At 40.4% G+C, this 265,551-nt stretch overlaps 6 protein-coding genes and 3 long non-coding RNA genes across 13 annotated transcripts; 4 read left to right on the forward strand and 5 right to left on the reverse strand.

Moving 5' to 3' along the window:
- The first annotated feature begins 5,967 nt into the window (after positions 1–5,967).
- Positions 5,968–177,365, forward strand: GNAS (GNAS complex locus). 3 transcript variants are annotated; one of them, XM_064521578.1, is made up of 12 exons: positions 5,968–6,342; positions 76,375–76,447; positions 114,099–114,153; positions 114,235–114,354; positions 135,609–135,706; positions 165,190–165,244; positions 168,142–168,215; positions 168,936–168,994; positions 170,946–171,066; positions 171,589–171,719; positions 172,559–172,626; positions 173,532–177,365. In XM_064521578.1, exons 1-12 carry the CDS (start codon positions 6,111–6,113, stop codon positions 173,676–173,678), a joined length of 1,233 nt encoding a protein of 410 aa, XP_064377648.1. In that variant the 5' UTR covers positions 5,968–6,110; the 3' UTR covers positions 173,679–177,365. The 3 variants fall into 3 exon arrangements, with proteins under 3 accessions (XP_064377648.1, XP_064377650.1, XP_064377649.1); XM_064521579.1 differs by lacking the exon at positions 5,968–6,342 and adding an exon at positions 71,578–72,764; XM_064521580.1 differs by lacking the exon at positions 76,375–76,447 and having other exon boundaries at positions 6,212–6,342.
- LOC135330131 (uncharacterized) lies at positions 161,003–169,248 on the reverse strand. Its single transcript, XR_010391942.1, has 2 exons — positions 169,066–169,248; positions 161,003–161,461 (listed from the first exon to the last, which is right to left on the reverse strand). It is a non-coding gene; the product is annotated as an uncharacterized LOC135330131 (long non-coding RNA).
- Positions 177,366–184,261: 6,896 nt separating the features above from the next.
- On the reverse strand, positions 184,262–186,626 carry LOC135330130 (uncharacterized). The gene is made up of 3 exons (XR_010391941.1): positions 186,249–186,626; positions 185,584–185,670; positions 184,262–184,846 (listed from the first exon to the last, which is right to left on the reverse strand). It is a non-coding gene; the product is annotated as an uncharacterized LOC135330130 (long non-coding RNA).
- Positions 185,821–196,944, forward strand: NELFCD (negative elongation factor complex member C/D). 2 transcript variants are annotated; one of them, XM_064521576.1, is made up of 15 exons: positions 185,821–185,976; positions 187,199–187,314; positions 187,462–187,571; positions 188,755–188,864; positions 189,175–189,282; positions 190,461–190,613; positions 191,324–191,454; positions 191,908–192,073; positions 192,702–192,836; positions 193,389–193,528; positions 194,182–194,296; positions 194,642–194,737; positions 194,965–195,105; positions 195,479–195,608; positions 196,010–196,944. In XM_064521576.1, exons 1-15 carry the CDS (start codon positions 185,836–185,838, stop codon positions 196,042–196,044), a joined length of 1,827 nt encoding a protein of 608 aa, XP_064377646.1. In that variant the 5' UTR covers positions 185,821–185,835; the 3' UTR covers positions 196,045–196,944. The 2 variants fall into 2 exon arrangements, with proteins under 2 accessions (XP_064377646.1, XP_064377647.1); XM_064521577.1 differs by lacking the exon at positions 185,821–185,976 and adding an exon at positions 186,637–186,793.
- A 1,582-nt stretch (positions 196,945–198,526) lies between these two features.
- On the reverse strand, positions 198,527–204,098 carry CTSZ (cathepsin Z). The gene is made up of 6 exons (XM_026105316.2): positions 203,816–204,098; positions 203,277–203,440; positions 201,204–201,383; positions 200,459–200,609; positions 200,046–200,208; positions 198,527–199,516 (listed from the first exon to the last, which is right to left on the reverse strand). Exons 1-6 carry the CDS (start codon positions 203,962–203,964, stop codon positions 199,403–199,405), a joined length of 921 nt encoding a protein of 306 aa, XP_025961101.1. The 5' UTR covers positions 203,965–204,098; the 3' UTR covers positions 198,527–199,402.
- A 1,469-nt stretch (positions 204,099–205,567) lies between these two features.
- On the forward strand, positions 205,568–214,996 carry TUBB1 (tubulin beta 1 class VI). 2 transcript variants are annotated; one of them, XM_026105339.2, is made up of 4 exons: positions 205,568–205,829; positions 211,909–212,017; positions 212,590–212,700; positions 212,818–214,996. In XM_026105339.2, exons 3-4 carry the CDS (start codon positions 212,640–212,642, stop codon positions 213,888–213,890), a joined length of 1,134 nt encoding a protein of 377 aa, XP_025961124.1. In that variant the 5' UTR covers positions 205,568–205,829; positions 211,909–212,017; positions 212,590–212,639; the 3' UTR covers positions 213,891–214,996. The 2 variants fall into 2 exon arrangements, with proteins under 2 accessions (XP_025961124.1, XP_025961123.1); XM_026105338.2 differs by lacking the exon at positions 205,568–205,829 and adding an exon at positions 209,807–210,010.
- A 14,155-nt stretch (positions 214,997–229,151) lies between these two features.
- On the reverse strand, positions 229,152–235,555 carry PRELID3B (PRELI domain containing 3B). The gene is made up of 6 exons (XM_064521581.1): positions 235,363–235,555; positions 234,347–234,515; positions 233,878–233,967; positions 233,172–233,242; positions 232,251–232,353; positions 229,152–231,573 (listed from the first exon to the last, which is right to left on the reverse strand). Exons 1-6 carry the CDS (start codon positions 235,392–235,394, stop codon positions 231,454–231,456), a joined length of 585 nt encoding a protein of 194 aa, XP_064377651.1. The 5' UTR covers positions 235,395–235,555; the 3' UTR covers positions 229,152–231,453.
- A 126-nt stretch (positions 235,556–235,681) lies between these two features.
- On the forward strand, positions 235,682–242,108 carry LOC112986164 (uncharacterized). Its single transcript, XR_003259948.2, has 3 exons — positions 235,682–236,366; positions 240,850–240,913; positions 241,715–242,108. It is a non-coding gene; the product is annotated as an uncharacterized LOC112986164 (long non-coding RNA).
- A 9,741-nt stretch (positions 242,109–251,849) lies between these two features.
- LOC135330132 (androgen-induced gene 1 protein-like) lies at positions 251,850–256,627 on the reverse strand. Its single transcript, XM_064521583.1, has 4 exons — positions 256,346–256,627; positions 255,221–255,364; positions 253,556–253,657; positions 251,850–252,480 (listed from the first exon to the last, which is right to left on the reverse strand). The coding sequence occupies exons 1-4, from the start codon at positions 256,535–256,537 to the stop codon at positions 252,361–252,363; spliced, it is 558 nt and encodes a 185-aa protein (XP_064377653.1). The 5' UTR covers positions 256,538–256,627; the 3' UTR covers positions 251,850–252,360.
- Between the last annotated feature and the right edge of the window lie 8,924 nt (positions 256,628–265,551).

Below are 265,551 nucleotides of genomic sequence, written 5' to 3' on the forward strand. Positions count from 1 at the left end.
GCCCAACGCTGGACAGCTATTATGTAGTACGCTGCTGCTAGATATATGCATAAACCCCAGTACAACCAGGGGAATTAGACAGGTCATCTGGTTAAGTGAATTCTGAATGAAAAGGGGTTTAAAAGCATGCTCTTCCCCCCCCCCCCCCCAGCTGAAGCCCTAAGTATTTCTCAAGGTGATGGCTTAAGGCCCCCAAGAGCTACTGTAGGGAACCTCACAGACGATCTTCAATTGGTGAAAAATGGTAAATACTTTGTTATTCTTGAAGTAAAATTGAGACGTGATGCTAAGAATGAACTAAGAGTCTGTAGAGATAGTCAAGGGGAAACAGCCAATTTCACTGCGTGCAACAGAGGGAAAGTCTGGACTTTGGCGTGTGGATGGTGATATTGGCTGGTTCTGTGCCCAGGGATCCCGACTTGTCAGTGGTCAGCCCAGAGCACAGACTGCCATTTCTACCAAAAAGTGCTTCAGTGAGAGCCTTCAGAAGTCTGGCAAGAGGAATACACCCAGGAACAAATAATCACACTTTAATTTATACCCACATTGTCAGTTTGAACTCATAATGCAGTACTCACAGTGACCAACAAGTCCTTTTTCTTGCCACAACCAGTCAGTTATCCCTCACTGCATTGCTAGGACCAGAGAGAACATAAATGTTAGACAGGATGATGAAGGATCTCATGGGAATTTCTTTGGGATAGCTAACATCTGCACAAAGTCAATCAGGATATTAATGACTTGGATGGCTATCGCTTCAGCCGCGCTCTACACACAGTGAGGTGCACAGCTTAGCTTCTGGAGTCCAGGACTTGGCCCTGCAGGTTCAGGAAACCTAAGATGGACTGGAAGGGTGTCAGAACGGACATTTAGACCAGGATGCTGTCCCCCCACAGTCAATCTATATATTCCAGTCTCCCCACATAAAGGCTTTGCTCTCTTTATACGTGGAATGGTTTTGAATCTCTTCCTAGATGAAGGGTGGTTTTGCTCAGCCTACGTCCTCGTGAGCCCAGGGTGGGAAGCTAAAAATCTGCTGTGCAGTAACAGTAATATAGCATTTGTTGACAGTGTCTTGGGAACATACTCCTATGACTAGAAGCACTTTTGTCATTTTGTATCTGAAATACAGTTCAAATGTAGCTAATCATAACGGTCATCTCTTATCTGAAAATCATGATGTTTATTTTACACATGAACTGGCTATGAGTTAAGAGATGTGACAAGGCCACTGAAAGTGGCTTTGTGGTTGTAGGTATTAACAACTCTTGGCTCTCAAATCTGAAAGAAGAAAAAAGTTAACAGTTTAAATGCATACATAAACAGGGATTTAGCAACCCAAGATTGAAATTAGGCACTCAATTACCTTTTCTAATCTAGAGATTAATACAGGAAATAGAGGAATGACAGCAACTACATATTGACCTGAAGCAAAGGGCTAAAAGTAGAGACTGGATGGAACCTGCTTCTGCTAAAATTAATGGAAAACACTCAGTTTGTAGTGGATGTTGAATCATGTAGACTCTGGGCCAACTTTACAAATGCAGAGGCCTGCTTTTATGCCCTAAAAGCCTTATTTTGCACTTGGGTGGCAAGATTTATTTTTCAGGGATACTCAGCACCCCTTGTTGCTCTAGGCTTGCTAGGAATTGCAGTTACAGGGCCTCTTTGAAAAGCTAACTCCTTTACTGAAGGTCCCTTTAACTGAGTGCCAGGCTACAGCCACCTACATTGGAAAAGTTGAGTGCAACTCAGTGCACTGGAGAGAGGACTGCCTGTGGGAGGGGGAGCACCAGAAAACTCATGAATGACTCTGACACATTAATGTTTTGCAACACGAAATGAACATTGCATGTATAGATCACTTACAGTAATAGGGTTGGGAGTTTTCCTAGGATGTCTTGAGTTCAATCAATTATTTTCTCTCCCAAGGCACAAATAAATGCAAATTTTGCTCATTTACATTTCTCTTGCTGACATATTTCCTGGTGGTGATCCAAGTTCTTTTACTTGTGTGTCCATGTCTCTTCTTCTAATGCTGCAGTCTCGGTTATTGCCTCTCTTTCTCTTTTCCTTGAAACTTTAGCATTCCCAGATGGCCTGCTCTGCTTTTTAACCGCTACACTTTCCCCCCCCCCCCGTTGCAGATGGTAGAGGCAACAGAATAAAGATCTAGAGAGATCTGGAGATCTTGATCTCCCTTGCTCTTTGGGAGAGCAATTCTCTATTCCCTTCCTACCCTGCTGGGGAGTCGGGAAGAGGCAGGGTCTCGAGTCACCCCCACTCTGCTAGCCTGCCAGAGGGATGGGGGTAGAGATGTGTGTGAAAGCAGCAGACTGTACAGCCACAATATTTCCGTGGACTCCCTGCCTCAGACAGCCTTCTGATACACCTGATGTGGAGGACGTCTTCTGGGCTGGTACAGCCATGCGTTGTCCCAACAGGTGACTGAGTTTTACAAGAGGCAAGTCTCCTCAGGCATTTGGCTTTTCTTAAATTTTGCACTCTCTTCATTTTTTCCTACAAAAATTACTAGGGAAGTTTTCATAGCAAGAATTTAACAATCAAGAAACTTTTATCTCAGCTCTCACTTTACTATGCATGGACACTTGCTTCTTGTAAATGTGGTACATTATGTTTTTTTGCCTAGGGAGTTTGAAAGAAGCTGAACACATTACATGAGGCTCCTGGGGCCATGCAGTTTGTCATGCATAGACGAAGCAGTGTAAATACGGAGTGTGTGGTTGTGGGCATGACCTGTGCCTGTTGGAAACACACTCCTTATTTTGTGAAACCCACTTAATCTGTGCTCTTTAAACCTGAAACTGGCACATGGTATAAATTCTCCAAGTATGTGGATGAATACTATACATAAATGGTAAAAGATGGTTTGATCTTGGAGGTAACCACCTCTGCTATCTTTCAAATTGTATGTGATTTCAAAAAGTTGTTAACCTGTGTCTGCCTATGTGTCATGCACTCTTTACCCAGCTGAAATATATGACTTTATCCTTGTTGTCTGAAATCCATCAGAAATTTTGCCACTAACTTTAACCGGAATAAGCCGGGAAGCTGATGAACAGTGCCTCACACTGTTAACAAGGGGAAGTAGAGGAGCTATGGAGTTATACAGTAACTGTAGCCAGGGCTGTAACCAGGAATATACCAGAACGTGTAATTTCTGATTTCCTAAAACAGGTAATTCATAAGTCTTACGTGTTATGGTAGGGAATTAGAGGTGCAATAGGATGAGGGAAAGCCTGACTTTCACTTTCAAGTTCTACTTCATTTTCAGATTTCTACTTTAGATCGTATCTGGGAGAGAAAAGGACCTTACAACAAAGGTAAGTTTGATGTGCTGTGTAGAAAAATCTGGAGCATTGATATATCCTTTAAGATTAAGTCACCTGAACTGGAAAGGTTTTCAAAGTCATGAAAACAAGTGACATGAATCCTAAACTCATCTTACTATGAACTGCACAAACAGGAAAAATGTTTATCTTCTTGCAGAGCCAGGGGAACAAATTCATGGGCTGAATGCTGCTTTCTGACTTCTCATTTTACATTTTGGTTTTGTTTGGAATTTTTTTTTCTTCACAAGCACTCAAATGTTCCCATTCCTTTTGCAGACGGCGCACAGATCCCCACAACATAACAAGCTTCTCAGAATTGTCCCATCTCTAAGGATAACCTTACCCTTGTTCTAGTGCCTCCCCAAAAACACAGGAAGAAAAAGAAAATTGTTGTTAATAATCCTGTAGCCTGACCTTTCCATTTGCTTGGTGTCTTACATTCTCAGGGGTATGTTCATCAGCTGGACGAACTCTCAGTCATGGAGGAAAAGGCATTTCGGCAACGGAGACAGAAAGTGAGTCATGTGAGCATCTAAAGCACGTTGTGAGATTGGTTCATTTGTGCTGTACACAACTGTCTCTGAAGCTTAGGATTGTGCAACTTGTGATCTGTGCAAAGTGAACTAATCTGCTGTGCAATGATTTAATTTGTATACCTACTAATTATTGTAACAGCCAGGCAGTAGGCTACTGGTTAGGTGCCTTGAGTGTTGCACAGGCAACACAACAAACTGGAAGAAGCCGAGGTTCTCAGGTGATGCCCTTCTCCAGGAACAAACTCGCTGACTTTCCACTGGATAACTTGTGGGAGCGAAGAGGTAACAATCTGGTCCTGTTACCGGGCCCCACTGAAAGTGAGTCAAATAGAAATAAATTTGTCATTGAAAAAACTGACGTCCTTCTTACAAGGAACATAAACACACAGTGTCTTCTTATGGAATAGGTGCAAAACACTCTGGGTATGTTCCCACTGTGAAGCATTTGCTTTTGTCTGTGTTTGAGCCCAAACTCACAGATCATTTTAATACATTTTCTGAACTTTTTCCTGGCATCCCCACTTGCCTTCGTTGATTGTGCCTGGAAACAATCCGGGAGGAGGATGCCAGAGAGCCAGTTCCCAGAGAAGCCCGAGTTCCCCCCCGCTGCGCAGGGTGGTGGTGAGCCTCGCAGGCAAGCCAGCAGCCAGCCGCCGAGGACTTGTTTGCTGTTGCCTTCCAGCAGAGGCAGGACCCAGGCGTGTGGGTACTCCTCCTCTGCTTCAGTGCAAAGCCAAACAGGTTAGTTTAGGCCCTCCTGAAACGTCTAATTCTTGAGTCCCAACAGTAGCAAAGATGGGGAGAAAAAAAAGAAGTATGTGAGCTGGTTAACTCATCTGATTACAAGTGACCTCTGTGGACAGTTCTGCAGCTCCTGCAGGGTAGCCCTTACTCCTTCAAAGCCGTCCTGCTGATTTCAGCAACAGAAACAGTATGACTATGACCCAGACTTGTGCTGTAGGATAGGACCTGCTCAACCTTCTGGGTGGTGTTTATAAGGAGGGAGGAAAGGGTCACTGCAGCTCTCTTAACAGCTCCAGCCTTTGGCTAGCACAGATTCCCAGGAAGATTTTGAAAGAGAAATTTATGGCAATACGCAAGTTGTGAGAGAGCACTGAAGGGAGAAACTGAGATTTTAATAATAACCATACAGGCTATTCGCAGAAGACATGCTAAAGCACAGATAGATGGTTGGAAAGCTCTAACTCCAGAATGCAGGATGTGTGACCAGGCCCTAGAGACTATTAGTCATATTGTAAGTGAATGCTCAGAGCTGTCTGGAGATGAGTATAAAATACAGTATGACAAAATTGGCAGTACTGTGCACAGAGTGTGCTGCCAGAGGAGGGAAGAATATTACCATAGGCAGTATTATCACCCCCGGCCAGGTAAAACGATAGCACCTGAGGAGGTAAATTTGAAGTTTATTGTAAGAAACCAGATGTGGAGGTCACAAAACAGCAGAGCAAGCGAGCAAGCTTTGTCATTAACGTCCTGCCGGACGCCAGTGCGGACAGACAACCCAAGAAACCCCGTGCAAGTAAGGGCACTCGCGGCGGGGAGCGAGCAAGGTGGGGGCACCAAGAGGGGCCCGTCTCAGCGCGCCGTCCGGGCTCCCAGCGGGTTGAGACGACACGGCGGAGCGTGGCGAGGCGTGTTGGGTCCGGCCTGAGTCCCGTGCAGACGGGGTCCCTCCACACGCCGGTGGCGGTGGGGATGTCCCCAAGACACTGGCCGGTCCAGGCCTGGTCCCCGGTGGGACGAGCCCTGGCGGGTGGCAGCCGGGACGCGGGAGCGGTGGCTGGCCGCAGCGCTGGGAGCGGAGGAATGAGACTTCCCGGCCTTTTGCCAGGGGCCTCGGGCGGGCCGGGCGGTGGCTGCGCCGCCGGGTCGGGCCGGGCCGGGCCGGGTCGCTCCGCTCGCGGCGGCTCCGCCGCGGGAAGCGCCTCCGCTTTCCAAAGAATACGGTAAACATGTCCGCGTCACGTGTGGCCGTCTCGCCGCCGCCGGCCGGCGCGGTGCGGAGGGGGGGGGCGGGGGGGGCGGCGAGCGGGGCGGGGACAACGTGCTCCGCAGCCCCGGCGAAGCGGGGCCGCTTTAAGAGGGCGCCGCCGCCTCGCCCTGCCCTGCCCGGCGTGGCCCGGCCCTGCCCGGCAGCATGCCCGCGGCGCCCTAGGGAGGACGGGCCGGCCGGCCGGCAGCTCCCGCGCCCCTCCGCGCCATGGGGCTGTGCTACAGCCTGCGCTCCCGCCTGGCCGCCGCGCGCCCCGCCGTGCCCTACGGCGGCCGCGGCGAGGCGGACCCGGAGCACGGCGACCCGCAGGTGCGGCACCGGCTGCGGCAGGACCTGCTGGCCAAGGAGCGGGCGGACAAGAAGCGCAGCAAGAGCATCGACAAGACGCTGAAGGCGGAGAAGCGCGAGTACAAGCAGACGCACCGGCTGCTCCTGCTCGGTGAGTGAGCGAGCGGGCGGCGGCGGCGAGGCGGGCGGCCCCGCGCCCGGCAGCTGTCAGCGGGGCGGGCGGCGGCGCGCGGCGCCTCAGCGCCTCGACGCCTCCCGCGCTGAGGCGAGGCGGCCGTTGGGAGCCGTTGGGGAGCCGTTGGGAGCGGCGGCGCGCGGGGCCCTGCGCCGCGCCCCCGTGTCTCTGCGGCCGCGGGGCCCGGGCTGCGCGGGGGCCGTGGGGGGCCCGGCCCGGTGGGGCGGCGCGGCGGCAGAGCGAAGGCTGCGGCTTCGGAGCCGCGGATCGGAGCAGGTTTGCGCGTAGCCCCAGGCGGTGACTCCGGGTGTTCGCCGATGCCGTTGGGTAGGAGCTTTCGGCGGACCGGTGCCTGCCTGGCCCTGCACAGGTGCCTTCCCCGAACTGGTTAGCGACATGAAACCACCCACCGAGTCTATGGGAGAAGGAGGCTTGGTCAAGGTGGTGTGAGCTCTCTTTACATAGCCTAAGTTCTTGTACATCACTGCTTTTCTTGCTATCATCTTTGCCCCTCAAAGACTTGAAGTTTTAGCTTCAGATAGTCTTGTTGCATTCATCGTGGCCTTGCACTGCCACGCGTGAGCACCTGCGTGCTGTATCGCAGCTTGTCTCGTGCCCCGGGCTGCAGAGGGAGCCCAACCACAGCATGGCCCTGCAGTGGGTCACTGGGCTCCCTCGTGGGGCTGGAGGAGGTGGGAAGCCCTGCGGAAAGGCAGCTTCTGTTCATCCACTTAGGTGTTAGGGGATATGGCACACCTGAGTGTGTTGGGTGACCCCAGCACATGTGGTCGTAGGAAGTCATAGACTGGCCTTCAGGTAAGTCGTGGGGTTTGGAAACACTTCCACTCCCTCCCCCAGCACGCTTACATTGTCAGATGGAGCACAGACTGCCGTGCACGTGTGGGCTGGTGCGCTCCAAGTCTCATGGAATGATGCAGGATATTTTCAGGCGTTTACGAGTGATGCAGGAGCCTCTTAACAGCTGAAACATCCATTGCACCACACATGATAAATGGCAAGATTTGGACCTAGTCTTTTTGATAAATGTTTCTGTAGCCTGTAACTGAGGAGCTGAAGTTTTAAGGTGCTTTAGGGAGGGAAAAGAAAAAGTCAGACATAGCTATCTAAGTCTTTAAGGGCTAAGGTAAAAGTCTTCATTCTAGAAGTACATTCTCTGTTGATGTGGAGGTAGCTCTGCTGGTATAAGCATGTTCATAAAGGTGTGCTTTGTCCTTGTTACGAAGGCGGGGTGAAGTTTGTATTGCTGTAATTATATTGATAAGAAATCGTACCTCTAACCAGCATGGCTTTCCTTTCAAGCACAGGCTAAGTTTTAGATATCTTATGTTTTAGCTTTTTAATGTATTTTGTATCCATTCTGTAGTAAATAAGTACCTAAATAATGAGCTGTGAGAAATGATTTTTTTTTTCTTTGTAGATTAAACAACAAAAAAAGATGATAGGGCTAACTGATGCTAATCTGCAAGCTCTTATGACATAAAGGCTATCTGGTAGCTTTCCATATTTGCAGTATGAAACATCTCATTTGCCTGTTCTTCAATATTGTTTTTAACAAATGTTGTACCACAGAACTGTTTTTTGCATAAAAGACATTTAACATTGAGTGGATTAAACAACATGTCTTAGCAGTTAAAAACTGTCTATGGTGAAGCCAACAGAGAGCATTCTTTGTCAAAGTACTGATTTATAAATCTGATGGATATGAGTCAGTGTTATGCTGGCAGTGGTTTATTATATTTCAGCCTGGACTTGAATAGCAGGAAGTCACTTCTTGGCCCTTCTGTAAATCTTGAGATGCCTAAGAGACCCATTTCACTACTCCTTACACAGACGGACAGTTTCCCAGTTAGCTTCCTTCCCTTGCTGCTTCTTTCCTGTATCCCACTTTTCCTGTTTTATGAAGTTTCTATCTCTAAACTGGAACAAGAAACTTTAGGTGTATTTGATTGTACTTTATACATTTGCAGGTATTACTACTGTAGCTGAGCATGTGCAGAGATGTAGCCTAGATACTTACGGATGGCAAGCAAATTGTTCAGGACAGTAAAATTGTCTCACAAGAAAATGAAGGGCCCAGAAGCATCTATCTTAGATTTAAAGCACCAACTGAGTCTTCTTTCAAAGAATGAAGTCAGGATGGAAAAAAGACTAAAGCAGTGCAGAGGTAGCAATTTTGCCTTTGCCTGAAGCTATGGGCCCAATGGCAAAAGCTTCGAAAGGTGTGCTCATGGTTTCTTCACGTGTGCTCCCAACTTATTTTTAGGCTGATCTGCCTCTGCAGGCACATATCAATGACTTGGAGCAGCAAAGGATGCCAAGTGCCAGCTCTTTCAGGGTCTTGGGATTTTAATGAAAACTACCCTGGCACTTTGGTTCTGGTCTGTGCCCATGTTGCAGTGTCTGTGGTAGGCTCTGCCCGTAGACCCTTCAGCCTCTGTAATGATAGGGTAAATTCTCTGCAAATCTAGCACAGACAGCGAAGATTGACACAGTGTGCCTCTTCATAGCAATGTGCATGGAAAAGAGGAAGAAACTCAAAAGCTAAATTAACTTTAAAACATGCCTGCATTAGCCCACTGCAAAGGGGGTTGAGAAGCTGCACAGCAAATCTGGAGCTTTTACTCCTCCCTCATGCTTGGTTGCACAGAATATAGTGAATGCCCAAAGTAGAGAGAGTGTGTGTGCATGCACGCACCTGTATGTGGTTTGGGTTTGTATGTGCATAACATACCTTACGGCTGTAAGTGGCAGTCTATTACTCTGAAGACTATAGTGCTGTTCAGCATGCCTGGTGTTTTAAGTTAGAAGGAAAGGTTGCTTGCTTTTTTAGAGTTCTGTTTTGTGCAGTCTGCATGTGTAGTTACGCAGTGGGTGTCTCTATGCCCTGTTACTTGATTTAGGGCTTAACCCCCTGCTGCCCTTCTTCATCATTACAGGTGTATAAGGTAAATTCCTGACTTTTGAAATTTGTTCTTTATTTCAAACAGGCAAAGAGTTTACATTTACTCTACTTTGAAGCCTTAATCTGACTTTACTTGCCACAGAATAATTTTTTTCTTTCCTTTTGTGAATGGATGTAATTATGTTGGATTTAGTTTAATATACTGCATATGAAACTACCAAGTCACAACTTCAAGATTACAGTCACTGTTATGTTAGTATCATAGGGTCACTACTACTGTTCAGGGTTACTACTGTGTATTGCAGGGTGTTTTTTTTAACTATTATTTCTTTAGTTCTGTCTCTTGAGAGCAGTCCTGGTGCTAATATTGAAAGTGTGTGCTTAGGGTGGAAAGGTTTTTAAACTTTGCCAGAGAAAAATTCCGTTTTGCATATGCTTTCTCATTGGTAAACATAATATGGGGTCTCTTGCTATGTTTTTTAGACTTTAAAGTATAATTCAACTTAAATTGTTTTTTCTTATAATAAATGTCATATGGGGAAGAAAGAATTTCAATCCTATTTAAGGAGTTTCAGGGCTTTTCATCAAAACTCAATTTAATACAATCCCACCAAAAACTTCCATTTTGCAAGTTAATAGAATGCTTTTTTGTTTGAAAATATTAAAAACTGTTGTTGAGCTCTTCTGATGTATGTGTTGCTTTACCATGGCTTACTTTCTATAACCTGGCTTACTGTAAGAAAATGAACTTGGTCTAGGTCTTCTGCAGGTGCCTTTACCAATCTCTGTATACTTAAAGCTGTTCAAGTCCACTCCCTGAGGCTGAACCCATGTAAAAGGTACTTGTAGCTTATTCTCATATAGAAAATGGAACTTGGGTATCTTTATACCAGTATAGATATATACACTTGTCATGTTGGGTATTTACAGTAAATTATAAAAATATATAAAAATTATATAAATATATAAAAAATAAATTAATCGCCATTTTGAATGTTAACCAGAATCATTTTTTAAGTTTTTTAAAAAAAGCTTCTAATGGAAATATTTATATTTGCAAAAACATCCTATAAAAAACTAGGCAATATCAGCATGAAGACTGTGTAACCACAGTCACCATTTCTGTGTGTGCCTGATGGTAAGCCCCTAGATACCGTATAATTAAAGACCGTCTTGTGTGGTTTACATTGTATTTTTTTCCACAGGGCTTCTACTTCATTCAGTGCACAAGCTGGATGTTGTCTAGTGAATGAGTGGCTATTCAATATTCTTATCCTCCTCATACAATGTGTCACCCCATGCCCTATTTACGACACACCATCCATACCCTGTACTGAATAAAGAACTGTTAAACTCCTCATGGGCTTTTCTGTAGTACTGACCGCTGTAGTGGCTGAATGTTCCTAAATGTCAGTGGATGTATCTGAACAGCACTGCTGTGCAATGAGGTGGTATCGTTCTCCTTCTTTTGTAGATGCTGCAGAGGGAAACACTACCGCAGAAAGACTAAGGCTGGAATTGTCCAAAGTGACCACTACTCTTAAATGCCTGATTTTTGCCTAATGCTGATTTTTTTTTTTTTTTTTTTTCTGTAGTACTCAGCCTTTTTATAGCACTTCATGTGCTTAGAGCATGGTCTGCAGCAATATTTCTGAACACTCAGCACTTGTGCAAGTTGAGCTTTAGATGCCCGAAGTGCAATGCAGGAAGTAAGAAGCGCAGATTGGTGCTAACTATGGAAATTCAGTTTTGTCTAGTCTGCCAGAGTAGCTCTGCAACAGAATGAAGGTGATCTGGTTCTCTACAGCAGCATTCAAGCATAAACCACAAGATCACCCTTTCTATTGTTGCGATTCCCTATCGTGTTTGCTGCATGTTTACAGTAAAGCAGTTATCCTGAGACTACCCAGCTTCTTTCATGGGCTGGGGGGAGGTGAGGAAGCTGTGAGGAAGACACCCAGTTAAAAATAAGCATGTGCTTAAGAGATTGAAGAAGGTCCATCTCATAGTAGCTCTGTCCCTGTGGACAATAGCTTCATTCACTTAACAGCTCTGATTTGTTTCTTGTTCCCCATGTATTGTGAGCTAAAGGAGGCATGAGCACTAGAAAGAAGCATATGATTTGTACTGGAAGATTGCGTAAAAGACACAGATTTGTGCAAAAGAATGGATTAAAGCTGTAGAGAGAACCTTTATTCTGGCCTTCTGTAATTCCTGAGAACAGGATTTCTCACAACTTAACATCTTGTACCAAGTTTGTGTTTAATTTCCTTTTTAAGAAAAGCAGAAATGGGGTGTGGGGAGGGAGATCCTGTATTCTATCCTGTGGTGTGCTTGTGATGCTAATATCTTGTAACCGGCCTGTATCTTGTAGCGGGCTGCTGTGCTGAACAACCTGGCCTCCTGCATACTGAGCTAGTGGCTCACAGAGCAGCAGTACACAGTTGTTACCCAGACGGACTGTCATTAGTGGTGAAGGAGTTGCAATTTTTTCCAATAGGTTTCCCAGTAATTGCTAGATACTGCAAGAACACTGGCACATGGGAATCTGTGGTCTCCATCTGCCCAGTACTTTCCATTGCAGACATGATAATCCCACTCTAGACACCAAGAGGTGGTATGCTAATTATGGGTCTTTCTTTACCCTGAAGAGCCTCTGCAAGACAAGTCTACTCGGTTCCCACCGCTGTATACAGAGTGAGCTCTATGACATGAAGTGTTGCCTGTTCAATTGGTAAACAGATATCTTCTGGATCTGGAGCATGTTTCACCCTGAACAAAAATACCTGGAAAGCTTTGCAGGCTGCCAGCCTTTAACAAGGGTTTGTCCAATATATGCAAGTAACGCTAGCTCCAGGACTCTTGATGCAACTGCATATTGGTGAATGTTCACTGAACCCGAGACCATTATCGTGTCTTGAGCACTGGCACCTCAGTGCTTTAGATCACTTAGTAAAATAGTTTCTATGAGCTTTTAACATGGGGGCAGGAAAAGATGGCAGTAGATAGAAAGGAGTGTTAACATTCCTTCTCTTTTTCATGAGAAGTCCTGACATTGACTTCTTTCTTGTACCAGCGCCACATACCTGAAAAGTCATTAGTGTCAGGGAGACACATGGCTTGGAAAGCTTCAGCCAGCATATTTAAAGTCTGGCAAAGCTAGAGTTGCTTTAAACAGGGTCTGGCAGTGGAAAGTGTCAGGAAACCTTCTGCAGCACTGCTGTAAAAGTGTTGTGATGAAGGGCTGCTGATGGATCACACATTGTATTGATACTAGGATGATACTTTCTGTATAGAGGTCCAGATTGCAAAATAATTACTTTAGCAATTAATGTTAATGCTGCAGGGAAGCTCTGTGTATGTGTAAGCCCACATTTTTAGTGGGGAAGGAGCTAAGGAGTCCAGGGGATTCCTTGATCCCTAGCAGCAATCACAGCTGTGCCAACAGTCACACAACAACATAGGCAGCATCTTTCCCCTTCCTCAGTAATGTGCGTCAGTGGTAGTCTCGTATTTTTACTCTTAAAATGCCTGATGGGATAAAGCTCATCACCCTAGAGGGGCCACATTCATGAGCTGTGTTGCCATGGACCCCATTTAGGACATTAATCAGAGATAACTTTGGGGGGGGATGCTCTGTAACACTCATGTTTAGCTAGGACTCTCCTCTAACCATGCTCTCTCATTTTGGCTATGTTTTGTTAGCTGTGTCTGTCCCATGCCTTTTATTCTAAAGGAAGATAGCTGATTCTTATGCATCCTTCTGTTGCACCTAGCAGCATCAAAGTTTTCCCGGAACAGAGTAGTTTGCTATATCTGAGTGAAACCACTACTCTTTTTTTTTTTTTTTTTTTTTTCTTCCTCCCCTCCTGAAAGAAGTTAAGGCTCACCCAGCAGACAAGTTAACCGGAACCAGAAGTGTGTTACAGGCAGTGGAGTCCTGTAAAGTTTTCCTTTTGGGACGGGGAAGAGGGGAAAGGGGAAGAGGATTCTTGCGTGTGAATGGGCAGCCTGACTTGAAAGGAAGGTTGACTCAGTAAAGAAAGGGAGATGCAAACTTGTGGAAATCTCTGTTTATAGCCTCCAGTTGCAATGAAGTTATCTGCAGATCACAGTATTGGTTAAATGGTGACGCTTAGGCCTTGGCAATGCTGTCCTATTTTTGACTATTGACTGGTATGATGAGCTCTAAATTTAGTTGGTTTTAGGTGCAATAGGCCTGGCATGAACTTGTAATCCATGTGCTTGGTTGGCACCATCTATTTTCAGAGCAGACAAATTTTCTTAATTGCACCTGTGCAACTGGTACCTCTTCTCTGCAGTAGAACATCCTAAATTGAACCTTTTTCTGTGCCAGGGTTTCTCTAGACCTGGCAGTGTCATGGTTAGGAATATGGACTATCTGATGAAAAGCACCATCAGGGAAAAAGTCAGAGAGGAGCACTGAACCTGAACTGTTGCCTCCTAAAAGAAAGAAAAATCTAGTACTCTGGAAATAAAACAAAGGAACAGGAAAAGAATAAAGAGGAGACCAAGCGCCTTAGTATTATTTATAGTTCAAACTTTACTGCTGTAATAAAGTACAAGCAGGCTCCTTTTCTGATTCATGAGGCACTTGTGAAGTCTTTGGAGCTGCCTACAAAAATGTCTTTCTAACTCTCCCCAGTTTCTCAGAATTTATATTTAATATACATATTAGAGCTGTGCTTGTGTTTTTGTATGCTGCCCAAAAGAGCTATCTCAGGCAGTTCAGGCTGGACTGGCAGGTGCCTGAAGGTGTGAAATACCTGGAGGAGAGGAACAGTTTTCTTTCCTTGTGATGGACTCATCTGAAGTCAGAGTTAAGAGAGTAGCCTTCAGTAGTGACGATTCTGGTTTTATGCCTGACCTCTGCCCAGTTTCTTCTATTAGAAGAAACTAGTAATTCCCTATTAGACCCTTGTTCTTGATACAGCTTCATTGGGAAGGTGAGATTAGAAAGACCCAAAAGGGAAGCGTAAAGTTACATACCACCTTGAATCCCAATAGATACTACAACCACATGATCATGCACATTAGTATTCCTGCAAAATTTTCCACCCTTGTTCTCAGCTTGCTCCAGAGTGGGATCTCACCAACACCACAAGTTTCTCAGGTGACCTCATTGCTTGGAACTGTTCTTCAGTGGGTCATGTGAGATAGGGTAAAATGGGCAAAATCATCTTTATTGGGCAGAGATTTCTGCCCACTTGTTGGTGTGACTGAGACCTGCTTGCTCCTAGCAACTGTTAGAAAAAGATGTAAAGAAGTTAAGATTTGATTTGTGTGAGCTACGTACCTTTCCCTTTGGCTGTTCTGAAAGTGCAGCATTAGTGCAGGTTTGATCTCAATGAGAGCAGGGCTTTCTGCAGCATTCTGCTGTCTGACTGGTGTTGGCCAAATACAAAACTAGGAGGCTTGTGTGTGTTAGCCTATTAGTCTGCCAGTAACACTTTGGAGGGTGGGAATGGTTGGTGTCGTGGCTAAAGATGTTCTCTGAAAGATACTTTTCAGAACTCTAATGCATTTTCTGAACGTGTTTGATCTGGGAGTCCGGCTGCCAAGACCTATAGAGGCCAACTAGTGTAGTGTTTGTTTATTGTAAGTCTTCTCCTTGAGCACTGAAGCTGCAAACTAATGCCACTCATAGAGCAGAAGCTGGCAGTATTTACTCTTGAGTTTGGACACTGACTTTTTCATGGCATGTTGATTTCAGTTTAACCAGGATTTGGCCTGTGAATTACAACATTGCCTGTAATTCTGCCTACAGCACAGTTTGATTTGGCTTTTTTCTAGGCTCTATCATAGTAGTTTACTGGCACATTTCTGTAATGATACTGCATTCCCTGATGACTCCATGCAATACCAGTGGTCAGAAAGCACATTTAGGAGCACAATTCAACTCCTTCCCCCCCCCCCCCTCCCCCCCTTTTGCAAATAAGATTGCTGAGGGGCTGGTTTTTACTGGTGCTAGGCTTCAGTAACTGCTGATGAAACTGATGGGAGTCTGCCTAGGCAGACTCTTGAAATTTGCATTCAGCTACTTTTCTTACTTAAAACATTTTGATCTCTGTCTGTCTTCTATATAGGTCACACCCACACACCCCCACCCACCCACCAATCTCTGTAAGTTCCTACTTTCTAATAGTAGTTTCTTCTGCTTTAAAATATTACGCATCTGTCTTTTTAGAGTACCCTCTGAAAGTATATGTGACTGATGTGTTTTTCACTTTTAACATTTGCACTTGAAGTGTTACTACTAAAATCATTTATATGAACTGTTGCTTTATTTGTGTTCTCCTTCTATGGCATTTCCTGCCACCTTAAGAGACTTCTTAAGAAATCATTGGATATTTTTTTTCCCTTTGAAAGAGAAGGGATTAAGTCCTTTGAGTGGACTTCATAAATAATCATTTGTTTTAATATATTGTTCTGCAAGGTCAGACCTTATATCAGGAGAGTTAGGAACTGGCACATCCATCCTGACTGCAACATTTGAAACTAAAGGGTGGACTTCATGGTATTTGCGTGAGCTAAAATTATCAGTGTCTCTGTTACAAAGAGCAAGTTGTTCTATGCATAACTGAGCCCCACATATGGAAATATGGGGCACCTTTGCACAGACTTTGGCTTTCCAGTGCTGTCTGCTCTTGGACAGTTTCATATGGACAATACTTTAGCTTCTAGCCTTGTGCTTGTACGCAGTCTTCTAGCCAGTGATCTAGCTTGATCAGAACCCGTAGTGTCAGAAAGAAAGAGTTGATAGTCATCTCAACAGAAATATGAATGGTTTCTTTGTGTCCCTTTTAGGCATCCTATTGATACCCACACATCTCCGTAAGGTGCGCTAACATTCATTGAAGAAAAACCATGAAGTGCAAAGTTGCTTCTATTTATGTATAGTTCTTCCCTGTCTTTCAATTTGGGATTCTACTTATTCAGAAATATGCATGATTTAATTGAATTTTCTTCTAATTGCTCTAACTTAGAAAAGGCTAGAATAAGAGGCTTGTCAGTTCCCTGAAATGAGGATAATTCCAGGTTCTTGTTAGCAGAAAATCCAGTTATAGCAGGCATATAAATCCATAATTTTTCAGATATTTAGGCCCAAAGGATGTGTCTCAAGAAGAGAATTTGAACTCGATGACTTATTCTCATTGTTCCCCTGGTCAGTGAAATGTGAGAAGTGAGCCAGTGCATGCTTTATAAATAGCACAAATTAAGGTTTTTACTTCCTCTAATTTGTTCCCCTTACAAAGAAAATCCACAGTATCTGTATCTGAGCAGCATTTTATAAGACTTGCGTGTCACTACAGAAAATGCTGATGAATATTCCCTGCATTGAGGAACAGTGGGGTGAGTGGGGGAGCAGAGGGTGTTAAACAGATGTCAGAAAACTGCTACCACTTATTTTGCCAAGTGCAGGAAGTGGATGCTGAAGAGGAGGGACAGGTTCCTAATAAGGGAAAATCCACAGCCGTATTCTGTTTAGCTGCTTCTCCTATCTCTGCAGTGTGTTGGGAGAGGGGAAAATACTGAACTTCCTGGGAGAATCCAATTAATTTCTTTATTCCAGATTGGAGGAAGAGTTTGGAAGGTGTTTCTCCCACTGACAGACTATTCCTTCCCCTCTCCTCTGTCCCATGCACAATTAAACATATTTGCGAGGAAAGATTGGCATGTAAGAAATGTGGAAAACACAACAAATAGCAACCAAACGATTAAACCTGGTGCCTCCATTTGCCTGGTATGTCTGCCCCCCAAGGCTGAGCTTGGCACTAGGCTGTCGGTGTATTCAGCACTATTTTCAGGAACCAAGTCTACACGCTTCCACCCAAGTGCGGCTTCATACAAGTTTGTTTGTATAGCAGTGCTGTCTCAACTTAATGACTTTGACCGCAAGGAAGTATATCGGGTTCAGTGGAAAAACAAATGATTAGAGAGCCCAACCCCTCACCCATCCCATGCGTGAATGAGCTGCTCAGGGATGGTATTTATCACAATTCTAGTGGGAAAGAACTGTGGGAACTGTAAAAATACTCACTGCGACTTCCCCAGTGAACTGAAGGTGATTTATTTGTAAAGTGGAACTCTGCCAGTGTGACTGGAAAAATATTTTTGTGTGAATTTTCATGGAAGATGCTTTCATTTTAAAGCACAATTTCAGATGTGACTAGAGCCCTGACTGTAGAGCTTTATGGGCTCTCATTATATTCATTCCCTCTTGCCATGAGCTGTCCTGCATGGAAACCCTACTACCTCTACATCTACTATACATCAGGAGCAGTTCTCAGATCTACCTACCACAGTAAAAGCAGTTTTCCTCAGCGTGAAGTTGTGGAAACGCTAATCTAAAATATGTTGCCTTTAAAATCAAAGGCTTGTGTTTTGGGAGCATTCATTTGATCTTGCAAATCACTGATATCTCGACCAACTGCTGTTATTGACCACTGAAAAATAGGTTGCATTAGCAGAGGAGCTTGAAAGGCCTGTGCTCTTGTGTTGCTCCCTTTGGTCATTCAGCACTGGTTATGGGGTAGTCAGGGCAGCCAGGAAGATGAGCCTGGACTATAAACTGTCCCTGTCATGTTGCAGAAAGTGGCATCCGTGCCAGCCTCCATCCAGCTGCAAGCTCTTACAGGGAGAAAAAAGTATTGACTAACACATGGTGTGTTTCCAAATCCTGGAGGGGACATAGCTGTTATGTTAATATTTGAACTGAGGAAGACCCAAGAGCAGGTAACTCCTATGCTGCTGCTTACCAGGTCTGCCGCAGGAGCACAATGTTTGCCTGGGTTGTCACTCTTGCTGTAGCTGCGTTGTAACTGGGCTTAGGCTGTGTGTTCTGGCAGCGTGCAGAGCAGCCAGAGACTCAGTCACAGAGAGGTGGTCCCTGAGCTCTGTCTACATACCACCTAGCAGATGGCACGGATCCTTGCAGGGTGCCTGTACTGTTATCTAGGGTCAGAGTAATTTTTTTCTTTTTGAAATTTTCTGCATGCAAACAGCTAGAGAGGAAAATACGTATTTTTCCAGGTGTTTTAAATTTCCTTAATATACTGGGACAATTCTGATCATGGTCTTGCTACTGATGAAAACTTTTGATATGCCAAAGTGCAGAAACAAAAGGCTGTAGGAAAAATTCTATATACAGCAGAAAGGAGGAAAAAAAAAATTAAAAGCACTTGAATACAGATATCAGAAAGACATTACCATACGAGAGGACGTGTGCGCTTCTTCTGAAATCCTACTAAGTTCTTGGCCACGGTGGTGATGCATGGCAGTGAGTTCTGCAGGTAACCGCATGTAAATAGACGTGTGAAAATCTTGCCTTATCAGTGTCATGCCATTGCTGTTCCTCTTAATGGAACATTTCCTTGTTCTTATGTTGTAAAGAAATGGAAAGTGAAAACTTGGATCCCTGTCTCATATTGTGTGTACCTCTTATCTTCCTATATTTGCTTCATCTGTGAAATAAAGCAATCCTTTTTTAAAGGAAGTCTGTGCATATCACTTGATCAGTTTCCTCTTAGCACGTTCTATACCAATTTTGAGACATTTTGGCTGTAGCTAAAGTGATTAAAAATGTGATACATACATAATGTTGTGTATATGATGAAGTATATAAATACACTGTATCTACATGTATTATGCATATGTTATAATATTCAAGTTGCAAATGATCCTTTCTGTTTTTCTCATTGGCTACTACTGACCATTTAGCAAAAGTTTTGACTGAACTGCAAGAACAGAATTTAAAGATCTTTTTTCTTCTGAATTAGTTTAAGAAATGACAGCATTAATGATGTATGTGCATTTGAAGAATCATTTGGCTATACTGTGTTCTGCTCAATGTAGCACAATAATTTTAGTCTTTCAGGGGTGTTTTGCTAAAGCTCAGATGGGAAGTAAGTGCTTTGCTCTCCAGAGGTGGTGGCTGACTTGCTGTAGCTCCTTTGGGGTCAGTCCTACATCGTAAGTCTAGGCTCTAACTCTGCTGTTTCTTAGAAAGTTGTAAAGCTTTTCGTAGGCACATGTTTCCGGTGAGCCTTGCTTGGCTTTCTCATCAGTGCAAATTAAAATTGCTTCAGAACCACTTCTTTACTGTAAGTATCCTCTCTTTTTGTCAAGCCAAAAATAGCAGAGTATCCCAGGGATTAGGCTGTCTTCCAGGATCCTCCCTGTTGACATCCTCTGTTTAGGATGAGCTGAAAGGGTGCTGCTCAGAGGACTGCTCCCTCCTTTACTGGTGCTTCAAGTGATGAAAGAGGTTGTGAGACACTGCAGCAACTAGACTCGCACCTGTTAGCTGAGGAAGTGAGGAGCATCTATAGCTTTAATTTCAGTGGAAAGGCTTAAATTGCATTGCATTAAATCTGCCTGCTTGGTATCCATTCAGAAAGTATAGTTTTCTTCTGAGGAAAGCATGGTGAGCAGAAAGATAACCAGGAGGTTATTGTTATGTTGAGCTTTTAATATTACTTTGCACTGTGGGAGAAAAGTCTCAGGCATCAAAGCAAGACAAACGCTTTGTCAGTCTCTTCTGCCTCTCATTTTGCTTAGGTGAATTTGACAGGAACACTAACAACTGTGCATTCCCATTGCTTACTGCTGCTGAGTTTATAAACTCTGCTGCCTTCTTGGTGGAGATCACAAACCGTTCCATGTGGCCTGTAGCACAAAGAGCCTGTATTGGAAGCCAGCAGCTGTCTTACATGTTTGTCCCTGATCATGACTGCTCTGTGGCAGCGCCCTTAGAGCTGCTCTGTCCCCCTGGGGTGACCAGGGCAGCAGAGCCTTGCTGTGCCTGTTCACCAGCGCCGGCTGGGGAAAAGCCTGCTGTGGAAGTGAGAAAGAACGCTTTAAAGGCTCTGTCCTCTTTCTCAGTGAAACTCTCTTCATGAATCACACTGCAACCTCTTCCTCTTCCCCTCCCCATCCCCACCAAACAAAACTTTTAGTTCGTGGGCTGTATTTGTTTGTTTTTGCATTTTTCTTGGTTGCTTATGTTACAGATATCGGTTCTCAGGATCCTGAGTTAGCCGGGAGATTCCTTGGAGTGCTGAGGGATTTGTGGGACTTGGACTTTACAAGAGAAGGAAACAAAGCCACGGAGGAAGAAGGGGAATGCAATTGTGATCTGAAAATCTGCATTCAGATTTTGTTTGTTTATTTTTATAAATACCAGTTTAAACTCTCTGTATGGAAGAAAAATAGTGCATGAAATACTCTCTTAATGCTTTTCCCTGCCTTCTCTCCACACAGGAAATTCACGATTTGATAGACCTGATTTTTCCCTGGTGACTGAAAAACATAAAGCAAATATCTTTTAGACTTTAAATGCTGAAAGGTCTTTTCTCTTCCAAATCTGATTCCTTAACACTACTCATGCTCTTCTCATTTCTCTCATTTCTTTCAGCTTCTGTAAAGTTTGGGTCACTTACCTGTTGCACTTCATGTTTTTAGGTAGTGAGTGCTGCAGGATTTGATTTGCAGATATTTCGGAAGAATATTTATTTGTTTTTAAAAACAAATGTTCACGAGGAAACTCATTCTAGTCTGTTTCCCCAAAACAAAATCTGCAATAATGTGCGCTGCTATTGGAAAGTCAGAAGCAATTTGCAAAGGCCTGTTTCATTAGTAAATAGATGGAATCAGTGAAACTTCTTTCTTGGACTTTGACTCAAACTAAGAGTTTCAGTCTTGCAAACAGAAAAGCAGTCCCAATGATTTCAATGGGATTATTCATGTGAGTAAGGGCACAGTCAGCCATCCCCTTTCTGAGCTCACTGGAACAGTGTGAGTGAGGGCTCTCATCTGTGCATTGCCATCCCTCAGACAGGGGTGACGGCACTAAATCCCCCAGCCAAGGCATAGCAATAGATTATGAAATCATTCTTAATCCACTTCAGTACAGAATCAGCCAATTTAGCCTAAGTATCACTGATCTGGCCCAAATTGTAGTTTTACTGTATGGGGGAGTTTAATAAAATGTTGTTTCAAACTTCTTCTGCCATTTGATAATTCTGGTTTGGAAGGTTTGAGAATCTTGCTTCTAGTAGAGGTTTAAGCAAAAACTAAATATTGCAAAGAGATATTTCTGATTCAGGCTTATTTTGGGAGGGGGATGAGGAAAGGCCTGATAAGTTATGCACTTTACCGCATGTAGTTAAAAATATTATTTGGAATATAAACTTCCTTGTCTGAAGACCAGCTTTATGCACTAAGTCAAACAGCACAAAAAGCAGTTCTCCTCCTGGCCTCCATAAGTATACCTTAATGCTGCTGAATCCTGGAAATTATGCAGGGCATGCTTTTTAAATGTTGATTTTGACTTCTTGCCTGGGACCAAGTGTAAAGTCTTTCCAAGGAAATACTTAGAAGACTTGCATTGGAACCCGAAAGCTGCTGCCAAACCTTAGTTTTAGAAAGGGAGTAGGGGGCAATCTGGACTGTTAAAAACTTCCAGTTGTTTGTAATTAAATCTACTTCTTCTGAGCATAATAAACATATACTTAGAAAAAGATCATTTTACATAATACTTACGTGGTTTACTGCTGCTCTTCAGCTGCTAAAAATTAAGCAAAAGGGCTGCTATTTTAGTCTGGAAAGGTTACTGGAAGCTGGGAAGCCAGGAATGATGCAACTGTGCCACCAATGTGACATGCATCCACTTTATCCAGCAGTGATACGCAAATCAAGTTGGCAAATCCTCTTTTCATCTTGAATTGTCTTTTTGACCTGACTAGCTGAAATTTGTTTTGAACTGAAAGGGATGGGAATGGAGAGCAGATAAAATATCCCAAACACCCATCCCCCCCTAGCCAGCAGTAGAACAACTCTGTACCTTTGGTGGATGCTATGGGATTGCAGGAACATCCCAGCTGGATTGCTTGCTTCTCTGAGGACTGATGGGAGACAGGACCACTAAATCCCCACAGCTCCCCTCACCTTCAGTTTGGTCTGCTACAGTTTATTCAAGACGTTTAAGTCCACTGCTTGCTTTCATCTGGAGGTCTAGAAGCATGGGATGAAAATACCAGCAGCTCTTGCTGACAGCTGTTTCTCATCCTCATTGCCATTCATGAGTTGCTCCTTGGGTTGAAATAACTGGCAGAACTGGCAGAAAACTCAGCACAGATAACACCTTGCTAGGTGCTATGTTAGTGATCAAAAAGGACAAAGTTTGAGTGAGATGCTGTACCCCCTTGTGCAGAGGTGGAATGCCATCAGGTTGAGGTAATGTGACAGATTTGCAATGTGTCTGCTTACGTCCTAGAGAAATGAGTCAATTCAGACTCCAGAGCTGTTGGTCTCTTGTCTTCTGCCAGCACCAAAGTTGCATCCAATTTTGTTGTTATTGTTACTTAATGCCAAAGATCAACTTCCTTTTGTATGTTTGCATTTGTTACGGCCACAAAAGTGTCACTGCATCTTCCAGTGTGGGGCCATTCATTTTGCCAAACTTGCAACAAAAGTTTTCAACTGCCAAAAAAATCCCTGATTTTCACAGTTAATTAAGTTGTCTGTAGAATGAGATCTTCTCCTATTTTTCTTTGTATGTATACCATTTGTCACCTGCACAAACACACAGCCCTCACCAGGAGCTCAAATGAGAGGGCAGAAGGCAACCCCCTCCCATGATGGACAAAAATTTTCAGACCTTTGCCCAGACTGTGTGAATGATCTACCTTAGACCTTTTGCAATTGGCAGTACTAGCTGGGGAGGAGACCGAAGGTGACTTCTATGTGCCTGAGAACCATCTGTCGGGGCCGGGGGGGGAATAGCATTTTGTTTTAACTGTTGCCACTCTGCCAGTACTGCTCCGATTCCCATTCTAGTGGCAAAGGGCAAGAATCCTGCTTTGCTGCAGAATGCACTGGAGACCAAGCATGAGCTTATCGAAGGGGTAGATTTTGCATTTACTCTTGGTGAGCGAGGGAATCTTTTCTAGGATGGTTTGAAGAAATTGTCAGTCATTACCAAGTAAGTTGCAGGAGCAATGACTTTCAGAGCTATTAAACAATAGCTGTAAGGTGTGGAAAGAGCTGAGAGGAATTACCTAATGAGTGACATAAGCTCTATGGAGCAGATTTGTTAGCATTTGAGATGAAAATCCCTGTTGCTTGCTGAGATTATCCCCCAACATATGGTAGGGAATGTAACAGAGATGTGGGATTAGCTGCTAATGATTTAGACACCTCTTGAAAACGTATTTGTAGTAGCCCTGGATTACTGTGTTCCATTTAATTCAGCTGCAATCTAGATTACCACACTGAGTCTGTAGTGAAGTATTATTGTGGTATCTTCATTTTTCATTGATCTTGCCCAGCACAGACCACCTCTTTCTTAGGATTACTGTTGGAGTAATTTCATATGAAATAGGAATTGAGAATTCAGGAAACTGGAATAAGCATGGTGACTGCAGACACCTTTAGCTAAGAGACAGGGAGGCAACCTGGGGAATTGCAGTTGTCTCTGCAGGCAATCCAGTCTGTATCCATTTGGGCCACAATACTACTCTGCCACCATTGCTTGATAGTGGGCAGTATGTAACGGTAGCTTCTTTATGGAAGATGATTTATTGATAAATTTCTTGAAGATCCTCTGGCTTGGGAGACAAACAATACATAGTGAAGCAGTTGTCCTCTGCATCAGGACCTTGAAGTTCAGATATATTTCAGTCTGTCTGACATTACAAGGAAAAATGTCTCTTTCCTAGGCTGATTCCCATTGTGCTCTTTTTCTCTTGTCCTTGCAGGCTCTCCTTTGTTTGAGGATTTTGTTCAATGCTGCTTCCAACTGTGTTAATGCTTTCTAGTTTAGGTTCTTAAGACAGGACATGTCATCTTTAGGAATGGAAGTAAACATAGTAAATAACTCAATGTGCAAACAGTTCCATGTGTGGGATAAATGAAATGTTTTAAGGATGACCAGTAAAATGGCAGTATATGGATTGTTGATACCATCCCTCTCATTGTGTGGATTTCCTGCCTGGCTCCATGTGGAGCAACAAACCTAGCCTGGATGTACCTTATCCCGAAGGTTTGCCTCAACTGTTCTGTTAATTTTTTGAATTAACAATCTTAAGGTCTAAATTTTCTTCCTTTACACTGCCTGCTCTGTAGGCAGAGCCACCAGGCCTTATTCTCTCTGCACAGATCAGTATTTCTCCATTAGTTGTATCAGCCCACTGTGAGCACACTTCAGTACATGGACTACATTATTTGCAATCAAATGTTATCAGCCACAATTTAGTACCAAGTCAGCCCTGAAACTTGCCCAAAATCCACCTTTGGCCGTTGTTTCACAGCACACTAGTATCATATGTCTTTAACGTTAACATGTCACTTTTTGAGCAGATTTTTGTGTGATATCAAAATGTCAGTCAATTAAATCACACTTGAATGTGTTTTTATATCTGTTTTTTTTCTATATCTGTGTTTTTTTCAGTGGAGTTGCTTGCTCTGTGGTCCTTATTTCCAATTTGACAATTTATTGCCACTTCAGTAGGCCAGACTTTGGGGCCTTCAAGGTGTGAAGGGCAAATACCCCTGTGGCCTTGTGGGTGCCATGTTCCTCAGACAGGAGTGTGTCCCATGGCAGTTCTTTCTGTGTGACATAACCAGCCAAGCAGCTTCTGTGGTTATCTCTGTATCTTCCAAAATACAGTGTTGAAGCTATGGAATGGTTGCTAATTTAGGAGCAGAAAAAAAATTACAATAAAAATGCTCACTGTGTTGCAAGGAAGATTATCTTGCGTTGCAGTAGGTGGTAGGTGTAACATAAATGACCGGGGTCAGAAGAATCTCAATCATGAGGAAAGACTGAGGAGTATCAGACCTATTTAGGACTTCTCTCTTGTGATCTTTCTCTGTAGTGCACAACGATGAGGAAATAACTTCGGCTCTGCAGCTAATGATACTGCAACTGAGGAGAAATTTGCTTGTGGGTTTAAGTATGAAAGGCCTGGCTTTTGGAGGCAGATATGCAGTATGCTTTTAGGGATGCATGTTTACTTTTTAGCTGGTGCCTAGCATGTGCAACAACATTGTCACATGTGGCTTTGGCTATGAAGGAATGTAGGAGATAGGAGCAGTGTATATATAAATGGAATACTTTATCCTTATACCTCCATTAATACCAAACTATAATTAAGACTTCTACATGCACAAGGTCAGAAAATTCAACGTAGTGGTTCCAACAGGAACAGTTACTTGACCAGATTGTGGGTTTTGTCTTGTTGTGTCATAGCTTTACGGCTCCTTTGAATGGAATAACACTGAAGTGCTGGTGTCCGCCAGAGGGCAGGAAGTAATTCAGCACAAGTGTGCTGCAGAAATTGCAGATGGTGCCTAGAAACGTTCTCTGAAATAGAAAACGCTCAGGCATCTTCTGGTGGCTGTTAGTGTATTTTTGGTTTATTTTAATCCAGTAATCTCTGTCAGTTTACTATGCCTTTGTTAAAGGATATTTAGTTGGTCTTTATTAAAAACCTTTAAGCATCATCCACTTGAACTTCCCCTCCTGTGAGTTTTGAACACTGAATTCCATTTCTCCAATCACAAGCTACAGGCTGGACGAATGAAGTGAACAGAGTATTGTGCTGAAGAAAAGAGGAGAGAAGGATACTACACGTCCAAAGGCTAACTAAGCTACTCTCCTTTCTTCCCACCACTGACACCTTTCACTTTCCCTAGGCTCTCCTCTCTGGCACTGGCTGCTGGGACGATCGCTAGCCTGCTCTTCCACATGGACAGTACTCAGCATGTCACTCAAAACAAGGATTTTGAGCTGTGGTCTACAGTTTGTCCCAGTTCCTGGTAGTCCCCGCAACAGTGATCTCCCCTGAACCACTGCAGATCTTGGGTGTTGTCAGTGATCGGTTGGTCCCCCTGTTGTCTACTCCATCTTGTCCCCGGTTGTTTGTCTGCCGCTCTGTTCCATAGCGCACCTTCCACAGCTGCCGTACATCAGCTTTTTTTGGAAGAATATGATGATGTACAGTTCAGAACCCTTCCTGCCAGTGGGAAGCTTCCTAACAAGTCATCTCCCTTTTATTTTAACAAATGCCCTCTCAGAACCTCTTTTGCTACAATTCTCTTACTCCAGACTTGCAGCTTAGTTTACAGCTTTGTTCAGTCTGCTCCCATCCATCCTGGCTTTCATCAGTAGAAAACTGGGACCTAGTTAACTTTTTGTCAGTGTTGGGTTTTTCTGTTGTTCCTTCTGTCATTGTCTTATCTGAGAACTAGCTCAGCCAAAGGGAATAAGGGCTTAATTTTCTTTCTGGTGTCTTAATTTAGACTTCAGATCCTCTATCTCCACTTTCCTATTTCTTTATCATTGAGATTTCTAAACTCAGTGGTACCTGTCTTGCTACCACTGAAGTTTTCTTGGTAACTCTGTCTTCTACTACACATGTCCAAGACTTTGCAGCACTGTCAAGTCCTGGACAGGCAAATGCCTAAGGCAGAAACCCTCCCCTTTGTTATGTGTTTCCAATCTGGTAGTTTTGGTATGCTCTTGCTCACCCTGACTTCGAACCATTGTCTTCAAATACCCGACTCATCCTTTCCATTAGGGCACTGAAGTTACTAATTTAGGGATGTTGTTTCCACTAGATTCTTAGGGATCTACTCATCTGCTTAATTACTCAAGCTGCTCTAATAATGCTCCCTGTGTGCTTATATTTGTTTATATGCAAAATAATGCTTCCTAAGGTCTCTTAATCTACTTACCTCATTATTGGAAAACAGCTTCCCTTACATTAAACTTTCCTTTGGACTTAGTCTTTTACAGTAAAAGCAAGACCTTAACCTAAACCTTTATTAAGTTAGATTCTTTTAAGCTGGTGTCATTTTTGTTGCAAAGCTTCACCAGTTCCAGTACAATAACACTTTTCTTGTGGTGCACTGCAGACACTGTTCCAGATGGGGTCATTTTTTTTCTAAATTAGCAATTGTCTTAATTGATATTTTGTGGTTTCCAAACTATGTGTTATTGCTTGAACTAAAATGTAATCCCACTGAGAGATTTCAAGCCCAAGCTTCCTTGGGCTTCCAGAAGCTTTTTATTTTCACAGACAAAACAAGTTTGGCTGCATACTGCATTTACAATTTGAAGATACATCTTTAGAAACCAGTTGAAAAGATTAATATTCTCTGCTATATTTTTCTCATGAAATAGAATTTTCATGCAGACTTTTACATTAATATAAGGCTTAAACTATGGCAAACGTCATGAAACAACTGAAACATTTCCTTGGATCAAGACCAGAAAGCCCAGTTCTCTGCCACTCTATTCACTACAGTATGTAATCCCTCTCATCAGGCTTCACCTCAGATCTGTTAGTTTTTTGTCATTTTAAAATAAACATGGAGAAAGAATAAAGCTTTAATTTGGACAACATGCCTCCAAGTCCAACAGAGTCATGTATTCACTTGAAATTTCCTTGGAGAAGTGAAGAGTACTCTTACATTAAACCAACTGCTGCAGACTTGCAAGTGTCACTGGACTCCTTCATGGTTGGAGGTGTAAGATGATGCAAGGGCCATTTACTTGAGTTCTCCTTTGTCACAGACAAACGTGGAAGAGAGGAAATAAAGGAGAATCCACCAGGGCAAACCACAGGCCTTAGCGTCACAGGTGCTGTCTTGCAAATTTAAAGCCCTTAGGACAAAAAGACAAGCCTCAAATCAGAGTTCCTTGGAATGGCTGGAGAAGTGAGCAAGGCAACTGATTTAGACCCCATGCAAAAGCGCAAAAGTTGATAGATGAAATGAGGGAGGCCTAAATGGAAAAGCTGAGAATAAGAAAGTCTGTGCTCTTACAAACAAACAAACCCCTTGACCGACAAAGACAAGGTTTCTCTATAATCCTAAACGCTAAATTCGTTAATATTTGCAGTGGATCTACCTTTGTAATTGTCTTTCGTTAGAGAATTAGGATTTTATCCATGTGGTTCTGGACAATGTTGGAGGACACCCATTGAACTTTGCTCAGAATGGAAAGCATTAAATAACCTGACAGGTGTATGTGTGTGGTTTTGAATTCATGCTCAGGACTGAGGAAGGTTGCCTCTTGAAGAGCCTGGAGTGCGTAGGAGCCAAGCACTTAGAATAAGGGTACTGTTCTCAGTGCAGGTGGTTTTGCCCGAGTGAGTGACAAGAATGGTAATATCAGACTGGTGTAGTGAAAGAACATGCATGAGGAGTGAGAATTGGTCTTGTGCAAACGTTTGTCAGTAAAATACCTAGCTGTAGCTTCTTTGCTCTTTATTCCAAGCTTCTGATCATTGTTAGCTTTATTATTTACAACAGTTCTACATGTGTGATTCTTTTGTTTTATAGAATTGCTGTGTGGTAAACCGTGATGGTGAAATTTTATCTTGAATATAAGAAAGCCATTGTTTAGTCTTCAGACTGTCAGTTTCTAAATAGCTGAATTAATTTAATCCAGAAGAATTGTAAGATTTTTGAATGGTTACTCATATAACATGACTGACATGTTCAACAGCCAACTATTAAACTTGAACCTGCATTCTTTGTAAGTGTTTTGTGGTTGTGGGATGTCTACTGCTTTTTAGATCTGGAGTTTGTAGTTCGGTCCCATGTTCTTCTCATTGCTTTCTGCCCGTCCTGGCACATCTGCTCTAAGCTGTCAGTTCATTCAGGCATTCCTTCTAATAGGCAGGACTTTTTTTAATGCCAGAAACAGAAGGACCGTTCCAATTTTTACAGTTTCAAGTGAAAGGCCCTGAACCAACTTTGAGCCTTGCCCTGCAGCACCACAATGTCAGTGTTTTCTAGGCTGGGCAGCTAGCGCTCAATTCATGATTCACACACTACGTTTCAATGAATAGCCTCGTCCAGGATAGTATGCACCAGCTAGAAAATGATTACAGCAAAAGTCCTGGACAAGGCACTGGGCAAGAACTGATTCTGAGCAAGAATAGCTCTTTGTGTTTGTGTGCTTGGAGTTGAACACGTTTTGTGTTGGAGTACAGAAATGAGTAATGTCTTATCCTTCATGCTGGAGGCCTGCAAGATGCTATAGGAGCAACTGTGTTTCATGAGAGAAAGTGGGCTTCTGCTACAGCTGAAGTGCTAAAGCTGTGACTTTGAGATGGCAAAGATCCCTGTCAACTGCCAATGGGAGCAAACTTAAGAGTATGTGAAGAAACTTATGTCTGTGGGGGCAGTTCATTTCAGTTGAGCTTTCCTGTGAAGATGCTGCAAAAACAGCACATGTATTGGTCGTTAAGATTTTGTCTATTGCATTGTTAGATGAGATTTTTAGTTTTTAACTTTACCCTCCATCTGCATCCCACCATGCATAAAGAAAATCCTGCCTTTGTCACTTCAGAAGCAGTGGTTTTCCAATGCTCTTCCCAAAATATCCTCCAGAAAGAGATTATTCCCAGCTGACCCAGATGTTTTAGGAAGATCCATAAAGTGTCTCAGCACAGTGACTTCTGGGAGAGGCTCTCACACACGGGAGCACGTCACAGCAGTGAGGATAGTGCTTTGGGAAAAGGGCTTTTCCTGGGTATGCTTTTGTCAAGTTGCACCAGCTCAAGTATCAGCCAAACTCCTTGAGTTTTAGTGAGGGAGGGCCAAATACTGGCCCTGTTTTCCAGCTGGGCCTTTCCCCTTCTCAGGTGGAAGTGGTATTCTTGCACCTCTAAAACCTCCAATACATTTTTGTTCTTCTGCCCTTCCATTAAGGATCTGGTTTTTGACGCTTCAGGTTGTGGCTCTAATGATAGCAGCCCAAGATACAGAGCTTCTCACTTTTGATAGTTCCTGGCTTTGTCTCTGCTTTCTAGACATCATCTGATTTAGTTACAAAGTAGAGTTTCTAATTGATCCTGTAAGTTATAAGTAGGAATAATTCTCAAAACAAAAGATAATTCTTAAGCAAATTCTTGTATTTCCCCGGTTGTCCCCTGTGCATATCTGTGGACCAGGCAGATGGACAATAGTGCCTCAACATGCAATGCAAGATGTCTGTTAGATACTTCTTTTAATAGTTTGTCCGCAAAAAGGAGCAGATGCAGATGGTGAAACACAAGGATTCTATTTGCTGGATGTACTGTTTAAAAAGTCCATTCTGAACATATTTTAAGATAACTTTTCAATGGAAAATAACTGACTGAACTTACCATGGTAGTGTTCCAGTGAACTAGATGTGGTATAAAGTTCCCATTTGCATTTCTTTTTATAGCTTACAGGGTCTAATCTTAAAGGGTTTTTAATAGGTGCCAAATGTTCTCAATATCTGTCAAGGTCAATTATAGATGAGATTTTTTTCTTTTGTATGGAGCAGGAAACATGAAACATCTTATTGGAGTTGTTCCTAGAAGGCTTGAATTTAGCATTTTAGCAAGACATATGTAAACCTCATACATCTGCTAAGTCTGAAGCTCAGCAAATTACTATGCTGGCCATTTACAGAAAATTCTAGCTATGCTGGTTCTGCAGGCAAAGATACAAGATTGAAGGATTTCCACCCCTGCCAAACGGAGATCTCTTCGTACATAGCTGTTGCCAGAGAGGAGCTCTGCTGTTACAATCTGCCTGCAGTCTCAGGAACACAGTGTGGTAGCGAGTCGCATTGAGCTAAGGTAGAGCAACCCAAAACTGGGGTGTGAAAAGCATTCCTTTTGTCTCCAGATAGAAGCAGTGAGATCAGTATCATGTCATAGCTAGAAGTGTTAAAATTGGACTTTCAATTTTTATTACTACCTATTCTTAAAACTTAACTTTCACTCTTAACCAATTACACAAAATACAGAAGCAAAGATTATCTTTGCAGATGAAGTACTTTTCTCAGTTTGTACTTGATATTCTTTTTCTGTATCTTTTCTTGACAAAAGAGGATTTTAAGGCTGCTTTCTTTGATCGCCTTCCCTTTCTTATCTTTGTTTCTGCTTTTTTGTAATTCCAGATTTCTGGCGTAAAAGCCCTAGTCCTAACATGAATGTATTTTTATAGGACTAATTATAATAATGGTCTCTAAGTTTTGGCAAACCTGTGTGTATACTTTAGTACATGTCAAATGTACCTGCTTTACAATGTTTCTGCTTTCTTATAAGTAAGGCCAGACATGCAAATTTTCTAAAATACCAGCAATGGCTTTTAAAAATATTTCAATCTTAAGGAAACACAACTGTTGAAGAAATGAAGGGGAAATACAGTGATGCTAGAATTTTTAAAAAAAATTGTGAAAACATTCTTGAGAAATCAGTCTTCATTAAGTTTCCCTTTGCTCTTTCTCTGTAAAATAGTATGTATTATAAATTCAAATGTGAATTCGTGGGTTTTCTTTCTCCCTTCCCTCTCAAACTATATTGTTTTGAGAAAACCATCTAATACTTAAAAGTGCTACAGTGAAAATTCTGAGCATATTGGCCAAAACTGAGAAATTGAACAAAATGAGTCCTGTGATAAAAGAAGGAACTTCATCAAATGTAACGTTGTATTGGCAGATCTTCTGAACAGAACATTTTGTCAGGCTGACAAGTTGTAACTTCTTTCAATCAGAAGACTGTCTTCCTTCCAGCCTGTGAAACTTTATTTCAGGTTGGAACAGAAAAAGAAATTGGGGGACTTGTTTCATGACTTCAGAAAAAGCTGACTCGTTACCGTAACCCGTGGAGATATTTCATGTCCATGAGCCAGCATTAGAGGTAGAAACACACCTGGATTATAACCTGAAGAAAACATTCACTGATATGGGTGGATGTTGGATCTGGCTCTATCACCCAGCGAGAAGGGAGGTGGGGAGGGATGTGGTGGGGAAGGTAACAGGTGGAAGATGTGGGAGGAGTGTGGGTTTCTCTGAGGGCCAAGGAGTCTTTGCAGGGAAGATGCTATGAAGGACCATGGGAAAAGGAGCAAAAGGCTGTATATCACTCTGCTTCAGTGAAGTGCAACCTGTAAAGACAGGATGCCCAAGGACTATAGCAACTAGTGTATCTCCCTTAAGAGAAAGGGGTGGTTACATCTTCACCCCAAACTACTTTTCAGTTCCTTGAACAGATATGCTCTCTCTCACTTCCTGCATTTCTCCCAGAACAAATAAATTATACTGGAAAAAAAATAATTCAGAGTTAAACTGTTTTCTCATCCTCTCCCCATTTTATCACATTGTGTGAGTATTTTAAAGGATAACTAGGTACTAACCTTGAATGTTAGTGTTAGGACAAACTTCTGTTCGTTGTTTACCAAAATAGTAGGGCCACTGTGTAACAGCGAGAGTATAAGTGTCAACACAGGTCACTGATATTTTAACAGGAGACTCTAATTCATAATAAAGCTAACTGGAGGTTTTAAGGGTAGCTAAATTTATTACAGCAGCGCCCTCAAGTGCTACTACAATTTAAAGGTCTCACAGTGTCTCTCCTACAAGGCACTGGGGATTTATTTGCTGGTGCTTGATTCTTCCACACATCTAGCGCAGTAAGAGCATACAAGTTATTTTGGTGCAATGCTTGAGTGTTCACAGGAATCTCTGAAATTATTTAAATTAGTAACAGCATGAAGGGAAGTGTGCTGGGTTTGGGGTTTCTTTTTAAATTGCTCTGTGGTAAGGAAGCTTTTATCAGGACCAATTTCATTGGAAGTAATGGTAATAAGAGCCCCAGATATAAGAGCTTTCTTCAGACAGATCGGTGATGGACCAGATCCTGCAGGATGCTGGTTCATAGCTTGGGATGCTCAGTGCCAGCACAACCAAGGGCATAATTTTTATAAACTGCTCTTCAGCATCCATTGCCTTATCTAGGCTGTGAGCATAACAGAACAGAATCATCTTTGGTGTAACTGATTACCTTAAAGAAGGATCTGACTGGATTTTTGCATGGTGTAGACTCTCACTTTGCACGGGCATATAGCCATGTGTGCTAGGGTGTGGCCTTTTAACCGGCACAGCTATACCCCGTGGTATAAATTGTGTGGATAAAATATGGCAGTATAAAGCACCACGGCATGTAACTGTATTCTGTTAAGGTGTTACGCTATCCTACCCATACCGGCATTATTATGGTTGTGCAAGGAGCCTGGAACCATGCTCCTGGGCCGTGGTTTTGCTGGTAGAATTCCATTTTTCCTTGTCATCCAAAGTTACATGGCTATCATAGGGAGCCCTGGTTACAAGCTCCCTCTTGAACTTTTGAGCAACAAAGCCACTGTCATTTCCAAAATTGCAGCATCTATTTTAGCTGTCTGACAATGCTGGCTGTGTGATTTCCTTCAATCTCTAGAATCCCTTTTTGTTAAACTCCCCACCTCTTGTCTCCAAGCACCTATGATCAAAGCAGGTCAAGTCATTTTTGTTCAAAAGCAAAGGCAAAATTGCTGAGTGATACCAGTGTGTCTGTAGAAGTGAATTTAGCCCGAGAGTGCGATTCTACAGAGGTAATGCGATTGTAGCACCTAATAATTACCTGGATCCACACAGTGAATGTTTGAGACATTGCTGAGAGCAGAAGACATCACTTTTGTAACACTCTTATTGTAAAAATAATGCCCTTTCCTCCTAATTTTTAGGTAGTTTTGTAAAGATACTTCAAAGCCTGCATTTTATATTCCTTGCATGTACTATTCAAATGTGTATTTTGTTGTGTCCTTTTGTGTGAGTTTCTCCAGATCTAAAGGGAATAGCAATTGCGATAGTGATAGCAATCTGTGGAATGAAGAATTGCAACATTTGGGCCATACCCACTCTTAATATTTGAGTTTTGAATGAGTATTTCTAGAATAAAACAGGAAGAAAATAAGAGGTCAGAGGGAAAAGAATTTAGAAATCATTCAACTGTTTGACTTATGAGAAAAATCAAATAGTGACCACATCTTTAAAATAAACAAATCTAAAAGGTCAGTGACTGTGCGGAGATCCAATAGCCTGGGACCACTCAGAGCTTTTTTTTGACCATTTAAACAAGCAAGTTTTAGAGCCTTTGGCCCAAGTTCTGCTCTCCACTGTGTGCAGTTTCCCATAACTGCATTGCTAGGTGACCTCAGGCTGGTTTTGATTTGCACAGAGAGAGATGACTGCTTTCCTTTCACTGGAAGTGTTACCACACTGCAGCACTGCTGTGAACGGTTGGGTCACTAAATACAGTTCCTATTTTGGCTGCTTAGGTGCTCCCTGATCCAGGCTATAGGAAAGTGCTCCTAATTGTTAGAGGTTGCTTTTTACTTTTTCCCCTCCTCTCCCTCCACCCGTGTCCTGGGACAGTGTGTGAATTTTTGTATGGATTTGACTGTCTCCTTCGATGGCAAAATTCATGCACCACTTGTGAGCAGAAGGGCTACTTCTTTTTGTTTGTTTGTTTTGCCTTCTGCATGACATCATTTATAATTGAAACATGCATCTCAAGGAAAGAATATCTGCGTTCCCTGGGTATGTTGTGAGACACCCAGCAGTTCTTTCTTTCCTTAAGGTTTTGGCCCAGAACCCCAGGGTAATGTTTGAAATAGTGCATATTACATGTCCGTAGGCAGGCATATAAGATTGTAAGGTTTGAGTTCATGTTGTTTTTAATTGTCTTTTTTTCCCCGGCATAACTTATTTTTCAGCATAGAGTACTTTTATGTACATGTACAACTTTCTTTTTCTTTCTATTTTTATCTTATTCCACTTTAATCCATTTAAGAAGCAACGTAACTCCATTCCAGAATGAATTATCCCAGAATAAATATGGCCTCGTACAAAGAAGGCCTTTTGCTGCTATCGCACCCTGTTTGCTTCATGGGGACCAGCCTGTTTATCTTCATACCCTGCACAACTCCGGGACTGTTCGGGCTGGATGTCACCCTGCTATTTGAATTCTGGCACGCAGTTAAATGCACCACTGGGGTAGCAGCTTCGTATAGCTTGAGACTTTAGTCCTGCCCTGTAATCCTACACTAGCACAGCCAGAGATGCTAGATTTCTGCTCGTTTTGAAGATTAAATGCCCAGCCCCATCTTAACAGGAGACACTAGAGTCTGACTTTGGGCAATAACAATAGCAAATTTAAGGGGCACTCCCAGAACATGGCTTAACGTCACGCACCAGTAAGGAGCTTTGGCAGGACTATAAAGGTGCTGCAGGGCAGAAACTGTCTCCAAGAACAGCTTTCAGTGTGGATACTTGTTATTAGGAGCTGCAGTGTATTAACAAGAGAGAGATATGCTTCCTTTTCTCCTCCCCTTCCCTTCTGCTGGGCTGGGATTGGATATTTGCAAGAGCTGAGGTGATCTCTATGTTAATGTACCGAACCCCAGGCCAGGTACTCTGGATGACAGAGATGGCCATGACACCTGTGTCAGGGAGCCAGTGCAGTTCTGGTGTGGAGGACAGAGACCAGCAAACACCACACTTTGTTTTACAGTGACTGCTTGCATTGTTTCTTTATTCTCCTTGCACCTGCTCTGCCATGGGCCTCCAAAAAAAAAGTGGCATTTTCTTTTATTGAATACCTGGCAGACCTCCAAGAGAAACAGGACCAAGGAGTTTTCTACTAGCAGACTCAGGGGGGCTAAAACTGCCAAGGACTGGGTGGGGGGAGTGTTCAGGTTGAGAATGGAAAAGAGGGAGAATGAGGAGGAGCAGAAGTGAACAAGCAGAGAAAAAGACTGTGATGGGATATATGAGCATACATGGCTGGCAAGCAGTTCATCTGAGTGTTAGGAAACAGATGAAAATGGAAGACAACTTGCTCGGGGCTCAGTCTGAGGAGAGCTGGGAAGCAAAAGGATGGAGACGCTGGCTCCGTCTGTGTTGTACATCTGCAAAGAGTAATTATTTACAACTCAGCTGGGAGGAGAAAAAAAAGGGTTCCTTGAGATATAACTCTCCTAATACTAATATAAATTTTCATAACATTAATGTGCAGGCATTTATTCATTTCTTTAGTGAAGTTGCACTTTTTTTGTCTCAGTTTTCTTCTGCTTTTGAAACTTGGGGTATAACAGTTCCTTGACCAATTTAGGCCTTTTGCAGAGATTTCCATTCCCTGCCTGGTTGGAAAGGTCTCCAATTCTCCCAGGCCTTAGGACAAACTCTCTCTTGCTCTGACTGATATTTTGCAAAGCACAGCAAGCACTATGGGACAGGTTGTTCAGTAGCAGCTTTGAGATGCTTGCATTTTCCTCTGTCTTCTGAGTGCATGTTTGACTGTCATTCTGCAGCTACTCAATGTAGAGCTTAGTTCCCTTTTTTTGCCCAAAAATACAATCACAGTTTCATAAGACAGAGAGGACAATCTGAATTTCCTGCAATCACAGGAACAAGCACAATGCTGATAGCAATGTGGCAAGGAAGTTTTCACTTTCTTGCTTAAAGCAACTTCTCCAAGAAATGTATTTCCAGCACTATCACAGCATTTTCTTCATATTAATAACTTTCACGATCATGGTTTTTGGCACTTTCACTTCTAGCCTTTCTCACTTCACCCAAAAAGTATGGGAAATGGGTGGAAATCTGTATATTATAAGAAAAAATCCGTAATGCATGCAACGGACATGGTGAACATAGCTCCAAGCAAAGCCTGACTGGGATTGCTGCACATCTATTTTGGCAATATGAGGAATTCTGGAGAAGCACTAGTACACATAGGAAGTGTTTTGTTCATGTATAAACAAAGCAATGGGAGTGTAGTGGTGGTATAATCATGGAGGGAAAATACAGCCTGAAAACCCTTGTGCAGACAAGATGTAAGATGCTGTGATTTACCAACTGAGAAGCTCAAATCAAGAAGAATAGCAGAAAAGCAAATGAAACAGGGCTATGAAGAGGTATAAATTTAGGTAGTGATGTTGCCAACTGTTACAATCAATTTTTCTTCAGGTCCCACCATGATTATTACTTTTTCTCAAAGCTACAATTCATGCAATACTAGCACTGAGAACTGCTATTATTCCAAACAAACCAGATTTTCTGGCTCTTAAGACTGCTGAGAAACATGTTTAAAGTGTACCCAAAAGACTCATAACCAGAAGGTAAATTTTCCTTAAAGTCTTATAATTTGGGGGAGGGTTTGACCCCTTGTTTTTAAGCAGCTAGGACTAGCATATTTGAGATAAACTACTCTAAAATACTGTTGTGTTTTCTAGTGTTGTAGTACACTATAATTTTTTGTTACCACTGCTCAGTGATGCATAACTCATGTCGTATTGCCTTTGAACTAGAATTCACTGAGTCTGTAAAATGAGAATAAAGTGAGGAAACCTGTGTTTCAGAGAATGGGAAGTCTAAGCTCTACAAAGCATTGATACCAGATTGGAAGTTTAATTACTGTAACGCCCATTTGCTCCAGCTGGGAAGGGGTGGCTCCTGCTTGGGAGGGAGTTGTGCCTAGCCTATGTGACCTCTCATTTTAGTCCTGGAGCTGCTCACGCTACACATGCGGTTAGCGATTCCCTCGCAGGTACTAATGGAAACTTTTAACATGAGATACACAAGTCATTAGCAACAGTGAAGGGATAAATCGCACACCTTTGAAATTCCCTGTGTAAATAATTATTCAGAACATATTTAGTAAAATTGGATTTATTTCTTTGCCAATCCTGGTGCTGCTTCTAGAGTGATCTCTAGAGTCAATTCTAGCATCGCTTCTAGAGCCAGCTCTGGGCCCCCCTCTGTCCCTGAACCCAGGAATTGCTTCAGGATAGTGTCTCGAGTCAGTGCAGGAGACATTTCTGGAGTAACTTCTAGAGCTATCTCTAAAATCAATTCTACAGTTGCTTCTAGCAATCCCCTCTGAAAGCTATCCTGAGGTCGTTTCTTAGAATAACATCCATGGTTGCTCCCAGGGCCGATTCTAGAGTCGCTCCCAGGGCCGCCTCTGGAGTACGTCTCTCTGACCGTTTCTAGAGCCGGCGCTGGAGCTGCCTGCAGACCCTGCTGGGCGCGGTGTGCCCCGGCGTGCTGCTGCTCTGCGCTAAAGCTGCAGTCCGGTCCTGGACCACCTCTTGACGCCTACTGCTTTCAGTGGTGCCTCTGCTTTGCAGTCATCTCGGCCGGCCTCCCCTGGAAGCAGCAGCCGTTTGACTGTGTGTTTTGTGGAAATAGAGTTGTCTGAGCCCTTTAAGTGCGAGATGAGCTCAGGTAGAAGGAACGCAAAGAGCTCCTTTCATCAGCCAGGGCCCCGCCAGCGGCTTCGGGGCATGTCCGGCCAGTTATAAATGGATCATGTGTTGCTATTTTTAGCCAAGAGAGGATTGTAAATATAAAAGGGTATAAAGTGCAAAACTTAGCAACAGTGGCGTTTGTTTGCTTTTTCTTTTTTTTCCTTCTTGCTTTTTTTTCCTCCCCGTTGGCAGGAGCGTGTTTGGAGAGGAATGAAGTTAAAGCAGGAGATTTGCTGGGCGATCGTGCTTGGACTTTGCACCGCGTACAACTTTTTTTGATATATACATACAAAGGAGGGGAAGGCGGGAGGGGAATACAAGCTTTTCTGATATTGCTCGAGGAAATCCAAAACCACCGTACAAAATGAAATGCAAACACTGGAGGGAGAAGCGGGGCGGGGGGGAGCGCGAGGGCTGTGTGGGCAAGGAAGACAGTGCGAGTAGGGGCCCCGGCGGGGGAGCGCGAGGAGGCCGGGGGGAGCGCGGGCGGCCGGGGGCGCGCCGAGGGGCGCGGGAGAGCAGGCGCCTGGCTCGGCCGCGCGAAGGGTAACTCGATGGCAGCGATGGTGGGTGCTGGGTGAAGAGTCGTGCGGGGAGGAGTGGAGCGCTGCCTGCCTGAGGACAGAGTTCAACAAATGGAAAACACTGACATTCATAAAAATAGTAACAGCTGGTGTAAAAATAGCCTCTGGTGAAATAAATGTGCAGTAACTTCTGAAACCCTCTTGGGAACATTTCCCTTCTGATCCAGTCCTGCCCTGCTCCCTACTCCTTGTCCTGCAAGAAATCCCAAAGCGAATCCCTCTGCCGAATGAAAGCGTTAAAGAAGCACCCTGTGCACTGCAGAGGCTGAGCTTTGGTTACTTTTTGACATTTTTATGGATTTTTTTTGTTTGTGCTGAAACTTTGTGCCAGAGACGGGGACAAATTCCTCTTTTGCTGAGCCTCTCGCGTAGTCCTGGGAAAGACTAGTTAGAAGATTTTTGGGAGTTGTTTCTTTCTTCTTTTTTTCTTTTGCTTTTCACTTTTTTGGTGTTTTTTGTTTTGCTTTGTTTGTCGGTGGTGTTCTCGGTTTGGTTTTTAAGACCCTCTGTCGCTTCTGGGAGTCCAGCCGTCAGTGTTGTCGTCCTGTTCCGGCCCCTCGGCTCTGGCAGCCGCAGCCGAGCAGACAGATGGATTATAAATCTTGCGCAGCTTTGCGGAGCTGCGGCTCGAGGCAGCCGCCTGCCCGGGGCCCCCAGCCCCAAGCGGGGGCTGTGCTGCTTCGCGCAGAGGCAAAGGTGCAGGCTTTTCTCCAGGGGACTGTGCGATGGCAAAGGGAGAAACCAGTGAACTGTGTGATAGAAAAGGGCAGAGAGACCTTGAGTAGCTTTTTCTTTGGAGCAAAGGGTTGACTGGTCCCTTTCCTCAATGGGGCTGAAGATGTTAAAGGCTCAGGGCACGGAAGTGGTCCCCGAAGTGGCTCAGGGAGGAGCAGAGGTAGTTTGGGAAAAGCCGGGCAGGGGTGCTAGGGAGATGCTTGGCTCTGCACAGGGGAGGAGGATTTGCAGAAATCTTTGTAGAAATCTTTTGCAGCTCTGGCTATAAACTTGGCTTGTTTTGACTGGACTAGATAACTGAGGCAGAAACAATTATTGTGACAGACAGGCAGACCTGTTTCCTGAAGCTGCTCCAGCCGACAGGATAAGGGGGGGAAAAGGGTTGTTTAGCTTAGAGGTAATTATAATTTTATTCAGAATTTTTTAACTAAGCAGCTGAAACTTTCCACCTGGCTCCTTGTCCTCCAGGCTGAAGGCACTGGGTGTTTCAGGGGTGCATTTTGTAGCCTCTCCTCTCCCAGTCATCTTTAACGGCATCTGACAGAGGAAACGTCCTCCCAGGGTGCCCAGGCAGGACCCGGCACGGAGCCCCCCGGGCTGCCTCCAGCCTCCCTGCCTGCTGCCGCGTTCCTGCGGCACCTCGGACCTCCGCAGAGCTGCTGCCCATGCAGCTCGCTTGTGTGTGCTCTGCTGGGCTAATAAACGTGGAAAACATACATGAGAAATGAGATTGCTCCAGTTGCTGTACTGAAATATTACCAATGCATCTGGAAATCATTGGTTTGAAGATGCAGGTTGATGCCTCCCCTCTTTTTTAGGTGGGGTGTTATCCTCAAAGGTGTTTGTTCATGCTTCTCCCGGGGCTGGAGGTGACCATGGGGGAGGGTATTTTATCTGGCAAAGTGAGAAAGGGGGTGAATGTCCTTAATTGTATTTAGTAAGCTAAGCCCTGAGCATTTAATTAGTTTTTTTGTAAGGATTGGACATTCCACAGCTTGTTTCTCTAGCTTATATTAAATTAGTTTTGATGTTTAAATATACTTCATATGAAGCCTGTCTAAATCCTTTAACCAGTATATTTTTGAAAGCACAAATATGTTTTCATCTGAGAGGGTAGTTAGAAAAAAATACTTTTTGTATTTGAGCAAAACTGTTATGTTTTTAAATTAGGTTGTTCAAATTCTTTTAATTTGATCATTTCATATTTGATTCAGCACACACAAACTATGTAGAAACTCCTATTATGAATCCAAACTGAGCATTCATTTTCTTATCAAAATATTATTATAGAAAAATATTAGTCATTCTTCTTGGCAGAGTAAGCAAAGAAACATGTGGATGTGTTAATTTATTCCAGACCCAGCAAAGAGGGATAGTTTATATAAGTAAAATAAATAATTCTTGCCTATTTAATAATTGGATCACTTTAACAATAGTTGACTAATAGTCAGATGTCTGACACACATCTTGCCCATTTCTGTTCTTTAGGGAATTTAGCATTTAAAGAGTGTTTTTTCCAGGAATTGTCATTTTTTAAATTGTTACCTTTTTACATATTTAATTTTTGTGCCCTCCCTTATTTAGCAAGCCAGAACTGGGAGAAAACAGGTCAAATGTATCTGAAATTAGGCCCTTGGGAGCCTGCAAAGAAATTAAACTGAGATTGTGAATCATATGAAGGAGTTTCTGATGGGCATAAGCAAGACACAGTTATTTAAAATGTATATTGTTTTACTCTCTACTGTATAGATAAAAAAGGTTTTGATTCTCAGAAATGGTGAAATCATTGGCTAGTCATTTGTCAGTCTTGATAGTATTAATTGGCTGTCAGTTTATATATATGTAATTCCAAATTGCATTGATGGTACAGGATTGAATTTTAAGCATGTTAAATTAGAATAAAAATCGATACATTTGTCTCACTGTTGTAGTATAAATGTGTCTACCTGTGTTATACAAAATTTCTCTTTTCACATATAGCTCTGCTAACTTGTTTGTTGTTAAATTGTTAGCATTGTCTTTTGAGTTATTCTGCTTCTGCTCACTACTGCTTTAACATATTGTTTTCCAACTTTGAGAACACAGGTGACATGTCGCTTCATGTTGGTAATTGATAACAGCTAGCTAAGATGAACTCTTAGGATAATGCTGGTTTTTCATTTGTCTGAGCTTTGAAGAAATTAACCCTGTGATTGTGTTGTTTCTAAGTAATAAAATTTAAAACCCCTTTTGCCAGTGCCAGGATGGTGAGCATTTTGTACTCGAGTTCAAACATACACAGTAAATCCTTAAACATTCGAGGGTATTTTTGCTACTTCTAAAATAATAAAAATACAATAAAGATATATTTGTATGTGTATAAAATAAATATATTAAAATATATAAGTATCAGGATTTAGAGAATCAGCATTAATTTACCATATTATTTGAAAGGGATCATTTATATTATTAAAATGTCAGATGAGCTGTCACTGTTTTATATAGAGAATATACTGAGAGAGTTTTGAGTACATGTAAATTATTTCTTGTTGACATAAAGATAAAATATCTCTGGACTATCCCAGATCAAGTCTTGAATTTGTTCTTTCTTCAAAATGATTTTTACAGAAGTAGAATATTTGGATGCATGTTAGTCATTCAATACTGTTCTCTAGAAACTTAACAGAGAAATTACATGTTGTTAGCAAAAAAAAAAAAAAAAAAAAAAATCAGGAAGTAAATGCAAAGCCAGAGATCTCTAAAATGTAGATAAATAATATTTTTCCTGGTAAATTTTTCCTATTGCATGCTATTAAAGTAAGGATATAAAAGCAGGGGGTGGGGAGGGGAGGTTGAATCAACCTTTTTGTAACTTACTTTTACTTAGAATTATACTTCTCTTTTTTTTTCTGCATCATATTTAATGTAATGGGTTCAGGATGGGACATATAAAATATGTTTGTTTAAATTATTGGATAGTGTATTTCCTTCTTATATAGTACGGTTACATAATTATAGTCTTAAAAGTGAAATAAATTTTTAAATCTTAAGAACAAGTTGGATATAATTAATGTTTCTCATCATTTTGATGTAGGAATTTTTCCTATTTAAAGTTCTTTAATTTATATTGGTCAAAATTTTCATGCAAATCATATTACACAATTATCAAATTAGTCCTATATTTTGTCAGTGTTGTGTCGGGGCTGAAATGCATGGAGATGTATGAAACTTGTTTGCATATATTTGAAGATTGTTCTGTACATATATACTAGCTCAGTAGCACTAACCATAGCACTAAACATGCAATTGCAATACTATATTTAAAGAAAAAGTGGGGAAATTGATAGCAGCAACCACAAATAGAAATTTAGGAGCCTTTAATGATGTGAAAAAGTGCTATCTAATCAGTTGTCTTTGAACTCTAAAAATTAAACTAGACTTCCTAACCCTTGGTGAAAATAGTTTTTTAGCATTTTTCTAAATGCTAAAAAATGAACACATGAAAACTAATATTCTGAGAAGTTGTAATGTAGTATTTCTAAATAAAAGAAAGAATGTAATTAGTGAGAAGCTGATTATGACATTTGTCATTGATCAGCAGTATTTTTTTCCCCAGTGAAAGTTTAAGTAATTAAAACAAGGAAAATGGTGGGGGTCTTTGGGGAAAGAACCCAAACCCAGCTAATTCTTGACATGATTCAAATAATAAAAGCCACCAAACACTGCCTCAAGTTAGAAGCCTCAGAGCTGGTTGGAACTATCTTTGCCAGAAGCTCACTGGAGACCTGATCCTTTCTCAGCTCTGCACTGTGCTTGCCTGTGTGCAGCAGCAGAAGCAGACATTTAAGTCAGTGCATTGTCATTAGGAAGTCACACTGGAAAAAAGAAATTTGACTAGCTTAGCAATAATCTTAGCATTACTAAACCTGCTGAGCTCTAGTCCCTTTCTGTTCATTTGAATGTGTTTTTTAACCATATCTTCTTGAGTGAGAGATGTAGGGAAAAGGAAGCTTGGAAAAAACTCAGAGTATTGACTTGCTGTTTGCATATTTGGGAAGTATTTCCTCTGAAATATTCTTAAGGCTTGAGAAAATTTGAAAGGAAAAAGAAACTTATTACAATAAAACCAGTGATGTAGTTAACATTTCCTGGAGTTATGCAAGGCTTTCAGATGTAAGAGTTACCTAAACAGTTTGTTTCTGTCTTAATAACAAAACTGAGAGCGATTACTAACCTCTATTTTAATTTGTTGGGCTGATTCTGTTCTTACTTGATTGCCCCTGTCGATATGCTAGTTTTAATTGTTGTATTCTTTACTCTTCACCTCTATCAGCACAAAAAGCCTGAGTTTATTTCTTCAGTCTCGAGGAAACCTTTTCTCACGTTCACGAGGTGCTGTAGCTCTCAGCCCTGACACAAAGATCATTTAGTTGGTGGAGACATGCCTGTGGGTTTCCAAAGGGCAGGCCCCAAAACCCCAGCTATCGTGTTGTACAATGTTCGCTTCAGAGTTTTGAAACCTGCAGAATACAAAATGTGTGTCTGGAAGCTTGAAAGTCATATGTGATTGCTGTGCTTGATTTTAACAGCTGTGAAAAATAAAATATGTATTCATGACTATACAGTGATTAATAGTGCTTATCCAGAAAAACTATTTTCCTCTGCAAATCCCTTGCAGTCAGAAATACAGAGCCAGGTATCTAGTGCATACCACCGGTATCTTAAAACACACCTTTCAAAGATCTCTCCCTTAGGCAGCATATAGCTGCCAAAACAGACTCCTGCAGTGTCAGAGGGCATCATCCCCTGCAAAGAGATGAAGTTTCTCCCCGCGTTACTGACAGAGCGCTGTTTGGCATAACCAGAACTGCAGCTGGATGGTCCCAGTCCTACTCATCCTGCTTTTTTTTAAGCAATTTGTAAATATGCACTTCTGCTGATACAGCTACAAGTAGTTTTAATTTTGTAAGCAGACAGGCTTTTTGGTTTAGTCAGAATTACTAAATGCAATGTGTTTTACCAAATCTATGAAAGAAGCTGTTCCCTGATACGAAGCTTCGTGAAATCACAGTGCAGATCCCCCAGCTGCCTTCGAAATGCCTGGCTTCCTCATCCTCATTAAATGGTATTGATTTCTCCAAGCTTTCTGTGCATTTAAAATAATGGAATATTCTCCAAAACACTGACGTCAGCTAGTGCCAGTGGTTCGGAGAGAGCAGCTAAGCACACGGTTGTGAGCAAAGCGCAAGCGGTCTGGTTGGCTGCAGGACGCTGCTGGTGGGAGAACAGGGCTCCTTGCTCTCGCACAGGCTGCTCAGCCCATCGGCTGGAAAAGCAGGCACGGTTTGTTATCCTTCCTTGAGGGGCACTCCAGCCATGAGAGCTACGTTCATATTATTACTCACTTTCATGCAGCCCAAGGGACAAGTCTGTTAGTGCTCATCTTATAAACAACTACTTTTAGGGTTTCATACATCATATGTGAACATATGTGTGAGTTAAAACTTGGCCAACGCTCTCAAGCCACCTCGACCGGAACTTGCAAGCCTGACTGATTAGAGATAGCCTAGCATCCAAAGTCTGTGCTTTCATATCGACAGGCTCTGCTTTCACAAATGTAAAACACAAGCCCAGTGAAAGATGCAGATGCTCAGACTTAAGTGTCAGCCATTCTTTATTTAGGTACAAATTAGGAAAGTAGAAATGCAACTTTAGACAGACAGATTTGAAAAATTTGCTAGCTCTGTTGTAATGGGTTCAGTCATGCTGTCACGTGAATCCAACACAGAAATAAAGTAGCTACAGGCTTCTTGCAAAGCTATGTAACCACAAACAATTAAGTGGGGAGCACCCATATTTTCTACTGAACACATAAGAAGAGCCAGGAAGAATTTGTAAGGCTCTGATTGCTATTCTGCGATAGTGCTTTGCCTGAGGAGCTGTATGACGGCGGTACGACAGCAGGTCAGCTTTCCCATATATGGGAAAACCCATCTTTAATTTTTAAAGCTATGTGTTGCTGAATATGGGAATTTTATAAGCAAAGCTGGATGTTTTTTATGTTTGTTTGCATGCCAGTATCTGGAGCACTGTGGTTCTGGTCACCCTATGCAGTATGCTTGCAGCCCTTACAGAGGGTTTCCTAGGTATTTTGCTGGGAGCTTTGCCTGAGTAAGGAGTGTGAGGTTTGGCCCTGTGTCCCACTAGTGCCAGCCCCTGAGATTCAGGGGTACATACATGTCTCTTAAAAACAAATAAATAATAATAAAAAACCCTCTTGTTTGTTAACTCTGCAGTGTTGTTCTGCCAGTGGTCTTGGGGTTTTCCCACCTATTTAGCATTTTCTGACAAAAAGTGTGGATTGGGTAACAGCATGGCGTAAGGGTGTGATGCTGAGATTTTCTAGAAAAGCAGATAATCAGAGGGTTCCATACATAATGTATCTTACATGGGAAAAAAACACTTCTCAATATTGTACCTGGTCAAGGATTAGCGTAAGTGGTCCAAAGCAAGTATTTGTTTCCAATGTAAAACTGCAGACTCATGCCTAACCCTTTGGTAGTTTGGTTAAACAGCCAGCAGAGGATAAGCATTGCAATGGTAAATGTGCTGGTTCAGAGGCGTTATTTATTAATACATATTACTTTGGTATTATTTGGATTTACACTGAGCTCACCCCCATACTAATCTGAACACTTTACCCTTATCCAGGCTTTCCAGGCTGGCCATGCAGTGAGTAGACAGCCAGCCCATCATTTCTGTAATTCTTGTAATCTAATTACTGCCTGCCGGAGCAGCTAGTAACTTCTGCTAAAAAGCCATGATGTACTGCCTTGATGCAGATGTCTAATCTGGAGTAAAAATCAGCTAAAAATGTACTCAGGTCTTCTCAGGGTATCAGGAGGCTGAGATGCCTTTGGGGCTGTGACCATGCTTGAATTTCTGTCTTGGTTAGTGTTCACCTGTGTGCACCTTGGAGTGAGTTACACTTAGCTGCAGCAATTAAAAGACCGTGGAAAATGGGGAGGAAGCAGCCATGGCTTCCCCTAGGACAAGGTGGCTGCTTTGTCCTGTGGGCAGATAGTTATGTGGAAAAGTCTCCCTGCCTGGCAGCCCAGAACGGACAGACCTCCCCCTCCCGGTGCTGCTTAGAGTGCTGGATGCTCTAAATTCACTCGTATGTGTGTGTGTGGGGGGGGTTCTGTTAGTTTTAAAGGAAAAAATAGAACATTAATTATTACTTGTAAAGGGCTAGATTCTCACTACAGCACAGCCCAAGTAAAATTAAATCATACAGTAGTTACTTTGCCTAAAATATTTAATCCATTTGGTTTGCTGTCATTGCCCTGCTGACCACTATTTCTGAGCCAACAAATGTTCAAAATTGCCTGGTGGTGCTGTTAGTGGCTACCCTGATGTTTATCCATTGATTTGGGGTGGCAATGAAAACTTTCCTTTGATGCAAGCGTGACTAGTCCAGCAACAGAACTTGCCTTTGATGCAAGCGTGACTAGTCCAGCAACAGACGTGCCAGCATGAGCACGATGTGAGTCTAGAATTCTTTATGAACATGTTTAAAACTAGCCATTTTGTAGCCCTTCCAAAAAAAGAAAACAGAAAAGAAACCCAGTCAGACAATTCCTTGCTCCTCTCTGTGCATGGTCCAGGTCACTACTCATTATTTCCATCATGTGCACTGTTTTAGGCGCAGCACCTGTGAGAATGTGCTATTTTCTCAGGAATTGGAGAGGAAAACATTACAGGTACTTGCTGGCTGGAAAAGAAAGATGCAGCAAGCAGCAGCTAGTTGCAAAATAGCCGCTTTAAAGCAGAAGCTGCTTGGCTCTGCCAAATTTAAAGGGCCAGCCCCAGAATGGAATGCTTATAAAAATAAGATGGTAACCATGCAGCCGAGGAGAAGCAGTAGAGACCAGGAAGTTTCAGTGTTACATACAACACGATACTCTGCTTGGAAAAATATTGCCACAATTATAGAGATATGGGCATGGATCCATAGTTAAAAGCATAACCAAGTACCTATCATTAGGCTGATTTTAATCTCTTGTTTCCAATTTTGTCTGTGGAACAAACTCCTCTTAGCTTGAAAATTCCTATGTGAAGTGTTGAGCCAAAGGAGATGTGTCTCGTCTGGGGAAAAGTTTGAAGTAATTGGTTAATGCTGTTTCTGAATTACAGAGGGGGAGAAATGTGTCTTACACTGTTTCAAAACATAACAGTATATGGATTTATTTTAAAATTTACATGATGATGGATTTATTTTAGTTTAACCATGTTGATATTTATATGATGGTTTGGATTTTCAGCTAAATGAAAGCGCTTCTTTGATGTAAGCTGATGGTGAAATAAAAACAAGACAGTGACCTATGAAAGCATGAGTGCTGCAAGTCCTCAGCCCTCCTGAGTAACAGTGGGATATCTGGGTTTTGTGTACTTAAGAAATCTTGCCGTCTACTTTTAAGATTTTTGTCTGTTTTAGGTTTTTTTTTCTAATAGCAGAACCTGATTTCTGTCATCTTGGCTTAAGATTGGCTATTCCTTAAGTTCTGATTATATCCAGAGGGACAAGTTTTTGTTGGGATGGAGGCAGCTATATATGTAAGAACTAGCGTAAACTCTCTGACTTCATTCTGCCTCAGCAGTCGCAGAGATGCTTCAGTAAGCCGGCGTGGGGCACTGGGGAAGAGACAAACCTCTCTGAGAAGGACTGCCAGGCTGTCACTTTTCCTGTTCTTTGTGCTGTTGTTGACTAAGTGCTCCTCCTGGTTTAAAAATTATTTAAGAATGGACTATGAAATACCTAGTCAAAATGCTAGAGAGAAGGTACAATTTGTATGTAGATGTATGGCATTTCTCATTCATTTTCCTTCATTTTGTGCATCTTGAAATTGCCACCCCCTTAGTCTGCTCTTTAAGAAAGCACCTGCACCTGAAGTGAAGTCATCCTACAGACCAGCGCTTTGGTTATTAGTGTTACACCAGGCTCTGTCGGTCCTCCAGCTCTGTGTGGGCTACTCCATTTCTGTTATGCTTGAGGTACAGCAAATCACATCAGGCCTAGAAAGCGCAGAGCAGTGGACCCTGCCTTTGCTGTGCAGCTGTGGCAGTCAGGCTGCGCTACCTGGTTTGCAGTCCCCGACGGTTTATACGCATCCTGGTTTGTATCCCAGTCCCACTTCCTGCTCTGGTTCTGTTGCAAAAGTTTCCATTTCTGCCTTTCTCGTTGTGGTGCCAGTAGGAGCCCCTACAACATCTTCGTGTGTAGTGTAAGCCTCGTTTGAAGCAGGTAGGCAGAGATCCAGATTATTCCCTTTTGGAATATGTGGCCTGAATTCGTGAAATGTAGTGAAAACTGAGGGGCAGAGATGCCCCACCATCATTAAAAAGCTATTTGCAAAACAGGAGCTATCTGGGAAATTGAGGTTTTATTTGGCATACCCATTGCACTGGCTGATGAACTGGATCACTGTCGTTTGTCTGCCTGGCTTTCCGCTTTTCTTAAAGGAACTCTGATTTCTCTTGTCATGGACAAAGCTTCTCTTCAAAGACAATTTGAAGGTAAAATAAAAAGCAAATATCAGTATTTCTTCCAAAAGAAAGATGGCCTGTAGAGTGCAATAAGTTTGAGCAGCCACAAGAAGACAGCTAGCAAGGAGCTCTTAGGGAGCTGAACAAGCTCGTAGGTTGGAGGCTCAAGTTTCCACAGGAGGGAGGAACATGAGGTATGAGCTGTCTGTCTGTGTCAAATAAGGACGTTTAAACTGACACGAAAAGATCATTCGAGGTCTTGGTGAGGGGGGAGTGGTGCCAACTTGGTGTCACAGAAGTACAGACTAAGGTTGTGCCTTAGATATTTGTGCTGTCCTCCTGGCTTACTAAGTCCAGAGAGAGCAAGTCTGATAGATTACTTTTTGGAGAGGGTCCAGCGTCCAGCACCTTCTGCCACTGAGTGTGGACTTGGGGCAGTGCATCGGTGGTCAAGGTGCTGTCAGTGAGACCAGCTCTGTAAACGTGCCCACCGTTGTCCCTACGCTCACCTGACCAGCCCTTTCCCCTTGGGAAGCTTCTGGAGACTCACTGGAGAATGCCGGGTGGTACTGATGTCTACCTCGGCCGGTAAACCTTCAAAGTGTCGTACACTCACCTTAGTCCAATATGAGCTGCTTTTTCACACGCTTAGAAAAAGTAAATATTCTAAAGGAATTCCCTAAGAGCTAGTGTGTTTTAAATATCTTTAATAGATAATGCTTTGAAAGTGTTTCATTTAATCAGAAAGACCTTGGCTGACATGATTCACCTCACTGAGTAGCGAGCACATATGTATTCGTCACCTTTATGAGGACTAGCAGGGTACTCTGTGGGCACTCAATGGTGATGCTTCTGTCAAGGATTTTGGTGTTTACTTTACAAGCAAAGCAAAACTTTTTAGAACTAGCAAAAATTAGGTCTAACAAAAATAGTTTAAGCAAACAAAGATGTCTCTCTTTTGAGCGAAGGTGGCATGTGCTCATGTAAGGACATGTCCCTATGGAATCTGCCACACCACAGTCTATAAATAAAAAAAAAATCCACAGTGAAAAATAAAAATCAAGAGCTTTGTTGCTTTTCCTTTTCAAGTGCCCATGCAGGCTCCCTTTTTTTTTTCCTGCTCTCCTCTTAGACTGTGGATTTCCCTATACAGACTTTAAGCGTATCATAAAATATAAACAGCGAGGAAATCTCCCTGAGCTGCGGTTTCTTTCTGGAGCTGAGCTGGGTGGAAGTTATGTCCCCGTTTGCTCCTCTGAGCTCGATCACTGGAGTGGGGGCCCAGTCGCAAGGCAGCAGTGAGCCGTCGTGCTTGTCACCCACCATACTCTACTCATACCTTGTCTTTTTTAACCTTAGTTAAAGTGATTGCGCCAGTCTTTGTGAATGGGTGGTTTAGGAATTTCCAGTCATTTTAAAAGAACCGGTTATTGGTGATGCTAGTTGATTGCACAGAAGAAAATAAGTTTTGTTGGTCGGATATGGCTGGTTGGTAAATGCCAGCTGCTGTTTCACGGTGTTCCCCAATACCCTTTTCCTTACCACGTGGCTTAAAATATAGCATCGGATTTCTCTTCTACATGTGTAGCCAGAGAATTTCAGTTTTTAACTAAAATTAGATTTTCTGTCTAAGCAAGTTCATTTACAGAAGTGAACCTTACAGCAAACTCCAGAGAGCTGCTGTTTTGTCTGGGGCATCTGCTAGTATCTGCCATCTGCACTCCCTGCATTGCTGTGCTAAAGAATCATGGCTTCAGTGTAAGTTGTTGGGGTTAAAAACAAAAACACCCATTTGAGTACTTTATGGAGCCTACCAGGGTGAATCAGCTGGGCTGTAAATAGTGTGAGGACTGAGAGCACGTATAAATCTTCACTGTATGAGCCAGAACGTGCCATGCCAACGTTCCTGAGCACCTCCTCCCCGTGCCCCCCGTCACCTTCGCCTCGGTGAATCCATGCCTGGGTTGAACCGACTGGATATCTCAAACTTTTTTATAGAGGTAGTTGAAGGCAGGTGACCTTTGTTATTTGGCAGCTTTATTGTCCTCTGCTGCACCTCAGGTGATCACCTGCTTTTCCAGGAAATACATGAAAACAGTTTGTAACGTGCAGGACAGAGTTCATCTTTAAGAGGCATCCCACAATGTTTTATTTCTTGGGAAAGCATTTCTTCCTTGTTAGGAAGCTTGTAGCTCTATTGAAATTTTTTCTCTTCCATAAAAATAGAAGGAAGATGCATTTACAGCTGTCGCATAACTGCGTAGCCTGTTTTGTATTGCCTGAAGACAGATTGTTTCCTGTGACTTTGAGAGTTTAAATGAAGCTGCAGCAAAGGAATATAGCTTGAAATACCGGGCAGAGGATGATGTTCACCCCCTTTTAAGTCTGTGATAACCAAAAAGCATACATTACTTCCCAAGAAGCATTTCAGAAGGAGCTTAAACCACTGTTTAAAAACCACTGTGGAAAAGAGTGGTATTTTAATAGATTGTGATCATTTGTTCAGGCACAATTTAATTCATTTCTGCATCTGCTGTATTTTTGACTTATGCCTTTGAAAAACACCAGTCTTGATTTAAAGACTTTAAGATGTAATATAAATGCTTTGAAATGCAGACAGCAGTATTGTTATTAAAAAAAAAAAAAAAAAAAAGCAGAAAAATGTGGTATCTGTGATATTATCAGTAGGCTAGATGTTACACCACCTGAAACTTCCTGGGAGGTTTTCTTACGATCCTGTTTGCCCAGACCATGCGTGGATCAACTTTTGCAGGTCTTTCAAGAAAGCAGGACTGCAGAAAATGATTTAGAGATTGTAAAGTAGTAAAATTCCAAAGGGGAGACACTGGAATTGGAGAAAAGGGACTCTGATATTTAGTTTCTTTTTCTTGGCGTTATTTAGAATCCCAAATGACAAGGTTTCTAGTTTTCTAGCAGAAAGGAGGCCTCATGCTGTTCAGGATCTGCTGTAAAGTTCTGGTACGTTCTTGATCATTTTCTATCCCAAACAATTTTTCTAGTTCAGTATTATTTTTAATGCACACCTACAGCTCATAGATCCTATTTGAACAGACAGTGTTTTGGGAAATCTCCCATTTATCTAACAAAAAAAGCCAGGATGAAATATCAGCTTCCATTTAGATCTTCCTGAATTTGCTCTCATTAAATCAGTAGCATTATTTTTTGAAATTAATTTTTTTTTTGCTTTTAAGGAGAACAGAAAGGAGAAGTTATAATATCATTTAAAGCAAATACTGAGGCATAAAAAATAGCATTAATTACAAATAAATGATCTGAGTGGGTTTTGTTGCAATACTATATTATTATAAAACTTATTTTTACTCACAGGAATGTAACTGGTTTATGACGTACTGTGGATGCTAGAAATATATGTGAGCAGGCCATTGTAGCTTTTAGTTTGTGCACATCAGTCTCATGTCTCATCCTAGTTGTTGGGAGAGAGATCGAGAGACTGGAGACAGAGGGAGAATTAAATCAAAAAACTTTTTGACAAATCAGCTTCCAGAAAATAAAAATATGCTACCTCCCTATTTGACTAGACCCGGCTACCTGAAAAGAGTTTCATGCACGTGATGAGTCGCAGTAGCACCTTCATTTCTGTCACAGAGGTCTAAATAAATGAATTGGCCATCTGCAATTAATTCGCATTGTACAAATAGTTTGAAGACTGAGTAGTCTGTCTTCCGAACAGAACAATCTATTTTTAGCTTTTCAAGCAAGCCTGTTTTGTGTTCTTTGTAGAGTCAGCGACATTCTTTCAATTTTTCAGCTTAATTAACACAAAAGAAATTGTAATCTGAGAAGGCAGCAGAAACAAGAACCCCCTGAAAAACCATGAATTTGCAAGAAAGCAGAAGATAGCAGCTTCTCAAAAGATAGTCAACTGGCAAGGAGAAAAAAATCTGCGGAGTTTGTGGGATTTTGGCTGGATATTGTAAAGCCTAATTTTATACATGGTGTTTGTTGATTTGCAGCGAACACTTATAGGTCTTGTAGCTAATTGTGGATTCTTTATTCTGAACACGATGAGGTCCACAGAAAGAACATTTTCACAGCTTTCTGAAGGAGATTATAACTGCAGCAGAAGAGTGCCTGTGGATAAAGCACATTTCTGTAGAATTAGGTACACGTCTAGCCTGGGTGTGAACTTTGGTGTCTGCTCCCCGGATGGTTGAGGGAACGCTGAATCCCTTCTGGGTGGACTCTGTGTGCTTGCAGTTGTGGATAAATCTTTATTTCAAGCTCATGTATAATCATATGTATATAATTTTCACTAGAATCATGTCTTGACAAATGCAAAAATATACATGCGTCTCAAAATGTATTCAACACTACATTAGTTAAAAGATTTGAAATGGTCCATTGAGGATCAAGTGGAGGAAAGCAAAGCTTACTGTTCTGAGGGAGTCTAGTTAAAGTGTTAGTTCTAGATGCAAAAAAGAAGTGAAAAGCTGAATAAATAACGGAATACAAACTACAATCAGTGAATGTTAAGTAATAGTTCTTTGAAATAACAAAATTTCTGTGCCTGCTGGCAGGTGCTTTTCTGTTTAAGTATGTTAAATATGCAGCATTAGCATTTGCTGTGCATGAATATTATGTAGGTATAGCATGTAAGCTTCCCAGTTAAACATCTTCCCAAGCACCTATTTGTAGGTGCTTGCTTGAAATACACAAGCAGAAGGAGAAACAGTCATAAACACTCAGGCTCCCTTCTTTGAATCTAGGCAAAGAGCTCGAAAGCCTGAAGTACAGCTCTAAAAAGCATGTCAGTGACTTAGGCAGCCACATTCAACTGATTCTACTGCAGCAGAGTGTGTGGAAACAAATATTCTTGCAACAACTTGTGTGCCTGTAGCCTTATGTTCCTGACTCACACCATTTTTAAAAATAAAATGTAGATTCCAAGTCACATAACACGAGGTATTTCGAGGTGTTTAGTTCATAGCTAAGTTCCGTATAGGATTTTTCTGCAATTACTATGGTAGCTGTGACAAATAGAGCACCATATAGAGCACCTGGAAGCCCTTTAGAAGTCTACCTGCATCTTTAGATACAAAGGTACCTTTTAAAATCTGGTCTTTACGTGCTTTTTGAAAGCTATTCCCTAGCTGGTTTCACCAACCCAGCCATTCTGAGTAGCGGTAAACTTATAATCAACTTATCTGGTCCCTTTCCAGTATTTGTGTACGAAAAAGTCCTGTTACATATTACAGAAAAAATGTTCACCAAAGAGGTTTAACGAGCTGAATTAGTTCTCAAAACTCTAAGTACCTTCAAATGTATCAAGTTAAAGTAGAATCTCTGACTGATTTCTGAAGAAATACGATTCTTCGATTTGTTTCAGAAGTGTTCTCTTTTGGAATGCCATTGACTTGCCGAACTAACCAGTTTTGCAATACAAAAGCCTCACATCTTAAAATAAGTGCTAGAGGAGGCTACTCCTTTTTTCTTTGCAGTAGAAACAGGCTGTATACTCCATCTGTAAAAGAAAATTTTGACTTGCTTGGACAGTTAACAGAGAGAAGGAGAAAGAACATCAGTGTTCTCATTAAGGAATAATAAGAAAGTTATAAAGTTGTTGCAAAGCCTACATAAAGGAAAAATATGTGATTAAGAAGGTATGTAGCTGGCATATGAAATGAACTGGCAAAGGATGTTGAAAATAAAAAGGTATGGTTTTAAGCTGTGGTGGGAAGGTTAATTTGCTCGTCTAGAAACTTTGGAAACCTTAGTCAGGTAATGCATAATGGTTTCTTTAAAAACAGTCTCATTTTAATTTCAAAGTCTTCACAGTGCTAGATTTGATAGGCACTTGTCATTCTAACTATATTCTGTTCTAACTATAGTTAATATGAAAGCTGCTGATCAACACTGAAAGTTGGTCTTTGATACTAAAAACTACAAAAATCAGTTTGCATGCTTTTGCATGAGTTTGCACTGCAAATTTGACCCACCACACACAATCCTAAAGGAGATGGAGGAATGGAGGATGATATTAGTATCATCCTTTTTGTATCTAAAAGCAGACAGAAGAAAGCAGCAAGCACAACTTATCAATGAACTGGGATTTAATTATTGTTTGAGTTTTACTTGCAGAAGTTTTCCATTCTGGGCAGTGTGGAGGTGTGTCTAAGGGCTAAATATACTCATAATACTACTGTGAGTAAGTGCTCATTGATTTGATCTTTTATAAAGATTTCTGAGTATTCTTTAGACATTTTCAGTGCATTAAAAAACAGCAAGATAGATTTCTGTGATCGTCACCATACTCTTAAAGTTCAATTTTTTGAGCTTTGTTCAAGGAAAAGTAAAGGTAATTCTTAAAGTATCGTTAAATATAGTAGCAAAACAGGAAATATATCCCAAGGTATGTTTGTTTTCAGCCCCATAAGAAAGTCTATTTATGGAATCTTCTATAAGGAAATAAATTCTGAAATACCTATTTAGTGTAACAGTTGTAAAATAGGTAAGGTAGTCGATCATACCATTGGCCTTTATACTCAGCCAGGTTACTTGCCAACATAAACAATGACTTAAAGGCTTGTTTTTTATTAGAATTTATTTTAATGTGCATTTCAGACAGAACCCAATGTGAACCTTTCAGTTTATCTTTAGTACCCTTATTAAGTATTTACAGGAATAATGTTATTTCTGAAAGTAATTGACCTAAATTGTTGCTTCTGAGGATAGCATGAAGGTGTCTTCCACTTCATCCATTTTGTTCTCACATGTGTGTCTTTTAAAAGCAATAATATATTTCCTTTTTTTAAAAAAAGGGCATTTCTCAAAATGGCCTTGCTACCCGGTGTATTTTCTGTTGAGTCATAATTGTGCACTAGTCAAGTCTGTAGACCATTATTAAATAACAGTAAATACTCTTTGCTGCTGAATCATCTGAGGGAAGAAAAGGTTTAGCAGCCAGACTGTGGGCACACAACACTCCAGCAGGTAGGACGAAGTACATCATTCCCTTAAGGGTTCAAATGAATTGTTTAGGTAATTAGCTGTCTACAACTCTTCTCCATAGTCTTATTCCTGAAAATTTCCTTTTCAACAAAAGCAAAGAACCCCAACCCGTAACCTGTGTCCTCAGCTGGAAACCCAGCTGGCAAGCAGCCTTCTTACACAGGGAGTTCTGCAACAGGCTTCTTCCCAGAGATAGCAAGTTCAACAGAAGTGTCAGGAGCCGTACAACAGGCAAATCACCACTTATCTTCAGCATTGGCTTGCCCGCTGTCTGTGAGGAATGGCTAGAAATCACAACTGGATGATGTTGCTCAGCTGTCACATCCATTTGTGTTCTTTATTCCCTCCCAGCATATACCCCTTTGGTATACCCTTCAGGACTCTCGTGCGAGTCCATTACCTCTTTGCTTTACACACAGGCCACACAAGAGGTCCTTTAGGAATGCTGAGAAGAGGTGCCTACCATTTTTTTTTCCTCCCCTAGTTCTGAGGGCAGAATACATGATTGCTTCAAGTTCAAGATGGTGGCATTTGTCTGTTGTTATGTGTCCTTTTCTCAGTGCTGGTTTGCAGCTCTTAGCATTCAGCTTGCATGGTTTCCAGCTGCTCTCTTCCCTGTCCCTGGAAAGCTGCTAAACTTTTACAGTGATGCTGGCTGATGACTTACACAAAGCATCATCTTTTGTGTTTTTCACAATGCCAGTGATCTTTACAGATATCACCTTGTTGTGGCATCACATGGAAATATGAAGGCAGTCTTTGTGCCATATGCACAATGGATCAGATACCTTCGGCCTGCATTCAACAGAATGCATGCATTTTGCATAGGTGGCTGCCTCATCTGGAAAGCTGGACAAACAGACTGATGGTGTTTGTGCACATGGTTGCTCTGCATATCCACAATGACCTTGTGGTCAGATCAGATCTGAAAAAAACACAAGTGTATGGTAGTTCTTTAAGGTGAAACTCCTCACTGTGCTGACAGCATACTGCTTGCTAGTCACCAACAGTGCGAGCCCATCACAACATAGATGAAGTATCACAAAAGGCCGGCAGTCCAGTCGCTGTGGGACTTCACAGTCTGATCTAGAGGCAGTGCTGACCCCAAGGCTCATTCCCTCTTCCAGGCTTCAGAGTCCTTCCTTCATAGGAGCTTCTAATTGCAATTGGAAGTTGTCTTCACCACCTAGATCTATTTTTGCAAAAAGCAATGGAAAACTTCCATGTTGTCCCTGAAAAGGAATTACAGAAGGGTCACCAAGTCTTTCGCTGTTCTCTTCCTTTCCCTGCTTTACAGATGCTCACTGCCAATGTAAAATACGAAGGTGCTTTTCCCATGACAAATAGGAGGGAGGGGCTGTGTCAAACAGAAGTCACGGGTCTAAACATAGCGCAGATCTGCCAGTCAGAACGTGGAACTCGATCCTGTTCTCTTTCTGAGGATTTGTCTGGTCTAATAATCAAAATTTAAAGGACATGACCTTTTGGGGGGGAAGGGAATGAACCTATATATTTGCTGCTTACACTGATTTTGATGGGAGTGGTTGCTATTTGACAATGCCAAAATATTTTATTCTAGCTACCATAGTTACTTCATTTGGCTGCCTCGTTTCACGTTGGACAGCCCCAGGAGATGAAGACAATATGTCTATAATATATGGAGTTCTGGATAAGTGTTACGCTAGTTGAAGGTCTATGTATTTAGGATCTTAATTTTGTCTACTTTTCTAAGCATGCATTTTCAGAAACATAACAGAGTAACTTTTCACATTATAGTAAATAATGGACGGTTCTGCCAAGAAGAAATTGCAAAGTTTCTTCACAATATTGCTGTGTTGCTGCAAGGCAAATCAGACAGTAGAGGGAGCGCAAGTTAACTAACAGTCGCTATTCCCAGCACCATGGAATAGCAATATTAATTGTCTGTAAAATAGCTAGCAGAAATGGAAGAAATAAATAAAAAGGACATAGCCATGTTGATTAGTAGTCCACTGGAAATGGATGAGAGGGCTGAAGGAAACAGGTTAAATGCCTGAGTATTAGGGAATGAAGGGCTAAATATGGCATCTTAATATGGCACATGGCAAGGCGCCAGATCTGTTTGTTCATAGATCTTAACCTGCTTCCAGTATTTGAGTTTGAGTAGGATTAAAAACCAGAAAGGGATTTTTTTCTAGGTCTGGTTTGGACGGAGATGGAATCTCTGAAGAGCAATTTTGGAGCTATGGAATCCAAACCTAAATTCTAGTCTTGTGTGACCTTAGGATCTGAGCCACAACCCAACATCATTTCTTTAATTCATCTTACCTAACATTTGTTAACTGTGCTCTATAAAATAACTTGCACACAGCTACAAAATACAGGTAGGTGATCGTGGCTCTCTGAAAATAAAACACAGCACTTAGACAACTGATACTCGTGTCAAGAATAGTGCATGAATTTAGCCTGTTGCTTATCTTGGGTTTAAAAAATGTAGCATCTCTAAGGTATAATTTTCTTGTGCTGTGTGTTATACATATTTCCGTTATGCACTACCAGAACTTGGACTAGTTGCTAAAATATAAGGTTTCTTAGGAATCAGCTACATTAATGACTTTGTTATAACTGAGGATATAACTGAGAATGACATTTATATAACAGACTTTCCAGTATAAAAGCCAGACTCTGTTGGCTATAAACATTCAGAAAGCTTTACCATGAAAAATTACAACAATCAAGGGTTAGATGTTACATTTAGAGAAAATGTAGGGCAAGACACATGAAACTACTACTTTTTTATATATTTTTTTCCAGGCGGAATAACTTGAGCTAAAGTTAGCTTTTTACTACTTAAGAAGATTATATGGTTCATAGAAAAATAATTCAAACTGCTTAATTTTTAAAGCTTTTTTAATAAGAAAACTTCAAAGAGGTTCACTTTAGAGGAGTGTTTGAGTAACATAGGTAAGGTAGTTAAATGTTCCCTCACTGAAATGTAGTCTGAAAAACAGACTTTCATGGCACCTATACAAGTATTTCTGCAGATCCTTATCTGTAAGAACAGCAACATATTTCTTTTTTTAATTAAAGATCATTATAATTGCTAATGTATGATTGTTTGGGGGCATATGTGAATCCAGTTGTGGTTTTGAGAACACAGTTTTTGAGAACACCTTAACCTTCACTGAAACCTTTGTCCTGTGCTGTAACCTCTGTGCTGGATTAAATGTAGGCCTGTGTTCAAAATGCCCTACATCCTTGCCAAGGAGAGGAGAACCTCCAGGAGGGCAGGTGAGAAGGCTGGGAGTCATTGACCATAACTGAGCAAGGGAATTTCTTAAGACAATGAAGCTGGTTAGCAGTTTGGGACAGGAACAGAGCAGAGAACCTTAGAAGCCAAAGCAAAGAGGCAGAAGTGAGGTTCAAATTATTTAGGGAAGAGATGCTCCCTCACAAAGATACAGGACTTTCTGGAGAGAGCAGGGGCAGACTCATGACTCCTAGTAATGGTAACATCAGGTCAGGAGATGAATTTAAGCCTATTTGCTGTTTTCCATCTATTTGTTACTTGCTTATATGCTTTTGTTTGTTTTTTGTTTGATTTTCTGTTGTTGTTGTTGTCTTGGGGGTTTTTCTAAGACGAAGGTCTTTATGATTAAGAGGTTCCTTTGCTAAGCCTGTATTGCTTTCTTTCATAGTCCTTTAGGGATGCTAGCGGAAAACCAGAGTTTCTCACAGCCAGTATACCCTAGGGTAATGTACATCAGGAACTGTCTCCAGAAGATTGTGCCGTAACTGTTGATGTGTCCAGATATGTGGCTTACACCATGTAGTGCTCTTCAGCTCAGGTCTTCAAAGCTAGTCACTCATGGTTCATTCACAATGTATCTCTGTCCAGACGTGAGATCTTGATGCAATGAAAAGATTTCTTACGTAGGTATTAAGAGCCCATAACAATTGCATAATTGTTACTAGGGCAGGAGGTCTCAAGTCATGGTAGATTATTGCTGTCACATCTTACCCCATCTTCCTCTCTGTATACAAATAGTTTGCTGTATTTGGATCCAACCAGTGAATGTGTATGCTTCTGCCACCTCTTACCTGAGTTACTAGTCACTTACTTCTAGTCATAGGTTTCTCATTTATTTTTCTATACAGAGACCTCATGTATTACACTTTTTGGGCAATGAGATCTTGTAGTCCATTTTCTTAAATACTGAAAGCACTGCTTCAGCGCTTCACATTCTTCGTTTCATAATATAATAATGCCTCCGTTTCAGCTTTCTATGGCAATGGGAATTCCTTTATTAATCCCAGGCAAGCAAGGCTTAGACAAGGAATTTCTTAGCCTTTGTCACTACCCTTAACTAGTACCAAGCATTTACAGATCTCTGAAAAATAACATTCTTACATGTCTTTCACTGCACAGGCTGATCTTTAGTTCCTGTGTCTTAGATTAAGTCAGTAGCCCTGGGTTCATCAGCTCTTCCTGCTTTCTCTCCTCTTAATTTATGCTGAGTGTGCTGGCACCAGGCTCTTTCAGGGTCCAGAGACTTTTCTTTCTAGCCCCATTTTTTTCCCCCTACAAGCCAGCTTTTAGGATGGAGAAGAATTGATTCTTGTTTCTGGGCTGGAAGTTGGGAGATGGTAAGAGTGAGTAGGTCATGGCTGTTCAGTTTCTGCTTTGTGGCCATAGTCCTTCAGTTGGATACTAAGTCCCTCCAGCAAAATGAATGCTTTAATCCCCCATGGAAGATATAATGTAAAGCTTACAGTCAAGATGATTTTCACAAAATAAAATGGTGTTATTTCAATGGAGATACATTCTCAGTGTGTCACAACTGCCTTTGTCCCTTTTGCCTGTCAGAACTGTGAATTTATAAACTCACTCACCAGTTTCCTCACTCGAGGAAAGCAAAAACAGGAAGCTTAAACTCCATTTTTCTTTCAAATGAATATTAATGGAAAACGTTATGAGATACTTGCTCAGCTCTATAATAATACACATGTCAATTCATGAGACGGTCCAGACAGACCAGAGGATTAGCAGTGGAGAATTTAACACTGAATTCTGAAAGGCAACACAGGAACTTCAGGCCCCAAAATAGCCTCTGAAAGTTTGGCTTTATTTCACCCTATCGGCCAGGATTCTCCTTACAGCACCATGGTATTCATAATAAAGAAATTGCATCCACGCCTTCCTCTATGCCTCGTAACACACAGCACTGTGCGTGCTCTGCACATGGGTAGTTTCGATAAAGAGACATTATCGAGACTGAAATCATTTTAAACAAAACAAATAATGTGGCTGCCTAGCACTTCCCCTGGAAGTAGTTTCTTGGACAAAATCTTCCTTAACTCCTGTGCATGGAGTCAGTATATCCCTTAGTAACACTAATTCGTAGAAAGAAATGTTCAGAATAAATACGGATGTCTATTTTACGTGTGGGGTGTGACATTCAGCCATGCTGGGGGGACGCAGCTTTGTTGCAAATAGGCTGCAGGGGAGAGGGCAGGAGGGAGAGAAGCGCTGTGCCCCCTGCGCGCCTGCTCCCCGTCACTGCCCAGCTCTGGTACGAGGGCTGACGGCTAGCGGTCGGGCACCAGTCTTGTTTCTGGGCTGGCAGAGGAGCCGCAGAGTGGCTTTGCCAGAGTGCTGCAACTCGCAGGCGGTAGTGGTGGTGACAGCAGGGTAAATGCCATCGGATTCCCTGCCCTCACCGCGTCCCTGACACTACTCCGGGCTCCCTGGCCTTTATGGGAGCGGGGTGAATTTCCATCAAAGCCTTCTAACCCAACTGTGATCCCAGGCAGCAAGCGGAGGGGTGATGTCCACACGCAGCACTGCAGTGTTCGTTCACGCAGGGCTTGCAGGAAGCTCAGTGACTCGGGGCTGACACCTAGCAAGCGCGTAGCACCCTCCAGCACCCTCCCCGCTCATACAGACCTGCCGGGGTGGAATGTGCTCCTTGCCGCTGAGGACCGGGGGCTCAGCTGCAAAACTTGCTCTCTGTTTACATAGTGTAGACTAAGCTGTAAAAAGCCGATTGCTTCAGAAGCGAATAGGTCACTCCTAGTCAGACAAGCGAGCGTGCACAGAGCAATGGAAAAACAAATTCGTTATTGTAATACCAAAGATCTTAAAGCAAACCTGGAGGTGACCTGCAAAAGAACACACCACTGGGTTTCTGCCCTATTTGGTACTTTATAGTGTACAGAGAAAGGTTGAAAAGTATGCAGGCATTTTTTTTTTAATTTTAAAATAAAAAGTATCTTTGTCTGGTACTTTGAATGTAGCAAGCCTGCTGATTTGAGCTTTCCCTGATTTTGCTGGAAGGCATGTGGGAGAAGGACTCAGAAGAATACTAGCAGCTTTCTCACTGTTTTCACTTAAGAAAAACTGTTAAATTTTAAACAGAACTCATTTTTTCATTTAATGTTCTTGAGACTGTCTGAGTTAAATAAGTGTTAATAGAAAGAAGACAGTCTATTAAAATCACTTCCCTTTAAAATAATTATTTTATTATGAAATGTGTTACAGAAGAGCTTAAAAGGCCACAAATGAGATCGGGGCCCCTTGGTTCTCGATACTGTGCAGACACATAGGAGTAAACAACTTACAACCTATATGAGAAAGGCAGATAAAACATAGTTGGAAAAAGAGGCACAAAAAGGGGAAATGACTTGTCCAAGGTCACGCACAGATCAGTGGCTGTGCTGGATCGAATGATCTGTGTTAGATCAGGTCTCCTGAATCCTATTCCATGTTCAGTGCCAGAGCTCACCTCTTTCCCGTTGGCATTTCTGTTGACTTCTGTGAGCACATGAACAGATTTAAGGTAGACACCATGTTTCAACAGAGGGAAAGGGATGCTGAAGGCATCCCCGTGGGCCGAGTCCCTGAGAGGGGAGAATCCTTCACCTCGGCTGTTTTGAATGTGACGGAGACGAAATCCTTGTGTTGGGCCCCAGGCTCTGACGCTGCCCGGGGCTGGGGACGGGCACAGGCTGGCTCCCGCCTCGTGCCCGTAGCCCTGGCAAGGGGTGCGTTTGCTGGCTATGTTGTCTGAGGTCGAGCAACAAGGGAAACCCTTCATTCCGCACCTAAAGGCTTTGAGACAGTCAACTGATTTATGCACATTTCTAAAATTCAAGACAAAAAAAAGCACCCAAAAGACTTATTTGGAACACTGGAAAAGGGTCTAAATTCTGCAACTGCCCTAGGGTGCATGGGGCACTCTAATTTAACATCAAGGCACTTGAGAAGTAATGATGCTGTTAGCTTGCCAGACAGCCAGAGTCTTCCAGGAAAAATAGGGTACAAAAGACCCCTATTCTATAATTGTGTCTGTATGTAATTTTAGGTTCTGCGCTTAGCATTTTTCTGTGTAAAGAGGAAGATGGGAGAAAATATCCTTTTTGAAAGAGAACACACTCAGGCTTTCAGCAGTGCAGAGAAGGAAGAGCAAAATCACATTTCTGTTTCCCTTGCAGATCATCTTTAATAATGGCTCCTGGTATTGGGAGTATTGTGGTTTGCTAACACCAAAACGTAGTTATTTTGAGTGTGAAAGCCTGAATATAGTTCTATTTTGAAAAATGTAAAAGAAGGAGAGGAATGTTTACAGCACATTAAAACCTGTGTGACAACTTAACAAGAACTATTTTAAAAATCCTCTTATTCCCCTTCCTGTTACGCTCCATAAAACGAGAACGCCGTGTCAGTGAGGAGCAACGCCGGCGCGGAGGGCTGCGGGAGCGGGCGCCGCGGGAGCGGGCTGGGACCCAGCGCCGGCCTGCCTGGCCGTCTGCCCCACGGCTCCCCCCGCCCAGGCCGGGCCGCGCTTGGCACCGGCTGCTCGCCGCTGCCGGGAGGGCGGCAGTCCCCCCGCTCGCCTCGCCTCGCCGCCCCGGCAGCGGGGAACGGACTGGGAATTTCGCGCTTCTTCACGGGAGCTAACCGGAGCCTGGCGTTCAGAAAACACCCCCTTTGCTTGTGCCTCTGTGGGCTCGGTGACCTAAGCAGAGCGACTAAAACAGAATAATTCCTACTAAAAAAGCTTGCCGGGGGGGTAGGCATGGAGCGAACACTGACAAACGCTGAAACGGCGCCTGGGAAAGGAGCTGCTCCAGGTTTTTTTGTGATCAGCGTTTCGCATGTGTGCTGCGGAGTGCTAGGATGTGCTGGGGCTTTGGTTACATAAGAGGTTTTTTTTTTAATAAAGTATACTGCAGAATGTGTGAATAGTGAGAAAAATATAATGAAAAAAACCTGTAAGAACATAAGAAAAGCTAGTAGGTGAAAAGCTACTGTTCAGTATTTTGTCTCCATAATCCTGGAATTCCTTACAGTGTCTCTTAATGTTTCTGAGAAAAAAGCTTAAAAGTAAAGGGAGAGGGGCAAGATTTTTTTTTCTTTAGTTTAGAGGAAGGTCTTGGTTAATTCTATTAGTAGACTTTGGGCTTGTTTTTACTTAAAAACAAAACAAAAATCCCTCTCAAGTTTAGAATTTCTGTATGGAAAAATTCTTCTTCTTTGCCAGAGAGGGAAGTATCTCCTTTTCATTCTGTTTGTTTTGGAGTATCTGTACTTAAGTGTTTTCTGTTTGTTCTTTATTGAATATATTAGCGGTGCATTAATTTCTCCCTGGCAGTGCTCGGTTTGCTCCGTGCAGATAGGCTAGCTCTCTTCCCTGAGACAGACAAACTTGTCATTCTGCTTGATGATCCTGGATTGCCCTCCCTGGGTTTGATGGATAATGGTTTAATCTCCAGCGTTGTTTACCTTTTAATACTTTTTAAAGCGAGTTTTGTTCTGGTGACTGCAAAAGAGACAACTGGAAAAAAACCCATGTTGGCTTCTTGCTCCAATTCCAATCTGTTTGCTTTGTTTTTCCTATTTAGATTATTGTTTGGCTTTAATTTGTTTGTTTCTCCTTTAAACGGGTTTGAGATTACTCAAGGGTTCCTTGTTCAGCAGGTCAAAGGGTAATTTGGAGACTTTGAAACTGTCTCCCTTTTTATCACCAAGTTTAAGAGTCCAAAGGATTTTGCACGACGATAGCTTGTGGAGGATGCCTCCATCTAAGGAAAGCGCAAGCAGCAGACCTGAATCATTGCAAGAGGCCCCAAGAGCTGTTTTAATGTTTAAAGCGAATGAAAAAATGGATCTAAGTCTAAATCAGAGCCTTAACTAATCCTCATGTATGACTAACTGAAAGACTAAGTTTACTGGGGATTAAATATATTGAGATTAATAGGTCTGATACTCACCTACCAGTCATTTCTGCGGCACAGAATGAAGTCTCGCAGCTCTTGATTTCTAATGCTAAAAATTTTAAGGGACTTCAAAGTAGAGAAATATTGATACATAAAAACATACAGTGTACAGTATTAAAAAAATGCCCTTTAACTGAAAGAGTCCATCCATCTCAGAAATAGTCCTTGATTTTAAAAGAAGTCTGTTAGAACTGCTCAGCCATAGCACTGTGAATTTGTAGGGCAACAAAGCCATGCACGAAGTAATGTAGGCCTCTTCAGGAAAATTCACAGTTATTTCTTATTTCTATATAAAATTTAAATCCTCAAAGGTGCTATGCACAGGTGGAACTTCTTCTGCACCTTTCTAATATACCTTTGTTCATTGTTTATTTTTTTTCTGGTGCTTTAAATCTCTTAAAAACCTTAGCAGAAAAAAAAATCCAAAGCCTTAATTTCTTAAAAAGATAATACATTTCTAATGAATCACAGAGTGGAGAAGAGTGCATAGCTTAAAAAAAAAAAGAAAAAACAACCAGAAAAGCAAGGTATAAGCCTTATCCTGCAAGACAGTGTGTTCAACTGCAGAGTATTACAGGATTGCAGATGCTCAGTGAAAAAGATTAAACAATCTTCCCTTTGAGACTTCACCTTGACATGATCAGCAGTTCTGACCCAAACTCCCATGGGTGGGAGTCTCACAGGTGTCTCTACTAGACAGAAGAGAGAACTCAGACACATGGTGGTAACTACATTTTCAGATTTGCAGTGAAGTGCTGTATTGTTTGTTATACACTGATCCCCCCCACTGATAGCTTTAAATCAGAGGGGATTTTTCATTTTTTTCACACGCAGAAAGCTACCTCCGTATAGAATCATCCTGAGATCACCGACAGCAATGTTGCAAAGTTTACAGTTTAGGTTTTCAAGTTAAAAGAGTCTGAAGTAAATCAGAGATAAAGGTGTTGCAATAAGAACCATTTGTTTCATGTTCCCTAGACTAATTGAGCCCTGTATCATTTCATTAAAAAAGACTTGCTGAAAATAAGCTATTTCCATCCTGTAAACAGAAACAAGGAAATTGTGTAGTTAGGATCACACCTGTCACTTTTAGTTTGTGAGCTGCACATTTCGTCTTCTCTGCTGTCCCTCCTCAGCTGTAGCAGGAACTGAAATACAGGCTCTGCCCGTGGCAGGGAGGGCTGGCAGCCTCCTCCGAAGCTGCAATGCCATTTGAATCTGGTTGCTAAGGGATGCTCAAGCGTGATGTAGTCTGTATCTTCCCTTCCAAATGAGCACATTGGTTTTTGTCACAACTCCACCCCCACTTTCACAGCCAAAAGTTGATGAGGTCATGCAACTGTGGACAGCACAATCCCGTAAGTAACTGTACAACTGTCCCATGTGAAAAGTAATAACTAACTGTTTCTTTTTTCTGTAGGCTGGGACATCTAAAGTACTTGTTACAGTCAACTTCTCAACAAATGTCACAGTAGGAAATAAGGGTATTTGTAAACCTGGAGGATTTGGAAGGTATCTGTGTTGCAAGATGGACGTCCTGATCTTGATCTCACAATCACCCATAAAAACAGAGAGTAACTCCAATGGACGCGGAGCCTAACTCTGATCAGTTGAGAGTTTAAGTGACGCAACACCAGAATTGTAAGCAGAGAGTTTTACCCGTTACCTAGGAAAAAAAAAAAGAATGGAAAGACAGTATCCCCAAGTATGTGTCTGAAAAAGTATTTTTTCAACACTATCAAAATCTAGTCAGTTAAGAACATAATAAATGAGTCAAATAACAACTGTTGCATCTATGTTTTCCAGTCTATGTTTGTGAATCCTACAATAATACTCTCTTATCTCCTACCTGTACTGGCACAATAAGGGAGACTAGCCCTGGATAAGGAAAATGCATTGAAATGGCTATATGCAATGGTCTATCAAATATGAAGTAAATGTATTAAAACAAGGAAAAGATGGTCTTTTTCTTGAGGTCCTTTTGTAATTATACCTATAGGTATTATATGCAGGTCTTCAAAGGACAGAAGTTTGTGTGTGCAGGGTAGGAGAAAGCTTAAGGGACCATGTACTTTTCAACCAGTTCTCTCTCACTTTTACTGTCATTGATATTCTAGTTCTACCTTATATCTAAATTTTTCTAACCATTTACAAATTAAGCTAATATGGTTGTCTCAGCTAGGAAGAGTAAAGTCCGAATAAATTATGCACTTCAGTGAGACTACTCAGCTGAATAGAGTAAATGTTTATTTACAGGATCAGGTTATTGTTACAAACCTTTCCTCAATCTCAGACACCAGACAATTGTTTTTGAGGCCAAACTGTGGAGGGAGAATGGAGGAATCTATTGCAATGGCTTTCCTCTTTCCAAAAAAGAAAACTAAGAGATCTGACCATTTTCATTAAAATGTTGGACCAATTGGACTAAAAAGCCATTAAGTAAGGTTGTCAAATAGAATGAAAAGGGTTATGGATATGTGCAACTTCAGAATACACATATTTCTTAGAAATATTCAATTAAAATGTTATTCACTTCAAATTATCCTGCTGTCTCTTCCTGGGAGATCTTTTCTGATTTGCAAAGTAAAACAACAGGATATTGTTTCTTACTACCAAAGTAAATTCCCTGTTCTTTTTGTAAAATCCTTCAACTAGATGTGTGTTGGTGTGTCAGCGTCTTTGCACATACTTTAGACTGAAAAAAAATTTGCAACAGAATTTGAGGTTGTTGGCTGTTGTATTCAGACATAGAAGGGGTATGAGTGAATATGGATTTCATCTGCAAGTGTGAAACGCTCACAATCTAATCCCATTAATTTAAATAGTGCAGGATTGAGCCAATAAGTCATCTTATGTCTACTTCAGCCATTTCTACATTCATGTTATCGTGCATTTTTGGAGGATATCTCTGCTTAACATGAAGCAGAATCCTTTAGCATCTTCTTTTGAATATCTTGAATCTTCAAATAGTTACATTTTTGTCATTATAGGCACTATGGCATACATATAGTTATTTCATCTTTGCATTTATTTGTTCCTGAGACTGTAGGTTCCTCAAAAGTGAGCTTTACTGCAAAAAGGGGACAATGTCTCTCTTTCAAATTGTCCCAATCAAAATATTCACAAACAACGTAGGAGTCAGATTTTGCATGTGCTTATCCTTCCGATGGGAAGAGTCTAGTGAAGCGAAAGTTCACAAGATGCAAGCTAACACAACTAATTCCAAGAGAAAACAGTCCACTTGAAAGACACATCAGCAGCATTATGTTATTTAAATAAAAAAGAATGAGAACAGATAATGTTTTACTACACTTGCTCTTCAAAGGATGCTGTCCTAATCGGTACTGCATCAGAAAAAAATCATGCCTGTTTGGTAGGTTTGTGCAGTATGGTTGGAATACCCTTTTTCTTGGGTCCTATCTTATTTCAGAAAGACAAAGAAAAGAGTCTGTTGAAAGGTTCAAGAGTCTTTAGGGGTTTTCTTTTTGTTTTGTAGCTTTTAATACTTGAACAGTTTAATAACACTTTTCATACAATGAGCTAAATCTTCGTTCCATCATAAGTAAATGGCAGTCTTGTAAGTTAGCTGAGTGTGTTTTCTTTTTCAACTACCATACCCCAGGCGTTGTTCAGCAGATGCAGGTATACAGTTTAACAGAACCATAGCGACCCTGTGCCTTAGAGCATCTGCCATAACATAACTGCTGTAACAAATGTGCAGGGACACGGACACATTTATGCTTGGTATAGCCATCCGTAGGCTGATGGACAATGGCATTTACATGACAATAAATCCGTTGTCAGTGTATACTTTGGCATATGTTTTACTGCCCCCTTTTGCCAGGTCAACTCTGTTCACAATTCATGAAGATTTTAGCCTTTTGTGCATCTCCAGCAATGATTTTTATCTTGTTTGTGTATTCAGTGGTGAACAGTTTGAAGCCTGAGATATTCCCCCTTCCCCCACATCTGAGAGAGCCCGGAGACATAGAAAGCAGAGCCCAGAGGCTGGGGACAGCTTTCCCCTGCTGCATCAGGTGGCAGGTACTGGCATTTCTGCATTCTCTTCATACCTCTTACCATAAAAAAGTGATGAGGCTTTATAATTTTCTGTCTGAATTCTGCTGTACTGATGCATTTATACCTTGTAAATACCACAGTTAAAATATTTCAATAATACATATTGCATGTAAACAATACAAATAAATAAAAGATGCAAGGGAACACGTGTAATCTTTGCTTCTCTAAGACCTTCTAAGACTTCTTCAGCCTAAACCAACACCTGGTGAAGTCAACAGGAGTCTCCAGCTCCATGTACCCCAAAATTGTGGCATCTAAAAATATACTGAAAGTCCCAATAAATCCTCAAAGACCAAGGTGTGGTGGTGGTGGTCCTGTCTCCTTTGAGGTCCACCCCTCTGTAAGCAAAGGCAAATAAATAGATGTATCCAATGACACCGCCTGACTTTCTAGTTGCTTGCTCTGTTCACATAATTATTTTACTATAGGTGGTTGTAAACACAGGAACTGGGTGACTTAAGAAGGTACGCTCACTGGAATAATGTGGATAATTGAATTTTGTGAATGAGGATAAGTAATTTATGTAAAGTAAGGGATACATTTTCAGTAATCTCAGGAAATAGTAATAGCAAATGTAGAAAGTTTGTAAGCATTCATATGAAAATGGTATTTTAACAAATAAGCAATCCTCACTAATTAAGTACTTTTTGGAAGGAAAAATATTTTTCATTACCAGCCTTGTTCTTTTCTGTAGGATGATCATTGATATTTGCTGATTTTCTGGTGTCAGTTTGGAACTCATGTTAGTTTGGACATCATTATTATTATTGGGGAACACCAGCTTTTCATGCCAATATCTTTGGGTTTCCTTCTGTTTAGCATTTCGTTAGTATAATTTTGTGTGTAGATTTTTGCTGATGCAAGGAGAGAATGATATGATGGACTGTTAAAACGGAGCCTCAACCTTCAAATATTTAAGTATTCTTGTTCAGACACTGAAGTTTTGTGTGTAAATTAATCAAAGGAGCGTATAGTGTCAGGATTTGTTGTAGTGACAGTTTTTATTGGATAACAGAGAACAAACCTCCAAAGCCTTCTTTGGGCCAGACCTTTTGAGTTGCAGTCTGTAACCGGAGTGCTCTCCTTCTATGGAGTCCACAGAAGCCACAGCTTATAAATTCTGTCCAGGGGATTGGAGGAAAAAATATTTGCACATTTGAGGGATCCGGGTTTTACAAAAGGAGGGAGTGAAGCACTAATCTTTGTTTTCCGAGTGTAGCCAATATACTTGTGCCTGAAAATTAGTACGTATCTATATAATGAGGCTTTCAGAAGTAATTTAGAGAATGAAACGAAACTCGGTGGTTAGTGAAAGCGTATGCAGCAGCACTGGCATGCACCAAGGTGTGCTCCCTCATACCTCATCTAGGTTTATAGGTTTTACTTGTGTGAGGCTGCCCTACACCTGTGCCTGACCCCAGCCCCGAAGGGGCGCCCCGGGGGTTTGTCCGTGCCCAGAACCTCCGCGGGTCAAGCTGGGCAAGAGGGAGCTGCTGAACACGCAGGGAAATGTATTTGCCTGGAATTATCCAGGTTGGTGCAATTCATGCATGTGCATCAGGCTCTGCAGGCTTATTCTTTAGTAACTACGTGGAGATTCGAACTTCATCAAGTGAGAAAACGCATACACACGCATGCAAACAGAAGTACTTGGTGCAGTCACTTCTCTGTTTTCTCGAGGGCTTCGATCACGAAAAGCCCTTCCAAAAGGCCGCTATACCCAACGGTTTAAAGGGCCCGGGCCTAATACGCCGTGCTGTAAAGGTAGGGAGGGAGCCCGAGAGGCGCCTCGCACCGCGGGCCGGGCCGGGCCGGGCCGGGCGGCGGCAGCGGCGGGGCGGGGGGCGAGTGGGGCGCGGCGGCCCCGGGCCGGGCCGTGGCTGGGTCCCGCCCGGCGGCGCGGCGCGGCGCGGCCCGCGGGGCCGGTTCGAAGAGGGCGCCGGCGGCGGCGCGGGCTGACGCGCGCCGTCATGTGAGCGGTTCCGCTCCCAGGGTTCAGTGTGGGCCTGCTTGCCCCACCCCGCCGCTCTGCCTCCTCTATAGAGCTCCATAGGGGGAAGGGAAAAAAAGCCAGGAGAAATGCGAGAGCGAGCAGGAAAAATAAGACAGGAGAAAACCCTCCAGTGAGGGGACAGCGTTTGCTCGGGGGGAGAGAGCGACCGGGCTTTTTTTTCTTCTTCTTCTCCCCCCCCCGCCCCCACTGTTTGCTGGAGAAGCCAAGAGGATTCAGCAGCCTGGAAACCTAATGTGAAAAAGCAGCAGCGAGGAAAAAAAAAGGGGGGGGCTCGGATTGGAAAAACCCCCACCATTAGGGAGGAAGAGCCAGCGGCGGCCGGAGAGCGAGCGAAGGCGAGGAGAGCCCGGCGGCCGGGGAGGAAAAGGGACTCGCGCTGCGGCGGCGAGCCGGGGCTGGGCTCGGCCCCCCGGCGCTCCAGCCCTCCGGCGCGGGGGGAGCGCGAGGAAGAGACATTTGCAGAGCCTCGCGGCCGAGGACCCGGGGAGGCGTCCGCGCCCGCAGCCCGCGCCTTGGAGCCCCAGCGGATTATTCCTGCGCCGGGGGGGGCACCGGAGCTGGCCGCTTTCCTGTGCGCGCCGCGCGGGGGGGGGGATTTCTTTTCCGCCTAGAGGAGCCGGCGGCGCGGCCGGGGGCGCGGAGAGCCCCGCGCGCGGCTCCGGCGGCGCCCAGCCGAGCCCCCCCGGGGAAGGTGCACTGAGGGGATCGGCGCGGCCTGGGCGGGGGGGCGGGGAGCAGCTGCAGCTGCCGGGGAGGAGGCCCGGCCGGCGGAGCAGCAGCAGCAAAGTCATCGCCATCGGCCCCCCCTTGGCTGGCTCCGGGCTCGGCGCTCTCCATGTCTCTGGCTCTGGGCAGCGGCAGCCACAGCAGCGAGTAAGGGGGGAGGAGGAGGAGGAGGAGGAAGAAGAAGGGAGCCCGGGAGAGTGCCTCCCTGCCTCCCTGCCTCCCTCCCCCCGGCAGCCGCCCGCCGTCCCCGCGCCCCGCGTCCCCTGCCTCCCCCTGCCCAAGATGGGCTGTTTAGGCAACAGCAAGACGGAGGATCAGCGCAACGAGGAGAAGGCGCAGCGCGAGGCCAACAAGAAGATCGAGAAGCAGCTGCAGAAGGACAAGCAGGTCTATAGGGCCACGCACCGGCTCCTCTTGCTGGGTAAGGGGGCCGCGGGCGGCGGGGCGGGGGGCCGCGGCTGCCCCCGGCGGGGGCTGGAGCGGGGGAGGCGGCGCGGGCGCGGGGAGGCCCGCGGCAGAGGTGGGGCCGGGGAAGCGGATCCGCAGGGCCCGGCCGGCGGCGCCGCTGCCCGGCGCGGGGGGCGGCCGGGGCCGAGCCGCCGCGCTGCCGCCCGCCGCGGGGCTGCGAGCACGGGAAGCGGCCCCGCCGCCCCCTTCCGCCGCCCCGGGGAGGCCCGGGGGCAGGGCCGCGGCGCGCCGGGAGGGCTCGGGCCGGGGATGCTCGGCGCTGCCGGGGGGCGCGGGAGGGCCGCGCCGGGCGAGCAGGGCAGGGCAGTGCCGCGGGCCTGCGGCGAGCGGGGGGCAGCGCCGGGCCCGGCCCCCCCGTCGCGGGTGGGATCCCGGGAGAGGCGGCGGGAGGAAGCGGGGACTCGGCGGGGGAAGCGCGGGGGACGCCGGTGCTGCCGGGGGGCCGCGGCCGTGAGCGCCGGGAGCGGAGCGGGGCGGCGCGGGCCCGGGCCCCTCCGCCTGCCGCGGCCGCGCTCGGCCGTGCGGCTCCGCGGACGGGCGCAGCGGGGGGGGGGGGGGGGGGGGCGCGGGCGGCTCGGTCCTTGCGCTGTTTTAACGGGGCATTTGGGCGACCCGCACGTGTCGCGTCGCCCACTAGGTACATTGAGAAACGCGGATTATGGTGTAAAGGAAGGGGAAGGTCCAAAAATTATCATCAAAGAGCGAGCAAGAAAACGCTTGTCAGACTGATTATTTAAAAAAAAAATTGAAATAGATTTTAAATAACGTGCACTTAGGAGCCCTTAGCTGTTTTGGTGTCTCTGAGGGGCTCTGCTTGTGAGCGTCATGCGGGATTTTTGTTGTGGAAGGGAGGTTAGGCCTCAGCGATCGGACCCGGTCTTGGTGTGAAACAACAGTAATTTTTTTTAAAAAAAGGGGTGTTAAAGGGTGTGGATTTAGAAGCGTGCTCTTCCTGGTAAAATCTTCTAAGTGCTAATTTAAGAAAGAGGCTTAACGTAAATGGAGAAATAACTAGGGCTGTAGCAATACTTGCAGCAGTGAAAAGTCTTCCACTCTTCCAGCAGAGATCTGAGAGAACAACTTGGATTTCAGCTCTTGGGGAAATTGGCCTACCAGATTTCAGGCTAAACGCTGTGTATACACATGGACATTATATACCGTCAGATTGCTTATTTTATTAAGAGGTGGAATTTCAAAAACAGAAAGCTGGTGGTTTTAAGTGGGCTTTCTTTTTTTTTTCTTTCTTTTTTTAGTTTTGGTAACTGCAGATTAGTTCAGATACTCATAAATAAAAATTGTGGGTATTTAATGATGGCTGTAAGGCCGTCTCCGTGTGCATGTTTGCATGTGATAGTTGTAGTGCTGTGGTTTCTAACAGGAGCTGTCTTGCTCTGCAGAAAATCCAGAACATAAACTTAATGGTGAAAAATAAAAAACCTCATGCCTCTATTGTTATGTTATGTGTACTTACTTTATAAAACCCGTGAAATAAAAAGCAAGTGCTTTGGAAATAGCAAGTATTAATATTTCCACATCATATTCAAATAACAAGAGCAGCTAAATAATTTTCTGACAGATCTGCAATACTGTTTGTAGGCCCCGCTCTAATTATCGTATTCCTGCTTCCCTTTGCTGCTGTGAGTAGTCTCACCGAAACTGATGGAACTATCCTTGGTGGTGAAGCTAAATGTATGCATAATTGTCCGTAAGAGCAGGGCCCTAACGGGTGGCCAGATATAGAAATAGACTTGTTCTGAAATTTGTATATAATACTTAATTTTGGTTCGCTGATGCTGTATCAGATCCAGAGCACCCGCGTGTGTCCATGCCAAACTGTATACGTTTCTAGTAGAAGCAACAACAAATCCCCCTGGTTTTGGACTAAGTAAAGATTTTGGCTTCCAGTGCTTTTATTTATAAGATATAATTTAGCATTGCAGCTGAAATGTCATTGTTACTCTGAAAGAAAGTATCCTAGTTTAGCATATACTACTGTTGCTGGATAATTGTGGGTTGTGAGAGGACCCCGTCTCTGGCTCAGCTGGAGGTGTTCGTGCGCTCGATTGGTGTTGCTGCCTGTCGCTCTCGCATGGTGCAGTGTGCCGGAGGGGAGGGGACGAGACGAGACGAGACGCGGTGTGTACATTATAACGTAGCAGGTTAGGAGGGAAATGGTGCTTGCATGCAGAGTTGTAGATAAAAACTGCGCTTTCTGTGCTTGCAAACATCTGTCAACAAAAAGGAGCGAAAAAGGCCTGGTGTTAAGGCAGCAAAACATGCAAACAGGTTTTCTGGAGAGAAGAACAGGACTGCGAGGAATTTGTGAGGGAGAAGGAGGGGAAGGGGGAAAGCAGAGGAGAGCATGGCTGTCAGAAAGCAAACTTTGAAATATTCCTGCTAAAATATAGTTTTGCACACGAGGCTCAAAATGGAGGCTGGTGCTGTCAGTGTGTGCTAGGAGAGGCCTGGCATCCTATAAATACAGGCTGTACCTCGCTGCCCGATCTGCCACACACATACATTTTCTCTTGCTGAAACACAGTCTAATGAGAGGAATAAGCGAGTAGCCGGGAGATGCTGAAGCGAATCTTCCTAGGTTTTCCCATGCTATGATACAGCTCTTGCAAAAAAAAAAAAAAAAAAATGTTTGCTTTATATAGAAAGCTCCTGATCTGGCAGCGTGGAGCAGCTCAATTAAATGCTGTTGTTCAAGCCTTTTTAGCATGCGTGGAAAATGGGTACTACAGGCAGATGGGTGGCCCCGTGCAGGGTCCCTGCAGTACAGCACGCAGAAATAGAGTCCGTCTGCTTGTGGAAACTTGAGTAAAGTGGAGGGGTTTTAGCCGTTCATTTGTTTTGTGCTTTTGGTACAGGAGAGGCTGGGGGGAGAGCGGCGGGGGGCTGTTTGGAGCATGCGGCCGCAAGAGGTGGTCTCTGCATCTCGTTGGGTGCGTGATTGGGTTGGACCATGTGGAGAGGATGGGAGGTTGCGCCCAGGCACGAATTAGAGAAACAGGCTTTGGGAGCTTTGTGGGTGGAGGCTTGAAGGGGTTGCCTGCCTTTCTCCGAGGCTGGTATCCATATATTTTACTTCATGTCATTTAAGTTGCAGTCTTTTGACTGGGTGATGATAACTGCAGGCAAACTTCAAATGTTTTAAGGATCTAGCAAAAATGCTTCTACTTAATATGGACTCCGTTTAGGCTTTCTCTGCACCAGAAAGTGGTGACAACATAAGCAGATTCTGTTATTCCCTATCTTGTCCTCTATAAAATATTTAAGTTGTCCTTTTTTCTTCCAAGCCTTGCAGTCTGCTTTTAACGTTGACACTGGAAAAATGGACAGTGAAATGATCCAAGATTCAGATCTGACACATGACTTGAGCTGGGCATTTATTTTTAGCTCCAACTGAAGTTTCCAGTGACAATTATTTCTTTTTCTTTCACTTTTCACTCTTGCGCTGAGGAAATCAGCTTTCTGGATTTTACCCTGAAGAAAAAACTCTAGCATGTCCCTTCATCAGTCATGCTTCCTTCTGAAATTGATTTACTTTCATTTTCTAGGTGCTGGTGAATCCGGTAAAAGCACAATAGTCAAACAGATGAGGATCTTGCATGTGAATGGATTTAATGCTGAGTAAGTGCATTTGTTTTTTTTTTCACTTTACAACCTACCTTACATGTGTGTGCCACACAGTAGCCTTTGGTTTTGTTTTGTATCTTGGCATGTTTTCTTCTTGCTGCTGTTTCACGATCTCTAGAATTTGGATGTGTATTTTTAGATGAGATTAATAGATAATAACTTGAAGTCATGCACCAATAATAAATAAGAGCTAATGGTATAAAATGGTTTATATCAAGGTTCTGTATATCCAACTTGATTAAGGCTTAAGTATTTTTTTTTTTACTGCAGTTTCTTTCACAACATGGCTGACACTGATTTACCTCTGCTATAGCACATTGGTTCATACTGCTGTAAACATGCCTCCTGTTAGTGTACAAAATGAATGCAATTTTCTTTATTTAGAGCAAACAAGGCTTTTGTTTTTGTATCTTCACAAAATAAGGCTGTAAAAGGAAGCTTTGGGGTAATAGGTCAGATTTTCTTCTTTCTTCTGTTGTGTTTGCTTGTCCAGATGATTGTGTTAAATTATGTCCCTAAGAGCTTTTCTTGTTTACACTTAAAATCTGTTCAATTGTTTGATAGTCGTGAGGAGGGAATGGCATTAAGCTAGAGAAAATGGAAATCCATTTTTTGTCTGAGGAAGATTTGTGTTTGCTAACTTTTCATCTAACCTTGCTAGGGAGTGGGAAGAGATTCTTCTGGATGTTGGTTTATGTTTGCAAGCTGTCTTTGTATATGAATATACCAAAACCTGCTAGGCTAATTCTGATTGAATTCCTAGGTATTGGAATTTCAAAGCTTATTCTGCATTTGTGTTTAACAATTTTAGATATACTGTTTTCATCTTTTTTGTTTTCAAACATAATAATTTTGTATTACCATATTTTAGCTTCTAGTCAGTATCATTTATTTTGAAAATCCTGTGTTTTTGGGAAGATTAGTTAGGCTTTCACTACTCTTTCAGTAGTTAATTCTTTAGTAAGAATGTCTGAGCTAAATGTTTAGCCAAAGAGCCTGGACAATACTTCCTCCTAATCCCCAAACGCTAGTTCAGGATAAGGTACACAGTCTTTTGGAAGAAAGTTCAGACTGATTCATAATAAATTACATTCTGCGCTACATGTTTTTAGCTCCTCTGTTTAGGGAATATTTTCTTTATCCTAGACAATTCCTTTTTTTCCTAAGTGCCCAATCCTGCATCCCTCTACTCAGACAAGTTGTTTTCCTTTATTTTGACTGCTCGTGTTAGTAAAGACCTCTTAAAAGACTTTAATGGCTTAAAAGTTTTGCAGGATCTGGCTTAGCACCTAATAATTAGAGCTGGTATGGCTAAGTGAAACGTTCATTGATAGAAGCAGAAGCCGGGGATCCCTGGCACCTTTCAAAAAGCCATCCATATTACCAACCCAGTTCTCCCAAGCTTTCTAAACAGATGCTGTTAAAGAGACGATGTTGGTCAGTAATCATTGGTATATTACAGGGGTGTATAACCTTCCCAACCCTGCAAGCTGCATACCAACATCAGTGCGAAACTGAGAGCCCAAAGGTCCCCTGGGCAAAGCCGGGGAGGGCTGGGGACTGGCTCTGGGAGCGGGGCTGAGGTCGGCCGCAGCAGTGGGTTCCTCGAGGCTCTCACTGCCCTGCGGCGGGCTGGGGCTGAGCGGCGCATGCAGCTGGATAGCAGGGCAAATTCAGCCTCGGCAGCCTCCGCCAGCTTCTCCCCTCTCGCCGCGAGGGATCTGGATTCCCCGGCGGCCCCGGTGCCAGCACAGCCCTGCTGCCAGTCACAGAGCGTGCCCGCTCGCGGGGCTGGGGAGCTGCGCGGCTCCGGGACCACGCTCCTCCGCCCCCCGCATGCTGCCTTGCAGTCCTTTCTGCCCGTCCTTCTGCTTTCCTTTGTAGCATGTACTGGTACATCAAAATCAGGACGCACCAAAAAGCAGCGTATAGAATATGTACAAGAAATGTGTTGTAAGGCATCTAGTTTTAACTTTTTGTTGCCAGAAATGATCAGTAAATCATAACATAGGCTTTACATGGGGGGAGAAGGGGAAGGCTGTTTTTCAGTGTTTTGAAGATCTTGCAAGCTACTTGCTAGTCCTTAAATGACTTGCATTTTTCTTCCAAAGTAACTAATGGCTCCATACATTATCCTGCTTTCCCTTATGTCCTTTTTTGCCCAATTCTTTCCCTCTCTGCCTTCCTTCCTTCATAGAAAGATGATGTGGGATTCGGCTAACAAGAGTATGGAGGGGTTTTTTGGAAGGGTAAGAAAAGTAAGGCATTACCTCTCTTAATGTCCCTATGAGTCCTAGAACTAGTCAAACGTAACCATGTTTGCACATAGCACCGAGCTTGATGGGATGAGCGACAGCAGGGCGGTTGTGAACACTGTAGTATTCTGGAGATGAAGAGGCATTCTTCAACATTAGTCTCCAGGTACATAAATGTAGGTTCAAATTATTTCCATTGATGCAGCTTAGTCATGTGGCTTGACAGAAATGCAGTTCTAAGTCCCGTCTAAAACGTGGTTGCCGTTAATTTGGTTGCCCTGTGAGAATTGATGTTTGAAGCAGAAAGAGAAATACCTGTTAGGAAAGATGTTCACTGTGCTAAAGATGAGAGAATCAAAAGTTTTTCCGTCGTGTTACTCAAATACTCTTTTTAATTTCTGGTGACTAAACAGGATATCCAGTGCTAAAAGCACTAACTTCCTTCAGTGAGCGTGGGGATTTTTTATTTGTTTGTTTTTAGGAGTCTGCCTCTAAATAGATGAAGGGACAGTTGTCATGTGCATTTAGCTAAATTGGCCTTGGGTCGGGAGTGCAGCAGTTAACACGGTGAGACCTGTGGAGTCGTACAAAACCGGGAGCGTTTCCTTTGGGATTCCAGTGCTTGATTGTTTTAGCTAATTAGTTATTTGAGGAACTGTATGGAATCAAGTGTTCCAGGTAATTAATGTGCTTAATAGTTAACAACGTTGAGGTGAATTTGAAGGTGGTTAAAGTTTTAGCCAAGTTAACTACAGTAAAGGCTGTTACAAAAAAAAAAAAAAATTCGGCATTCCTTTTATAATCTGTAGTCGAGCTGGAGACAGAAATATTTTTTGTTCCTGTTGTGAAGGTGGCGTGTGGGAAGCGGCAGCGCTGTGGCATTGGTGAGCGGAGGGGGATAGTGGAGAAGCAAGGCGTTTTCTACAGCACCCGTTTTTCTGGACGGGGTTTGTGGAAGCGCTTAGCCAGCTCCCGGCACTCGCAGGAAGGCTTACGTTGGCCGTGCTATCAACTGGCATAGTCCTATAGTAATAGCATAAATAAGAGGAGCGTGCCTTCCCCGCGGCGTTCTCCCAGAGCGCCTCCTCTCTAGCATGGACGAGCTGCCTTTTAAGTATAATGAAGACTCCGTATCAACCAAATTTTCCTACTCTTTGCGCTCCTGCCAACAACAGGGCCCCTTGTGATGTAGAAAGGGTTTAAATTTGGCTTGTAATAGCAGGAAGCCTGTGACTTCCCTTCCTTTCCTTCCCTCCCTCCTCAACACTTCAACTGTCTTTTCATGAGGCCGTTCCAGAGGAGCAGCGCTCGGCGGCTGCGGGATGTGTTGCGCTTTTCTTAGCATCCACTGAAAAAGGGGAGCTGAAGTGTTCGTCTCTTTTTGCATGTGCAGGAGTGCAAATGCCAATCGCTGCGAGCCGGAAAGGATTATACTTGGGAGAGGGAGGGGTAAGAAAGGTAGTCGGAGAAATTAATGTAATGGTGTAGTTTGGATTGAAGGGGGAAAAAAACGGTGTTTCGTGTCTGTGTTATCTTGGGGGTGGGGTCCTCTGCTTCGGGGAAGATGATGGCCTTTCGCTGACTTTTTTTTTTTTTTGTCATCTTTCCCCTGTGCCATCCATCTCACGGGGTGGCTTTGGCCAGCAGGCCGTGCGCAGAGGGTTGGTGTCATCCCTGGTTTTGGAAAGTGGGAGATTGGCAAGGGGAAGGGACAAGTTGGAAGTGTCATGGGAAAAACTGGGAGAAGTCAAAATATTTAGATAGAAATAAATTATTAAAATGCGACTTACAAAATCCACTACAAAGATAGACAAATAGGGGAATGTGACTTTGTGATTAGTAAGTTTGGATAGTATTTATGATTCAGGACGTCTCGAGGTTATGGGGCGCTTCAGATAGCTCTTCGCAGCCCGTTTCCCAAACGATGAGGTATGACGATGACCTTACTTCACAGACTGGTATTTTTGAAGTGTTGAATAGGAGTTCATATATTTATCAAATCTGTAAATGGTGATGACAGGAGCAGAACTGAATAGCATTATTTTCAAGACTCAGAATGGAGTTAAATTTGCATTTCTTGTCGTCTTCTAAAAATTATTTTCTCGTAGTAGGGAAGTTAAGAAGTAAAGCAAGTGAAGCCTTTCAGTTCTGGAACTTTTCGGTTCTCTTTTCTCCCCCTATTCAGTAAATTTGTGGAGAAGGAAAAGTAGTCGCTGATGCATTTTAACCTTTTCTCTGTAATCTGGCCCACTAAAAATTGAAGTGCAGTACCACCGTTATTTCACATGAACTGGTAAATGGCAGTTAGTAAGAATGACTGGTTGGTATCAGTCTCTTTTGTGACTTAAGTGATTCCTGTCTCAGTAACTTTACTCTTCTGCTGTCTGATACTGCGTTTTGTTTTCTAACCTTAGTCTTTTTGTGGGTGTGCGACTTTACAGAAGGGAAGTTAATGTTCTGAGTGAGGAAAAACTGTAATATTTATAACTAAGTCTTTTAAAATAATGAATTCCCTCCTAATTGCTAATGTTAGTTTGTATATGTAAACATAATTGCTCTGTTGTTACAGTTCATCTAGATCTGTGTACCAATACCGTGTTTTGAGAATGGTCCCATCAGTTCCTTGCCAAGAAACAAGCTGCCTTGATCAGACCGTACCCTACTGGCAACAAAAACAATTTTTTTTGTGTGTCAGAGTAACACTGCGAATTGCTGGGCGCTTGGTTTTTCTCTGTTGCTTTGGTTCGGTCGGGGGATTGAACCCCTGTGTGTGTCGGGAGGCTTCTGCAGGCTAGGATCAGAGGGTGCTTTCCTCAGCTACTGTTTCAGGGCATGGCAGAGATTTTATTGTGCTGGAAAAATTGTGCGTACATGTGCAGGTTTTGATAGAAGTTTGTACCGTAGAGCATAAGGGATGGCGGAGAGAGGAGGAGGATACGTATTTCAGCTTATTTTAAATCTTGTCCTAAGAACTGACGCAGTTGTGAAGTTGAGTTTTGTCAAGACGATAATAAACCAACAGTGGATAAATACTGTGATTAAGAACTTAATACTGCAAATATTTTGTAACAGTTACATCAGATGTCTATAGAAGTTAACTAGAATTGTCCTCCATTAGTTTGAAAGAAATGGAAGATAATATCTGATGACATTAAAACAAAGAAAACCCCCAAACCTAAGCAAACAAAAAATTCCTTAGTTTTTAGAAGCTTTAATGATGTGTTTAAGTGCTTGAAATTAGCTTTTCTTTGGGAAAAAAACTTTATTTTCAACAAAGGAGAAAAACTTCTATCTGTGAAAAAATAAACCTGAACAATAAAACAATACAAATAGTTACTCTAATAGTTTATAATACCTACACTGTGCCTTATTTGGTGAATGGTCCCCTCTGATTCCAATGGTCAGCGGAGAAGCTCCTGTACCTTACTCAGAGATGACAAACCTTTAAAATATTTCCATGCACCAGTGATTTTTTTTTAATATGCAAAACTGTTATTTAAGTTCCTGAAAGTATTGGCTAAAAGTAAAACATTAAGGAACCTAAAAGTTTAAAAAACTGAATAGTTCTTTCTGGTTTTAGATGCTCATCGTGGGCTGAGGCTAACCATAGGTGGAGACACGAAAATGGAGTATTGAAAGAAAGTATAGGCTTTTGTTTTTACCTAATGCTTTATTTTCAACTGACTGTTTTGTGTGTTTGTGCTTTTTCAAGAGCCCATCTTACTTAGATACGAGAAGGACAGCAGAAGCTGAGCGTTAATATTTCTTTTATAATGGGATGGGAAACCAAGTGGTGCTCACGGCAGAGCAGGTGTGTTATCTGTATTTACTGGGTAGTGGGAAATGTAGAATTATCCTAGTAAAGCAGTATTTAAACTGCCAGTTCTGTGTTGTTGCAAGTAGAGCAGCTCTCTATCTCTTGAATTACTGTTCCTGGCCTTGCAACTTGACATTTTAGCTTGTAGTCAAATATTTCAGTTTTCTGATAAAAGCGGTGGTAAACTCTTCCTTTAAACTAGATTTGCATATGTTGCAGACATGATTTGGCATGTAAAGGGACTGCCCAAAAATATGGCAGTAGATTTAGTTGTTTTGAGGCTTAAATTTCACAAAAGCTTTTTAAGTATGCATGGGCAGCTATCAACCTAGAAGAGAGCTTTAAGTTAGAGCTCTAGCAAGCTTGGAGGGCAATGACAGTGAAAAGTGGAATAAGCATGAGTGATACAGTCTGAGAAGCAAAATGAGAGACAGAACCGCGCTCAAGACGTAGCTATGTGAAAAACAAATTGGGAGCGGATCTGGGATGATTTTGACTTTTGATCATGGTTGTGGGATTTTACGCATTAGTTTTGGCAAAACCAAACCAAAATATTCTCTCCATTAGCATCTGTTCTACAAATTTGCAAATTTCTCTTTTGGTAAGGAAAAATTGTCCTGTGGGTAGCTGAGCTACAGATGTCTGAGTCCTGTAACTTATGCACTCTGTCTCCCAGATCTTTCCTACAGTAGTCCCAGGACCCTGCAGCATCTGCAGTTTCTCCTCTTAGTACCTGTAGCTTTCTAAATATTGCCTGTTTCTTCCTTGTACTAGTCCGTGGCCCTGATGCTCCCTGCAGCACTGACCCTTAGATACTCCTAGATGGTCCTGATCTTTATCTGCCTTTTTTCTGCTGTTCCTGCTACCTGGGAAAGAGTCAGCGTGTGCTGTGTTAGTTTAGAGCTGCATGCATGCATTGTGCTTTTCTTGAAAAACATCGCTCATTTTTGTCTCTGCTCTGCTCAGCCTCTGATTTTCACTTCTGGCAGGCAGTCTCAGCAGCAGCCACCCTCTCTCAGGTTTGGTTGAAACTGGGCAACAGTGTCTGAGAGGGAGACTGGGAGAAAATAGCTAAAAAAAAATCCTGCTCTTCCTCTATTCACCCTGAATATTTTTTGAGGTATTTTTACTCTACGCATTCATGAGTTAAAGTGGAAGTGGTGTATTTTTCTCCCTTTTCTGATCTTATGCAAATGTCTTATATTAGAAGAGCAATGTATCACATTCTGTTAACCTACTATGAAGTAAGTTGCAAATACCTCAGAAAACTTTATGTAACTTCATAAATGCAGCTTTGTATAAAGAATATTAAAAACATATCTATAGTCAACACTTCAGTGTCCTTTCTGAAAAAAATTTAATGCATCAGGCTTTCCCCAGCTCTTCTCGAGAATTTGAACTACGCAGTGAAGAATTTTCTCCTGTGTTATCTCATGGATTTCTTAGCATCTCATATATTTTGGATGGAGAGATTGGGCGGTATTCTGGCTTTCCTGGTGAAAACTGGTTTTATTAATTTATCCAGTTGGGGATTGAATTTTTTTAAATATATGAACAGATTACTTTTCATTATGTTGCGCTTGTGGAAGGTTACCTTTTTGTTATTAAAACCATACCTTCAGATTATTGTGATCCCTTAAGAGTCTCCTTATTTCATTACATAGCTGTATTTTCTGCGTCCCCAGTCATTCTAGCTGGGGAATTTTTTTTTCAATTACATTATGTTAAGTCCTAGTGTGTTTGTCCCATAAGATATGATTTATTAATAAATGCAGTGTCTTGATCAGCTCCTTCTAGCAAACTAGACGTGAGTGGTATTTCTTGTTCCTCTTTCTTAGGTTGCTTGGTTTCTTGCACTGTTACGGTCTCTATGGGATGGGTTCAGTAAGAGCGAAGATATGTCGTGTCATTTCTCTTCTTTTGTGGTGGGGGAGAGCAGGTTTGTGGGGTTTTGAGCATTTTTTTTCTATGATGAGAGGACATAAACACCCAATACTCTTGTTCCAGTTTTGCAACCATCCTTCCAGAGTGTCTCCTAGATCAAGGCAGGCATAGCTAATGCTTTGAAGTATAATCGAGAAGGCAAGTTTATCTCTATCTTTATTTTTAGATATGTCATGTGTTTATATATTAGGGTTGCCCAAGTCCCATCTCTGATGAAGAGCTGAGATACATAAATTGTTCAGCCTAATCTTGGTCATTCAAAGCGCTCGAGTTGAAATGAAGGAATTTCCACTGATGAGGGATTTTTTTTACATAACTTTAATCCTTACATACCGAAAATAATGTCCTCTATTTTACTTTGACAACCGAATCTTGAGTTCGTAGTACATAGAAGAGTATTTGGGATATGCGGCAAGCATAGCTGCGTCAGCTTTACGTGCTCATTCTACAGTCGTACTCTAATGTAAGCATACAGCTAATTAGAATTAGTTGTTTACAGCTGAGCTTACTTATTTCAAAGCAAGACTACATTGAGCTATGTTTTTCAGAGCTAAGGGACAAAATTACCTGCTTTTTGAGGGAAGCAGTAGTGGAACGTCTCAACGAGATGTTCTGGTTTAAGACGTTTGCTGTTAGAAACCGCAAGAAGGATCGTGACCTGTTGCTCGCTGTATTCTCCAAAGGGCTATTTAATAAGTCATTGCGTTCGCTTGCCTTTTTAGTTAAGGCACCAGAAAATAATCATCTCTCCCAGCTGCACCTTGGTGCCTCCCCGGAGTGCTGCGCTGATGGAGCCGGCAGCGGTGTGCAGGATTTCCCGCTGAGGCTTGGTGGGACCCAGCAGACCTTGCCGTTAGCCTCGGGTGGCACCTTAACAGCTAGCCGAGGGATTCGCTATTGCCGTCTTAACGATTGCAATTTAAATACTCTGTTCCTGTATGCAGGTCCACATGTATGGATACATTTTTTTCACTCAGATTGTTAGGACATTTTTATTCTGTCTTGATAATACAATTATTTATATAATTTAAATGTTTATATTCATTAGACGATGTTGAAAGGAAACCGATATCATTGAAGTACATTTCTTCCTTAGGTTTGTAATGAGAAAGGATGGCTTGCTCATACCTCGCTTTTTTTTTTTGTTTTTTTTTTTTAATAGACAAAATGGTGTAATGGGACACTTCATACATTAAGTTCAGCAAACTATGTGCAATATCTGTTTTTAACCCTGATAATTTAAATAACTTAAAGATAAATATGCTAGCTAAATTTGATTTACCATGTCATTACTGTGGAAAAATTAAACTAATTCATTTCATGAATTTTAATTTAATTGCATAACAGTGGTTGTCATGACTTCAGATATTTTGTGTTGCTTAAACAGTTTAAGACCATTTGAGATAAAGACAAAAGCTTATAGTTATAATAATATTTTATTTAAATAAGCAAAAGATCATCATCACAAGGACATAGCCATTTGCTGAAAACATTTTGTTAAATACTTTTTATTTCATTTTTTGTTTCTCTGAACTGAGAGTATAATAATAGTACTGCATTTTTCATGAAAGTACTCTAAGCACTATACAAAGCTGAGGAAATGTTTTTCTCGTTAAACAAATGAGAAAACTGAAAGAAGAACAGCTCAATTAAGTACTCTAGGTTCTCGGGAAAGCAAAAACCATTCTGCCCCCATCCACAGCTCAAGTCCACGTGCAGGTCAGGTAGAGCAGCTCCCATTCCACCATCCTGCCCGAGACTTTCTGTGCTTTCAGAGCTTTTGGGAAAACATTTGCAGAGGTCAGTATGAGTAAGAATTTTAAGTTAAATGTTTCTAATACCTTGTCTCAATGTGTTCTACAGCAAGTATGTAATACAGCTTTCTGGAAGATCTGCTTTATTTTTTCTTTTTTCCTTTTTTTTTTTTTTTTTTGTTATAATTTTGGTTAAATTTTATGGAGTAGGAAGGTATTAAATTTTCGGTAGTGGGTTTGCAGCATACTGAAATAGATGCCTGTAAATTAGATACAACCTTTTACTGTTGGTACGTAGAACTAAATTAAAGCTGTTTTGAAATAGTCACTCAAAGGAACACATTCTGCCTATGTTGAACATTGTTGATGAAAATATGTTTTATAACTGGAGATACATTTGCAATTTTTAAGTGTCTGATTTATAAAATTATGTAACTATTTTGCCTGTTCATTTTTTGAACTGAAAATGGAAGGGAACTGTATCACGGGACTCTAATTTCCCTGAACCTTTGGGAATCCAGGATGCCCCTTGTTGCTTCTGTGTCTTGCCTTCACCTAATTGGGCAGTTTTCATTTTGTAATTTGTAATTGCATCTTATGCAATCGTATGTTTACTTTTCTAATGTTTATCACTGGAACACTCCATAGTGTTCTGTTACCTCAATATCTTTTTGCCACCATTGAAAGTAAGGTGTTAGAATAAAGTTAAGAAGACTGAGTTTACTAAAGCATTTTTGATTATTTTGCACAGTCCTAGGACCTCATAGAAAAAACACTTTAAAATAATGTAGGTCACATTTTGCTTTTTTTTCCCCCCCCTTTTTCCCCCTCTCTCTCTTCTCCACAGCTTTATTCATGCTTTGGAAACATAAAAAGAGTTGCCCAAAAAGGAGAGGGAGAGAGAAGGAAAAGTAGGCACAAGTAATAGTCTTAGTTGATGTTTGTATGTAATATGTCTTTGTAGGCCTCTGTATTTGGCATGTGTGCATATTAAGTATCTCTCTTAGACAGGAATGTTACCCCAATTCTGTCCCAGAATAAAATTTTGTTAAATTTAAAAATTTAACTCTTTCTGGGGTCAGCTGGAATCAGCTGAGAACTCTGTTTTGTTAATTAAATTTCACAGATTGCCTTGTGATCATTTGGGAAAAGTTAAACCCTGTAAGACAGTATGAACTTTTATTTTACTTTGTTTTATTTGTAAGAATCTTTTTCAAGCGCAGGTTTATTACTGAATGCAGAAGGTAAAATGATATGTAATAATGTAGAGAAAGTGTAAATGTTTTATAGATATTAGTTTTGTTTTCCTTACAAAAAAAAAAGGAGGATTTATCTATCCTATACGATACCTTGAAAGGAAAAGGAAGCTTACCATCTGTAAGAAAGGTAGTTATCAGGAGCCTCCATTAGAATATAGTTATTTTCAAAACAAGAATAAATAACAGATAAGAATCTTAAAGGAACTATGTGAGAAACTGTGGGAATCACTAATGTTATTTTTTTTTTAGTTCTTAGAAAAGGAGAAACAATTTCATTGCTTAAAGTAACAAATTGTCCAGAGATCTGCTAATCAGGTTGCTTGGCATCACATATGGGCAATTTTATTATTATTTCTTTTTATAGTGAGGGTTTCTAGCAACAAGGTGTATAGGAAGAACATCATTAATGTGGTTTCATATATAATGAGAGCTTCTTGAATGAGCCCATGCCTTCTTGAGAAGATTATAGATCTGATTTGTAAAATCAACTGTTTTGATATACACTGTTTTGATACAGATGACTTTCTTGTGCCATTTAGTGTAATATCACATGATATTTTGATTTTTAAAATTGTGTGGTGTGAAACTAGCTGTGCATGTATTAGGGGAGTTTAAAAACCGGCTCACTGATGGATCTCTCCATATAGTGGTTACCAGAGCCAGTGAGTGGGACCATTTCGTGGTCTCCAGGGAACTAGTGGTTAAATATATAAAACTGAATCAGGCCAGCAATCTAAAGAATGATCTAAAATCCTTCTTTGCAAACTGGCTGTATAGTTAATGATGAGAAGGTCAGGTTACCCTTTATAGGGTGATCTGAATAATGTGTTTAAAAGTTGTACTTCATAAAATTACGTTTTAATACAGCAGAATGCAAGACAGTCCCCTGGGAGTTAGAATGTCGATTATTTCTGTAGAATTAGAAAAAGACTTGAAAGTCAATTAGTTAATTACTTTAGTATGCTTTCTTGTGGCCAAAAAAACCCCCCAAAACCAGATGCAAGCTTGGATATATAAAAAAGGGAAAATGACACATAAGTAATCAAATGGACTTCCAACACTGATGTAAGTGTTACTAAAATAGTATATCCCATGCTGTTGTCTTCACTTCATGGAAGATGTGGAATTACTGATTCCAGGGAAGAATTTAAAGACGGGCCACAGGAGTCATACAAGGTCTAATTGATTTATTAGTAGGACATTTGGACATGATCTGATCACCATGTAGAGGTGGTAGTGCTGTGTGAGAAAGATATCGAAAAACGGAGGCGTGGAATGACATTGGCTTCTTAGCAGTAAAGATACTTCAGTATAAAGAATCTGTTGGGGTTGGGGAAGCTTCATTTGAGCTCTTTCTACGGAAGGACAGGTTTATTTTTTAAGAGGTGTTTTAATCCAGCTTCTGGAGATGCGGCTTTCCCGATGCAAGTGTGCAGGGTTGTAGCAGGTTTTAGCCGTTCTGGCCTTGGGGTCCACGAAGCCTCCCTTGGGTGCTGCAATTTATCCCCTTCTTTTGCAGCTACAGAGAAATCAGGTCTGTTTTTATTATGCTGAATGTGCGCATGGTATCTTCTGCTGCATAAGGCTTTTTTGGTGCTTGAAGTATTTGGCTGTTTTTTGTCAAATAGTTCTCTGGTACCGCAGGAGTCGTGGGCCCTCCTATATCTCATTTCCTTTTTGTTCCTTGCGCGTAGCACACAACACACTGTGATCTTCAGGACAAAACTGTTGCATTTGAAATTTCAACTTGATATTGAAGTACATGGAGAAGCACAATGGCCTGTGGCACACTGAAGGGCAGGCAAAAGCATTCAGCCGTCCTCTGACCTGCAATTCTTCAAAATATTCACTAATTATCAGAGTTACATGATTGTTTCTTTCTGTACCAAACTGCTAATGCAGGTAAAAAGCCCTGAATCTGAGATCTCTTCCATATAGACAAAACATACGTGTGCCTGAGGAGCTGGCTTAATGGATTTAGTGGGATTCTGTGTGAATATGGATCTGTCTGTATTTTGAAAGAAATCGCAGAATTTCGCCTTATTGTGCATAATTCAAATGGATATGGTTTTAGTGCTTTAGTATCTCTTAATGAAACCAAATATAGTTCTCTTCAATTCCATTCATTCTGGGCCTTATCTTGCTTTCTGATACATCTCACCAGTTGCCAAGCAACCTCAACAGTAGTTCTGCACATCCAGCAGCACTAAAAAAAAATGAAGTGAGTAGTTGTTGCTGAAAATAAGATGCCTTCTGATGACATGAATGAAGAGTTACGAGCGAAGGAAATAGGGAGTGGAGAGTTTGGAGCTGATGTTCTGAAAAAGCTAATAATATTTAGCACTTAAGTAGTGCTTTTTATTTTCAAAGCACTAATCAAGCAATCGTAAGATTATTTAATAAAGACTGTTTTTCCTTTCAGTGAGGGAAGCACAATTACGTTTATGCTTCATAGAGCAGAGGGCAGGATCTAGTCCCAAGAGGGCAGGAGTTAGTTTGGTGTATGTATTTCTTTCTCTGACCTGTATTGACTTCCCATGTTTCTAATTGGACTTCAGATTAACGGGAAGATTTTGGAAGATTTTTGTTTGTGTGTTTGCTAGTACATAGACATCACGATCCATTCATTTCGTTGTGCTGCACCTACAGTGTAGTGAGTTTTATTAAAATATTTATTATCTAGAAGGCCTTCCAGGCTAGAGCTATGACGGATTGTGTTTAGGTCCTTTATTGCTTGATAATTCTGTAATGCTTATGAAGCAATAAATGAAGCTTATTTTTATATTCTGTCTGTTGTATGAGATACAATTTGAGCAGCAGACAGTAGTTTAAACTGCCCTAGGAAAGGATATCATAATGAAAATGAAATCTGGTTTAGAAAAACTGATCTTCCATTTGTAGATATTTAAGTTTATATGCTATGTTTGTTTCAACTGAAAGAGAAAGCTATATATTACACATAGACAGACTAAAAGAACATTATTAGGGACATAAACAAGTTAGAAAGTGCCGGGATTAAGATTGCCTTAATTGGTGTTTGTTCTGATTTAGAATACCATTGCCAATAACTGCCCATATGTAAAAGTCATTTTAAAATTCTTTTACGAGCTCTTAAAAAGTGGTAATTCTAATGCATTTTTTAAAGCAGGTTCTGAAATTGCGAACACTCACTTTTCTTCGGTCACAGTTGGTCTGGAGTTGCTGAGCTGTGTGCCATTATCACTAGATGTGCGCTCAAGCAGATTAAGTTATCCCACAAGTTTTAGTTTGGGGAACTGTTGGTCCCAGTCACACAGTTTAATGCCTTGCTTCCCACTCTTCCCCCCCCCCCCCCCCCCCGAAGGTGGTGGTCTTGGAAATGCACTTGTTCTGCTTTCTGGGTGGGAGTAAGAAGAAGGGGTGTACTGCAAATGTTTCAGAAATAGGGAGATACCAAGTCCTTGGCTCTGTTTATATGTAAAGTGGAATGTATTTTGCTTTGTGCATGCCATAGCCATGGCAGACAAATACGTGCATCCGATGAGCTTCCTCCGTAGGGAGGCTTTTGTGTGCAGGATGTTGTGTGCTAGGTCGGGGTTTGCGCACTGCGTGGCCGCTTAGGTGTTTTTGTCAAGAGGCTCCCATTTTGCCGTTGTTCTGGATAAAATGGACAAGAAGAAACAGTACAATATAGGAGTCGTCTTCTCTGTGTGATGCAGATAAACACGAGAAATGGACACTCAGTGTACAAATTCACAGCTTATCGTTGCAAAGCGACTTCCTGCTACTCTGCTTCTGTAGGAGCATAAGGTGTTTAAAGGTACTATGATGCTTTAAATTGTAATTAAGAGAACACACGCATTTTGAATTAGGATCTATATGTTAATCATTTGTATTGCAGATCCAAGTGAGCATGCATGCCTGAGGAGGAGTTGTTTTTTGCCATATGGGAGGGTTACATTATCCTACCAACTGTAGTTGCAGTAAATTTGAGTCAGCTGGTGATAGGGTAGTTTTTGCTGTTAATAGGCGGATTAAAAACAACACTAGATAATTTTAGGTTTAAGGACAAGTTAAATTAATGACAGCAGGCACAAGAACCACACTTGGAAGTGCCTAGAACGTAATTAAAAAGACATGGCGATTTATCTGTTGTTATTATCATGTTCAATATCTGAAGTTTGTTTGTGCTAGACTAAAATTTCTTTTGATATTCTCCAGCTAGTAAAGGTAGTTTAGGGAGAGAAAGGGAGTGTGTGTGCATTAGTATGTGTATATATAGACTGTGGCGATGGTGGTGGTATTTCAACCTCATCCTCTAGAAGACGGGTCCTAGTTCATGCTTTATTTTATGCATGAAATACTTGGATTTTGGCAGCTGTCTTTTGAATCAAGGCCTGTAAGTAGGTCTGTCCATGCAAGATGAGTGTAATTACCATACGTATGTGATGTGTTAACTGCTGCACAGTATGGCCATGTAAATTTAGTTGCCCTTTTTTTATATATATATATACATGTATTCTCTGTATACCTAGTTTTAAAAGGGTAAATATTATAAACTGGTTGCTCAAGAGCAGTATGCTATAAAAAAGTAATAAGCACATCAGTAGAAGTGTTGGCGGTGGTAATAAAACTGCACTATAATCCCTCTACCAACTTATCGAACTCTAACTATTGTTATCTGTGACAATTAACCGCTACAATACATATTGCACATTAACCCTTTATGTAGTAGTTGGAACTATATTAAATATGACTTTGGTGCCTTAAATTTTAGGGTTTCAAGCACGTGTCATCTAATTTGATAGCATTCAGTTTGCTTTTTGCCTTTCTCTTTGTGTCTGGCTTTTGTTTCAGCAAAAAAGAGAGACTTCTGAATACTTTGCAGAAAGCATCTTTGTCACAAAAATAACTGTCTTTTTGCAAAATGGAAGCAAATATATCACTTATTTCAGCTTTTTCATCAGTATCTAAAATAGAATACTGAAAAAGCAGGTAAACCTTTAAACATGGAAATCTGTATTTTTTGATTTGTTTCTGTAAGCATACTTTTAAGAAGTTTCATTTGAAAGTACTATAAAATGTTTGTAATAGAATCTTAGCTGACTGTCCAAGGACTTGTGAATTGTCCGTCAGCTCCGTTGAAGAAATCGAATGAATTCAGATTTCTTAGAAGGCACCTTCCGGGTTTCATCGCAGCGAGAGCGTATGAGCATCGTCGTTCGATGCAGTGCACCTTCTGCTAGCGTGCGTTTCTGTCCTGCTGGAAGAACTGGTTGAATCCCTCTTCAGAAATGCCTATTCAGGGCCTCTCCAGAGCCTGTGCAAGGACTAGGCAGTGGCTTACGTGTTGCAGCACTTAGCCCTGGGTGAGGATGGACGGGGACGTGCTGCCAGGGCCATCTCTGTCGTGCAGAGGTGCCGCGTTGGGGCCAGCACAGCAGCAGCGAAGGGCCTCGCAGTGCCAGCCGGCAGGCTCCCTTTTGGACCTGCCCTAACTCGTGTTTTAAAAGACTTATTCTGTAAGTAAAGATGTGTGTGGCCCAGTCGTCACTGGCTTTTGACACAGGATTCTTGCGAGATGCCGAGTGTTGCTGCTTTTGATCAGCACCTTGGTGAATTGACTCCTAAAGCAATGTGCACGTGGGTTTTGTTTGCTGAAAGCACTAAAAGCTGGGTTGTGTAAGCCCGGGAGTGCAGCTGTAAATATTTTGGAAAGCTGTTTAGTGGATGTAAGATATTACGTGAGATAAAGGAATAAAGGATTGCTCATTAAATCCAGGGAGTCCCTCTTAGTCTGAGGTTTAAATTCTTTAACTTCAGAAATATGTTTCTTAGTTAATCTTCCAGAAGATGCTTGCTTATATGAAAAAACATCCTACTATGTCCTCAAAGTGTTGAGGAATTGGCAGCTGGTGAGACTGCAGCTTTTAGATTTCAGTTGTCTGTTGCCTTGGCACAAAGGTGGATTTTATTTGTGTGTGTGTGTGTGTGTACACACACACACACACACACACACACACACACACACACACATACATATATGTATATGCTGTTGTAACCAGTGTCCCTCAATTCTGAGATCATCTTTAAACCAGCGAGCAATTACGTTTGAAGTTTGGCTCTCATGATGTCAGTACAGCCACGCAGTGAAAGACTCGAGGGTGTGGTGATACTTAATCATTAATGACTGAGACTTGGGACGTTTCCTGCATATTAATGCTGGCTGTGAGTGTTAACTGCCTGAGGCAAGATTATTACCCAGTTGACTTAGTCCCCCTGCTCCCTTTTCTCTAGCGTTAATGGAGTAATAACAAACGCACGGTTAGGTCAGATAAATACTTTGCGTAGTCTCCGAGCCATGGTGTTAGAGTGCTTTCGCTGCCTTGGTACCCTACACACCGCCTGATTATCATCGTGCAGGATAAAAATGACTATTTTAATTTTCTCCCCTTAGTGACTCGTTGTGTAGTTACACAGCTCGAATTATAAGTTGTCCTTCGGGATTTCTCCCTCGGAGTCACTTGGTAAAATTCAGTATTGGCGCACGTGGCTGCTCCGTAGGGTGATGGAGCTGATAGGAGAATTTGTCCTGATTATGTAAGCGTAGCTGCCGCTAATGGGTGAGCGGTAGGATGCCACGCCTCGGATGTACTTTAATACTTAATCTCCCCCTTAGGAAAGGTTGAGGATTGACTAGCCAATGTCAGTGCAGCGCTTTAAACAAGCTAGTCATAAAAATGTTTATGACTAGGTTTACAGGATTTGCGTTTTTAGAGAAATGTGGCTTTTTTGCTTCGGCGCCAACTATGCATTACCTTCTGAAGTACATAACTTAAACGTTTCATCAACGTCTTTGGCGCAGAAGGGGGATGCAGGCGGTTGCGTTGTGCTCCGTATGAGGTCTGAGCTCCTGAGAAGCCGTGCTCAGTCTCGGCGTGCAAGTATTTAAGGAGATGCCAGTGAATATCCTCACGCTTTAGGCAGAGCTATCTTGTTATCTGATTTTCAGGTAGAACTTTCACTACTGGTGTTTTTAATGGTCTCAAAAGAAGGTTCTTTGATTATTGTAATAGCCAGTTATGCTTACTATATTATGCATTTCTGCATAGTGCTTGTGTGTGTTGAAAATATACATGAGTACGTTGTGGGAAGAAGCTTGGCCTCTCTTACTGTTAAATTTTTCTCTGGAGAAAGGGAGGTTTGAATTACATACAAATTGAAGGTTTCAGAAGGATGTGCAGTGCTTCTTGCTTGTTTGTGGCTCCTAAAGCAGAGTATATTCACAGCGGGCAGGAGCGTATCGGGAAGGGGCACGGTGTCCGAGCGGCTGCCGGCAGCGCCAGCTCCCCGTGCTACGCAGCCTCCCGCGGACCTGGCTTTGCAGCTCGAGGGCAGATCGGGAGAGCACGGCAGGTCCGAGAGCTGCTATTTCACGGCAGCGCGATGGTGGCGTGGCTCTGCTGCGGGTGGGATGCCACGTTGCAGCATCGGGGTCCTCCCGAAGGCTGGCGATGCACGGCGAGCTGCTCGTGGACCATCATCATATATATAAAAGCACAAACCAAAGGAGAATGCTTTAGATCTTAACTAAAGCTGGTCCTTTCTTTAAAATAAACAGAGTGGGGGAAGGGACATATCTTACTGTATTTGTCCTTGTTGTTCACTTTCTCTGTCTCTCTTCACCCCATCTTGTGTTTTACCGCTTGGCTGAGAAGCAGGTTCTCTTGCTTAAATAAAGGAAATGGTCCTTTTTATAGAGCTATCAGTAATATATTATAGAATTTGTTAGATAGTGATTGTTGCCCCAAATTATTTTTAATTATTTTAAGGAACTTCAATTCATGGTACTAAGCAGAGGTTTCCCGTAATGGAGTGGCAAAAACATCCCAGTCTAGTGATATTTCTAGGAAGCGAATTTCTAAGAAGGCCCACCGGGCCGAGTTAGACCCATGGCTGCTGCAGCCCCGTGTCAGGTCTCAGGAGTGCCACCTTGTAGAGGATTAGGGGAAAAAGTAGAAGAAAAAGGACAAGCTCACAGTGATTCCTGGCCAGGTCTGTTGGTAGTTTCTAGCACTTCAGGAGCTGTAGGAAACACATTCATAACAACTTCTGAAGTCAGATCGCATTCAGTATGTTTTCCTGTTTCTCTTCCCCTTTAATGTGAAGTAAAAAGACTAATACTTGAATAATCTTAAAAGTTCTCTTTATCCTTTAAAGTGTCTTCTTTTTCCTTTTCTAATTCTTTATTTTATTGTCCATGAATAGACTGCAAATCTTGCAGATCAGGTGCCCTGCCTGGCCAATGCCTTAGCGTTAGCTGGACTGCTGCTGGGGTCCATAACTTGGCCCTGTCTGAACGTGATCTCCAGGTTTGCTTTTGATATATCATTTTTTACAGCCAAAGCAGCAGCTAGTTGGATCAGTAATTGTGTCCAAGTAATACTGGTTAAATAATTTGCTATGTGATAACTTCTAGGAGTATACACACTCTCTTGAGATTATTTTCTTCAGCTGTGTAAAAATTTCTCATTTAAACAGTATTATTAATATTTACAGGGCCATATGTTTTGCAACTAATTGGACAAACTAGAGTGGAGCGCTGTATATACTAACTAATGTGCTAAGTGTCAGCAAACTATTTCTCACATTTCTGTGTTGTCCTAGCATTCTAATTTATTATATACTCTCATTATGAGCTGTAACTTTTATTTTTCTGTTACCATTTAGAAATGTCAGGTCAGGGCCAAGACATGATAATTGTGCCGTTGTCATAGTTTGACTTATATTACCACAGTATAACTTCCCTTTTATCAGGGGAAATGGTAATAAATGTGCTTATTCAGGTATAATTAATTTCCAATTTTAAACTCGGTCATTCCTCTTACTAGTTGTGTCCAAATTTATGTAGATGTTGAGTGCAATGAAGTGAAAGCTTCTTCACTGCATCCATTGCGACTTCTGGGCTTCTCAGCGAGAGCTGCTTGGAAATTTCCCAGTTAAATCATATTTCACGGGAGAGGGACAATTTGGATCCAGAACGTTTGTCCGAAACATGTTGGGTTAGATGAACCGTCATGAAACTAATTGTAGGGCTCCCTGGAAATCCAGGCTCGTGGTGCATTGCTCGACGGAGGCTTTGAGGCTTGGCAGCTCGCTGCCGGCTCTTCCAGATTCCCCCTTTCCGAACCAGAAGCTCCAGAGCTCCCTGAGCTGCTGCTCAGGCCTCGCACGGGCTCACGCGAGGAGACTTTGACTTAACCTAGGGCTGCTTTTCTTTTAATGACAATGTTTTAAAGGGAGGAAACCCTGCGTTTTGGTGGTCTTTGCTTTCAGCAAGTTGTTTGTTAACTTGAGCAGTTTTTCGAGTCTTCCCTAGTTCAATACCAGATACATTCAGGCTTAAATTCGCACTAAGAGGGGAATAAGAAGCCAGTGAATCAGGTTAATGATATTCTGTATCTATTTTGCACTCAGTTGGAATATAAATAACTCCACAAGGAGTGAAGACTCAACTTGATGTTTGCTGGGAAGTAATCTGCATAAGGGGAAATTTGTGTGGGAAAACTATGGTTTGCCAACTTAAAAAAAAAAAAAAAAATTGCTTAAGAGGTGTTGTTTTGTAAGATTCAAATGCCTGACACAGACATAGGTTTTGTAAGGCTTATAAAGCAAGAGTTTAATTTGAGAAGAGAGATTTTTTTTTTTGGTTTCTATCCATCTGTTTAGGGCTAACTTAGGAGTTCAGAAGTTGTTCCTAACCGCATGCCTAAAAAACATAGCTGCATACTCTGTGTCTGCTGCAATCTTAAGCTCACTTAAGCTTTTGTAACTAAAAATAGTTTGCTGTGACACAGTTAAGGAACTGTAAAATTGAATTCTGAAAGTTTTGTTCTCTTACTACACACTTAAATGAATGGGCATAATGGGAAATACAGAATTTAGGTAAGAGAAACGTGTATTGTGTTTTGAGGTTCATTTGTACAACCCCCCTGTAATGAGGGAAGATTTTCCTGTTTTGTTAAATGTATGGGATTTGTTTACTTGAAAACTTCATCATTTAACTCGCAGTACAATTTGAAGTAGATTGACTGATCCAGAGCAAATTTATTTCAGAAGCAGCCATAGAGAAGCTTGCACGTTTTTCAAATAAATTGTCGCAAACATTTCTGTAAACAGAGCCATGGATTGCCAGAAATAAAATAGATATTTTGGTATCCCTTAGTTGATGGGACCTTCTAAAGTCAGGCAGGAAGAAGAAGCAGGCCGATGGAGCCCGTTGCCCAAAACAAAGCTGCCTGACCCTGGCTGAAGAATTTCACTCGTGGATTTAACACGCCGATGACTGTGTCTGTGCGTGGAAGGAAGCAAGGGTATTTTTGTTGTTGTTGCCTGGTAATATTCGATGTTTATTTCCAAATATTTGCCTTATATCATCTTCACTTCTGGTAGTGCAAAACTGTAATAAATGGAAAATACACAAGACATTTTCTTATCACATCTAAATATAACCATAGAAGTCAGCCTGAGACTTTAAAGGCAGTTACAGCCTGATACGTGCTGGACTCTGAGCCATATCTCTCAGTATATCTGCTCATTAAAAATACTGTATTGTGTTGGGGAAAAAAACATTTATGCTACTGTCAGGAACTATTTACATACTTGATTTTCTATGCAGTCTTCAACAATGCCTAGCAGTGTGGCTAGAAAATGGAGTATAACCTTACAAAAGCCAGGTGGAGGACTGATTTGATCGTTTTTTTGTTCGGTCTTTGGAGGGGGGTTGGCTGGGATTGTGGATTTGGGGTGTGGGATTTTCTTAAAGAGCAAGTCTTCTCAGCTTGTTCTAGGTTAGGGCATTTTATTCTCCTGAAGATCAGGCTAGAAATGACTGAAAATGTGGAATTGGACTGAGTTGCATAAAAGCGTAGTAGCAGCTAAGGGGATTCCGCTGGAATCTGTTCAGTGCAGCGTAGCCAAGCGCAGCTCGGACTGGCTGCTTTCTTTGAATTACATATGGGCTTTTCCGTATTGATTATTTATTAAAGGAAAGGACTGCTACAAGAGAAGTGCAGAGTGCTCTGAAAGTAGGTTACAGCCCAAAAATTTTACCACCTCCTACTTTTCTTGTACATCTATTCTGTAAATAATCTATTAGCAAAGTTATTTATCTCTAACCCGGAGATGCTCCGATGCCACGATGAGGGTCTTCACGTGGCAGCAGCCCGTAGCAGTTCTCCACTGTTTTTTCCCGGTGGGGAGGAGTGAGCAGGAGCAATTAAAACAGCCTAAGTGTTGCTTTAACCCATTTAAGTACACTGTTTATACTGGTGATTGCAAAACGAGGTAGTTACGGTATTAATACTGAGTAGTATGTTGTGTTGAATTTTTTTTCCTGGGTCTCCTCTGCTTAACTGAAGTTGGCAAAGTGTCACTTCCATTTGGATTTACTGTCCTTTAGTTTTGGCTACAATTGCATATACAAATAAGCATTGCAAAAATATTTTTTTTCTTAAAGCATGAACATGGGAAATACTTTGTAAAGGCACTTACATAACCTGTGCAGAAATTAAAAAAAAAAAAAAAAAAGAAAGAAAAAAAAACAGATAAAAAACCCAAAGACAGACCATCAGAGGTACTACATGAACACAGTATGGCCTTTTTATCAGTACATTGTAGTCTTCGAGACAAACTCCATTTTGGTAGGCAATTGCTTTGGGGGGATTTCTTTGTGCACAGATTTGATTCTTTGCATTTTTGACTTAATTTCTGCACTACTGGCTTTGAAATTCAGCATGGTTGATCTCTTCTATATGGAAAGTTAATTGTAATTAAACAATTTCTGTGTTAGATATTGAGCTGTTAAAAGAGACGCCTTAGCTAGTACAACTCTATCAGGGTATCTTTATTTAAATACATTGAAGCTTTACTGAGCATCTGAAGAAAGTGCGCTGACAGCAACAATTTTAATTTAGTTTTGAAAGAGTTTAAACCTGAATTGGGATATACTTACAGACTGTCTCTCTGAAGATCATAATTTCCTATTTTAACTGATTTTTCACTCCTATTACTTTGTGAGGGAATAACACAAACAAGGAAAACTTCTTCAGGGGAAGGCGAAACAGACTGTCCAAAAATGCTGGCAAATGCACAACTAAGTTGAAATGGAAACTTTTCCTCCTGTAATTTTACAGTTTCCATAGACTTAGATGTCATTTGTAGCAACAAGAGATTTTAAAATGCCAGGAATCGGATTTTAAAGCTTGCTGCCTTTTACATCGGGAGAGAACATGCTGGCTTGACTTCTTCATTGAAGACTAATAATTGCAAAGTTTCCGGTGAGTCGTGTCGGAGACATGAGTGTTTTGGTTGTTCACTTAACAGAGCTAAACTGTAACTTTTGCTCCTATGTTGAAGGCAGCCTTAACTATATTAACTACCGTTAGCTATAACCGAGCCAGCTTGGTTGTAGCTCAGAACGTCAGGACTGGAGCGTGCTAATCCACAGGGTAAAGTCTTCTCTTTTACACGGCGAAAAGCATCCCGCCGGGGACGGTTGGTGGAGGTGCGGGGACAGCTTAGGCGTCACCCTTACTACCTGCAGAGGCTGAGTTTCGCTCAGTGGAGGGACCTCTCTTAAGGCAAGAAAAATCAGGTGTTGGGTTAGACCGTCTAACTTTTTGCTGTTGAAATCTCTTCCAGAGCGTGGGCACACCTGCGTGAGGTTTTCCCGGCTGCCTGCGAGGTCCCCCATCGCGAGGCTCGTTCAGCCGCGGGTCGCCGTGTGCCTGAGCGCAGGGGCCGTGAGGGTGGCAGCCCATGGGCAGCCCTCGAGGCTCGGCACCGTCTCCTCTCCGGAAAAACATAGCCCTAGCCTTAGGGATGGGGGAGATGCTGTATAAAGAGCAGTGCAGCCCGGTGACCTGTAGCTCTGAGTACAGGACTTTTGATTTTTGTGCTACTTTTCTTTAATGGAAATATACCGGGTTTTTTCAGTGCTGTCTCATCACGTCATGATATAGTTGCTCCGTACTATATAGAAATGAAGAAGAATTTGCATCAGCGTGGCATTACCCAGTCCATCCCGTATAAACGTGCGACTGAGCTGTAAGAACGATGCTGGCTGTGGCGGGGTGAAGGGGCTCGGTGCTTTGCTCCCAGCCAAGGTTAGCAGCCTGGCTGCGTTACCGGTCACCTGCTCGCTGGCACCTGGGGGAGAGGTCGGGGAGAATTACGTTGTCAATAACTGGGGCTTTGCAAGAATTATTTTAAAGCGTCTTGAATAAAGAAGAAATGGCTGCGAACTCCAGTCAGGAATAGGATCAAACTGTGTCTGTGTTTGAATCTAGAGTAAGAGCGCCCCGATGAATCAGTCTGTCGCTGGGAGAGCAGGAAAAGCGGTTTTTGCAAGATCAAGTATGATTTCTCATTTTAAAGACAGGAGGGTGCCTCAAAAGCATTGGAAATATTAACCTGAAATAAAGAAGACCATAGCTCAGAGTCTGTGATGACGAGGAATTAATTCAGAGCAGAATAATGCCGTCTACTTTTTCCTTTCCTTTTTAGGGGGGTGAGAGGGGGGTGGTGGCATCTGACGTAGAGGAGCCTAGTGTGATACTTTGACCTCCTCAATGTTTTTTGGAGAAAAGTCAACTTTTATCATAGTTCTTCTGAATTGCCTTTTGGAGACATAGTGTCTTTGCCTCTACTCCCTATCTGCAGAGATAGTGAGTATTGTACTATCAGGCAGGGCTGCTGTGATGTTTATACTGCTGGCCTACAAGTGAAATTAGTACTAGATACAGTTAAACTCCTTTATTGTACAAAAATAATCATGAGACAACTCTATTGTGATAACTTAAAAAGCTTTTTAAGTTAGGAGCTGTTAGAGTAATTATTAAAATCATTACAGCAGTAACTACAAAATGTGTTGAAGACACTTTTAATAAGCTGAGAGTTCTGGCAAAAATTAGAGACTCTAGAGTTACTTAGATTCAAAGCATTCTCTCTCTTTTTTTAAATTGTATTGAAGTCCCCTGATATTGTACTTTGTTTTCTCTAAATTCTATCTAATAAGTAGTAGTATTTCACTCCCCTGCTGAAGATATCTTGGAAAATAAAATTACACAAAAGCTATTTATTTTTGTGTTCTCTTTCCTACATGTTCATGAGCAAGTAGAAAAAATAACCAAACCTGAACACGTAGTTGCTTTCAGTCATACTTGTTGACAAATCAAGGAAAGAAATAGGCATGTTAATTTTGTATTTCATTAGAAATAGAGCAAAAAAGTATATACTGTACTGAATTTTGAGAGGTAGCAATCAGGAAGGGAAGAAATTGTAATTTAGGGATATGAGAATGTGTTGAAATCAAGGCAGCCCCACAAGTAGTGGTCTTCATTTTTCCTGCTCCTGAAAAGGAGTTTTGAGCCACACTAACTTACACTGCAAGAAAAATAGTACAGTTTGTGTAGCTGCTTTATTTTTGTACCATAAGGTATATTTATATGATGCGATGGGGGAAGGAAAGGCAAATAATCAGCTTCAATTTTATTCCACTCTAAAAAGAGAATAAGTTTGGAAACTTCAAAATGTTTGGCAAAAGAGATTTGCTTCCCAGTTAGCCATATGTTTCCCTTCAGCATTTATTTGCTTGGGACTTGATAGTAAGCACACAGAAACTGTAACTTCACCTTTTTGAGGAAAAAAAGAGTTGATCCCAGTGTGCAGGGATCATATAATTGACTTCCCCTCAATTGTTTATTTGGGAGCAGATATAATTCAATACTATGCTAGAAGCTGTTAAAATTCACTGTACATTTGGGACAATATGGCTTTATTCCTGAAAATTTTGTGGAGCTTTTCTGACTGAAGTTATGAGTGTAGGGAGAAAACTAAACTCTTAACAAAACAGTGTTTTACTGTTTAGTGAGTGAGACTGATTCGACCTCCTGGAAAATGGCTGTAGAGTGTATTTTAGATTTCTATATTCCCTTCCTCCTTTAGAAAACTGTTCTGTATAACATGATAATTTTTGAAGACAAACAGCACAAGTTCCCAAGTTTTCTAGTGACCAGTTAGAGATCAGCTAAGTCACCCCTGTTGTAGAGAGACTGCCCTCGCTAGACATCTGCAGTGCAGGTGGGTTTTTAACATCCTTAACCTTGACTGTATATCCATTAAGTTTAAGGAAACCTAATTTTTACTTAAAAGCATCTGAATTTGCAACATATAATATGTGTATGAGAGAGTTACATGTAGGGCTTTGACTGTCCACACTAACCGGTGTTACAGAGGAGTTACTGAGCTATTAAACCACTGGCAGCTGGAACCGTGTTTGAAAGGGTATAATATTCATGTTTTCCAACTGTATCTAGTACTATCTTATTTAAGCAGATAAGTCTAACTAGTAGCTAATTGATGAGTCTTTACTGTGTCAGACTCGTGCAGTGCGCTGCCCCGCTCTGCCGCCCAGTGATGGGCCCAGGTGACGCGTGGCCCTGACGCGGAGCTGTCAAGGAGCGGAAGGGTGAGCTGCAGATACGTGCACCTCGCGCACGCCGGAGCTGGCATCATGTCTTATCTTCAAAGACTGCAGAATAACTCGCATCTCTGTGTTTACTTAAGGAAAGTTGTGCTCAACTTACAGTAAATTTTGCTTCCAAAGCTTTTATAACTTAATTGTTAAGTGGAAGAATGCCATTTTTTCCCCGTGTAACATAGGCCATGCAGCATTCTTAAAGGTCCTGAGCATGCTGGCCCCCATCCATCACAGTACTTAAACCATGAGTAGCCCTATTAAAGTTGATAGAATTACTCATGTGCTTAAAATTAAACATGTGCTTAAGTGCTTTGATGGATTGGAGCCAAAGTTGTCAGCACCTTGCTTTGTTACAGGCTGGGTTACACCTGCCTCTGGGTGAACGAGGCTGCGACTTTAGGGGACAGACTTTGAGATTTGCTCATTCTGATATTTATTTACTCTGTGCTCTAGAAGTGCAGTTTACGTGCACAGTCATAGTAAATTCATACGCTGTTTGGGGGTATAAGTGCACGAATGTAATTCTTAAAGTCTTAACAGTACTTGACAAATTTCACCAAATTTTTTTCTGGCGATTTAAGTAGGAATTTTATGCCAGTGAGTTTGTTTACATGGAAACATGAAACTTACCTAAAATGTTTTCCACAGATCTAGCTTGTTATTGAAATCTAGATTTTTAATAAAGTGTATGATGAAAATTACCATTTAGATATGACTTAACTGAAAAAGGAGGAGCTGTGTAGCACACTGGTAAAGGAATTTAATTGAATTAAAAAAAAACAGAAGAAAAATTGAGTTGTCATTTATACTTTTGATTTGAGTGAAGCAAAAACAAAATTTCCAGTAAAATGCAGTGAAGTTGCAGCTCACTTCAGAATAAATGGGAAGCCTTCCGTGTCTCATTCCTTGATCAATGTAGGGAACTGGGTTTCAAATTGAAATTGATAGTTGTGATTGAGCAACTATTCCATGATGGAACATGTGTTTTTTGAATTTTTGGTCCTAACTCACATAATTTTTTAACTATAGATTGACAGCAAATAGCTCTTTGCAGGTACTTGTTGTTAACTGGTACTGATCAGATGAGTCATGTGGCATTTTGTGTTTGCCCTGATCAGATACATCTATAAGAATTTCTGTGGTCATTTTACACTTAAATTTGAATCTCTACACGTGCATTTCAATAGTGGAATAAGTTTCCTTGAGTATTGTGTTAGTAAAGCTTGATTGTAGAAATGTTTTTGACAAAATAAAATGTATGTCCTGATGAACGAAAAAGAAGCTATTTCAATTCTCGTCTTGGAGAAAATGGAAAGCTCTGTTACTGTATTTGAAGCTCTGGATATACTTGAGTGTCCTTCATAGTCGTGTTGAATGGACAGATTGAAAAGGGAGAATGAGAATAAAAGTGAATCCCTGTAGAAACATCTTCTGTAGAATTCACCTTGCTTTTTATACAACACTATGTTGTGCATATTTGGGCCTTCCCCTTTTCTGTTTCTAGGTTAATGTGCTGTTGTACTTCTGACATCCGTTTGTTACTTGCTAACATGCATCTTTTTGGGTAAAAATCTTTGTTTTGGTCAGTCTGAGAGGCAAGTACCTTCCACATTTCCCATCTATAGTGTTATGTGCCTGAAGTATTTCAGATGATAATGGAGATCGTAATCACTAAAGAAATCAGGAGACTTAAGACTGACCATCTTCTGCTGAAAACAATGATTACACTAATAGAATTGAAATTGGGGGATTTAGTGTTTGTCTGTCTGGAGATATTGCATTATGAGCTTTAATTTTATTCATCTTTATCTCTTTGCATGCACACACAGCCTTTTTTCTTTATTTTGGTAAGACAAAATATGTGGCATCACACTGCAATAAAATGTTCCCTATGTAGCAGAAATAACTATGGCCTGTGCTGAATTGTTCACTCTAAGTGTTACCAGGAATATATACTTTTCTTCTACCATAAGTGTAGTGATTGTCTTCTATACATTGCATCATGCTGGGGCTGGCCTGGCGGGATACTCACTTGGCATCCAGCGCTCTGGCCGTTTTTATTTTAGGGCTTCTTTCCATTTAATATTGGCACATAACCAGCTGTGTACTTTTTTTAGTTTAAAGTAGCAGTGAGGTCATGTACCCGTTATAGGAGCTATTCCTCTCCTCCATGTGCATGAACCCCTGATGAGCTCTGCGACTTGATTGCCGTCTTTGCAAAGCCTCATGTCCCATCCGTGTTGGAGAGGGTACCGGAATGCCGGCACCTACAGAACCATGTCAGAGTGGATGAAATTGGTCTTTCAAAGTTGAAACAAAAGTTCTTTGGAAGTGCCTGAAAACTAAGGCCAGAACAAGATGCCCAGCGATGCTGCTGTTACCTGCCCGTATTTTAAAGCAAAGGCTCTCCAGTGCTACGGCTGCACAGGTGTTCAACACAGCAAAAAAGCCCGTTTTAACAGAAAGTGCTGTTGATCTGTGGATACTGTGGCAGCTGATCAGTGAAGGGGGGCTGTGCGAGCAGACGGCTTGAAGCACGTGCTGCATGGGATCGCACGCAGTATTTCGGCACTGCGGCACAGTGGGACGCACGTGTTTCTGAAAGGTGCCTGCCCGTGCGCGCGCATCTTCCTTTTCTGTGCTAGTAATGACCACACTCGCAGTGCTGAAGAAAAGTATGTCTTGTGGGCTTCCTGGCAGCCGTTCGAAACGGTTCTCGCAAAATAAAGGGAATTATCCAATGCGAGGGGGTGATTCGGCAAGCTTGCCTCGAGTCCTCACCTCCCTGCTGGCTCCGATAGATGTCCGTCAATACCTGCAAAGAAAACGTGGCAGCATAGCTGCAAAACTAGCCCTGTTAATCATTTTATGTAGTATCTTAAGACACAATGGAAACGCTTTTGAGGAAAAGCTTTATTTTAATATGCTTTATTATCTGTATGTAGAGCAAGAAAAGTAATCTGATATAATATCCGTTGAATGCAACCCTGAAGACTAGAAAACAAATTTGCAGTTTCCAAAGGGGTTTTAATGTGGCAGTATGGATTAAAGGGTCCTTGTCAACCTCATGCATTACAGAGCCGTTCGTGAACACTTTTATTTCCATTCCTTACCTAAACCGTTGCTAGTTAATTAATTGGGGTAAGTGGAGCCGTGTAAGCAGAATTATGCTTCTTAATATTGGGTCTGTGACGGCCTCTTTATGCCACTTACAGGTATAAAGGAACTGTAAAACCAGCTAAACTGGTTTTACCTAGGAATTTGCAAAGCCTAAGGGGGAGCCCCAAGGTGGCTTAAGGCCAGAGGAGCATCCATGTGCCCCATCACCCGGCGCGGTGCGCGGGGTCCGGCCGGGGCGCACGCGGGGCCAGGGCTGGTGCAGGGCGTCGTGCCGTGCCGTGCCGCCCTCCCGCCTCCCCCACCTGCGGCGGGAGCCCCCCATGGTGACAGGACACACTTACCTTCATAACCTTTCCGTCTGTGATACCGCGCTGAGCACGGTAGGACGAACCTAAATTTGGGTGAATAGGTACATGTTCAGGGATGCCTTTTTTAACGGTTTGTGCAAACGGCACCCTTAGCCTCCAGCACTCCAGTGTAAATAATGCCCAAAACGAGCATAATCCCTGCTTTCACATATCTACTTTTCAACAGTATGTTGCTTTTTTGACAGCAAATTTATTGTTTTATCGGTGCTTCAGTAATTTGCCTTCCTTGCTTTTTAGCTGGGGCAGAACGCGTCCGTCATGCCATAGAGAGGTGTCTGTTTGCGCTTGCATGTTCCTATGGTGTGTTCAGCTATTTATGGCTCTGTATTAAGGTGTAGATGTACCTCATGCAGGTACGTACTGTACTGTAGTAAAACAAGCAGCAGTAAAGCAGTTTATGGTGCTTTTTCCAACACTTGGAAGAGAATTTCTGGAAGCCCAGTATGTCTTGTCTATTGTATGTGTTATATTGTGTATCTGCGTGAAGGGGTTATTCTTTAGGGGAGAATTGAACTGAGTTCTGGCAAATCGTTTAATAGTCCCAACTAGATCCACGCAGCATAATTGGTTTTTACCCGTGTTTTAAATCAAAGTATATACTGACCAAATTATTCAAGCGCTTGGGGTTTTTTTCAGCTTGTGTTATTTCCAGAGAAAGTGAACAGTCTGTCACAATATCTGTTCTGATTGTTTGGGGTTTTTTTTTCTTCTGATAATAAATAATCATTGGTAACCTGATGGTACAATTTAGTGTTATCCAGAATCTTGGAGAAATAAAAATAAAAATGTTCAAAGGGAGGGGACGGGGCTGCGAGAGGAGGAGGGCGGGAGCGGGGGGAGGCTGCACATCGGCTCCAGCAGCCGCAGCAGCAGCAGGGCCGTGCTGCAGTTGGCGGGACGCCCCGTCCGTGCGCTGTCGGTGTTACTAGCGCGGCGTCGGCTGTCTGCAGTGCTTTAGGTTACGTTTTGTCAACTGGCCACATCTTTGGGTAGCTATTCCATCTCGCAAGGTGACAGGGTTATCAAAAGCGAAGTATTAATGTGGGTAGAAAACCGCCTTTAATTCTGCAAATTAGGACCCAGCTAAATCTTATTTCCTGTCTGAGAACGTGCAGAGTTACCGTCGGCCAGCTGATGCACGGGAGCTTTTATGTAACAGCCTTTTTTGTTCTTGAACTCTATAAAGTAGAAAACCTCTTTAAAGCTGTCAGAATTGGGGAGGTATCTCTGTGGTGTTACATAAATGAAGAGTTTGATTTGCAAAAGATGCTGTGGTTTTGCTATTGCACTTTAGCGGTGTTGTCTCTAAGATGAGCGCTTTGCCGTCTGTCTGATGGGCGTTGCGTCCGCCTCGCTCCAAACCTGCCGGGGCAGCTGACCCGGCCGCTGCTCCGGTGCCGCTCTGGCTGCCGTTTTGAGACTATCTCCATGCTCTTCTGCTAGAAATAACCTAGGCTGCTAAATCAAGCTTGTCTTATTGCTGAATCGTAAATAACCACAGAGTTTTTGTAATGTGGATCGATAGCAGCATCTTGATGGCGCTTCCTTGCTCGTAGGCCGGTGTCCGCAGGCCTTGGCTGCGTTGCTCTGCCTCTGTGAGGCGGCTCGATAAGCAGCACTGTTTTCATGTTCGTTAACTTCCATAAGGTGTAGTAAATATTAATGCATGCTTTATGGGATGGTTATTAAATCCATGAGCATGTTGCACTGTATCAGAGACACCTCATTTAGATGAGTAGCAATATTCAAATCACACTTGCCTGCAAAGTGCGTGACTGCCTGTCTAGCTGCTGGATTATGTTGTTTCAAAATAAAATCGGCATATTAACTTTTCAGCCTCGGACATTGCTTTCAGTACGTAACTGCCATGTGCTTTTGAAGGCAAGCAGCAAGGGGACAGCTCATGGCTGCTTCCCTCTGCTTTTACAGTTGTTTGTGATACGTGAAAGCAAACTGTGATGCACCTGTGTTGAAATAGGACGATGCTGTTTTTTCTGAGAAGAAAAACCAGCACCAAATGAATTGCTTTTGTAAGATTTTTCGCTTGGCTCTTGCAATATACTCACAAATTGAGTTGCTTAGCTGGCAATGCTCTGCCTGGGCAGGGGGAGCTTTTCCCTGCGCGGAGTTGCGACGTCAGCGAGTTCCAGAGCGAGTGAATTTTGATAGTGCTTCAGAAATAAAGCTATTTATAAGTTATACCAATCAGTGAGAGTGGCAGAAACCAGGTTAACGGCCGCGTAAAGACGACGGAGGATAACATGCTGTATTAACGTTACATTATTACGTTTTAATACACTATATTAAAATAGTCTCTGTATCTTTCTAGATGCATACATTTGCAATATAGGTTTAAAGAGAAACTTTCATATTTTCTTACATTTGCAGCAGTCAATAAATACTGCAAATCCTTAAAACTCTACAATAAGTTGGCAGCATAATTGATAAATAACGTTTCAACATGGTATTTGGGGATTGTTACATAATGAAGAGGCAGTTATTTTTAAGTAGGAGCCCATGTGTCGCATGATATACTGTGTCTGAGCTGGTATACGCTCGTCAGGATACCAGACATGCTCGCTTGTGGTGAAATAATGTATACATGGTATTAAATTGCAAACCATTACTTGGCGTTATCTGTCATGCTAAGGGTACACTTGAGAAATTCCCTATTAAAAGACAAACTGAGAAAGAAAAAACATATATTTCAAAATGAATGTTAGCATTTATATCATAATATGCTAAGAATGTGTAAATATTTTGTATTCACATTATAAAAGCCTTAAGTATTCATGTTCAAGGGTGTGTTCCTGCTTGAGGCCATCTTCACACTGGGATTGTCAATCGTAGTTTACCCTTGTTGAAAGCCTTTTTCTGTTACATATTATCTGATCAAAGTCTTTTTACTTTCACTCAGATGGTGCATCCCCCAGCATCAAATTCACCTCTTCAGTGCTCTTTTGACATGTCTAATGTTTGGTTCCTAAAACACTCTTATGCTTAAACCGTGGCACTTCCTGCATAATCCTGGATTTGGGGGAAATGTGGGCAGGGTTTCCCCTTACTAAGTCAGGGTTTCCCCTAACTTAGATAATTTGTGTATCATGAAACGGTAGTCACACGTTGTTAAGGCTGTCTTTCCTTCTAAAGGAAAAATAGTACTTCTTGGTGGTGGTGCTTCTCGCTCTGCAGGCTTGGGTTTTTTTGTGAGTCTCTTATCACAGATTTGTAGGGTTTGAAGACATGTCTCATTTCTGTCCATAAAATATACCTAATTTTTACTAGAGAAAATGAAGTAAAATACTCTATTCTGATTAAAAATTAAGTAGTTCTGTATATTTTTATTTTTAATCATATCAGAACTCTGCCTATTCTGTAGAGTTTTGCAGTGGAGTATATGGCTACCTAACCTGTAAATACTGAATATTTGATCAACAAGTTCAAACTTCTTTTCTTTCAGGAATTTAGGTAGGTGGCATAACAAGGTCACATCTTCTTATGTTTTTCTTAATTCTTTTAAAACACTTTGTTTTGACCCTTCATTCCAACACCTGTTTCTTTTCCTTCTCTTACCCCTGAGAGGTTTATATTGGGCAAGAGGAATAGCTGCTCACCTAGACTGTTCCTTTCCAAACTTCAGATATTTTTTTCCAAGTTCCCAGTAATGGTTATGCAGATTATTTGGAAGGTAAATCAGAAATGAGCATTAAAATGAAATTAGTTTGCTTTCTGATAGTCTGCTTGGCTATGTGTTCATTACGTAAGGTTTGATAAACTCTGACTAAAGATGTTGCCATTTTTATAGTAAAGCACAGGCACAGGTGGAGAAGTTCTTTGCTAAATACTGATTAGGCTTGTTTTCCAGGAATATTTGATTTTCCTGACCTTTTATGTCATTCTAATTTCATGTTATTTGAAATTAAAATGTCATCTTTTTTATAGTACCTAATATAGACTTTATTAGTGTTCCTGAAAGCTATGTGCAGCTCTCCTTAGGCCCATTTAAATATTGAAAACAGCAGGATTTGAGATTTTTCTTATAATCCCCAACTAATAGAGTTTAATACTTTGCTTGGCCTACCCTACACAGCCTAAATAAAAGTTTTAAACAAGATTAAAAATTTGACCTTATTAACCCATGGCATCTAAAGATACATAACAGGCTTGCAGACACATCAGTCATTTGCTAGCCATGATAGCGTGATGGCATTTCTCATCTAGTCCATCTGTGCCAGAGGAAGAAACATTTTGGGAGACCAACTTTTTTTTTTTCCGCTTGCAATTCTGGCTGTTGTGCTAGCACTTAGGAATAAGAAGAATAAGAAATAGAAAAGAACAAATCCGTTTCAAAGATGAACATTGTACAGCCAGTAAGCAATCAGCCTTCAGGAGTGCAGGAAAAAAAGTTCAATTACTTTTCTGAAACTTGAGGTGGAACATGCCATGGTCCTCAAAAATAATTCTGGCAGTGCAAATGGATAGCAGAGGTTGTGTTGCAAGAATAGTTAGCTTTATTTTCTGCATTTCCTCAGTCCTGGAATAAAATCAGTGGCAAAGTTTTTTTTTGTTTGTTTTTGTTTTGTTAAGATGGTTAGACCGGTGTGCAGGCTGTTGGATGAACGATTGATGAACACATAGCGTTCCAGAAGAATAAAGTATCTCATTGTCATGGAAAATTTACACTTAGTAAACATTACAAAACACAAAATGACATGATACATTCATTGCCCTGTAACAAGATTCTTTGTTTACTGGGCATGCTATAGGGCCATGGCAACACAAACAGAAATAGGAACTCTGAGGGCTCCTCTTGTAAAGATGAGGATGGTTATCAAGCAGTTTGTTAATGGCTGGAGTTTTGCATCCCTTGGTGTCCGTTACCACCTTACGGTGGTTTTGCATCCCTTGGTGTCCGTTACCACCTTACGGTGCTGCTGGTGGCTGGAGGAGGATCTGTGAAGAGGTGCAGATGTGGCAGTTTGACTGAACCTTAAAATAAAAAATACTTCAAAATGGGCCCAATTTTATTGCATGATATGTAAGAGTCAGGTAAATGTGCATTTAGGTAATGTTTAGAGAAAATTGTCCACAATGGTTTTGGAGAGAGAATGTAACTGTAGTTAGCTTAAAAAAAAAAACCAGATGACTTTCTAGACTTAAGTCATTTTAATGGTGTTCCAAAATAAAGCAAAATCATTTAATATAACTGATTTTTTTTTTAATTTAACTCTTTAAAAACATCAGTACCTTGCTTAACTTTTAAGCACCTCAGTAGTCGCTTTGCCTCCAGTAGGGCAGAGTGTGGATGCATAACAAGTTCGTTAGGACCTAGCTGAATATTGGAGGCAGAATCGAGCTGGAGAAACTGCTTACACTGTCAGTGATGAACATTTCCTGCTTTATAGTGTTATTTACTTTTTTCTTTCTTTTAATACAGGAACTTTTTTTAGAAGTCAAGTATGACTGATGTTTTTGCAAGCATATGTGCCCTAACTGAAAAATGCAGTGTTTTTACACCTACCTTAAGTCTTGTTAAGTGGCATAGAGAATTTCTTAAGTCGTAGGGCAGTGGAAAAGATTGAAGATGGGAAGGAAGAGGGTGAAAAGGCCTCAGTTTCTCCCCTTATTTCCTGTCTTATTTGCTTGCCTTAGTTCAGTGCTTCTGGCCTCTCCTGGCTCATTGCCTTGTTCCCATCAGCAGTGCCAAATCCCTGAAGCAAAAAACTGGTAGTCTTCAGAGACGGTGGCTGGGGAAGAAGGTGGTCTGTAGGTAGAGCCAGAATTCCACCGAAACCAAGAATTTGCATCTGTTTCATGATTTATTATATCTCTTTCTTTTGGCATCAAGCTTCGCTGGTGCTCCTTGCTCTGCCCGAAAGGCTTGAGAAGGTGCGTGGTGGTCGGTGGTGAGGAGCCGATGCTCGCGGAGATGCGTTTCTCAGTTCGGCATTCGGTTGCCGACTCAGGCATGCTCGCTACGGTAGCGAAGTCGTCCTGAGCGAGATGATTTGATGCTGCTGTTTGCTTTCCATCTGCAAGAGCAGACCTCGCGTTGCCGTCGTGTTTGAGCAGCTGGAGAACGTATAGCAAGATCCTCCAAGTCTAAAATGTCACGTAGCATGCAGCTAGCATGGTGCTGTCCTCGTTGTCCTATCTTTTCCAAAAGTCGTATTAATCCTTGGCTTGATAACCAAAATTCCCACCCCTCGTGGACGTCTGTCTGCCCTGGTATTTAAGCACTACGTCTTTTCTGCTGTTCTTCTGCATTCTTGATTGGTGAACCTGCTTTCAGTTTCACTTTGTTTTGGTGATTGTGAATAATTGTAAAAAGGCAAAAGTAATAAAAAGCATTTGCAATACAAGTACTAACTCAGTAAAATGAGGTTTTCAAGCTGTGGTCTGTACACTGGAAAGTGTGAGCACTGCCTTTTAAGGGATAAAAAAAGCAAACTTACTGTTAGTAGCTTTAATTCTCTGTTCAGGGTACTGTACTGGAAAATGCCCAGAGTTTTCAAAATGAAAAATCTTAAAAATAATTGGTATAAATATTCAGATAATGAAAGTGTTTTGTAAAACTAATTTAATGAAGATTAAAAGGTCACTGAGACAATTTAGTTTTCTTTTTTCTTTCTTTTTGCAGTAATTACATGGCTAACTTGGTTTACCTCAAAGTAATAATTTTATATTGTGTGTAGCCAAAAATTAATAATGTAAAAAAATTTGTCATAGTGCTCTACAATTAAGTTACAGTTTACAAACTCTAAACTAGTAGTATCTTTAGAGTGCGAATTCCTGGTTATACCAAATGTTTGACTATGTATTTCTTGTGACTGCAGTATTTAGCATTGAAAATAACTCCTGTCAGATTTGCAAACAGCATGCATAAAGAACAAAACAAATATAATAGAGGCGGTAGTTTACACCCTAGCTTGCTTGAGCCTGTTACGCCTTTTAATTTGGCTGCCCTTAATCCCAAATGAAAGTGCTCACATAGAGTATTCAGAGTGCTTTTCTAGCCTACTCTGCTTGTAGTTAAAAGATAATTGTACAAATTTTCATTAGCCCTTTATTATTTATTTTAGGTTTTATGTCCAAACTGCTAGTTTGAACATCTCTGTCGGGTTGAGTTTTTGCTCTAGCTTTTTCTGCTCTCACGTTGTTTTCATGCTTTAATTTCTGTGTACCTTGCGGTGCTTTGGTCTCTTTTCATTTGTTTCTGCTTTTGGTAAGTTGCACTTTTTTTTTCTATTTATTTCCAGTTTGTGCTTTTCTAAATAACTTCCAAGTATTTCTAGTATTTTACATTCAAGTGAATCAAAATCTGCTTGATTTTGTAGAATGTCGTAGTTCCATTTTGTTCAAGTCTGCAGTAAGTTTTTATTTAAGCATAATTAGATACTGACTTTTGAATACAAATAGATGCTATTAAGTAGACAAGTTGTGAGATATTTAATTGGGTCTTTCTACAGAAGTATTCAGTGACTGAGAGTAGTTTAGTCAATGTTAACAATAAAGTTTAAATAGAATACTTTCATATTTGTGTTCTGCTTCAGAAAGATTTTCTGCTTTTATGGCTTATAAATTCAATTGTATATTTTTTAATTGCAGGGAGAAGAAAATGAAAATTCAGGATATTAAAAACAATATTAAAGAAGCTATAGAGGTAAGCTTACAAGCCACTGTTTTTAACTGTTCGAAGCTAACTGCTCAAACACACTCGGTAACAATATTTTTCTCTCTGTAGACAATAGTGACAGCAATGGGCAATTTGGCACCTCCAGTTGAACTAGCCAATCCAGAGAACCAGTTTCGAATCGACTACATCTTAAATTTAGCTAACCAGATAGACTTTGATTTCCCACCGGTAAGTAAACAATTCTAATTGGCTGCAGTCATGCTTTTTTTTTTTTTTTTGCAAATGATTATTTTTCACCCTGCTGTAGTAAGTGTTTATAAAAACCGGTGTGCCACTCTTTGGGAATTGCTACGGTAGGTGTCTTGAGTGAGTGCTAATCAAACAAAGTGTGTAGCAACACAGCTCGAACATTCACATTGATCTTTCATGAACACAAAGACCCTTGAAATAATCAGCTAGTTCCGGCTGGCAGCAATGTCTGGATATTGCTGGGAATCGCCCTGCCCAAAACGGGGGAAGATAGGCACAGCAGTCAGTGGTGACTAGGTGGCATTTAGAGATACTGTATTTCTTGCTTTTGGAAGAATAGTAGAGTTTTCTTGCTGATTCAGGCGTGCTCTGTGACAGCTCTGTCAGCCAGAATTTCTGTGAAGCTTCCCCATAGCGTGTCCTTGCCCATGACCCTCCCAGTGCTAGTTAATGATTCCAGATCCCAGCAGCCCCAGAGTAAATGCAGAAAGTAAAAGTATTTGTTTGACGATGCAACTTTGTGTCCCCTCAGTGTGACTAGCTTGTACTGTATCTCAACCAGGCAAGATACTTTTATTAATTACTGTGAAGTACTTGTAATAATACGGTAGTGTGATTCCAAGGCTGTATTCTTTCTTTCTCTCCCTCTCCGTCTGCAATGCTCCAGAGGGCTGAGGGCAGGAATTGTTGTGATGTGTCCAAATCACAATCAGTTTATACCACAGTTTGGTTTCCAGTAGTAGTCAGCACCAGATGCCTGAACGGAAAGTGCATGTGCAAATAATAATCTGATGCGGGATAGTTTGCACCGCAGCAAGGTTGTGGTGACTCTGATTTATAACCATTGACCAAGGCAGTTATCTCTTGCAACTGTTACCACTTCTGAGAATTTCTCTGCTTCTGTCATCCTTTTTTTTTTTTTTTTTTTTTTTTTTTTAATAAAGTACCTTGTGTATAAGACGAAAGTCACATCTTACTAGCACTTAGATGGAAATACTGGGAGTGTGATCTTCAAGTCCCGTAATTTTAAAGGTTCAACAAACTCAGAAGGGTTGACAGAGAAGAAGCGTTGTTATTCTGTAGCCCACAGAGTATGATATTAATCATTTTAGCCTAAAGATCTTAAATTAGTCTATTTTGAGATTTTTGACTTGACCCCTCTTCAATTTTGGCACCTCTTCTACAGTTATGCACACAAATATTTGGTCCTTTCATAAACAGTCTTCCCTTTCAGGGAAGTGGGGGCAAAGAATTTCATGTTTTGAAGATAGTTTTAGAAGAATATTCGAGAGAAAAGACAGCAACTCCTTACTCCACCCTGTGTGCTCGAGTTGGCTGGGTGCCTGCAGCTCTCGCGCTGCCCATTGTTTTGTGATAGTTCAGGTTGGGATCTGCAGCAATGTCCTCACCAATTCCTGTGACCTACCTCGTACTGAAATACTTGATTTTCTCTTGTCTCTTTTATCTCAGAGAGATGCATTCAATAGGACTGCAATGATTTTGTGTGTGTGTCTATTTTGCCCCTGGAAGCAAGGGGTAGTAGTGTAGTGGTAAGGACGAAGCCCAACATGTGTACACGTGTGTTAATTTAAGTCATGCGAACATGCGCTGAAGAACAGTCAAGAGATCTGACCTGCTGTGCCATTCTGTTTCAATCTGAAATGAGTTCTTCTTGGATAGTCTTTCAGCTGTGTGTTGGTGGAGGTTTTTTCCAGATGACAAAAATATTTTGCATGTGTTTGATACAAGAAAGAATATTCAGTATGAATTATAGCGCAAACCCTTCCTAACAAAGGTGGAGGCCTTCTTGTAGGTGGTATTTGCTAGTAAGGAAGCGTCAAAGCCAGCAGCCTGGCTTCTAGCCATATCTGTTTAGAGGAAAGAACTGTTTCACAGTGATCAGTAATAGCCTGAGATTCTCACAAGATGAAATATGTTAGGGACTGCAGCGAGCTGCCCGCAGCGGTGCTGTACTTGCCTGTCCTGTGACGTGCATGACCCGTTTGGGGACCCCGGAGCTGGCGCGACAGCGGGATGCAAAGCAGACAGAGCTTCCCAGTGTAGGTGACTGTCACTGGGTAATCTCTGGTATTTTATGTGCCGTGTTGGTGGTGTCTAAAGAGAAGAGATATTCTTATCAGTTCTGTAAATGATTTCAAGTCCAGAGAGGAATCTCTGAAAATGACATGTCAAATGGCACACAACTTCAGGAATAAGAGTTGTACAGGGTAGTAGTCAATAAAAGTAGTTTTTTCTTTCCTGGAGTAAAAGTATAGTGTTAAAATTTTAAGCCCTGAGTCTACAGAGGTTTAGCCACGTGCTTAACTTTGGCTAATGGCAAGTTTCATTGACGTGATTAAGGTTAAGTATTTCATACATAAATGTTTGTAGGGTTGAGGTTTGGAACTGGATATCCATTAGCCACCAATTTTGAAGGAGTGTTACTGGCTGTCTCTGTCCTCAGTGATGATACAAGCTAAAATGTACCTGATTTCTGAGTTTATCTGCAGGTAGGTTATAGTTCTTTGGCACCTGCAAAACTGAACCTGAATGTTAATTATGTGTATTAAATCAAGTTAAGGTGCAGAATGTCCCTGGATGCCAACTGAGTGCATAGTACATGAAATACAAGATCCATGTTGACTTTGTTATAGATTAATTAAAAGCACTTTAATCAAAAAATAATTTCCTGTAAGTGGAAAGAATAACCTTATGCTAGTTATACATCAGAGTAACTCTTCACTGTATGTTTAATGTTATTTAACAGAACGACGTCTAATTCATTTGTTTGGTTGCACGTATTCCCAGGTCACTGTTCGATATGTGCTGCGCTTGGTATATACTGTAATATGTGTACTCACAACTCAGCAAATTTAAAATAATAGTTAAATATTCAACAGTCAGAAGAAAATAAAAGAGATACTGAAATGCAGTTATTGAATTACATTTTTTGTTGGTGCCTGACTATGCTGGTTGGTATCAGGTACGAACCAGCTGTGTTTTTTCTGTAGCGCATGATTTTAGCCAGAGGCACCAGCAGGATGTTCACGGAGTCGGGAAGAGCGGGCACGAAGCTCACGGTGCCCTTTTCGCCTTTCTGCGCCTCGTGCCAGCAGGGAACGCGCGTAATGCCGCGGTGGCAGAGTTTCCTGCAAGTGGCTAGTCAGCATGCTTTTGGGGAGGAAAGCGGTGAAATGCCGCAACAGCTGAGCCCCTGCCGTCTCCGGCAGCGCTCCGCTGGGAGAGATTCCTCACCGGCAGCTGAACTGCTCCCTGCATGCGTTAGTGAGGCGAAAGAAAGGAGGGGATTTTTTAGTGATATTTAGCAGGATGGTTTGAGATTTGGGACTTGCTTTCTGTCTCTCCCGTTTTCTGGGTGAGGAGTTGTATTTCGGCTGTTAGGAGGCCGTGCTTCCCTCGGTGCACTGTCCGGTGCTGAGCGAGGCCGTGAAGGTGAGGAAGGGAGACGGAGCAGTCGTGCACAGAGGAGAGGTGCTTTCAGGGCTACGAGGCCTTTTTAATTGTCTGAAACTGTCATTCATATTTTTCTAAGCACTGATTTAGTAAGCTGTGCAGAAAGCAGTGGTTCTAAGTACTGATTCAAAACCCAGCAGAAATTTAGCACTGGTATTCTGCTTTTGTGTTTTATTTTGATTTTCTTTGGTTGTTTTAAATTGTACTGAGGCCACCTAATTTCTTTTCCAACTGCAGAAGTTTTTCTTTAGAATATAAGAGGCATCATTCTTTTCCCATAACATGAAGGAGTAGTTTCAATGAAGAAGTTTAAAATATTCTCCAAAGACTTCAGAATTATCTGTTGTACATACAGGATTAGAATTAACGTTTTCTCAGCATGATGTCCAGTGGGATGTGAAAGGCAGAAGAAAGACTAAAGGAAGCATAAATGTAGTAGCTTTACAGCACTGTGATGGTGGTGTAGGATCTGGCTCTACATCTCCCTGGGATTCAGACAGCAACTGCTGTATTCTGACACTGGCGTTCTTTTCTTCTTCTGCGGCTCCATCTGCTTGCTTTGCAGTTTCTGACTTCGAGGAAATGTGTGTCATTCCTGTATAGTGTACAGTATTACATTTAAAAAAACCATGAGTTAAAAATGATGTCGATACAGTGCAATGCTAGATTAAACATTCCCTTTAAAACTGAAAAATTAATGTGTTAGAGACTTCTAATTCAGTACACTTGGTATTAGGCAATTAAATTTTTTGAATACAAGTAGTGGCATATGGAGAAAGGACGATAGTAGTGCTTACTGAAAGGAGTTCTGTCTGCACAATCATGCTGATGATTTAAAGTATTGAAGTGTTTAATAGATTTTTTTTTTAGCCTGATTTTTTTTTTTTATTTCACTCTTGCAAAATAAATACTTTGAACAGTTGATGGTCCAGTTTGTCTTGTCTTCGGTATGTTTTCAACAGGCAGTTTCTAAAATTCAAATGTAAATTAGAAAAAGAAAATGCAAATTGTGTGACTGAAGGGATTGGTAAAGACTGGAGAACCTTTTTACTTTTGCAAAGTTACGCGATCCAGCCTGAGAAATTGCGAGAGTTCTGTGCGATAGCCATGGACGATGCCCGTGCAAAATGAGATGTTTGCAGTCGCTCTGCAAATCCTCGATCTCTATCATCACACACCTGTCCTGTGTAACAGTGAAGAGGTAGAATATCTGAACACGCAAAATCAGTATGTGTAAAATCACAGTACAGTATGATAGAATCTAATTAGTTTTACAGAAGCATCTGAAAAGGTCGGCTAGATTTAAGTAAGAATACGAATAAAGTTGCGCTGGTGCAAGAATAATATTCAGTCCTTTAGATGAGAACCAAAACCCACATCTTTCAAATTTTGTGCAATGATCATTTCCCACCTTTAATTCCCCCAAAAAAAGAACTATTATCCATCCTTCAGCTGCACTATACATATATAAAAAAAAAAAATTAATAACACTATATATAATTACTTTAGTACCCTGTCTCCTGGTGTTAACTGTTTATAATGATTATTACTTTCTATTTTTCAGTCAATTCTGGGAAACTTGCTTTTATTTACTGAATGAAAATGTGCCAAAAGCTTCAAAGAGTTTGACGGTTTCAGTAGGGTAACCTGAAATGTGGAAGTACAACCGGCTGGAAATATTTGTTGGATATCATAAAATCAGTGTGTTAGAGGATGTAAAGGTGACATCTATCTTGTGAAGAAAGAGATTTTTCTAGAGTGAAGAATAGAGGCTACTTCAAGGTTAAAAATGGCCATGTCAGAAATTATTTAAAGGGCAGGTGTCACAAGTTACACACACGCTGCAGTACACACGTCTTCTGCCATAGCTGTATTGGTTGGGATTGCATGAAAATAAATAAATAGTCCTTATCTGACACTTTTCTGCTGGAAAAATCAACAGTAAATAAAAGAAAAACATGTAAGCACAGCTTCAAACTGCAAATAGGATGTTTTGCTAGCGTTGTTTATGTTGTCTGGAGAAATATTAGTGATGATGGTAAAATATCTGTGAACCAGTATAAGTCACGTAAAAGGATTTTGCAGGCGTAGATACCTGGTGAAAACTTTTGTTTTTGAACATGGGAATATTACTCACCTAAAATTTTAGTATTTTTAAGGGTAGGAACACAGGTATGTTGAAAACCTGCGGAGAATGCTAATTAGTAAAATTCTAAGCAAAACAACTGAATCCTAAGCTCTTCTTTTTATGTGAAGTATTTTCTGCCTTAGCTCATTGTGGGTTTCTAAAATAGCATGAGGACATAGTATCTTCAGGGGTAATTTTACCAAATACTTTGCCTCTTTTTGGTGTACAATCTGTCATTATTATTAGATTTATTGCATAGTCTTTTTCTTAGAGCAGGGTGGAATGGAAATAAGAGAACTCTAATCGGCGATGCAGAATCTACTGTTCGTATGGATAGCACGGGTAAATATTGTGGTTATTATTCTGTTCACAGCATTGGGAACGCCTTCTGGCTAAAATGATGGGACGTTCAATGATTAAGTCTTGTCAAAGAAGTCTACCCCTGACAGTTTGAATGAGCACTGAGAATAAGGGAGAGAGCATGCCTTCTCCAGAGAAGTACTGAGACTACAACTCTGGTTTTTCTAAAACATCACAGTGCCAGTTCTTTATGGAAGATTATCTTTTTTAAGGAGGATGATTATCCTTGCCTTTTATTCAAGTTGAGTTTTTATCGTGTTATTAAATTGCCACTGACCAGTATGATGGGTTTAAGCAAGGAAAAAGGAAGTTGAAGGAAAAAAATACTGAGTTCATCAAACTGAACTCAGCTGAGATAGCTGAAGAATTTAATTATAATAATCAAGTGGATTGTAAATATGCATTAGTTAAAGCCTCAGAAATGAGGTAGTCGTCTTTCTCTGTGGATTTATTGGCTCAGATCTGAAGGCACGCTGGAATTACTGCTGTTGGGCTTGTGTTTTACAATTATAAATAGTATTAAGCCAAAGAAATTTGTAGATGGTTTATAAATGAAGAAATGAAGTGTGCTTATCTGTGAGACTCTCTAATGAAACAAGTAGAAAAGTTGGTTTGCTTGAGCAATTTGAGATCTTACTTGAGTTTGTGCTAAAAGTGCTTTATTGGGTATCTTGCACTAGCTAAATCCCCTAGGGTTAAGTTTTACTCTTTAATTTTCTGTGTAACCAGATTAACACGTGCTTTACAGGGACAGCATGATGTTCAAGAACAAAGATCTTGCAAATCAAAATGTGAAGCTATCGTTACCACTTTTCCATGAGGTAAAATGCAAAATAAAAGCAAACGATGCTCATGGCTGAGGGTTTCAAATGGGTTTTCCATCACTATTGTCCTTTGATGCATGGTGATGCAGGTAAAACACAGTTGTACCTGTATATTTGGAATGTCAATAATCAACTTCAGCCAAAATTCCTGAGGATTTTTGATAATTCTGCCTAGCTCTATATCTGTTTCAAATACGTGGGTGATGTTAGCTGGGTTAGGGATGGTGTTTTTATTCCTGTTCTGCATACCAGACAGTGGTTAGGATATTTTCTCCATCCCTAGTACCAACTATAATAGTGGCCTCTTTCTCATCCTTTTCTTTTTGCTCTTACTTTTGGGAAGAGGAAAGGAAATGCTCTAGTTGTGTGAGCATTTTTCTTTCCACGAGCAACCAGTTTGGACCAAGCTGCCAAATAAAGCCTATTTATTTTGGGTCATAGTCCCATTATAATTCTCTGGTTTTAATAAAATATTCAAAGAAACAGAACAGTATTTACCACCGCCTATTTTTAATTGATCTGGACTCAGATGAGTCAGAGTATCTCCTGAAAATGCCGTAATAACTTTGGAAAGGTTGCATTCAGAAGGTAGTAAAACCAGAATATTAGCTTTTGGAATAAGGAATAATTGTGGAATTACTCCAGCGTTTGGCTCTCTAGATCAAGGAAAATGTATATTTAGAGAAGGGGTGATTTTCAGGGTGTGCTGCTGGTGAAATTGTCTGCAGGTCTTTTGGTCCCGGTTTATTTTTTATTACACTGCTCCATTGTAGTTATTTTGACTCTCCCACTGCCACTGCTGCTGAATAGTTTTACTATGGTTTCTGCGTGGTGGCTTTGAGGCCGGTTTCCCCGCCGCCGGCCGCAGCCTCAAAGGCCGCTCGGCTTCCCGGCTGGCCGCAGCCATCAGTCCCTCGCGCCGTCCCGGGGCACTCTCACCTGCCCCAAAACCTTCTCTTGGGTCCCCATAGTAAATCAGCCCATTGAACCGATCCGTGTTAAAAATAACCCGAGGAACCCTTCCTCCCTCTCTCTTCTATTTTGGGGAGGTTATTTTTAACAGCTTTGAGGCCTGGTTTGTGACGTGGCCCGCAGATGGTTTGGTGCAACCCAGGTGGTGCAAGTTGTGGTGCCGAGTGGCAACGAGCAGCTGGGTTGGAGGTGGGGTAGGAATTCCTCAAAATGGTTTTGGCATGGAAATCCTGAAGAAAATATAGCCTCAGTAGGAAGAGGTGTGAACTGGGCGCTCTTTGCTCCCCAAAGTGTCCCTTAATTATGTAGGCAACAGGATGAATTTCCCGCTCTCTCTGTGTAGTTGTGCACCCTGATGTGTATAAGGATATATATATTATTATTATTCCTGTCTTAAGTACAGCATGGAAGAGGAAAAAGTTTCGAGTTTGACAGCTTCACTAGCTTTATAATGTAATGACAAACATGCTCACTTTAACAGAGTTTTCCATGAGACTGTCTCAAATGTCGTAGGTTTGAGGTGTGGAAGTAGGAAAAATGCTTTCTGTGCTGGATATGCCGATGGGAAGCCAGGAAAGAGCTGGTTTTCCCGGGTGCCTGTGTAATCCCACGTGGGGTTTGGGTAGCTATCACAGCAACAAAATTGGGCGCTTTTACTGTTTTGGGCGAGTCACTTTTCTGTCCTGTGTACTTTTTTCTGCCCTGTATGTCTTGTCATCTGTGAAAATAGTGGTAATATGTGTGTCTTGGAAATTTATTTAAGCATCCTGGGGTGCAAAACTGGTTTTTTTTAAAAAAAGTGGATTTGCAATGTATTTCAATGCAAGATTTTGTTGATTAAAGGAATGGGAAATACTGCGGTATCAGGGAAGTGGTGTGATGCTAGAGCCTCTGCAGTAGTCTTCATTTCCCCTTGTTTAAGTCTCCATTACCTTACCTTCACGGAGCAATTCCTTCTAGGTGGGCTTTCAGATAATCCAGTTTAGTCTGTTTACCTGACCAGAGTTTAACAAGACTGAAACAAGGCTATTTTTCCTATCCTTTCATCATAGAAGTCAGTTCTTGAATACTGATTAATTGGAGCGTTCTTTGGGAGCTTGTTAGCATAGGGACTCTGAGATAGACAGGCACTTTAATTCATTTCTGTTTCTCGTAATTGAAACGTGTAGTTACTAATTATTTGCAGATGACTCTCAGGAAATCTTCGATTTTTGTCCACACGGATGGATGATACGAAACTTCTTTGCTGCAGATGAATGGCAATATCCTGCCAACCTGCCTGTCTAAAGTAGAAGGTCACTGATTTTTCAACTTCGGCTTTTCTTCACATTCAGCCTTAGGTTTTAGTTAGGATGTGAACTAGCCCTTTGCATTATACTAAGGACTACTATGTTGACACAAAGGTTTTTTCACGTAAAGTAGTATCTGACTTAGTTGGTGAATAGAGATTATTTTGATAAGTAAAAGCCAGTATTGTTAGAAAACTTAGTGCTTTGGTTCCCAAATGAATTTCTGCCGGCCATCTTTTTGACAGCAGTTGTCCTAGTTGCTGTTCCTCGGAAGGGCAAGGTTTCGGGTGGGCGGGAGGTCCCTGCACTGGGTAGGCGCATGATGCCCGCTAGCAGCCGGGGGCGAAGTCAGTGCAGCCGCTCCCAGCAGCATGCACGTCGCTGCGCCCGTCGCTTCTGGTCCGTGAAGCAGTAATGACTTTGGTAATTATGTAGGAGAATCCGTAATTTATGGGAGTTTTTTTTTCTTTACTGAGGGAGAATTTGATTTTCAAAAAGGTGGTTCTGTAGTAAAATATATAATCAGAAACAGCATGTGCCTATACAGTAAATCTTTAATATAGGAGGATATTTCTTTTTACACCTGAGTGTAAAGCTATTTAAATGAAGTGAAAAATATTCAGGCCATATATGTATTGACTGCCGAAGTTTTCCAGAAATTCAAAACACTGACTAGGAACCTGGGCTTTGTTGAAGGGAAGAAACATCCGTAGCTTCCTGTAGAAAAAAATAATACCACTCTAATGCATTTAGTTTGCTGCAATTCAGTAATTTGTCATTAGGAATTAAAAAAATAGAGTAGCTTTTTTATATGAATTGGAAAAGAAGTGTCCATGAAAAATACAGAGTCACTGCTTCCACAAAGCAGAACGCTGTAGTGACTAGAAAGAATTACTTAATTCACCAGCTACAAAAAACAGCTTCCTTTTTAAAACATATTTTGATAGACCTTTAACTAGAATTATTTACTGAATGAAGTTAACATGCTCTTTTCCTTCATGTAAATGGAACTTTCCAAAAGAAGCTATGCAAAGTTCATGGATAAAAAGAAAATCTAGTAAATAAGAAAATGGCAATTCATATCTAGTATGAAGTTTTAAAAAAAAGTAAAAATAATTCTTAAACATTGTTAAGATATAAAATAGCGTACATCCATTTATACCATATTCACCTGGTTAGCAAAGTCGCATAGAAAGACTGTAGGTAGCTGGAAATCAACATGTTTGATGGATGCTAGCTAATGAGCATAAAGCTTTGAAAATATCAATTAAATATTATGCAGTCTAGGTTTGATTTGGATAATTTTTCAGTATATATTTTTGCTTTAATACAAAATTCAGTTTATCTTGTTCTATAGTAATGAAAGTGACTGATTTGTGTGAATTTTTCTAAAGTCCTGTCCCTATCTTCTTTTCCTCAAATATACGTTGTCTGCTAGTTTTCACCTTGTTTTAGGATTTTTTTTCTTTTCTTCCCAAGGCTTAATTTGTAACAGAAAACTCAAGAATCTTTTTTTCTGAAGAATATTTAAAAAAAAAAAGAAGTGGAAAGATATAAACTAGCACTATCTTTAAAGCAGGTATTTAATTATTGTTAAGCCTGCATTTGGTAAAACAGTTTGTTTTTAGGCCAGTGTTTCAGAAGGACAGTGAGAACATGATGCTTTTCACTTATAGACTAAATTACAAGTAATATGTATTTAAATACAAAAAAAAAATGGCTTGCCCTTCTGACTTTGATGAGCAGGAATGGGAGGAAACGTAAGATCTAAGCAGCCTTCCTAGCGAGCATCGCTTTTCTGTATAGCGATGAGTCTCTTGGCTGCTTGCTGCAGTACGTCCTGCTGCACCTGAGCTGTCTTAAGTGGGGCAGCGTCTGCAGGAGCAGCTCTTGCCCCTCCTTGCCATAATCCAAATCTCACTGCCTGTAACAGCAATTTCTAACTGCGGTGAAAATGGAGATGCTATTAGTTCATATGCTTCAGTTTGCTTCATGCATTATATAAAACATATTTTGTGCATGAAGTGAAGATGTTATCGTTTAGAAAATTGTAGGAATGTGCCCTTTGAATTGTGCAGTGTTTTCACTCAGCTATTCGTGTAGTTCAGCAGAAATCCCGTGAAGTATTTCCGTAAATCCAGAACTTGTAGATGATGACACTATCTGCACATCTTTTCCATAGTGTAGTCATTTTTTTAGTACAAAAATAAAAAAGCCTTTATTCTGCTTTAGTATTTCTTTAATTAGCATCCAGAGTAATTGCTAAATGCTTTGTTCTGCATTCGTATTTTTATCCAGTAAACTCCCACTAGACAGTATTTATAGGCTCATAAATTCACATTTAGAAATTCATTTGAAGAAATTGTGACTTAATTCCTATTGATACACCTTCTTTTGCTTTCCTTGCAGCATTCTTAAAGTACAACAGAGTAATTCAATTTATGTTGAAATAAAAGTGCTGTCTACTGGATTAAACAGTAAACAGGCATAAATTTAATACAGAAATTCTTAAGCTTTTTCTGGTTTTGATCACAGTGAGAGACTATCACAAAATATTGCTGTATGTTTAGATTAAATAAAATTTCAGCCCCAGACCCTGTGTGGCATTGCAGCTGTTGGAAGGGAGAACACAAGACAATTTGCATGTTGCCCTGTGGATGTGTTTTTGGGCAATAAAAAAAAAATGCCTTCTGGGCAAAAAGTGTTTGTAACTTACAAAGACTAGGAAATGTGATGGTAAACATACCTCTAAAAAATCTTGAATATGGAATTTTAATTTAATTTGATTGTCTGAGATGACTAAAAGATGAGCTCACATTAGCATGAAAGTAGCTACAAGGAAGAAATGAAAACTGCTGTGGTCAACTTTACATTTCGATTCTTTGAAATGTTCTTACACTGCCACGTTTTGGTTTCCAAACTCTGCATGGGATATTTATATCCCAACAAAACTCTTTTCCTTTTTAAACTGTTAAGTATGGCTAATGCTCTTAGATTATAAGGCTGGCTGTTTTGAGGAGGAATTTAAATGCTGATTAAGCATTTTCATTTACACATCAAAAATATTTTCCCACACGTCCCTCTCTGCTAAATTTAAAGTCATCTTTCATCATTCTGGTACAAAATACAATATAGCGTAGTGTTGCAAAGTTGTGCAGGATAACCATTTTGCATACAGTCGTCTGTGATTTCCCAAAAAGCGACTGCAAGGAAGGTGCGGTCAACTCGCCTTTGGAGGGTCAGCGTTCTCAGAAACCTTCCAGACTTCTTATGGCTTTTGATGGCATCAGTAAAAGCATCTCCAATGGAGAACAGTTTTATCTTTTTCTTTATTTAATTACGTTCTGTGTATCACTGTAGGTATTTTGCTTGGGTTCAGAAAGAACAACTAAATGAAGCTGGATTTCGCTGTACTCAATGTAAAAATATATATTAGATTTTAGTGTAAAAATATGTATTAGATTTTAAAGTAGCTTTCTGATCAGAAATAGTAATTATTTATAATTATAATTATTTATAATAGTAATTATTTATAAGCACGTAGCTAAACTATCCTATAGTGCTGATGGAAATTTCTGGCCAAAATAAAGCTTTTCTCCCTAACCTGGAAGAGGGCATTGAAGTTGCAGCATGGTTCTGTGCTCAGCCCGTTGCCTGCGATGCTCCTCCGTCCGCTGCAGTTGCGTAACGCAGGAAGGTCACTTGATTGGACCATTTGTTTTAAATTTGTTATGTATTTATTACACAAAAAGCAACTAAATGACGTAATATCAAGGACATTTTCCAAATCTGAATTTAAGGCTCAAAGGAAATTTCTCAGAGGTTTTATTAAACCTTCCTTCTTAGTCAGAGGTCTGTGAAAATAGCTGGCTGTTGCAGTGTCGCCATTACCTCCCTCTCCTGCCCCAAGAGAGAGCCGGAATGGTATAGGAAGCTTTCTGTGAGCCTTTTATGCTATCACTACGTTTAATTCATTAATGAATTGCCTTCTTTCCAAGTATGAGTGTATTCTGAAGAAGCCGAGAAATATTGTTTCCTTGGTTTAAAATTACAGGGGAATTTTGACAAAATGGGGAGCAGAGTCCACATCTGCCGACTTCCCTCTTAATGCCTTAAGCAAAAGCGCGTTCTTTCTCTGTAACAAGAGTGATACATTTTTAAATAAAAGTTGTGAGGAAGAATTAAATCTGAGCAATGCTCAGATATCACCAAATTAGTCTTCTGTGGTATCTTGTGAAAGATGCAGTAAAAGGGAAATATTGTGGTATTATGCCAGTGAGGCCTTTCAGCCAAAGGCACTTGGTCGATAAAGGGTATGGGCTTGTGTGGGGACCCCTTCTTTTCAAATCCTGACGTGTTCTGAAACTCTTAACAAAGGGGGAAAAATAAAATTCAAACTTAACAGGAGTTTCTTGAACATAATTCCCTTCTCATCATCCATCCGTTCCTCTCCTTGCAGCCACGTCTAGTTCAAGTTGTGCTGCTAGAAGTGTGATGATAGATGCTGTAAGCAGAAGCCCAAAGTGTTTCAGCATCATTCTTGCTTCTAAACATGAAAAAATATTGATAAAGAGGCTGTCGCGTTGCTGACTCGGGTATGGGAAGTGCTGAGCGCTCGGTCCTCTCCCAGAGTTTTGTGTTCAGCGCTGGCCTCGTGCCAGGGGCTGGAGACTCTCTTCAGCTCTTTGTAGGTATGTGTTTCCTTTGCGATACCATCGGCATGTTTTCCCTAAAATAGCAAGCAATAATTAACACTTGTTCACACCATTAGGAATGCAGATGTTTCCCTATCCAAGTAAGTGGCTTATACTGTCTCTTTTGACAGATTTAGCATGTTTTAGTGTCCCTGCCCAGCTGTAGGGAGACTGGCAAGGTGTCATGGGTTGCGTTTAGCGAAATGCGGCAGTGCTGCTGGCTGTCATGCGAGTAAGCTTCATGTGCCCTCACTTTTTTGAATATGTAAAGGAGTGTGAAAACAATGGTCAGGGTTATTTTTAAATGCTGAACTCCTTGGGAAGGGAATGTCTCCAAGATGCAGTTTTTCGGTTAGAACCCAAGTTTGCCCTTTCCTCCCTAGGTTTGTGAAGGGATGACCCGTTTAAAACTCTTATTATGAAATGTGCCGTTCTATGGGACACTGAACTTTGCCCAGGAATTGAATCCCAGGTTTAACCACAACATTGTGTAATGGTTGTACACACCTCAGAGTAGGTAGGGATTTTTTTCAGTGGCATTGACTTTTGCTGGAATTGGTAAATAAGCTGTTCTAATGGCAGAGCCACCCTACATTATATGTTACAAAAAAAAGGTAATGTTGCATGTCCATGCGAAGGCTCCTGTGAACACGGTGTCATAGTTGCAATTACTGTGCCAACCTTTTTCCCTGCCAACGTCCTAATGCCTATAAAACATTGCTTCATAAACATTTTTTAAAAAGTCCCTGGAGTATTTATATATTTGGAGGGAACAAAGCCTTGTAGACAGTATGTCCAGTTTTTCTCTTCGTTTTCTACTATTTTATCCTTTTAGAATGCCTCTCAAAAGCTGGTCTTGGTTCCTTATTTTTTCCCAGGCCTGGAGTTTGTCTCTTGAGGATATATATTTTTTTTAACAACCAAAAAACTTACTCAACCTCCTCAAGTCCTTTAACACTTTCTCTGGTTTGACTTTTAATAAAGCCGCTGTTTACCTGGCTGTTGTTTACTCAACTTGTCTAAGTTTTCTAATAAAAGTAGGTTTTTAACTCGATTAGACTCTGCGTTGCTCCTTCCCTAATCCAAAATTCTGCAAGTAAGATCTTTCTGGAATGCAGTACAGTTTTCCGTTCATCTCTCGTACATGATGATTTCAGCTGATGGAGTTTTTTTTTCCTCCAGAGGTCTGCTCAAATTCCTGTAAGCATGTACAAGCAGTTTAGAGATGTTGCCTATTGATTCATTATATTGGGAAACTTTCAGCAGTTGGAGCAAAGGGTCTTCTAGTAAATAAAGCAAAGACTTAAATACATGTCTTTTCACATGAGTATGACTTTCTAAGTATTGCAATGTTATGGTATGGTGAGAGACAGTTCTTCCTAGCCATCAGCAAGTCATGGTCCCTGATACTTCACTTATCTAAAATAAGACCTAAGGAGGTTTTCCCAGGCTGTGGATTTTCTCATAGTTTTTATAGATTCACAGAAGCATAGGCTGGTAGTTAGGGATTATGCCCAGAATTCAAACTATGTCCCTTCCTAGTGTGAACACGTTCAAAGTCAGGCCCCGCTGGTTCTGTCTGGATTTGTGGTACACTGGTGTAATTTTACTGTTCTAAACACGGATTTTTGCCTCTTTAGAGTTCTTTAGTTCTTTTTACACATGAAGAGTGTAAAGTCTGGTCTGGTGGCACATAAATGCTATAGTCTTAACATAATTCTTAGCAACTCACTTCTCACCTTACTTGGTGATGCCATGCTGTCATCAGTTACATTGACTTTTGTTGCTTTACCCAGCTTCAGCTATAGTTTAAACAGTGTCTTGGGTGTGTGTTGTGTAACTGCAATTGTTGTGGCTCCCCCCGCCCCCCCCTTTTTTTTTTTTTTTTGGAAAATGACTTAAATTGAATATCTTTTCAGTTTTAAGCCCACGTAGGGCAAGAATGGATAGTATGACCACAGTTGGCAAGTATTACAGATTGTTTGGAAGCTCACATTTAAATCTTGTTTACCATAGAATATCATCTCAGGCCCAGTTGTTATTTAGTGTTTTTTGTTTATTTTACCTGTTTTATTAAGAGTTCCATTATATAGCGCAAGGGAAACCTGTGATGCTGCTGTAGAACGTGTTACATGAGAATGTGCCAACAAATGAATCAGTGTTACGGAAACGAGACAGGCATGTAAGGACTAGTTTTCTGGCTATTTCTTTCCAGGAAACTTGCTTGCTACTTCTGGTTAGTGTTGCCTAACACATTGTTTTTGAAGATCTTACACAAATTAGAACTACTTAATTCAAAAAAGCCTCTGACTGACTTGATTTTTCTGGTGGCCTCTGAAGCCCCTTTGTCACCGAAATGCGTAACGGAGCTTGTGTTTCTCCTTGCCTTCCCTGTGAGCACCCTGGGCTGTGCTCCATGCCTCAAGGGGAATGCTGAGAATTTCCTAGGTTGTTGTTGTGGTTCTTAAGTATTATTTCACAGTCTCGATTAGTAAAAGTATAATTTTGTATGTGTATGTGAGAGATCAAAATCTGTTTTAGCAACTAGCTAGTATGTCTTAATTCCAAAATCAGTTGTTTTAACATAAATGGTCTTCTAATACAGCTAGAGTGGAGCTCTGTAAGCCTGGTTTACATTTCAGCAGCTTTTCACTGGTGAACACCTTCCTGGTTTCCAGTTGCGTACACTGGGTCAGAGTCAGTCCCTAAAAGCATGAAGATATTTTTCGTATGGTCTAAAGACAAAAGATTGCTTAGGAAAGGATGTTCGTACTTGGCTGTCACAAGTTAGGTAGTTGAGCCTTTCAAAAAAAAAAAAAAAAAAAGAAAAGAAAAGAAAAAGATTACTGTATTAAAAAGCAGTAGTTTTTTATTACTCATCACTTGCTGTAGATCCTGATTTTGAAATGCCAATAAAAAATTTCAAAGAATGTGGACTTGAATTTTTTTTTTTCCAACCCACATGGACAGTTAATAACCATATTGAAAAGGTTGCGTAAATATTGCTGGTTACCATTCAGATTAGCAGGACAGACAGGAACACAAGTCTGCTTTGCAGTATTCAATATTTGAGTGCTAATTTGGCCTAACGAGGCAGAAACACTGATCATTATTCCATTATTATAATGCAGACATTACCTTGGGGTTTCAGGACTGTGCCAAAACGTGGGGAGGGCACTTCTGAGGGGCTTGCGACTGTCCCGTGGAACTAGATCCCAGGCTGTTTCTGCTAGGACCAGGAGCTGCATTTACTTTTCTTCCCATTTAAGAGCCTCATTGCAGGAACTACTCCAAATGCTTTTTCCACAAGGTATGATGGAATTGATAAGTGGTTTGAAAAAACTGTTTTATTTCAGTTCTTTACTGGAATATCACGGTTGCAGTAGGAAGTAGTAGTGGGAGTGTGTTGTGTCCTGTTTTTGGTGCCCTTAGGAGATTCATCTTCCACAGATGGCTGCGCCTTGGAGAAAGAGTGTTTGATTGTCAAGACATTTCAGCCTCTTTGGTATGAAATTTGAGCATTTCTGTGTTCTGTCCATGCCTTTTCATTGATGTGAGCCCGGGTAGATACAGTAATATTAAAAAACAAATGGTATAAGGTAAGAAAGTCTAGATTTAACATACAAGGACAAGCTGCCCATGGCCATTAGTAAAGAAAACTGGCACAAGAGGGCAGTTTGTCTGCAAATGAATAAAAAGGCATCCAAGCTCTAGAATAAACTTTTTAGCGAATGACCTCTAAATAAGGAGAACACTGGGTTACTCTGGCATCTTAAAACATCATATACTGAATAAACCAGGGAAATTATCGATTACATATTTAGTAAAATGTGAATAACCCAGGAAATTAATGACAGTTCTGCCTACTTTTTTTTTTCATACAGACTCTTTAGGGTAACCAAATTCAGGGAGAAGAGGAATTGTTAAGGAGAAGTGAGCAAAAGTACAAGAGGGGAGAGACCATATAGGAAAGGGAATCCATAAATATTTGTTCAAACTTCATATTCTGGGTAGAGCCCAGAAGACAGAGTTTTACTATACTGTGGCATTTTTCATTAAGGCACTGTTTCTTTTCACTTGAAATATACATTTGTAGCTGATGAATAATTTTTATGCATTACTGCAGTGTCTATAAACTTATCTTTTAGTTATTTGCTTGCTTACAGATGTGAGGGGAGAAGAGGGTAATTTAGGGACATATTTAAAGATAATTGGCTTGGCAGATGCTGACCCCAGTTTGAGGTAGATGTCTATTTTAGACAAATTGTTCAAATAACTGTCTGAAGTCTGGTGCAACTTGTCATCTTTGGATGAGAAATTTGAATGGTTTATGTCCATCCAATTTTGTTGTTGTTTCAACAGAGACTTTTCGTCCAATTGCCAATTCTATTTCTTTTTTGACTAAGACAACTTCCCAGTTTTGTAGTTAATAACTTAAGTGAGTCATAAGATGTTCTATATTAGTAGACTGCTTCTTTTTTAAATAAATGAATAAAGCCACAGCAAGACGGATTTGGTTCAAATACAGTGAGGTTTCAGAGAAATCTCTCTCTCCTCCTAACTTTCTCTTTCTATCCCGTTTTGCTTAGGAAAGACATTTTCCTCATTATCCTGTGCTGTAGTTGAAGACTGAAAGTAGTTGACTGGTCTCCCAGCTGGAGGGGAAAACTAGGAGGACTTGGAAATGAAAGCATCAAATGAGCGTAACTCCAGCAGTGGCAGATAGAAAACCCAGCATTAGAATTAAGATTTCGGTTTATCTTTGACTTCCTTTAACAGCAAATGGTCATATAAGCTGTTGATACTTAAAATTGCACCAAATCTTCTTATCTATTTATGAAAGAAATTAAGCTGGTCTTTTTGTTCATGAACAGAACATAAAAGGGGGAGACAACTGAAAAGATATAGCTAATACTATATATAAACTTTCAGGGGGGTGGGAGGGAGCAGGAAATTCCACCGTAGAGAGTATTTTTAGACATGTCGTGTGCATTTGTGTGTATGCACAGCTAGTGACTTCAATAGCAATAAAGGTGAGACCAAATTTGCATTTCTTAGGCTGTTTCTGTCTTTAATATTCACAATTGTTCACTCAATCCCGTGTGCATCTTATACCTGTAAAGAAAGGTGGAGGTTTGAAAATCCACTGAATTTACTTTAAGATACCGTTAGGCATTTTTAAGATGCCATTTAAAGCTTCAGGTACAGTTTAGGTGTTAGTTAATATTCTGGTAGGAAAGTGATTTTTTTTTTTCTTTTCTTTTCTTTTTTTTTTTTTTAAAGACATTTTCAAGTGAAAGTCGCATTTGGTTGTGACCCCTTTCTTTTTACCACGCTGATAGTAAAAGAATGCGAGACACTGATATCCCGAGAGAGAGAAGGATTCCTAAGCTACGTCACTGGAGGGACCTTGAAGCAGTAAAACGGCTATTTAAAATAATGCATTATTTTCTGTAAAATATTCCCCCCCCCCCCAAAAAAAAGCTATATCACAGCTAGTACAGCTAGTTCATATGCTGTCCTAGATGCAGAAAGGATGATTTGGAATATGGCACCTGAGCCAGTTGATGCTCAGAATAAGAGTATTTAGTCCAAAACACTCAAAAAGCTTTGAGATACAGCCAGGAGAAGTCCATGGTCACTGATAAAAGTAGTGCGCGCAGTGATCTGTATATTTAAATTACTAAGCTCCAGTTCTTCTTGCTAAGTTTATTCAAAAGTTTTTAGATTGATAGCCAGAAATATGTGTATGACATGCACCCATGCTGGAGCCAAAGTGCCTCTTTCATATGCAGAAAATAACGGTCTTCTGGTTGTATTTTTATACTGGTCTTGCAAGTTCAACAAAACTGAAACATTGCATTTTAGATTATCTGCTTTCCTATCTTGGTTTATAATATTTAAGGCTGGTATAATCAAAACACCATCTAGCTTCATATCACCGTATTTCTTCTGAAGTTAGTGTGCCGTTACACTGCAAATGAGAAAATTCTGTAAAGCCTTGGGGTTGTGTAGTAAGATACAGAGGTCTGCAATTAGTATGGTCCTGTTACCATGTTGTCCCTAGAGATCCCCACTAACTTGGAAAATGCAAAACAAGTGAAACCTACTCATCAATTGCCCTAAACATTTTGCCACATTTTAAATTGAAGGGCTGGATTTTTTTTAATTCGTAAGTGGATTTCTGACATTTCCAGGGCTGCAGATTGGAGCAATATATCATATTCAGTTTAGAAAAAAGAAAAACATTTTTATCCTGGGCTGATTTTGCAGACTTCAGAGCAGGCTCGATTTTGCTGTGGCCGAGACTAAGTGCATCCAGAATATATTTTTAATTTATGGAAAATTAGCTTTCAGCAGATAAAGTAAAACACAGCTTTGGAATAATAATGTGTGTCTTTCTGTGAAAATTATTGTGCCAGTTATGAATACGTTATATTTTTTTAGGTGAGGGAAGTGTTCATTTTTAATCAAGACAATAATCAAGTATAGGCAGTCACCTTTGCTTATAATATCCTTGTCACACGTTTCTGAATCCCTCTTGTGTATCTCTATCATACAGAGAAGGACTCACTATGGGACAAAACATCAGACGAGAGGTGTTTGTTGTTGCCATTTTCTTACGTCCTCACGGCATCTTTTGTTCAATTCCCACCCACACCTCGTGTATATAGTTGGTTAAATTACCACTGCAAAGAGTTGTTAATGAGGCCTCCTTGAACTCTAATCTGTATGTACATGAACAACAGATTTAAAAAAAAATGAAAAATGACCTGTAATTGTTATTATATTTAATGGCTTTATATAAAGGTAGTATTTTCTAAAGCATGTTAATTGCGTAGGAACCACCATTCCATTCTTTTTTAAAAAGAGATTTGATTCTTGGGAGTTTATTGAGAAATTTTTCCAGATGCAGGTACTTTTGGAAAGCTTTTGAAAATGTTGACCTGAATCTGCTGTTTAGTTTTCCTTAGCTTTAGAGGTTGCAGAGAGAGTGATCTTCTATGAGCACTTTTTGTTCTTTTAACACTCTACAGTTCTAAATTAAATTTAATTAGGTAGTGAGCCTCCATATCTTACGGATAAAATAAATAATTTATTGTATTTGCTACCTTTATGTAAGAATTACTGAAAAGCAAATATAGTGTCCAGTGGAATCATAAATTAAAGAGCAAACATTACCAGACAGGATTGCTCATGAAATACCGACAGAATTGTCCCTAATGAAAAATTAACCCTTCTCCAAAGAGTCAAAATATAGTTGGACTCAATAAAAATGATTGTAAAGCAGTTCTTTAAGTTATAAAGTGCTGTAAAGATAAGACGATTAAGAAACCCAACTGAACTTGGAGTGAGTTTCTAAAAGATCTCCAAAGTTTGCTGTTAAATACGCTACCGCTTATCATCTGTTCCGGTGGTAACGATGTGTTACCCTGTGCCGGTTTTCTTCATGCGTAACCTGTTTTTGCTGATTGTATTTTTACTCTTTCAGGAGTTTTATGAACATACGAAAACACTTTGGCAAGACGAAGGTGTGAAAGCCTGCTATGAGAGGTCTAACGAATATCAATTGATCGACTGTGCACAGTAGTAAGTATGGTTTCTGTTCTGCTGTATTTCGACTGCTACGTACACATTTTGTCCTGGATGTTAGTAACCGAGTGCTTTGGATGGTCCTGGTGCTGGCTTCTGTGGTACCTTTGAAGAGAAGGAATGTATGCTGTACTGTGGATTTCTGTTAGTTAGCCATTCAGACAGCTAGCAAAAACTGGCTTTTGGTTAGACACCTAGTAATACCTATATTGAAAACCTTGCAGATGCTTTCAGATGGTCTTAACACAGACTGAGACCTTAATAAAATGGACAACTTTAGCCTTTCAGAGTCCGAATTTCCTACTACTTCCGCTTAGACCAGATTCCTTTCCAAATGAGATAAACTTCAGACACTGCAGCAAGTGTTAATAGGTGGGAAAGTACGTTAGCGTGAAACAGGTCCACGTTTGTAGCTTTTGCTTTTAGCACAGTTTATTTATCTGAAAACAAAGAGATGGCAGCAACGAGAAACCTGTGATCAGTCACCGGGACTTCTGCTTGTGTGCCTTCGCGCACATATCAGTGGGTGATTCATTCCCGTCTGCTATTTATACTACTGTGATAATTAGTATTGTCATGAGAGAGACTGCTGCATGTTTGCAGTTATTTATCACATGAAGTAATACAGTATAGTTCAGAATTTTATTATTGCAATATGTTTGTCATAATTGTGATGATTCCTGGTGTTTTCATTATGTATGTTCAAGAATTGCAGGGCTTAAATGTGGAATATTAGTGGCTAAAACAGCTCTCTATTAATTTACACTCTGCTTCTTCTGGAGAAACTGAAATAAGTTTAATAGTCAGGGAAATGCAGGCTTCTCCTTTCGCATGATGATGGAGGACTGGAATTTGTGTGTCTGCTACTGAGTCTCTTAAAAATGAAAGCACGTGAGACGAAATAAAATTCATAAGGTTCTTTTTTTGGCTTAGGTAGACTTGAAGGAAAATCAACAATTAGCTCTGCTTGAAAAGAGACCAGGGAGATAATTTTACTATGACTTGTACAGCTCCAGGTCTCCAGAAGGCTCTTTGAAGTTGTGCCATTGTTGCTAGTGTTCGCTTGTTTTATTTGTAGCCATGTCTCTTCCATTAGGTGACTAATGTTTGATCCTTTGGTGTAGATCTCCCTGCAAGTTCAGCTGCTACAAAGTAAAAACTGCTCAAAAATTCTGGTTTTCTGTTTTCTGTCAACTATCCAGTAAATTCTGTCTTTGTAGTGTAAAGCTAATAGAATGAGGAAAAAAAGTTTTGTTTCTGATGGTTCTTGGTTATCTGGTTAGTGTCTGTTAATAGTAATCTTCTGTTATTGCTAAAGAAGTAGGTAATGCTACACCCTTTTCTTTTATATTGCTCTTTTTGGAAAAGGAAAAAAAATTGTCTTGCTCTGAATGTACAGAAGAGAGCTAAAAATTGCTCTCATCCCTGACTGCTGGATGTTGACTTTTTCGTGGGTCAGCAGGGGAATGGCCTTTGTGGTGGTTTTACCGTCCTGCTCCATCTAGTGGAACACTGAATTTTACATCATGGCCTGTGGGACCAAAAACAAAACTTGTACGTTGTCGACAAATTACAGAAATTCTTCTAAGATACCATTTTTGTCTCCTTCATAAAAATGCTTTGTAACTGTAGTATTTATTCAAATTGGATGTAAAGGATATGGCATTGGTTTCTTATGGAAGGAGCTTTCTAGTTGTTGGTTCCTGTCCCTTCTGCTTTGTGATGCTGCATTGGTGTTGTCTTCAAGATCAGAATATGCAAAGGGAGAGGGTTTTTTAACTGTAATATGTTTGCTTGGAAGTTAATATCGCTTTGAAATTTTGTGCTTGTCCTTACCATACTGAATTTTCAAGTGACCTGACATAAATTACTTCTAGTAAAATCTGACATGATTGATGCCATGAAATTAACCCAGTAACCACATTTTTTAAAAATGCACCAAAGGCAAGGTATAAAAAGTAGCTGAAATTTGTCAAGTGAAGCCTATTTTAATTTGAATGTGCAGACTAATGTCATTAGAGGTAACAGGAATTAAAAGAGAAAGTTGAGCCAAGGACAGTGTTGGAGTTGATGCTTCTTTCGTAGAAGTCTTAGTTTCTAAGCATTCTCCCTTTTTGAAGGTCCCTGTCCATACTTAAAGTGGAAAGCAAAAATGTTAATTTTCTATTTCAAGATAAATCCAGCTTCCAAAAATCCTTTTTTCCTCTTGAAAATGGAGTATATTTTTAAATATTAATGGATTCTATGCTTCGTGAGTTTCTTTAAAATTCTAAAAAAATTTCTTGTTCACAAGAATCAAATATCACTTTTTATTGCTATTGGTAGATCTTCTTTTTAGCTACCACCACCTCTGAAGGGTGAATTGCTTAGTGTAAAGTTTGTCTTCAGTTTAACATTCTATATTTTAAAAAAATGCATTTTTCACTCTTGTAAGTTATATAGCTATATATAGGAACTTTTGCAAAGTATAGCACAAGTAAGTTGTGCCGGATGTTTCAAATCAATTTTGTCTGTTTTTTACTAGGGCACAGTCAAGAATGTTTATCTTCCAGGGGTTTGTTTGGCTTTCCGAAACGTCAATAGCAAAATGAAAGCATTTTTGCTTCTGCCCAACTCGAATAAGATACATGTGGGACTTCCGTAGGGATCTTTGAGTCCCGCAGAAGGGTCTTTCAAAGTCAGTGGTTTTAAAGCATGGCGTAGCTTCAGGGTGTTGAAGCGCCCTGAGAAGAAAGTCACTGGGGAAATGGAGACTTGCACTCTTGTGAAGTTGGTGCTGGGATAGAAAGTGTTCTTGACTAGTCAAGAGCACTCCTGAATGAATGCAGACCCAAAGAAAGGTCAGTTTTTCTTGCATCCCTTTCCCAGGGAAGTGGGAATGAATATTAATTTGCAACCTAGTGTGACCTACCAGCATAGCTAGGATGTGGGTATTAAGAGAATCCAGCAAGGGTATTTTTCACCTGTTCCCGAGCAGCAGCTTAAATTCTGCAAGGCTTCATGCTGCCTCGTGCACGTTTGCCTCCCGTCGTTCCTCCCCCGAGTTCCCGGTTGAGTTGCTCGGAAAAGACAACTTTACCAAAAGCCACAGGTGCCATCTCAGCTTTCCACTGAATTGCAGCTGTGACCTGTGGAGGTGTGAAGAGGGAGGCCAGGCCGGTGACTTCTGCTGCTGGAGAGTCCTTCTGGTAGCCTGTCCTTCACCCTCAGCCTCCCACCGCGGGGAGAGGTCCCTTCGGAGGGGCCGGTTCGGCGTCAGGAGTCGCTGCCTCTGCTCGTCGCGAGCCTCGCCACACTTCCTGCCCGTGCGTGTGAGCAGGCGGGAGAGGCAGAGAAAGGAAAGGAGGCCGTTTCCCTTTTCTTAACCGGACCTACTAAGTAATTGGTTTCAATTCTGCTTTCAGAAGAACAGGGTCTGGGAGGTTGGCACTGGTTTTGCTCCGGGCTGCAAGGAGGGAGCGAGATGTTCAGAGGAGGCCAAGTTTCATTGCTCTTGCCCCTTCCACGTACACTGGAGAGGGCGGATGTTTTTACCGAAGCTGCGGTATGAGGCTGCTGCTAATAAATAGAAGGACACAGAATTAGCTAGAGTACAGAAAACCCCAAACGATGATAACTGATCTTTGTTTGAAGATCTGTGTGTCTCAAGCCTCGCAAATACCCACCCGGCGGTTGGAATAGGTAGGATCTCTCTTGTACGAATGCGCTGCGTGGCACGAGAGCCCGAGACTTCCTCGCGGTCCTGGACAGCCTCAGCTGAAGCCCAGGGATGGCCCTGAAGATAATTGCTTTGATTTCCGTAGCCTTTGGGTTAGCCCTGTAGCAAGGCATGCGCAGAGTTAGGGTACACGAGCCTCCTATTGCTTTTTCTGCATGGGTAATTATTAGGCTGTGCCCACAAATATATGGATTTTTGCTTTAGTTATCCTTGGCTAAATGAGGTTCCTTGGTCAGGAATATGATTTTTATTTTCTTTTTACGCTGTGCTTTCTCGGGATATCTTCTAGCTGACGCTTCCTGGTTTTGGCCGGTGTGGAAAAGGAAATAATGCGAGAGACAGCATTCGCAACCCGTTTCACACCCTGCGCTATCAGGAAGGGCTGGAAGCAGCATGAGGGCGCCTATTCTCACGCTATTTCCGGCTCGAAAGCCTCGCTCGCCTCTCCCGCCGCTGCCATTTCGGGGAAGGAGAGAGCGCGGCGAGGCTGCCGCCGTAGGTGTGCAGGTCGTATTTCTCCAACTTCAGCACCCGCCGAGCCGCGCTGATAGCTTGAAAGTGTGCCAGGCTGCTCCAGAAGAGTCGTAGGAGAAATCTTTTTTTAAGATGTTTGTTTTTAAAATACTTATCAAAGAAAGGGAGAGGGCAGCTATTAACTGACTGCTGCGCAGAGCTGCAAGAGGGTCAGCAGATGTGGGCGTACTGCTTTTTTTTAATTCCTTATTTGTTATGGGGTGTAAATTCTTTGTATTTTAAGCTTTATGGTGTGTTTTGTTTCTGGATTTGCTGACTTGTAGAGAGCAATTAAGAGCTCCAATTTGAGTACTTAATGATTTTTCTTCCATACGTATTTCACTTCGTGACAGAGTTCCTTTCGTGGAGCCTGTAGCAAGGTGTGTTTGCTGCAAGCCTGTCCTTTCTGAAGAGTGATTGATTTATCAGTCGTACTGTTCGTACAGTTTCTTATCCATAGTATTTATTAATTTTTACTTTTTAATTTCTTTCCACTTGATACGATTTTGGCTGAGTGACTCCCCTTGCCTCTTCCATCTCTTCGAGCGATGTCTGCGTGGTCGCATTCAGCAGCACAGGAATTTCTCTGGTCCATATTCCTGGCATACGTGAGCTTCTTATGGACGTTAGCTATTATGTTGTTAAACATTCCTGTGAGGAAAAATAACACTCTTATCCCCTGTTGCTGATCTAAAACTGAAATAGGAGAATTGCAGCTCGCCTACTGCTGTGTGAATTCTTTGGCAAACCAAGGAGTAGACCCAGATCGGCTCCTTTCTAACCCGTTGCCTCGAGCAAAAAGCCACTCGCCTTTGTTCCGGAGCACTTGGAGGTAACTGAGTTAGGTTCTTGTCCCTGCTCCTCTTTATCCCGAGGAAATAGAGGGTCGTGTCCTAAACAAGGTTACGTTTGCTCCATAACCCAGTGGAGCGTTAGTTGCAGAAAGAAGTTGTGGTAGGTGACAGACACAGTAACACCTGTGTTTGCGTGGCATCAGTGAAGTCAGTACCAACAAAACTGTGATCCGAGTCCAAATATATGTAGTTGAATTGCGCTTGACTGCTTCAAATGTCTGCCCTTTTTTGCTGACCACTGATAGCAGGGATGTGCCTGCTGGCAAGTGCTGTGAAGACCAGATTACCTAAATTTAGCCAATAAATGGATTATGAATCCAGCACGTGTTCCTACTGTTGTCACAGCTAATCATAAATTCATAATTTCAACCTACTCTCAACCCCACATATATTTCTCTGTCTCTAAAATAAATTACATCCCTATTTGAAGCAAGATAAAACAAAAGGTGTCCTGAAATGGCTTATGTGTTTGAGTCTTCAGAATTAGGAGCACGAGTAAAGGAAAATGTTGGAGGAGACGAACCTCTAGAGATGATGTTTGTTGCAGGAGCCCCACGCACCACCCATCGCCGTCCGGCGTTTGCCACTTCAGTTTCTCTGTTGTTCTGCGCATCCGCTAACGTGCCGTTCCTTTTTGCTCTTTAGCTGCTGGTGCAACTTCCTTTCCATCCCTGAATCTTAGGGATGAGCCTTCAGCCGAAGGCAGGGCTGTCCCCATCTGAGATGGGCGTGAAAAGGCTGCGTTGGAGCTTCTTCCCTTATTTCTCCACCAGGCCTGCATTCATACAGTCACCCTCGCCTTTGCGTTCAGTGTATCGCTCCCTAATGCCTTTAAGAGTAAGGATAAGCTGTGGTGCGGTGCTCAGGTGCCCAGTTTTGAGAAATGAGCCTCCGTGTGCACTAGAGGTTATGTTTGCTTTTGCAGGCGAAGGAGCCTTTGCTCATGCAGCAGCTGTTTCTGTGTCGGCAACAGGTTCACGTGCACAAAACGTGCTCAGGTTAGGCGCACGTTTGCTCCTGAGTATTTTGTTTAAAACTTTGGTATGAGTTTAACCATTTTATTTGAATAAAATTTGTCAAAATACTAGTAAATTTTCGCTGTAATTGCAAGTAGAATTCCAGGTGATCTGTTCAGTAAATCGCTATGTTTTCCTCTCTAACTGGAAGATAACTAGTTTTGAATAGCAAAAGTGTGTAAAAGTAGTTTGATGAAGATAGGACTAAATAACAAGCATGCTGACATTTTAGCCAGCGAGGAACATTGTTTTAAGTTCAGTTCATCGTTTGCTCAGGATATATCCCTTAGCTAATATTTTACTTTAATAGTCTGCTTTAAAACTAAAGTTGATGTTATCAAAGAATGTGAATACACAAGTAGCTACTACTGTAGAAATATGGGAATGATGCAGTTTCATGAAATAATTCTCTGCTAAAAGTACTTGGCTAAAATTTAGAATTCTACAGGCAAAGGAAATTACTGTGCAGCCCAATTTCTCGATGTGTTTGCATATACTGTAAAATTAACACCAAGTTTAAAATAATAGTCAGATGTTATGGAAATATAAAAGCACGTGTCACTAAAGAAAATGACTAGTGACAAAAGTGGCAAACCATGTTGTTCGGTAAAGAATATTGTATTTGCATCACCCAATGGTTTTAAATGTTTTAAAATAATACAGATGAATAACAAAACATGAATAAACCAGGAGACTTCTTTTTCAAACAAATCAAAAATAATAATGAGCTAAGCTTTTTTAAAGCAATCAGCAAATGCATATTGTTGTAATTGCTTTCAAGCTGGTTTGGGTCAGTATTACCTGGACTCTTTAGTCAACATATTTCTGATACGTACCTGTGTCTGCTTTTTATGTTTGGTGGCACTGCTCTTTACACATGTACATGTTCAAATGCAGTGGAATTTTTTGTGGGTGAAGGGGAGAGTTGAAATGCGATACAGCAGAAGATGGAATATATGCCAAAAAGTTGTGTTAATTCAACTTTTACCAGTTTCTGCCTTTTAATGGCAGTAGGCTCCCCATTCCTTCCCACTCTTCCCCTCTCCCATTCTCAAAGTTTATTCAGTGAGACCTTGGTTAGTGGTGGTAAGAGAATAGGATAGAAACATGTGGAACTATATATCTGCTGCCTGCCAGGGCTTTTGGAAGAGATGGGAAAATCTGTTGGTCTCTTGCTGTGTTGGTAGGTACCAGCCTGGTGATAGAATCAGAACCAGTGAATATGCCAGCAAGGGGCTTGTTGTTATACAGGTAACTGTGTGATTTGTGGGCATGTGGACTGAGGCTAAATTTACCTGGTCCCTTTGCACCTTGAAAAGTGATGTTTCCAACTTTTATTCAAGATACTCTTATTTAAGCTCACTTTCATATGGTCTGTAATTCATAGACGTTTTTTGAGGATGGGGCCAGGCCAAGTGCTTTAGTGGGATGTGTAAGGTTGGTGGTGATTTGTAAAGTTTAGAGACTTTATAAGTCATTTTCAGTTTAATTAAAATAACCAATACTTTTCAAATGAATGATCTATTAATAAACAAGATTTATGTGTGCATTCCAAGTCCGGACTGATGTTCAGTCCATGGTGAACAGTCTGTCAGTGGTGCTGTAGACTTGACACAAAATAATTTATTCATTAAATTAGTATGTTGCACTGTTATGCAAGAGCATTACATATGGTTACTAAAATTGCATTACTACTCAGTTTTGTTTTTCTTTTATGACTGGAAAGCTTGAGAGAGATTTAATAGCCTGGATTGATCCTTACAGCAGCTCTCTTAAGGTCAGTGGAGTTTCACCCAGTGTGAGTTGAGTTTTGTGCCGTTGATTAACAACAGGTCTCCAAAACTGTGTTGATTGCGTGGAGTCATTGCTGTGCTGTCTACAAGCCTGTAAAAAATGCCAGCCATCTGTGGAGTGAGGTGCTCTCAGTGCTGTAGCAAAACACGATATTACGCTGATGATAACTGCATGGTTAGCGTATTTCCTGCCAGCTAGACCGGTGTTTGGCAAGGTTTGGCATGCAGGGAAGGTAAGACAACTTAGAGCCACATGGACTGATCGAAGCTTAAGATCCTTTGGCTTGCAGAGGTCTTGCAGGTGGTACTGCCTTTTTTTTTTTTTTTTTCGTTTTCTTCATCATCAAATTTATTTTTGCTAGGTACAGAATATGCTTTGTTATGATAGTGAAGCTATGTAAGAAGTGTTTTGTGTGCACCAAATTCACCCTAAAAATAACCCTAACTGCTGCAGGTGAAACTTGTGCTGTAATCTGTCTTCTCCAAAATGTATGTGTACTTTAGGTAACTTTGAACAAGTAAGGTAGATTATTCTTATTACATACACAGTAATTTTTTAATTCTCTGACTTTTGTGAAGACAAGTAGTAGTCATTCTGTGTGTTAAAATTCGTCATTTAGAATGAGAAGTTATAGTAAAACAGGAGTGGTTGTATTTCTGTAAACTTTCAGGTTTCATGCACTTAGGGTCTGTTTGTATCTCCTGAAGTTTTAACCTTTAACTTAAAAAATGTGCTCAGTTTCACTGTAAAATTCCAGCTGCTATTTTACAAAAACATAGCAAACAACATCCCGAATTACTAGCAACACTCTTCCTTTTAAGAATGATACAGTCGTCTTGGATTACTGTAGCAGGGCAAAAAGCGTAGCTCTTAAGTAGCAACCAAAATGACTGTTGCAACTCTTCGTATTAGTTCCTGAGCATTAGTTTTCGCTCGCCCTTTCCTCCCCCGCTTTTGCTGCCTCCCCTTTGTGCAAGCAGAAGCAGCCCGGTGCGAGGTTTGTGCCGAGCTGCGCTCGGAGCAGCCGGGCACGGCGATGCAGGAGCACCAGAAGAGAGGACTTCCCCACGGGCCCGCACAGCCGCCGCGAGGAATCCTGCCGCAGGGAGACCTGCAGGCGCAAAACGCGCTGCCAGCTGTAAAGACGAGCTCGAGGAAACGGGACCGAGCGTGGCGTCGATTGCATCATTTTTTGCCTTCCCTCCGCGACAGCCGGAGCCACTCTCCGGGCGGACTCGGCGAGAGGCCGGGCAGCGGCGGCAGCGATGCTCCATTGGTCGCGCCCCGCTGCGTTTCCTCCCGGCCGCTTTCCCGGGAGGGTCCCCGGCCGGCTGCCCCCGGGGAGCCGCAGCAGGAAATCGCTCCCGCGACGGCGTGCTCTGCCGCGGCTCCCAGCGTGGATGGAGCAGGTGTGGCCGCTGGTTTGGGGGTCTGGCTGTCTTCTCGATGCTGTTTCGGGATAGCTGCGGGAAATTTTGGCCTGACCTTGGGATCTGCCGTCCCCAGGGCTGGCCGTCAGCAAGAGCTGCGGCTTGGGGAGCGCGAGGGCTTTATCGCTCCTGCTCCAGTGCTGCAGAGAAGGAACATTTCAAGATTAGCAGCAGACAATTAGGAGAACGCTTTTATCAAGCTAAGACCTAAAAAGATATTGTAAAACCTCATTAAAGACTTGCTTAAAAAAGGAATTAAAAGCAACAGTGCTCCAGAAGATAGGAGACCATAGGCAATTTCTGAGACAAGGGTGAAATCGGGCCAGTACGTTTGCTGGGACAGTGTGAAAGCGCCAGGTTTGACTCCCAGCTCTTCCCGGGTCTGGAGCACTGCAAATACCTCGCTGTACGTCCCGGCTGAAGGGAGGGAGCCGTCACCGTCACGGGGCGTCACCTTCTCCCCCTGCGCTCCCTCTGCCGTGAGCTCCCTGGTGTTTGAGAGTACACTCAAGCCTTCCCTTCGCTGCGGATTTGAATTTATATTTCTGCCATCCAGGCCATTGCCCACGTTCCCAGGTGCTGCAGCATTTGCTCTCTGTGTGGGACCCCTGACAAAGATATCTCCACTTGGTTTGGTTGAAATTCATGTTTTATTGAGAACATGTGCACGCATGCAGGCAACAGGGTCATAAAATCTGTATTTTGGTAAGGAAGCAGGCTGAAAATACAGAAATTATATATATTGATCACATATTAGGTGAACAAGTTGATCAACTTGAAGTATCATAGACTATTATTTACTGTAATGCTATATACAGCACTTCCTGTCCTACAAATAAAGCATATGAATCAGATCTTTTATAAATCATATGAAGTACTCTTTATAGTATGCAACTAAATTATTCCTAAACTAGTGAAGAAATTGGTGGCTAATTTTAAGTATGATTTGTGCAACTTGTTCTATAGTTTTGTAAGGCAGATCTCACTGGCAGGTTTTGTGATTTGAAACACCGTTTTTGAATTGATTTCTCTGCAGTATATTATACATTGATTTTTGTATCTGAAGAGTGTTAAAATCGGTTGTTATAGTTAAGCATAAGTCTGTGATAATTATATTTGCATTATGATACGCTAATTCATCAAGAAGGATATATACAGATAAGGCTAAATGGTAGTGTATTCATTATGCAAGCACGGGTTTTACCGATAGGGCCTCTAATTTACACTTGAAATGTGTCGGCTGCCCTGTAAATTTGCTGTGAAGGCTGTTAAGTACCTTGGATACTCTGCGAGGTTCCCCTTCCCCCAAAGTGCTTATGTAAACTACAGCCCGAGTAAAAGCTAGCAAAGAGCTATTTTTAGCAAGACTGTGCAGCTGGGGGAGGGCAGGGGCCTTGGGTCGCCTCGGAGGGTGCAGAGCGAAGGGGAGTATCCCGGTCGGGAGCTGTATCCAGCCCAGACTGCTGGCTAGTACTGTACGGTTTGTATAGAGAGATCTGTGCTTTTACAACAAAACCAACCAAAACCCGCCTGAGCTAGATGATTTTTTTCTAAATAGATGAAAACAGTGATGTACATTTAAAATCCCTGCAAATGGCATTAATTTACCATTTTTGTTCATGTATTGTCAGTGTTGATAATACTTGCAAAGTCGCTGAAGACCATGTCTGGAAAATGCACCGTCTGCCGTTTGCTCTTAAGGCATCTCGGTTGAATTGAGTTACTCATTCGAGTTATAAAATCAGGGACGGTTTGGAGAAGTTGGACATCTCCAAGCTTCGTGTCTGGCAGGACAACTTTTTACCTAAGGTGGCTTATAAAAGAGTGCGAAGGTACTTCCTTGGGTATCCTTTCATCAGCTTGAGTCTCAACAGTGAACCGACGTGTACTGTATCGTGTCTGCGGTTATTTGGCTGGGTGTTTTCCGAGGCTCTGTGGGGCAGCGTGTGTGCCATAAAGAGCAGAGAGTTACGGCATAAAGTCTCTGGTCTTCTCCTGGCTCTAGACCAGACTTGGGTGTGACTTAGTTTCCCAATTTGAGGATTTGTATTGTACTTTTCTTCTTCTGGAAGGGTATAGAAGCTCATAGCTGCAAAAGCCCTGGGATGATTTTGGGTAGTGTGAGGTATTAAATGAAGTCAGATGAGTGAAGGATGATACTGTGCAATCTTTCACAAAACTGATGCCAAAAAGTACTGCAGTATCATCGAAAGTCTTGACACAATGAAATGTTTTTGCAGAAGGAGTGAGAGATGGATTTAGAGATCTTTCTCTCTCCTATGCTAACTTGTTTCAGAAGTTAGGTGCATGGTATGTATGAAATGCAGAATATTCCTACATGAGTTTACAAGTATAATATATTCATTATTATCGCACTGTTTCATCAAGGCAAGCAGTAATTAAAATGTCTGGCTTTAAAGAGCTATTTAGAGATTGTTTTGGAGAAGAACGTGCCAGTTTATAACTCATTTTGTTGTGATTTATGTGGACCACTCAGTAAGTTTGCAGCTTCTCTGCATCGTGCGTTGCTTTGCGCTCTCCCGGTGCGTGTTTAGAGGTGAGATCCTGGACCCGTCCCCGTCTCCTCTAGCATACTCCACCGTCCCCCTCTGCTCCACGGGGCTGAGCTACTCTTAAGCTTCACACGTTTTGCTGCCAGAGAGCGTTTATCATTTTCCCAAGCCCTCTTCAGCCGTCACGGGCTGCGTCTCGGTGTTGCTCTCCAGCGCGGGTGGATTGCGAATGCGCGGCCGCCGAGGGGGGACAGGCGGGGAAAAGCAGGGCAAGGCAGGACTGGACAGGTCAAAGCAGAGCCGCTTTCACAAAGTGAAAAAGGAAAAAAAAACCAAAAAACACAAAACCCTGGCCTCCTACCAATGTTTAGGATCAGCAAGGTGTTGAGCCATTTCCCAGTTTCAATCTGATTGGAGCCAAGCCTTTCCCAGCTCTTGTGAAGCAGTAGCTCCACTGCTGCTTAATTGCGTCTTGTTTTGAAAGGTGATTAGGAACTTTATTTAAAAATAGTAACTTTAGTATTCAGTCCATTAAATTTGTCACCAAGGTGTTTTCATTAGACTCCCAGCTGCTTTCTTATTGGAAATGTGAGCTAAAAATAGGCAGGATTCCTGCTGTGCAGTGACTGGTACTGTACCTCCATTTCAGCCCTGATTTTCCCTAATGATGTGAAATGTGTTTGTTTGCCTCAGAGCTTTCTTCTGGGTTGTATTTAAGAAGGTCCTGCTAATTATGCCAAAATCGTGTACTGTGGTTTTCTGATAAAGTCACGTGCCTGTAAAGAATATGAAACTGATTTCCCTCAAGACAGATCTCACGAATGAAAGATCAGTGCCGCACCCAGCACGCTTTTCCTTAGTGCTCATCAGTCTGCCAGAAGTGTCTGCAAGAATTCAATGAATACCTGCTTTTTAAAAAGAAAAAAAAATAACAAACATACATTTGTTACTCTCATCCTGCAGGGTGGGATTTACCCCTGCAGTTCAGTCCTCCTGAGCAGCCCCTCTCTTCTGCATGGCTTAAATCACTGTGCGGGTTGTGCGACGCTTGGACGATGACCGTGTTTCTGTGGCGTGAACATTGTGCTTTCTGAAACAAAATGCTGTCATCACCAGACTGTATCTCGGTACACTCTGCTTTTATGCATACATGGACTGCAGGCTGAATCAGGTTGTAGCATCCTTGTTTAAATAGCGTATCTTTTAATTTCTGAGCTGTGCCACCTTTATTCCTAGCATCCGTACCATGGGGCATCAGCCTGGGTTAGCACTGGGCACCCAGAAAACAGATTTTTAAGAGTTAGACATATATATGTATAAATATTGACATATATATATAGACACATATATGTATAAATGTATAGGAGCAAGCATACTTCCTTCCTAGAAATCAGTAATACATTATGGAAGTTGTACTTTTCTATCGTAATGATAGTTGATGGGGTTTTTTTCTTCCTTGGAATACTTTCTGGCTATAACTCCAGCAAATGTATGCAGTTCACCCCAGTAAAATTAATGCAAGTAACAGGAGGAAGCTCTGCTGCAGAGCAGTGTGGTTTGGGGTTTGGGTGGTGTTGTGTGTGTTTAATAGGCCTGGTATTTGGAGTCACAATCAAGAAAGTCAGTGACCCGAATGTAAATTATATCAGCCATGTTTTTTCTTTCTATTGTCTTTAAACAAGGAAACAGAAAATGGTAAGATGTGTTATTGAAACACAGGTCTCTCAAATGGAAGTTGGTTTGTTCAAGGGAGGGAATTTTTCTTTTTTTATTTAAAATGTGGGATATGCTTATCTGCAAAAATACTCCAGTGATGCTCCCTTAAAACCTGTATTAGATGCAGCGTGTAATTCTGGCATGGTCGACTAGCATCTCCAGTCTTTTTTAATTTTCCGTTTTGTTTGTTGGCAGTCCTGGACTTCCTGTGCATGTGCATTTTGACAAAGAAGAGAAGGGCGGTTTCACAAGCTGTAGGATCCAGACGTGGGTGGGATGGGGCGAGGGAAAAGCGCGGTATCGAGAGCTCTGCACCTGTCACTAGTCCTGAGCGTCGCGGGCAGCACAGGGCAGCGAGTGCGGTCAAGGCACTGCAAAAACGTCTGAGGCCGAAAAATTCAGAAGAACAGATAACTTTTATTTAGTAGGTGCACATTATTAACTACTGTGTATTTATCAGTTGCTGCACTTAGGCACACCTTTTTTTGTGGTGAACCTAATGATTTGCTGCTGAGTAGAGGAAGGGGAGTCAAAACACTGCAGCGTGATGATATTTCTTGTGTGGTCTTAATGTTTCTAGCGTGTGTATGTATAAGCACCTGATGGAGGGGAGGTAATGCTGGAGCTCGCTCGCTCCTCTCCAGGAGCATTTAGCTTTCTCGGCAGGCTTTCTCCTTATCTGACCTGTGTGCTCGCGTCTCTTCTACCTTGGAGTCCTGGCTGTTCTTTTCAGTGTAAACCATAATCCGGAAGCTCTAATTATAGTAATGCAGAACAAATGGAAATCCTGGAATTGTCTTTTGCAGTCTAAATCGCATAGTCTTTAGTCACAGGTATCAGAGCGATCGGTGAGCCAGCAGAGGCTTGTGAGGTCTTAATCGTTCCCCTGGAGCTGCGGCGTGCCTCGCTTGCCTGGCCCGCGTTCGAGCGGCACGTTTATTGCCGGGACTGCAGGATACCCGCTGCGCCGTAGGCACGTACGTGAACCAGCTCTGCAGCGCTAAAAGGTGCTGTGCAAAAGTGCTTCCTTGCAGTGAGACATGATGAGAGGATTCCTGTTGGAATGTATTTATGCAAAATAATGGACTTGGTTATTAAGCACGGCGTTTTGAGGGTAGGCAAAGTCGCAGCTGGGTTCATGGCAGTTAATGTGTGTCGATGTGGGAAAATACATGACATTTGGGGAAGAGTAAATACCTTCTTAGTCCCCTTCCCATCCTTCCCACTGCAGCACTACTACCCGTGATTTTGCGTGCCTGTTTTTGTTCAGTTCTTCCCCGAGACTGTTTAATGTTCCTTTTTATGTAGAAGATGGAATTTTTAATCTGTTAATAAATAATTTAGGTTTAGAATTTCATCCATTGGAAATGCAAACATGAGACACTGCCCCCTGCAGACAGAGCGCTGGCCGGGGGGCGGGGGGGCTCTGCTGGACCCGCAGGGCTCCTCGTCATCTGGTGGAATTTGGATTTGGAAATTTGCTGGAACTTGACTGAGCACCCTGGGCTCCTCTGTTAGGCTTTGATTTCTCTCAGATTCCCTGCTGCCCATCTGCGATGGAGTAGAAAAAAATCCGGGGTTGCATCAGGCCCGCTCGCTTGTGGTGCTAGAGCGAGTTGTTACTCGTCGCCTTGTGATACTGCTGCTTTTCAGTGTAATAAAACAGTTAATGATGTCAACAGAAACCAGCATCACTGGAGCGCTGGAGTTAATGCCTGCCAAGATGAAATTATTTTCCACCGCTCGTTGTTTGGTTCATGCTGCCTGCATCGTAGACTCACAGCACCATGTCGCGCTCGCTTCATAGCCACCACGGCCAGAACCGTTTTCCTTTTCCCTCCTTCCCCCACTCCCTGAAGAAGGGGAGGTTAAAGTTAAGGCTTCTGGAGAACGAGGAGGTAGTTGGGCAGGGCTGGGCGTGGTACAGCACAGTGCAGCGCTTCTCTCGGACCTCAGCGCGAGGGTTGGTGTTCCTCAAGGCTCTCGCGCTGCCTGGGAGCGCAGGGAACCGTTTCGGAAGAGAAGGGACGGTGGTGGGGTAAATCCAGTGCCCGGCTTTTTCAGTCCTTGGCCTCTGCGTAAAGTCTGCCAGTGAGGATGCCACTTCGGCTGTTAACCGAGAGTGCAGAGATGGCTCGTGTATGTCTCTGAGCCGTCATCTTTGGTTCCTCCTGAATCTGGATGTTCTCATCCGCGCGAAGTTCCGTTTCGAGACAGAGCTGTCCGTTCTGGTGTGAACGGCTTTTTAAGCTATAATGCTTAAACAGTTATGTTCTATGAATAACATATTTAGTAATTGTTTAGGTAATTACAACATTTATATAATTGTAATAACTGGCTTCACCAAAGCTAACTTGAAAGAACAAATTCTACCTGAAACAACTGCATTAGCACTTCCTCATTATAACGTGTTCTTAAGTTAGCTAGAGGATAAGGTATCTTAAAGTCCTCCCAAATTTCCCCTCGCCTCCTTTTTCCTGTGACCTCTCTCTTTCACACGTGCGCAGGCGTCCCCCCCGCACAGCGCTGCACACGTGCTCCCGGGCCGTCCCCGCTCCGCTTCTGCAGCCCCTGGCTTCCCAGGTGTGAGTCAGTGCGTTACGACAGAGAAGCGCTCGGTGCCGAAACCGAGACGTGATTCTTGGCTGAGGGAGGAAGCAGGCTCTGGTTGTGCCTCGTCAGGGATTTTACTTTTCCTGTACACACTTCAGCCTAAATTCTGTGTTAGGTCAATCCTAAAAGCACGCAGCTTAGAGAAGTCCGTGTCAGAGTGGTGAGCTTCTCAAATACGTTTTGCAAAAAGAAAGTGTGTCCTGCTCTCTGGCTTACAGACCTTTACATGAATAAAGATTTTAATATTTAAATTTTTAAGGTCTTCTATAGCCAGTCTCCTGTTGGAGGAGATGAGGTTTAAAGGCATTCATGTTTTTATAATGATTAAAATTCTGCTTCGGGATAAGTTGAGTAGTGTTAGCAGGTCTGCATAGAAGAGAGGGGGATAGGCCAAAATATTGTTTTTAAATGATTCCAAAACGGCATGTCAGGTCGCCTGCTGGATTAATGCTGTATGTCAGCATTCGGTGAGGTGTCCATTTTAATTGTAAAGTTCTAAAAACAGTAAATATTTCAAATGCTGTTTTGGGAAATACTCCATAGTAAATGTCCATTTATTGCTGCTACTACAAACAACATTCAAATAAGTGAAGGTGGAGGGTCCCACATTAGATTTTCCTTTTAGGAACAGAGAGCAAGGAATCCGAATATCTAAGCAAAGAGCAAAATCGTGAACACGAATGACAGTTCTTTTTGTTTGATGTGTTAAGTGTAAACGAGAAACAGAAGGCTGTGCTGCTTTTTCAGAAATGTGGTCACTCCCTGTGAACAGCTTTCCCACAGTAGCAGTATATTCACCTTTATTGTTTGCCTTTGAATTTGGCTTCAAGCTTGATTTCTTGCTCCTTTTATCTGCCTGAAAGTAATTGTACCAGGGAGAGACAAACACCTCACTTAAATTTGACTTCTTTATTGTATTGCATGGCAAAAGAATACTGAAACAGATATTTGCAGGCAATGCCTTCACGGTAGCCGAAAATTAATGTCTCTGCAGTCCTCAGAATTATCAGTGTAAAATTGCTATTGTAGCTTCATATCACTTGTTTGTTTTAAAATGAAATTTTTAAAGTATGTCTGGTATTAAATTTCATGATCGAGCACATGCTTTAAAGAAGAAAGAAGAGTAACTTTATATTCTAATTCACTTTGGAGCTGAGAGGTGCGTTCTTTACAGGTGCCGTAATACTAGATGCCAGCCTGTGTGCCTCCTCCTACAGAGGGCTGGAGTTGTTTTTCCCAAGTTTGGAAAAGAAGAGCATTAAAAAAAAAAAAAAAGGCTCCTGAGAAAAGCAAAAACTGAAATGTGAGCTGCTGTGAATTGCTTAAACTGTCAGCTCCAGAACAGGTATTGACAGGCAGGTTTTGCGGAGAAGCTGACTGCCGTTCCAGGCAGAAGTGCCTTGGGCAAGGATCACATGTGACACTGGCATAGGAGTTATGAAAGACTTGAGCTTCCTATGAGCAGGATAACGGTCAAAATTACTGCATTTTTGCAAAAAAGTTTAACGTCCTAAAATGCAAAATAAAAGCATCTCCGTTGTGATGGTGCTTAAGTAGCCAAAATGCCAGTGCTGGATTTACAGTCTTGTATGTTAAATACATCTGAACTGTTTCTCTGAAGACCTTTGTACAAGTATATTTATATAAGGCAGCTAAATCCTCCCTATCACCATGTTCAAAAGGTAGCAGTCATATGTCCCCCTGTTGTTTTGGACTCCTCTGGGGCCTATGTCCATTCCCCGAATTCTGCCTACTTCTCTAGTTCCCAAGGAAACCCAATCCTGAGATCAAAATACCTTCCTATCGAGTAAGATCATATCATCTCTGCCTAGCTACCTTTCTAAACTTTCTGTTTAAAATGATGTTACTTGTTTTTTAGATACTGTCTTCACAGTATTTAGAGATTAGATTTTACACAAGACAGACACAAGTTGAAAAATATAAGGACTGTTTGAACCTTTGATTCGTTCATTTTTTTGTATCTCTGCTTCTTGAGATGGGGAAAGCAGTATGAGGAATTTGTGTATTAATTCTTTATCATCTGGAAGTTGTGATGCAAATGTCAATAATTAATACTTGTGAAGCATTTTGCTGCCTTCAGATGGTATGGTTTTATTCGTACTTGTGATCTCTTGTTTCGTTGTCTGCCTTACTGTCTGGCTGTCCTCTTCTTTCTGGTGACAGTCAGTGGGAGAAAATGGTTTTACTAACGCCATCCCAATGACTGGAAAGTTATGGGATTTCAGTGAGATGTCACTTCAAACATTCTTGTTTCAGCCGTCTCTAACTCTTATCCACTTTCCCCGCTTCTCTCACTTTACCTTCTTTTTGCATTTGCCTGTTCTAACTAGTTTTACTGCTTCATTAGAGGTCAACTTTTTACCCAGTCTTTGAGTGTTGTTTTTGTCTGTATCTCATTCTGTAAAGTAATGGCTATTCTGTTATTTTGCATTTTCAGTTATCTATGTGAAAAATGCAAAAGATTAAATCAGCGTATTTTGCATAGGATAGGTTTGTTCCAAGAAAATCCTACAATTTTTTTTGATTTTTTTTCCCCAAAACCTTGATGTCACTAATGCTGTCAGATTAGTGCAATTTTAAAATTACAGGTATGTGGTGGTCTTTATCAACTGAATGTAATTCTGCTGATTTGATGGCACTGGAGGGAGCTAAAGACCACGAGGACAAGGTTCACGTAAATACTTTGGTGAAACACAATGAAAGGATATCCCATTGGGTTCACCTGCTCCAATTGCTTAGAGCAGCTTGCAGTAGGGGCATGGATTTTGGAAAAGCACATTGGTTGTTGCTGTATTAAAAATGAAATCTGAAATTGAAGCAAGCATTTATTTGCTGAACTCAAAGATGTGGCTTTTTTCAAACAAATTTATGTTCTGTAGAGGCACTCTTTAAGTCTGTTTAAAATTACTCATACTGATTCTTGCCTAAGTGATTTTGCCTAAACTGTCTCCTTAGGGTAGAGTAGGATCAACCATTTTTTAACCCATGTAAGAAAATCTGTTGGGTGCTGCACCAGCTTCAGTTAAATAGGTTTTGAAAAATGATGAAGATTTAAAGTTACCCTCTGTTCAGCCCCCATAGAGCCTGGGAGTGATGCAGTCTGCGACTGCTTTTGGATTAGGTCTGTGGCCTTAGCCTACAATTAATAACAGAGATCGTTGACCTCGATTGTAGACATAGACCTTTTTCTACCTTCCAGAAAACAGGTATGACAAAAAATACACCCAGAACGTGGACACTGGAAGGGGGTTGGGGTTGTGGGAGGAGGGACTTCACTGTATCATCTTACAGAGCCGCCTGTGATCAGCCATGCTTGGTTTCTTGTTATCCCAGTTCGGCTTTGCAGGTAATAAAGACCATGGAAACAGAATTTGTTATTTTCTTAAAATTAAGTATTAGCCTTCAGCTTTTCATTCCTTGTGTAAAATTAGAAATTGTAGTCTTCGGTGTGCATAGCTCTCAGTGAAATAACTGCACAAGGTACAAACCTTGATGCGATGCGCAGGAGTTGGATTCTTCCAGGTCACAGTCTTTGAGAGACAGGGATGGTAAAAACCATGCTGAACAGCAGGAAAGGCAGAAACTGCTTTAGGTAAGCAGCAGAAACAGCTTTGCAACATTGGCAGCCTGGGTGCGCGGAGACGGACACACCAACTTTCACATTCGCCGTTCTTGACTCCCCCTGCTCCCACCCTCATCATCTGAGGTTAGATTTCCTTCGGGCTTCTGCAGCCTGGGTGTCCCGTTCCACGCTCATTCTGCTGCCAGTAATACACAGATTGTTTAAAGATGGGTGCTATTTTGACTTCTGATTAATTCGGCTCTTGTTATATTTTAAACAAATAGGGATAAGAAAATACGAAGACAAGCAAACATTTAAATTGTGGAGGAGAAGAGATAGCGTGCCCGTATCTAAGGGAATATACTTGATAGTGGTTTGCAAGAAACAGGATCATGAGTAAGGTCTGAGGCTCTCATTCGTTTGGCCTGCCAAGATTCAGGCAGAAAAGCTGGAGAAAAGGGGCAGAAAGGGAAGTGAAATGAAAAATTCCGTAATATGAATGGTTAATTGTGTCTCGTTTTTTCATGTTTTTCTTCTTCTTTTGCTGCCTATTAAAAAAAAAAAAAAAGAAAGAAGAAGAGTTGAATAGGGGTTGTGCCGTGTTCCTCCCCGCTCACTAACAGCATTCCCGCCTCAGGCTTGCCCTGGGATCGAATCACGACATAGTGATCTCATTCGTACCGTTACCTCTCGTTTCTGTACCAGCCTTGGCCTTGGATCAGCTGAAGCTTCCTACCAGCAGGGCGAAGTAATTTTCTGGGGCGGGGTGAGGGGCTGTTCTGGAGTTATTTGACATATACAGGCTTGTATGGCGGAGTGAGCCTTGGAGGCATGCACTAGTAAGTTGTTTTTAATCACTCTGTTTTGGTAGTTGTGCGAAAATACCTTTTTACAAGTTTGAAAGGTATGAGTGAAGGCAGCTGGAAAAGCCTTAAGTGTTTGGGGCTTGTTTAGTTTATGGGCGGGGGGAAAGCCACGTGGAACGGGTTTAATTTGAAAACTAGTGATCAAGCCCGGCCACAGACAAATGGCTATAACGCTGGGGATAAAACGTGCCCCAGGTTAGTGGAAAGCAAAAAGGAGCAGCGAACGCTGTGCTCGGGGAGGTGTGGGAGTAGGCAAGACACCGCCGCCGCGGCAGCCGCAGCGCGTCGGGTGCAGGAGCTCGTGGCAGGAGGAGCCGGCGGGCGTCATCCTGCGCCGAGTCCCGAGGCGCTGTCGAAGGTCCGGCGTCGGGGCCGGGCGGCAGCTGCGCCTGGGCTGCCTGCTCGTGTTCTCGCGCGTTTCCAGCCCCCTCCCACTCGCGTTTCTCCTGTACAGAGCCAAAAAGTTTGTAGATTATATGAGTGGGAGAGAGCTATCTCCTAATAATTTCTTTCTTAGAAAGAAACAAGTATTTCTTTTCTTTTTTTTAATATAACCTAATCAAAGCTTGCAGTTGGTTATGGGCTACTAACTTGGAGTATTTTTGCGAAAACAAATCTGAGTTACGTTACATTACATGTTATAAAGTACACTTTCCAAAAGATTTCTGTGAAAATTGCTGTTTTCTAAAATATACATTGTTTCAAGGGCCAATGAGCAAAACTGCATGTGGTAGAAGGAAGGGGGAAGGGAAGGGAAGTTCACGTATAGATTTAAGCCTGGATGGAATTTACTCCACAATTTTTAGAAATGAAAATATCCATGTAGGGCCCTAAAGGAATCCTGTGGGCTGATGGTGCAGTTTGTGTTGAATACATGCACTCGTGTCTGTATGGCATACGGAAGATATTTTGCTGTGGCTTAAATGCTTATTATAGTTGCAGTATTTTGATTACCATCTGTAGCCTCTATTGGTTTTTGATAGAGTTACTAAGATTTCATATTTTGAGAGCTGTGTCGGTTGTGTTGTATCACACTGACTACTATTTCCAGTGTCTGCAAAATAGCTGAGTCTTACAACTTCAGTCTTATTCCTGAACTGTTGCTTTCCTGTGCTGTTGAAAATATTGAATCTCCTGATTATACAAATGCCTACTGTTGGGTAATATTGACAAATACACTGAATAACATTTTTGACATAACATTCTGTTCCCACACAGATGATTTGGATGTAATTGAATGGGTTGATCAAGAGTCTGTGCTAAAAATACGACATTTTCTCACCCACTAAGTGCAAGAAAACGCTCGCTTAAAAGGCAGTTTTGTCAGGCAGAGCTGCCGAGAAGTGGGCTGGGTCACGCAGCGACTTACTGATTCTGCCTTGCGCCTCTGAAAGCGCAGTTCAGGTTTGCCGCGAGCTGCAGCCACGGCCCCTTCGTGCTGGTCGCGTCGTCCGCAGCCCTATTTCTGGCCCGCGCGAGGGTGCGTGGTCGGAGCGAGGGCTCCGCGCGAGCGCCGGGGCAGCGCGGCTGCAGCCTGCGAGGGGGCCGAGCCGGGCGAGGAGCCTCGCGCGGGACCGGACCCTCGCAGGCACCGGGGAGCCTGCGAATGATTTTAACTGGAGCAAAGCGCTCCGGCCCTTTGAGGATCCGCTCCGGGGCGTCACGCAGGCTAGCATAAGCACTTAAATATGTTGAAGCCAAAAATCTACAGAAATAGTTAGAGGGGGAATTTTGAAGATTGTTTTTCTTTTCTTTCTCCTGATTTTAATGGTCTCGTGGGCAAGACACTGTATTGTTACAGTTTCCAAAGCGGTACGGTTTTGCCGCAGACCAGGGGAAAAGAATGAAAGATAGGCAGTAGAGAAGGCCTGAACGTTTAGCACGCAGTAAAGTAACTTTTCTACTTTTCTGCATCTACTATCAAATAAATCTTGTGCTAACGAGCAGCCAGACTCGTTTCTCTGCCTGCTGCTGGTTTCTGCGTCCGAGCGGAGATGCATTGTACCTTTCCAGCCTTTGAAACGGCCTGTGCCTATTTTTATTTGTCGAGCTGGGGCTGGGCTGGCCCCATTCCAGATGTGTCTCACAAGATTTGGTGCTGATGAGCTATTTATAGAACTGTGGTTCCATTGTCATGGCAACCGTGCTAGAGGCCAAGGCGGCTGGGAGCTATTTCTGGACTTGTGCTGTAATGTAAAACTGATTGGGAAAGTTAGTGCATCCTCTAAGCCAGACTAACTTTAGACAGGCAGAGAGAAAAAAGAGACAACTACGATTCCTTTAAATAGATTTTTTTCCTTTTCTCCTACCTTTTCCCCGTTTGCTCTTTTCAGTCGCTGGCAGTTTTTGAAAGGCTGCGTTACGGTCTGTTGTCTTTGCTTAAAATTCATTCAGGTCTCGTGGCCTCCTGTAGGATTGCACTTTTTAATTATGCAGTTTAGGCAGCAATGTGCGTAGCCAGCCCTGTTTTTAGGGCAAGGTTTGTATTTCACGGCAACACAAAAAGAAGGGGGCTTTTCTGGGCGGTTGGTCGGTTACGTTTAGGGGTTTTTGCAAGAGCTGCAGTTCTTTATACCCCGTAGTTTTAATATTCTATTTTTTTGTGTGTGCTTCATGTACTCCACACCATATAAGGAACTGTAACCTTGATTACCACAAGATGATTCCAAATATATGGAGTCATACTTTTCAGCTTTCTCATTATTTGCTTCAAAATTAGACCAATGGTGCCCCTCCGCCTCCAAGTGGCTGGAATGCTCCGAGGTTCGCCCGTAATTAGAGCTGAGGCCGCTCTCAAAATCACTTTCTGTGATAGGTACCCATTGAGATTACATATAACTAAATTCTGAGCTTTAGGTTTTTAAAAATCTCCTTTTGTGCGACTTTCCCTCTAGAAGGAAATCATAATAGCCAGTTGACTTGCAACTGGGAATTAAGAAATATTTCCAACTTCTTGGGGAGGTTTTCTAAATAGTTGTCTTTTAGTTTATTTCTGTTCGAGTTTTATACTACTTACTAAAGTTCATCTCCAACATAACTGTTTTTGAATGATTGTCTTATATGTCTGAGAACTGACTTGCAGGATTTCATTACAGGAGCAACATATGCGAGGTGTTTTTACGTGCAATACAGTGCTCATACTTATACCAAGAATATTTGTTACATACTGTCTGTATGTGCCTTTCTCTAAAGGTATTTTCTATCATAATTTTCTTTGTGAAGTAATTAAAGTAACTGCAAAGGTTATGATAATTTTTTTTCTTTCCTTATCTAGTTTGGTTTAGGAAAAAAGAGCTGTGTTTTTTTGAGTATTTTTAATTATCTGGTAACATTTGTAGCACATCATCTATCACCACTTGAACAGTAAAAATCCCAGCTTTGCAAATGATAGAAAATGTAAGCGTATCTTTTAAAAACAAATCAAAAACTCTACCCACATCCTTTTATTTTTTTACTGCATTTTGAGAAAATACATGACAAGCTTGGATTCATATACTGCCTTGTTTGCACCATGCCATAAATACTAGCAGATCGAATGTTTGCTTATTTGGTTGCATTGTTCCTGTAACTTTGCCTGCTTTTCTGCTTCCCTTAAAAAATAAACTAGTTGGAATACAAAATAAATCTTTATCAGCAGTTTAAGGAGGAGGATTCTCTCTCTCCTCAGTCTGCTGCTTGCTCCCAAGAATAGCAGAAACAGGCAGAATTGAGGGACGGTCGACGTGTACGTGCATGCTCGCAACTGAAAATAAACCCTGTGCCCTGGATTTGTTGTCAGCATATTGACCTGCATGGGAAGCCATGGTTTGGACACTATACAACGGACCTGACTTTTCAGGGTTTGGAAACCTCTTCTGTGTTACCTTTCTTTTTTTTTTTAATTGCATTAAAGTTACAGGACATGCATCATGTATTTCTCAGCTTGAATACCCCTTTAAAGAGACTGTTAGATTTCTGCGCTTCTATCTGTGACTTTGTAGCTTCAGCATAGATAAAGTAGATGAAGAAACAATTTAGCAAATAGTTAACTGTTTTGCTCTTTAGAGAGCTGTTTCTGAATAACATTAAAGATTATGGCATGGACTAAAAAGGGAGTAAAGTAGAAGTAAAGCATGATCTGTTCTGAGAAATAAAAGAATTGCATTGTTGTTTATAAACAGTATTAATGCTGAGTTAAATTTCAGCTTAAAACTACTTTAGGGAGCTTTCAGCCCAGTTTTGTAGTCCCCGATCGTCTATAAATAAATAAATAAATCTGCTGGACATTTGCACAATTTGTTCTCTAGGAAGATCAGTAAACAAAAAATTAATTTATTTTCAGACATAGAAGCCTGAATTGTGAGGGCTGCTTTAAAGGTGATCAGGGTGAATACAGCCGCGCTGACTTCTCAGTAATATCTTGATAAAGCACATGACTCAGAGGAAATGAAAATTCCATTTCTACTGACTCAAGGGACATTGGGCAATTAATTTACTCCTTGTGTGCCTTGATTTTCCTACCTTTAAAATAGGGTTAAAGTGAGGTGTGCGTTTCAGGATGTGATGGTAGAGACAGGAAATGCAGCATGAATGAAGGGAGGCAGGAGCTGCGAGCATGATTTACTGTCTGTAAAATACCTCGAGGCTTTCGGAGGGAAGAAACTTCACTGATACAGAGTTCCAGCACTACTGGTGAGGGAAATTTTAATAAATGTTTTATTTAGAATTGGGACTGAAAATTTTAATGGCTTGACATGCAGTGTCGTACTGATACTAAAGATGAGGTCTTAATATGTCATTATGAGAGGCTTTTTGCATACAAATTCAGGTTATGGCTTGACAGAAAAAGAAAATCTGATGGAAATAAAACTCTTCAAGTATAGATGTGTTGTCTGTTTGAAGAAACCTTTCCAGTGTTATCCCAGATTCAAAACAAAAGCTGCTCTTGAGAGAGAGCAAAAATTTTTCCTGCCTGTCAACCATTTCATCAGATCACAATGACTACAGTTAAAAAGCCTGGCAAGTTACCCCATTTCTTTAGCAGGGAAAGTAATAATGGAAGTGGCAGTCTTTTTCTGGTGGTGGCGGTGTCCAGTTCTTCTCAAAATGGTGAAGTTATGTTGTTTCCTGAGCTGGGGGTTTTCATCTGTTATGTACCTTTTCAGTGGGAAAAAAATGAGTGGAGACTGTAGTTCTTAGTCTTGTAGCATCACTGTTGGTTCACTAAACTCCCCCCAAATGTGAATTTATCAATATAAGAATTTAATTCTCTCTGTATGAACTCTTAAACTTCTGAAAGAATTGACAATTTGCATATGTCTTGATCTGAAAATTGGGACATGGTAATAGGCTTGTTAAAAATTTGGGAAGGAAGGGGAATATGTGTACGACTTAATTACTTCGTCCTAGTAGGAGTAAAAGAGAGCTTTTGTGTATGTGTCCATATGAGGTCTGCCTTCTGAGTGCACCCCCTAAAAAATTAAAGATACTTGATACTTCATAAAGATCTGTGTAAAACATTTCACATGTGTTTTTCCTTCCCTGAGTTGAGGAAGGGGCCCTGAAAATAAAGTATGATTTTATTTCAAATCTTATTTTTTTATTCATACCTTGCATTTTAATATCGCAGGGACACATCTGCTGCTGTCCTGGGGATGCTGCTTCTCAAGTTTTGCTGGCTACAAAGGACCTAAAACCTTCTTCTTTTTAACATGCATCCTAGCAGTGCCCTTTTTTATAACACAGGCAAAAATGCCGTATACTTGGTGACAGTATTTTGCAGAGCAATAACTGCTCCTGTTATTTAGTCATGTCCAGAATCTGGCCCTAAGTGAGAATTGGCAGTGATGCTGAATGAATGGTTTGCTTTCTGGAAAATAGCTTTCTCATATAATCTCTGGGAAAATTTTACAGAAGTTGTTAACTGACTTTGTAACTCGGTGCAAGACTTGTTCTCAGTATAAAATTTGTTTTTGTGGTTTGACGGTTTTATTTGAACTATTTCACCAAGGTGACTTTTCTTTCTGCCTGTGAAATTCACTGTTGACATAGGTGGGCATATCTCCAGTAGACTTAGAACAATCCGTAACAGCAGGGAATTCAGCAGGCAAAGTAGTACTTAAATGGCCTAACTTATGTTTTGGGTAGAGCATAACTAAAAATAAAAATTACTGATGATGAGTTTGTATTTATTTTCAATTGGCCTTGATTCTGATTTCATTTGATTATTAGTTTCATTAACTTGATAAATCATATACTTAGAAAGATTTTGGTCTTGACCGATGGTGATTTAGAAGTCTCTGAACATAGTGTATTGATCTTTTCCGAATTCTCATTCCTCCCACTATTGCACCTTATTTTAGATGCATCAGACTAGATGGTGTTTCTACTATTCCTTCTCCTTTCAAACACCACAAGTAATTTTGCAGTTGATCAATTGAAAGATTGAATCCCTTTCTGTATGTTTGTGCAAAAAGTAAAACTGTTTTTAATATGTCTCAAGCCCTTTTTAAAGTGGCTGGAGCAGATTTTATGAAGAGGGTTCCACACAGGAGGAAACTTTCATTCAACATTTTGCTTTGCTCCCTTTTCCCTAAAATGCAACTGGAAGCAGTGTAGGTTTTAACTGTCATGCAGTGACAGACTTTCTTCTTGAACTAGTATTGTTGCAAGTATCAGATGTTACTGAATGTTAGGACTTGTTTTGGGGGGGAGAAGAAATGTTTATTCCATTCGAACTTGTTTTACCTGGCATGAATGTTGCTATTGGAATTCATCTCAAGTACAGTACTGCTTCTCCTATGTGGCTGATGTTTTTCAAGGAAATCATAGGCCTAAAAATAGTCTGCATAAACAACAGTAAGAGGTTTGTACTTTCAGTTCCAGGTTTTAGCAATATCTTGTTGTTATTTTCTAATTGTCAGTTTCCAAAATCCATTAAGCTGATTAGCAGAGTGTTTAAAAACACAACAAAAAAAACAAAAACAAAAATCCACCTCTCATGGAACCTTGCACACAATGTTATGCTTAGATAAATTCAGTACAGAAAGGCTGGGACATTATAGTAATCACCTTTGGATCTTTATGAACATGTTATGTTCTGAACATTTTTCAAGCATCCTCCAACTTGTGAAATGTATGTTATCACCACATGATTCTGAAAGTGTGGTTTTAAGAGAGAATATAACAGCGTGGAAAAATTTGTACTAGTTGCAATTCATGGTTGTCGTACGCATTTAGTATCCTCTGTATACTGAACAAAAAGCTTTACTTTTTTTCCTTCATATTAAAAAAAAATGTATTACTTAACAGCTTGGAAGAGACGATGAAAAAAATCCAATATGCTAATTGCAGTACAAACTTTGGCATCGATTTGTCTTTGTATATCCCTCATTGTATATCTGTCTCCATGTCATCTTTCATGATGGAAATTGCTCCTTAGGCTTTGTTATATGTTTTTAATAGCATGTTTATTAAGATACATTTTAGTGAATTAGAAATTCTGCAAGTCTGAAACTGAAAAAAAATACTTTTCATTTGTCTGTGAAACAAGATGATCATCTATTTCCTAATGAAAATTACTTTACTCTGAAGCCACTGTAAAAATACATGATTATTTTTTCTTCTTCCCCTGCTCTTCATTAGAGGTTTTAGAAAGTCAGTTGGGAAGTAGGAGCTGAAACTGAGGGCCAAGACCCTGTTGATTTCAATGGGATTTGGGTTTTTGAATTGTGAATCTGGGTCTTGGCTACCTTTACCCCCCCACCCTCTAAGTTATTGCCTAAGTCCATAGTTAATGTACTTTCAAAGCAAAACTATCCATGTATAGGGATGGGAAGGGAAAATTCATCTTTTCATTGATTTCTGCTTTATGAAGAAAAGAATTCAGGCAAAGGAATTTAAAAGGAAACTTAAAGTATATTGGCGTTAGGACTATGATTAATCATTAATGTTACCAGTAAAGCTGACTGCAGAAGCATTGCCAGGTTTCCTAATAATACTAAAATGGAAGGTGTCCGAGTACTGCGTAACCCTGCTGGGTGCTTGGTGCGGAACAACACGACTGGGGGGCTCACTGCATAAAATCTGGGTTCTGAAAGTGTTGTTTTGCCACGTCTTTGAATTTCATTGTAACAGCATAAGAGAACAGAGTTAACAAATAGGTTCCTTGGGTGTTTTGTTCTTCAAGTTAAAAATTAAAGATAATCGGAAGGTTACAATTAATTGCTAAGAACTTTTTAAAGACCCCAAGGTACCATCTTCAGCTATGCTAATCAATTTGAGTAAAAAAAATCCTTTTTAACTTATTTGATCCACTACTGCTACTCCTCCAGAAAGTGAACTGAAATGAAAAACTGGTATCAGCAATTGACAGAGAAATCAGTATTCCTTCTCACTTAACTAAACTTGCAGTGAAATTGGTGCATGGAGTTCATCTATTAAAAAAAACTGTAGCAAAGATAAGTGTAAAAAAATGTTCATCTTACTTTCAGTAAAATAACATGTAGGCAATTTGAGTCACTGTTTTACTGTTATCTGTAGCAGATTATGTTCTACAATTTATATGAAAATATTGTCCAAGTTCAACTCCTTGTATGTCTGTTAACGGGGTGGGGGAGATTAGCAGGCTTGATAGATAAAACTGTGAATTTGGCCCTCTGCTGGATGGTGCTGGGAAACACCAGGAATGCGTGTTTTAAATACGAGAGCACGTATGTTAAATAACTTAAGTGTATCTAGCATTTTGTGAAGCTGAACGTATTACAATTTCACAACCGCTGTCTGGGAACTTGTCGGTTACTAAACTAAACTTGTCAGTTAATAAAACTTTAGATCGTTTTTCTAATCTGAAAATGAAAAAGTTGCTTTTTCTTTCCTCTCCCCAGTTTTCTAGACAAGATTGACATAGTCAAACAAAATGAGTATACACCGTCTGACCAGGTAAGTAAAGCTTCATTAAGAAATTACACAACTTACCTGCACCCTCTGTCTTAGTTTTCCAATTGCCATTTGTAGCACTAGTGTGAGTATTATCATGTACTGTATGTATTTAGTATTCCAGTAAAAATTAACTTTTACTTGTATAAGCATGATCTCAATCTAAGCGACAATGTACTGTGAAATTAAAATCTGTCCAAATTGAAGACTTGTCATATTTCTGCAACAGTACAAATCAAATATTAATTTGAATGAGTAATTTCTAAAGTTTTGTCCATCTTGCTGAATAACTGTCATTCATTTCCTTTGATGCAAAGTTGGTTGGTATTTGCTGAGCCCCACTGGCTCCCACTGTAAGCCAGATTTCTACAAAGGTGGGAAGATGCATTATTCACAGTTGAAAATAACTGTGCATCCCTTTTCTTGGGATATATGCTTGCCGATAAATAAAAGGACTAGCAAAATAAATGTAAGTATACTTCACCAGGTACAAGTCTGTCAAGGCATCTTTTTCTGCAGGACAGATTCTTCTCAAGAATGACAAATCTTGTAATTAAAGGCAATTGTCATTAAGACTAACTTTCTTCACAAATGATACTCATTTTCCAGTCAAGATCAGTGTATTCACTGTAAGCCATAACTAAATACTCTGTGTTCAAAACACACAGATCTGGCCCTGTGGGTGGATTGCAGACTCCAGAATTATGGCTCAAGGAGTAGAAATGTCCATCTTTGATCTACAGTGAAAAGGGCAAGCACATTTTGCAAGATTCTGTTTACCTTCAGGGGAGAACAGCTTCTCAAGTTACTAAATAACGTACATGAAAACAGGCTTTTCTGAATGCAGATGATAGTGATCTGAATTTTAATTCTTCCTTAGTGTTATCTAACCCTCATTTGCAGAAAGCAAAGCATTGTGCATATTCTTACCCTTGTGGAACTCTGCAAATTTCATCTGACAGTTAAGTGATTCCACAAGGTTTAACAGAAGAGGGATATTTTAAAGATGACCTTGTCAGAAGATTTTATTTTTTATCGGAATAGTAGTAGGAAATGTAGTCTTCATTTTGTTACAGATAGTCTGAGAGTTTTCTTGAAATCCAAATTGCTAATCCAAAATCACATGTATTCCTAACTTTCTGTCCATAAATAATGCAATCAAGCATGTAGCATACTTCCGTAGAATAAATAACCAAAAAAAATTAACTTCCCAAAAATTTTCACAGACGATATTAACGAGAACAGTTTGTATCCTTTTGGTGAAGTCATTTGAGAATAGGTTAAACAGTTATCCTTTTAATATCTGAATTTCTTATAAATGAATCTTTTTCTTATCACTGAAATCATTCCATTTTCAAGAAGCAAAAAAATATAATTCCTCCCAATTTCAAATACAGTAACCTATATTTAAGCGGCAAATGTGAAACTGTAAAGTCAGTGTCTCAGTTTAATATTGGATACTCAGGCTGTCAAGAGTTTAGCTTGTAATTACTTATGAGCATGTTTAGGACTATTGACTGCGTTCAAGCTCCACACAGGCATATTGCAAAGCTGAGGCCCATGTGTATCATCTCCTGGGATGTTCTATGTTTGTCCTAAAAAATGATGAGTATAATAACTGAATTGATTTCCTTCATTTTTTTGAAGCGGGTGAGCGCTTTTCTTTATCATCGTGCTTGTATTGATTTCTAGAGATGCAGAGCTCAGAGAATCCAGTTTTCCAAATTTATTCTGCTTATTGGGACATTTGAATTTTAAAACTATTTCAAACAAGTGGATTGCATTAGAATAATATTTTATCTGTATTTCAATGTAAGAGGATTAAAATAGCCAGATGACAATAATTTACTCTCAGAAAACTGATGTTAAAATGTAGCCATTTTGTTTAATGATTTAACAGTGTTGTATAACCTTTGGATTTTGTGTGGTTTTGACTTTGACTAACCAGTTTGGTACCTATGTAGTAAGAACAGAGCTTTTATTGTGCATATAAATTTTTTTACAGCCTACTCCACTTACATGGTCTTGTCTCTGTGCTGCAAATATTACAATTTAGCTGCTATTTAGATCCATTGCGAGCAACACCAAACTTTAAGTCCTAAATTATAAAATCTTTAGTTGAATTCAAAGAGGTATATTGTAGTAGGTTATACTTGGAATGGGAAGCATGTACAAATTAGGTTCTTCTATATTAATTACCAGGTAGACATTCTATGTGGCTGTCACTGCTTTACAGCACACAGTAAATAAAAGCCACTACAGTTGGGTTTTGATAGGATTTTGTACCGAATTTGTAACCATTTCAATTGTTTGCAGCTCTGAAGATCTGATGATAATTTTTCTTTCTACAGGAAATTTCAAACGTAGCCTTTGAAAAGCCCATTTCTTACAAGATCTAAATGGTTGAGCTCCCAGTTCTTTCAAGGAAAAAAGGGAAAATTCCACAATCCAGCCTCTTCTTTTAATAGCCAAGCACTGAACAACTAGGGGAGAGATCGGTCTCCTGGGGTTGGGAATTGGCTGGTGGTTGTTTAAAGATCCAGTTGTGCCCCACAGTCCCAGTGAAATCTGTGGCTGCATTGTCTAATCTCCCGTGGTCACCCTGAGCCATTCTGAACTTCTGCGTAAGTGGCCGGTAGATGGTCCCTTCTTTTTCAAGCTTGGCTCTTAACAACCTGCTTATGGAAATAATTGTGCTTTTAAGTGGAGCACACTTATATTTGTGCACACATTTTCAAGATTAGCACCTTAAATATGGCTTCATAATGCTATACTCCCTGTTTTTTTGCAGTACAGCATACTCTGTCAGCACTGGGTAAAAGGTTTTTCTTTCTGTTGCTGGATATATGAAGAATTCCCAAGTACCTGTGTTGAATCAGTGACCTTTCTTTTTTGCTTAGGATCTTCTCAGATGCAGAGTTTTGACATCAGGAATTTTTGAAACCAAGTTTCAGGTGGACAAAGTAAATTTTCAGTAAGTATTCTCCTATTCTTAAACACACACACGTGTGCACACACACACACGCTTATGTATGTATGTATGTAAGTATAATGCAGAAAAATACCTGGACAAAACAAATTCAGCAAGCTGGAGGAAAGACTACCCTGTAATCCTTGAGACTACTTCTGTATTTCTTAAATTGATGTTTAGTAGAACGCAAGTATTTTCTGAGTTTTTGATTTGGTAGGCTTGCTCTAAAAAATGCAAATTGGCCTGTATTTTTATGCTTTTAATTTAAATGGCAAAGAACAAATTAATCTGGTTTTGCTAATGCATTTTCTGAGTATTTGATTCATTGTTAGTTTGTATAGTGAAATATTTGACCAAAACCTTTTTACATATCAGAGAGATATGCAGGAGAATGCATGCTCTCTCTAGTGTCCCAGTTTAGAAAGGTTGCTTGACCTGACTAAATATTGCTGAATTTTAGTCTGACCTTGTTGACTTTAGAGCTGTGGTATCTGTTTCAGTAAATGGCTTGTTGCAGGACCTTTTTTTCAATGTCTTCCTCATTTGTAAAGGCAGAAGTGACTGTATAATGTGCATGCACCAGAATTTCTTACTCTTTTATGTTTTTAGCTTCTAGGACGCAGAAGTCCTAAAATTTCTGATATGTTCTGTTTGCATTTGCAAAAAGAAAAAAAAAAGGGCACAAAATGCACTCTGACTCAGATTTGTGATTTTTGTTCTTAGTATGTTTGATGTTGGAGGGCAACGAGATGAACGCCGAAAATGGATCCAGTGTTTTAATGGTAAGATTAGAATTTGTTTGTTTCTGCAGAGTTCTCTGCAAAATTTTAATGCCCATTCTTAATTCTCTTACCATGTAAGAGCGGGTTCCTTTTCCATGTAGCTTGAGGGATTCTCTGAACAGTCATACCGGCTGGAATCTTTCTTGTCATGTAAACTTCTGTAACTGCACAGAACATCCTTAGGGAGAATGTAAGTGGAAAGGAAATCAAGTTTGATAAATTAACATTGTCCATCTGCTTAAGCTTCCCTCCCTTCATTTAATTAGATTTTTTTTGTTTGTGTGTGTGTGTTTGTGTGGTTTTCGCCAACTATGTGAGTGTTAATTTCCAAGTTACGTTCTTTCTTCCAGGTGAAGATACACATGTATTTGTGCATATATAATATATATAATTACAGTATAACTAGTATAAGTATAAAATCAGAATGTCATATTATTCTGTGTAATTGTAGCCACATTGCTATCTCATGAGTACTTCTTTCCAAATCAGCACCAACCCATTAATCTAGTATGAGATGGTAGGAAACATCTTTATCTGTTTCAGATAAAGCTTGGTCTATAGTATATAATATGCTACAGTATTATATCTACATGTGTATACGGTAACACCCAAATGCTCTTGTCGTAAGAGTTTACACCGAAGTTTATAAATCTGCACCTTTCTAGAGAGTCATCCACAATTATATCATTTCTTGAGAAACAGCATTAAGGGAAGGTCCTTCCTGAAAACACATAAACATACAAATACAGTAAATACCTGCATGTAAGCTAGTTTCCTTAGAATGCTAACGCAGCACCAAACTAAATGTGGGTAAGACGGAAAGGTCGGAATGCATTTTGTAAGATCTGGAATGTTAACACTGATGTTCTAGTCAAAGTTTAGTTTAGATGATTATATTCTTAACTCCCCATGTGATTTAAACTAGGTAGTTCTGTTTGTATCGTCAAATGTTGCATGTACCTTCCCTAGAGCTGTATATTTTACTCTGTAACTCTGCAAGGTGGTGCATGAAATCTTTCTCCACACAAGTTTTCATAAAGCTAGAGCTGATGAACAAATTTTTATCTTTTTTTATTTTGGGGAGGTCTAAAATATTTATGAAATTATGCAAAATTTTGTCTTTTTGTAGACAATTTATAAAGAGAGCCTATAGAAAATATAGAACACAACTTGAATTCTATCTTATTTCACTACAGTTGCTGTCGTAGAGCATCATCTGAACACTTCAGATATGTGGAACCGCTCTGCAATATTTTCTTCTACACTACTAACAACAGATTTATTTCATTTTTCACTCTGTTCCCTCCTCTTCATGTTACCTCATGATGTGACTCATTTCTCCTGCTGTTGATGTCTGAGGCAGATGAGTTTGGAAGTCAGTATGAGAGGTCTGAAGCAGCAGAGCCACACAGAATCACAGCATCCTGGAGCCTGTGATCCTGTGAATATCTCCCTGGAAAGACAGGGGCCTCTGAGAGGTATAGCACACACTAGGAGGAATAGGGCAATTAAACATGAATCCACAGTGATTTACTATTTTTATTATTACTATTAACATGGATCAAAAGTGCCGTTGTCCTGGAGACCCTCACCATAGACCACTGTGTCCTTTCTTGATTCCCCCGGAGTTGCTTTCTAAACTTCTTTATGCTTCCAAATTCTTTCTGATTTTCTTCTGTTTCTTTTCTTCAGTTTCTCTCTCCACCTTCTATTGCTCTCCTTTCCATAGCTACTTTCATTGTATCAGCTCCTGTTTTCTGGCCTGCCTCTTTTCTATCTTTAATGTTTTCTTCACTTTCCTTATTTCTGGTGCTTAGAAAACAGTAAGCAATAGCATTCCAGCCTGTTCTCCCAATGAAGGTGAAAGTTTGGCAGCTTTTTGTTGAACTCTGGGATTCTTGGATATTTCTTCTGAAATTTGGAACTAACTGATGGGTATTTCTTGATTTAGATGTGACTGCTATCATATTTGTGGTGGCCAGCAGTAGCTACAACATGGTCATAAGAGAGGATAATCAGACCAATCGGCTTCAAGAAGCACTAAACCTCTTCAAGAGTATCTGGAACAACAGGTCTGTGAATTGAAGTTTCATTGTTCATATCTAAATTAGTAATCCCATCTTACATTATAGTAAAGCATTGTTACAGAATAGCCTATTTTATTTGTTTCTCAAAGCACGGTCAAAAATAGTGTTTGTTCACAATTGCCTACCTGTTACATTAACATATAATAAACTCATCTGATGGAAGAAAATTCTGGAGAGTTACAAATTAGTAATTGCCGTATCAGGCATGCAGTAATTAAGGCAGTGATATAGTGGTAGATAAAAAAAGTGGGTAAGCTCACCTATTTCCTGTATTTGGATAAACAGTAGAAAGTGAGTAAATTTCATTCTTCAAATTAGAAACACGCAAACAAAATTTAGGGTGTGTACGCTCTGAATTATGCCGCTGGATTCAAGTAGGAAAGGAACTGTTCAAATTTGTTACAGTGTGTCATATGAATATGCTGTTTCCAGTACTGGATTATGTTTCTTTTTACTATTTAATCCTAGCTATGTCTTCTCACAGTATTTGGCTTCAATTTTCTATAGGTGGCTACGGACCATTTCAGTAATTCTTTTCCTCAATAAACAAGATTTGCTAGCAGAGAAAGTTTTGGCAGGGAAATCTAAAATTGAAGACTACTTTCCAGAATTTGCTCGCTACACTACACCAGATGATGGTAAGGTGTTTTCTCGTTTGTTTGTTTGTTTGTTTTAAAGTTTTATCTGCAAATTATCATTTCCCTGTTAATCACATTTGTAATGTTTTGGGTAATTTCAGCTAACATTTGAAAACTCTGAGTAGAAATAATTGTAAGTGCCTTTCAGCAAAACTGTAATGTTAAATATTATGTATTAATAATGAGAAAATTCTATCTTTTGTATATTGAATATATTAATAATTTCATCATGCCAAGATCCTATTACTGTGCTGGTAGACCACATACAGCTCATACCAATAACACTGCAGAGATGCAGCAGTGATCTTTGAGACATGAGATTCAAGATCAGTTGTGTTGGTATATGTCGCAGGTGGTTGCAACAAGTCAACAAAGTGATCCTTTTTTTAAATAGGAAGTCTGTAATGAAGTGTCTACCTCACAGAACTGTGCAATTACATACATACAGTTATAAATGAATGCCTCAGTAGTAAATATAACAAATATATCCATTTATTGTGATAGTTAATCTTTAACCTCACTAGTACTGTTCCCAGGTAATTGCAGTGTGAGACCCAGTAGTCACAAAGATGTCCTCTGGTCTCCCCTGTAGATAGCCATATTTGTAGTCATTTTTCTAATCTGCCAAAAGTCTAGTATTATGGACGCTGTAATATTCTTTTGTTCTCTTGAAATCTTGCTGGTTTAAATAATAGGTTATGGTTTGCTGTATCTCCTAGTCAGTGTTGCAAAGTACATTTCTATCGCATGTGAGCAGAAAACAGAACAAGTTATGATTTTTAGGAACTATCACCATGAAATATCTGTTTTAATAAGATATTCATTTTATTATTAATCAGCAACACCAGAGCCTGGTGAGGATCCCAGAGTTACAAGGGCCAAGTATTTTATTAGAGACGAGTTTCTTGTAAGTATTCCCTTTCCTTCAGTATTTTATATGAGAGTTTTCTCAAACATAACCTTAAGCACCGTCTAATATATCAAAACTGCTGTTACTTCTTAGGTTGCTTACATTTAATGTCTGCACTGCATAAAATATTAAGTTAGGTTTAAAAGCTTTGCAGCTGTTTGTTAGCTACTCTGTATTTGTTTGTTGACAAAGTACATGAGTTATGTAACGAAAGAATTGGTGAGAATTAATAAACCTCAAACAGGGAATAGTGAGTGAAATCCTGCTGTTACTAATGGGGCCAGATTTTATTCCATATGTCAGTTCTAAAGATAATTTAAAGATTAATCAAAAGATGCATCATCTGCAAAATTTTAATGTTCTGTTCATACTGTCTTTCCCATTACTGGTCAGCTGAAGCTATAATAGACATAAGTTGTTTTAAATATTATTACAATTAATTGTAATAGTGTGACAATCAAATTGGGGACTGGTTTAAATTAGAAAAAAATACAATTTCGAGGGAGGCATTGTGGTAAGTATAAAGCAGGCATAAAAAGCTTGTATAATGAAGCAAAGTCCCACTTTCTGTATGGATAAATTGACTACCAGTTGTGTGGCTAAATTCCTCAAACCTGCATATAAATAATAGCACTTCCATGATTCTCTTTCAACTCTGAAATTCCCCAGTACCCAGTGACCTTCTCACCACATAATTCTGTTCCTTTTAAATTTAATGATTTAGGTGAGAGACTGCGAGAAGTCATGGGCATTTTTGGCACTTAGTTACCCCCTTTGAAAGCACAGTTCATACACATACGTATCTTAATCATCATTCATCTGAGGTTTGAGAATGTTGGGTTTTATTTTTTTTCCCCAGTCAGTTTTATTTTAACACAGTATCTCTCTATTACTTTTAACAGAGAATCAGCACAGCAAGTGGAGATGGAAGGCACTATTGCTATCCTCACTTCACATGTGCAGTGGATACAGAGAACATCCGGAGGGTTTTCAATGACTGTCGGGACATTATTCAGCGCATGCACCTTCGCCAATACGAGTTGTTGTGATGGAGAGCACTTTTTTCTGTGTTTTGGACTCCTTATTCCTTATTAAAAAAGAAAAAAAAACACCCTTGCCCACATAGGGTGGAAGAGAACTGTTTGAATCTCCCATTGATTTGCACCCCTCAACTTTTTCTCCTTGCTGGACAATAGCAGCACTTCTAAGCTTGCTTCTGTACCCCTCGGACAGTTTGAGATGGCCCCTAACACTTAAAGGCCGTTTCCATGAGGATTCCCTAACACTGTTATTAACAAAAAAAGAAAAAAAGAAATAAAAACTAATTAATTAAAAGCCCTGAATGTGGAGCACCTGAAAGAATTGGGGATAAAAATTTAAAACATAAACAAAAATTGGGGAGAGAAAACTTTAGGTAATTTAGCACTGTTGTGGGCATAATCATATAACCCGTGATCTCCACTTTGTATCATTCACTGCATCAGACAAAAGAAGGTGCCAAGTCACAGACCAAGTTTGAAGACAGACACTTGAGTTTGGTTCTCTGACTGTAATGTGGCTTTGAACGGAAATACTGACAATTCTACAACAGACCTAGACAGTGCAAAAACCAACTGCTACCTTTCAGAAGGGTATTTTTAAATCCAGTCTTGGTGGTCTTAAGACAACCATGGACATTTATGAATTGAACTGCGTATAGCCTGTGATTGCAGAAAGAGTTAACCACACACTGTTTTCAGTTTGTCCACTGATGATCCCGTCTGCTATAAAAATCATTATCTGGACTGTAGTCCTCACAGTCTTTCCCTTCTTCTTCTTCTTCCCTCCCCTCATTTTTTATTTTACTGCTGGATTATTATTCTTGTACAGACTGTAAAATGTATTATTTTGTACAACTTTATTGAAAAAAATAACTTGTAGAAGATCTTTGTGCCTTGATTATGGCTGTACCTGTACAATGAGCTAAGATGTAAGTATGTTTGATTGCGCTGTACAGCTTTGTCAACCCTATCTGCAGCACTAGCTCAAGGTAGGGAAAATTTATCTGTAGTTTAGTTTTTCTGGTTTATAAAAGAAGGAAAAATACTGTTTAGTAAAAAAAAAAAAAAAGAAAAAAAAGAAAAAAAGAAAAAAAAGTACAAATTGTGCAAACTTAACCACTTTAAAAGTGAGGTCTTCAACAAGTGACCAGATGTTGCAGCATCATGCTTTTTAATTTTTAGCTTTAATTCATTTAAATCTCTATCCAAATGCAAAACATGGCTTGTTTCTACATAAACCAAATTTTGCTACAAATTATAAATGTTAGTCTTTGGTCATTCATAGTCCTTTTTGCTAAAGACAAACAGAACAATAACAGACACATTAGGGCATCATGCAGGTCTGGTGACCATCTCTAGACTGGGCCAAATACCCCACCAACCTCCACTTATACTGCGTGGGCATAATACTACCGGAATGACAAGGTGTGCACTGCCCTTGGATTTGGCCACTGAATTCCAGTTTCAAATGACATTTTTATTTCTCTTTTAATAAAGAGATACTTTAGAACCTTTTTGTTTTATATTAACTATATAAGTAGCTTAAAGTGAAGATGTGTGGATTTTTCTTAAACTTGAATAATTTATGCAAATTATATGCTTAGAACAACGTGGTACAGTAAAAAGAAAAAGAGCAAAAATCACTGTAGCAATAAGAGAGCATGTAATTTTAGTAACTACTACACTGCTTTATATTTTATACCTAGGTGTTTTATGTCTCTGTGAGTGTGTTACTTTTTCATGTGTCTAAACCTACATGTACAATTTGTACAGAGTCAGAAATTACAGCTGTAATAACACATCTAGAACAGTGTTAGCCTATATTACTCAAACACCCCTGTTTCCCCCTCCATTTACACCCCTAAACTGATCTGGATCTTAATGCAGTGACTTTACAAGGAGAAAAAAAGAAAAAAAAAAAAAAAAGAAAATACTTGCCTCTTTGCCTTTCACACTAGCTTCCCTCCACTCAAGATACTGTGTTAAGTTTCTTTCTTGGGAAGAGGTCCAGTTTAATTTAAAGTTAGGGTGTTGGTCAGTGATGTCTGTGCGGCTAGATTTGCTTCAGGTATCAGATGCCTTTTTAATATTAAGAACTGCAGCTGTTCAGAATTGTGAAGTTTTCATTGCTTTTATGGCTAAACTTTTAAATTAAAATTAATCACCTAGTCCATTTTCACATATGTAAAGAGCAAGGATTTGATGAAGTTAATGTCCCATCTCTCTTAATTCAAAATTACTAGTGATTTTTTCAGAAGACATTAAATCGTCTAAGAATTATAGCTGCGGTTGCTACTCAGTTTTAAAAAAACCCCTATCTTTCCTGTTCACAGGTTTGGAAAGTTGCCCTCTGAACCTCATAGAATGGTAGGAGAACGTGACCCAAAAAAGCCCTCAACGATTTAAGAATGTATCCAGTGCCTGTAGGTTAAGGGCTGGTGTTTTCAATAGGTAAAAATGGGACACAAATAGTGGAAATGAAATGCATTGTGAGCCTTAATTTTAGTTACAGGAGCCAAAATCTTTAATTTGGTGCCAACCCTTATCTTTTTAAGCCTAGGGGGGAGTCGGTGTAAACACCAAATTCATAAATGGGGAAAACCTGTAGTGGTGTGAGGAATGTAATCTCTCATCTGAGAGAAACAAAGCACCTCCATTAAAAAAAATGAATAAAATAACAAGTTCAGCTTCTTCCTCTGATAATGAGAAGGATACATAATAACAATGAGCTATATAAGTAACATTTTAAAAAACCTTTCTATAAAGCTTTATATGAACAGAAATGTTTGGGGGATGCCTTTTTCTTTTTTAAAGTGAGGAAAAAGGCAATGTATTGCATATGGTTGAGTTGCACAAGTATGGAGTGTGTGTGTGTCTTAATGTCTCAGTATTGCCTTTGTTAGTCTCTTTATTAGTCCATGCAGTTTGGTGGCCTGGTAAATGCAAGTCTTATTTTTAACAGCTTTCTTTTTTTTAATACAAAAACATAAAGCTTTAATGCTTGCTATTTAATAAGTAACTGTGTTTTCTTCTGTCTCTAATTTAGTGGCCATAATTTGCAGTTAATTGAACCATTCCAACCTAATGCTTACCCATATTTTCCTAGTTTTGTTTTATTTATTTATTTGAACTTCTTGTTTTCATGATTGAGGACTTTCGCTTCTGTCTCATTCATCTGTTTGGAAACTTCTGACCTTACAGCCAAAACTTTACTCATTCTATTCAGTATTCATCATGATGCTGAAGTGTAAGATACTTGCAAATGTAAACACTACCACTTTTATTAATAAAAACAAATACAGTGTTTTAGGGCACATTTGCATCACTATAGTTGAGGTTGTGTCAGTATTTCCATTATAAACCCATAGAGGGCCTATATCTTGGCACTAAATTACCCTAAGCTAAATCTTTGCCATACAAGGCTTCTGCTCAAGCATGATTTGGTGGGTTGGTTTTTAAACACTTTCCAACACAAACTCTTGTTTCTGGTTTAAGTTATACAACTGTTTTGTTGGATGGGGGTTGGTTTAAAAAAATACTGGTTCAAGATTGTTTTTGGCACTTCTGTAACTCAGAAATGGTTTTGATTTAAAAACATAACCTTTGGCAAGCCAGTAACCTACAATATGGTCTGATCACTTTGGGTATTTTGTAAAAATAATAATAAATTGTAGAGATGTTGTGGTTTCAAAATCAGCTACTGTGCATTTGCAGTAACTTATTTCAACCCAGGGACTTTTAGTAATTTGTACATCAGTGCGCATATGCATTACACTGGCTGCTGAGCCAGATTAGTGATATCTCCTGAAGTGTTCTTTTTTTTAATAGCGTGGGGAGGTATATTAATTACAGACTAAAAAAGGTTCAGCTGTTCTGAAAGCATAAAAACTGCTCTTTTAAGAGAGAGGCTGAATCTTGGAAGTCTATATAAGTTGTTAGGAGTAGACTTTGATGTAAAGCATATGAAGGCATGCTGGATCAATTGTCGTAAGTAGGAGCCCATGGGCTTATCTTCATTTATCTAAAATCCCTTCTGAATCATTGGCATTGAGGATAGGATTTAACTCAGAGTATGCGATGGGGAATTAATCTGAGGAACTGGAGCTAATTCTGCTCCAGTATGTTGCACGTAATTGATACCTGCAGCATAACTTTCTTTTACTAGTAAATCTATGCACAGAAATACTAGTGTTCATCACTTTAGAATCTGAGCACCTTATAATGAGTAATGGCGCAATATTCTTGTAAGTGATGTAGGAGGTTTTCTATTATATCCTATTTTCAAATGCAGAAAATGATGTACCAAGAAAAACAAAAGATGTAAATATGATTACACAGAAAGTTAACCACAGATATGGAGACAGAACCCATGTCATCTGAGTACCAGTCCAGTGCCTTAGTGATAATACTGTTGGTGATTGGTGCTATACATAAAAGCCTAAGACTGAAAAAATAATTATAAGATATAAAATGATGTAACTTATTCTGGAGGAGAATAAGTTCTCTTCTTTCCCCAACCCTTATCTAATATAATATGTGTGTTTCTAAAAATCCTGGCATTCCTAACACCTCTTCCATTGAAGTAGGATCAGGGCCATAGAATGTTAGCAGCGGAAATCTAGAACAGGAGCAGATCCTCACCCCTAAAATACATGTTGAGTTTGTATCACAGTAAAAATATTTACCAGCAAATCTCTGTTGCCACTCCTAAAACAAAACTGTTCCCCTCTTCCTCAGCTTGATATTTCTGAAAGTTCATCCACTAGGGAAAAGTCTTTCTCTACTATAACAAACTTTGAAGTGTCTTTGTAAATAAAATAAGCTACACTGGTGACTGACAAGATAGATATTACAGTTTAACAGACTGAATCTATTTTAGTCCTGGTGATGACCAGTTAGCTCAAATATTGCGAGTGGGTTACTAGGTAGGCAAACTGCTTTAGAGTACCTTACTGCATTGCACAGATTACTAAAATTTCAGCCATTGAGTAGTGGCTTGATAATTAACAGTTTTCAGTTCAGATTTTCATGTTATTAAAAGTCAAAACTGCTTTTTACCCTGTCTGCCTTTAATGTACTGAGCTGAGCAAAATGGGTGCAGTTTAAAGCACAATTCTACTCAGAAAAGCAAATGGGGAGGGATAGGGAGGCACTAATCATTTCTCACTGCATTAAACATATAAAAATAATAAGATACTGTTTTTCTAACTACTGGGCCATGTAAACTCAGTCTGGTTCTGTGGATTAAGATAGGGACTTCTCTAGGCTAACAACAATAAGTGCTCACTGATACCTATGCAACAAGGGGTAACTGAACAAATAGGTAATAAATAATTGTAACTTCAAAATCATAAAATAGAATCTACAGTTTTTCCAATTTAGTCTGCCTCAAAAATCTGTATTTTAGTAACAGGAAAAAATAAAGCTTTTAAACATGACCCCCAGATGCAGAGAGAATGATAAACCTTTGAGGGAGAAGATACCAATCTTAGGTTTCTTTTATGTAATATAACATGCTTTATAAGGCTGGGGATACCAGTAGACAAATGTAAGCAAATTCAAAATTAAAATGTGAATGTATCTCCTCACTTTAATTTACCCAGTTGCTTTATTAAATGAGATGATTAATACTTTTGTTTGAAATGTACAACTACTACTCAAGTTTGGAGAAAGAACAGGCTTAGGACAGGTGGTAATCTTGGGAATTCTCTTGGTTTTGTTGTTCTGTTATGCAAACTAAGTACTGTTTTTAGGCTGTGAATTTTATATGAATTATTAACAGTGAAATATAGTGTTTCTGTTTGTAGTTTTCCTGTATTTGATACAACTTCGGAATTGTATCATTCTTGCAAGTAAAATGCTAGAGTGCAGGTGGAGTTCAGGTAGAGAAAGGAGCTGCTGTATAAAGATGATGAATCACCACATCAGGCTTGTGAATGTAAGGCTATTTGGAAGGGGTTTCCATTACAGTTCATTTTCACTAAATTAGCAGTTTTGTTTTGGCAATATTAGGAAAGCTTCCATAAAAAGGCTGTAAGGAAGTGTAGGATGATAAAAGCAGATATATGCCCGTTTAGGACTTCAAAGTATTGTTGAAAGGTATTTTAAACTTCTATTAACCTATAACCATAGGAGGCAGCATGTCTTTGCTGAAGTGTGTGAATGATGATTCATCTGTATCTCAGTATTTTTAATCTCCGTTGTCTGTTTGCTTGAAGGCACAATATCCAAAATGAAGTCTAAGTAACAAATTCTCTGAAAGTTTTGGTGCTAATCTTGAGTTCTGTTTCCCACAGGGCAAAGCTGTGCTGGGCTACAAAGTTTCATCTATGTAAGAGAGTCTGGAAGCCCAGTGCTGCCAAAAGCAATGGCTGTTGTTAACCTATTTGTGATTTAAAACTGGGGAGCCTACAACTAATTGCTTTGTCCAATACCATGGCCTAAAAACTGCTCTTACAATTTATATGGTTGATAAGAGAGAATAGAGCAGCTATGAAAAAAGTTACGAGACAACCAGGTTGAAAGTTCAAAGGAACCAGGGAAAGCCAGATAGATAGACTGCTAAATTCTTCACCTTGGGAGTTAAAAAATACATATTTATAGGGGAAGTTCTTCATTCCCCAGGTAAGTGACCCAGTTTGGGATCCCTGTACAAATTTTCAAAGTCAGAGAATGTATTTATCTAAAAGGCCAGGACATCCCCAACTGAGGGACCGTGAAACATACACCTACTGCCTACATTATAGAAGAAACTTGGGGATAGTTAAGTGAAGTGTAAGCTTAATGGGTCCAGTTATCAATATGCAAATCAACTGGAACTTGCTTTGAAACAATAAAATGTCTCCTCTATAGGCTCATCTTAAGCACATTGTAAGGCTATGCTCTTAAGCGATCCACAGTATATAAATATAGTTCCAGCATCAAAGCTGATTTTGAAGGAGACTAGAATGGCATTTTGTCTGCAATGTGGTAGCTATCTATTTTTTCCTCGTTCCTAAAAACATTCTTGTTTTGTCTCTGAGTACTTCTCAGTTACCTAGTAAAGTGTTACCATGTTCAGTATCTAGAATTAACTCTGTTACCAGTAACTGTGAACCTTAAGGTACCCAAAAAAAAAAAAAAAAAAAAAAAAAAAAAGCTTAATCTTGAGGTTCTGCTTAAAAAGGAACTTTTCAGCCAAAACTCATTAGCCTAACTTGATGCTGCTGTATTCTACTTAATTTAAAAGTTACTACCTTATCGCTAGTTGAATGTATTGGCTGATTCTTAAAGGGCTAACAGTTATGAAATACAAATTTATGCTAAAAGAATCTGTAGGGGGTGAGGAGCAAAGAGGCAATTAGCATACAGAGAATTCCAAGGTAGATATGTTTTGAAAACATGAATAGAAGGCAAATATTTTTGTAGGAAGTCAGCTCTTCTGTTTGGGATTTCTGTTTTGTTCTAGGAAGAAACCAAATGAAGTTTGGTGATTTCATCAGCTATCTCCTATATTCAGCACTTCTTTAGGTAGGAAATCTTGAAGCAGAGATGTTAAGTAATTTGCTCAAAAACCAAGCAGCTACCTTTGATAGTTGAATGGAATTAAAACTTGAGCATTTGATACTTGGTTTATTCTTTCCTCTTCTAGAGGAGCTGTTGCCAACCTTTATGTAGGTAAGCTTCATTTCAGTAAAAAAAAGACTGGCAGTGTTCCACATTTCTCTAGGTTTGGATCTTCCTCATCCACATCTACTTTCCAGGTTGCCTCTGCTGCTTCTTCAAAGCATGCTGCAGAGACATCTAGGCTGGCCTTCATAAAATATTTATTGGGCTCAGACCTTTATCTGTAGTATGCTCACTGCCTCATCAAGATCTCATTATTGGGAATTGTGACTCAAGAATATTTTACACATAAAATGTAATCAAATAATTATGCATTTAGGGAGAAATCTGTTGCGCTCATTTGCTGGATAATAAAATCTTTCAGGGACATTCAGGTAAATTTTAAGTGCTTTTATTATATGCAGTGGTGAACATTTTGCTAAAACCTTGAAAAACACTAATGCATATGGGGGAAACAGTTAAGCCCAAGAGGACAACCAACATTGTTTCCATTCAGAGTTGTAAAAGTTTAGTTTGCAAAATCAATTTCTGGTACACTTAGTGTTTCATCACAGTTTAAATGATACCTTGAAACTGTTGTTTTTTATTTGACTTTGCCTCTTGTTTATTGACTTGGGATGGGGAAAGCTTGGATATTGCACTTTTTCTGCAAAGGGCCATCCAGCTAATGTCTGGCTCTGGTGCAGTCCCTAGTTTTCTTCTCTAGGAAAGCTGAAAAGTAAATGCTTTGAGTATTGTTCATTCTTTATATATTTAAAAAACAGTGAAAATTAATTTTCTGTTACTGCAATCCAAATAAAGAGATGCAAATATATAAAGACAAAAAGAACTTCTTTTAGTTTTGAGATTAAGACAGTGCAATTACTAGTAGCGTTATTTTCTAATAGTATGAAGTCCCTCAGTGGCAGTTGGTGCTGAGGACTGTTTAATTTTTCTGCTCAACTAGGCAGTAAGTTTTGTAGCATGATTATCATTGGCAGTTCTACAAATGATGACAGTCCCAACTTTTGTCACTGGATGAAATTTCTACCTGCTCCAAAAATGCTTTACTGAATATAACACATACTGTTTTGACAGTCTAGACACAAATTGTCTAGACTGACTGATCCAGATATCCTACCTAGGAGATGCACAAGAACTTTCAGTCTTGGGAAAGAAGCCTCTCCTACCTATATAAAGAGGTCTGCTGTGGAAGGTATATTAACATAAGCCTTCTATAAAGAATGAGGATCTCCTCCTAGGCCTATAGGTCCCATGTAGATAATCAACGTACATTATTCACGCTAACACAAAAGAAGCCATCAATATCCTTTATGAAGTCTAATGACATTGATGTAGCCTTGATTGATGCATCTTCTGACCCGCTTCCTAAACCCAGTCCCTGTTGTTTTCTTATACTGATTCACGACACCAATTAGGCTGTAAGCTCTTTGGGGCTGAAGCCATACCTCTACTGCACAGACTTCAGTGCTGTAATTGCAGAGCCAAAGACATTTTTTTCTCCACATATACTGCTGCCATTAACCTGATTTTAGTGAAAATTCACAGTAATACCATCAGTATTGTATTATATTGTACATACTGTATGGTATTAATACCAAAAGCCTGCTCTGTCACACACACTATACATCTCATAATGTGACGCTGGAATACTGTGACACTCAAATATTACATGGATGACAATGGGATCAGAATCCACAAGACAGACCAATGTAGCACTGTGGGAGCAATTAGGGTAGTTAGTTAGATTTCTTCTCTAGTTTGCACATTATTAACATATTCATTAATGGTGCTCTGACACAACAGCTAGTTCTGCCTCCTATAGATAATAACAGTGCACAAGAGTAACAGGACAGCATGTGGTTTATAAGATTTACTGGACATAGCTTTTGTAACTTCTTAAACTCCTTGACCAGTTAGAAGCTGGTTAACGTCCCTATTCACTGCCCTCTTCCTTTTAGACTTGGTAAGAAATTTTTGACAGTCTTCACCCAGCTGTACCATGAAAGCATGACTCCTATCCTGAACACTTCCTACTTTAAATACACATAAACTGTGAACACGGTCCACAATTTCAATTTGTTCTTTGATTTCCTTGTCTGTTTAGACAGAGGAAACCTTCCACAATTCTGTTCCTAGTATGAACATTTTATCATTACTGCTCCAAATCTGTTTATTTCATTGAGGAAAGAATCTGTGCACTTCCCATCCCCTTTCTCTGCCAATCTGCTATTTCTGCATATGTGTTTTTAGACTGCACTGAATTTTTAACGCTGTTATTTCCAAGACTTGTGCAATAGCTTGTAATTATGTATGTTGTACAATGTTGTACACTGCTAGTGCTACTCTATGGTAAGACTAGAAAACCTGTACTGTACCCAGGTATATGCATTTCTACTTGTTCAGTTTATATTCACATCAAAAAACATACCTTAGATACTTATTTCTGAAACTGAAAAAGAGCTCCAATAGTTATTTTCTATCATTTTGTCTAATATGGTGAGTATGTAAGTATATGATATGTTAACTTTGCATCTGTCAGTACCTCCAGAAATACACAGAATACGTTTAGGGATTAGGGAACAGAGCTCCAGGGAGTCACCAGCACTATTCTCTGCAAGAGCTGGTCTCAGTTTTGTGTTTTTCCCGTAGTTTCATTGGATTTTCTCCAAGGAAATCTAAAGTTTTCTGAACATTGTTAGGGTAATACGATAGTTACGCTGATAACACCTTCAGAGAACTTGTCCTGCATCTTGTAACACTGCACACCATTCTGAATCATAAGCAAAAAGGAGCTGATGAAACACAGGAGGTATATAGATGTTTCTTACTCAACTACCAGAAAATATTTTTTCTTTCTTGGCCTGGGGTAGGTTAAATTCAGGGCCAATTTCCTTATGACTCTGGAAAGTCACACCTGAACCAAAGATGTAAATAAATTTGGCTCAAATATTCAAATTCAGCATGTATGATAAATCATGCTCCCTTTCAGTATTTGCTCTTTTTTTGTCTTTTCTTTTAACAGTACAGATTTATTGTGCTGCTCTAACCAACCTGGCTAATCTGTTCAGCAGAGATACTTGTCGCAGTATGCTCAGAAAAGCTAACACTGCTACAGTTACCAGCACGGTAGCCTCGCTTCAGTGCATATCTTTTGAGAACAGATCTAGTGTTGGATCAATGGATAACACCACCCAAGATGCCAAATATCCTTCATTCCCTTCTTGCACCACTTCCAAAAACTTAGAAGTTCTGACTCGTTACGTAACATCACACTGAGTATGCTATTATTTTCTCACTTTCATGAGGTGGAAATTACCTGCTAACTAAATGGAGAAAAGCCAAAGATTTTTCTCAAGGATATTTCCATTGGCCTCCAGCCTGAGCCTGTTACTTTACTCCCAGTTCTTTCCTCATAAAAACTGTGTTTCCCATAAGCATTGAAATACTACCTTACTATCTTCCTGACTGCAGACAATCAAGCAATATTCCACCACAGGTAGAGAATGTGTCCGCTGTGCCTCTTTGCTTCAATCCATGCCTTTTTTTTCTGAACAAGTCCCTTTTCCATCCTGTTTACAGGACAAAAGGAACATTATCCTGAGCACATGAAAAACATTTTTGAAGAAACTTTTCAGAAAGCGTTACTTAACCACTGTAGGGTAGTGTGTAACATCACAATTCCTGCTGTACCACAGTTCAGGTGGGGGCAATACTGAAATTTCTGACTGAAATTTCAAGTGCAATAAATCCTTTAACTACTACAGTGACCACACTTAAACAAGGACTGCATTTCTTGAAGACCCTACAAGAATTTATTTATGAATGGGGTTTTTTTTTTTTTTGCTCCTTCCAAGATTTGATGGACTGCTTTGAAAATTATGTAATTTCTATTATTTTTAATTAGAATTTGAACAAGAATAAAATCTTTTTAAATAATTAATCAGTAAAGACCTTGGCTGCCATCCAAATCCCAGAATACATCCTCATTCTCCTCTTTCTCACGTCTAAGCTCCTACAGAGTTTACGAATGGGAGTCAATCCGACCAGAAACAAAGGGATTCTGTACGTTTCTCTCAAATGCTCTCAATTTCGGTAATTCCCATCTCCCTGCCCAATGTCAGATTGTACAACCACATTTCACTTTGGATTTTACCCCCTTCCATTCTGCTGCAGCTTTGGGATTAACTCTTTAGGCAGCCCCCAAGAAGGGGCTCCCAGGTCCCACAGTTAGGACAACCTGCGCTAACCGATGAGATCTGGGGATCTAACCCCATGGACAGGGGAGCAAGTCGTGTTTTCTGCCTACCGTGCCATGGACTGGGCGACTGCAGGAGGCCCTAAGAGCCTCAGGAAAAAGGGAACTTGGCTCTCACATCGCAGATCTCTCCACTGCCTGGAAATGAAAGTGTTAACAGCTGTAAAGCCAGTAATGCTATTTATAGGCACTATGGTTGGTTTGTTGAGGTTTTTTTTTTTTTTTTTAGATCAAAGATTTCAGAGCTTTGTCTTAGGCTTAAACATATCAAAAAAGTGTTGTTTATGACCAGAAAGGCCAGAAATGTTTTTTTTAACATTATTCTCTGGAAAGTTTTGGGGACATGGAGTTACCCTAGTGCTGGACCTAAAACATGGACAACCTTATCACTCCACCAAAGTTATCTTCTCTATTCTTTACAAGGACTACTATTTTTTCTACTCGGTAGGTTTTTTAAATCCTACCATAACATTTAATAATTACTACTAACTTGTTACCCTTTTTTCTGTATCCTTTTCAGGCTTTGATAGGTGCCAGGAAACTGCTTGTTGCTAAATTCCGGTCAGAAAAGCAACGCACCTATCTTCTCCTCTTGTAATCCCCGTGTAGCTGCTGCGGCGCCGCTATGGCTTGGGGGAGGGGGGTGCGGGGTGGGGGATTTTTTTTTCTTTCTTTTTTTTTTCCTGTCTGCACTATGCCGTCCGCCGCGGACTAACCGGGGATGAACCGCTTACGCCGGGACGGGCCACACCTCCGCCTCCTCGGGGACCGCCACCACGGGGCCGGCTGTTATGTCGCCCTAGCCCGTGTTTAGCCGCTCGCGTTCACGGCCGGCTGCAGCTGCAATTCGCCCGGTAACGGCTGCACCGCGGTAAAAGGAGCAGCTCTGAGGCGCGCGGAGGCTCGGGCCGCGCCGGGAGCCGGCTGCTGCCGGCACAGCCTGGCACCGCGGCGGACAGGGAGCCCCCCGCCACCCCGATACGGCAAAAAGGCGACGGTTTTCACACAGAAACCCCCCCTTTGCCCCTCAAGACCGCGCAGCCCCCTCAGCACACCGCAGCCATGGCGCCGGCGCCGCCCGGCCCCGCCCCCTGGGCGCCCGCCATTCCGCGCCGCTCCGCCCAGGGGGGCGGCCGCGGCCTGCTTCCCGCCGCCACGGCTTCCTCGGCCGCGCCGGGGCGGGCCGGGAGGCGCCATGGAGGATGCCGATTACTTCGGGGGCAGCACGGCGGAGTGGGGGGACGACGCGGACGGAGGGGCGGTGAGCGCTCGCGGGTGGCGGCGCGGGGCCGCGCTGCCGTGCGGCGGGAGGCGGCAGCGGCCAGGCCCGGGCGGCCCGTGTGGAGGAGCGGGGCTCGCCGCGGCTCCCCTTCCCCCGCGCGGGCCGCTTCTCCCGCCGCCCCGGCCCCGAGGGGCGGCTGCTGCGGCACGGCGGGGCCCGCAGGGAGCTCCCGGCTTGCCGCGGCCCTCTTACCTCCGCGGGGGGCGGCGGGGAGCCGTGCCCGGGGCGGGCTGCGCGGGGAGGCGGGCGGGCGGCCCGGGGCTTCGCCGGGGGTTAAAGCGCGAAAACAGGCGGCAGGACGGTGCAGCCTGGCGGAGACGAAGCCTAAGCGTAGGGGCAGAGCGGGGAAGGAGGCGGCTGACTGGGCTGTGTGTTCGCAAGCAGCAGGACGATGAGGATGGAGAGGGAGAGGACGATGCTGGCGTCCAGCAGGAATGCTTGCAGAAATTTTCCACCCGGGACTACATAATGGAGCCGTCTATATTTAACACGCTGAAGAGGTGGGTGCAGCCTGCTGTTATCACTTGCTGCCTGTAGAAGTGTGTGAAAAAGGATAAATTATGCTATTATTTTCCCTTTTGAGGTCAACTGTTTGTTTTAATATAATAATAACTTTTCAGATAATTCCATTCTGATCCTTTCATCAGGTATTTCCAGGCAGGAGGTTCTCCAGAGAATGTGATCCAGCTCCTGTCTGAAAACTATACTGCCGTGGCACAGACCGTGAATCTGCTGGCAGAGTGGCTCATTCAGACAGGTATGACAGGTGATATGGGACTGTATTGTGGCTGTATTCCTTCGTCAGAAACGCCTGAATTGGTGGCACATTTGATCATATTCAGAAAGTGGATTGTACGAAAGCTGTCGCCTATATATGACTAAACTCCTTTATATTATGAAAAAGTCTTCAGACTACGTATTGCAGTTTCTTCCTGTTGTTGTGTAAGACATCATTTCTGTTCAGAGAAAAAGTGTATAATCTGGTGAGAAACATTTTTTAAATGTCCACAAACTGTATTATAAAGGGTAATATAGTAGAAGCAACTGTATCCACTATAGTTTCTGGGGGATTTTTCCCCTTCTTTTTCCTTTCATACATAAGGACAGGGGTACTGCCTGTAGATCGTGTAGCAGTAGTTGATGTTTTATAATAGCGTGGTGTAATTAATGTTGAAAAAATAATTACCGTTATTAGTTACCATTTCCTTTCAGTGGAGCAGTGGTTAGATGAACAGTTCTCATACAGATGCTACACTCTTGAGGCAAGAATTCTGTATCACCAGTCTGGTTATAAGTTCTACAGTTGTGTCTCGCAAGACAAGTTCAGCGTTATTTTGTGATGCCATTGTCCCTTAGCTAGCATAAATGTTTTTTGTAGAAATTGTCAGAAATGTTATGCTCTGATTTCAGAAATGTAAAACTATGTAATAGTTCTTTGTACAGCATTTTGAAGTATATGTCCTGCCTGTTGATATCCAATATATTAAAAAACAGGTGGACTTTGGTCCGTGGTAAGGTGGGTTTGTGCTCTGATCGTGGTAATCCCTTTGTTTGTAAGGTAATAATCACATTTCATTATCATGCCTAGTAAATGTCTTGTGAGATGACTGGCATTGCTGTTTACATGACTAATGAAGAGAGCTGGAGAAAGGGACTAGTGTAACCTGCCTATGATCCCAAACCCAGTTAATAGGACGTGTATTAACACACATAATAATTTATGAAAAAAGATTGAGAATCTCTAAATCTGTGCATGTCTGTCAGCATGGCTTAGTAGTACTTCTTCAGGACTGAATGCTTTTCTCTTTTGCTTTCTGCATGCTGATAAATTTCTGAGTACTTCTGCTCTCTTTCCCTAACAGATCATTGTGGGAGAATTTAAGATGTTGCTGCTATGTTTGATTGGATCGCATCTGCTGACTTTTGTTCCTCCTGTACAGGTGTCGAGCCAGTGCAAGTTCAGGAGACTGTAGAAAACCATTTAAAGAGCTTACTTATCAAGCATTTTGATCCTCGGAAAGCAGATTCCATCTTTACAGAGGAAGGAGAGGTGTGCATGGAATCCATGTTGCTGTCTTTACATGAGTGGATCCTGTATAGATTCCTTCTTCTGATGGAGTAGTAGATGGTGGGGGAAAGGAAACTCTATCTTCAAAGTTCCTTAGTTGTGAAAGCAGTTGTTTCTTAAAATCAGCTATATTTCATTGGAGTTCTCAGAGGCTACTTAAATTCTGATTAGTTTACCTTATATTAAAGGTCTGTATAGCAACTTAGAGGACTCCTGAAAGGTAGAAATCTTACTTGAAATTATCCTGACAACTAGATATTCTTACCTCCCCCTTGTCTCTAATTTTTTTCAGACTCCAGCCTGGCTTGAGCAAATGATAGCACATACTACGTGGAGAGATCTCTTTTACAAGTTGGCAGAAGCACATCCAGACTGCTTAATGCTTAATTTTACTGTGAAGGTAGTACATTCAAGTCTAATAAATGGAGTATACTGCTTCCTAATTCTTCTGGCATTAAATATCAGCTGTAGCCTTGCCTGTATGTTTTATGTGTTCCTGTTAACACTGCTTATTGAGATGTCAGAACAATACAAGAACATAACTATGGGAGAAATTATGTTACAAGTTGTGAGTAGTAAATGTAGTTTTGCAGTTTGAAATGCTCCTTTTGGAGATTTTTGGAGATGATTCTTTTTTTTTTTTTTTTCTTTGATCTGTATTTGAAAACTTTGGGTTATCTATTTAAATTCTAAATTATATGTTTAGGGCATCTGTATTGTGAGGTTACTTTCAAGTAAGCCTTTGTTCTCATTAAACAATGAAACTGAAAAATGGTGTGCTATTTAAGAAAAGAATAGTGAGAATGTCTTTGTCTATAGATTTCATTGTATTGCCTTGTAATTCTTGTTCTGTTTTTGAAGATCATTGACAGTGGAGAAAGACTTAAGTCTTGGATACTTCTCTTAAAAATTATGTATAGGGTTATTTGAATTGCCTTACTTTTGTGTTATGAGCACAGATTTATCTTGCAAATGCTATGAAATAGTTTACTAGTTATGTTTCTTACAGATTTTTTTCCCCAAATAATGTTATTCTCCTGGGCTTTCTGTGTGTATGTACACAAAAGCATATTACTATATGTTATATTACATATGTGTATGCAAAAACACACATGCACATGTATATGTGTCTACATATATATGAATAGAAAAGACAGACTAATTGTTAAGCTTGCCTTGTGTATGTTGTCAGCATACATAAAGTAAATGCGCATTTAATTTCATGTAAGGAGGTGAGACTCTTAAATGGGAGGCTTCATTCATGTCAGTAGTTCTTGTTCCTTATGTGAACCTCTCATTTCTAACAATTCATTGCTTAGTTCTGTATGTTTGTCTAACAGGGAAAGAAAATGTGCTATCTAATGATATACCCAGTATATCTTCCTGTGTTCTGAAATATTTCTATATAATAATGGTTTACTTGGTTTTGGTTATATCTCTATTGGTTTCCATTTCTGTAGTCTAAAAGATGTATGTGTATATAGAGAATAATCTTATGTTCTGTGTGTTCTTCCAGACTTCTTAGGGTATGTGAAATATAAACTTAAATAATGTATTCTGTGATTGTTCTTGTTATAGCTTATATCTGATGCTGGATATCAAGGGGAAATAACCAGCGTTTCAACAGCATGTCAGCAGCTGGAAGTTTTTTCTAGAGTCTTGCGTACATCTCTGGCAACAATTTTAGATGGAGGAGAAGAAAACCTTGAGAAAAACCTCCCTGAGTTTGCTGTAAGTACTTTGTTCCTTTTCATGTGGAAAAAATATTTTTCTTTCCAGATAGGATATACAAATTTTTGCATGACTGTGGAAAATCTTGAAATCCTATGAAATGTTACAAAATATTATGAAGAAAAGGTATATCTGTGTTCAAAACCAGGAATTTTTGCCACTTGATTATTCAGTCACCAAGAATTTTTTGGACTGCTTAATTGACACTTCCTTATATTTATTAATTGGATTGTATGGAGACAAAGTAAATCTCTCTTCTTTCATATTTAATGCAGTATCTAAAGATCAGTCTAGTCAATCCTCTGGCAATTTAAAATACTGTTTTCATCCATGTCAGTGATGTGAAAATTGCCATCTGAATCAATACAGTATGTGTTCTTTTTTGTGAAATAGTGTAATGAGTTTTGGATGGCATTCTACTTGGCTTGCTTCTTAAATATTGTAGAGAAAGTGCTGAACAACAAGTAGGCTAGAACTCCCTCTCAACTCTGGCATCTAAAAACCAGAAGTTCTGGATTTAATATTTTGTTCTTGCATGGTGTCAATGCATAGTGATACTATGTTTTTTTTCTCTACTTTCTTAGCGGCTGTTATTTTCGCTTTGTAGTAGTACGTTTCAATGTAATCTTTGCTATTAAGGCAAAGTTATCGTAGAAGAATACTAGCATATTTCTCATGGACTGGTAAGATTTTGATGTGTGCATTCACAGAAGATGGTGTGCCATGGAGAACACACATATCTCTTTGCTCAATCTATGATGTCCATATTAGCCCAAGAAGAGCAAGGAGGGTCAGCTGTCAGACGGATTGCTCAGGAGGTTCAACGATATGCTCATGAGAAGTAAGTGCTTGCTATGTTTATTGGTGAAATATAAGTCACTGTAATTTGAACTGTTGTCTTTTGCGCATCCTTGATTACTCTATACCAGCAAAAGGAGAATTTTTAGCTTTTCGTAAATTCTGTGGTAGAATGAAATCATTTGCAACAGAGCAGTTTTTGCTGTAGGCCATAATCCTTAAAGCAACTGAAAGGTTCAATATCCTGTACTGGGAGACCTGAAATAGCAAGAACAAAGAACTGAAGAAAGTTTCTATCTAAAGTTTCTAAAATGTATATATTCTTTGCACATTATACTTAGAAATACGGGCGTATTTCTGTGATTGTCCAGGGTAATGGGTTCTGTCTTAAGGCATAACACGTCATGCAATGTGCCTTATTGACTTAGTAAGGCTAAAACTAACGTGTCTGAATTAAGAAAATAAGTTCTTATGTATGTTTATGTTCTTTATCAAGAGGCCATGATGCTAGTCAGATCACTTTGGCATTGGGTACTGCTGCCTCCTATCCTCGAGCGTGTCAAGCACTTGGTGCAATGTTGTCCAAGGGAGCTCTGAATCCAGCAGATATCACTGTCCTATTCAAAATGTTTACAAGCATGGACCCGCCTCCAGTAGAACTGGTTAGTAGTATCTCTTTATCAGCCCTGAAACTTATTTCTGTAATAGCATAATAGGACCTCAGGTTTTTGAGTCCTGCTATGTGTTGTGTCAACACAAAATAGAAGTTAGCGCTCAGATTCATCCGTACGTAGCTTTAAGTGATGTATAAATGTGAACATACTATTTGTATTCTTTTTGCATTAGTTGCTTAATTGATTTTTTTTTTCCCCCACTCCAAGTTTTTTTACATATAATTACTTAATTTAAAGACGCTCCTATTAGGAGATAGAGGTGGAAAGGAGCTAATTAACTTACTTACTTTAAAAGATGATTACCTTGATTTTGCAGTTTATTGTAAGTAGGGGTAGATTATGTGTTTCAGACTTCACTGCCTTGCTCCAACATGAGTTCTGGTAATAAATGGTAGAATTTAAATACATAAGTAATGTAGTCTGTCTGTACCTCTTACCTTTCCCTTGTTAATGTCAAAAAATTTGGGCCTCTTTAGAAAACTATCTAATATATTCCTAAGGGGAAAATTTGTTGTTAATGTCTTATTCTATGCAAGGTACATCAGATGCAAAAATCATATTTTTAGTCATTTCTCATAATTCTCAGGCTCTCGTAAACCATTCTTTTCCTTCACAGATTCGAGTACCTGCCTTTCTGGACCTCTTCATGCAGTCATTGTTTAAGCCAGGCGCTAAGATCAATCAGGACCACAAACATAAATATATTCACATACTGGCATATGCAGCTAGCGTAGTAGAGACGTGGAAAAAGGTAATGTTCGGTTCTGTGAATAATATGTTCTTTTTAACTACAGCGATCTAACTGTGCTGAAGAATGTATATTGGTTATGAAGTTTCTTAGTTTAAAATGATGTACTCACTTTGGTTTATTTTAACGAGAGATGCTTTCAGCTTCAACTGAAATAGCTGGAAGTGTCAATCCTGAATACTTCTGAAGATCAAATCATACTATGAAAGTTAGAGTGCGCTGGATATTTTTGTCATCTTTCTGTCCTCCAACCTCCCCAAAAGGTTATCAGTAGCAGTTCTGTCCTGTGCTATTAGAACTGTATGTGCTTTTCAGAGGAAGATAAATTGAATTCTATAAACTAAAATAGTTAAAGTAATTCTTAGGGAATTAGATAAGGGAAATGTCCTTACACTTCAACTCGTTGATACTTAGTTCTAAAACTTGCATATGAGCCTGCATTTTAAGAAATGTGATGCGATTTTAGTCCTATAGCAAGTAACAATTCCTCTCCTTAAGTAGCCAAGGATATCCTGTTTATTCATGCCTCTTGCACTCAAACGTCTTTTTTTTCAGAATAAGAGAGTCAGCATAAACAAAGATGAACTCAAATCAACTTCAAAAGCCATTGAAACTGTTCACAACTTATGTTGTAATGAGAACAAAGGTGCATCAGAGCTGGTTGCAGAACTGAGCACTCTCTATCAGTGCATCAGGTGAGAGAAACACTGGTCCCAAGCTGCTTGTTGTCAGGAAAGTATTAAGAAGGGAGGTGGTGTTAAAGGGAAGTCTTTTTGCAGGGAACTCTACGAGAAAATCCTTGTTGTAGAATGGGTGAAAATGTGGTCTGAAAGTAGCTTTCAAAATTGTACATTTGACTTCTTGGAATCTCTCCCATGAGTATGTCAGCTCTGGCTTCCACTAACAGCTTCCCTTCTTGTGCCACAGAGCATGCTTTTTTCTGCCATTGGAAAAAGATGACAGAGCACTTTTCCTCCCTCAGTAAGCTTTCTTAGCAATAGATTTGTCCTTTTTCTTCCTCTAAGAAGTATGAAATAGCAGATGTTGAATAAACTGGCTAGAAATACATTAGGCATAAACATTGGAGCATTCAGGAATCTCATTGCCTGCTTTTTGCATTTTCTGCTGAGTGAGAGAGTATCCTTGTAGAAAGAATATTCTTCCAGCCTATCTTCTTTTTTTTCTTCCTGATGAAGACTACTCTGGAGGTGCTGGCAAGCTTTTCAAGCATAACATAAATTAAATTATAAAACTCTCAGCAATCATCAGGATATACTGAAAGATGATGTTTAAAATTTACTGTGCCCTTCCTGGATACTCTATACTGAAACGGTCTCTTCTTTCATAGGTTTCCAGTGGTGGCAATGGGTGTGTTAAAGTGGGTGGACTGGACAGTGTCAGAACCACGATATTTTCAGCTGCAGACTGATCACACTCCAGTGCATCTGGCATTACTGGATGAGGTAAGAGCATACAGAAAATCCTGCTGGAGAGCAAGAACAGGTTTTTATGCTTGTACCTGAATTACATCCAGTTCACTGAATGCTTGTCATTCGCTGTAATTCAGTAAACACACAGAGATGAATCTGTTTCAGTCCAGAGTTAGTTATTTGGTTTTGCCAGCTCAGCAATATTTACACTAGAAAAACTTAGGCATCAAAGAAGGCAGTGATAGAATATTTTTCTTTAAAAATAAAAAATATCCATGTCTGGCACTGAACATCAGTGTAAGCTTGTCTAATAAAGAGTGAATACATTGGTTCTTAAATTGAAGTTCTGATATTCTTACTCTCCCATCTTGTCTGCAGATCAGTACATGCCATCAGCTGCTTCATCCCCAAGTTCTGCAGCTTCTTGTCAAGCTCTTTGAAACAGAACATTCTCAGCTTGATGTAATGGAACAGGTGATTCTCAAAGGATTCAGTGTTTGTGTTCCTTCCTACTAGTTACTCTCACTGAGGATAACTGCTTTTGCTGTCACAGCAGTTTTAGAGTTTAATTTAGAAATGCTGTCATTTAAAAGAAGCAGCGTGATAGATACTGAATCAATAAGGATGACCAATATTGAAAGAGAGTTGTAATTTATGTTTGTTTCCCTTCTCTCCCCCCCCCCCCCCTTCCCCTTTTTTAGCTGGAATTGAAGAAAACTCTCTTGGATAGAATGGTGCACTTACTCAGTCGAGGATACGTCCTGCCTGTCGTCAGCTATATCCGCAAATGCCTGGAGAAACTAGATACAGATATTTCTCTCATCAGATACTTTGTTACAGAGGTTAGCAGCCAAATTTTTGTTAACTAGTATACAGAAATAAACTTTAATATCAGTTATATCTGTTTGGATATTAAGTCAGCTAATCTCAGATTAAGATATATTTCAAGATATGAGATCAGATTTTGAGCAATGTATATAATACTGGTATTCACAAGGACATGACTTGATCATGCTGGATCCTGACTTCTGGAAGTATTAAGATACTGGGTGTAGAATACCACAAAGATAGATACAGAATTGATTACTTAGAGAGCAGGAGCTCTTAAAAGAAAAGTGCAACTACTTATATGCCTCCAAAAAGAATATTGTGAATTAGATTGTCCCCACCACCTATCCAATGGGAAGAATAATCCAGCTTTGTCTGCTATTTCAGGTGCTGGATGTGATTGCTCCTCCATACACCTCAGACTTCGTACAGCTTTTTCTTCCAATCTTGGAGAATGAAAGTATTGCAGGTACTATTAAAACAGAAGGTGAACATGATCCTGTCACTGAGTTTATAGGTAAGTCATGATTTTTCTGTTGCGTACCCACTTCCTTATGCATTTGTTACAATTTGCAAATAATGTTTAGGAGAAGGATTGCTAAAAATAGGGATGCCTGGCAGATGTTTTCACGGATTTGTTCCCCTTTCTTTTAGGGAACTATGTTTAGCAACTTTTCTTTAGTCAAGAATGTCTGGGTAGTAGGGAGGAGCTTTGAGAGTAGTGGTTTTGAAGAACTTGCACTGTAGTAAGAAAAGTAAAGAAAGGAGGTACTCTTTCATAATGCACTCCTACCTGAGAACAAAAAGACATGTCTAATGCCTAAAATCCTAATTAGTTATATAATGCAGAAATCCAGATGCAAACAAGTAAACTGGGGTGAAATACTGAACACTTTCTGTCCTTTTTTTTCTTTTAAGCTCACTGCAAATCTAACTTTATTATGATGAACTAAGCAGTGGAAAAATCAAGAATGCAGAGCACGTGACTGCTACCTTGCCACGCTCTCCACCAGTAAGGTTCTATAACTGGGCAACAGCAAAAAAAAAAAAAAAAAAAAAAAAAAAACCAAAAAAACCCACACCAAGGAAGAAAGGGCTAAAGGGCATTTAATTCATTTGCAGGGTGACCTTGAGCTTTACATCAGGAGGACTCACAATGTACTTTGGAAAAATGGAATAATAGTTCAGGATCTTCTGTTGTTACATAAATCAGTATAAATCTAAATATTCTGAAATGGGTAGCAGAAGAGAATTAGATTCATTTCAAAGAATGTTATTTTTGGTTAGACATAGACTTTTTTCCCACTGATTTTGTGTAATACACAAAACCTTAAGAATGGAAAATAGTTCTTACTAAAATCATTTTGCAGATAGTTCACAGAAGACTAAGTCTTGAATGCTCTAGGCTTTGATCTTGAGAGTTGCATAAAGGAGTTTGTGTGATTAGCTCTGTGATGTGGAGAATCCAGAATGCCTCTTTTTCACTGTTGCATTACATTAGAATTCTAAATATCTTATATATTTGCTGTTATGAAGAAACATGTTTTGTGTAACAACCAAGATCAGTTCTGTGTTAACAGATGAATCCTGTGTGAGTGTGATACCTTTCAGAATCTTTTTTTTGTTTGTTTGTTTATTTGTTTGTTTTGTTAAATAGATGCACCAAATATTACTGGTAAGTTTCATTACCATGTCAGAATTCTATTATTGTCCAAAACTATGTATGCAAAAAATACATTACTTGATGTGGCTTGTCTTTATATTTCTCTATTCTACCCTGGTTGATGCTAAACAGTGGGGAATATGCCCTTGATCATGATCTACTTTTAAATAAAGGCTTTTTCTTTACCAGAGCTTTTTTTTTGAAGTTGCAAAGACCACTATTTTTGTTAGGCTAGATTTCTCTTTGTATATGTAAATACTGTTTGTATAAAAGGAAAGAGCATAGAGAAACACATTGTGTTTTTCTAAGCACATCTGTTTTTCTAAACAACCTCCTTTCTAAAAGAGGAAAAGTGCACTTAATGTCATATTCCTTATAAAGTCCAACTCAATGTAAGCTTATAAACAAAACTGTCTTGCTTTTTTTTCTATTGTCAGTGATTCACGAACGTGAACTCTTTAAGCTACTGTGCTAACTATTGAGACAGCAGTCAAGTACAAGGGCTTTTACTCCTTTTTAAAAGGACTGCATCTTCCTTTCCATCAGCCAATCTCTCTCATGCTCCACCATGATTGAGCTTTCTGTAGTAACACTTTGTGGTGCTCTTTTGAAACAAAACACTTCTGCTTTCCTCTGTGTTCAAGCTTGGTGTGGTTTACTTTCAAGACTTGAGTTCCTCAGCACTCTTTCTTGTGGGTCATTACAGCTAGTTAATGTATCAGTAATATTAAGATCCTTTTGCTCCCCTGTTCAAAGTCATGCTGAACGGGACTTCAGTAGAGCAGGGACTGCAGCTTGGAAGAATTCATCATTGGTACTTTAGAGGTATTGGGCTAGGGTAGGGCAAACTTGAGGAGAAAGAGGGAACTAAACAACACAATTTTGGGGATTCTCAACTGAAATTCTATCTTTTACCTAAACATCTATTTTAGCTTGCTCTTTGATGCTGGAGAGGTGAATGGTGGATGGGATAGAGAACATGGAACAATTAGAGCATGAGTGTCATAGGAAGTCAAAGCATTAGGTCCAAGTCAACTGCAAAAAACAGGATTCAAAGTCTTCTAGCCTACCAGAATGTGGCCTAACCTCAAGTATAAAACACATTCTCTTTGTAACAAGAGAACTGTTCTGTTTCATATCCAAATAGTTAGAATCAGGAACAGAACACAGCACAACCACTGCAGCTTCATCCTGGACACTGGAAGTCTTATTCTTTTATGGATCTTCACCACTTACCTTTGAGGGTAATAAGCCAACTTCTCTCAAATTCACAGATAAAAGCATGATAAATTGCAGAGATTGGAAGGCAGCAAGAGAGTCAGTTTTGGGCAAGGTCTGTTTTTTCCCTGCTCTGCACCCCTAAAAAGCTTTAAGTTAAAAATTTGAGGCATAATTCACAGGTTGGTTCAAATTACAGTAGTTACTGCAGATCAAAGTTTAAAAGTAGTGTTTTACAATATCCAGACATCTCTTCTTTCCTTGCTTGTTGGACTTCAACTCAATATTGACACTTATCTTTTGCATTTGTCTTCAGTTCAGGTAGAAGTAATGTAATTTCATTTGAATTACTGTGTCTGAGATGCACAATAGTTGCTGGGTAGACTATGTTGTACACCAGCCCTTCCACAAGATAAAGTCAAGTAAAAGGAGTGCAATTCTGGCTAAGCTTTAGATGGCTACTGTGCCACATGAGGCTGCATGTTAGGTACCAGCAACAGTAAAAGACAACGGAAAGTGCCTGTTTACAAGCTCTTAAAATCCACATACAATCATTTAGAATTAAAATGTCAGTTTATTAGATGTGATTAACAATGCCAGTTAATGACACTTGTTATAGCACTGATTGTCACTTAGTAATTGGCTCAGGCTTAAGCAAGAGAACTTGCTACCTTTCCTCATATTAGCTAGTATGAAGAGAGCTCTGATGGCAGACATAATTTATACTTTGCCCTGTAGGAGAAAAATAGCATAGCCAATCAAGAATTAAAGCAAAGAGTGGTGAATAACTCCTCAGTAAGTGTTCCTTTAAAAACTTTTGATCAAAGTTGTTCCTGTTACATCACTTCTAGTTGAGTAAAAGTGACTGCATTATACAAGACTAGCAACAATACTGTGTGTCACCAGGAGGCCAAGGAACCAACATAGAATTTAGTTTTTGAATATATTATGTCCAGACATAGCTTTGCTTTTTTCATCTACAGCATAGTGTGATATTTCCTTGGTATTGTCATACTTTGAGAGTTTAGTGTAAGCTCTAGACAAAAGTATTAAAGGAGTTCATTTTTCTTACCTAGTACATCTACATAATTTGTATTAAAAAAATATATACACAGATTTATCTGTACAGTTTCTGTGAGTAAGTTGACATGGTTTAAATATTGTGCTTCAAGACAGACAGATTTTCATGGATAATTGCTTGAACTTTTTTTTTTTTTTTAAAGTTACCTAAAAGCAGCTGGCAGGTGGTGTTGGATCTGAATGTATTTAACTTCCAAGATACTGTGTGTTGCTACCTGGGCTAATGTTGCAGAATTGCCTAGTTATGCTGAACTATGAAAGAGTTTTCAGACTATTCTTTAAACAAAAAGATTGTGGTGGGAAGCTTTCAAACCAAGTAGTTCCTAAACAGGAAGATGCTCAATGCAGAATCAAGGAAGTACAGCATCTCCATATGCACAGTCCTCTTCAACAGCGAGATTGTACTCTGCTCCTCTTCCACCTTTGTATGCGCTTGTCACAATTCTCAGCCACCCCCTTTCACCCTGCAAAGGATTAATTTGCTTTACTATAAGCATAGACATTGTGAATTAGAAAACATAAGGTAACTATAGAAAATGTGTGCTATTGCATCTGATCTTTCTGCCAAATATGGATGATAAGTCAATCAAGGAATTCACTCAAAAGATGAAGTGCAATACTGAGTTCACAGGACAGCCTTGTTTGAAAGGGCAGTTTGCTTTGGTGAATTTAACATCCCCTCCCTCTATTCCAGGTACATGACTTGATTTTTGCCTGTAACTAACAGCAATTTACAGCTGCCTGTAACAGGAGCTGCATGTCCACAGGACAGCATTTGTAATTGAGTTGACATTAGCCAAGTGACTTTGGCTGAGTAGCCCTGTCTTAAGCTTAGTCAGGTTTCATTTTGTAATTGCTAGTTTTTTTCCAAGAAAAAGCCTTACTTTTCCTATCCACAGGCTACTTTGCAGTTTCCTGTTTGCAAGAAAAAAGAAATCTACACATTTTCTTTGAAGTCATTTTGCAAGCATGTTTCTTCCATTCTTTCCTTACCCAGGGTTCACCCCATGAGTTGCGAACAATCCAGTATTCTGTTCCATTTTCCACACCCCAACCAGCCACAGACACTATGTGATTCACCATGGGTGAGGGGTTGTACTCAGTATAAAGTCCTCCAGTGTAAGCATCCAACTTTTCAGTAGCCATTATACCACAGCTGTAATAAAACAGAGCAAGCATCTTTATACAGGGGGTCAAGGGGGAGCCTGGCTAAAAAGTAACAATTTTTTTCTTGCATTTTCACTTCAGTTAGCGTAACTACAAACAAGCTAAAATCTCCATATTAGCACACAGCACCTAACATCTGCCAGAGTAGAGAAGTACAGCTCAGTCATGAGACCAAGTTTCAAATATTTAAATTGAAATACTAGCAATATATTTCTTAACTTTTTTTTTTTTCTTTTTACCTAATTGGTCCATTAGTGTAGATTTCTGCCATCATTTTTTCCCTTCCGCTGACAGAGCCGTAGTCAGCAACTTTCCAGAGAGTGTAGTTCTGTATCACATGGCATTCTCCAAAGGTAACACAAGTTCCACACTGGTTAAACTTCTTGCATTCTACAAAGTAAAAGTGAGATTCTCAGCACAAGAGAATGCTTTTCTTTAATTGAATTAATAGTACTGCAGAGCTTTTTAAAAAAAAAAAGTCATTTGAGGCAGATATTCATAACTTAAGAATAATTACAAATATATATCTTCTCCAGTGAACTATACAATCAAAAGTTATTATTCCTTACTTCATAGGCACAAGTGCCTTGATGAAGAAATAATTCAAATTTGCTTCTCTATAAACTATTCCAGTTACACATGAACATACAAAGGTTACGTTTCTGCTTTGTTTAGCTTGAGGTGATGCTTTTGAATATTTCAGTACATCTGAGATTGTATATCACAGACATAAGAGATTAAATTTCAGCAACTTAGCTGGTGCAAGCCTGTTCAGACATGATTTAATGTTATGCTGTCTAGAGTAAAAAAAGAAAACAGACACACAGAGGCCTGTAAGGAAACCTGTTCTGTCAGTCAAACAACAGGTATTACACTGAAAGGCAGGAGCCAGGAAATTCAAAACCCAAGGAATTATTACTTCTCTACATTATGATCTGGCAAACCTGGGCTGAAGCCCTACAGCAAAGCAAGTAGGTATCATACTTTGATCCTTCGCTTGGTAGTTGTTACAGGTCTCATCTGGAATGCCGTGGTCATGGGCATACATCCAAACACCCGTGTGGTCTCCACCTTCACAGGACCCTGCATCAGCACAATCAATAACATTCTGGACAGAGAGGTAGGCAGAAGGCCATGCACCTTTCCTCTTTATGTTTATTCGATCTGTAACAATAAGCAATTGGGGCTTGTTAGTTTAAATATCTGGGCTGTTACTCATAGCAACTAGTGTTAAAACTATCTCCTTGATTACTCCTGTAACTTTGCAGGTGACAGTATTTGTGGCTGCAAATGCCTCTAATACAGATGGTGAGGCACACACCATGACTTAACTCAAGTGTGCAGCTGATAGTGTTGTGGGTTTCCATGAGAAGATTTTTCCACTAAAAACTCAGCAGAAATGTGCAGTTGAATAAGATCCATTTAAACCCTTCAAGTGCCCTAGTGCTTTTTTTGATTCAAGCCATGACTTTTGAAAACTTCCCAATCTGTTTACTAGGCTTGAAAGAAAAGAGGTTTCAAATACACATCAGGAAACCAGCTCTCGCTATCCTGTTTTACAGGAGTAGAGGGTTCTGTATAAAGTCAGCAGCAGGCCCATGCAGACCAGCTCTCTATTTCTGAGAGAGAATCTTTGCAAGCTTTAAGCAAGGAGAAACTTTCAGAAGTATTATCCATACTGTTACGTAAACATACCACAGTTATCCTGCCATCTCAGACAAATTTCATCATACAGCTGCCTTATTTTGTCTGAAACACTAATAGTTTGGCAAAAGAGCTTCATAATTGGTATTTATATGCTGCTTCTCACACTGCAGTAACAGCCTTAACCAATGCCACTGGAGTACTTTTAATCTTGTTAGTACTAGTGACATTCAGCTGTACTTGATAGAACACTGGGAGAGTGCTCCATATGAATTAACTGGGCATTATCCTGGTCTAGTCTTTCAGCAATAAGGAAAAGGAAGAATGGATGCTCTAGCTATTCCTTGCAGATAAGAAAAAACACCAATTTTTTAACTCAAACTTATATACTTAAAATACATATACATACACACATACATGCAACCTTTTAAATTTTAACTAAAGCTAGATAAAACTTAGAAAGTTCTTAAGTATGTATCTGTCTGGTACTCATTACATCATGGTGGGCTTCATATGTCTGTACTGTTGTATTGCTTAAGAATGGATCCTTCATGAGTCCTGTTGTCTCCTCACGCACACTTGTAAGGTCTTGTCCCCTTCACCATTTCCTCCATTCCTCCTTCGCACTTAATCCTTTTAACCACCTCCCTATTCAAATAGTAATTCTGCAGGATGTTACTGAACCAAAGCAGTTACATGCAAATCATTGTGTATTTTCTCTAGAAAAAATGCCTTTCAACTGAAACAAACTTCTACTTCCTTTTTCCAAAAAAAGGACAAATAGTAAACCATCTGCTGAAGTTTGCCAGTATACTCTGGTAGTCAGTTCTTTTGAATAACAGGGCCCTGCAAGCTAATGCCACGAGAAGCAGCTCCTTTCATTTCCCCATATTCCATGTGTCACTCAAGCTGCAGAGCAGAAGGCATCCCTTGCTGCTTTAGACATGGCGCAGCAGAATGAGGTACCAGCAAAGGGAAGGAAACATGCTGAGTGTCTCTCTGCCCCTGCCATGACAACCCCTCCAAGAGGGGCAGAAACCCCAGTTCTTACTCCTGGCCCTTAATAGTATATAAATATTAGTAATAAATATGTTCGTTCTGCAAAAAGCTGTTCAAATGCTCCAGTATCCCCCCCCCTTACCTAATATTGAGAGGGTGGAGATAGCCTTACTCTGCTTGCTTCTTCTGTTGTAACCAAAGCTCCTTGCCTTGAGCTGCCAGATTGGGAATTACCACCATTCCTGCAGTCTCAGTCTCTCAGTCTCAACCTTTACCATGTTAGCACAGTTTGCACTTTGCACCTCTTCTTCCTATCTTTGTAAGCTGAAAACACACTTCCTTTGCTTACCGAAAGCTATAAATCACTGGGGGCGCCTGCTGAGGAGCTGGCGGCGGGCTCCCCGCCCGGCCTACCTGCGAGAGCGCTGGTGCTGCCGTGGGCCCAGCAGGAGCCGCAGTACTGGGGGATGTGCTGGTTCCGCGTGGTACTGACATAGTTCACTCCGTCCACGTTCCTCCAGTCCCAGCTTTCGGGCAGCTTGGAGATGTCCAGGTACTCGTGAGGCCGGGGGTAGGTTCTGTAGCGAGACAAAAAGGAGAACTAGCGCCCTTTTTGCCGATTCCTGCGTTTTGGGGCAAACAAGAAGAGTTAGGAGAAACAAGAATCCCCGGAGTTTCGTAATGACGCGTGCGAGTGGCCGGCAGCAGCGCGGGCCACGTGACGCGGGGCAGCGTGACCGAGCCCTTCTGCCTCGGGGCGAGCGCTGCCGGGGCCGCACGTCCCCTTCCCCCCCGCGAGCCCCCCGGGCCGGCGCCGCGGGACCAATCGTCCCTTTCTCCCCTCTCCCGGGCCCCGAGACCCCCCCCGCGCCCGGGGCCCCAGCCGGCTCCTCGCCCTTCCGCCGGGCCCCAGGGCCCCCCCTCCGCGGTGGGGGAGGGTGAAGCGACCTCACCTCAGCCCGGCAGCCTGGCGCCGCGCCGGCTTGTAGCAGTGCTGCCCTTCCCTGAAGTGGAGGCCGGCCTCGGCGGGCGGGCAGGGCCAGAGGCAGCCGCAGAGCAGCAGCGGCAGGAGGGCCGGGAGGCGTCGGGGCAGCCCGGCCATGCTGAAACGAGCCGGCGGCAGCACTACCCTCCACAGCGCGGCCCCGGCGCCGGCATTTAAGGGCGGGCGGGGCGGGGCGGGTGCGCGGCCGCCTCCCGCCCCGAGGCACCGAGGCTCCCGCGCGGCCGCGGCGCCGTTGCGCAGCGCCGAGGGCTGCGGCGCCTCGTGCCGCCACACGCGGGCGCCCGCGGGGCCCTGCGGCTCCCTCCTCATCCCCCTTGGCTCCCCCCAGGAGACAGAGCGTCTTTCTCCCTTTCTTCTTTAGCAACACCTGTCCCCTGGAAGCCGGACTCAGCAGTGCCGGGTACAACGTACAAGCCGCTATGTTATCATATCGAAACTGGTGTCATAGCGGGCTAATTCGGAGCAAAACATAACAAAAATAAGGCCTTCCCCCCCCCCCCCCCCCGTGTGGTGCCCTCCCCTCATGGAGCCACCACAGTGGTGGTGGTCACCCCTGGACAAGCGCATGCTTTCCCCTCAGCGTGGTCAAAAACGAAGCCGTTCTGAACAAAATGAGCCGCTGAAGCGTTGCCACGCTGCCCCACGCGCTCGGCTGTCAGCATGGGCGCGTGACAGGCCCGGGGCCGGTGTGCAGGGGGACGTGGGCCTCCACGCCACAGCGTCGCCATCCCCTTCCGCGTGGGCCCGTTGCTGAATACCCGCTTCTGGGGCGCTCGTACCTGTGCCCTCGCCGAGGAGGCAGGTTTCCTGCAGCCCAGCGCGTCGTCATGCCGAGGCTGCGCCCGGCAGCTCCGTGATCACGCTGCGCAGAGCAGTTACTTACTTTCTTTACTACTCAAAACCTTTCATTTCTGAAGGCTTCCTATGCTACAGTTTACAGAGAAATGCGGACTTGTGCCCATTTTTAGGCTATTCTTTAGCATTCAGGTCATTCAAAGATTCTGTATTCTCAGAACTTGCTACCAGATGTATTCAGTAGTAAAAATAATTTAATTTTCCTTCAAAAGCTTTGAAGTACCAGTGTGGGAGGACTCCCAGTCTCTCTTTTCCCTACATGACATACAGCTTTCATGCTTAGTAAGCATGTTTAGTAGACCATAGCTAGTCCTCATCTCAGAGCTTTTCTTCATTAGCATCAGCACTTTTTATAAAGAGCATGAGGTTTATCAGCGCCACTTTATGCATGGAGAGAATGAGGCAGTGAGACGGGAAGTACCAAAACCAACAGCAGAGCCAGGAACTGAGGCTGACTAACATGCAGGTGACCTTTTTTGGCAATTCATTAAATGATTCAAGCTCAACAGTAAATGTTACTGTGCTGGTAGGGCCCAAGAAACTGCACTACCCAGCAAGCGAAGTCACACTGCTGTAAGACGCACATTTTTTTTTTTGACCAAAGTTCTGCAGTGTCGGGGAATTAACTGCTCGGTTGTCCGTTTTGATTATAACAAAAGCTATTTTTAGTTGAAAAAATACAGACTCATTATACTATTAATAATCTACAGTGGGCTGTAAGTTATTATGAGGACAGAAAGAGATTGTTTTCTCTCCTTTGGCCCACCTGCCAGAGGGAACCGGTCGTTAAACAGCTTTTGCCATTAACCGAAATGAAAATGTGAAGCAGGTAGTCTTTAGTGCCTGCTGAATGCAACTTTCTTTTGTTAGCATTCCTGAGGATGGTATGGCCCGGTTTAGCTGTGATGAGTGCCAGCAGGTCTGGTAGTTGTTCACAGACCTCAGGGAAATTATTTGGTGGCCTGTAGTCAGTTCAGCTCAAACTGAATAGTAAATTTTTTCTTCTTCTTCTCAGCAGTCTCAGGAAGCAAGAGCAAGGTCTGAAGGAGCCTTAGGAAAGGGTTCTTGCCTCCCCCGCCCCATGGAGTGGTGCCAAGGATGAGACCGTGAGTAACAGCACTGGAAGTGTTGCATGTGCCTTGTGGCTAAAAAGCAAAATGTGGTCTCTGCTATTGTGCAAAGCTAGTTCATCCAAGCAAACCATGTTAAAAAAAAGAAGAACCATCCCAGAATGCCAGCCCACATATATACATTTGTTGTGGTGGCTTAAGAAAAAAAGGGGCTTGTCTGTGGTTTTCGCTTTTACCTATCCCCAGGGCTTGCGTGTTAGGGCATGCTCTGGAAGCAGTGGGCAGGCTGATAGCAGAAACTGTGAGACAGGCTAGTAATAGCTCTGTCTAGTGCCAGGCTGCTCGTAATCGCCACTGTGCCAAAAGTCACGCGAAGCCAACCCTTCCACCATGCTCACCTCTCTTTCTCGTGTGACATGCACGCTGCTAATCTACAACAGCACATGTTCAATGGCTGTGCCTGAGAAGCACATTGATGCTGTTAACAGGCTTGAGGTTTCTAAGAGCTGAAGCATCACAGGCCTGCAAACAAACAAACAAAATCTACAAAGAAACATGCTTTTCATATACCAAGTTTGGTATAAAAAAAAAGACTCGGCAGTTCACAGAAATGTGCTTAGGGGAGGAGAGGGAAAGGAGGCACAAAACCACCTCCACTTCAGAAAGCGCTTAGGTCCTTTCTGCCCTGTGCAGTCATTTTTCAAGACTGTATTAGGAAGTGCTTTATAGGAGGCATATGATTCTAGGGAGCTATTTTTAGCAAGAGGAAAAACTGAAGTTGAGTGATTGATTGTATCTTTTCCTCACTTTTTTTTTTCTTTGCTTGTGAACTGCTCTCAGTGAATATATTTATTGCTGGAAGTTATTTTGCCAACTCTTTCGGCCACTGGCTCAAGGTCTGCAGCTTCTTCACAAGTTTTGGCTATTGTAGATTAATACATTTCATATTTTAAAAAGTAGTATTTATTTACTCTCAGTAGCTGTTGGATACATTGTACAGCTCCCATTCAGAGTGCAGCAACTGAGTATACAATACAAAATTGCAGTTATTCCTTTTAGCATAGCTGCAGAAAACAAATAAAAATTGTACATAAATAAAATGAAATTTGCTTTCAAAGTCAAAGGAAAATCTCCAAATAACCTTCTCAGAAATTTGTCTTAGAAAATGCCTACAATGCAGGAATTAAACATAGTAAATGTTCTATTGTCTTGCTAATGAAACTAAGCTGTTTAGAGAATCTTTATTTTTTGGAAAATGATAAAACTATTGTGTTTTAATGAAACAAAATGAATATACCTGAATTTTAAAGCTTGCTTTTAATTTTCACTGTTGATGATGGTTAATAGCTTCTCTGAAGATGATAGTGTGTTTGCTGCTTTTTGAGATGCTGTTGTGGTGCTAAGCTTTGTCTTCAGCGCAGTTATCTGTCCTTTCATTAGCTGATGGAAAAGATGGAAGTCATTTGCAGTGCGGAAGTCTGGAATAAGCTGATTTTTCTTTTGGAACAATATGGAAGCTTATAGATTTCTTATCTCTAGCAACCCATGAAGTGGTAAAAGTAGTTACTTTCAAGGAGTTAAGTCTCTGTTTCACTGGCATATTTGTATTCAAACTAGTTTAAGGTGCTAGTTTCTCATTCCTTCTCCTGTCCTTAAAAGAAACATTTTAAAAGCACTCACAATTATCTGACGTATAATAAAGCTACTATAAACTTCCAGATGAGACACCATTCTGGGTTTCTGTTGCTCAGCGATACTAGTCCAGTTTATCAACCGGCAACATGCCTGTGTCAGGTTTTGCTCGGGCTTACATTGTTCCCTTTAACGCAGTGAAGCATTTCACACAGTGGACACTACAGTTAACTTCAGTGGGACTGGGATTTCACCTCTAGAATTTTCCTGGAAAATTCTGAAATACTGTATTTCAGATATAAGAAAATAAGAAATATTAAATAAGAAATACTGTGCCTTTGAGTGCCTCTTGATAGCCTATTCCTGGAACATGGTAGTTTAACTGTGTTGTATGATGGATATGACAAGTAAACTTGACCATATGTTAATACACTCTAGCAGTGTAATATAATTATAATGAATTGATTAATAATATTAAATAAAAGGCCACAATTACTGCTTCCAGTTGTTACCTGATGTGTTCCATGGTGTGAATGTCAGTTAAGACGATGACCTCTCAGGCTGCAGAGAGAAGGGAGGAATGAATGAAAGCACGGTAGAAAGTAGATGTTTTTTGAACTGATGTGAGAATAAATGGAAGTAACATTGGTCACTGAGGAAATATGGATCAGAGATTTTTTTTTCCATAGCATTTTTAGTACTGTTTAGTATAGCTGTGCATGTAGCAGAATTTCTAAAAATACCTAAGCAGCCTGGGTAAATAGAAGATAAATACCTACCTGGTATTTTAGGTAGTGCAATTACTTAGGCTTCATACAACCCTTAACCCCACCCATCTACCTCAGCTATTAGCTATGTGTTTTCAGCACCTAAATTGTCACTGATAAAGTCCTCAAGGTATCTCTGTTTCAGCCGCTGGACTAGTGAATATGCACTCGCTGCTCTGCTTAGAGTCTTAGTTCACACGTATGCCTCAGTGGGCTTCTCACGTTAGGTCTCCTCTGGGCCCTGACCTCCTACATGCTTTCAGAACTGTATTTATTTTTCAGTGCTTTTTTTAAATTTTTCACTGAAGCCAACTAGGATGAGAAATTGAGGTCTGATCAGAAAATAGGTGTGGTTTCCTTTTAGCCACATTCCTACCTGTAAAAACAATCATTTTGTAGGTGCATTTGTCCAGCTTCTTGCTTTGGTTGATTTGGTAGATAGGTTTCAGCCTAATATTTTCTGCATCTTATCTAAGTTAGCCAATTCTTTATCATAAATCAGTTGTTCGTGTTTTGCAGCATTTGATGTAACTTAGCTATGCTGGGGGAGGGGGGGAGATAGCAGGGGGGGGGAGAGAGAGAGAGAGAGAGAGAGAGAGAGAGAGAGAGAGAGAGAGAGAGAGAGAGAGCGCACGCGCGCGCACGCCTGTGTACATGCAGGTTGGTTCAGCTCTTAGATTGGGTGTATCCCAAGTAGCCCTTTTGGATAATGCCTGGACAGATGAAAGCATTAGGCTTTCCCTTCCTTCCAGGATCCTCCCTATGAATTTTTACCTAGCAGAAAAACTTTATTATGAAAGATTAACCCATATCTTTCTTTTTTTTCTTTTTTCTTTTTTTTTTTTTTTCAAAAAAGGTGCATATCTGAGCTAAATAGAATAAATAAAAATATACCTTTGGTGAAATACAATAGGACCTGACTGGAAAGAAAAAAACATTCTTACCTTATAGTAAGCAAATAATAGCTAATAATGTCGTGCCCACCCACTGCAACCACTGGTGTATTAAACACAGAGTTACCTCTGTCACCTAAGTATGCTGGATAAGTATTCTGTAACCACACGTTCAGATGGGTTTTAATCCCCACCCCCACCCCACCCCCCCGGCCCCTTCGTGCAGTTAGACACTAAGGCTGATGCTTATTAATGAACTGCAGGTCTGTCTGGCAGTGCGCTGAATGTTGCCATCATAGAAGGTTAAGCTCAAAAGTTGCTATTGGTTTGCTTATGGATGTTGTCTTGCACTACTTTTCTGATGTGTAAAATTTAAATTATGATGTGGCAGAAACAGATGTACTTAATTAACATTACTCATTTTTGGTGGGAAATAGTTCTACACAATAGCTCTGTGTGTGTGTATATACATATGTGTATGTATGTATGGATAAAATAATGAAACGAATGCAATGTGCACAAGTATTCATGAATCTCAGTGTTTGCTGCACAGAAGATTGGAATTACTTTGGGGGGGGGGGGGGTGACCTTTTTCCCACCCTCTCCCTGCAGTGTGCTCTTCCATTCTGTACGAAGGCAGTGAAGAGGCACTTTGCCTCCTTGTGAACTACTTGGACGAACAACTTGAGAGGAGCTGGCTACTCCCCTTGTGGGGGAGTGACAGCCCCACCAGTACAAAAAAGGCCCCTGGGGCCAGACTGTGCTGTGTGTAGCTGATACTGCAGCAAAAAGAGGGCTTGTTCCAGGGACTGCAACTAGAAAAACCTGTGTCAGGCTGTAGCTACTGACAGGTCCAAGCTACACAAAAATGCGTGAAATTGTGCATCTTCAGATTGGCCAGTGTGGAAACCAAATTGGAGCTAAGGTGAGGCCTCTTCTCAATATTGGTCATTAGTAGTAAATGCTATCAATAGCAGCAGGTCAAATATCATTAACAGGCTGGAGCTTTGGGGGTGGAGGGATGAGTACTTTGCCATCTTAATGAGAGGATGTAAGGTGTATCAGCAGTGAACAGGGGTATTCTGATGTGAGAGTGGTAAGATGGGCTTGCTCTTGCAAAAGTTGATGTTAAGATTGGCGAAAAATGAAACTTCTTTGCAGTGGCTCTATGGCATGTGATTATACCTGCTCCAGAGGATTCCTGCTGGGCCTCATATTCCAAGGGGCATTAGCCTGGGCTATAAAATATTGGGACAAATGAAGAAGTCAACAATTCCAGGACTGCAGAGTTAGCATACCAGTGCATTAGTTCAGATATACATCACTAACTCCTGCGCACTGTAACCATTTAGATGGTTTTATTAGCCAACAGGATGACCTGTACTAACACTGAACAATTAATGGTTTTTAAGACCAGCACAAAGTGCAGTTAAGGATTCCTGCCTAATTGGCCTCCTGTGACAGATAGCCATGCCATTTAGAGTATATTTGTTCAGTTCGAACAAATGCATGCTGTTGCTTAGAGAGAAGTCAGTCATTGCTGCTAGTGTGCGTGTGCTACGGAGAAGAAAACCATTGCTTCTGCTGTGTGGTGACCACAGAATTTGTTGTTGTTGTTCATTAGTAGGACATTGGCCAAAAAAAAAAAAAAAAGTTGCATGTGTGCGTGTGTGTGTTTAGCAGATTTGGGGGGGGGGGGGGGGGATGCTCTTTAAAGACACGATAGCTAAAGGGGGAGCATTGTTGATGATGTTGTATTTGTGGAGTTAAAATTAACCTAGATGCTAAACGAAAAGACCTTTAGAATTAAAATAGCCTGGACATTATAGCGGGTGGGTGTGTCTGCATTAACGCTGCTGTGGTAGCTGCCTAGATAAGAGTCCCAGTACAAGACAACCATATGAATGTCAAGATAGGACATTTAGGTCTTCTTCCCTCCCTGCCCCCCCCCCCCCCCCCCCAGCAGAGTACTCATGTACAAGACAAGCTGAGTGTGTTGCCTCCAACTTTCCCCTCTGCCAAGAAAGCCCTGTGTGTATATAATATATAAAATTTCTGTATTTTATTATTTTGTTATATCTATATCTATTTTATATACATATATATATAAAAATAAGAGGTCGAAGGCAAAAAATACCAGGTTTAGAGTCTCGTAGATGTTCAGAATTATACTATTAACTCTTGCTCACCAAAAATTAGATTGGTTTCTGGTGGAGGCTGATGGTGAGGAATGGACCTAAACTAAGACTAGAAATGCAAATGCAATTAAAAGGCCCAATATGTTTGTGGAAAGCATTGTTCACATAAATTGGCTGAGCCAGATTTGCCATAGCACAGGCCCACTTGATCATGATAGGCCTCAAAACAAATATCCTCCCTTCAAACAAACCAACCCCCCCCCCCAAAACACAAAAAGCCTGCTTGTTGCATGCTATTTAAGCCCGCACCGACTAGTACCTGTGTTACTTAAACTAATACCAATTTTCCTTTACTATAAAGGGACCTATTAGTGCACAGGTGCTTGCCTCCAGCATAAATGGCTGGCTAATTTCTTCTCTGGAACATATGGGGCCTGGTAGGGGGTGTGGGGGGGGTTTGTGCTGACTAGCACAGTTGCATTTCATTCAGCTATTTTTACTCAAATTGTTCTTCCATCCTCTACAGTCTAATGTGTAAATAGCACCCCCCTACACCCCCCAACTTCAGGCACAGTACTATCTTTGTGTGCAGTCACAGCCATGAGAGCAGCAGAAATGATGTTGGACACACTGGGCTGAAAAAAAAAAATATTTTTGAGTGTCTTGAACCTCTTTCCTTTTTCAGTTCTGGGAGGTGATAAGTGACGAACATGGAATTGACATCGCTGGAAACTACCGTGGGGCTGCGCCACTGCAGCTTGAGCGAATTAACGTGTACTTCAATGAGGCTTACTGTAAGTGCTCAGCACTGTTAGGGTGCTGTTAGAGCAATTTACAGCACCAGCATGAAGGTTAAATTAGGAACAAAGATTTAAATAAATAATAAAAAAAAGCTCCAAAAACCACTGTTGGTGGATAGGAGTTTTCAGAGTAGCTTATAGCCTGTCTCTTTGACTTCTAATAGTAGTTGTTCATACTAATTTTCAGGCTTCAGAAAAACACTTCTGCTAGCTGACAGCCCAACCCTGTTCTTAAACAAAGCAAAACTTCTGAGATCTCTACCCGTTTTCCTTTGGTAATTCTGCAGGAGTGAGCCCAGTTGTCCCTGGCCTGTTTGAGTTCCCTGATGGTTTTGTTTGTTTTGCTTTGAAGTTTACTTGTGGCACAAGCTGAACCCCTGCCTGTTTTTTAAGCTCACTGAAAAGAATTGGACTTAGCTCCAACTTGTGCTTTGTTGGTCATTCTTTTTCTATACCACCACATGAAATATGGTGAAATACCTTGAAATACCTAGACTGAGGCGATGTGATGGGGATATTCTTGCCAGTAGACCCAGTAACTTGTACACATTTTTCTTTTGTTCTAGCTCATAAATATGTGCCCCGTTCTGTCTTGGTGGACCTAGAACCTGGAACTATGGACAGTGTACGATCTAGCAAAATAGGCCCATTATTTCGACCTGACAATTTTATTCATGGTACGTATGCTTTTAGTAAACTAGCTAGGGCCAACAGGCTCAAAGTGGTCTTTTAACACCATTCTTACAGCCTTTAAAAATTAGTCTTGGTAACATCATGGCTGGTTTTCTGTACAGGCAACTCAGGTGCTGGCAACAACTGGGCTAAGGGGCATTACACAGAAGGAGCTGAACTGATTGAAAATGTCATGGATGTGGTCAGGAATGAGTGCGAGAGCTGTGATTGTCTTCAAGGGTTTCAGCTTATCCATTCACTTGGTGGTGGTACAGGCTCAGGTATGGGCACACTCCTCATCAACAAAATCAGAGAAGAATATCCTGACAGGATTATGAACACCTTCAGTGTTGTGCCTTCACCCAAAGTATCCGACACAGTTGTAGAGCCATATAACGCCATCCTCTCCATCCATCAACTAATAGAGAACACAGACGAAACCTTTTGCATCGACAACGAAGCTCTATATGACATATGTTTTAGAACTTTAAAGCTCACCAATCCCACCTACGGTGACCTCAACCACTTAGTGTCCCTAACAATGAGTGGGGTCACAACCTCACTCCGTTTTCCTGGCCAGCTGAATGCAGATCTGAGGAAGCTGGCTGTTAACATGGTGCCTTTTCCACGCCTGCATTTTTTTATGCCCGGCTTTGCTCCACTGACTGCTCGAGGTAGCCAACAGTACAGAGCCCTGTCAGTACCAGAGCTCACTCAACAAATGTTTGATGCACGCAACATGATGGCAGCCTGTGACCCCCGTCACGGACGTTACTTGACCGTGGCATGCATCTTCAGAGGCCGAATGTCTACCAGAGAAGTGGATGAACAGTTGCTGGCTATCCAGACCAAGAATAGTTCTTATTTTGTGGAATGGATCCCTAATAACGTCAAAGTGGCAGTGTGTGACATACCCCCGCGAGGACTGAAGATGGCAGCTACCTTTATTGGCAATAACACAGCCATTCAGGAGCTCTTCATCAGGGTTTCTGAACAATTCTCAGCTATGTTTAGAAGAAAAGCATTTCTTCATTGGTATACTGGTGAAGGTATGGATGAGATGGAGTTTTCTGAAGCAGAAGGTAACACCAATGACCTTGTATCTGAGTACCAACAGTACCAGGATGCCACAGCAGATGTTGAGGAATACGAAGAGGTAGAAGTGGAAGTTAGCCCAGAAAAGGAAACGCCCTAGAAACAATAGTAATATCAAAACATTGTCCTAACAAGCCCACTGACACTCTCTAAGAGGAGCAATAGCCTTCATCTGCATACCTGAAGGAACACCTTTCTTAAGAGTTTTTTCTCTGCATCAGGCACAAATACATCCAATATTACAAAATAATGCTTCTAAAATCAATGGCAGCTATGCTTTGCTTACCTAGACAACAGAATCTCTCCCAAAAAAGATCCACGGTGAAGAAAAGTTGTCTCATAACAATCTTTCTTATTGATGTATTCACTTTTGGAATATATAGCCAGACACCACATGTAATATACAGCCTGTGTGTGCATATCGGGATCATAAGCAGCAGTAAAGTAGGCTATAGACTCTTGTCACGTTTATTTATTCTCAAGTAAACACAGTTCAGGTTTTTGTTTGTGAACCTGTTACTGTTTTTAGGAACACATGCACATCTATAAAGGCCTACAAAGGCAGTGTCTATTTTATTATGCACTCTATAGACCTATCTAGATCTGCAGATAAGTTCAGTTTCTTAAGCAGGGCCTTCTTCAGTAGACACTGAATAGGCACCTTAATTTTTACTTTTTAAGTACTTAAAATAAATAGTATTATTACATTGCTGGTTTATAATTGCAGAGCTTCTTTCATTGTCATGGTGTGGTTTGTTTTTTATTTCAAACTATAGACTGAGTTACACTAATATGCAAAATTGTGAACACAGTATAGAAGTTTTGGTGTGGGGTTTTTTTTTTGTTTTGTTCCATATACTAACTATTTTAACTTTTCCACCTTTCAGTACAGCAAAATGGATGAAATGGGTTGCATGTAGTTAGAAATGCAAGTTCAGTGGCAATCATGTACTCAGAAATATATCTTGACTTAAGGAAAGTTTCTTACCAACTACAGTAATGTTCACAGACATATTTAGCATTGTATTTATAATATTCTTTAAAACAAAAATTCTATACTTTTTTAATAAAATACTTCAAAAGCAGACACATTTGATAGGCAAAAAACATAGTTTGTTCTTGTAAGGACTAACTTTAAAATTACATGAAAAAAATCGAGCTTGTTTTCTTATACTCTTGGAAATAAACTCAAAATTGTTGACTGTTTTTATCTGTTTGAGAGTTTATATCATGTTTGGCAAGACAGGTAAAATAACTTATTTCTAAGGTGCAGATCTAAAAGGTGAATTTAATATTAAATGGGCAACTCTACAACATACACAGAGCTGTTTACAAGAATGTTAAGTGAAAATAATTTCTAAGGGAGCCAACTTCTATTGTGTTTTGGTATTCAAAGTGCCAAGTCTAGCTGACCTTTTTTTTTTTTAATTGCTTACATCAAAATGTTTGAATGTATTTTCTTCCATTTAATAGAAGTATGATAAGTAGACGTTATCTTACTGATCAAGAGGATATGGATAAAGACACAAAATACAGATTGAGCTAAATGTCTTTATTTAATCACTCAGTTATTAAGCAGCCCTCCCCAAAATTCCTGAGACATAGGACTTTTAAAGAAAAGAACCCCTGTAAACAAACCAAAACTTTTTTTTCCTCCCAAATGCAGACAAACTCTGTAGTATCACTCAAAGACCCGGCTTCTGAAGTATTTAAGTACCAAACCTTCATTTGTTTCTTTGTATCTGAAGCCCACAGGGCACCCGTACAGACACTTAATAAGAAATATAACTTCTGCTGACTTAGAAAGAGCCTAATCCTTTCCTCAAACATCACCCTGTCTGAATTAGACCTCCATTTACAGCAAAACTATTACTGAAGTACCCCTTTATGACAACTGAGTTTTAATAAACAAAAATCATTCTAATGCATTTTAACAGCACACTCTTTCCTCAACTTATCTTGAATTCTTTTTTAAAAGCTGTATTAAAAAACAGAAGTGTATTAAAATATTGCCTAAAGCTATTTTTTTTCCTAAAGAAAATTTAGGTGTCCCTCTCTCCCCCCCCCCACTGAAAAACCCTTTTTATATATGTGTGTGTGTGTGTATATACATACATACACACACACACACACACACACACACACACACACTTTTATTCTAGTTGCACTAGCTTAATCATGTGACCAAGCTATTCCGTGCAAGTAAACTTGGACTTTACATTTTTCATGCATTCTACCATTAAATTATTAGCTTTGAAGGGACTGCTGTAACAAAGAGATAAATAGTAAGTTCTAAACCCTCAGTTACACTGAATATTTTAAGATGCTGATATTCCATGAAATATATATATATATATATATTTATAAAAAAAAATTAGTGGCAATCACAATATATTTCTATGCTCCTATAGTTATTTTAAATGTATCAATGGTTTTGAATACTTGGAACACATTACCTGAATTAAGATGCAGAACAACATTTACATTTAATAAAGTCAACAAAAGGGGAAGCCTCACATCACTTGTGACTTATGCTTTCTCTTTTTTCCTCCACCCTCCTAGTGTTCCATTTCTACTAAATAGGAATAATTTGACTGACAGCAATCACATCTTTTCAACTGTATACAATTTTAAAGTAGCTGCAAAAAAATACATCATTCTTTTAGTCTGTCTGTGCAGCTGTGACAAAGGATAGAGAAGGCACGTAAGAGAACATGCAACCATTGCAGCCAGAGCTGGAACATCACATGTTATTAATGAATTTCTCCAACTGGGCAGCTAGAAAGCTAGCTGGGTGATGAAGTAATGTTGTAAGAATTATGCCAATGCATGTAGGTTTTGATTTTTGTCACCAAAAAAAAAAAGAAAAAAAAAAAAAAAGTAAATCTCTAGAGACAGTGCCTCCGCCCAGGAAAAACTACCTTACTCTCTTGCATTTTCTCGAGTGAGATGTGAGTTGATGGTAGTTCAGCAGTACAGCTGCAACAAAACCTCCTCTCTGCTTGTCTCCAACTTCTACGTAAAAGAAATCAACACAGAAGATTGAGATCAGGATGCTTTAAAGATGCAGCAATTATTGAAAAGCACTACAGTATATGTACGTCAGCTAGTTTGCATTTGCATCCACGTTAGTTAGGAATGTAAAAAGTTGAGCCAAAGACCTGGAAAGCACCTAAGCATGCAACACCAGAAACAGGGCACCTGACAGAGCCCAAAGTATGCTTACATGAGGAGTAAGTCTGAAGAGAGAAAGTAATACTTCATGTTTCAGTTTGAGTCTTTGATATTATCATCCATACAAAGAACATAGGTGAACACAATTTTGAAGTGAATTATACAAGTGTGCTATATTTCTTCCTATGCAGCAGGGCAACGTTATACTTGATGTGAAGCTATACAGCAGCAAAAACATGTGAACACTTCCCCAAACCAATACAGCTGAAAGCACAACTTCCCCCTCATCCAGAGAGGATGGAGTACCACCTTCCTCTCCTGCTGTTTCCTAGTGATGTGCACGTCCCTCTCCCTCCCAGGAGGGATGACAAAGCATAAGTAAGAAGGACAACCAAAAATTCAGTGAGAGTACAGTCCAAGGACTTATGTTCTGCACTTCCTTCCCATCCCGTAAAGAAAGCCAAGTCCCCCAAATACTGATTCACTACTGTATACCAGACAGTTTGGGTGATTAGATCCCATGCCATCACACCCATGGAGAAATAGCCTATTTCCAGTTCAGCCTTCAAGCCTAAGCTTCATCAAACTGATTTTCAGTAAGTAGTTCTGAGTACAAATGGAAGATGAACTCCATGACCATAAAGAAACTTAACATTGTACCACTTCCAGCAACAGGACAGAGCTAACAGAAGTATTTTTAATCACATTTTTGAAATAATGGGCCTATATTCTCTATTGAACATAGATATTAACGAAGAAAACTTTTGCCCAAAGCATGCCTTAATCACTGAACTAAAGTAAGCAAAATTTTAAACAAGTTAAATCTCTTCCTCTTTAACATACCTGAAATAGCAATGTGAACACTAAGATATTTGCCTTAAAAATAAACGTATGTCGTTACTGAGCAGTAGAGTTTGATAAAAAACAAATTTCTGTTTTAACGCAAGATAAACGTCTCTGCAGAAAGGAACATTTCATCCATTTAAAGAAGAACACCACCTGCCACACACGCATTTGTTTGTTAAGTGACATTTATTAGCATGCTGATCTACATATACTGGCAAGTTTTACAGTTAACGTGATGACATTATGTTGAAGAGTCTTGAGCTTGCCTATAGCTTTGTAGTTTGTTGTTACAGTATTCACCATAGACCAGTTCCTATGAGAGATTTAAAGTACAAGTTACTCGATTCAAGAATGAGAGAACACGCACAAGGTCAGCTTGAAACAGGAGGTAATTTCACATCAAGAATAAGTTGTTCTACGTTTTTGGTTCCACCATCTATTTTTTTAGGATGTCAAATGCAACCATTCCCGACCAGGCCTAAAACAGTTTTTTTAAAAAATGCAAGACAAAGGCCTAATGTGTATTTTGCCTGCCACATTAACTGCAGGTCTTGATTCAGAGATTTGTTTTCCTATTTTACAGATAGCACTGTCATTTACAAGCATGCTGATCAAGCAAACACCTTGCAGAGAGAACTGCACTGTTTCAACATTATTATTGTGTCTGTAAACACAGCGATGATAACGTTAAGGCATGCACGTTACATTTACTAGAGCAGGTTGATGTCTCATCTGTATAACAGTCCCAGTCACAAATCTGTCTTTCCCAGGTATGTTATTTCATGCTTGAGGCAGAGTCTAGAGAAGATTTCAGCTGCTGGTGATGTCTGCACTGTCACAAGTAACATTACAAGGAGCGCTTACCTTTCACAGGCATTAGGTAACCTTTACACAGGTGAGTCTGCCCAGCAGGGAAACATTAGGAAACCGACGCTCCTCAGGCGAAGAGCTGCAATAAGGCGGGGTGCCCAGGCGTCTACTTACATTTCATTCCTTCTTGGGTTTCACTGTTTTCACAGTGGCCGTGGCCGCCCTCTCCGCCTCCGCTTTGTACTGAGGTTTCATCGCCGCTCTAACGACCTGGGCGCAGATCTGGGAGTACCGGATGTAGCTACAGATGGGAGGGAAGGGGGAAAAATGACGGTGAGAATTAAGCACGTCCCCAAAGCCCCTCCGTCCCCTCCAGAGGCCCCTCTAGGAGCCCGCCCTGCCAGACCCCGGCTCCCAGGCGGCCTGGCCGCGGCCGGTACCTGAGCCCGGCCTGCCGCCAGTAGGCCACCATGGCTGCGGCTCCCGGGGACACGGCGAGCGGCCGCACTCCTCCGCCGCCAAGGTCAGCGCACACCGGAACAGGAAAGACGGCCCTGCCCGCCGCCAGCCAATCAACAGGCACGAGCGCTCGCGCCGCCAACCAGAGTGCGAGTTACCTCAGGGAAGCTGACCAATGGCAACTAACCAACCCCTCCCTCCAGTCACCAGAGCAACCAATCAGAGCGCTAAATTAGGCACGCGCGTCCCGGCTGTTTGCCGAAGAGGAGCGAGCGGCGCGGTGTGGAGGCGGTGCGCGCGGCCGCGGCACAGCCCTTCCTCTCGGCCGCCGGGGAAACCAGCGCTAGCCCGGGGCGGGAGAGCAGGAGTCAGCCCACCCGGGCGTGGCGCCGCCCTTGAGCGGACACATGCGTCTGACCAACCCCGCACCCGCTTGTCCCCGCTTCCCGCGGCGCTAAATACTGTTTAGAGAGGCCTCGGTTCTAGCTTCCAGGTATGGCCAGCTGGGACCTGCCTCAGGGTCCAAAAAAGGAGGTTTGGTGATTCGGAGCCAGTAATTTGTCAGAAAAATCTGAATAAACTATGGAATAGACATTTAAGCTTTCCTATGCGGCTCATGGCTAGTTATACATTAATTATCTTACTTAAATAGTAAGTCATTGCTAAATAGTTCAGTAATGCTGTTCTAATTAAGGATTTAAGCCTGAAGTGCCTGAAAGCACGTGTTTTATTTTTCAGCTCTATCAATTGTCATTACTTCTCTCTGCCAAGTTTTTTAGCTTTTTCTATTTAACAGTGTAAAGATGAAGATGAGAGCCAAGTGATGTTCATAACACAGACTACTTCTGGTTGGAAGTTTTAAGCCATGTGTGGCCAAGCTGTGCCATTTTCTGAGTTTATCTCTTAGAGTACAATGCCTTGGCATGGGATTCTTTTGGATGTAAGAAAGACCATTTATTGCTTTCACCTAAAATTATGTTAATCATTTGCTCTAAACAGACGTATTAAAAACAACATAACAAACTAGCTGCTCTAATCATTTGTTTACACTTGCTGGAAAGTAGTAGGCAATTTTCCATATGTAATAGCAATAATAAGGAAAGAGCTATGAGTTGATTTGAATCACATTTGACAGGCATCAACATGGTCGTAATCTAATGCTCGGTTAAATAATTGGGATTTAAGTACATTTTGCACTGGGCTTTTACTACATGTTTGCATGTAAATATGTATACCTATTCTCCCATCTATCCTTTCTATCCAAAACCAGCACACACCACAAAATATGTAAGAATCCTCCAAGTCTTGAGGAAACCCCAATGACTTGGGTCATTCCATAGAGGCCTTGTGTTTTCTGCCTATTCTGCTATCTGCTGAAGTGTATCACCCTAGAAACTGCACAGTGATGGTTACATTTACAGTAATTTCTCAAGCAGAGTATAATCAGTTTTATTAGAGATTTCACTTAGTCCAGGACCACTGCAATTAACAATCGATACACCATAAGAATGATAGCATAGATCCACCAGAACTGACAGAGCAATCGTTCACTAAATATGTCATAGTCTGTCTCCCGGATAATCATATGACAGTAAGAAAAGATCACCTGTTAGTGTAATTAGAAGGAACACCAGCCAGGAGGAAAGAGTGGGAAGAAGGAAAGAATTTCCTGTCCTTACTTCACCTACTTGATCTCTCTACTGAGATTACTGAAGAAGATTCTAATTGGTGCCAGTTGTGATGACATTTTGAAAGTGGACAATTTAGGACACTAGATTAGACTAGTTCCTTCCATCTGGAGCAATAACTTATTATTGTTTTTAATGCCTACTAAATTACCTTGCTCCAATTGAGGTTGGGCTTCATTTCTAAAATTGAAGTATTACAATCTTTCCTATTTTGTTTTAAAGAAATAAATAATATAAATGAGGCAGCAAGCAATTCCTATTTCATGCTTTTATTTCCTTATTTAGAATTTGTGCAAGCCATTTTTATCCTCTTACTTCGGAGACATATATGGCCTATTGGAGCAAGGCTTTCCAGCTTGTAAAAATTAAAACCATTAAGAGATATTTCTAATGACAGGCAGCACTTTCAAGACACAAAGGGTACCAATGAGGTGACATTGAAACAAAACATATTTGTCTTCTGAAAACCCAACTATAATGATGATAAGAAAGTGATTGAAGGAAGCACCAAAGATGTAAGAAAGCCTAATTCTGTTACGTATGCAACCTATTTGATGTAACGCAACTAACTGTACTACTTATATATACATATACTGGTAAAGGATATTATTTTTATACAAATGCTGCTTGGAATGGTAACATCTGAGGACTTGATAGGTAACATAATTATAAATAAGATTATTTTAAGCCTTTTGGGCAGCCGAGGCCACAAATACAGCTTGCCAGAAAAGAATTGTGCTAGCTGTGATGGACACCTGTTTCAGCTGCATATCCCTGTATTTCCTCCCCCCACTGCCTCTGATCTCTCTTCCTACCTGTCTCTCACCCGCTCCTTTTTTTTCCAGTTTTCTTTCCCACCACATCTTCCCTCTCTGGACCTCCGTATGAAGTATCCACTGCCTGCAATTCTGCACAACCCACTCAGATTTAAATTGGTAATGGAGATACACAACCTGGATGCCATTATTTGCACATTTAGCTCTGTTTACTATTTATTGATCTTGAAAGATAAACATTCGGCATTAATTGAAAAGTTAAATCTTTGGGAGAGGTTGCAGGCTGAGACAGAATGAAAATTAGGTTAGTAACAGAAATTGTGTTCTACAACATTTCCAGAATATATATTGATATCTATGCAGCTATAAACAAGGCACCATTATAGATTTGTACAAGCTGTTTTCATGCCCAGTTCTGTTTAGATGCTAGGACATATTTGTAAAGCCCTAAACTTCCCTCAAATAAGAGCTTTTGGAGACATTTGACACAGAAATTAGAAAGAGTATACAAAGGAGGAAGGTTTAGAGAGGTATACGGAGGTTGCAGAGGGCAAAATGGATATTCTAAGAGGATTAGATGCAGAGATCAAGAGAAGCTGAAGAGGTGTGGTTAGAAACATCTAGAAATGTGAGAGTGGAAAGGTCAGGGGGAACTAAAGATGTGAGGTTAGAAATGTCCAGTGAAACTGAGGAAGTGAGGGAAGAAGAATCCTGAAAGGAGCGATCAGAGACATCCAGAAAGGGTGTAGAGATGAGAGTACAGACATTCTCAGAGGTTGATGAGGATGGCTCAGAGGAGTCCTGAAACATGAAATTGTTAAAATCAGTGAGATCTAGTGATTCTGAAGAGGTAGAGGAGGTGTATTCTGAGACATCTAGTGAGGGTGGAGGGATCGTACAGGAAGAGTCCAAGGAAGCTGAGGAGGTGTGGCTGGAGACAACTAGGGAGGGTGAAGAAGTGAGGCTGGAGAGGTCTAGAGAGGCTGAAGAAGTGGGACTGGAGAAATCTAGGGAGGGTACTGAGGTGAGACTTGAGAGATCTAAGGAGATTGAAGAACTGTCGCTAGAGAGGTCCTGAGAGCCTGATGAGGTGAGACTTGATAGGTCCAGTGAAATGGAAGAGGTGATACTGGAACGCTCCAAGGAATCTGAAGCGGTGAGGCTGGAGAGCTCTAAGGAGACTGAAGAGGAGGTACTGGAGAAGTCTGAAGAGGCTGAAGAGGTGAGACTTGAAAGGTCCAGAGAAGATGAAGTGAGACTGGAGAAGTCCACAGAGGATGAGGAGCTCAGACTGGATAGATCCAAAGACTCTGAAAAGGGGATTTTAAAGAGTTCCAAGGAGGCTGAAGTCTTGACACTGGAGGGGTCCAGGGAGGCCAAAAAAGTGAGACCAGGTAGGTCCAGGTGGATCGAAGGATGAAACTGAAAAGCCAAGTAAATCCGCAGCATGACTATTGTCTTATTAAATCTTAAGTATTTTTCAAATTTCTAACAACATGCCAAAAAAACTTAAATAAAGACATAATGAAGCCCAAAGAATATTACAGCTGAAAATAACTAAGCACACAAGAGAGGGCTAGTATTTAAATCCTTATGTCTCTTAACCTCTGTTTTGGTACAGAAATTCTAGTAGTAAAGGCTCACAGAATTATCCTTTAGAATACTGCTCCTTCTGAGAGGACCAGTCACTACAAGCACAGAAGAATGTGTACAGTAGCAGATATTTTTCTGTCCTGGTGTATCTCACTGTTCAGCTACATTTTAGCATCTACGATAGCCTGACAAAGAATACTGTTATCAGATGCAGTCTCCCTGTTCTGAAGGCCGCGAATAAAACATTAGTTACATAATAGAATGGAAATTAAAATGGTTTTGTTTTTCTTTTCCAGATACCACAGGATATTCGGACATTATGCTGCATTATGCTGGTTATGTAGAGAGATTTAAACAAATACACAGTTGTAAAAGGCAACTGCAAGTCAAACTTGGCGTCTGGTTATAATGGAATGAGGAATTACTTCTTTCTGATTAACAACATCTAACTCAAAATGTGGATCTTTCTGATGACACCAACAGAAACAGCAAAGAAAACTTCATTTTCCTCAGCAGCATGTCCAGATTTTATTTTTGGAATGCAGCAGTATGCTAAAATGGTTCCATGACTAAGAAACATACACTTCAACAACATCAGTTCTACTTGCTCTTTATCTAAAGAGAGGTCTTTTTCGATTAGTTTTATTTTTTATCTGTGGGCATAAAAATTGTACTATAAAAACAGTATCTTTTTATTTTGTGGTTAGTTAGTTAGGAATCATTTAATAAAAATATACTAAAGAGATACATTCTAATAGAAAACAGGTATGTAATTAAAAAGGAAACAGAGCAGCTTATATTTAAATTCTTAAAGGTGCTTCTAATTATAGTATGAGTAGACCAAGAGGGAGATCATTCTACAGCCGCCTTCTCTCAAGACTGTAGTGCAAAGCAGAGAGTAGTTGAATCCTGCTGTTGTCTTTCCAGGCATAGGATTACCCATACGATTTTTCAGAGAGTCATTACAAAAGTATTGTATTACCCAAGAAAGTGAAAGATGGACACTTAACTGGAGGCTGCAGTTTCTCAGGTGAATGTACCCAAGCTTTGTCTACGTTATTACACAACTGATGTCCAGATGCATGTATAATAGATTTAACATAATCGCCGTGGGCAGAACTCCCACTGAGGTCACCTCAACTAAAGCAGGTGTCTGCTGACTATTAGCTGAAGTTGATAAGAATGATGCCTGCCTATGTAAATATGAAAACTGTGGGGATTTAGCACAAAACAAAAATTATTAGACTAAGAAAAGCTGCTTATTTAAGAGTCTCACTTATTTAAAAATCTCACTTAATGGTGAGACCTAGAAATGAAATAGCTATTGAATACACTTAATATTTATTCATAATATACCAGTAATTTTAGAGCTCATGCAACATGGTTGTAATTTTATCAAGAGTATAAAGTTTATAGATCAAAAAGGGAAAACATGACTTTCTCAACATGTATAATATTTGTGATGAGATTACAAGTTTGCCTGCTGTCCTATATTCATAACAAAACTAAAAATAATTAACCTCCTCAAAAATCCTTTGCTAACAACATTCCATCATTTCGTGACTATCTTTAATTTAGAAAGTTTCTCAAATGCATAGTACAGAGGAAATCAAGTAAATAAACATAAGCCAAATTACAATATAACAAAAAGCCAATATCAGCGTGATTTCTAATAGATTATAAATTCCATCATCCCTTCACTGTGTTCCGTCTGCCTTAATTTCAAATGGCAGAGGTACTGCACATTTTCCTTGAAATAACATGGTAAGAAACATGAAGTTTTATATTTATTATCGTATAAAATATAGACATCAGTAATAATACTTCCTACCTCTGATAGCTGTGGACTTATCTCCTTTCTCTGCTTGTGTAAGCCATATTGGGCTGTGCTGTTAAAGCTCTGCCGTTCTTTCTGCTGATGACCCTAATCTGTTGCACAGCTACTGGAAATCATGCCATGCTGATGACAATACAGGTCATCTCCTATTAAATCTCTTCTTGTCTAAGTACAGCACTCGCCACAGAGCACCAGCTGAAAACATGCTCTGAAATCAGCCATAATTTTAAGATAAAGCTGCAGTTCTGTACTGTTTCCTTTTACAGAATTACATTTTGAAGGTTAGTTGATTTAGCAGATGAAGACATTCATTTTTAACTTTTGGACACCTGGATTCAAAGTGAAAATAATTCTGGCAGCGTCATTCAAGTTCTCAGCTGTCCATTCTACAAAACCTGGCACATATTTTCTCTGGAGGGACCCAGGATCTGCAGATCAGAATTCAGGTACATTCAAGTTTTAAGAATCTTGTGCATCAGTAACTATTTTAATGCATTTAATAACTATTTTAATGTATTTAATAACTTTTTCCTTTATGTTAGCTTTGTTACTTTTAAAGTGTTGTTACGATAAAACAGCACAATAATTTAAAACTTTCTGTTCACAGATTATAATAATATTGGATAAAAGTTTCAAAAACACTCAGGTGACATCACAGGCTAGGGCCCTTTTACAGAAGTTCCTAAGTCTCATAGGTGCCTAAGTTTCTTTGAAAGGCAAGAGACACTTAAGGTCTTAGATAAATAAGGGCTTGTAAAAATCGTACACATTATTGTATCTCACTTTGCAGATAGAGAAATAATATATCTATGCAGTACCACCCTACTTCCATTTGTCCTTTCTATCCTTTCACAAGAAAAGCAGAGAAATTATGTCACTTGCTGAATATTACCCAAAATTGACAATTCCAAACAGAGGAAATAAGCCTGTATAGAGCATCAAGCTAAGACAGTAAAATGCTTCTAGCACTTCAGCTAGATCATTCAGAATACTATAGCAGACTATATGATATGGATAAATCGTAAGTATCAGTACTAACTCACACTTCCTAACTCCTAATTTCACAGCCTACCTGCTAGATTTTACTATGGCTGCTATATGTAAATGGGTTTAAAACGTAGCAAATCTAGATAAACCAAAGCAGTTACCTTGCAGGTTAATAATATCCAGATATTCCCCCAAAAGCCATTGACAAGAACTCACCAAATTATGCTACTTGCAACATTTGGGCCATATTATAAAACAGATTTCTTATCAGGCTGTCTGCGAAGTCCAACAGGTTCTAGGCATATTGAAGTATACAATTTCAAGGGCAATTTTTTTTTTGGAATTGATGGAAATTTTTGGAATTTGATGGAAAAAAGATTGGGCCCATGGTTAGTAGGAAAATATTTATCCATGTATTATCAACTTTATATCCTCCAGCAGATGATGAATAGCTGATACTATTTTTATTTCAGCATTTTTCATCATGTTAATTAAAGAACTTTTGGAGAAAAAGAGAATGGCAAAAAAAAATCTTGTGTTGTACTTCTTGTGGTATGTTTGTGTGAAGGGAGAGATAATACATCTTTAGCGTTTAAATTAACAGTACTACCCTTTTACACAAATGTAGTTTTACTGTTATAACAACACACATTATAATACAGGAAATAAAATTAAATTGACCTTTTGCCAAGCATTGACACCAGCTGGGGGCCATCTATAATTTTACAGACCATCATCCGATGTCTTAAAAATTACTGCCTGACTTGCTGGGCTGAAAAACAAAGCTTTAATTATATATATATAAAAAACCTAAAACCTGAACCCCACAAATTCACAGAAGTCTGATGAACTACTAAGCGTTCCCACATTAACCGTTACTTTTTACAGTATCGAATACACTTTCTAGTAGATGCAGTATGAAATTATCACAATACACATTGCAAAGATGATACAATTTGAGTAAACTTAATAGCTTGCTATAGATGAGGAGAACCTCCATTCCTCCTTCCATTCCAGTGTGTCCCACCTTGCTGGTGGCTGCATATATATTATATCATTTCTCATATTCATAGTTTTCTGACTCAGCAAGTTGAAATGGCTCAGCAAAGGGTCTGAAGAGCGCTATATCCAGTGAAGAGGAGAAGCAGGACGGCACAGCCAAGAACAAGGCAGGCAGACAGACATGGGACTGTTTCCTTTCAGTGATAGAGAACAAGTAATTCAGCTCAGTCATAAACATGTAACAGCACCATTAGAAGCATTCAATTTTATGGCAATATATAAATGAAAGCTATAAAATTGAGAAAGAAAACATCCTGTGCAAGTGAAAGAACAGCCTTCAGCTCAGGGAACTGAAGGATTCCAAAATGACTCAGTGCTTTCACATGAGCTTTACAGACACTCTTCAGTTTTATAAACTTTAACTTCTGCAGGTTGATGATCTTTCCTTCAGAGCATCTGTCAATGCCGGGGGGGGGGGGTTTGAAAGGCTGCAGTTACTAGACGCTGGGTGCTTAGGGTTACTTATTTAAGATTTGTTGGAAATAGGCTAGACCATACAGTTTAACTGCAGTTACAGACCACAACAGACAAGTCAGCAACACTGTAGGAAATCTCAGTTAAAGCTTCTAAGTGTATTTTTCCAAAATAACGACTAACAACTGGTTTACATTTACAGTTAGCAGCTATAAAACTGAACTGGTGCTGACACCCATTGTCAGCAAGAGGAAATACTTCTCAGGTAAGTGAAACCTTATTTATTTAGAAGTACTTCATTTTTATTGCTGATTGAACAAATGCGTAGTATTTGAGTGTTCATACAGACACAAATCATTTCAGTGTCACAGTAAATTTAGGACTTTGCTTTCTTCGTGGTAGCAGTTTTTATCATTTTGGACTGACTGAACAGTAGTGCCTTTCAGAACACCAGAATATTAGGCTATTAACAAGATTTACACTGCATAAACCTCTCAACAAGCTAAAAGTTTATAGCACAGATGGGTAAATGGAAGCTAGACAACTACACACCAAGACAAGGTTAAATCACTACAGATCTGTTCTTCTTGGAATGCTTTGTGGGTAATGTGAAACAAATTGATCTACTGTTGTTTTAGCCACACCAAGTCTGTTTAAATCAAGTAGTGAAGGGCAACATAAATGCAATTAACAGCTAAAAATCTTTACTAAAACTAAATTAACACCAAAAATCCCACTACTGGTATGTCCAATTCTTATATAAAACCTGGAAAGTAATTTTCCAGCTCCTTGTTTCAACTTTTGACATAAATCAGGTAAGCAGTTTCATTCAGAAGAATTTTTCCATAGGCATGCGTCTATGTCCATGGGACTACTTGAGAAGAAACTTAGTTTCATTACGACCAACAGATAATACAGATATTCAGTTTCAACAGAAGAGGGCATTGAGCTTGCCAGGACATCAGACTTTCAGCTACTGCAATTTAACCTTTAAAAAATTAATAGCTTTCCTGGATGCAGCTTATTTTAGAAGGACCCTAAGAGACTCACAGCATGCCCCTCCACCAGGCAGAACCCCCCTTTCCTTTCCAGCTGTAGGTCAGTTTTCTTCTTTCTCTTTCCCACCTCCTCCGGTTCTTCCAACCACCTGAAGCCACAGCTTCCTTGCACTAGCTCAGGTCACACTTGCTGCAGTTACCAGCCATTGCTACTGGACACACCTCTCAGCCCTGCCAGCCATGACACAGCCCTGCAGCGCACTCTGCACTACTGAGGAGACCCACTGTGGAGATTTGATGTGCTTAAGCGGATAAGAAACAATGTGAGTATGCATGCATATTGAGCACCTGGCAGGGGCGTCCTTCCGTCTCTTGTTACAGGATAGCAAATGCCTCGTAACTGCTGCCCAATACGCCACTCCACCTCGAGCAAAACTCCTTTAGGCAAAGTCTCCAATCCTGAGAATTGTGTGTAAACGAGCAAGCTCTTACATGACTGTCCAGACCCAAACATTTTGCTCTCTTCTGCTCTTAACAGTGTGCATGCAGATTTTATGTAGAAAGACACATTCCTTAACAGGTAAATTGTAGCATATGAATCTCAGCCCAAGTAGAGTGAAGATCTTTCCACAAGATCTAGCAGGCTCGGAAATCTAGTTGCTAGTTAATACATCAGATTTATAGAAAAAGCAGAGTTATTAAACAAAAGAGACCACAGCAGCTGCAAATGGGTTTATTACCACTGAATATATGCATTGTAGGATAGACATTTGAGTTAAAAAAATAATAAAAAAAAATATTAAAAGCCACAGCATTTTTTCACCTTCACCCTCCTCATTCTACATTGCTCACACAGCAGTTAAACCCCCACCACAAATTTATCAGGAAGTTTTAGGAACTAGCCAGAACTCAGATAAAATTTTATTAAAAAAGCGCCACATACAGAAAGCCATACTCCCTGACAGAAAGAGAATGCAGCCATAAAAATAAAATAGAACAAAGAAAATCATGATCTTTCAAGAAGCTGTTAAGATTCTTGCAAAAATTAAATAGCCTAATTTTTTTTCAGTGCAAGGTCAAACAGTGAGTTGATACTACGCAGTCCTTAGTGCAGATAAATTAGAAAAAGATCAAGTTGACTATAAAATGCCCAAAATAAGTGATGCTTAAGGCTAAACAAACATTAAAAATGGATTCAAGCATTGTATCTCTTTTTAACAGAAGTGATGGTACAGTTTTGTGAAAGTTTCACATACATTTTTTTAAGTTGAAATGCTATTGCAATTGTAATAATAATAATGTTATGTAAAAGTATGTCAAACCTCAGTGATTTCAATTTACAAAGGTAAAGTCTCAAACTTCCTTTTTAGAAAAATATTTAAAATAGTTAAAATTTTAAAAGGCATACATACGCATACCTGTTTTTTTTCCTACACAAAAGGTTTTATGGAAGATTGTGTTCCCTTATATTCATCACTTAAAACAAGCTCTGTGCTCTGTTTAGCAGACACTATTCAATAGGCAACTCTGCTATAACAGAAACAGCATGCAACATAAAATATGGTAGAACAGGTGACATTACAGTTCTTAAAGGCTAATAGACTTGAGATTACTTGTAAGCTTAGAATAAAAATTCCAGGAAGAGCCTCTTGCACCAAAACACAAGATCATCAGCTAATTCCAGGCTGTGTTTTTCCATTTTTCTCTCACAATGAGAGTGTCTTATGGGACAGACAGCCTCTACTGAAGTCAACAGGACTACCAATGGAGTGATAGAATATGAAATACGGATGGCAAAGTCTAACCTTTCAGCTCCCACAGCTAATTAGTGGAGATAGTACCAATAATCTACAGCTAGTACCAAGAAACAAATTCAAACTTCATAAAAAACTTTTTATTCTCAAGGCTTTCATTTCAAGACTTGTAAGACTTGTTTTGTGAGCAAATTAAAAGACAAAGGAACTTCCAAACCTTGGATTAGAACAGGATGTTCTATTCAAGATACTATGTTTAAATTAAAGGACAACACAATACTCAGTTGATGTAACAGGTTATTTTCAGAGCATGATCAAGTTAATAGATACATCATTAACATTTTTAATACTGCTTCCTCCTACATTTAAGTATCTTTTTAGCCACTGAGATGTTTTTGTCCTTTAACTGTTTCTTCTATATTTCAAAGTGAACACCTACTTGTCTTAGAAGCCCTAGCAGCTTGCAAGATATTAATGTTCTATGCTTAGTGTATCCCTTTATTTAATGGGATTTTAGAAATGGAGATACATATCCCACAAGTTTAAGATAAAATTCTACCTTCAGTTACTGCATGCACAGTTCATCAATGTCATATTTAGGAAAAGAATTTAGGCCTTAGTAGGTTAGACATTTTGCATGTTTTACCTATACTGACTGTAAAAACAGTTTGAGTACCATGTTAGATCAACCAGTCAAATAAGAGCTAAAAAGTTTATCAAAAAATATTTTGTACATTCTTTTGTATTTCAAGCTACAAGTAATAAATTTTCTGCTAAACCAAGTTGTATCACACAACTATCAAAAATTAACAAACAGAACAATGCTGGAACAAACCATTCTGCTTAATTTTGGGTTTGGTCCCAAAAGAGGTAGTCCTTGAATTACACAAAAATAAGAATTCCACTGAAGTCAACCTAACATGCCAGTCTCCTCCAACATGTGCAGCCTCAGCTCTCTAAGAGACTTCCATATTTGAAAACATTATCAGTTAGTGTTCATGTAAATACAGGAACTACACTTGAAAATTATTTCTTCGTCTGTAACCAAAGTTCGTCGTCTGTAACCAAAGTTCGGTCCAGCAGAACCAATATATTAATTAAGCTTTGCACATCAGCCTCATTAGTAAGATTTTAGCTTTTCTCCAAATGTAATTTGAAACGTACCTAATTCACAGGTATGCCTTTAAAGAACAAATACGTATATTTAGGTTTGGAGAGAAGCATCAGACTGTTAAACCTGTTTAGTAATAAAAGTATATTTACTATCATTTCTCTACAAATGCTGCTGCCGCCATTGAATTCCTCATGGTTCCTCTTGCTGAAGCAGTGAACTCCTCAATTTCAGCATTCAGTTTATTAATTACCCATTCCAATGCTTCACGGCCCTATAGTTAAAGAAAAGTTTATTAGTGTATAAATCCTGACAAATAAGTAAATAGGCTAAGCCCTGTCTTGAAAAAATACTTAAGAAACAATAGTTGAAAAGAGAAGCAAAGGTACAGAAATACATGCCAGTGTAGTACTTTTTAAACTTCAACAACCAGACCATTGCAGAAGTCTGTACTTTATACTGTTCATGAAGAAATTCCTTATGTCAGCAGTGCTCAAGGTATTAAGCACAGCATGGCTTCTTACTGCGTGTTTTATCATTCTTGAGACTGAACTCAAAACATCCTTGGATTCCCAAAGGATAAACTCTCAACTAAAACATCACTTCATTACATCCACATACTATTTCAGATCTGTCTGGCTATATATACTTTTTTTAGATAGCAAAATTAATAGATGGCATCAAGAGGGCACCAAACAGTGACAGCACCAGACTTTTAAGTGAGTGGAGACCTTTTTCCAATGAAGATTCAGAGAGTTTTCCAATAGTAATTTATGACCTACATTCACAGCAGAAAGAAAAATCAAGTTTGGCAAGCTGAGCGTGCAGGTTTCTCTGTTTATATGTGGGCCCTTTCTAAGGGCCTGACAAAGCCAAGAAATAAAACAGAGATTTGTATTCTCTGTGTCATTTAGCCAGGGGTCACACATTTTACAGAAGGGTCATACTTACTTTATTAGCATTGGAAGAGATTGTGTTTGCCATTAACCCTTCTAGGTAACTACTAAGACTAACACCTTTCACAGATATTATTGCTTCTTGTGTCAACATGGTTCTGAAATGGAGAGAAAAGCAAAGTGAGTTTTTCTGAGTACTTTAAAACAGAATACATTGCCTAAAGACAATTCCCTCCCCCTCCCAGCAAGTACATTCCCTCAACAGCACTTAATTGTTTTGTTCTTCTACTCCTATGTTCATAAAATAAAACCCAGAAGTCTCCAGTAAGTGCAACGAGACCCTTGTGGCACTCAACTGTTCCCATCTTTAGCAATAGGAAGTGGGAAGAATGCAGCAGGTTTGGACTGAAAATATACTGAGAAAACTACTGATTTCCAGGATAGTATTAAAACTTCTCCTTTAGGAGAAGGGTATTTAATATTTCCCATTGTCATGGGGGGAATAGCTTCTTAAGGAACAATCCTTACAACGATAATTAAGAAATATCAACTCACTGCAAGATTACAGACTTGGCAGGCTCTAAAGCTGCCTTTTTTTTAAGCCTCCAAAAATACAATCTGGAGGCAGAAAAATGTGCAGGTTCAGTGCTCAAGTTGATGAAAGGATCACAAATAAGGAGCTGATAACTGAAGACTATTCTAATCTTAGTTACAGACAGGACATAAGAAAACTCCCTGAAAATCTGATCTGAATTGAAGTCCACCATGGTATGACAGTCCATCTCCCAGTGGTACTCCGCAGAAGCAGCGTCACTAAGAAAAATGACAGTCTATTTAATTCTTAGAAAAGATACCACAACACAAGTGCTGTTACGCCCACAGCATCATCTTCTGTTCAAGAGAGACCACTGGAATTTACAAAGTCAAAACCTACACTACTTCAGGGCAGTCTCAGAAAGAACAAAGACATACTTACTTATGTGGTTCATGAGGGTGTGGTTTATAGACAAGCCTCTCATCTACTGACACTAGGTTTGTAAATGAAATCTGTGGAACGTAAGATAACTCCTTAACAAAACTCCCTTAATAAAACTACTAAAGGAAGGTAGTAAATAAGACTATAGGTACAAAACTAATGCTCATGACTGATTTAATCATCGTATTTTTCCTGCTAGTATTAGGATTAGGGTTTAGGATAAGGATATACAAGATACAAAAATTTTCAAATTCAGCATTTGCTGATCTACTTCTTTTCCCTTGGGTTTTATATATTGATCATTTACCAACATACACTATCAAGTATTTAATCAAGGTTTAACAGTGATATTAGACAAACTGAGTAGTACATAAAGCAAAAGGGGAATGGCCATACTGTACACCAAAGGGCTTTTAATTTCTCTAAAAAATGAGACTACTCGTATTTTCCTCATCAGTACATTCATATGTTTCATAGTACTGACACCAAATTCCAAAAATCCTAGTAGTTCCTTTCTGAAAAATAGAAATGGAGGATAGTATGTTTAACTACAAATACATTACTTAAATCTTTAACCTGTATTTTCCTACTGCAATTTTCAAGTCATTTTCCAGATGATTTTTCTTTTCAAATTTATAATGCATTACTTATAATATTCTTAATCTGTAAACTATTTGAATTGTATAAACAAAGTGAGAGTACTTACATTACAGGATTTAAGCTCCATTGTTTTTTCAACTGGATCAACTACAGAGTGCTCCTGAACATACGTCCTTGTTCTGCATGTGCCGATGAGCTGGAAGACAGGTATCATGGGTTACACATACACATGTTGCAATTAATTTTGCTAAATAACTGCAATTTTTTATTGCCTTTAGATGCATAAGTAGTGATTATTGTATTGAATAGACTTGGAGACAACAGGACTAGGGTTTAGTTTAAAACAAAACCATTCACTTCAGGTAGATTTTTTAAAAAGAAGCAATCTAAAATATAGTTGATCTGTAACTATCTGGGAGTCACTACGTGTCTTGCCATTGAGCTTTACTGATAAATAAATGCTCATATACTTAAACGACAACAGTTATAAAATTATACATTCTATTACAACAACCCAGCTCACAAGCTTCCTCTTCCCCAGGTGTCTTTCTCAAGCCCTGCAACGCAATACGCACCGATTTCACAATAGAGGGTATGCCCCATTCTGTACTGAGCAGTCTGTGGCTGTGCAACTTCCCGCTCGGGTCTACGTGTCTGTCCAGAACGTCAACTCCAACCACGCTGGGGTTCATGGGATTTGGGTACTTCTGCATGGCAGCTGTTGTTACTGTTTCCCAGGGGTGACTGCCAAAACAGAATCAAGACGCAAAGTTATACACTTACTTTTTTTAACAGTGTTTCTATTAAAATAGAACATGACACATCTAGTGGTTTACATCTTTGAAGCAGTTTTATTTCCAGTTATTAACCCTACTAATCCTTTCCTAGGGAAAACTCTCTATATCAAGGAGCAGACAGTGGTCAATGCAAGTTAAACATACAAAACACCTGATTAATTGGGGCCCTTGAGCTCAAGACTGTCTCTGCAACTACTTTCAGTCTTCTAATTTGGTGAGGATGTGTTCCCTGTGACACAGCACAGAAAGATCTCACTTCTGCCAGGCTGCAGTAATTCTGAAATAAAGAGTAACCTATTAAACTGTTACTTTCCTCCAGCAACCGTTCCCTTCGGCTTACTTTTCAACAGAGCAGTTCGGGGGCACCTGGTCCCTACGACCATTGCACCCCGCAGGTGACGCCCCTCGAGCCGACCGGCGCGGGCAGGCGGCGCGCAGCTGCGCTTCCTGCCTCGCCCTCTCAGCCGCTCCCGGCCTCAGGAGCCCCCTCCCCGCGGCGGCAGCCCGGACCCCGCCCTGGGCCGCGGCAGCAGAGCCGGCAGCCGGCGCGGTGCGACGGGCCCGGGCGGCGGCTCCGCACGGCGCGTGACCCCGCGGCGCCAAGGACGCGCAGCGGGAAGGTCAGCGGAGGGGAGGGCCGCGGGGTCGCGGCCGCCCTCGGCCGCCGCAGCGGGGGTGCGGCACCACGGCGGCCCGGGCGGGCGGCTAGGGGCGGAGAAGCCCCCGCGGCCCCGGCCCGCCGGAGGCGAGACCGCCCTCCCCGCCCGCCCTGCCCAGCCCAGCCCAGCCCTTACTCGAAAACGTGCTCCGAGGTCCAGATCTTCATGGCGGCGGCAGGGTGGAGGGCCGCCGCGCCGCTCCCTCACGCGCGCCGCGCCGCGCCGGCACCCTCCGGGGAAGGCACGGCCGCCGGCGGCCGCTGCGCCTGCGCGGCACGGCGAGAAACGGGCCGCAGCGGCGCCCTGAGCCGCGAGGTGCCGGCATCCAATCCCCGCGCGGCGGCGCCGTGACGTCAGAGGGCACGTACCCTTTGAAAGACGCCGTGTCCGGGCGGCGGAAGGTGCCGCGGTCGGTGCGCGTGCGCAGGGGCCGGGCGGGGCGGGGCGCGGCGCGGCGCGGCGCGGCGCGGCGCACGCTCGTGTCGCTTGGGGCGGATCCGCCGCCGGGGAGGCGGGCGCGTGTCCAACGCCCGAAGTTACTTTCGTCTTTGCACCTCGCCCCTACGGTTTGCGAACCACAAAGGCCACGGATGGAGTTACAGTAGCAGCTGTCATAATGTTTCTTGAATTCTTTTTCCATCTTAAGTGTAAAGACAGCAGCTAAGTAGCTTTTATCAACTAAGAATTGAATTTAGTTACATCTTAAAATATTTCAGGTTATACAGATGTGACTTTTGTAAGATACTAATCGCTTGGTAAATATAACCATTTAGTTTTTGTAAGACTTAATGAGTTAAGATTGGAATTCATATATATTTTCTACTAACTTTGTGGTTCACAAGTGAATTTCAATGAAAAAAACATAGTATAATCTGTTGCATCATTCACGTTCTTTCTCTGCAATTATAGAAAGACAGAATGATCCTGGGATCTGCTATCTGATGTACTTCTGACATATTGCCTCCTTGATAATTGCAAGTGTACCTGGAGAAGCACTGCAATCTTGCTTTGTGCTTTACAGCCACTCAGGGATGATGCTATTAACTGGAATAAAACGGGTGGCTAGGGTGTAGGTAGGACCTGTGTTTTGTACTGATGCAATGCTGAAGACACAGAATTACAGAAGTAACCTTCACTGGGTAAGGCAACTCATTAAAGTTAGCTTTGCTACTTACTGTCTTTTAATATTTTAATTTTCTTATACTTGCTTATCTCTTTCATCAGATAACTTTTGTACATACATTTAAAGACGTCTTTGTTCCCTTTCTAACCAGTGTCAAACCAACAGAAATTGAAACAGAATCAGGATCTGAAACTACATTTAAAGCATCTAGAATTATACTGAGGTCATTTGTATTTTATCTTTTCTTTCACACTTCATGTAGGCCACCATGTAGCATTAACAAAAGAGTAAACGTTTAGCCTGCTGACACGGTTAGCTGTTCTTAGTCTCTGTAAGGCCTTCATTTCTTTCCAGTCATCAGGTTTACCTGAGGGCAGGAGAGAAGCCTGCCTCTTAGAAGAAAGCAGGAAGATTAGCACCAAACATTCACCATTTTCATGAACGTGCAGCTTTATTTTGAGGACCTACAGAGGGTTTCTGCTAGGCAAGCCTGATCCCAGGACTTTGAAATCAAGTAACTTATTTAATGGATAGAGAGGGAAAGGCCAGTCTGGAAAGAAACAAAAGGGCAATTAAGTACAGGAATTGCAGAGGGAAGAGAAATGGAAAATAGCAATTGCTCATGTCGAGCTCCTGGGACTGTGTTGCGGCAAGCCGTGCCACGAGGACAGGGCAGAGGCAGTTGATGGTGCTGCCTGCGATCGAGTGAGGCAGGGCAAAGGCTACCCTGAGTGCATTGTTCCAGTGTGACTAGTGAGATAATTTAATGTAGAGTGGCTTGGCAATTAGATGTCTCTACAGAGATTTTAACATCTAACAGATTAACTGCCTTATGTAAATGGGCTAACATTAGTTAACTGAGGATAACAATTATTAAACTGTTACATCACTGACTTGTGTAATGTTTTACTCTAAAAACAATTATCTGTAGATCACTAGAGGGTGCAATGATTTTGTGAATTGCACTGGCGTAACATGCGAATATGGTGTACTGAAAGATATGACGTGTATTATTTATTTAACTGATGGATGAGTAGTCATACCAATACCACCCCCAGGCCAACTTCTGGGTGACCTTAGCCGACTTGTTTTGTAAGTTCCCTGTCTGGAAGTTATTTTATAACAGTTACAACACAGCCTCTTTACTTCCATATTAAGAAGGGCTGTTTTTAATCATTAATCATTTTAATCAAAAAAGGGTTTTTAATAATCTGTTCTGACCTGTTTCTTACACATCCTTAGAATAAAACAGAAGTGATAAGATTAATAAAAAAACAAAAAATCAGTTATAGCAACAATCACAAATACATCACAGACAAATACAAGTCACACAAATTTGTGCCACTTCTATCAAGCATTTTCTGTTACAGTTAAAGATAGTATTTAAAGTGCCTTGATTTGTGTAGAAATAAACTGTGGGGGGGTTTTTAATCATGGAAAGCGCAGGACGTTATTTTGTGGACAGAACTCTCAAACAGTAAGTGACTGATACATACTCAAAACTGCATAATGACCTCACTGAAAAAGGTTGAGAGGGAAATTTCCCAAGAATGGGTTACTTCAGACAATGAAGTTTCTAGCAGCTTCTTCCGGTGCCAGGAATACTAGCCAAGCTGTGGAAAGACTCTGATTCGGTAAGACAGGTTCTCATGGAGTCTTATTGTTCACACTGAATGTCAAGCACTGAAGTTATTTAGAAAAGTTACTATTTAATGATAAACAAACTACCATATTCAGTTGGTAGCAAATACTTAAGTGAGAACTATTGAGATTAAATTTTTGCTGAAGAGAGCTACCTTGAGCTTGACTCTTCCACCTCATTAGACTATTCCTAAACATTGTTAACATATTAATCTACCATAGTATGCAGAGCTCTATCTAGAAGATTGTAAGTCAGTTCTAAATCCACTGTAGTCTTAATACCCTGTGAGTGATTTTTGTAACTGGAGAATTTTGCAATGGATGTTAGAAATGCCAAGCATTTTGAGAGGTCTCAGAATGTAGTATTTAGTTGTGGGAGATGGTGACCCTAAAACAGGCATAGGCAATTCAGCAGATACACATCTCTTATTCATTAGACTATCTGTAGCCTTTCAGCAGTTTTTCAGTGAAAGAAACATTGACTGCTGTCAGCAAGGAAAAAATCTCCAAGGAAGAAGGTGGTCAACATTTGGTGCAGATTAGCAGCTAGCTCTTACAAAACTGCCATTTATTTTAATAGGAGTTTTGTTCAAGAAAGTTTCACTTTTATAGATTTCTGACTATACTCAAAAAAGACAGTAGGGGAAAAAGCTGTCATTACTGACACACACCAATCTAAAACCTTGGCAGTAGCTCCAAGCCAGAGCCAACTGTGTTACACTTTGTAATTAAGAAGCACATTCTGCTTTTAGGAAATAATTCACGTCTCCATTTGAAAAAAAAATTCATTTGAGCAGATGTTTTGTTTCCAAGTAATTTCTAGTAGCTTCTGTATTTGACTGCTGTCAAGGGCTAGACTGCTTGTAAACCTGAGTTTTATAAGGAGTGATAAAATTATAAACAATAAAGCTGGACATTGGGAAAATGATTATTTGCAATACAAGGGGAGGGGGGAGCTTACACAAACACTGCATGTCCTAAGTGTTAAAATTCTTTATGTTGGTTGTGTAGCACCTTGAGAATATCATGTCTATTTTTTGATGATGAAGATTTGATATTACACTATAAAGACTGACATCTCTTTTCCCTGTGTATGTTGATAATATCTGTCTAGGAACTGAAATCAAAGAAAATACTCTGTCATTTAAGCCTGCCCAGTCACAGGCACTCCCAAGACGGTTTTAGGGACCATACCAGACATCTAGAAAAAATATAAAATCTGTGGAAGCCCATGTAAGATTGCTTCCCATGGGTCTTTCAGGGACTCTCTGCTTATGATTCTGCTAAATGCAACTGATAAATGAAATGGGCCCTGTGATTATGTGCCTCAGATAAATTTTGGCAGAGCGGTCTCCTTGGCATGGTTATGAAGGATCTGAAATGGCTCTTGGGATCATGTATGGAAGAGCTCAGAGGTTCCCATGAATGTATTTGCTGGAAAGTGTATTATCACTTCATATTTTGAGACACATGTTTGCCAGCAGGGAAGTGTGCATTAACCCCTTTTAGCAGTCTCATAAGATAACCATTGTTTTGACTTAAAAATATAAATGTCAGCAAATATTTCATAAATGAGAATTTGTTTTATGTCTAGATCATTCCTACGCTCCATAATGGCTACCAGAAAAGCCAGATTTTCAAACTCATGCAGACTTAAGACAATTCCAATATTAGCTTTCTTTAAGAAAAATACAGATTTTCTGGCACACTTAAGAAAAACAGCACATCCTGCTTCATAGTCCTAATCCCAGTGATCAATTAGACCACCCTGCAGTACAAAATAACACCAAATCCTAAACGAAAAAGGATTTGATGATGATGGCAGTGATTCAAGTTTGAACTGTGAATGAAATTAGCACAAGAAAAAGTAGCATTCATAATGGATTACCATAACCAAATTTTATTGCAGGAAGACTGCTGATCAATGGAAGCAAACCTATGCAGAAAATTCAGTATTTAACTGTTGCATTTCTTTGCCACTGACAGAACGTGAGTTCTGGTTGCTTATCCTGCTTCATGTATCACCAGTCAATACTTTTCAGGTTTTTCAAATGAAAAATTGAAAAAAGTTAACTACTTCATATACTTTGAGAAAAATATATTTGGTAGTCTTTTTCCTGTCATATTCTGAAACACTACAAGAAGACTGCATCAGTTCCTTGAACTGAAAGAAAAGGTTCTGATGTGTCTGAAATACTGGTATTCTCATACAGTGCTAATGAAAATTATTTGAAGGTCTTGCCCTTTTCTTGAGCTGGAAAAACAAGTTCCCACTCCCTTTGTCAGTCTGGCAATTGTACTGGCAGAAAACTTCCACTATTGTTTTTTCCAAACATACTTTTCCAGTTATTTCCATTATACAACCCTTACTTAATACCCCACCTATAAACACACTTTCACCATCAGCAGTCAGTTCAGAATATGAGGCTGTTACCATTAGGCTATGTTTTCCTACATACACTTCTAAAGTAAATAAAGAGTCCCCTTCCTTTCAGAAAGGAAGTACAGCATTTTCTTGGTGTAGGAGAGTAGGTTCTTGCTCACATTTTACTAGAAGCTTTGTGCAAGTAATTTTGAACAGATTTCTGATTTGTATCAAAAGGAGACAGTAACGGGGAGATATCACCACTACGCACTATATCACATCCTGAAAACATGGTGTTAGCTGCAAATTAGTTCATTTTCATGATGTTTTTACCAGGTTAGGACAGAGCTCAAACTACATTATGGATTAGCATTCAGATACTTCAGTAGTAAGTTAACTATCTCTTTCTCTTTTCAATGAGAGGGACTAAAACTAGAAATAAATGTGGTTCATCCAAATAGCCAGCATTCTTTACCTTTTCTCCTCTGCGCAGGACTAGCAGTTCCACCGCTGGTGTTGAGTCCTAGCAGTTTGCTTCCCACTGCTTCAGCAAGCAGGTATGTCCCTCTGAAACCTTTCACCCTCCTTCTTCATACCTAATGTACCCCAGAATTTCTTGTCATAAGTGAAGTCTGGGCTCATCATTTGACCCAGGATGGGGTCAGTCTGTGCTAGAGCCAGTGAGAGGGAGGTGACAGGCATGTAGCAGACAGCAGTGAAGACTCCTGAGCTCTATACTATCTTAAGCTACCTGCCTGGATCGAGTTAGCCATATTGTCAAACTGTATTCTATAAAAGGGATTTCCCACTTTTTGTCAAAGCTGCTTACGCTGACTGGAGCACATCCTATGTCTGGTCACTTATTCCCATTCTTGAGCTGCTACTCGTGTTGTACCAGTACATCTCTTCATATAGCCCAGCATGAGCTTTATAAGGGAACAATACAGTTGTATTAATGTCTCTGCACAGCCAACCACAACTGGAACTGCGGAAAAAAAATATCACAGAAAAGCTGTGCTAGTATTGCAGGGGAGGCAATGATGTTGCAGGAACAAGTGGTCAAGCGCTGATTAAGCCTGTACCGTGCTGTGCTGTGCCTCCCAAAACATCTACTGGAATTATAGCTTGGTTTTATCTAGATATTCAACAGTTTTCTAAATTCCAGTTTAGTGCCATTTTGTTCTTCATCCACTCACAAACTCTAACTTGGTTAGTATCATGCAACAGTTCACCCCAAAATAAAACACAGATCACTACAAAAACCCCAAATCCCTATATTTGTTTCCATGCTTTAACAGCCCACCAGGGGAGTCTTTCTAAATCCTCTAATTCTTAGGGCTTTTCTTGCTTCATTTCAGGAAAAACGGATTAAAGGAACAGCCAACAAATCCCTCTCACCTAATCCCTCATGATTTGGTAAAAATGGTTAGTTGCATATGAAATACAAATCAAAACTTTGACAAATTGTCATTTTCTATCCTGAGAAAAATACCTATCATCCCCCCAAAAGAGCTGAAATAGCTGCAAACATAAAAGCTTTTTGGAGAAAAGTTACAGGTATATATGTTTATTCAGAAATATGGTGGAATCGATTCATCTTCAACTTCTGTGGGGGAAAGCCACAAGAGGGGGCTTAATTTCTGTGAGGTTCTCCACATGAAGAACTGGTGCTGAAGAACTGCCTTCACATGAAGAACTGATTCCATCAGAGGGAAAGGATTCATACATACCTTCTCACAGGCAAACTTACCTCAAAGCATCCATATCGCAAGGCAAAGCCATATGAAGGAGGATAAGATCCCCTCTGATTCTATGTCCCAGCAGCAACCACCCTCAAAGGATAGCCCATCCCTAAACCCAGAGCGTATTTTTTTTTCTGCAGAAATAGATTATTTCCCTGCTTCTGTGTTAAAAATGTGATCTAGACAGAAAATCCTTTCTGGAAACAAATGAGAAAGATACATGCGGGCCCTTTTTCAGCAATTCAAATATAGTAATGAAAACAACATAAAAGCAATGGAATGTACTCAGATAAAAAGGTACCTTGAATGTCTTCTAGACTGAGCCAAGTTGATCTGGCAGCCCTACAAACCCTACAAAAGAGGGCTGGTTTTCAGCCTGGCCAGTTTGCTGGTATTACTGGCTGCTCAGCTGCATGACTGACAGCAGCAGAAAAATGAAGGAGATAGGAATGTGTGGGCAGGGACACTCCTTTTGATGACAGCATGATCTCAGACCAGCTTAAATCACTTCTGAAAGTGTAGCCTAAGTGGCTTTGCCACACAGTATTTTACACCACAGGAAAATCCAACATGATAGTAATTTGTACTCATTTTGTGCTAGTGAAAGGATAAAAGGGACAGTATAGTAATTATGAATCTGATCTCTGACACTGGTAACCTACAATGAATATTAAACATATGCATGCAAAAATCCATTGCCTGCATAGCTCTACTAGTGACTTTTCAAAGGGATTAAAAGAAACAGAAGCTTCCAGACAACGTGTATAAATAAGAGTTTTCTAGCATCTTTGTATGTTCACCTTTAACATTTGCCTTGATCACAAGGACAAGCAGAGATAATGAAACAGAGGCAGCAGGAATCCAGTGAAACTGGTTCCCCAGCCCGAAGGTTTCCAAATCACTTTCTTATGCCAATAATTTTAAATTGCATGTATGCATATGAAATGGAAATAAAAAAAATCCTATTGCTCACTGGGCAGTATCAAACCCAGGCTCATACAATGTGATCCTATGTAATACTGGCCATGTACATGTCTTACTGCAGAAATGAAATACAGCGAGCGCAAACCACAATATACAAGTTTGTGTCATAAGTGTTTTTCTGTGTTTTGGGGAAAAAAAATACAAAAGGCAGAGTGTATAATGAGAATTATTCATGCTCAGCTACCATATTATAGTTCATGTAACGTAGAAAAGGGGAAGTATACTTTCTTCCTTCTTATGACTAAACCCAATACGGAACTAAGTAAATCTTTTCCAGACATTTATATACAGATTCAGAATTTGATTTCCAACAGGAATTGTTGCAAAAGGACTCTTCCTGGAACTTCCTAATGTGTACTGTTTTTCTACTGCGTATAGCTTTCACACATATCCATGGACAACTGCAGTACAAAGGCAGCAGTCAAAAGGGACATTGTTCTCTAGCAAGGTGATACTGGTAGGGGAAAAGAAAAAAGGAAAAAAGGGGATGTAGTTTCTTAATAATACTATTGCACATCTATTTCCCATTTCAAAGTTATACTGATTTCCTTCTCACTTTGGAAAAAAAAAAAAAAACCAAAAAAACCAAAAAGTCTGGTTCCTAAAATCATTTCTAAACTAAAATAGCGTACGATCTTTTGAAAGACATCTGAGATTTATTTGTGGGAGAAAGGAAACTTGGATCTGAAATGTCTCCATCTTGGAGTTTCCATTTACTCAGTAAAGCAGCCAAATTACTAGGTTGCACAAATTTCTTCAACACTAGACTAATACAGCAAATATGACTTGGTCACATTTGGCCTAGAGTCAATTCACTCCTCTCTAAGGGTGAGAGCAAATTAATAAAACAACAGCACATCCTTCTCTCACAGGGCTGCAGATCTCTATCCATCAACTTTTCATCATCTACAATGGTTGGCTATATTCTGAACAGGTACCCACCCTGCACAAAAAGCTAAGTTTAGGAGTCACACTCACTTCCTTTGCCCTGTTTTCACATGCTAATCCATTTGCTCTGCTAACCTGCTACACAAATAGTTAGCATATACAAACCACAGGCTTTTGTGGTCTATGCCAGTAAGTTTGCATCAAGAAATCTAGAAGAGAAAACAATTCATTGAACACACATGAACTCACATTTCATGAACTCAAATATTTATTCATGCAAGTTTAGGTGTCAAGATCCTGCTACATCAAACATATCATGAATTCCCAAAAAACCCAACCAACCAAGCAAAAAAAAAACCCCGAAGGGTAGTTTTTAGCAAATAGTTTTTAAAAGTGAATATGGTAAGTATATCACTACTGGGAAAATAAGAGGGAACTTTTGAATTAACTGATTACATAGCAATGCTTCTCAAGGCCTTCAGTAACTTTTCTAATCAGGCAGAAAGCAGAAATGATTTCCCTGAATGAGTAGTATCAACAACCTTCCATTATCCACACTAAACAGCATTCAGAGTATCTTCTTATTGATTAGGTTTGTAATCACAGCTGAAAAATGCAGCTATTTTCTCTCTAGTGTATGAAATTTTTTTGTTCTTTTGCACTCATAAAACTAAAATCAGTCAGCTATGTTTAGGATGAGGATGACCTCATCCACTGCTAAAAGCAGGCAAAACTATTTTGTCTTTTCATCTGAACTGAAAGCTGACTTTTATTTATCCAGTCAAAAAAAAAGATCTGGTTCTACCAAGATGATACTTGTTTGCTAACATTTCTGAAGCAGTAGAACTTTGATTCATTGTTTAATAATTTGTGTTAAAGAAACATCAGGGTTTTTTTCCTCGTCACAAGACTCTCATTCCTGCATCACAGAAGTACTGAGGGGTTTTTAAGCTAATGTAAAAGCCACTCAGTTCTATAATAGGTGGAATATGTTGAATTATATATTTTACTCATATATCCCACTGCCTGTACATGGTGCTGCATGTACTCAAGAACAGCCTTTTAGATTTCCGTTTCCAGAAGTCTATAAACATATACCATGAAGTAACTTTTCTTCCCTTTGCAAATACTTGTCACTACACACCCAATTCTACTACATACCTCTCAAAGTGACCAGATTTAAATAAAGCATGTAGAATGTCTCAGTTTAAAGCAGACTGAGAATTAAAACAGAAAAATCTGAAAAAAGAATCTGCAGTGTAAGCTTCTACTACAGCATACAATTGTAGATATCTGCACCAAATGTCAGATAGAGCTTTTGACACTTTATCTATAGAAGTAGAATAGGCTGCCTAAGAGCTTATATCTTAGAATCTAATTTAGTAAACTCTTCACAAATTTAGTAAGCTCTTAACAGAAGGTGATGCATATTTTCAGAAAGATTTAAAATAGTCTTTGGATGAAAACAGAATGGCCTTTCACTTTCTTGATCACGGAAATGAGTTTTCCTGGACAAGCTCTGAAAGGTAACATGTAGTCAAAAACTACCTATGAAAGATTTGTATAGATGATGATGCATCTTCCATCAGATTCTGGGCTGAATCTCCCATCATACCCAGAGAGGTTCATTGAACCGGTGACATTATGGTCATGATGCATCCTGATAGGACGCATCATGACCATAATGTCACCGGTTCAATGAACAAATTCGTTTACTATTAAATTCACACTTGAAGTCATTCTTAATATGCTAAAAAAAAAAAAAAAAAAAAAGTGGTAACTCTTCAGAAACCTGTGACCATCTGGTTGTGAAACAGCAGCAGAGTATATGAACTGGTAACGATACTGCTGCTAAAGCACACCCCAATTTTTGGCTAATGGGCTGAAACTAAGAAGCATCAAGGAGAGATCAAAATTTTTTTTACATAGTATTTAATGTCTCTCCCTTTCCCTAATATCCCCCACACACTGCAGAATAAACCAGATATTACCTTTGCTTCAGAGCATTTAGTTTAAGTTGGGGTATATAAAAAAACATGCATTTGATAGAATGATTTGACAGCTGACGCTGCCTTGGAACAAACATTTGATTTTCAGATGCATTTTTGTTCCTGCCATAGAACTTCCTAAGTGGCTTACTTAAAGCTGTACAACTTTGGAGTATTGTTTCCTCATACATAAAACTGGCCAAATACCTTCCTTCAAGCATGTGATTTATCTACTGCTGTTTTGAAGCATGCTGAGGCTCTAGCACTGTCTACATCATTTGAGTGCAAGTAGTTATTTTTCTTATGAGCTTTCTGATAGGAAAGTTAAAAATACAGATTACAGACACACACAATTGCAGTTAGCTGGCCACCTCATTGCCTCATCAGTAGTATACTGGCTACTCTTGAGACTAGGTCTTCCGCCTGTTATATGTGGTGGTCTCTTTTGTTCTAGCATACTCAGATAGCCATAGTGAAATAATATGCGTATCACACGGGCACGCGCTTGTATTTACATTTTGCAGCAGAGGTCTTAAGTAGGTGGTACATGGCTCTCAGATGGCTTTCAGCTAATGAATGATGCAGAGTTTCAATTTAAAGAGTGACTCAAAATTTTTAACAAGGTACATGCTGCATGACTCATTAGCACCATGACTTTCAACTTTATTTATTTATTTTACTATTGTGCAATTTCCTTAACTTGTTCAGGGAGTTTGATAATGGCTACACAAACAGTTCCACTTTGTCGGTATCATTAATGGGAGCAGCAGCTGCAAACAGGTGTTTGACTTAGGTGCAGATACACAATGGTGTAGAACTCATGGATGCAACAACTATTCTGTTGTCTAGGAAACAGTCTCTTTCATAATTTTGGTGTATTTAAAACTCTGCATAATATGACAATTACCAGCCAGATAATGTTTTTTCTTGCAAGTGCCACAAATGTGCATGTGATCAGGTAGGCAGATAATAATCATATGTTATCACCCACAACTCATGAGCAAGCACAGTAACTACAATTAAAGACACAACTACATACTTTAATGTACTTTGATTATTTCCAAACAACAGAAAATAATCAGCAATTTCATACTTCTCCCCTAAATCTGATCCCTTTTTGGAACTAAAGACTACAACACTTCTTACAAAAAATGCACCAAACTATCAAACATTTAATGAATACAACTTTCCAATGTCTGCTTGAGGAACTAGTGATGATAGGTAGTAGTGGTAATATATTATGTTATACACACAAATATGTGTGTGTGTGTATATATATACACACACACACACATATACACACAGGTGTGTGTGTATGTATGTGTGTAAATATATATGTGTGTGTGTATATATATATGTGTGTACACACACACACACACACACACACACACACACACTTGAATGGTCTTCAAACCATGCTGCCTTTATCCATCAGGTCAAAATTTATATGCAGCTCCTTGTTTCAGAAATCTTATACTCAATTAGATACTATTAAAGCAATATGTGAATAAAAGCAAAACGCTGACTCCTCCTACAAAACAGCAAAGCAAGTATGATGCTACAAGCTGAGAAATGTTCATACACAATCTACTGCATGAGAGTGGCTACTTAGCCATGAGTATTCTGCTACTTAACTATCACAGAGGTAATTATCATACCAGTTCTAAATCAAACAGCCTTGAGGCACCTCTAACTTAATGCCTGTCACTAGCTGACCACAGAGTTATGATGAAGGCAAGCCATTAAATTTTTGTTCTGTGCTCTTTGGACCAGAGATTAGGCAGATCTTCGATTAGGTCAATTTATGTTGGCCTTAGTGCTGGGATCAAATTTCTTGGAACATTTCATACTGTTTTTCCTATTTTGACTGCTGCTATATAAAGAATGCATATTTAAAGTACTTAGGAAGTACCTAAAAGGCACAGCCTTTTTCCTAAGCCAAAATAAATCTAGATTTCACTACATGCGTAAAATCAGATGAAATTATTTACTCTACTCAGGTGCTTTATATTTTTATTTCATCTTACAGCTCAGCAATAACCTTGGAAATTTCTCCTTTTAATTATTTTTTTTTTCAGTCTTGAAAAAACTAGGTAGTTTCTTGACATTTGCAATTCTATTTATTTATATACTCTCCCTGTCCTAGTATGCAAACTTAAAGTAATGCAGTTAGCCTTTTGCTGTAACAAAAACAGTCCACTTACTTCTACAAGTTGATTTTCTCACTTAACCAGATTCTGATAAATATCTGCATAACCACGAGCTCCATCTTCCCAAAGACTTTTTCCAAAAAGGTCTTTCAAAAGGCCAAATACATCATGTCAACCAGTTCTTTTACTGCACATTTTATGGATATAATTCTAGTAAATTGGTGATCATTTATTTGCTGTTTCAAGTTGTGCTTGTTTAACTGTATCACATCTCCCAGGAATTTTTATTATTCTAGTTATTTTGATTGTTTTATCATGCAACGAAAACTGTTTTCTGCAAAAAATCTTCAAATCTCTCCCAACATCTTCTCAAAGCTATAATATTCGTTATCCTTCAACACTAATATACTAAGTCCACTGATCAGTCAAAGACTTCTACTAGCAAAGGTCAGCCACTTCTTAAATTGAAAGGCTTACCTGATCCTAATTGCAGTACCTGGTCTTATTAGACAGGAATTTCTTCTTTTTTAAAATCTCTGTATTTTTCAAAATAATTACCTGACTTCACAGTCTCAAATTCCAGTATCAGGGGCTACAATTAATATGCAAAGAAAGTGTTCCTTAACTATGTCTTGAATCATATAACTGACATCACCAATCATTATCCTGCCCCTGGCTATGCTATTTTGATGAAGTTCTTACTACTGTAACTATATTTGCATCAATCATTCAGAATTTTGAAGAGATTAAGTGTGCAGAGAAGCTCCAAATACATGCAATTGAATCTTATACTGACAGAAACCCTATTTTGCATTCTAGGTAGCACTATCTAGGTAGCACTACCATGGTGACTATTAAGTAAAATGCCAGTTGAGGTACACAAGAACAGTCCTCAACTGTTCTTACTAGAAGTCAGGACAATGGACTGACACAAACAAGCTTAAAAACAACATCTTAGAGACTGCTGTCTGCAAAAGACAATCTGTTCTTTGTACAAATCTAACACCAGGCTAACTCATTCATTCAAGGTTTTTTTTTTTTTTTTTTTTTTTTTCCCCAAAGTAAGTTAAGAAAACAGAAGACTGGAAGAGTGAGAACAATGAACTATAACTATCTGGGGTAGAAAGCTATTTTTTAGGAGATCCTAGCTGAGTATAAACTGCAAATGGGGGCAAACTCAAAAAATAAATTTAGTTTGAGTGCATCTGAAGAACAAGAACTTATGTTGGGATTTGTAACATTCTCCTTGGGAAGAAGCGATACAATGTTATTTTAATTCCCTCAAGGGAAGGACAAAAGAAACCTTCTTCCATATGAAGAATGCTTTTTAAGTATTTTCAGTTTGACTTTTAGTATACAGATGGAAGATAAATATTAGTTTTACTACTAACAAAATACAAAGCAAAAACAGTCATAATACTACAACAACCTAAAAATAAAGTGCTTAGAGGGGAGGTGGAGCCAGACTCTTAGAGGTAAATGGTGAAAGGACAAAAGGTAATGGACGGAAGTAGCAATGATGAAAATTCCAACTACATACTAGAAGCATTTCCTCCCCTTTCCCCAGCCCAAAATGTGGCTAGTCAAATATCAGAACAGATGGACTGCAGAATATCCACTTTGGAAGACAGTCAAAACTCAACTGGGTATGACCCTGAACAACCTGATCTAACTTTGAAGTTGGCCCTTCTCTGAGTGGGGGGCTGCAACAGAAGAACTCCAGAGGTACCTTCCCCAAGTTATTCTGTGATGCTAATAAAATAATCTTTTATTTGAAATGGGCAGTGCAAAAGATTAAATATGCTTTCTACACTTACTACAATGATTCAGTTCTGCACAGTTACTTCAATTTAAAAAAAGTGAAATATGTAGGTAAAAATGATAAAGTATACTTAGGCTAGTAACTTTCTGTATCCACATTCTTAATTTTGCTATTTCAACTACAATCAAGTCTGCAACTTTTAGAAATGACATGTCCTATATTAAATAATGTGGAGACCTAAGTTTTAACTGAACGGTATATTACATAGTAATATTTCAGAACCAGAATATTCACTAGTGGATCCAAGGTTACAGTTTGTAATTTTGCAAGCACAGAAAACTCTCCTACAGCTAACATCACATATTCAGATCCTGAAGATATGAATATATATGTATTTTTGGATACATAAGCATATAGAAGGGTTTCAAACTGCTTTCTCCTTGCAATAAAAGGGAAATTTGGAAGTAAAGAATCTTTACTGTGATTCCATTTTTCCCCACTCTCCTTGTGGATTGCTTGTAAACAATGTAATACTCTATATCTATCAAAGTACTTAAAAATGACTGCCATAGTGTATTTAAAGCACCGCATCAGTTGATAAGAATACTTTTATCTTCATTAGAAATGTAACACATTCATAAGTGAATTTCTAATTTTTAATCACATTCCATTTCTCAACCTTTTTTCTATGCCTGCTTCTTATATTTTTGAGTATCCCCTGAAAAGAGAAACAAATTAATTAGTGTACATATTTCAGTTCCGGCCTGTATCCCTAATAGGGATAACTTTATTGTCCTGTAGTGTTATTCTGAGCTGTCTGATGGCAGCTCAGGACTTTTATGCCTATTCTCTCTTTGGAGCCAAAGATGATTTTACCTTAACTGTCCACAGATGTTAATTGCACTATAATACCAGCATTTGCCTGTGAAGTTCAGTTCAACAAAATATCTGTACTGCTCCACAGACATAGACAGGTTGACTAACATATCAAGGATGACTAAGACAAAGATGTAAGGACTAAAATAGCCTTCTGTGCCATGCATATGCTATGAACTTACCCCATAATAATGTTGTAAGCTTCTCTCCAAGGAAATAGAATGCTAATAACTCAAGGTAGGAAGTGACAAAAAGCAACATTCTTCCAGCTATGTCTAGAGCTTCTAAAATTGGGTATACCCAAATACCTGAAGCGTAATTTACCCACAGCATCCTAAGAACAAAGAAAAACGAAGTCTTAAACATGAATTAGCCATGTCTACATTTTAATTTAATATAGACTATCCTGTTTATTTCTCAAGCCACACAAATCCCTCAATTCTAAGTTCAGAATAAAACTGGCTACAGAAATACATCATTAACTACATCTTAAAGCTATGTGATTTTAATAATTTCCAGTTAAAATATCTTCGTTTGATGCAAAAGTAGCCCTTGCTGCAATCACCTCTTGCATCTCTGATATATGAAGATGAGAGACCATCATATCTGGCTTGAGAAAATATAATCAAAGATATTGACATGGACAACAGAATCCTTGAGGTTGATTTGGATGGCAAGCAAAAAGTATCCGTATCTACAAGATGGGTAGCTAGGTGGAGAGAGCTAGCTGGATCAAATACAGGTCTTTCACTAACTAATGGAGTTTTGCTCAGGGTGAAAAAAACCAAAATGTTACTACATTAAATGTATAGAGGGGAAAATAAATAAATAAATAAATAAACTGGAAGTTGCGGTAACTGTGCGTGTTTGACCATTATCTCTCTCCATAGGAAAATCACATGAAAGGCATTTCTTGAGGTCCCCTCAGTTTTGGGATTCATACCCTCTAACACAAGAATAACATTTAAAGAGAGCCACAGCAAAAGATGGCTTATTTTCAGTTGAACTATTTACTATTTAGCACGACTACACAGAATCCAAAGGATCTTTTGAAGAATCTGGACAACCTAAAAAGTTTTTCTTAAAAAGGAATCACTCAAAACCAAGAGAAAACTAGCTCTTTATTAATATGTTAAAAAAAGTTAAAATTGTAATCTGTTCCACTTAATTTTTGTTCTTTTTCTGAAAGTTTCATTATTCACTTGTTTTCTAGTCCCACTCAGACACATCTTTCCTGCTAGGATTATCTCTTAGGTATCAAACATTTAACAGAATGTCCCATTTTTATATATTCAAAACCTACAATCACAGAAGTCTTTAAGCACCACAGAGGTACTGTTAAGAATGAGATGAACATAAACAGGGAGACAAACAGAAGAACAAACAGAATAAACATCTGCAACCTCTACATGTTTCTTCTAAATTATTTATTGTTGTATTTCTGTGTAAGAATTGAAGTACATTGCTATAAATTAAACATAAAGAACATAATAAACACAACATAAAACCCAAGACGACTGCAGGTTCATACTCTTAACTCATTTTTGTTTAACATGATTCTTTGAAGGAAGAAAATTATTTTACAAAAATATATTTCTGAGGAACAAGGAAGGCCTACCATATAAGGTATGAAGAACCAAAGATGCTAAGTCCTATTATTCCATTCAGTTTACCAGGATATTTATGTGGACATGCTATCAGCTCTACAAAAAGTAATGGCAGTATGGTGGTATGCTAAAAATAAAAACAAATACAAGAGTTTAAGATGGAAACATAATGCAAATAGCTCCTATAAAATGATGTAATAGAAAACTCTTGATGTACAGTTGTGATAAAAGTATTTTCTTTCACAGTATTCTCTCATAAACATTTTAATCTAATAAACAGATTTCCTAAAATACCCATTTATGTAAAAATAATAGATTTCCATTTAGGAAAAAACAAACAACAAAAAGGCAACAAGATGATGCCATTAAAATTAAGTGGAATAGTCCAGCTGGATAAAATGCCAGAATGTGCACTGTACAGTAACCTTTATCTGACACTTACTACATGGTAAGGAGAAAACTTTAATATAGTTTAACTGTGCAGTATTATACTACTTAAAGAAAGTGAAAGAATAAGTGGGGAAACAAAGTCTTGGAAGTCACAAGAAAAAACATTAAAAACTACATTCTCTAGAACTGTTCTGATAGAAAGCCAAATGCATTTAACTGGCTTGCACAAGGATGTTACATACAGAATAAAAAAATCTGAGTAAATTTGTGACACAACTTAAAAAGGATCTAAGAATTTAGTAAATATTAAAATTATATGATTATTAAAAATACATTTAAAGAACAGTATGTGAAGCACTTCCATTTGCAAAGAATGAGAACTATCAAGTTAACACCATCACACCCTTAACTCCTACCTGTGCATGTAGTAGAACTGCGTAATCATACACTAGTTTTTCCCTATATTGCCTCCTCTTTACCAGTTCTGAGGATGGAAAGTGTACAGTGCACAAGATAGTTCTTACACAGGGAATTAGACACAGAATCCGACTCTTCTAGTCTTTCCCCCTCCCACCCCCCATTACTGTTATTAATTTATGCAGCTTCATTAGTGTGGTAAATTTCAGACAATATACTTTGGGAGACAAAAGCCTTTTCATCATCCTATTACCTACACTTATAGCTGTGCTGAAACAAAGATGGATACTTAGCTGCCTGCAACTTAGTTTCAGCAAAACCAGCAGTTAAAAGAATAAACAACATATATAACTGAAAAAGTTAAATCCAAAATGCTGAGAAGGCATCAGACTTACCATAGTATGATTAAGCCAGCTTGGATTAATCTCATCCAGCTCTTCAGGATATATAAGTTCTCTGTTATATGCATATAGAGTCCAAAACATAACAGCTACAAACTGAAGTTAAAAATATAAAGAAAGAAAATAAATATTTGCACACAGGAATATTAACAAGGACCACTATACTCATAAAACAAACACTTAAAATGTAACTTTTCCTATCTAGTGGTTGCAGAGTGTACATTGAAGTACTTTATTACTAGCTGCCTCAATTTATTTTCTTCCTCTGAATTTGACTTTAGAGTCATTTAAGAACTACTTTATTTACTTGTATAGTAACTTATTTTTTAAAATCAGTTCCATTGCACTAAGTCAGTAGGAAATGCATTGTTGGCAGCATATTCATGACTAATAAGGCATCAAAACTGGAGTTCAGTTTTCTTCTTGGTTAGTGTCCAAGTATGGTTTTCGTGCTAAGAAATAAAATGGTTCTCATTAATTTTCTACTGGTGGCAAATTCAGAGCATGTGGCAGCTCTGAGAAATACATAAAACACTGTAAATCAATAATTATTACATATCAAAGTCTGTAGAAAGGTAAGATGAAGAGCATAGGAGCAACAGTAGCTTTTCTTTTTAGTCAGTATTTCAACTATCAAAAATATGCATCCTATGTACCTTCCGACTAAGCAGCTCTCAAATTTTTGTGGTATGAGTACCATAGGAACAAAAAAACAAATACTATCTGAACAGCTGAACACTTCCCTGAGCATATGGACACAAACTGATGCTGCCTGATACATCAGCAGCAGGCAAGGCAAGTTCTAAGTAAACGAATAAAAAGGACTGCACAAAGCTTCATTAAACATAGAACTCTGAGACATGCCAGTATGCAGAAGCAACTAAATTTATTTAATTCAATTCCCTAGAAATCAGTGCTTGTGCCTTATAATAAATTCATATCTCAGTGTTAGCCATATAGATGTAGCCTACACTTATTCCTTGCTGATATAATCCAAGTTAGAGGAATACTTTCAAAACCATCCAAACATACACACTGCATATATCTGCATACATTTAAATAAAAATAAGAGTTAACTGCAACTACCTGCAAGAAAGCCCCTTCTTTAGGAAAGTGATGCTGCATATTCTTTTTAGTTCAATAATTATTCATGTGATTATTTCTTTTCATGAGGATCATGGACATGAAAAAAAAAAAAAAAGCTTTGTAGAAATAAGACTTATGCAAACTGAGATGATGAATCTCTCATGCTCACTTGGAAAACACTTTTTTTCATGAGACAAAAAGCCTACATCATCTTTTGTAGGTTTTTCAGAAAGGCTTATATTTAGAGTAAGGTATATAGTGTGGTTTTTAATTATTAGTCATTTTAGTGTTATCTCCTAGAGAATTCAGTCAGTACAGACATGTATTCCAAAAACTGCAATACTAAAAAAGTAATTTCAGAAAATCTGTTTTCTGAAACACACCAGTATGGATGGAGAGAAAGGAAACAACTGTTAGTCTCACTGGAACACTTACGATTTTTGGAAACTGAATAAAATGGGATCACACTTGTCAGCTTTGTTAAGTTAAATTGAGCATATCAATTTATTCTGTCTTTTCAGAACTTACTTGAGAAAGCATTGAGGGCTCTGGCAGTTCACAGGGACTACTTACCAACCCAACAGGGAATACTAGCACCGAGAAGATGAAGTCTTTCACAGGCAACAATTTGGATGACACACTCTTCTTTTTGGCAGTTGTGAATATGAGTACAAAATCAATTATGACACATATCCCAAACAATAAAGTTTGCAGAATCTAAACAGGTAAGGAAATTGTTAATAAAAAGGCTTTTTTAGTACTTTGTTTTTGCTGTATTCCTCCAATCTTCCAAGCAGAAAATGTGAAAGTACATAAAAATTATTTGTCCTTGAAATAACTGGCATTCTTTTTCACTTGCCTTAAACCTACATCACCAATCTACAGGTTTGGGCACGTATATTTAGTAATATTAGAGAGGTCATAAATACTTGGAAGGAAAAAAATAATCAGTTTCTGTGCTGACATCTTAACCGGTCCATTAATAACCTGAAAGTCTAACACCAACAAGTTTTCCGCTGACGGAAACGGAGCGAGTTTACTCACAGAGCTCAGCGGCAGCCTACAAGCTCGAGGAGCCCCCACAGCTCCTTATTTCTGGTAACAGACTAGAGATGCTCAAGCGTCCAAAGCGCCCAGACCGGTGCAAGCTGTCCAGGCCTGAACAGCTCAGCAGCAGTCTGGGAGCAGCCGAGCCGAGCCGGGGATTTAATCCCGGCCCTCGGTGTGGAAACGCTCCCGCTCCGCCGTCCCGATCTCCCGCTACAACACACCTCCTGCGCGACCCTGCGCCAGGGCACGGCAGTCAGCTTCTCTTTCGCCCAGCAGTAAAACGAAGCTTTTTTTTTTTCTTTTTGAAGGAGAAGAATACACGGCATTAGGGAGATAATCTCCCGAGAAGCACCTAATTGTTTCAGTCACTGGGTGACACAGCCCTGCCAAGAGCGCGGGGAAGGAGCCCGTCTGCCGGCAGTCTCAAGCCTCCCTCCTCAGAGCCCAGGGAATCGCTCTTGACACCTCTTCTCTCCTCCTCCCTCGATCGAGGGCACTCTCACTTCAGCTGAGCCCCTCGTCAGCACGGCACCTGGCTCGGCGACAAACAACGCGCACCGAACCACACTCCCTCCCAACCGTTATCTGCGCTCTGGCGCTGGTCGCAGCCCGCAGCTCCCCGCGAGCCGCCCGCCCGGCCTCCCCCACCTGGTTGATGAAGGTCAGGTATTTCCAACGACCTCCGTAGGTGTCGTCGCTCTCCCTGCGGGCGGAATTAGGCAGCCCCACGTTCTGGCAGAGCGAAAACAGAGCCCACAGGAAGCAGCACACGTGGAGGACCACGACGGGCCACTGGCCCCGCAGCCCCGGCGCCACGTCCGGCAAGCCTCCCCGCTCCATGGCCGCCCCCTGGCCGGCAGCGCCGCCGGGCCCAGCCGCCGAGCCCAACGGCCGCGCCCGCGTGGGCCTAACGGCGCAGCGCGAGCAGCCCCGCAGCACGGAACGGACCGCGCATGCGCCCGCCTGCTGCTACCGCCTGTCCCCGCCGCCATCTTGCGCGATCTCCGCTGCGGGGCGCCAGGGATGGGGGGGAGAAGGGGAAGGGAAGGCTTTTGAGTCCCGCAAGCAGGAAGGGGGGCTATACCATGGCAGTGCCCCAAATTGGTGGCATGGCTCAAGGATGGGTCCCCCAGATTTACCTCTTAGTCTGAGCACTTTCAGCTTTCAAGATAACCCTGCTTCTTTCAGTGGATTACCCCCGGGGGCGTGGGGGATTTTGCTAGGAGGGTGCTGTGCCCCTCCCCCGCCCCCATGAGACACTGCCCCATGCTGGGCTAGGGCTCGGGTTGCCCCGGGCCTACAAAGCCTTCACAAGGAATCAGGATTTAATCTGCTCTGGAAAATGATATGCTGACCCAGAAGCAGTGACAAGTTCTTCTGGGCAGGACTTAAGCACATGGAGCCGACCTCAAGGCAGTGGAGATTTCGCAGAAGGGAGTGACCTGGTGTCTTGCCCCATCTTCAGAACAATGCATAATGCAGAGCTCTTGGTTTTACAGCTGTCATAGAAGTTGTAGTATTGATTTTAAAAATTACAGACAGTCTAATTAGAGTATGCAAAATTAAACCATTCAGTTTTTTTCTTCTAAATGCCAGCATGGCAGTGCTATGCTGAACCTCAGAGGTCACTCTGTTTTCTGCATTAAGTGGCGAGATTTACCTCTGTGCTGTTTGCAAAATACTATAGCCTCAATGGTGCAATATAAATATATAGTTAAGAGGGGTGGGTTTTTTTGAATTTATAATGTTACAGGCTATAGAGAATTAAACAATTTTCTTGGTTTGTGAAGAGACTGATAAGGAGAGATTAAAGTCTTTGCAGATGGTAGCAATTTGGAAAGGCAGGTCATTACTGAAAGGGCAATGGGAATTTTAATATACATTCTGTACTAATGCTTCATTTTTAACTGGGGGCAGCCTTGAGGCATTTATTGAATTACTAAATACTTCACAGACTTATTTTTTATTAGAATTAACCCTGACAGGTTAGTTTTGTAATGGATCCTTACAAATACAATAATTGAAATATATAACCTGTGGACAGCTGTTAAGATGAATGTTTCCATAACAACACACAGCTACAACAGGTCCACAATGACACAGGATACTGTTTCTATGGTAATAGAATATCTTAGTTGTAGGGATGCAGGGAAATGCATTATGAAAAGTGGGAACTGATATATTAAAGGGACTTTCTTGCTTACATTTATCTGTGTCTAGCCCCATCTCGCCACTTTTCTCTTATACTGTACCTAGATTGTAAACTTCTTAGGTGGGAGAGACACTCTTTAGGTTGTTTTCCTGAAGCAATTGACCATATCCAGTCACACTGTCCATCCCTCTAACTTTTGAACCTCTTGGTTAATTTTAATCAAATTAGACTGTGGGGCTTCAAAAGCGTTTCAAAGATACACCTCAGGTTCCATGAACATCAGGAGACAGGGAGACAGGGAGAAAACAGAAACCCAATGTAGTGGCATCATGGGGAGAAAGTCCACACTGTGAATTTCTGTTTGGCCTGCTGCTTGGCCAGTCAGCCACAACTGGGGATGCCTTCCAATTAGGGGACATGAGCCCAGCTGTGCTGAGGTTGAGGTGAGAAGGAACCAGAGATACTAGCGGGAAAGGAAGAAAGGTGAGGACATGGAATACGCATCTGTGGTGTTTTATAGCCAGTTCAAATAGCTAAGTAAAATTCTAACAAAAAGAAGATGGCATGGCAACAATTTTGGCATGATACACACAGACACACACACACACACCAGCTTATCTAGTTCATCCTGTCTAGTTTCAGTTTTTCTCTTTCCTTCAGAAAATGTGAGCTATGTGAGCTATGTCCCTACTGACTAGTACCAGTACGTCAGCAACACTGGTACTCTCAATTAGCAATACCTAATTCTTTGGCTGAATAGGCCACTTTCTTCCTTTTTGAGGGAAGGTGCATTTCCCATTCTCTCCCTTCTCACATAATAGGTATACTCTACTTCATCCTCTGTAATAATAGTATTGGAGGTTAGAGTAGAAAAATGGTGACTGTCAGAGGTTGCTGCTGTCTGTGCCAAAAATTATATCCAATCTGCTTGTTTCCAGAATATTACTAGGTGTGGGTTATTGCCTGGCCGAACTGGTCTACTAACCTGTATGTATCCATTGGCCAAAAATTGAGCTCTACTGATTTACAGGACAGCTGTACAAGGGTTACACTTTAATCTTAGTCATACAAATACAAATTTAGGGAATTATAGGAGCCAGTGCAATGAAGTTTGGGTATGTCAGCCTGTGTCCAATCTCATTTTACTTCTTACATGAGTGTATTTTCCACTTACTATAATGGAATTTATCAATGATGTGATATAAGAATCAAACAATTATTTCATTTCAGTTTATCTAGAGGATTAGCAGAACATTAAAAACAAGGTAATAAAGAGTTGAAAGAGTGCACAAAAAATAAAACATCAAATAGGAGGACTTGAGGTAGATCAGGGAAGAATTACAGAGAACAGTTTGGATTCTCTGTCAAACAGTGAATGGAAGATATAAACCGGCTTTGCACAAAAATGTAATAGTAGGTATATAGGGGTTCTTTAAACAGTAAAAGCTTAGAAAGAGGTAGTGAGGGATTTCTGACATGGATTTAGTTATCTAGTTGCTCTGTGTGTCCCACTTCGGTCACTTGCATCCTTTTGTGAATTCTGACCCTTAATCACCCTGGCCCCTATTTGTCTCACGTAACTTTAGTTACATACCTGAGTTGCCTGGTCTACTTCTTTAGTGAATAAAGAGAAATAGGCCCACTGACCTTCTGTCCAAGATCTTGTCTGTGCTGAAGGGTATTTTGGAGGAGACCCTGCCTTAAATGGAAGCCTCCTGTGAAACCAAATCTAAGCTACACACTGATGCAGATGCCTAAAGTTGGTTAGGGAAACAAGGTTTCCATGCCTTGGATTATACATCTATATAGTAGTACATATTAAAAACAACCAGAAAAATCCTTTTCTCCCCACCTTTTCCCCTCACTGACTGGGCTTGCTATTGTGTTACTGCATTTCAAAAAGCCTACTGTAAACTTTCATTTGTATTTGTAGAACATCTTCTAATGCTTGGATAAGAAGTTGGTGGAGTTGATACATAGAGCTTCTGGAAGCAGGACTAAATCAAGGATAACTTAAAAAATATACAAAAGAAAAGTGCTTTCTAAATGTCATTATTACAGACTTAAATTTGCTTCGATATAAAAACTCAAGAAGAAGCTAAAGGTTTTCTAGAAAGAAATTACTATTTCTGGGTGTCAGTACTGCTTACAAACTGAAATCACAATATCTGAGATGAGAAGGTTTCTAATTTTGCTTTCTGGGCAAGAGAGAGGTTTAAAGAAACACTTCAGGAGTGATTCCTCTTAACATTATTCTCACTAGGCAGTGTAGTAATGTTTTTACCCCAATTAGTTTTCCTTTTGAAATTAAAATGAAGCTTTAGTTGAATTGAATTATTTTACATTTGCATGGTCTTTAACTGTGGTATAACATTATTTTAAGTGTGTTGTACTTACAGTTATTATTTTGAACAACACAAAAAAAGCATCTTAATATTTTTTGCCTATTCAGGCAAACTCTGTATGTATAGGGTTTTTTTTCTTTAATGAGTTTTGAGCAGTTAATAAGATACTCATTTCAGAATTTTTTTTACTTAACCTGCACTATCTAATTAAAATCTTTTAAGGGAGATAGGCTTATTCTGGCAGAGTGTTCTGAAAGATTTTCCCTAGATGCAGTATTTGGTCTACTCAGTACAAAGGGGTCTGCTAGATCAGTAGTGGAATTTTAAAGTGTAAGAAAAATTTTATTAGTTTTAATTTCTGAAGGTAATCTGTAGAGGAACATATAAGAATGCACAATGCTTTTATACCTTTAAGGTAATACAGACAAAAAATGTTCTTTTCTACCAGGAGTCAGCTTTTGTGCCAGTTAGTTTGAAAGAGAGTAATATGATGACATTATTGCTTTAAACTAATGTAGACCATTAGCTCCATGTTTAATGCTAAGGTGGATTGGATTTGATTCCTGTACAAATGTTGCAGAGGAGAAGGATTCTTTGTGCTTTATTCCATGTTCCTGTATCCTGAGTGTGCTAGACATTTGGCTGTAAAAGTCTCCACAAATTATTCTTCTGCAGTCAAGTTTACCAAGTATCAGTAATACCTTAAATGATGGGACCTTACAACTAAAAAGGAGACTATTTTCAGTAATTTCAGCTCAAATTTTGTGTCAGGATTAAGGCATTTTTGAACAGGTATTTGGAAATTCAGTTAATGCCAAACAGATGCTAATTCAATACAGACATGGTCATTGGAACTTCAGTTAAAACTCTACTGTCACATTTCATTGTGCTTATTTAAGGACTCTTTAATAACTTGTAAGAGAAGAAAGCACATAGCAAATTATGTCCACAGTTTTGCGTACACTTTATTATGGTCAGAAAGCTGCATTTAAATATAACATCAGATTGCCGATTCCTGTAAGTACTCAATGGCATAAGCTGGAGTGCCATGTGTAGAGTCAGTCAGGGTGAAGTGAGTGGTTAGATGTTGAAGAACTTTTTCAGCATGTACATAGTATTTGAGGGCAAGAGAATATCAAACATTAATAGCTGAAAAACTGCTGATACAGTTCTCATGTCTGCTTTAGAAAATCAGAGCCATTAATGGTGCCAGTAAATTACAATAAAGTCATGGTAGTCCAATTACTGCTATTTTAAAATACCAAGATTCCTTTGTAGCTATGGAAACAAAAATGCAGACATTAATAAGCAAGGGGGGGGGGGAAACTGGTGTTTCCGTGACAACAGATAAAAGCATAGCTCCATGAAACCCAAAGGAGAGAGTAACAGAAATACCTTTTACCATTAGATACAACGGAAATAGAAGTCCACTGCAATAAAGTACTTCACTAAGAAAGGTGTTAATAGGTCAAAATATTCTGCCAAGAAGTTACAAGTACTCTTTTTGCATGACCACTTCACATTGCTAATATTGAAATGAGCCAGCAGCATGAGGCATTCTGATGTGTTCTATTGATTATCTTCAAGAGGATAAGAATAAAAATGGCATGTTAAAGCCCGTGATGAGGACTGGAATGCTCTCGTGGCACATGTGGAGTAGACGAATATTGTCTATAGCATGCTGAAAGAACTTCTCAGACAACAGGCACAAGACATAAGGGCTAGGTCCCAACTCAGAGATTACTCTAGGTGCTTTGCAATGTGAATGTGTCTAATACACTCTAAAGAAAGCTAACTATGGACAGAGTTGATGCTACTATTTCATGCTCAGGTATTGCCTGGAGAACAGCAGTTGTTCCCTGGAGTGCATCATAAAGTCTGTGCAGATGTAGTTCCTCTTGTCCAGATGAAAAAAATTATATATATTAGGTATGATTATGACACAGGAAAGGAGACATGGAATGTGTGACTTCATTGACTTAATCATTATCACTCAGAATTTAGCTGGCAGCTTCTCAACACAATTCAAAAATATTTTTATCAAAGGAACCTAAGATTGTAGACAACAAAATAAGGGAGGTATTGTGATACAGGTAAACAAGGGCACTTCAGTAAGATTACAGGGCTATTCTTCAGTGGCTAGCATACAGCATAATAGAACAATGATATTTTAAAATAATTTAATGAAATTTAATCACTTCATAGTCAAAGTATATCAGTTTGAAATCCTAAATTGTTTTGTGTCTATAGCAATAAAGAGCTGGATACTAAGCTATAAAAATGTAGGGTTTCCTTGACAACATGTTGAGAAAAAACACAACAGCATAAAAGCTTGTGGAAAAAATAAAGATGTAGTTGAGTTGGCTGAATGGCGTGGAACATGACCATGAAGCTTTCGATGGGTTTACCTGTGTGACTTGTACAGGCGTGGGGGTCACAGCGATGGGAATGCTGTGTTTCTATACAGTTCTAGTTACTGATGTTTCATTTTACTGATTTTGATACTGATCTGCAGCTTGATTTGAGTGATGAATGACCCTTTATATGGTGGATTTTAGAAGGTTTCTGAATATTATCAGAAGTTATCTGTTTTTCTATGACAAATAAGAAAGAGATGGAAAAAAATAGTATGACTGTGTACTCTAGTTTGTGTATGTGTAAAAGACCACCTGACTAGCTGACTTCTTGAGTTAAAGCAACTGTTCCTCTAAAAGCTATATTTTTGTCTTTATGTTATCACATTTAAGTGCACTGTAATTGTAACTACTCAAATTTATGGTATTTTCTAGAGTGTGATATCCCTGAAAATACCATAGCTTATTACTCCAGCAGTCTAAACAATCTGGAAATACCTTTCCTAACCCTCCTGAGAAATGTTTATTTTGTAGAAGAGGCAGCATAGGACCCTCCATTTTTTACCCTTTCAACTGTCAGCAAAAGAATGACTTGAGCGAGGAGGAGTAATTGGAGCATTTTCATTACCACCCTATCTCCCAGTACCTTACTAGCAAAGCTAGACTCAACCATCTGCTTTTTCTCACAATTGTCTTCAAGTTTTTTTCCTGAGTCATGGACTATCCTTGTGAAGTAAGCCACAAAACAGTCCTTCACCAGACCTGCTTATGCTAAAATAATTAAAAAAAAAAAACAAAAAAACCCCAACCAAATCAATCTGGTACGATGATTCAGCCTATATATTTAGAGCCTTACCTAAAACACATTAAAGCTAAATTTGGGGAAATATCTGTGGACTTTAATGGAGTTGCTTCAAGGCTATAGCTAGCATATATATTTTTTTTTCTTCTTTGGGTGCGTGTCTACATGCACAGCTCCACTGCTGGGGTGTAAAAAACACCCGAGCACTTTAGACCAGAATTCTAGTCTTAGTGAAATGCTTAGGTTGTATGCACAGCCAGCTGAACCTTTTCATTTTTGTGATTGGACTTTTTCAGCAGCACTTGACTCTTTTCCCTATGGGATCTATTACTTTAGCCTTGTGTTTTATTTTTTTCCTTGTACTGGCTTTTCTTTGGCAAGTATACCCATATTTGCTTCTAATGAAGCAGTGTGTCTCCCTTTTTCTGTTCCAGCACATTTTTGTCTTTAAGTTCCTTTTTTTTAATCTTGGTCTTTTCTTTTTTCTTTTTGCTATGGCCTGACCAATATGTGAGGATGGCTGTTCTTCCTGTGTAAGCAAAATGTACAAAAGTGCCATATGCATCTTAGTAGCTATTACACAGAACTGATATCAGGGTAATATTTGGCTGTCTAGTTTACTCAAATGCCTTCATTCCTCCCGCTTTGATTATCTTTTCTTATATTCAAATTCCTCCAAATTTTAGATACTTGCTTTAAGGGATTCTGTAAACTTACAGAGCTGTGTTCCATGGGGGAAAAATATTACGTTAAATACCATAGTGCAAATAAATCTTTGGTGAAATGAAAATTGTGTAGGCAACCGTAATTTCTGTACGTTTAAACTTAACAGTCCTTAGGTCTGTATTTTGTACCTTAACATTCTTCGCAATTGTCAGTTTTTAATTTCTTGGGATTTGGGGAGGGGGGAGGGAGAAATAGTATAAAACTATAATCATGGTTTCTGACTTCTGCACAGCTTACAGTGGGTTTGGCTGTTTACATCTACAAAACAAACATTGCTATTTGTCATAATTAACCAACAGCAATATTATCTCATAATTCTTTACATGGATTAGTCCCCAGAGGAGGGTTAGATACATTTGGACATTAGGTTCCAGATGTCACTTCAAAAAATGCAAAGCGGTGAATACTATGGCAGAAACGCTGCAGCATCGTGGCAGTATGGTGTAGCAGCCTGGAAAAAGGACAAACCATACTATCACAGGGTCCATGAGATCCTGAGACAAAAAGAGCAACATGTATCTTTCAAAGATACTGTCTCAGGCTATATATCTTGTTACTATGCTTTTCAACCTGGGTTCAAACTGTAATTCTTTGTGTTTTTTAAAAATGAGAAGATTCAAATGACACTACTTATTAATAATGCACAATGTTCACTGAGTAGAAAGTGCATGAAGATTAATTTAGAGAAAGAAATAGTAATCAAAAGGATTAAATCTGGTTTTACTTCTATACACACACAAAATGACAATACAAGGAAAATTATCAATTTTACTGAATTGATTTAAGCAATTCCAGTTTGCAGAATACATCACGTTGTATAACTGCACTCATAAAGTCTGCATTAACGTAACTCTCTGCTGGGAGCCATACTTTTCTCTCTAGACATGCACTTCTCTGTCCTAACTGAAGCCACAGACATTTCTCTGGCAAAATTTCCCTGAAGCTGACTTCAACCATTAGCTTATACAAGAAAGAAGAATTTAAGTTTCTTCTGTGGCTAGTACCTAGCCCACACTCAAAACCCAGTCAGCCTGTACTAGCAGTAATCTCTCTTTTCACACTGTTTTAGACATGGAAATGAAGATCTCTTTTCATTCAGCGTAGTGTGGTTAATTAACTGTCTTTATGATATTCTTTGTTAAAGGTTGGGTTTAATAGTCTGAAAGCCTCAAGTCCAGTCTTGCTGTTTTTACTCACACACTGAATTCTGCTGATTTGGGATTCGGCTCTGGATCCTCCAGACTGGGAACTCTCAGCTACTTGCCTCACTGCTCACACCCCTACGGCCAGGAGACAGGCTGAACAACTGTCAGAGACACTGTGCACTAAACAGCGATATGGGCACCATGAAGTGCCTCTTCTCTTTCCCACCCCCTCTTTGTCTAGGTGTCCTTGCTCTTTCGTGTCTGCAGAATACCAAATGCAGTGGAACCTCTGTTTGCATTGGAGCTCATTTGAATATTAAAAAAAAATAA

This window comes from Dromaius novaehollandiae, chromosome 16, assembly GCF_036370855.1.
Source record: "Dromaius novaehollandiae isolate bDroNov1 chromosome 16, bDroNov1.hap1, whole genome shotgun sequence".
NCBI lineage: Eukaryota > Metazoa > Chordata > Aves > Casuariiformes > Dromaiidae > Dromaius > Dromaius novaehollandiae.

Coding starts and splice junctions, on each gene's coding strand:
- GNAS (XM_064521578.1), top strand. CDS start 6,111: ATGGGGCTGTGCTACAGCCTGCGCTCCCGCCTGGCCGCCGCGCGCCCC. Junction 6,343..76,374: donor GCACCGGCTGCTCCTGCTCG/GTGAGTGAGCGA, acceptor TTCATTTTCTAG/GTGCTGGTGAATCCGGTAAA. Junction 171,067..171,588: donor AAGAGTATCTGGAACAACAG/GTCTGTGAATTG, acceptor AATTTTCTATAG/GTGGCTACGGACCATTTCAG.
- NELFCD (XM_064521576.1), top strand. CDS start 185,836: ATGTTTTTTTTAACATTATTCTCTGGAAAGTTTTGGGGACATGGAGTT. Junction 194,738..194,964: donor AGCTTGATGTAATGGAACAG/GTGATTCTCAAA, acceptor CCCCTTTTTTAG/CTGGAATTGAAGAAAACTCT. Junction 195,106..195,478: donor TCAGATACTTTGTTACAGAG/GTTAGCAGCCAA, acceptor CTGCTATTTCAG/GTGCTGGATGTGATTGCTCC.
- CTSZ (XM_026105316.2), bottom strand. CDS start 203,964: ATGGCCGGGCTGCCCCGACGCCTCCCGGCCCTCCTGCCGCTGCTGCTC. Junction 200,610..201,203: donor CTACCAAGCGAAGGATCAAA/GTATGATACCTA, acceptor TTTACTTTGTAG/AATGCAAGAAGTTTAACCAG. Junction 199,517..200,045: donor ACTCATGGGGTGAACCCTGG/GTAAGGAAAGAA, acceptor AATCCTTTGCAG/GGTGAAAGGGGGTGGCTGAG.
- TUBB1 (XM_026105338.2), top strand. CDS start 209,954: ATGCGTGAAATTGTGCATCTTCAGATTGGCCAGTGTGGAAACCAAATT. Junction 210,011..211,908: donor GAAACCAAATTGGAGCTAAG/GTGAGGCCTCTT, acceptor TTCCTTTTTCAG/TTCTGGGAGGTGATAAGTGA. Junction 212,701..212,817: donor ACCTGACAATTTTATTCATG/GTACGTATGCTT, acceptor TTTTCTGTACAG/GCAACTCAGGTGCTGGCAAC.
- PRELID3B (XM_064521581.1), bottom strand. CDS start 235,394: ATGAAGATCTGGACCTCGGAGCACGTTTTCGA. Junction 232,354..233,171: donor CACCCTCATGAACCACATAA/GTAAGTATGTCT, acceptor TCTCCATTTCAG/AACCATGTTGACACAAGAAG. Junction 231,574..232,250: donor TCTCTTCCAATGCTAATAAA/GTAAGTATGACC, acceptor CTTTAACTATAG/GGCCGTGAAGCATTGGAATG.
- LOC135330132 (XM_064521583.1), bottom strand. CDS start 256,537: ATGGAGCGGGGAGGCTTGCCGGACGTGGCGCCGGGGCTGCGGGGCCAG. Junction 255,365..256,345: donor ACCTGACCTTCATCAACCAG/GTGGGGGAGGCC, acceptor TTACCTGTTTAG/ATTCTGCAAACTTTATTGTT. Junction 252,481..253,555: donor GCTGGCTTAATCATACTATG/GTAAGTCTGATG, acceptor TTTTATTTTTAG/CATACCACCATACTGCCATT.